The following is a 287442-nucleotide window of genomic DNA, read 5'->3' as shown; positions in this document are numbered from 1 at the left end:
GTATGAAACAATTCAATACAGAGCAGCAGATGTGTAGCCTTTAAATACTAAATATTTAGCATTTAATGTAGCTGTTAATTACTTCCCAGCACTTGTGAGCTCAATAAATTAGACAAAACTTCCTCGAAGTGGTGGATGCTGATTAACCTGCCGGCATTCCTGTATTTGTCTTTATGCACAATGCTCACCGGCTGCATCGCCATCTCGGCGAGGACGGACCACTCTGACCGATGGAGCCGGAGGTCCGAGGGTTGGCCGAGCGGCAGGTGGGATGGTAGCTGAAGAAGGGGAGGAGCTTAAAGGTAGAGCCCAGGCTAACCGTGAGCCCAGAGGCTGAGCACCTACAGCTGCTGACTGAGGCTGTTGACTGAAACAAACACACATGACCGGGTCAAAAAACTAAAAGAATATCGCAGAGAGGCTCAATAAGAAATCGTGTAAGTTAACCTAACCAAGCTTAAAGTAAATTTGGAGATTTCCGTGGGTACATTTACAGTTTAAGAGGCATGTTCAACCAGAACCACTTTGATACTCATAATCAATATTCATCGGCCATATTCACAGGGACTGTCACCTTGTCTTCAATAAATCTGGGCTGGTGTTTTCCTAAACTGAGCTGCGAGACAGATATTGGAGAGCCAGACATTCCAGATAGTTTTAGCATCTGTAAAATGAATCTGCCATTCAGAAATCTGATATTCCAATACACATTTCATAAAAGCACCTCCAGATTGAAGGACTACCAATGAAGTCAGACCAAAGATTTTCTAACATCATGATTTCTGCAACATGTTTAAAAAATAACTTGCAATGTCCAAACATTATTACAACTCAACGCTAGGAAAACCCGACGCTTTGAGGCGAGGACTTGCCCTTTTAAGACTCAAAGGTGCACCCAGACAGCTTGATGGTCATTTGTAGCAGAAGGACTCCTGCATCATTAATGAGGGCAAATGGAATTAAATGGCCTTCTGATGCCTCATAAAAACAGTGTAACAGGTCAGGCCAGGGAGCAAGATCACGTTCCGGCACTAATTGATGCTTCTGGTATCACACAGATTTTTTTTATTTTTTATTTAATTTATTTATTCATTTATCTTTTTTTAAACACACGAACATTGAGCTCCTGAGGTCAAACTGCTCAGTCACAGCAGAGAAGTGATGCAAGCGTGAACCATGTAAACTGAAAATAACTAAATAAAAACTGTCCCTTTTTAATCAGTGCGACATTAAACTCACCCTGCCAGCAGTGACTGTGGCGTCGGCGTGGGTCCGTTCAGGGTGTAGACCCCTAGGCTGGAAATCCCGCTGGTCCCAACACTTGCGGACAAGCCTGCGCTCCTCTCACCGTAGCTCAGGGCCAGGCTCTGCGGTCGAGTCCAGTAGAACGGGGTGGAGTGGGCGTCCTTGGGCAGGGATTGAGCAAACAGTGCGCTGTAGTTTCCGACCTGAGAGTGAAAGTTTGCATCGGTGAGAAGTAAGTACTAAGCCATGTAATAGAAGACATGGGATGGAAAATGTGTGCGCGTCACTCACCCTACTGGATGGTTTGCGGGGGTCTTCGGAGAGACTAAGCAGCAGGTAGAGGACTGACCAGCGGTGCTTCAGAACACTCTGGCAAGCATGAAACCATCAAAATAAAACCAGAGGTCCACAGTATACATGGACTTCAATACATGAACTAACAAGTTACTATGTTGTCAGCCCAACTTAAACGCGCAATCTTACCAGTTTTAATGTTAATTCTTATCATACAAATATGTTGTTTAAGGTCAAAGGGGAAAATGTTCCATCATAGTTTTCTGGTGACTTCGATAGGTTTTCTGTGCTGGTAGGAAAACAGCTGATCGAGACACTAACCTGAGTCTGGAGTTTTCTGTGCAGCTCTGAGAACAAGGCAGCATCTGCTTCCCTCCTCTGCTTCAGCACTGCAACAACATCAACACCACTTAATTATCCTGGGGTATCTCCTAAACTATGAACTCGTTTAACTGGCGAACACAGGCCAAAGTCGTAGAAGTGCAGGTTTTTTTTTTTTTTTTTTCAATAATAAAAAGAAAAACCTTCCTGTCCTCCAACAGGGGAACGGGAACATCAGACCTGCCCTGAGCCGAACTTTGTAGGAGTTACTGGAAAAAATTATTGTGATTCCAGCTGGCATTATTTAATTGTCTCCATTAAATCACATTAGAAGTCAGTAGAAGAAGTCCAGTCATCACAATCTGTAAGTGTTGTGCTATTTCTGTTCCCCTCAGATCATTGTTTCCCGCAAATTGTGATTCCTTGACGACAGTGTAGGTCAAACAGGATTTATTGCTGTGGCAAGATCAGGAGTTCCACTGTTTTGCAGCATAAAAATCAAAATGCACACATGAAGAACACATATTGCGCACTATGGTCGTAGAGCTGATGTCAAAGAAACTAAATCAAGCAATGAGCCATTACTTTATGATGCAGATATTTTACAATGGTAGCACTGATGCCTACACTATGAAATTAGGACCATTTCAGTGACGCTGCACTTACATTCTTTCTTGATCTTCTCCGACACCAGGAACTCGTCTCGTTCAATAGTGGGGGCATAGTTACTGCCAATGACTCGCACCGCATACTGGAACTGGTGGGCAACTTCAGCTGGAGAGACAAATAACTCATTACTAAAGGTCACTGCAGCACTGTGAAACAAATTTTCCTATTTGTGACCAAAGAGCTGCCAAGTGTAACATATTCAACTTATCAGGTGTGACTTCAATGCAGCCTTGCTTTAAAAATGATTATACAGGTAATGACAGGGATTTAGTGAGGTTTAACAACAGCCGGCATCTCTGTCCAAATAACCAACACTGCAGTCACGTGAAAGAGACTGAAAAACGAGCAAGTGAGGTCGATATTTTTCCGCCTCTCTTGTTAAAAAAGGGAGACCTTCTTCTGAGAGGACTGTCTCCAGTAGGGGCCTGCAGCTAGCGGGGCAGAGGTGCCTCCCGTAGCCGCGCAAACAGTGTATATCACCTATTACATCGATGTGAGCGCTAAGGGGCTAGCAAGCATACAGGGAGCTGAAGTGAGCAGCTACCCACTTTATAAAACCAAAACGCACAGCGTAATGGTGCATCATATCGGCAGCTGTTCGGCAGGATGTGCAGCATCAAGTCGAGCCAATTGGCTGACAGCCTCGCTGACCAAGCCCCACTACGTGCCGCTTGTCCAATGCAGCTTAAGTGATAGCTAGCAAAAGCCAGTAAACATTTATTCCTAATCAGCTGGTCTGGTTTAAGCTTAATTTCTCGCAGAGCCAGAGAGAAATAAACTCTACACTTATCGGCAAATATCATCAGGGCTGAGCGGCAAGTGCTGCTGTAAAAACCTCAACCGTTTTCTACAACATTCCGTCGCAAAACACACAGGGCATAGCCGGCGACCGACGTGTAAAACGTTACATATTTCATGAATTTAGGGGTTAGAGTGTGATATGTTCAGGCCGAATTTGCCAGTCACCGTCACAGCTTTAGACATAATTTTCACAACATGTTTGAAATACGCATGAAGAACAAGGTGAATAGCAACGATAAAGAGCAAGATTTTTTAATTAAGTTCGCCAGGAGTTTCCTGGATACTAAGTGTTGCACTTGCGCGGAGCAAGCTAACGTTAACTGATGTACCTTCGCTTTTCCCCGTGATCCTGCAGCAGAGGCTCTGTAGAAGAACATTGGGTGATTTCTGATCTAGACTCGCCATACTGGCCGAGGCTACCGTATCGTGTGTCGCCCGATAAATTAGTAAATGCGACTGAAGAATATGAACTAACTCCAGCCTCCCGCTACAAGCAACGCCATTTTGACAAACTAGGTCAAGTTACCACCAGGCGGGAAGAATGCCCCCACGACTGGCCTCATGTTTCCTTCAAAGTAAGAACACTGAAAGTCTCTCTGCAGATAGTGTGACTGTGAAGACAGATGGATGGACACTAACATCCACAGGTCCTGTGTTCCGGGTGTGAATTAAATAGGGAAACCAAAAAACATCGTAGCCTACAAAAATCCAACAAGGAGATGCAAAACAACCGTGATACAAAATGTTCCAAAAGACAAGAGTAAGAACTAAATTTAATCACAAAATAACCAGAAATAACACAAATACCCTCCATATATATATGTCTATATATAGAGAGAGAGATATGTGAGTGTGTGTGTGTGTTAAAAATAGATAAATGACAAAATAAAAATAAATAAACAAACTCAAAACAAAAAATGACCAAAGTGTTTTACAGCCGTTAGTCTGTGTCTTAATCCCTGTTAAGAAATGACTGTAAATCCAGTAGCCGTTGCTTCATAACCAGACCTTGGTAAGACATCAAGGTGAAATAAGGGACTACTATTCAAGAATAATTGATAAAAGACAAAAAAGGAAGAAAGAGAAAAGAGAGGGTAATCAGTAGTATATTTATTTCATATTAACAATATAATATTCACCAAAATGAGGGGAGACTTCCAAGAGAAACAGATCCATCCCTCCATTTTTAAACTATTTCTAGACTACTAAAGGAAAGACAAATGGTTACCAATATTATTGACATCAATCAATACAATGAATAACATTTACTTATAATTAATGACAATTAATTATATATTTATTGCTGTTTTTTGTGTTTAATGTGAAAATACATCTATATATAAATATAGATAACATTTTTTCCCTTGTTTGGTTGATTATATTTTGAAGGTAAAAACAGGAAATAGTATTTCTTGTTGTGGTGAAATTTACACTGACGATTCAACCGAACCCGCCGAAAAGCGTCTCCAGGAAACGGAGGATGGACAAATGAATGAAAATAACTCCCCCCTGAAACGTAGCACTATTGTTCCGACCTGTCTGAGCTCACATAGGCTAATTGATTAAATTTCACAATTCATTGGTGATATTTCTGTTTTAATTAATCACGTATCCATATGATAAGCACTTTAAAACGCGACGATAAACCGAAGACATCAGGACATCAGACTTTTGCTCCTTTTTTTTTAAATTGAATTTATTTTTAATATGAACAAAATCCTGCGTAAGTTGTGTTTCTAAGAAATCCGGTCCAAGAATATGAAAATAGATACAAGAGTTTACATCTATTGTTATTAGAGTCGTGCTAAACCACCCACCCACCATCAGATGGTTTCAGCACCCCCAGCGTGGACAGCACCTTTGGGGTGTCAGGGTGCCTTCACCCGGACAATTCTCCTATATGTAGACACGCACTGAAATAATACATGCATGTTGCTATGAGTCGTTCAGCTGAAATTTGATTGGGTTTACCGAATTCAATGTTCATTTTGTACTTGGTGAATATCCCAGGCTAGAGGAAACGAATCAATAGCCCATAATTAACTGAAACAACCAATCAATTAAATACCAAAAAAAAAATAAAAATAAAACGCGCATGCGCTCACCTCCAGCCTGAGCCACCACCTGGTTCTGCGTGACGTACATGAGAGAAAATCTTCTTTGGCTGGGGCGCGAGACAAGAAGATTATTAGTACAGGGGCAGAGGGACGAGGGAGTGGGAGAGAGGCGGATATTAAGTTTGGTCGCAGTCGTTTCGGGAGAAAAGCCCACATGTCTGAGCTTGTATGAAGTGTGTTAAAACTGCAGTTAAAGCGGCACTCAGACACTCCCCCTTTTTAACTAGTAAAGCCTGTTACTGTCTCTGTAGGTGAGACCAGGTCTACAGTGTCGGGAGCGCTTTGTCGGACCAAATCCTTTCTTGTTCAGGAAGAAAAGAAGGGAGAAAAGTCATGGACAAAGGAAAAGAAATTAAAAGAAGCTAGCGCCTACAGGAGAGTAAGCTTTAAAGAGAGACCGAGAAACAAGAAGTGTCGGGAGAGGGAAGAGGAACAGGATGGGGATGGATTTCAGCACTCTCCGGACCCTCATCAGTCGATATGTAAGTTTCACGCCAGTTTTATCCCGTTCATCTGCCACGTTCGCTTATCCTGACCATCTGTTCTGTTCAGACTCGACCAATTTACATTTCCGATGAGAAAACGTGTGCACTTTTCGCACTTTTGGTTTCAAATTCCGCCGAAGCAGCTACTCACCCGGATAAAATTTCACTCACGAGAAGGGGTGGAAGAAGCTCTCCGAGGCACAAAAAAACGAACACTATCAACACTATTTTTTCCTAACAGGAAGTTAGAGTTTTATGTCCAAATGGGGCTCTTTTTTTCGCTCAATATACTAAGAGCAATGTAAAGTTTTTCGGCAGTTTTGGAAAGTCCCTTCAATGACTACTTGACTTTTTCTGCTGTGGACTACACTTTGAGGGTTGAAATTTAATTTAAAATACTATTTTACGCTCTTTTAATTAAGGATCTAATTTGATCATATATAACATGCACAGATTTGGATGTATTGGCAATGGTTGAGAAAACTTTCCCACCAATCATGTGTTAAAACGTCAGATTTTGAGTTGTAGAACACAGGTATGTAGAGCGCGCTTGTATTTACCTTTTGAATAAGCAGCTAATTTGTATTTAGATACGTGAAAGGTGGAGTAACCTCACCAGATCAGACTGCAGTGCTAATCTGCTCATAACAGAGCATGGGAGGGATGCCGACTAAAAGCAGTTATCACTTGCACTCACTGTCATTAAGCTTCTTTTCCCAGCTGAACAAGACCACAAATGGAGCGGTCACATGAATTATGTAATCCAGTTGTTTTCTTCGTGCTAGTCAGATCAATTGGCAGCAGTGGGGCAGCCAGCCTGCATGGATGAGGGTTGCATTAGGCTCCACAGTAATGTGTTTGACTATAATCCCGGTAGAGCAAGCCTCACTCTCTCGAGCTCCAGTAAGTTCATACCCCTTGCTCCGCGCTCAGCTCAGGCTTAGACACGGTCTCCCAACTGTTGCAATAGGCTGATGAAATGAAATCCCTGCTGTGTGGAGGGAGAAATGGAGCCGTGCAGTGAGAAGACAAGTCTGCAACTGAACTGACAGGCTGTGGGATGTGGATGAGGTCTGCGGCTGTGATTGGTCCTTGGAAATAGATTGCGCTTAAAATATTGCAGTGTTGGTACCAAAACGCAAAGAAACTGCGGAATACTTATGTTCATCCATTAGTCTTAGGCTTCATTTAAAAACATAATACGTCCATTTGATGTAGTGTAAAGAGTGCTAATATGTAATTTCAGCTATTTCCAGCAATAAAAGAAGTGTCCAGCATGTGATTGTTTCCAGACCAGCCGAACCATTGCTGCTCATTTAATTTATTTTCATTTATTTCATTTAGTGCATCAGTTTGTCATATCCATGATTATACAACAAAAAATAAAAGCATTCCGTAAGGAGATAAATGCTATAGGATGTTCAGAAAATGTCCCGTTATGTCATTTTTATTGTGTAATAAAACAAAAGTTTATCAAAGTCCAACTCTTTACAGTAAGGTTTAATGGTTAGCTTGGAACTGAATGGGCCAGGACTGATAATTCTTAACAAGTATCCCTTCTCTTGAGGTTTTATAAAACGTAGTTGTATTTTTATCTGCAATCTGAAACCATCACTTTAAGTCACTGTACTGTGGGTCTGTTGATATGAGTACACAGAGCGACCGTTACACATTTTATGGAGCCATGATAGCTGAACAATAAACTGAACTGACTGTGTTACTCTGAAAAGAGAGCGGACAATGTGTTTAGAATTCATTTATGGGCTGTAACCCTGACAACACATCTGATGACAATCAAGCTGCAAATGTAAACATTCAGAAGCACAATGTGTACGCAGAAATCCATCAGAAATGTCATGTGATGGATATGCAGAATATTTGGAAAAACTCCACCGTCAGCATTGTGAGTTTTCTGTGGAAGCAGCACAAAGCTCTGGTCAAAAATATTGGTGAAACGATCACATTTAACTGATGTTGCTTTGAACCTGCTGGGTGCCACTTACAGTTTACGCAACACCAGCAAAAACAAATGATTGCGTTCATACGCCCAAAACTGGACTTTTAGAGTGCATGTAAACATGTTATTCCAACCAAAATCATGTGAAACTGAGCTCCTCAAAACTGGACTAACACGCCCAGATAATGAGGATGAAATCGCTTCTTACGCTCAGCTGGACTCAAATGTCCAGGTGCTCTGTGCATGCTTTGAAGTTCTATCTCTCTGCATCTTTCTGAATTAACAGTCGAAGCACAAACGTATATCGATTCCCAAACAAGCTGCTCGCTTTGACATTTTTTTCTGCTTCTATTGTCAGATGCATCAGAAATTGTGATGGAAAATCAGCCCGTGAAGACAAAGTGTCAACACGTGGTCTCTTAAAGTGTTTCAAGTGTGTCGCTCTGCTCTAATACAATCCTAATTTTTGTAAAGTCAGTGTCATCTGTGGTAATAAGAGCGCTATAATTTGGGCTCTTATACACCAAGCCGACAGTCGCAGCGTCGGCTCCGTCGACTAGTGTTGTGGCTTTTTTCAGTGAATTTGTTGTGTTAAGTCTTTAATTTCTTTCCCGACTTCAGGAGACACAGACACAGAAGGACAGAGGCTGCTGTTGCCCCAGTTCCTGACGTCGGTTTGGTTTCGCAGGAGTCGTTACATGTTCGATTATCTCCAACTGAGATGGTTAGAATCAGCAGAATTCACTCGGTGAACAAGGGTGATTGCCCGGGAAAAAAGGCGAGGTATAGCTGTAGCAGTAGCTCGACTCAGCTGTGCATGTAACTGCACTGAGTGTGGTGTAGATTGGATTGTGTGGTCTTGGAAGCCGGTCTCCTCAGTTACTGCCATCTCTGATTAGGGTTAAGGCAGAAGATGTTATGTAAGCCTACGGCTCTTTTTCATGTCTAACATGCAGCGCTGTCATCTTTGAAGCTGAGAACAAAATGTATTCACTGTAACACACAGAGCTCTGAACTAGCGTACTGTATTTGTTCAGCTGGAGCGCCAGCCCTCTACCATGGATGAATGTTTTAAATAGTCCTCAGTCTTCCCTTTTTAGCGCAGTTCTTCTTCTTAGATACTGTCCACGTTGCCAAACACTGCTATCAAGGTCTTTGTAATTACTCATGTCAGAGGAGCAGGAATGCCTCTTTGGCAAACAGTGAATCTCATTTTATATATTTTATGATATGACATACCAAACACGACAAGAAGCAGCCGCCCATACTCGGAGAACGTTAGCTTTACAGGTGGAAGGGTTCACAATATTGAGATGTAGAGCAGACCTTTGAGAAAGTAATGACTCAGACATGTGGTGTCATTGGTTTCCTTTTTGTTGCTCACATGTTGTGTTTAGCAAATGTCAAACTGAGGGGAAAAAAGCCTCACCTTTATTATCTATACATGTACAGAGCTAAATGTCAGTTTTAGGTAATGCCTGTCTGTCTTTGATGAGGCCAAATGATGATCAAATCATTAGAAAATCGAAAACAGCAGAGGATGATGAAGATCCGTCTGTCTGCTTGCAACTTGTGAAAAGGTTTAAACATAGGTGTCTTTACCTTCATAATACCAGTAGAAAAAGACTAAAGTGGTGTGGTCAGTCATTACAGGGAGCCTGAAGGTGCATCAACTCGAAGCCAGATGTGTGGCAGCATTTTGGATGTAGAATCTTTTATAACCAAGTCAAATTTGCACAGAAACAAAATTATTCAAATAGACATTGAGTCAAATCAGAAATTGAATGGAATCGATTCAGGAAATCAGTTGCGATACGTGTTGATACACGTGGGTCAAACCAGACTGACGCATATAGATCTTGTCGAATAGAAAATGAATAATTCGGTTTAGTACTACAGTGATATATTAATATTAGTTAAAGGCAATGCTCTCTTGTTAGCTGTTTCAAAGTTAGAATAATCTAACAACTGTGTATTATTCTAGCTGTTTGCTCTAGTTTGTTCACTAAGTTATATTTAAATGTTCTTTTGTTTTAACACAACATAAAATCCCACATACAGCTCTACAGCTGATGTGACGCAAATGTGAGGTATGGGCTGTGCTATGAGGGGAATGAAAGCAGCCAGGCAGCATTTCTCAGCGGTGTTCTTGGACAGGAAGTGCCTCTCCTCTCTCTCTCTCTCTCTGGCTTTCTGCCCTCACACAGTGGATTAAAGGGTTACTGGTGTTCACTATACCTTCAGCCACTTAATCCAGTTAACAGCAATACGCTCACATCTACTGCTTCTATTCCACCTGGTTTGTTTTTTAATTGTTGTGATTTCCTTCACTTGGCAGGCTGCACATCAGTCCTGTTAACTGATATATGAGGTACGAATAAGTGTTTTGAGTGAGCAAATAGAAGCTGGCGATTATTTTGTAAAACAATTGTTGCTGAATGTTAGCAAGCAGAAAGGGGGAATACGGTAGTAGCCAGGTGATGCAGAGGGCAGCGGATCGCATGAACTCTTTGGCTCTGACTTCTCGTCAATTATTCAACAGCAGACTGGTGCACAATGCAGGCTGATGTTTGTGTGGCTTGTTATGGAGTCATCTACAGCAGGGGTGCTCACCGTGGGGTTCAGGCACACCCCGGGGTTACTTGATGGGATTCCAGAGGGTCCCTCATCCATGCAAAGAAGAGGTGGTTTGTACTGGCATTTAATTTGCATGTGTTCATATTATCCTGAGCGCAGGAAGCATGAGCGTTTTAATCACATGCTCATTTAGCCACCAGCCACAGTCATGTGCAGCTTGGAGTGCCGAATGAAACAATCAAAAGGTGATTGAGCAAGACTTTTTTTTTCTTCCTTTTTTGGAGAAAAGTTGGACCAAAGCTGAGCTAAATTAATCAAGCACGTAAAGTCATGTAAACATGTACCACGGCTTCTCAAAACCCCCGAGAGAGGATTATGGTCCAAGAAAGACTTGATGAGTCTTCATACAGTAATGTCAGCAAGGTGGTTATCCTCTCGTGACAGATAGCCACGTATCTGCAGTATTGTACAATGGTTCTTAAGGCATGCTCATGTATGGCAGCATCAGCAGGTTTCCTCTCGACCTCATGCTAATCATTAAACACCTGCTCATCCATTCTGTCCACAATCCACAAAGTGCACCAGCGTTAGCCTCTTTACCTAAAGGATTTACAGACTCTCAACTAAGCCACGCGGTCTTGGGATTGTTTCACCACCTGACTGACTGACTGGTTGCTGCTGTCAACTGCTTGATTTCACTGCAACAACTTGAGCATGAGAAGGAAATAAATGCATTGCTTATCAGAGAGTATCGATCTCACAAATATCCCAGAATCCGCAGACTCGGATTCATATGTAAATATGAAAAATAGTCAATATTTTAAGTGAAATACAATATATTATAATATATTTATGAGACAGGATTTGAACTTTTATCCTTGTTTTCTTTTAATATTCCTTCATGGCCAGCTGCAGTCTTTAAACAGCTTGGCTCCTCATCAAACCACCCAAACAGTACCCGAACAGGAGCATGAGCGCCATTAAAGGCTTGTGTCAGTGTTAACATTAACAGTGTATTTCAGCCCATTGAACAAGGAGGCAGATGATGGATGTCTGTGGGTTAATGGTGCATAGAGACCTCTATCCAAAGAGAGCAACGTTGAACTTGGGTCATCATAATATCATTGTTCCCTTTTGCTAGTGAAAGTGCTGATGGGGGCAGGTATATTTAATGTTCTCCCAGTATGAGGGAATGATAGCACCCTGGTTCCCAAATGCTGACGGTGCACTGTAGACATTACCCTTCAACCCCTTCCATTAGCCGTAATGTCTGCTCCCGCTGTCTTTTTCTGTTTGTCCGAGACATTGCCAGGCAAACATCACTGAGCTTATTGGGTGGCTAGCAGCACTTACTTATCAGCTCTACAATGATGCATTTTATGCACATAATGATCATAATACACCTGTAATGATGAGCAGTTTTGCTTTAACATGTTTGCATAAACCACTTAATCAGCTCTTACAGGACTTCCCTGGGAATCCCAATGTTGATTATCTTCAGTTCAGGGGTCAGCGATCATTTTAGCTTCTGGGTATTTACTTCACAATCTGAGGAAACCTCTAGCTTAGAGGAATATAACGATACTTTCTATGTGTTTGTCATCCCAGTATGACCGCATAGTGAATGCCAGACCTGCGACACGATGACATATAACCGCATTGGAGTCACAGTTTGCCTCACCTATGTATGTAAACTATGTGGTTTAGTCAGATTGTGGTTACGAGTCAGTCTCTCCAATGTCAACACTTGCATGCTTTGATTTGGATCATTGCTCTGGTGTCAATTTGTTGCCAGCTCAGTAGCATCTTCATCGGCCCACCTGCAGTACAAAATTGCCCATGAATATTTGCATGTCTTTGTTCTGTAAAAGTAATGCTGGTATCGGACTGCGTTTACCCTGTAGTTTCTCCTATAGGGAACATTAAAATGGTCTATAAAGTTGCCTTTTGCCTACCCGTCAAGATGCATTTGTTGCTAAGTGACAAAACACAAACAAGTATCATTATTGCCTGGAAAGGCTGACGATTCATGGCGGTAAAACGCATAGAATATGAATGGTCAGTACTAAGTTAAAACTACAGAGAGCTCAGGTTGATTCCCCACAACACTGATTATTCCACAACCTTAAAAATGCACTTTGGCAGCCACCATAAAGTAGATGACTGTCTCACCACTCCTGCTGTCAGCCTGCCAGAAAACAGCAGCACCAAGTGATACAGCACTGAGTTTATACATCACAGCAACTGGAGCCAAAACTGGGCTGTATTCATTCGTGGCTTACATTGACTAGATATCAATTGTATTTAATCATGGATCAATACGTCTAGGATAAATACGTTGGTGCGCTGCAGAGTGTGATGTTACGTAATGATGAAAATGCACTTGGTTTAAGAGAGTAACACTAGTGGTGTTGTGCTGGAAATGGTTCCCAAAAAATGTGTACAGGAACAGATCTAGCAGATGGATCAGATGGAACCGTGGTCACATAAATCTATGTCTCAGAATGCAGCATTACTCAGAGCGAACCCAAATGACTAACTAAGACGTTTAGAGGTGCCACATGTAGCATTTTAACATGAATAAATAATCACTGCATGAATATTTGAGCTTAATTGCCAGACACAGAAGAGGCCATCACTAAATTTGCAGCCCAGCTGTGCTTTTTATGTCACGTTTCCATCGGGCAGCGAATCATCTGAATTGATTTACAGTGCAAACGGGGACACGGACTCAGGAATGTTTTAAAGCAGTATTGTGTTGTAGTAGCACAGCATTTTTCCTTTTTGTTAGATTGCCTTTAATTGTCAGTTGCAGTCGAGCGTTAGAGTAAACATTGGCACTTAAGCATTTGATGTATATTTAAGTAGGTTGAACTCTTGTTGCTGTAAATTGCCAGTTGAAGTGGTCTTAAAGATTAACATACAGTAAATACACATACACGTCAGCATCTTTGAAATAGCTGAGGCTACATCAGTAGTGATGGAGAGTGGACCTCCTCCAGGCTTTTTTCAACCGCTCTCTGTTCTCTGAGTTGTTTCGTGGAGAAATGTTTTGGCCTGCAGCTTCAGCTGCATCAAACAGTAACAATCCTCCAGTAACGGACAATATAAAGCTCTGGAGAGTCCCCTTATCATCTTATTGTTGAAGGTGTAATTGTGAACAAGCATTTCAGCTTTTGAGAATTGTTAGAGAGAAGCCCTAACTTTTAGGAATCCAATCTCCCACGATGCTTGCCCTTGTCAGGTGACTGGTCTCATGAGGGCCACATGATGCCATCAGGTTCCCTTTTCCTGTGGCTTTCACTCTCCCGCAGAGATGTAATACTCACAATTGCTTATATAATCGTTTATAGAGATAGCATGTCTGTATTCTACAGATTAGACTAAATGGAAAAAAAAAGAAAACATTATTCAAGATTGAGCTATGAAAGAGTCAATGCTCGATGTGACAGAAAAAGCACACAGGGAGATTGTTAGTCTCATGGTTGTCATGGAGATAATGAAGAACAAACTAACCATATCGTAATTTTCTCCTCTCCTGGTACTTCTCACCCTCACACTGAGTGTGTGTGTGTGTATTCGGCTTCCTAGGCAACACGGAAAGGCAGCAGGATTCATGGGAACGTCCTGCAATGTAACATCGAGAGCAGGACAGGACAGAACAGAGAGCAAAAACTCTGCTTAGCTTCAGCTTCAGATGATGCTGCACGCTCCTTGAAACAGTGGTACATGCTTTCATAACCTCTTCACTGGAAGTGGGATCATATGGTACAGTACCTCAGAAGTTGCTCTGGCATTTTGCTTTGTTCTTAACATAAAAGCAATTTCCAGTCATTAGTTACAAAGTTCACTCTATATCCCTGCCGTTGTCTCTTAATGTAACTTTATTTGCAGTTTGTCTGAAACCTGAGTGATGATATTACATAAGATGTTTCATACTTAAAGCTGAAAACAATGTGAGTCTTAACAGAGAGACTTTTAACTGAGATCTGACTGCAGTTTTTTTCAGTTGATCATCATGTGTTCTACATTTAAACCCCTCGAACCCGGATCAGTGAGATCAACCAGGAGGACGGAACACTTAGAAGTTGGTTCAGCTGTTAAGCAGACAGGAGAGACACAGGGATATTAAAAGGTCAACCAGAGATGAGTAATCAGGCAGAGGGAGGCCTCTCCTCAAAGCATGACCCAGACTGCAGCATGGCCACTGCTTCTGTTTGACAGAGGATAAATGTATTGCTAAGGGCAATAAGAATGAGGAGGAGGATTCAGGTAAGGCTCTCATTTCCCAAAACATTACTCATCCTTAATGCTTTCTGTCCCAGTAAATCCCCTTCTGTGGTTTTACTTTCTACATTTGGCTGTGCTCCACCACTGACTAGTTTCAGAAAGAGAGCGACAACCCTGAGGGCTAATGACAGACAGCTCTTCTGAATTCAGCATTTTGAACTATAGCTTGAACTTTTGTGCTGAGAAATGTGAGGAGGCGTTGCTTAACGGCTCATAGGCAGAAGCAACGCATTTTACGTTGGTGGGACAATATGAGGCAAAAGACCGAGTGTGAGGCTTTGCTCTTTGAACCCCACAGGACTGCAGGTTGCTTGCAATTATGTAAAGGCATTGTAGTAGTCACACATGTGGTCAGGTGACCAGAGCCTCCATGAATGCCTCCAAGTTTCCTCTTTAGCTGTGGAACACTCTTGATATCCATCCTCATGTGATTGGAGCATTAGGTTAAGTCATGTGGAGTGCCATATGACAGTCAGCGGCACTCCCTTCGAGTCCCTCCTTCTCACACATAATACAAACACAATAAAGCAAGTCTGAGCAGTAAGTTTATTCCTGCCTCATGCAAAGAGTGACTGCTTGTCCACAGGAAATGGACAACAATAGTCTTCTGTCTGGCTCTGAAGAGAAGCACAGTGGGTTGTCTGTTAGCTTTGTGCCTCACGCCTCGTATCTATTCTACATTATTAAGTGTACCATTAACACTGCCACAGAGCTTTTCCAACTCCTAGACCAGGGTAAGAACATGGAATATTTGACATTTTGGCTCATCTAAGAGTAGAATCCAGGGCCGGAGTACATGTGGAAACCAGGCTAATGAGTATAGCTGATGGAAGCATCATGGTTTAAAAAGATGAGTTTCATTATACTTAAAAAGTATCATTTGCATTTGCATAATTCCTTTCAAAACAAAGTTCCACAGCTATTTTTAAGACCACCAAAGAAAGCTGCACACACAGCTGGAGAGTAGGCTGCTGACCCACATAGGTAATGGAAGCTGGTGAATGTCTATTTCAGCCCATTTCATCTTGTGACAGATGACCTCCTGAGAGTTTCCTGTCCTCCTGTTTACCCTCAGATAGTCCTCTCTTCCTCGTCCTCATTTTTCACTGTATGAAATGCATTTCATTTTATACTTATTAACAAATGAACAAATAACCGTACTCCGTTTGATTGCCTACCAAATTTGGATCTTTTCTTAATATGATTCCATCTACTTTAAATGCACTAGACGTTTATCTATTTCTTTTTCAGAGAGGGGTTGGAATTATTGGCGGTCTTGGATCTTGGTATTTCTAGATGAAGCATAAACTGAGTGTATAACAGGAGGTGCTGTTGTTGAGTTGGGAATGGGAAAGTGTTTTTCTCTCCTTTTTTTTTCGAACTCTTTAAGATAAATAGGCATGTAAGAACATGCAGGTGCAGAGTTATGAAGAAATCAGTGGCTGTTTCTCACACACACACACAAGTACGCACAAGCAGCGCAAATGCTGAATCGTAAAGTCCACTGACTCTGATTAATATCAGCACTTCTGTCATGTGATCAGCGAATCAGTGTGTGTGTGGCACAAAGCTCGAACAGTCAGATCTTTAAAATCCCTATAGGCAGATGTGCACTCAGTTTATAAACTGATTTGGTTTTATTAGTCACTATTCTGTCGTCTCTTCTCCACTTTATTTCACCAGGCTATTTCAGTCGGGGCCACAATAGGTGGATTCGTCCCACACGCATGGCACAGCCCTCTCCTTTTATGTATCGGAGTGAAGCATCACTTTTAAGCTGTAGCAAACGCCAATGTCACCCTCTTCCAAACTGTGGTCGTTTGAAGGGAGACTAAACCAATTCAGGGGTACACCTGTTGGGAAGGGTGTCTCGTAACGCCTGAAAAGTTAAAAGTATAGACTTCAAAAAGAAAGGAGACCACGCTGAAGACTTAACCTCTGTTTGGTTCTCTGACTGAAATCAGGATAATCATGGAATGATTGTGGGAATGTTAAAGTCACGTGTGTGCTTTAAGATTAAAGATACAGATCTGGAGGCGTAATTGCTACTTTTCTAGATTTTCAGAAAAAAAAGTGACTTTTAGCATCTTAAAGGTGGAGAAGAGGTGAAGAAGTTTAACCCCGTTGTCATGGGGATTGATCTGTTGGAATGCATTGTTAGTAACAGTTCGGAGCTCACATCGAAAGTTAAGCATGAAAGCTTTTTTTTGCCATGGAAAGTTTGGTAAAAGTACCCAAGCAAGTCATTTTGGTAGTTTTCATTGATATTTCAACTGTTATTCATCAGAGCATTTGGACGCCTTCTTCTTCTGTGGTTTCCCTAAACACGGCTGTTTTCCACAGTTCGGCCACAATGTCACGGTTAAAGGTTGAAGAGTGGCGTATTATAGGAGCGTGATGAGAGGTTGTTATTATCTTATTTGGTCTGGAGTTGCTTGGCTGAATGACACAGATGGGCACCACAGCTGGTCTTTAATCTGTGACTCAGGAATCACAAACACGTGCGCCCAGACTGTAACACAGATATCACTTTTACCTAAACACCACATACACATGTGGCTCTGTATTACTCTGTAGTGTGGAAGCACACACTGCAACATTTAACCATTTTATTGCCTCCCAGGGGCACCAGCTGACATACCACATATGATTCCATATACATAGAAAAAATCAAGAGTACATGTTCAGTGCTTTCGTCCTTCCACTGGTGCATTTTTATAATCTAAATCATCTCTTGTACAACCTCAATTCCAAAAATGTTGGGTAGAAACACAGAAAGCAACGATTTGCAGATTTCATAAATCTATATTTAATTTACAGTAGAACTCAGAAAACATAGCAAATGTTGAAAGTGAGACATTTTACTGTTTCATGTGAAATGTTCAGTCACACATGTGGGAACTGAGGAGACCAGCTGAAGACGGCTGCGTTTCATGTTCACATCTGGCTTCTTCTTTTCATGATGGAGCTTTACCTTGTGAAAAGAAATGTTTTCAGTCATCCAGGTCATGGTAATCTCCCGCGGTGAGATGCCATGGCGCTGCCGTGCTTCTCCCTGTAGAAACAGTCTTGAAATAGGTGGTAGGCGTACGCAGCAGATCTGACTAAAACACCTAAACAAAAACTGATTGGCGCAGCACAGGAGAGTCAACTCTTTAGGTCAAGACTCAGCAGTTCACTTGCATATAAAGGAAAAAGGACACTTTTTGAAGGCCAGTAATGTACACATTTGGTTTGAGATAAGAGTCAGGGAAGCCATCCATGTTAAACTGGAAAAAACCCTCTTTGAGCAGCGGAGGTGGTGTCAGGTATCACCTTCCCAGCACTTACCGTGCAGCACTGTCTCTCCTTCCAGGAGGTTTCACAACCATTCACACCTTGGCTCCTGTGACCAAACCATGCTCTGTCACACAGGTAAACATCTTACAGGTGAGAAAGGCTTAAATGAGCCACATGTTGATCAGGTGAGTCAGTGACCCCTCTACTGCTTATAAGCCGATACTGCACACCAACTTGTTTAGAACCGAAGGAGCCTTTTGGATGAGAGGGGAAGTGTCTTTAAGAACCAAGTTGTCCCTTATTCAAGTTTTTAAGACTGAAAACGTCCCAACCTGCTGCTATCAAGTTCAAGATGAGCTAATATTTGTCATGGAGCAGTCAGATGTCTCACTTTCAAGATGAAAGCATGAAATATTGGTCCGCGAGATTTGCACCTCATGGCGTTCTATTTTTATTTATCTTTTACGCAGCACCCGAACCTTTTTGGGAATTGGGGTTATACTGTGCCAACACACACACACTCTCTGCAGCTGTATTTAATGCCTGGTGATTTAGGGACACGAGAAGCCTTTCTCTTATCTCGCAGCTCAGTGGCAGCAGCGACATGGCAAACAGTGGCGCCATGTTTAAGCATTGTGTTTGCTCATTTAAACCTGATAAATGACACAGAATTTGGACATATGGCTATGTGCATGTGTCCTTGACGTGTATCGCACAAAGCAGGTTGTTGTCTGGAGTTTTTGTTGAGTCTTTTTCCAGTCCTGCATGTGGCAGAGGGAGATAGAATACTTTGGTCATCATTAGAAGCAACAATGGAGCCTTGAAAGCTACAGAGAAACAATAGCTTGTGTGTTTTCCCGTGATTTCCTCTTTGCAGCTCATAGCATCCTCCGCATGTTATCTTTACTGGCCAGCTATCAAACAGCACTAAGTCTGTGTCACAGGTTTGTTTTCCGATTTGTGCTGTTTGTACAGCAAGTTGGTCAGATGACTGTGAATAAATCTTTTATTAGCATTAATCATTTTAATAATCTTTTATTGACCTACCAAATAAAATAAAATACCATGAGCTATTTTAAATAACAGTCAGACGGGATAATCCAGTTTATTCTGATCAGATCAGACCGATCATGTTGCTGCGTTGCCTTTTTTGGACGATAGGCAGAGTTAATCATGTAAACATGCTTTTTGTCCTGGATGTTTCCCCTTTGTAGAGGTAGCATTAGATGGTGTCAGAGGTTTCTGTCAAAAATAGAAACATGTAGAGCCCCTCCTTTGGGGAGATGTCTCACGGACATGCAGTCTTTGGTTCAGACTGTTATCTACCTGCTCTTTGGTGAGGGAAGAGACACCAAGTATAAAGTTCTCAGTGGCGTAAAGCTCATCTGGCACTCTGCTTGTGTTGAAGTACTGCAGCAGGAGGAGGCTGTTCTGCCAACAGAACCTCAGATGATGATTTCATTGTGGCTTCATCTTGGCCATATGCTTCTATTAAAGCAATGAATTTATACCTGTCATTTTTTTAAAATGACTCTTCATCTTAATGTTGTGTTCGGGTATATTCGTTGGATAAGCCGCTTTGCTCATGTAAAAACAGCTCTGATTTAGTGGCTTTTATGCCCACATCTTATCTGAACACTTTGAGACTCTGTTGCATACACTCAAGTAGGAATGTGTTTTTTTTTCCGTATGCCACCACAGCTACTGCTCAGTCTCTCCTGCTTTGCTTTTCCTCTGTGACGTTGCCTTTGTGTGTGCTTCGGGTGTATCTCTTTTTCTTTTCTACATGAATCTGTTTCTCCTCTGTCTCAGTGTTGGCTCTGGAGGACCTGGGGGTGGATGGGGCGCTTGCTTCAGGAAATGTGTGTGCTGTCTGAGTGGGTGGGTCCAACACTTCCTGTTTACTATGTGTTCCAGATCACAACGGGCCTTCAGTTTTCTGGCTCTCTGTTGCTGATATCAGGTCCCGAGGGGAGAACATGAGAGATTTTATAGAACTGGGCTTTTTCACACATTGGAATTAGATTCAAGGGAAGATCATTGAAATCTTAGCTGTACCCTGCATCAGATGATTTTACATTTTAATCTTCTTTTGTTTAATTTTCCTTTTTTTTTTGTTTTTATTGCTATCTAAAAGTTGTTGTTCATCTTTTTCATGCACCGTAAATACTAATAAAAAACGAGGATAAAAGTGGGATTTCTCTAAAGCCAGCATTTCAACACAGGAAAACCAGCTGTTCTTCCGACTCTTTCAGATAGTAGAACACATGTTAGGATACTATTTGCAGTGTTAGTGTTACTTCTTCAAACACACAGATGTGATCGTTGCACAAGTTTGCATATTCAGGCTCTCGGTTTAAAATCTAAACATACTAAAACGAGTCTGCTGTCGGTTAGGTTAGTGTGTCATTGGTTTTTATATCCTCGTTGGGTTTTTCATTGACACAATGCATTCCATAGCCCTTACCCTCACCTTACTCATTACAACTGAATGTCTAACTCTAAAAGACCATCCAGGTTGACACTTGCACAGGGTCACACACTCATGGAGACGGATGCCATACACTGGAGCGGTGGGCAGCCATTCACAGCGCCAGGGGAGCAGAATCACACAGAACTGATAAGATGAATCAAACAGAAGAAGCTTGTCTCAATATATCCTGTGGACCGGTGACTACAGCGGTAGCATTGTGTGCCACTGTCCGTGTATGCCTGCTCTCATGCATGTTTGATGTTGTAGAGATGTGTTCTGCTGTGCGTGTGGGATCCCTGAAGAGTTCCCTCTGCTTTCCACTGACGGGGCTCTAAGGAAAGTGTATGTGGATGCTGAGTGAGACAGACAGAAACAAAGCCTTCGTGCTCTCTCCATCCTTCTCTCTTGACCACAAATGTTTCCCTTCCAACTATAAATACAGTCCTGAAACCTGCCACGTCCTGAAACATGAAACGCAGCTAAAAGTTATTATCATGGTCCAGAATAGCCCAGAGTTTCCAGTTACATCAGAGGGCTAAAGGCCCGAGCCCCTCCTGTGGGTTTTATTTTATTTATTTTGTAAGATGCTACATTATTTGATTAAATGCAGACAGGCTTTCACGTAGAAAGCTCAAATCCAGATGAAAGCTAAACAGAATCGATGAGAGAGATTGTAGGCTTAGAGGCCATCCAGTTTGTGGTGAGAGATGGAGAGGAAAGAGGTGGGAAAAACCAATAAAGCTGCGCTACAAGGCAAAGCAGGCGGCGAGGAAGGACACCCGCTGATTCTTGTTTAGCGCCATCGGTTGAAACTCATTGTCACACTGGTCACCACTGATTCAAAGTCAGCCTGGCTGTCGTTAAGGGTAACAAAATCCCTGAGGCTGGGAAATCTAAGAGATAAGTATCCCAATAAATTACTGTACTGTGAATAGTTGAGCGAGTGAGTCAGTGTTAAGCCCCAAAGTGATAAATTGCTCACTTTTCTTTAGCATATTTTGTAAGTAGCTGCAGGAGACAGGAGATTATTTTTTATATATATATAATGAGACTGAAATATCAGATCTTAATAACAGTCCACCAGCTGCTGTTCTGTATGGCTGTCTTCCACATGCAGACGACCAACAGGAAACGTGTAAGAGATGTGGAAGGTGAAGCAGACGGAGCAGGCAGGTGGGAGAGAAGAAGAGGAGCAACAACACTGTGGGGGCGACAGAGCTGGCAAGCTGTCAGGTGTTCATCTCCTCCTTCACTCTAAATCAGACAACAGTCTATTCGACTGGTTATATGATGCACAGGATGTTGGTTAGAAAAACTATTTCTTTAAGAGCCGGACCAGACTGTAAAAACTCTGAATGTCAGCTCCTGTTCTTGCACCATTAGTCTTGAGTCAGCATCAGTAATGACTCTCAGGATGATAAAGAAGAGAGTCAGGGAGACAGGAGGTAGCCAGACAGTATACATTGTGCAATATGCATCTGTAAGACATCAATATTTATTCATGCATCAGTTTTCCTTTCTTCTCAATTTTCATCATTCCTGCTCTGCCACACACAATTAGAGGTCAGAGAGAAACAGCCTTTCAACACAAGCAAGTTATCAGGTTAGTGTGTGTACAGGCGAGGAAGTAGCTTCTTGGTGCTCAATCTCATTTCTGATTGTGTGTGTGTGTTTGTGGACAGACTGTTTATTGAGAAGTGCAAAAACTGACCATGTTTATTTTCTGTGAAAGCTGTAGGTAGATTGAGAATGCTTCTTGGCCAAAAAAGGAGAGACAGAAGCAGAAAAAATGAGCGGGGAAAAAAAAGGATAAAGTGTATTTAGAGTTGAGTAGACTCACCGAGGCGTGCCCCACCCCTTTCTGGTTAATACAGGTCAAAAAGAGCAGATGCTTAAAGATGGCTTCTGCCGGCCCTGTTGCAACCGTTCAGAAAGCTAGGTTGCAGCGCAGTTGACTGTTACATGTAAAACATTGCAGTTGAGAGTAAAGCAGAGCTAACATTAAATGGTGAAGATGAAACAAAAGGTTGATGGAAACAGTTGATATTAATAGACATTCATGTCATGATGTTTCGTGCCACTTCCTCTACAGCTGACAAGCGTGCATTTTAAATTTCCCTGCTGTCGCACCGATGAAACCAAAATGCTTGTGGTCCAGAAGGAACAGGTTCATACATTAAAATGTGAGAGACATTTAAATCACATCCTTATTGAGAAGAGTTTTTCTGGTTCGTTGTCACAATGTTTTAACATGAAAGTCATTTCTTTGAACTGTGGTCAAATGGTTCCTCAATTTTACGCCTGATCAAACAACCAAAATAGAAAAAAAAGCTGTGCTCAAAGCTCCTTGCTCGCATTTTTGAGGCGGTGTAGTTTTTTTTAAAAACTTTGGGTATCCATGCATGGAGTTGTTGTGTGTGTGTGTGTGTGTTCTCCAAATCCCAAATCCAAAGTGTGTTTTCCAAGCAGGTTCAGTCCTGCCTGAAATACTTTCAGCTCATGTGTCTGACTTGAGTTTCTCAGGTTTAACTGGAGCGTTCGATACATCTTACAACTCTCTCTTCACTTTATCTATCACGCTGTAATGTTGTGTTGCTTTCTTTTGAGCTTTTTGTAAAAATGCTTGAAAAATTAAAAAAGACTGGAGCAGAAAATTGTAAAAATGGATTTGATCATTTTTTTAAAAAATTGGTGTAATTTCCACAGCTTTCTCACAAAGTCTGACGTCAGGACATTTGGGAGTTCAGCGCAGAATGAAATTAATAATTCAGGATAAGCTTTCAAGTAGTGTCTGTTTTTCATAAATCAATCATCAGCTCCTAAATTGGTGATGTTGGAATTGTCATAAACCAATCAGATGTTTCCAGAAAACAGCATCAGCCTTCGTGTGTAAAACATTGTGTGTCACTGGTTGTCCTTGTATTTTTAGGTAAATGTAACAAACTTGTTGAGAATCTCTGGCAAAAGGGGATGGAAACATCAGGATTGTGGAGTGAGTGTGTGTGTGTGTGTGTGCGCACATTTATTCTACATTCCAGACCGAGTCACATGCAGATCCTTGTATCCGTGGCGACAAAAGCTCTCATTCATCGAGGAGAACTCACTCATTCATTGTAAAGAACTAAAAAATGTCTGTGAATCTCTCATTTGTGCACGATCTCGCCGTCCGAAACAAACCGCAGACGACGTAAACAGTTCAAATAAGAAACCCTGACGTCACAATGCTCGTATAAACATGTGTGGCCCTGCTTGCTCCAACTTGGTGTGTGTTGTTTTTTTTGTGCGTTTTCCCCTGCAGTGTGTTGGTGAGGAGAACTGGGTAGACAGCAGGACGATTTACATCGGACACAAGGAGCCTCCTCCAGGAACCGAGGCCTTTATTCAACAAAGGTTTCCTGACAACAGAATAGTCTCCTCCAAGGTCAGTGAAACACTCGCACATACACATAAAACTAACCTCATTAAGATCCTGTAGGAGTGGAATACTACCGTGCAGCCCAATTAATACCTTTAGTCTGCCTGTGTTCAACATACACTGCAGCATGGAAGGAAATGGAAGGAACGATGACAAAGGAAATCCCAATAACAGCTCTACTAAGTGACAACAAACCACGAGGAGATCCCAGAAGACTCTACAACAGGCAGCTTCCTGAAGTCCTGGCAGGAAATAGTCAAAATTTGCAGATTGAAAAACACATCTCTGCCTATGATTCAGACTTGACACCAAATAAAATCGACAGCAGATTTAAGGCATGGATCACGAAAGGTTTAACTACCTGTTATTCATTTGTCCACAAAAGGGGATCACAGTCCCCTTCAGAAGGATCACAGTCTGGGGAGAGAAGATTTTTTTAGGAACCTGCAAGTGAGACATTATTTTACCAAAAATATTAAAGAGGCGTTAGGAAAATATGAGTCATGGTTCATGACGTATTTTTATCATTAACTAAAACCAGAACATGCAATAAAATTATCTCCAAATGATTTAATGCCACACAATTATCCAAACAACAGAATACAGAATACATAACGAGGAAAAGATCACACAGGAGAGCTTGGAGAAAACATGCCAACTACAATGGTTCTCAACCGGGTCAAATACATGGCGGGAGTTCTGCTGGAAAAATCGATCACACCCACACAAAAACGACACCAAGGCAGCGGAGACGCTTGTTGGAGGCTCAGTGGATCTAATGGAGCCAACCACTTTCATACGTTTTGGGTCTTACTTGGAAGAGATCCACAAACATATTAAAAATATATTTAATGACTTTAATTACTCTTCCCATCGTTGCAACACTGTTGCTGTTACTGAGAATGTGAAGTGGCGCGTTACTACAATTTGGTTGACTGAAGCGCAAAGTGTCAGGATTTGGCCTCACATCAGCTGCCTGGAGAGAGCCGGGGTGGGGATGATGACACGGTTGCAAATGCGATGAAGACTGGCCGGGTGGGCGGATCATGCCCTATCCACATCTGCCTCAAGCAACTCGAATCTTATGAAGCACCTCACATCAACACATGTTAATGTCGCAGTTACTTTGCTGAGTAACTAACTACTCTTACAATGTGGTAACTGAGTTACTAAGTCACACTGGCGCTCCCTGGTTTTGTTCTTTTTTATTTGCCATTGTTCCTACCTGGAGTAATTTAGGTCCTTAAAAGAAAACTCCAGAAAGGCAGTATGAACAAAATCACCCAAACTTTCTGCATCCATCCTTTCCTATGTCCTTGACAAACTAAAGATGTAATTAGTGTATGTGATGGAAATGTGCCTTTCTAAATAATAAGAGAATTACAAAAAAACATCCTGTAGGAGTATAGTAAGAGCTCAGAGAACGGATGATTTTCTTTTTCCTAATTTCTGCAAATTTCCTGTTTCCAGTACACATTTTGGAACTTCATCCCCAAGAATATGTTTGAGCAGTTCCGAAGAGTTGCCAACTTCTACTTCCTCATCATATTTCTGGTTCAGGTAACAGGAGTCTCACCTTTACACTGATTGTAAACTCCTTCCATACAAATTACTGTACTACTACTAGAGTTAAATCAAGACCTACTGAAATTACACTGACATTAAAGTACAAGAATGAAAGAAATGTTTGGGATTTTAGCCCAAAATCACCGTATTATCATGAACATCCATACCACAGATCTTACTGTGGCCTTTGTTGTGGGATGGTGGGTTTCTGAAATTCATTTCAGATTGCTTTTACATGGACAAATTAATTCATGTCTGTATATTCCTGCTTGAAATACGCGTGTTGAATGATCTTGGGACCAGGGACTAGCATTTCAAGCGAAAATACTATTTGAAATCATGAAGGAATTAGTCAACCATTCGACCATCATTGGTTTCTTTCCACAACAGAGTATAGGAGGAGAAAAGGGTCCATGAGTGCATGTGGTGTTATTACCTTCCTGTAGAATTCTATAAAGGTCAGCTAAGACTTAGTGCCTCTGTACAGCTGTCTGTCATTTCAGTGTTTTCTTCTGCCATCATCATTCAGTCCTGTTTGTGTTTGTGTGTGATCACAGTTAATGATCGACACCCCCACAAGTCCAGTCACCAGCGGGCTGCCGCTGTTCTTTGTCATCACAGTCACCGCCATTAAACAGGTGAGGAGACCCGAGCGTTTTTGTGACTCCTTTAATCAATGTCACATTGCGCACACGATGTGTGGAAGTTACCGCCTGCTCTCCGTGCGTCTCCCACACAGGGTTACGAGGACTGGTTGAGACACAAAGCAGACAACTCTGTCAACCAGTGTCCCGTCCACGTGGTGCAGCATGGGAAAGTGGTCCGCAAGCAAAGTCGCAAGCTCAGGGTACGTTTGTTTGTGACTAAATCACCCTCACTCCACATAACATGAACAGAGCTTGAGTGCTTTTGTTTTTTGGCTTGTGCCGAGGGATTTTCCTCCTACTAAGCTCTTTATGTTTATGCTTGCGCGCATGTGTGTGTGTTTGCCCACATTTTAAAAGCAATTTAGTTTTTAAGAACGGTCACGTTAATCCACATTATGCAACAAAATGAGAGTGAAAATACAGTTAAATGAACAGACAGTGAGGATCTTTTACTTTGCAATGAGAGCCTGAATGTTTGCAGCTGTTGGCTGAACTTTAAAAGTCTGCAGGTGGTAAAGCTGGTGGTTAGCTTGTTAGGCTAACTGCATTAGCTGAGGCTGCATTAGTAGTTCCGGGAACAGTGTGATAAATAACCTGCTGTCTGTCCAAGACGCTGCACCAAGAAGGTTGTGTTCCTTAGCGGCTCTGCTGGAAAGTCATAGGATGCAGCACGTTTCATTGTGAGCCTTCAAGTCATTTTAGGATGTCAGCTCAAGAAATGATTGCACTGCTCTCGGATTTAGTTCAACTGAGCAGAGCGAGCACAGTTTAGAAACAAATGTAAACATGGTATATTTGTGGGCTGAAATAAACATGAAGGTGCAGTTCAAATGTAAATGAAGATGCCTGCTTCTGCTCTACTCAAGGATTGCTCAAAACCCAGTCAATTTTGAAGATTAGGCCATGACATCTCTCCTGTCTGTCTCAGGTTGGAGACGTGGTCTTTGTGAAAGAAAATGAGACTTTTCCATGTGATCTCATCCTACTTTCCTCCTCTCGAGATGATGGGACGTGTTTTGTTACCACAGCCAGCCTGGATGGAGAGAGCAGCCACAAAGTTAGTCCATTTAATCTCATTTTATCAGTTTTTATTACGATTCGTATCAGGTGTAATTTCTGATTTTTATTCTTTCATTGAAATGATTTTTTTTCTGCTCCTCTGCTCTCTTTCCAACATAGACGTACTATGCAGTTCAGGACACCAAAGCTTACAACACAGAGAGGGACGTGGACTCTGTCCATGCCACAATAGAATGTGAACAGCCACAGCCTGACCTCTACAAGTCAGTACAACGCGCACACGTACTGCACACACAGACAGAATTTTACAAAGCTTTCTTGCCAAATACTTATCTGAAAAGTGTCTTATCTCGCTTCTTTTCTCTTTTTCCCCACACAGATTCGTAGGCCGTATCAACGTCTACATGGACAATGAGCCAGTGGCCAGGTAACCCGAATCCCAGACACGATAGCGATTGTTCTCTCCAGTAAACATCTGTCTGTTAAAACTTGAGGAGTCAGGATTCAAACACCAACCTCCAGACTATTGGGCGACCCATTTAACATCTTTGGCCACAGTCCAGAGCTGCTAACGCTCGTCTCCGTCATATTAACTCATTGTAGTCACACAGAAGTATTTGAAAACATGCAAATATGAATATGATTTATCAGGTTAGGAAGGATTTTTTCCTATTTTTACAAACTGACAAATTATTTGTAATTTAACTGTCTGGTTATTGGTAGCACTGATAACACAGCCTAATGGAGCTGTTATTGTCTCACAGGCCGTTGGGATCAGAGAACCTGCTGCTCCGAGGAGCCACACTCAAGAACACTGAATACATCTACGGTAATGTACATAGATGCATTGGACTTTTTAAGATGTCAGATGATATAAAAGGAAGCGTTTTTAAATGAGGCGACTCTCTCACTGCCTATCAGCTGTTGCCATCTACACTGGCATGGAAACCAAGATGGCTCTCAACTACCAGTCCAAGTCCCAGAAACGATCCGCGGTGGAAAAGTAAGCTTTCACTTTCTTTTTCATAGAATCTCTATGAATCTCTCGAGAATATCTATAGATAAAAAAAAACTGCATTGATTGACTTCCTCATGCAAGCTCCACAACTCTTTTTCTATATTTCTATATTACTTTTTTTACCCTCCTTCCATCCATCTGTTCACTTCTCATATCTTCATTTACGCACTGACTGAGAGTCTCTGTGGCTCGACTGAATCAATTTTCTGTCCATCTGGCGCTGACAGTCTTGTATCCAGATGGCTCGTAGAAATGACTGACTGTAGGTGGATTACATTTGCACTTGTGTGCGCAGGATTGGCCTTTGTCTTCCTTTCACTAAAATTGACTTGGCTCAGAGTAAACGTCTTGACCCAAATGTCATATTTTGATTCATATATCACCTGTTTATTGTGGATGTGCAGCTGGGGGGTTCTTCTTTGTGAATTCTTATGCTTTCTATCTGTATATCAGAACTATTTTACAAAAATGGCCAATTAACAACAGAGATGGTTTGGATTGATGCACTTTTCTTTTATGTGGGTATTTTCTGCATTGACATCCATTTTTCTTTTTTACTGTCTCAAAAATATGGGGAATGGAACCAAATACCAAATCGATCCAGTTCACATTGGAAAAAGCATTAACATTGATTTGTCTTTTGTCAGCACTCAAGAGATCGTGTGCATTTACCTCCTTATGCTTATGCTTGATGTCTCCTCCTGCAGGTCAATGAATGCCTACCTGGTGGTCTACCTGTGCATCCTCATCAGCAAAGCCGTCATCAACACTGCGCTGAAATACGTGTGGCAGGCCGACCCCAACAGAGACGAGCCCTGGTACAACGACAGGACCGAGTCCGAGAGGCAGAGACACATTGTGAGTCCCTTCAATGCTTTTCTTAAATCTGGGAAAGTAAAGGTTTCTCCATCCTTTCTTTACTTTCCCTTACTTCTGTTCCTCCTTCACCCCAGCTGATCAGGGCATTCACAGACTTCTTGGCCTTCATGGTTCTTTTCAACTACATCATTCCCGTCTCAATGTACGTCACGGTGGAGATGCAGAAGTTTCTGGGCTCTTACTTCATCATGTGGGACGATGAGATGTTTGATGATGAGCTCGGGGAGAGAGCTGTGGTCAACACCTCAGACCTGAATGAGGAGCTGGGACAGGTAGCAAAGTAGACCTCACTCTCAGCAGACGGTTGTATATGCAAACATTAGTTTATTCAACAGGTTTAGGACAGAAAAACTGCAATATGTCATGTTAAAATCACTCAATACGCATGTTGTGCACTTTTTCCAGGTGGAGTATGTGTTTACAGACAAGACGGGGACTTTGACAGAGAATAATATGGAGTTCATAGAGTGCTGTGTGGACGGACACGTTTATGTACCTCAAGCCATCTGTAACGGACAGGTAGCGTCACAATGGTTGTGATTCTTATTGTTTGTTTGAGTATTCATTGACAGAGAGATCACATATTTTATGTACTGCAGTGACTGGATGAAAGGAGTTATAACCTACACATGTGGTTCAGTTTATTTGATCTGGAAAATGTATATTTTGTTTTTTAGTTCTATTCAGTTTCATGTTGTCACACGTATTCTATTTGCATCAAGAGTTTCTGTAATAATTAAGTAAAATTTATATGTGAATAATAATATTTGCATTTAACTGACCTCTGTTGGCAGGTGATGCCCGGTGCCGCCAGCATGGACATGATCGACACGTCACCTGGGCCTGAAGCCAGGGTGAGCATAGCCACACTGATGGTTTGTGCATGTGCATACTGTATGTATGTGTGTGTGTGTGAGTGAGGGTAACACGGAGTTGGTCGTCCACCACAGGAGCACGAGGAGCTGTTTTTCCGTGCGCTGTGTTTGTGTCACACAGTGCAGGTTAAGGAGGAGGAGACGGTGGATGGGATCAAGCACGGCATCCACCAGGGCAAGTCCACCTCGTTTTACATTTCCTCGTCTCCAGACGAGGTGGCATTGGTGGAGGGCATGAAGAGGTAGAGCATGCACCCAAACACTCAAGAATTCCCTTCCCCCTAAACTCAAGTCTTGCTCATTCACTCCATTCTAAATGCTCTGTGCTGCAGGCTCGGTTTCACCTACCTGAGACACAAGGACGGTCAGATGGAAATCTTAAATCGAGAGGATGAGGTAGAGAGGTGAGTGTGATGCTTAAAAAATAAAAAGTAAACGGAAAACATCCACTTTGCTATTGTTGCCATTCTCCCATAGTTCTCTTGGCTACTTCATGGCCAGTGTATGAATTTAAAGCAATCATGGCATCTGGCTCAAACTGCAGGGACATTTCTGTAATGCCGTATTTCATCACTGTATCAGATGGGAGTCGCTTAGTAACAGCATGAATAAAGAGCCTTCCAACAGTGAGAATATGTATATTATTGTTTTTATCTTGAGAATATTCAGCAACTTCAACAGATATTAAAAGTTGTACGTTTTTTTTTTTCTCCTCCTTTTATTCATTAGGTTTGAGCTGCTGGAAGTTTTGACTTTTGACTCAGTCAGACGGAGGATGAGCGTCATCGTCAGGGCCAGCTCTGGTAACACACCCTCAAATGTGAATTTATATTTCTTTATGTGTGTGTTTTTGTCATTTACTTACTTTTCCATGTGTGTGTGTGTGTGTGAGCAGGAGAGCTGTATCTGTTCTGCAAAGGCGCCGACTCCTCCATCTTCCCCAGAGTTGTCTCAGGCAAGGTGGAGCAAGTCCGAGCTCGGGTGGAGCACAACGCAGTGGTGAGAGCTTACACACTCGTGCACGCTCACACACTCGTGCACGCTTACACACTTGTGCACGCTCACACTTGTCTTACAGATCCAGAGGATAGCGGGAAGCCTTTTTCACTCAGAGCACTTTTAAGTCTCAAAGGCTATATGATTTCAATGGTTGCCACAGTTACAGAACATGACCACGGTTTCCATGGCTACTATAAGAAGTTGATAAGTGGAGCTCACCTCTATCAAACAGTTGTGCAGAATGTTTTCCATAGAGGACACAGCGTTGTTATTAGAATAGAGAAAAAGCCCCCAGGAGTTGATCATTTTCTCACTTTTGTTTTAACCTGCATTTCCTTTAGTCTCATGTGAGAAGTAAAACGCCAAAACAGGCAGATTTTTTTTTTTAATTACAATGAAATCTCATGGGATAATGTTGGACCTGCTACAGTTTAGGTTGCGGATAATAAAGTGGGTAAATGCAAAAAACTAAAGTGCAGAACTTAAGTCACAGGCAGGCTCAGTGTTTTGTGGTGACGTTTGCTGAACTAGATAAAGTGAAACGAACTTGCAGTGAAAAGCAGGACAGTGGGGCCTCGCTTGTTGTGGTCGCAGCCACAGACAGAAGGTACTGGGTGAAGCTCAGGAAATGGCAGCTGGTGCCTGCACACTCGACGCTCAGAGCCCAAGTTCACACAAAAAAAAACCTGTTTGATGCTCTTTGCAAAAGGAATGTTGCAGACATTTTTTTTTTCTTTTTCTGTATATTACGTCTCAATAAATTCCTTTTTTTCTAACTGTGAATATCCGCTCTCTTCCAGGAGGGTCTGAGGACACTTTGTGTGGCTTACCGACCTCTGAACTCAGAGCAGTACGAGCAGGTTTGCCATGTGCTCAATGCGGCCAAGTTGGCTCTTCAGGACCGAGACAAACGGCTGGCTGAGGCTTACGACCTCATCGAGAAAGACCTCATTCTGCTCGGAGCCACTGCTGTGGAGGACAGGTGCAGGTTCTCTTATAATTCTCTGTTCCACAGGCAAACTTTACATTTCAAGGTGGTGTCGTTCTGATATTTAAGCGCCTCATCTGCACTTTTTCGCATATAAATGTTGATATCTCTGCAACTCTGAGCAGCAGTTCTGTGTGTGCTGCAGCCATGAAAAATGCTGCCCTGGTTTTGAGGCAAGGAGCAGTCCAACCCCCTAACTGCACACATGCCACTAAGGCAATTATAGTGTAGGCTGTAAAGAACTGTTAATTCAGAGGGCTTTGCAAGTTAACTCATTTTGCACAAAGAAAAATTGACCCAAGCATTGGATCAATTACTGTGCATGTTTCTGTGATTGCTGAATAAAAAAAAGAAACAGATGTATTTATTTTACTCCACTAAAACACCCCTCCCTGTGCATTTTTTTCTTCCACAATAGGCTGCAGGAAAAAGCAGCTGACACCATAGAGTCTCTCCACAAAGCCGGTATGAAGGTGTGGGTGCTCACCGGAGATAAGATGGAGACTGCGGCCGCAACCTGCTACGCCAGCAAGTTGTTTCGCCGCAACACCCAGATCCTGGAGCTGACCACCAAACGCACTGAGGAGCAGAGCCTTCATGATGTGCTGTTTGACCTGAGCAGGACAGTCCTCAGGCAGCATGGAGGCATGACCCGGGACACCTTCTCTGGGTGCGAGCCTTTTTAAATGAAAATATTACACCGATTACATTTTAAAGTTGAAAAAAAAAGACAAAGAATACTAGTATTATAGCAGTGTATTTAAGAGATCTTGTGTTTGTCTAGTTTGTCAGGGGACTGTACCGACTATGGCCTGATAATTGACGGAGCCACCCTTTCTGCGGTTATGAGGCCCGACCAGGTGGACTCAAACTCAGGGAATTACAAAGAGATCTTCCTGGAAATCTGCCGCAACTGTAGCGCGGTTCTCTGCTGTCGGATGGCGCCGCTTCAAAAAGCACAGGTATTAAGACTGCTGCCGACGGCCGCTATTCTTTTCAGGCGTACAGGAGTGTTTCAGACGTCAGTCAGATTGAGGGGGCGTGGATGCAGTTGCTCATGGTTTTCACACTAAGTAGTCATTATGAAGGCAGACTGAAACCGTGATGGTATGTGCAGATGTATTAAGCGGCTGTAAAGAGTCTCAGGTATTACATGAGTTGCAATTTTGTGTTTACAGATTGTCAAGATGATCAAAGCCTCCAAAGAGCACCCAATCACGCTGGCCATTGGAGATGGCGCTAATGATGTCAGTATGATCCTTGAGGCCCATGTTGGCATTGGTTAGTATTCTGGTGCTGTGGCTCATGCAACACAAACAGTAAGAGAATGTTAGCTGTTGTTGTGAGAAATCGGGCGGCTTTTAAAGCTTAGATAGACTTTGCATATCATGAAATATTTTACCCTCAGTCTTAAGCAGAAGCAGCCCTACAGGAACATGCCTTTTGGTACTGTTGCTTATCAACGTTATCATGGTGATAATTTCTTCTGTTGTAATTATGTTCACTGACTGCAGGTATTATGGGTAAGGAGGGCCGCCAGGCAGTGAGGAACAGTGACTACGCCATCCCAAAATTTAAACACCTCAAAAAGATGCTGCTTGTCCACGGACACTATTACTACATACGCATCTCTGAACTAGTGCAATACTTCTTCTACAAGGTAATCATCAGGTCATTTCTAGTATTGTGTCTAAATATTTGCTTCATTCTCGTGTTAAAAGTCATGTGTCGATGCTTTTAAGAGGCACTGTTCAACGAGAGCAGCACCTTTGTGTTTCGTTTCCAGTCATCTTTATCCAAACAGTCTTCGTGATCTCTGCAAGTTTCCTCTCATTTGTTCTCTTTTTATTTCCAGAATGTCTGTTTCATCTTCCCCCAGTTCCTCTATCAGTTCTTCTGTGGTTTCTCACAACAGGTAGGCACACATGGACTGAACTGACAGCTGTGAAAAAAAGTAAGATGACTAAAGGGGGAAAAAAAGTGTAACAGTGTTCTCTGTCCTAAACTCCAGCCGCTGTACGACACAGCCTACTTAACTCTTTACAACATCAGCTTCACCTCGCTGCCCATTCTGCTCTACAGTCTCATGGAGCAGCACATTAATATGGACATCCTGAAGAAGGATCCCTCTCTCTACAGGTTAGTGTCTGCATTCATTTTTGGCTGGATCAGTGCAAAGTTTTCAGACATAAGATTCAGTGGAGGTCATTAGTGCCTCTCGTCAGCCAGATCAAGTCTCAGTGGAAACATGGTCTCATGACACAAATTTGGAAGGAGACTAATTCTCTGGATGTCTTAGTGATCTAATCTACTGCAGCATCTGTTTCACACAAAGCAGACTGCACTCTAGTTGGGTGCTTCCAGAGAAACACGCCAACATATTTGATGAGGCTTCACAGCAAAATAAGAGCATGAATATTTATCATTTTTCTGTATTCTCTACATTTCAGACAGTGACTCAAACAAAGTAGGCTCGAAAGAAAAAAAAACATGCACAATCTGACTTTCAGAAAACTCACAGAAGAGGTGTTCATTACTGTAATCTTGTGGTCATCTTGACAGAGATATTGCCAAGAACTCTTTGCTGCGATGGCCCATCTTCATATATTGGACCATCCTGGGTGTATATGATGCCATTGTGATGTTCTTTGGTGCTTACTTCCTGTTTGACAACACCACCTTCACCAGCAATGGACAGGTAACACTTATGTGTCTGTGACGGCTGTTTAAACTCATTAAGGGACAGTTCTTTCACATTAATTTGGTCTTTGGCATGTATTTTCAAGTCTGCGCCTCATTTTTCTGTCGCTCAGTTTGTAGCCCAGTTGAACATTTATATTTCTACCCAACTCCAGGACAGAGCTTGGTATCAAGATGAATCTTAAGCAGCTGCGTGCAGATGATTCGTCGAGTTATTGCACAAGATATACTTAAAAAGTTGAAGGAATAAAAAGGAGATTGAATTAGCCATAACAGAACCAGTCAGTTTTCTGCTTGAGAACGTATGGGGAAATCTAACATCGGTGTTTATGATTGATCTTACTGCCTTCCTGTGCATTCCTGCTGAATACGCAGATGCTTTGGACTCAAGCTAAAGGCAGTAGGTGGGGTGAATAGTACCTCTGAGGACTGCGAGCACATGTTTATGAAAGCTGATTATGTTCTTCCATTCACATTTGATAATGCACAACAGCAGGGCAGGTTTTCCACCATCTTCCTCTGTGTACTCTATCAGTTTGCTTTGATTTTTAATTGGTGCTCCCAGAATTTTATTCTTTTTTTTTTACGTCTTTGAGTTGCTTGATCTCTCTTATTTTCTTATTCATTTTCTTTTTTTTCCCCCCATTGAATTTGATTTATTCTCCCGTTGGGCGACAAAACTGTTTATTTGATTTCTCGATTTTCTTCTTCTCATATTCTGTTCTTCTTCCTATCCTCTTACCTTTGTGTTGCTTTTTCTTTTTGCTTCTCTTTCCTCCTCCCAGCTAATGACAACCAACACACAGATGGTAAGCCTGTCCCTGTCTCTCTGTCATCTCTCCCTAGTTTCACTCTCCACTTTCCTGTCGCCTTCACGCAGACTGATGCAAACAGCCGTTCGCGCTCATCTCATGTCCAGCCTTTATGCTTGTAGCCACATCAGCTGGAGGCTTTTGTATAGTGACCCACCTCTTCCTGTATCCATCCTCGTGTCTAGCTGTTAGCGACCAGTCACCCTGTGTGTGTTTTGTGTGTGTGGCACATTCCTGCCTGTTTGATCTTATGTAATAGCACAGAATGAATGAGCACAGGAAAAAAGTGCCTCCATTACATGACATTCGAGACATTTAGCCATTTTTTAAATTTAATTCTACAGCTGATGGTGCTGCTTTTAGACAAGAGTATCATTGTCAGCTTTATGGTTACTCCCTAAAGCATCAGGGCTTTTTTATAGGCTTATTGGTAAAGAATGAGAATTGACGTGGATGCTGGCGAGTTGGTTGGAAATAGATTTCACTTTCAAACTAATGGGAAATCTGATGGTTTTGAAATGCTGCTAACATTGTAATTTAGTTTCATGGAGATGTTTGGTACAGTATTATCGAACGGCAGATTAATAATACACCAAAAAAAATTATTTTTTAAGATTTGCTCAGTCAAAATAAATTTGGGAACTTTTTAGTGAAGAAAAGGATCCTTTTTAATTTGCTTTGAAACAGCGTCAAAGTCGCAATTCCTATTTAACCACAATAAGAACGATATTAAAGTAATGAATCAAATGGAAATGGGCCACAAAAAGCCCAGAGAGCATGAGAGGAGGTTTATTTTTTTCTGTGTATGTATGTGTGGGGAAAATGTAAAGAAAAAAATTTATTTTTAATCTTGACACTGGTCTTAAGTAAAGTCAGGAGTAGGGATTTTAAGCTAAAAGTCTGAGTGCAGCAGGAACAAAACAATTCAGCTCTGAGTCGAGCCACGAAGGTCTGAAAATCAACGCTAAAACTGACTTATAGCGAGTGAATGAAAGCTGAAATCGGAGAATTGACTGCAACTTAAATTGTTTCACCTTAACCTGGAAGCCAATGTCAGTGGTAATCTAATAAACCGTGCAAGTCACATTAGTCAGTGCTCTTTTAAGACTGTTGAAACCGTTTTGATGTAGCCTTCACAAAGCTCACAAACGAATGCAAAATGCTCGTCATTCTTATTCGAATCATTCCTATATAAATCAAATGTAAAGTTAGCATAATGCTAACCAAACAGTGCAAAATTGAGACGGGTTTAGAGGCTCTTCGTAATAATCCCAACTTGTTAAACTTTAAGTTCACTGAACATTTAAAGTGTTGTTATTTTTGTGGTATTTCTTTTCAGGACATGTTATCTTCTGTGTAATGTGTTAAAGTTTCCTGTGTTGCTGTGAAGACGAAACTTGTCACAGAAACAAGGAAATATTCAGTCTGATCGGTCCTTTTAATTTAGCTGGAACAGACCTTGACAGTACTTTTTCACAGTGAAAAGTTGGGTTGATCCACGCTCCTCTGTGGCGTAAAACAAAACAAAAACATTAGACTTGATTTAAACATGTTCGCCTTGAAGAACTAAGAATAATTGGGGTGTTTAAGGATTTCAACTCACCTGTTTTCCATCCAGCCGTCATCTGAAAATCTGCTCTTTGGCTGCACGTTTCTAACTGAGCACCCTGTGCCCTGTAGATGTAGGTTTTCTGGAGGTATTTAAGCAACAAATAAACTTTTTTTTTTTTTTAGATGCAAACAGAATGCAGAATTTGTTTCTTACTGTGTGACATTATGCAACCATTTACAATGTGTACCCGCTGATTTGACCCTATTTATATCATTCAAAGTGACATTTAGTTCATTCAAAATTTACTTACCGGCTGTTACTGTTTTTCCTTTGCAGATGTTTGGAAACTGGACATTTGGAACGCTTGTCTTCACTGTACTAGTCTTCACTGTTACATTCAAGGTAGCCTCAGACTCAGATACGGTCTCACACATGCAGCCTGTATGGTATCTGAACCCAAATAGTCCTCCAAATGAGGCTGGTTTAAGTCTCACTTAGCATGTTAACATGGTCTCATGTCTGTCCTTAAAGTTGGCTCTAGATACTCATTACTGGACGTGGATCAACCATTTTGTCATCTGGGGCTCTCTGGTATTCTTTGTGGTCTTCTCTCTGCTGTGGGGTGGAATTATCTGGTAGGCTTTGAAAACATCTTCTCATTTCAGTTAAATGTTGAATGAATCGTTACTTTTCTTCTTAAAAATTATCTTTATTCCCTCCTGTCCTCCCACCCAGGCCTTTCCTCAACTACCAGAGGATGTACTACGTGTTCATGCAGATGCTGTCCAGCGGCCCAGCGTGGCTCAGTATCATCCTTCTGATAACAGCCAGTCTGCTGCCAGATGTGGTGAAGAAGGTTATCTGGAGGACGCTGTGGCCCACCACTACCGAACGCATACAGGTGGGTACATGCACAGAAACAGAGTCGTGTTTTACTCATTTACATAAGAACGGTTCTGTTTTTCAGTGAAGATGAGTATCATTGTAGCATCTTGTTTCTAAACCTTGTAAATGCCTGCTTCTCATTCACAGAGGGTATTTTAGAATGATTGCTGTAATCCAAATGGTAACAAATGCAACCACCTGCCACCTGCTAATTGATGAATTTAGATTTAGCAGATTTCCCTGGAAACTACCATATTTACACAATAAACCCACAGTACACTTAAACTGTGATGACTTGACATGTGTAACTGATGATTATGGGTCAGCAGATGTATGCTGGGTTTGGCTACGTTCCTGCTTTGCTGGATGTGAGTCAGTAAGCCTCTTCGCCTGTGTGCAGTGATCCCTTATCTCTTAGTTGCTAAAAATATTTATTGTACTTATCGAACACTCAGAATGTTTTATTGATGAAGGAATAAGAATCATGTGTCACTCTGCTTCAGAGCCAGGAGTGGCCGTTCTGCCGAAAAAAAAGAAAAAAGGCTGTGTTAGTAAAGACATTATTTATTGATGAGTAACAATGGATAAATGTGCTCTCAAATTTCAGGAAAAACTGTAAAAGCTGGACACTGAAGTGTTCATGTTATATCACACAAAATATAGGCCGTTTCACTTCATAATCATCCATTTTAGTTCTTATCTTATGCAAAGCTGAACTAGTTCAGCGAGCCAAGATGAGGGGTCCATTAAAATCAGGGATGATTGGATTTTAGCCTTTTCTGAACATCAGCTGGGAGTGAAAGGACGGATCAGACGTCTGTGCTGCAGAGTGACAGATGTGAAAACTTTGACATGCTGCTCAGAAACAGGTCATGTTGGGACAATATGGAGGCTGTTGAATTTGTTTCTTTGCTTGCAGTGAGGTTTGAACTCTACTTTCCAAAGGTCCACACAGCCTATCATATGTCTGACCCCATGTCCTTAGCTTCTCCTTTTCCCATAATCTCCCTCATACCTTTGTTTAGGATGCACTGATAATCAACCTCCTGAAAGGTGTTGAGATATTTCTGACGATGTCTTCTGATAGATGTCTTAAATAGCTTAAAACCTTTCTGCTTTCATTCTCTTAAACTGTTCATGTGGCATTTTTTAAAAATCTGACACAGGAACTTTAACTCTTCCCTTTCCTTGTTCATTCCCTGACCTTCTGGTTCCTCCTCCTCCACCTCCTCTACACCCTCCCACCCACCTTTGGTTCTCCTCCGTGGCAGAACAAGCGTCGGGGCCTTGCGTCCGAGCCTTCCACCATCTTTATGCTGTCTCAGACTTCCAGCAGAATGAGTTTCTAATCCAGCCCTCCTGGAGGTGACCCTCTGCCTTTCCTCCTGCCTCGTTGTGTAGATTTTTCCCTCTTTTCTATGTTTTCCTTTCTTGTATCCTGTATGCTGATTTGCATGAAGTTACTGACTTACTCTGGCTCAGTGCATGCCTGTGCATGCGACGGTTTGCTGCAGCGTGTGGCCTTCTTGTTTCTGTCAACACTAAGAATGGTCTTTTTTTTATCATCATTATTTACTTTTTGAGTATGTGGAAGTCACTTAATGTGCTTGTCTCCAAATATGTGTGTGTGTTTGCATGTGTCCACAGCATGTGAGGGATATGAAAAGGTTTGAGAGGGCCCTGGCCACCCAGAGTTCTGACTCCTTACTAGATGGAGTAGCTGTAACAGAAGCCTAACAGGCTTCAGCACGGTAACTCACACACCTTGCTACTGTGTGTGATGATGGGTTTGCTTTACTAGGGTGTGTGGTTTCATGGGTTTGAGCTTGAAATGATAAATTGACTAAAAAACAGACTGTGAGCTGGATAATGTAAGAGATTTCCTGGTCATGTGTGCAACTTTCAGGTGGGTGACTGCTAACATGGAGCTTTGATTCCATCTAGTGGCCCATTTCCATGGCTGCAGAGACAGAAGACTTTGCTCAGACGGGGACTGGATGTTAATGCATGTTCAGTGCTCATGTTTTGCATATTTAACATGCTTGGGTTGCATCGTTTTTTTGTTTGAACTCTGTGGATGTGACATTATCATCACAGCTGGCCAGATTGAAAGGAGTCCAACTGAATTATCTGATTATGTAGATTTAATTTCAGAGTCATGACACAGAGCTGGTGGGATTTGCTCATGTTAAGGCCTGGATGCGGTTCTGCGTCCTCTCTGTTTTGGTGATTTCACAGCCCGCCTACATGTAACTTTTCTCATTCTTGTTCAGAACAAGTGGAACATCTTGCAATGTCTCTTAATAATTGCATTCACAATTTGAACTCTGGCCAGCTGGGACGACAGTGTCACCGCCGCCTACCTCCTGAGAGCTGTTTGCAGCATGTACCATGCTTATCTCTCTCTATTTCCTCCCACCTTACGCTCACACAGAATGCTGACAAACTCTACAAGGGCCAGCTGTCTGAGTTCACCCCCTTGGCGTCTCTCCATGCACCACCCAAAGCTAGCAGCCACCGGCGAGGCTCAGAAAACCAAAGGAACCCACAGAACCCTCAAAGGTTTGAAAGCTATAACAAAAAAATCATGTTCACTCGCTGGCAAAGAGCGCCAGACTACCGCACCTTCACCCCCCTCCTCCGATTTGCAGATGGCTCGCACCACTTGAAGCAGGGAAATGCTTACAGTGGAGCGGGGCCGGAGACCTCAGTCTAACGGATACGTTTTTGCTATTTTCTCCGCTTATATTGTGATGCACATTACAGCAACATCCATTTTGGCGATGAACTGAACAAAAGCGATTCAGATGTATTTGTTGAAAGCAAAGTTGCCCAAAAGTAACTGAATACTTTCCATCACTGAGCAGGAATCAAACAACGGACTGTGTCGCTAATAGCATGTAATTTATTTGAGGGGATTGCAGTGCTCCCAGCTCAGCATTCAAGTGTGGCACAAAGCACCATGGGATGGATCTGCAAAGGACTCCAGACACAAAGCCTCACTCGCCACCACAGCTTGCTAAGGGCTCAGTGTATTGATGTCACAACAAAAAGACTCAAGAGCTGTGATTTTGTGTTAGAATATGTGCACAGGACCCTTTACGTCTCTGCCATGAGTGGCAGCTAAAGTGTACTTTAGTCATTTTTTTTTCTCATGGTTATGTGATAAACACGATGTTGAGAGTGAAAATGTGGTGATGATGGTGATGACGACTCATCTCAATCTGTCACTGACCAAACATGTTCTTGTCTTTAATTCTTACCATCTCTTTTTTTCTCTCTCCTCTCTGCCTGACCTGCCTCCTCCAAGGACTAACTGGTGTTGCCTGTGTGCAAACATATTATCCAGAAACACTCCGTAGGACTCTGCGCTCAGATCCTACACCATCGTAAGGAGGGGCCTAGAACAGGAGGGAAGCCTTGAATGTTGGAAAAGTCGGTTGGTCTTTTTTTTCCGTTTTCAACAGCTCAAGAAATAAAAGACCAACATTAGCCCTGTATCCAACACTTCGATGCTTCCCTTTCACCAATAGGTAGTGTAGAATTGGTGGGATAGATGTGTGTGTTGTGTTCATCTCTGCAAGCTCCTCGTTAGCCTTTGAGATTATTTTTATCTGCACACGTGACTCATTGTTTAGTGTTCTCTGTAGAAATATCACGGCTTCTTGCTGTTGCCTTAATGTCGCCTTATAAATGCCACTTTATTGTCCCCTGAAGTTATTTACCAAAGAAACATAATAATATAACCTCTTAGGCAACACTTTTAGTTTGGGTAAGTGTAATCAGTATGTGACCAGTGAGATTAAAACAGTCTCTGGACTGAATACAGAATGTCTTGGTCATCCTAAAGTAGAGGAAAAACACAACTTGGAACACTTTTTTGTTGTTGTTGTTGTGTGCTCATTAAGCTTGATTGCTTGATTCCTTGAAAGGAATATCCAAAACTGATCATCTCAACACACAAATGGATTATCATGTTTTCCAAGTGCCCCAAAACTACTTGATGCCTTAAATAAAGACAGCTCTCTGAGATTAGCTCACTGATTATACACATTTATTGATGCGAACACAGACAAGGGTCCATCTGTCTTGTAACAAGGAAATCGGGAGGTTTTGGTTTTATTTTTTTTAAAAATGGGTGAAATCTTCAGTCAGATTTAATATGAAAACCTAGTGTCATCTAAGATGAAAGAGCATTATTTGTAGCAAACCCAGTCATGATGATGATTCTTGCCTCCCAGACGTACATTTATCGGGATAAGAAGTTGTGAGCAAACAGATGACACTCTGGATAGTCGAACAACCATAACGGACAGGAGGCTGGGACCTAATCTTTTTACAACTTTTAAAAAGTCTCAAAAGCTTTGTTTCCATCTATAAACAAGCACAAGCACTTTCAGTGCGTTAAGTATTGTGTGCATTATGCAAATTGTGTACCTCTGCTTACATCACCTCCCGCTCTACCCTTAGAATTTAAAGTCAACTTTCAACTCTACAGGTTTCTTACACTGATACATTGAAATGTTTGAGTTTTCAGCTCGAGTGTAACGAGCTCAAATAATTAGAACTGATGATCAGATTAGATCAGACGCTCACATCCTTTCACACAGTGGAGAGTATGAGGTGCTTCAGTTCTGTGGGTCAGATTGTGCTCTTAAAACTCTGTAGATGACGTGTTTCCACGCTGACTGAAGGCCTTCATGGTGCAGCCTGAAGTCTCCCACTTTCCTGTTTCAACATGTCTCCTCTTTCTTTCTTCCTAGCTGTCTGTCTGTCTCTCTTTCTCTCATTCTCCCTCTGCCGAAGCGATGTGGAAGGTTTCCCCCCTCTGCTACAGTCGCCTCCACCTGTCTCATCATCATCATCATCCCCTCCTGCATCTCCTCGTCCATTCCTCAACGAATCCATCTCTCCATTTGTGGTGCGAACAGCAATGTTTTTCTATGAACCAAAGCCTTGTTGCTGCTACAGTAGGGACACTTTTAGCTGCTTACATTAGGTGCCTTGTGCTAGTTTGTGAAATGTATACTTGTTCGTGCTTGCTTTATGGGGAAGGTGTTACTCTTGGTGGGCACTCGGATGGGACAAAGGTGCTGCAGATGATGGATGCTTGGACGCACAGCAGAGGAGTGACTGAGAGAATAGATCAGTGATTGAAACAGTGAATGTAAAAACTAGTATTTGTGCCGGTTCTACTGTCGAAAAAAATCTGAACAAGCAGAACTCATACGCAGTCAGTGAGCAAAGGAATTATCACGTGCACCAAAACATTGAATGGATTTCAGTTTCTATTTTTTATCGTTTTTATTCCAGATGTTTTATATCCACGAAGGCGGGTTTTCATTTTTGTCGATCGCTCTGACAAAATGGGGTGAAAAAAATAAATATTTAAGTTTTAGCATTTTTAGCCTTTTATTTAAAGCGAACCATAAAAGCAAAGGAGCTCTTGTACAGATGGATTCCGCTGACATTTCTTTGTCTCGACATGTTTTTTTTCATATATTTATATTTTTTTGGGCCGATAAATCCCTTTTGAAAGTGCCGTATGTTGCTGCTCTGGGCACTGCAAATCAAAATGAGCTCCTTGGTCGTTCAAACAAATTTGGATAAATCAAATCACAACTGTCTCGTAGGAGTAAACGGGGAAAAATGCGGCATGCTTTTGAATTTTGACTGAACCAAAAAATTTGGCTCTGACAGGTTGAAAGTTGACTGTCAAATCAAAACAATTCTCAACCCAAAGACCGCCCCTCCCCCACCACAGCTACATAATATTTCTGCTATCTCAGTGACTGAGAATCTGTGATTTATTTTCTTTTTTTTTCTTTTTAAAGCCAGTACATATACACTCAAACAGCTTGCCCACAGGGCTGAGTGGCTGTAAATCTAATCTGACTGTTGGCATAATGCCTTGCCTGTTTATATGCAATAAATGTGGCCTCTAAGCACCAACTAAGTGAGCGAGTATAACAGCTGTGCTACATTCAAATGTCATCCATCGCATCAAAGAATGCGTTACAAGAGCTTGAACTGAACAACAACCGCGTTCCTTGTTCATGCGCCCGGTGTAGTATTTTCCTTCAGATTTTAGTTTAAGGGCTTCGAGGTTTGATGTCAGCCATGGCTTTGAAACTTAAAGTCAAGATTTGAGTTGCTCATTTGCACCTGACAGAACACTGGCACTAAGGGTTACTCAGAAGTCTTCTGACAATGGTGGAACGTAAATGAACATACCTGCAGTGACTGTAGTGCTCTTTGTATGTACATTAGAGACTCTGTGATACTTTGTTACTTTTTTTACATTTTTGGAAACAGTATTTAATGTTGATGTGTGTCTTATTTATATAGAGGAGTGTTTCAGCAGCCCAAACTGGGCTATGTACGTATGCATAGCTTTAAATAAAATAACAAACCGATTTCTGTGGTGTTAGCTGATGTTCAGACACACCCCTGCACTGAACAGTCTTGTGTCAGGATTAACATTTTGCTGTAGAAACTTTCAAAGCCATTCGTGGTGGATTTCGAGGTTCTACTGTACCACTCACTCTTGTCCTGTCTGTTCTGACCTTTCAGGACTTTCTAAACTGACAGCCTTCGAACAGAATGTCATTTGTTTCTCATTTGCAATGTATTATTGTATAGTGATCTATGTCTCATAACCATAAATCTGTATCTGTAAATCTCTGTATACTCAGATGCAGTATATATGAACATTATATACATTTAGTTGTGTTAATTAATGTACAGTTTTGGGGTCTTTTTGTATAAGTTTTTAACAGAGTCATATTGAGATTTACTTGTGGATTTTTTGCCAATCTTTCTTCAGTTATCGATGGCAAATAATTGTACATTTGCTTGAAAATAAAGGCCGAAATGGGGAAAAAAATGGAAATGTTTCTATGTGATGATTTGTAGTCACATATATGTTGTGGTTTGTGGCTGCACTGTCTGTTACAGCCACAAGGGCTCAGTAGAGGATTTCAGATGTGTTGCTGCCGTCCGAGGCTTCCGGAGATGTGAGTTGACAAATCAAACGCACCTGAAAAGTTTCGATACACTAAGCGGCTGAAATACATTCGAAAGGTGGAGAGTGCGTGTGTGTGAGTGTGTGTGTGTGGCAAACCTCTGCATGAATGTGTTGTTGCAAACTGAACGACACTTTGAAAGTGTTTTTTGGTAAAAACCAAGAGAGAAATTTCACATTTCAATATATTTCAAATGTTCCTCAAAGTTGCTTCAGGGCTGCTGTCTGAGGACGTCAACAAGATTAGGATGGAGGTTTTGGATCGATTGGTTTCACGTCATCCTTTTCACTTCTCATCCGCACTGATCTCCCCGTCCTCTCCTCCACAGCTGGCAGCAGATGAGACCTGCGAGTGTGTCTGACAAGGATGGAGAAATATCTAGGGCAAGACTGTCAGAGGTGAAATCTGGGGGAGAGTAAAAACACGGCACAGAAGAAAAGTAGACGGTGCAAATTGGCAGTGCTGCCATTCTGTGGTGCGTTTAGTGCAGGTTGAAATGTAATCGCTCATTCAGTCTTTTGTTAAGAGGAGAGCACAACCACCAAAAGTCTTTTGCCGCCTTCGTCGTCAACTCTAACACCACTAAAACTTCAAATATAAACATTTAGTGTGTCTACTTTGCAAATCATTTTTATGCTGCACAACTGAGTACAGATTCTAGAAAAAATAGACATGTGGGAGGTGTGAGTTAAGGCGTGACCAAATCCTTTCCAGCCTCTTCATCACCTTTGTGTGCTCGTGTTAAACTGCTCGAGGTCGCATTGCTCGAAACACATCAGAGTGTGCTAATGATGAATGATGAATTCACACCCCGCCTCCAGCATATGAAAATACAAAGTACTTCTAGCAGATCCACCTAAACAGCAACGGGACTGGCAGAGGAATCTGGATGTAACTCACTCACGCACACTTATCTTTCTGAAGCTGCAATGAGCTACAGCAACAGGTGACTTTAAAATATAGCATTTGAATTGCCAGTAATCCACTAAACTGGCATGCGCTTACAGAAAGTCCCCTTTGAATGTGAAATGAGGGTAAAACAAAAAGTTAAACATTTTTAGGAACATGATTATATGCTCTCTTGCTGAAAGTTGAACCAGGTAGCTAATTTAAATGAGCTCAAAGGATGTGAATAGGCAGTCTTTCTAAAGGTAACATCCTACTTGTGCAGTCAGTGCTTGTTAATTGACTAGTTTTATCTCACTGTGTTTAATCAGTTGCCAGGTGAATAACGGAGGAAGTCACTGGACCCAGTTATGACATACTTGCCCCCCTCCCCATAGATACAGCTTGTAATGGGGGGGGGGGGGGGGGGGGGTGTTTATTGTGATAGTCTGATGAAAGCAGGTCTGTTAAAATGCATCTTAACATGTTTGGCAGGCTGAAATCATAATAAACGAAGCTTCTCATAACCAGATAATTCAGTTAGGAGTTGAATTACTCTTGCATGTACGTTAAATCAGATACGAACTTCCCAGCTCCAGCTTTAACCTGAAAGAAACAGAAGAATCTAGTAATAACATCGTATTTGTAATTAATAAGAGTACATAATGTAGGAAATCTACAGGGCTGCAAAGCTGCCCAGTTTACAGTCTGACGTCAGTTGTTTTTGTCTATGATGCAATTGTTCCACCAGAAAAATCCTGACAATAATGAGCAGATAGAGGGCATATCCCTACCGATCTTAGCTGAGTTGGACATACTTTTAAAAATCAATTCCCCTCTCATGCTTGTATAATGAGACAAGGACAGTGGTCTGATTAGATGGCCTAGTGGAGCTGCAACCTGCTACTTGAGCTAGTTAGCTATCCTGAACATGACCGATGCTTATCTCTACCCAGAGGCTAATATTTGATCAGTGATCTACGAGCCCAAATGGCAACCTCAATCATCTGCAAACCATTATGAGTAAACGATTAAGGTCATTTCATTGTACCACAGTGTGCACAATATTAAAGATCTTATGAATCATATTTTGAGAGATCATCTTTTGCAAGGATTTTATTTTTATTTGATCGTCTATTAACATTCAGATCTTAAATCATTTTGACATTTCTACTTATAACTGTGTGTATGTGTGTATGTGTGTGTGCAGCTGCACATGTCCGTGCCTAAAAAGTCTAACCCCTCAAACTAGGCTTAAATCATTAGACCCTAAGACCTCCACCCGTCAGCCCATGTCTCTATTCACAGCATTAAATGGAGGGAGGCGATGGATGCATCCATACGTGAAATCTACGAATTAGCTGTGAAATTGCTGTTATTTGCGACTGATTGTTTAGGACTGAGTACACATTGTTTTTTTAGACCACCCTTTTGTTCAAACAAAGAGCGTTCTCATTGTTACAGGCTAGCCTTTAAAGGGAACAGATGCACACACCCTTCTTAAGCAAGGAAGGTTTTAACATTTTAGCTCTAGCTTATTTTGTTTGGCATGATGAAACTGTGATGAGCTCCTTATTAGCTCCATCTTCTCCCATCTCTTCGTCTTCATTCACATTTGCAATCACCTTCAGCCTCTACATCTTGTCTAAACGAGGGAAATTGTGCAGAAACTTTATTCCATCTGTCCTCTTTTCTCATCATGTCTTTGTCACTCTCGTCAATGTCCCGAAGCACAATGCAATCAAATACAATACAGTACAATCTAAACCTTAAAGACTTCTAGTTAGTAGATGGCTGAGGGGGGTGTAGGCGTCTTGTTGAGTACACATGAACAGTAGTTTATGCACATGTATTTTACTCCCAAGGTTACTCCAGAATTCTGCCCATAACTGGTGCACTGGAGAAGCTCTTGCTCTGGAAGGATAGCGGTTGTCTGTCATTTGGAAAGTTGGTGGTTTGAGCCCCATTTTCTCCAAATGTTAAATATCCCAAGAGAAGACACTGGTGTCTGATGTGTTGGTCGCCAAAAAGCAATGTTTAGCTTATCATAGCCATTAAGACTGTATAGACTAATAAGTACTGCATGGTTATTTGTGTGAATGTGGCATGTAGTATCGGGTAGTGTTGCTTTGAGTCCTATCAACCTAATCTAATTGAAATATGTTTATTTGTAATATTCCCTGAATTGAAATGAGTGAAACAGCGCCCCTCTGGGCTTTAACGGCTATCTGATGTTGTGTAGACGCAGTGGTCAAAAAGTGTATTGCAGCCTTAACGAACAGAGGCCAGGTGAAACAAGTAATTCCTAATTAAAAACCAAAGTATCGAACATTCAGAACAGGGCGCGTACAAGGCGAAACGGGGGAATTTTCAATCGATTTTGAGGCTAGCTACCACTGTGACAGCAGAGAAAGCTAAAAAAAAAAAAAAAAAAATGTTTTGGTATATATTATATATATTGAATATAACTACCAGTAGTTTCCCTTCTTCAAGCTGCTTGTAAAAGATTGAAACTTGCAGAAGCTCAGCGAGGAGAGGAGGACTTCTGTCATCAAACTGTTCATCGGTCAAAGCAACATCTTCATTTGAGTGGACAACAACTGTGAGTCAAGTACCCACAATAATCTGCATGTGCTTGTTTCTTCGCTGCTGGTTTCTGCTCCAAAGGTTAAACATCCCGCCGTGAACTTTTTTGGGGTTTGGAGGTTTTAAACCTGTCGCCCGAGCATTTGAATCGGTTTCAGTTTTAATTATAATAATTTCTGTTAATTCAAACAGTTTTTTTTTGTTTGTTTCTTTTTTTATTTATTTATTTTTTATTGTTAGTTTATTTCAACCGTACAGGAGCCAACATAGTCACTTCAGAAATAAGCCATGTCAGATAATGAATGCATTGCTATTCTTTCTATTGTCTCCATGCAGTCACATTTATTGTTTGTGTTTTTCTGTAAAGTACCTTGAATTAGTTTGGGATGGCCTCTAGAAATAGGGGGGCCTCTAGAAATAGGGGGTAGTTTAAATATGCAGAGGCATACAGGACCTTGGAATTATGGAAACACAGGTAAACACTGTGTAGAGAAGCCTTGTTACTGAAGTATGGAACCTGCTTCTGTGTAGTTATTAATCTTAACATGGCATACTAACTATAATCCATTGTGCTGTCTGAGGGCCAACATATAAGAAGTTTCACAGACTTTTTCTAGTGCCGCACTGGGTCGTCTCGTGTGTTGTCTGTCCCTATATCTGCAATTGTCTTGGAAAAACTTTGATTCCTCCAGGTTTGTGTTTGGCTGCACTTGTTATTTTGTTGCCTGTTGTGTTTGCTGCTCTTCATTTTTGGAGTGGGTGGCATTCACTCCTGTTTTGCTCTTAAACTGTCCCTTAGCGATGTACAGTTCATCTTGTAGCTTTTTCTATAATGATAATCAACTTATGGGATTTGATACAAGCATTGATTATATTTATGTGGATGTAAAGTTTTTAAAATCTGTGAATAGTTTTAAAGTTGATTTCTTTCGCTTTTCAGCCCCAGTAGTAGAAAATTACGGTCTGCAGGTATTTTCTCAAATCCAAACAGTTAAAGCAGAAAAAAAAGCATCTCGTTAGCCTTATAGCTTTAGAGGGAAATGTGTGCATTGGTATGAGCTGACCTCGATCAGGCCCCTCTGCTTTAAGTGGGCCAGAAACATCACTCAATAGAGGAGGCGAAAGCTTGTTACACATTGGCGGAGGCAAAATATGGGACACTGCTGACTGTCTCTTCTTACAAGTGCAGAAACAAACTAATCTGATTAGCGTGCATCCCCCTCTTCAATGCTGAGTGGTGCCCAAGAGCCAAAGGCAAGAAGCTGAAAATTATCTGCTGTTTTCTGCCACTAACTCATCACATTTCTTTTCCCAACAGTAGCTAAATCACAGATGTTGAGAAAACAGTCTCTTCCCACTCTGCCTTTTTCTTTTCTTCCTCAGTTTCTTTCCTCCATTCTGCTCTCCTCTCTCCATCCCTGTTCCTGTCAGCTTCCCATGTTCTCATTTATTTTTCGACATTGAGTTTGTTCCTTTTCTGGTCCCCCCGTTTCTCCCCAGGCCTTTGTGCTGATCGACTTTACGCCTCTCCTTATTGAGCGGAGCAGCCATTGTCAATAAATATCGTCTTTCCTCTGACTCTGCTCAGACACACTCACGACATGAGAGCAGTGACATTCAGTTTTGAACTTCACTCAGAGTCCACATTGTCCTTTGGCTCAGATTGCCTTTCCTATTTTATCAATTTTATCAACTTATTTTGTTAAGTCAATCAAAACCGAGAAGTGTTTATATGGTGTGACGATAGCAGAGCGTATGTATTGCGATGAATGCTGTTAGTTTTAGCTGTTTAATTTAGAAATTGACATGTCTATTTTCTTTTATTTAAATGGATGAATAGATTTCCCTTAAATCAGTTGTCAACTGATCAAGTTGTCCCTTCACTTCCTGTGGTATGCCATGCTTGTGCCTTTACTCATGGTTACACTATTTAACAGTGTTTTCGTTGAATCTTTTAGTGTTTTACTACAGCAAAATTGTGGTATTTTGTTGCTGCACAATCTGTATTTGTGTAAATTGAGAGTTTGTGTTTAGAGGAGAGCTGCATTTGATTTAGTGGCACCTAGAGGGAAGGTTTCACACAAAGTTTGGTTTGTCTGTTCAGGGCTACAGTAGGAACAGGGTTATGTAGAAAATCTGAACAAAAAAGTCTTATTTTCACTTGATTTTGCACATATGAAAATATAGATATGACTGTTATGTTGTATATTTTCTTATGGATCACTTTAAATTCTAAACAATGGAGCACTTTTAGCACTTTTCTGACAGAATTTCTGGCAAAATGTTAAGAGTTGGTCTGGAAGAGAAGATGCTGATCAATATGTTTGAATCATAACCCAAAATAAAATAAATAGATCTACCAGTGATTAGCATCACATTTAGAAAGCTATTACATCACGTTCAAAAGCCTCTGCTGTAATTATGTTTCTGCAGTTTTGCTGCAGAGGTTTGTTTCCTTCCCAACAAGATATATAATGTTCCAACCTAATAAGACCCGAGATACTATCTAAAAATGGAAGATATATGCGTATGTGACGCATCCGAAATGAGCCTCTGCTCTGCATAGCTTAGAAAATCATTTGTAGCCATTTTTTTTCTCTTATAACAGTAACCTAAATTAGTTCAGTGTTTAACCATCTGAAAATGTGACTAATCTGCAGGTGTCTTTTCACACGACGACAAACAGAAAAAAAGCATCATTCAGTTCTTGTAGATTCCTCTTTGTTCAATGTGGTGTTTTTTAAAAAAATGGAACATTTCTCTGTACCATCATGCTGAAAATAAAGAATTCAGTTGTTCGGGAAGTGGCTTTCTTGTCTCAAGGGTAGAAATAAAAATGTTAAAAAATATTTTCACAAACGGTCTGTATGGTTCCCCAAACTGCATTCAGTGCAGTATTTAAGAACCAACGGCTCCTGACAACGGGCACTCTTACACACTTTTAATCACTGCTAATCAATACGTTGTTACTAGCCTACACGTGCGTCTCGGCATCCTCTCAGGGCATATGAAACTAAGCTAAAGCACAGCAGAGAGGGAGGATTTGAATCCAAGTCCACCTTCCTCTCAAGGTTGCCAAGTTCTGCTTTAATCCACCCAAGCGAATCTAACAATACATGAGTTACTGTAAGATAAACCTTCATTGTTGTCAGAAAGCAGGTCATGAACTGTATAAACTAAACCTCTCTGCTCAGATTTCAGCTTGAGCAGGTGTAATTAATTGTCCAGTGAAAGAAAGTTGGTGATATCTTAGTGTTTGCCTTTAGCATAATTTGCAACCCAACTCGCTTGCACCCTTCTGTTGACATGGCTTCCTCCTCACAGTTACACCCGTCACCTTCTGCAGGAACTGTGTATCCACCCAGTTTACATATTGCACAGTCCAGCATCCTCAAGCCGGAGATGGATATTCAGTCTCTGTAATTAAGAAATACTGCAAACTAGCAACTACAGGACACATTTTAAAACGCTTTTACAACAAAACAAAGACAAAAAAAATGATAACTGACCCTCAGAAAATACATTCATCTGATCTATTTCTGTACATTAACCGACACTAAGTTGTTAACAATCTTACTGAGTTATTATTGTCATCCCTTGAAAGGGGCTGAGGCACATATAAAAACCTGTGTTCAGATGAACTCCTGGTTTGGACGGTTTCTCTGATCTTCTGCTTTATTCTCTCATGGTCAGGTTGTTTCCATGCAATTGCTTCTTGTGTGAGTGTGTGTGTGTGTGTGTGAGAGACAGTAGCAGATCCCCTTTCCCCCCAGGGTTATATCATTACATGGATAATTAGGCCAGGTCAACCACAGAAACAGGAAAGCCAGACAGCAATTCCAGTATATTCAAGAAGGCCTCGGAACAATGCTGGTTTTAGAAATGTTCTTTGTGAACACGCATACATGCGCACACACACAAACCAAATAGTACACAACTTTTTGGACAACGCGACAAATGATTAACAGTTATATACACCTATTGAAAGTAGGGTGGTTACGTTCAGAGAGCTCTCTATGAATGTAGAAGAAAGCAGTTAACAATGAATAAGCAAGGCAATAGATGAGCGTGGCAGCTGATTGTTTGACCGTCTAGTGATGCCACCATTACTACTGAAGCAAGTTGTGTCTGCTGCTTACAGTCAAACAGCATGGATAGTTGGATCGACAACGTTAGACTGTAGCCTGCACACACTGATGAACTTATCTTATGTGATGGTATTACCATTGGTAAATTTGACATATTGGTTATGATGTTAGAATGGGGAAAGATGGAAAAACACTGGTGACAGATGAATGCAGGGCTTTACTGTTGCTATCTGTACGTAATAAGTGATTGGCTCTCTTGTTCTGTCCTGTTTGATTTGTTAGTCTCTGTCAGTAAACTTGCTGACATGGAGGTATATATGGAGAATACATGTTTTTTTTTTTTTGTTTTTTTTCTAATATTTGTTAACTTAAAACATTTAGAATTTCTTTTTTTGTTGCTTTTTTTTGTGTTTTATGTTCTTTTCCATTAACTTTACCTTACTGAAACTGTGTTTTATAAATGACTCACAAGTCTATCCGGCTCCTAAAGGGGTCATTTTACATGGGGGAGAGGTTCTGATCTAACACAGCGTAGATTGTATATGATATATTATCTATATATATATATATATATATATATATATATATTAAATCTATAGATAATAGTGAGGTTTTTGTACTTGTGACAAAGTCGGTCATTTATGTGATTTATTTTTCCTGCACCATACATTTTGGTCAATTTCAAGAAACGAAGTGGGGATTTTATTTATTTATTTATATTTTTTATTAAATGAGCTAGTGGAGCTAGCATTCCTGCCAATCAGAGTGTATTTTGTGAAGTGACTCACTGATGAAGCCGTAACAACAAACATGACTGTGTTGTACTTATTTTAGAAAAGAGAAATGTGAACCCAGGGATTTTAAAAAATATCCAGAAGGGAGGTAGAAGCCATAATTATGAGGTTGCTAACTGTTAGCTGCTGCTTCTACTGTACATCTGTCACATCAGGATGCCAGTCTGCAATCAGTGCTGAGATACAGTCCGACAGATGGAAACTATGCACTGTTTTTTTTTCTAGTTCATCTTTTATTCTTTACACTCCTCCTCCCACTCTGCTTAACTGTGGCATCCTTCCACATGGCTTTGATTTGTGATGCAACCCACTACTCGATCCAGTCGGTTCTGTTTTCCACCCTGTGTAATACCTGTGAGGGCAGATTTGACAATACTTTGAAAATATTAGCAATCATTAACTAATACTGCTCACCAGGGCGGTAGCTCATTTCTCCAGTGGTTCTTATCACACCACAAATTAATCCTAATGTTTTCCTGGTTTCTTTTATGCTTATGAGATCATATTCTAAGACTTTAATGAGACTGTGCAAAACTCAAAATCTCATTGGGGTACATATACAGTTCAATGTGTTTCTAAATTTTAAGCCATTGGTTACCTGCAAAATGTGCTTTAAGATGATGTGGGTTTGATATACTTTAAAGCACAGGATGAAGAGGTTGGTATACCTACTTACATGACTTGGAGGTCAAACCTGTGACCTTTTTGTAGGTTAAGAACTCCATGATTTAGGCTGTTATGTTATTCATAGCCTGAAATGAGAGGAAGCTGATTCAGAATGTCAGTCAAAGGCTCAAAACCTAAGTTTGCAGGCTGTAAAGCAAAGCAAAGGAAGCCAATGATCAATTAAATTTGAGGTTATGAATTCAATTCAAATGGATTAAAAGGGGAGGGTGAATGTCATTGAAATGTCTTCGCAGCTTTGTTCTCAGTGATGATCTCAAAGAATGGAAAAATATATATTCTGCACAAGAGATGGAGAATATTTAACGGAGCAAGGACATGGAAAGCAGAGGATCTTGATATCATTGTTTAACATTCTATCAGCCTGGCTATCAGTGGTAATATTTCACTTACAGTACCTAACCTTGCACGTAATAAACTGGGTTGAACTGAGGACTCATATTTCTGCTTGTCCTTCCATTTAACTGGATTCACATGAAGACAAAAGAGCTCACTTGCGCAATTCAAACTCCTGCACTCACACGTACAACTAAACTCTATCCACACACACACACACACACATCATCTACCATGTTTACCACTCTCCACAGTCCTCAGTCACTGCTGAATTGATCCAATCTGAGCAGCCTTGGATGACTGCATTCAGTTTTGTTCACATTCATTCGGGTCTTTTTTTCTCTATTTTTCTCCACTCTTTGCCTCTCCAGTCCTGTTTTTCTTTCTCCAACCTTGGATGCCTCTGAGAGCTGCTGTTCTCAAGGTACAGCATTTAACAGGAGGACATGTCTGGGAAGCTGTGGTTCTTGGTGAAGTTTTTGAACCTTCAGGGAGTTTTCAAGGATTGTGAAGCTTAACATTTGTTCCACAGACTGAGCTTCTATTTGGAACCAATTGGTGTCATCCGCTCTTTTATTGCAGAGCTTCATCCTGGTCTAAAACAGTGAAAACCTTCCACTAATTGCATGTAATGTAAGCTGAAAGTGATTACAATAAAGTAGTTACTAAAGATCCACAACTAAATGAGAACTTGCCTGTATTTTTCTAATTCTTGTACTTTATACTTCCACTACATTTTAGAGGAAAATATTATATTGTCATGTAAACACGTTTAGTGGCTCATTTGTAAGATTGGGTTCAGTGTCTGGCAAAAGTAAACTTGTCCTGAGGCCATGTGTACTGCAGGAGTCAGGATCGTAACAGAGACTTTCCAGTTAGCGGATAGCCTGCTCTACTTGAGGCAAAGCCACCTGCAATAAGAAATGTCTCTCATCTCTTACCTTCCAGCTTGACTCGTCTTCTCTTCTCTCAGCAGATATCTGATAGGAGTTGAAAGTTGCCTTCTTGATTCAACATTCAGTCGGTTTCTCTGTCAAAGACGCACAAACACACAGGCTCTGATGGATGGCCCTGTATTATGTGGACAATAAAGACCAGTAATTACAGTGTTTAACTCAGGATATTAATACGGCCCCACGCCCTACAAACACACTCTGGTTGTAAGTTGAGGTTAACAGTCATCCTTTAACCTCTCCACAGGTAGACAACAGCTTTGTTTCCATTTACTTTTCAATCTTTAGAAATTTCACTAACATGGAAATGTGCACCAGGCATGTTTCCACTGGATGGGTTGGAGTGAATAAACGGGACTCTGTTGTCATCAAAAGTAGTGACTAAGAGTCACAAACGGGGACCAAAACGCTGAGGCATAAGATTCAAACAAAGCCTGCCAGCCTTCATATAAATGAAGGGTGGTTTTAGGAAATTCTCTGCAGGATATTTTATGATTATTCTTTCATATCATTAAGCATTTGTTACTTTTATTGTTGTGAGGCAGAAGCAGCTGTTTGATCATGTGAAGAAAGCTTTGATTACCTCAGAACTTCTTTGCAAAAGTCAGTTCCATCTCCTCTTTAGTTCATCAGCTCATTAAAACAGACGAATACCACCTCTTTTAGTTCTTTATAAAGTGGAAAAGATAGATTTTGATGTTCATAAAATAAGTGTTGATGGTAGTTTGTGATTCCAATATCTAGAACATAAGATATGTAAATAAACAAATATCATAATGTACTTATACATGAATATATTTAAAGAAATCCAAATGGAAATGCAAGTTTAATCTAAATAAATATTTGGATTTTTTTTTTGGTTGAATGTGGTCCAACCCACTTTGGTGCACTGAGTCTATTTTACTGGGTCAAAACTCTCAATAGAACGTGTAACACAGAGGTGTTGATGTTTATACCTAATTTTATAGAGATGATTTTTATAAAGGCATTTTCCCTGTCAAAAACGGAGACATGAACCTTCCTTCTTTCAGAAGAGTGGAAGGTGGATGCGCAGGGAGGTGGATGACCTATTGTGTTCTTGATTTTCTTTTTTTTCTCTTATGGGGGCATGTGGCTTTTGGTTTATGGTTGAACAGTAGACCTGCATGTACTATAGAATCAGGAAAAACGGCAAGATTTTGGACAGAAGAAGTTAGCCATCAGGTTTCTTTTTGGGAATTTTTTTTCCTGTTCCCAAAAAAACATCCATACTACAGTTGTACCTTTTGCAGAGTTTCTGTTTGATTGGTTGAGTCATTTTATTCAATCAGCATTAATGAGTTACATTACTGACTTCAGAAGTTTAACAGATGCCATATAAAGGCTGCATCTCTCTGTGTTTATGTGCTCACTGGTAGTTTAAAGATTAGCGGTAATCGTGTTCCCATGGTCTCCATCTTCAGACAACAAGACCTCCACCACACACACACACACACACACACACACACTTTGCGGTTTATCAGCCCATCAACTTCTAGTCAACCTGAGCTGCTTGAAGTCAGGGCTTAGTAGTGTCCCAGGTTAATTCCACACACACTGGCTCGCACACACAGGTCCCTGAGAGACTGAACTTGATCCCTGGCTCTGCTGGCTTGTCAATCGCTTGTGGGATTGGCTTACGGATAATTGACAGCTGTTGGAGCCGGTCCCAGCCGCAGGTAAAGAACTGTGGAAGAGCTTGACAGGTGAGAGCTGGGATGGGTGTGTTTGTGTGAGTGCAGTGTAGTGCCGCCTTATCTGATAACAATTAATCTTAGAGGTTAAGGGTGTCTTTAAAGACCGTTTCTCTGACTGAGTGGGAAGCACTCTGTGTCTACAGCACAGTAATTTAGTCTCAGGAGCATCTGAAGTGTGTTTCTGTCGTGGTGCTGAGGTGGAAACATGGCAGCACTGGACAAACCACAACAGCAAAACCACTCAATACGATGAAATATCAGAAAAAAGAGCAATAGAATGTAACACACAACTTTTAGACACATATCTTTGAAAATGCAGCGACAACACAGAAAAGGAAGAAACACTGAGATATCTGAGAACTTAACACATGGAACCACATGACTGCAGCATTGTTTTTTATTTTCTGTCACTTTATTTTTGTTGAGCTTTTGGATCGTTATCTTTCCTTTTGCACTACAGTCCAGCTGTAATCTTCCAAAAGCCCATTTTCTCAAACAAGATAAAAGTTTAAAGGAAGTGTTTATAAATTTTTAAAGAACACCGACACCAGTCTCTCGTCCATCCTCTTATGGAGGAGTATGAACTTCTACTTTTTCTTGTTTTGCATATTATTTAATTTAGAGAAGAATTAAGACTTTCATCTCTAAAGTTTTTGTATGAGACACCCAAGTTTCCAGCCCCGTTGCACTCAAGAACATGTAATGGTTACATTTGTCCAAAGCACAGAAATGTTGTGCAGCAAAGGCTGAAATACTACGAGATGACCGTGTTTTATTTAGCCTGTTTTGTATTGGTCAAAGTTCGCATGACGTTATGGCAAATCCCTGTCAGGTCATTTTGAAATTTCCAAATGCAAACATGTATTTTATTAATTTCTTTATCCCTGACCTTTGTCATGTATTTCTAAATTTGTAAACCAACAATTTCTTTGAGATATTCAAACCTGTGAAAGAACCTCAGAAAATAGTCTGCTGCTTGATAGAACAAAGGGCGAAGCAGCTATTACCTCCCACCTCCCTACATGAATGTTTGCGAATGGTTAAAGTGGCAAAAATGAATATAAATGCATGACAGGACTTTTAAATTCAAATGTACATATGTTATCATTTTGGAGCAGTAATTTAGCAGTTGTTGTGATTTTTCTTTTCTTCTTACCGTTAATTGAAATGACAACATTTGCACTGTGGACCAATGTAGCTTTTACACCTTCCAGACTGAGACTGCATCTCAACAAATGATTTAGTGTTGGCAGTAATGTTGTAAGTCCTGTAACGGGTGCAATGTGAGGTAAACCTTCAAAACGTCATAAATGTGTGCAAAATGTGTTGATGTATATCCAGTATAATTTGAATAAGAGAAATTAAAACTATGACGACATATAGGATTCAGAGTTTCTCAACCGATGCACCAAAACCTCTTATAACTCCTCATTTGACTTATTCTTGCTGTTTAAGCATATTAGGCCCTAATGACTGAACGCATTATTCATGGTCCCGAACCCTGATAACAATGACAAAGTGTCATTAAGCTCAAGTCTTGCTACACTTTTGTGAAACTAACTTATTTTAGAAGTGCATAGTTTTGTGATCGGAGCCAAACTGCTGTGTTAAAATATTGAAAATAGTGTTGAGCAGCGTACCTGTAGCTCTTGGGTTTTTTTGGATTTCTCTGAGCAATGCACAATAATATATTATAATAAAAATAATAATATTCTGACCTTGAGGTGAACTTGCTTGAACGTCCGCCCCTGGGAAGACTGACAGCTGTCCACTTGTGAATAATCTTTCTCGCTCACTGTTTAGGAGTCCAGTGATGGACTTACCCTCTTATTTCACGCAGAAGCAGTGCTTTCATACACTGCTTCTGCATCTGGGCTTAGCGTTTGTTAAATACTAGCACAGTGTATTATATTGCCATTCATCTGAGTAAGGAACACATGATTTTTAATGTCCTGCTATATAAAACCTTATTATTCACATAAAGTGTAAGTTATTTTCTACATGACTGTTACAAGGCCATAAACTCAGTGATAACCCATGATATGTTTGTTTAAAAAAAAACAAGCAAAGCCTGTGTTGTTAGTGAATTATTGACAGTGTTTTTCAACTTTTGCATTACTGAAAAAAGCTTGGATGCATTTGTGCTCATAGATTAGCAAAATGTGAGAAGTCTTCTGCAGACCACTCAGTAGTGCCTTATTGTTTTGATTTAGGCTGATTTGCCTGGCTTCATATCTGTCATGTCACATTCACACTTTCAGAAAGATAAATGTATTTTATAAATAAATTAGTAGATCAAATGTGTTATTTTTGATTAAACTGTGCTGTACCAAATGCCTTAATAATGCGACCGAGCGGTTACTGTGCCACTTCATCCAAAGTTTAATTCTCATGGATCTATCGATAGCAGAAGGTGAGCATTTATTCCCAACCTGTATAATTTAATATTTCCTTTTACCCCTTTTACCAGGTAAGATATTGGTTCACTCAAATCCATTAAAGGCCAGAAGAGACGCAGAAGGTTGTATGACATGCCTGGCCTTGAATTACTTAAAAAAAGAAAAGATGATTATGGAGAAAGTAGCTAATCATGTATGGCGAAGATGGACTTTTTTTTTTTTTTTTTTTTAATGAAAGAAATGGCTTCTGAATTTATATTCGGTCAACATCCCACATATCCAGAATGTATTTAGTTCAACAGTTTCAGCCATTTTGGTACAGCAGCAGTATACTACTCTAGAGATTGACTAGTTTAGCCACTGAAAAACTGGGCAGGAGCTGATAACAATGAATGCTATTACATCAGGTCAGGACCAGTGTCAAAGCAAAGTTCACTTGAAAACTCCTTATTTCAGAATATAGATCCAAACCCAATGATTTTAGAAAAATTGCATAGAGATTCTTTGTTCTGTGCAGAGGTACCACACAAGACTAAAGCTCGTGACAGGATTTTTTTTTTTTTGATGGTGCAAACTTTGTGACATTTTCTTTCTAGAACATATGCAGTCTGTCTTTTTCCCTGAACATTGCCCTCATCTATTCATCTTTCTCTAATCTTTCCCGTTTCCCTCTCATTGTCCATCTCCCGCCAGCTCACCCCCATCTTTTTCTCCTCCTTCAGTGACAGTAAACAGCCCTCCTGCTGTGTGTCTCCTATTACAGCCTCCATCCTGATTCCCCTGCTTCCTCAGCCCTTCCTTTTTTTTTTATCCCTCTTTCTCTCCAGCCATCAGTCGCTCAGCCTAAAAGCTAAAGGCCCTCTTTAGACACTGTATAAAAAGATACAAGAGGTCCAGCACAATCACAGGGCCAAAAGATGAAGGTGGAGATGACGGCTGTGACGATGAGGGTGAAAATGAAGGCGCTCGTGATCATGACAATGGCAGAGGCGATAACTGCTGGAAGAAACCTCTGATGAAGACCTTTAACATGACAAATTCAGCAATAATATAAAGATTAGTGGTGACGACGACTGTGATTCGAGTAGTCTTGTTCTACTAAAGACAACTTTTTTCGGAAACTGAAAGATAGGAGTTTGTGAATACATTTTCCCATAGATTGGCTGTATCAGAGTAGGTTTAATTTTGGATTGTTGCCATCAAGTGTTGATGGGCTACGAAGTGTTTAGTGGATCTGAAGTTCGACTCAACTGGAATCATAAAAACATAACCCTGTACATCTTCAAGATTACATCCCTCCAGTCGCGTCTGTTCTTCTTTGCTGTTTGGCATCATGACTTCATTTTTTGTAGCCAGCGAAGGAATTATTAGTTTTTGATACCATAATACCATGAGCAAATTGCAGAATTACACAGGAAAACATTTTTCTATGGATGAATTGAAGTTTTATAGGATGACGGCTGCAGTCAGCTTCATAGAGAAAGGAGAAGCGAACAAAATAAATCTAAATTAGAAAGCCCATTTACTTACGTGTCTAGAAGGATATTGTGAATGTGGCTTGTACTGCAAAGTAAATCCTTTACCGAGCCGGCACAACAGACCAGTCTTTAGAGCCACAGTGGGGCCTAAAGAGTGCCTGAGTCCTTTTAATAAGACACAAGCTCACCTACAAACATGATGGAAGGAATTTTAGGGCCTTTCAAACATGAACAATGTCCCAATGTGGACTGCTGGACCCAGCTGATTTTTGAAGGATGATCTGATTTAATAAATGTAGACCTAATGCTTTCCTTCTTAATTTAGTTTTAACAGCTACAGGTTGAAGCTTTGTCAGATTTGCTTCAGGCACTTCTAACTGTGCAAGAAAATTATTACAGACTATAAAGGTTATGAAAATGAATAATAAAGAAAACGGATTAGAAGCGGCACGCTGTGCACCACAGAGGTGTGGAGTGCAGCGAGGAGAAAGAGATGCCGTTTATTAAAGCTGCACTTTATGGATGATTTTACACATGAAAAACAAAAATGCTTGTCAAAAACAGGATATTGTCAATATCTAGAGAACCTCCAAAAATTCACAAATCACGTTTTCAGGGGAGCTCATGTCTTATTAAGAGGAGCCAAGATCACTTTGGTGCATACTGTGGCTTCGGGGTGGCTCTTTGTGTGCAGTGTATATACACTGATTTATGCATAAATTGACTAAAACAAGCAAACAAATGATTTGTTTCACGTATCCTCAAATTAATCAATTACACAAACCTCGGAGCCAGTTTTGTCCATCCACAAAGGAGCAGTGTGTGCACACAACGTAATGAAATGTGGCCTTAAGATAGATTCGTATTTCTTTTTCTGAAGGTGATTGCAGTACCGGTATAGCTACATAAAGAAAAAGGGGTTTTCCGTGAGGAGTCAATAGAACAGCTTTATGTCTGTGGAATTTATCAACGCAACACAAGATTGCGCTGCAGGAGCTGTTTTCGGCGTGTCAATGAGCAGTTTGATACATTTTGGCCGTTTCTCAATATGCGTACTTGTGTTCTTGTGTACTTCTGAAACATCATCACTTAAGGACCAAGTACCGTCCCAGTTTAAAGAACGCATCCAGGCAAGTACGCTCCATATTCCTGGATGTGTACTTGCTCCACCCATTTTATTCGAGGATGCTTCTGAGGTGACTTGTGTGGACTTCGGACAGCTTGCTAACCCAGAAAGCAGAGCGGCGCAAACGAAGATGGCAGAGGAGAAAGCACACAACTGTAGATTCTGTTTGGAAATGTTACGTAAAGCATACCAACAGCAACTGCAAGCACAGCTCGGCCTATTTTTTATATTTTTTCTCTGCAAATGTTTTTATTTTTGGTGGTAACGTAATCAAGTACGCTTCTGTTCCAAATGCATAATGAGCATACATGCGTCCTTCCATCCTCAGAAGTTTGTACTTCTGACAAGTCCATACTAGTAAGTACACAAGTACGTTCTAAGCGTACTTGGTATTGAGAAACGGCTCTTGACTCTGTTTCCTTTTATTTGGATGAGAATTGGAAGGCTCTTGGAGAGGCATGTGTTACTGAAGCTAAGTACAGTTGGAGCAGCAGCAGTTGATCTACAGTAAGTTTGTGCCAGAGAAAAGTTTGACAAACATTTGATTTTAAGTTTTCTCATTTCACTAACGTTGAATTTTCCCTTGTGTGTGTGCATATCAATGTTTGTCCAGTATAAATGTAAAATGTGTCATATTGCTCCTCTGTGGGTTGAAAAAGTCAGGACTCTGAGGAAAAATCACTCTTAATTCTCCTCATCTCACACTCTGTGGGGCTGGGCGACATCCTGCAGGGTTTAGATCTCCACACACACTCACATACGCAGCGCAACACAACACACATGGCCAGGTCAAAGCACCAAAGCTTCTGTGGCAACTTGGAGGGCCAGAATAATGACTTCCATAATGTCTTCCTACAGTGAAGGGAAAAGAAAGTGTGAGAGGAGAGGGAGCACTTTCCTTCCAGGACTGTCGGAGTTCTTTTGTTGCTCACCCTGCGGGAGCTTTTAGTCCTCGGCTGCAACTTATCGGTTGTCCAGCCGTGTGGGATTGTTGGCTAAGAGATGCTGGGAGTAGGGGGGCGATTGATACAGTAAAATGCCCTGGCCGTGGAGGGCTCGGAGGCTTTTTTTTTTTTTTCTTCTTTTTGGTAGTGGGGGGAGTTTTGTGTGAGCAGAGGTCAAGGCTACAGTCGATCAGCCTCCCTCCTTGCCTCCTTTTTTCTTTTCATCGTTTTTTTTTCCCTTTTCTCCCATTGGCACAATTGATCTATTTTTCAGTTCTCTTGCTGTTGCGAGTTTAAAGTGATTCAATATGTGATTTCTAATATCATAGGCACCTACCAATTGAGCATTAGGAGAGAATTAGAGAGACAAACGCACTCTTAAAATGAATAAGAATTAAATCAAGTAAAACGCTTGTTTTTAAACTACAGCTGTATGATATATTGCTTTGTTTATACCGTTGCAGAGTTTGCTTGATGAGGACATGCGATGGAAAGTAATTGATATTAACTCAAACAGGTCATGCTACAACTCTTATCCTGCTTGGTCTGAAAGGGACAGAAGATTATTTTTCATATCTTAACTTGGAGAGAAGTGTCTCTGATATTGAATGTTCTTCCCAAAATTGTCTTTACAAAACTAAATTGGTCGTGCAAAACAAAATAAGCCACTGGGCAAAAGTACAGAACGGGAAGATCTGGTCCTAACAAGAATTGGTTGTACGCAGTTTAGCCTAGTTTACGTTTCTGCGTCAACGTGGACCCCTATGCCGTAGCCTGACATGCACCTCCAAAAAATCCTAACTACGCATCACGTTGATGCAGACCGTAAGGGCTCGGAATGTAAATTCCGGCAGTTGCTTTTTCTGGTCTTAATGGCTTTACGGCGAAGAAGCTCGTCAAATCGACCCATTGACATTGAAAAGTATCAAAAGTGTATTTGTTCATCTGGGTCCCTCAGTGGGTGAACCAGTGTTGTAAATTCACCCGTTCCCAGCCTCGGTCGGTCGTACAAACCACCCCCGCAAACATCTTCTCTGTCGCCTGCGCTTCAACATTTGCAATTTAAGCATTTGTTCTTCAATATTGATGAGCTCCAACTGCAAATACAGCTGCTCCATCTCAGTTGCCATTGTTTACCGTTGTTAACTGTGACTGGAAGAAAAAGCAAGGATTCGGCTAGAACCCCTGAAACCACACAAACACACAGCCACACCCCCCTAGCGGCAGAGCAACGTGTTCCCTTGACGCAGAACTTCGAATGCTCAATGACGGCGTCCTACGCCGTTGACGTGACACAGAAGCATAAACTAGGCTTAAGTCGATAACTGAGTCAATTTAACGCATTTGTTCATTTAAATCATCTCAGTGGCCTAGATTAGCTGAGCAATGTTGTACAAATACAGTGGTGTTATGAACAACCAGCGATTTAAATAACCTAATATTTCCACCAATATTGTCTCTCTCGAGTTTTTTTTTTTTGTTGTTGTTTTAGATCTAGACCTTCCCCTGTTACTGTTTTAAAGTACCATACAGTTTCTGTTTAGAGGTGGGTGGGGTGATATCAGGACTGTTTTTTTGCTTACAGACTTTAAAATTTAAATACAAGAGCTGCTGGTTTAGGTTTAGGCAACAAGACTATTTTTGGTTCAAGAAAAACCTGTTCAGGAAAACCTGCATTGACGATATACCCATAAAGTTAACCACATGGGACTTTTGTACAATGTGTACAAACTTTTCTTTTCTTAGTTAATGGTTTGAACAGTTCTGCAACAGTGACAACACAAGTGGAGAATGTTTGGCTATGTCCTCATGGAGGCTATTTCAGCCCTTGAGGAACTTAAGTCTATCAGACTACCCTGCAAGTGGAATAATGATGCTAAAGGGGTATATTGTGTGTGAGGTTTGAAGTTTTGTCTGCTTGTGCTAACAATTGTTAGCCTACATTTAATTTCTAATTTCGCCATCTGTAATAATAAAGCATGAATGACAGACAGCAAAGATTCTTGTTAATGCACTGGAAAAATATCCTGATGACTTCATTGCTTTTTATTTGTGTAGAAGTGTGTGGTTGAATATTTCTTACATTTATGACATTCTTCAGCTCTGTGGAGCAACTGAAATAATATTTTGTACACATGGTGATGGCAAAAATTTCTTCCACTGAAAACTAGCTGGTCCGTACCTGGTTAACAATCTTGGAAGCCAACATCTAATAAAAAATGTGTGCTGCTCCCCTGTAGTATGAATGAATTTGAATAAATAAAGCCACTGAAGCCATGTTAATGATTTTCTTATTTTATTAGTTTATTATACAGCTCAACTGTCTGAATAAGGGAAAAACTTGAAAGACATTTTTTGTATAAATTGGTATTTACTTATCTATTTTTAACTGTGATTTAAGAACTTATCATTTATGGTTACTGTTTAGTGTGCTTTGGTCTTGTTGAAGGTCGGTCTCCAGATCATCAATGAAGGAAATTGTGCTTGTATGGATGTAAGAAACCAGCTGCTCTCAGCATGCAGCATATACAGAAAGGCTGTGGTCTCATAGCTATGGTGTATATTAGTGTGTGTGTGTGTGTGCACGTCTGATTAGATGATTATTTCTAGACAAGTGGGTGAAATAGAGACTCTGTTGACTGCTATTCAGGTAATCAGCACACACACATAAGTCATGCCACGCCATGCCAGATTGCATTACCTGCCCCTTTTCATAGGCACATAATGAGATCATGGAAACCCTAGATGGATGGATGGATGGAGAGACTTCTCACCATAGAGAAACAAAGTGAAAGAGATGAGATATGATGAACAAATATGAGAAATTTGCAGAAGTCTCCTTCTGTTAGGAAAACTGTTGAGTAAATAAAAAAGTAAGTTTAAAAAAGAAAATTGAGAAGAACCTCATAAATGTCTACAGCATGGACAGTGCTGTGTGATTATTTAATGTTCTTGTTTTTAACTTTCATTGTATCCCAATAAAGCAGAGAGAAAGTGATAGGTAAACGCAAACTAACTGAGCTGGAGATAAACAGAGGGAAATCTGGCTGCCTGTCAGCCCAGTTCACCGTGTCAATTTGTCCAAACAGATGAAGCTCATGTTGCATCGGAGAGCCAGGTAACAGGATATCTAACAGACCACACCTATGCAACAAGTATTAGCCCATCCCCCTGCTTCACATGCACGGTGGCTGGTTTTCAATAGTTCTATCGCCACTGACTTAATTTGTTATGATTTTCAGAAATGATGGGCTTGGTTGAATCTCATTAAAAAGCAAAAGTAGCTCAGGAGCCAATATTCTTTTTACTTTTTTCTTATTGCGTACTTTATGTCATGATTTCACATCCATTAGCCAGGGACCAAATTAGTCGGGTTACAATCGAGCATGATATAGCTGAAACTAGTTTGTTCTGTCCTCAACTACTTTTTTGTTGTCTTTATTCCAGATGTTTTTTACCCTCACAAAACCAATTTCAATATTTGAATATATGAGATGTAGAGATTGTTAGATTTTTTTTGTTTTTGTGTTGCGCGCCATGTGTCTTGCGGCTCTTGATTTTGATATTAATAGACCTATTTTAGACATTTCGATGATGTTGTAGATGTTCAAAAGAAACGCATAATGAATGTGGGAATAAAAGCTGCTAAAAACAGCAGCCTCCTCTTTTTCCCAAAATGCTTTTTGATGCAGGAGAGGTGTTCAGCGTACTTCATTTGTTTTAACTGTTGTTTTCATATCACAGATGGTCATCAGAGAGACTGAAATGTGAGTCTTACCGGTAAAACGTGAGACTTGACATGTACATTAGGCTGATATACAGTCAGTGTGTAACAGCTGTTCTGCATTCTGTGCTGAACTCAAAGTAAATGGAAGAATGCATTCATAGTGATTAAGCATGAAAAATGAAAAAATCCCAAAATAGATTGTTTGAAGGAGCATTGACATGTTTGAGAACAGGCCAACTGCTGATAATGCAAATATAACATGGTCAGTTTTATGTTTATGGTGCATTGCAGTACATATGAATTCAATATGGTTTACAGTAAAGTAAAACATGAGAATAAAAAATCAGCATGACTATATAAAATAACCATGAAGCAATTAGGATCCCAAAAGACACAATGCAGGTACAAATTTACTCGCCTATAAACAGATGCACAGTTATTAATGAATGGTCTGAGGGAAAAAGAAAGTTTTTTTCACTTTGGTTTGAATGTGGACACAGTTTTTATGGAGCTCAGGTCAGCACAGACCACAGTTAAAGTGAAGATCCTCTCACCAGGTGGATCGGGTTCTGGGCACCACTACAAGGGTTCATCGGATGACCGGACAGATCTTTATAACATGGCACTGATAAACTACAGCCAAAAGCTGAGACATGGTGGCTTTTATTTACCGAAGCGCACAGTACTTGTGATTTATTTTCAACAGGCTTTATCACGGCTTCATAAGTGGAGCACGTACTGTGCTGGCAGATAATGGGACTCTGGTAAGACGAGGGAATCAGGAGTGCGTCTTTCTTTCTCTTTAGATACAGGCAGTGATGATTTTTTAAAAAAAAAAATTAATATATATGATTATAAGATAATTCACTAGTCTATTTGTTGCTGCGGTTTACATTACTGTAGATGCAAATTCATTCCTACAAAATGAAGAAACACTCTGGACATTCACGGCAACTTCAAAACCCTCATTCATCATGTTTTTGGTCTGTTGGACCAAATCTTTGAGTGAAATTTTATTACATAGTTTTGTGCTTTAAATAATTACCACATATATTCCCCAAGTATTATTTTGTAATGAGTGAATCAATATTACAAGTAGTGCACTTGTGAGTTGTGTCTACTTTAGTTGTTGAAGTTTTGCCTTAAGGAAAGCTTAGTAGTAGTAAGAGTATAAACTTTAAGTAAAAAAGGTTCAATTGTGCTTAAATAGCCAGTAAAACAGACATCTTGTGTAATCTGGAGGCTTTGTTTGGAACAGCTGGTTCATTTGAACAGAGACAGAGGTGCAGCATTTTAACATCAGACCAAAAATAAAGCAGGATCATGAACGGTAGCCTTTTCATTTACCCGTGTTTATTATGTACGGTTATTTTTATTTTTTCCCTTTTTTCTGTGCTGCCGGATACCAAACCTGCCAGACTGCTGCTCTGATGGATTTTATAGAGGTTGCAGCGGAGGAGACAAGGTGTCTTCTGGACACATTCCAACAGTTGGCTCCATGCTTCATTATGCATATTATTTTCCTCATATTGCCCTCAGTTATCAGGCTGATGCAACAGTCAGCAAGCTTACTCCTTCACTCCCCTCCTCTTCCTTCCTTCTTTCTTCCTACTCTTTCCTCTCGTCCTCTTCAGAAATATGCTTCCCTTCCCCTGCTTCTTTTATCCCCCTCCTCCTTTTCTTTTACATTCAGTTATATCTTTCCTCTTCCTCATCCTTTTTGTCTTTTTGTTAATCATTTCAACGATTTCTGAAGTAGTCTTTTCATTTTTAAATTTTTCTCCCTTTGTTTCCCGTTACCACCATTCCTTCCTTGTTTATGTGGTCTTCCCCCTTTTCTATCACTTATTCTTTTCTGACCACCTTCATTCCTTGATTACTTTTTCCAATTTTCTTTCTAACGTTACACCTTTTTTTCACTATTTCTTCCTTAATGATTGTTCTTCTTTTTTCAGTTTTTAGTTTATTTTCTATCCCCTTGCTGTCCTTCCCTCTGTCTTTACCTTACATTTTCCTTCAATTCCTCCACTCTTTCTTTTCATACCTTTTTCTGTTATGGAATGTGTGTCGAGCCTCCAGCTAATCCCATCCCTAAAGCACCTTAGCAACGCTCGCTAAGGGAATTTGAAGGGAGCATCAAAAAATAAAAAACAGACATGCACAAAGCCCAGCGAACAACCCCCTATTGGCAGCAAGTGGATCCAGGGATGCGCTAATACATCTTCAAATGTTCTTTTTAAAGCGTTTGGAAAAGCTCTGTCGTTAGGTGATAACTCCCCACTGGTTAAAGGATGGATGCTCCCGTTGTGTTTTAGTGCTGCTTTTCTCTCCCTCTGTTTTTTCTCATCCTTCCACATCCCTCACCATCATTCCTGCCCCCCCCCCCCCCCCCCCCCCCCCCATTCTTTCTCTCATCTCCAACAACTTAGTTGTGTACTTTAATGAAAACAAGGAAAGTTTGTGCCTAAACAAGAGGTGCATTGTAAAAAGTTCCTCCCAAAGGATTTTTAAGCCTGTACATTGGGTTTGATCCTCTGCTTCTATTAATTCCTTATTGCATGTGAAGAGATATGTAAAAATATACTACTGGATGTAGCAGTTACTTATGGGAATGTCTTTCGTTATGTCCTCACTAATTTTTGGTTTTCTGGCATATTCATTGTTTGGTCCACTGTGCATCACCTGCTCAGGACCAAACTACAGGCAGAGCCAGTCAGAGACCTGCTTGTAAACATAATCCAACATTTAGCTGCAGAAGAATGGTTCCTCAACCAGCCAGCATTACTCTCACTCCCATCAGCTTCATTAGTCCATCAAAATGTTTACAGTTTATATTATTCGGGAAGGAGCAAAAGGTCAGACTCATGATTTAGCCATCACTGTGTTCAGCTTAATGTTATAACTACCAAAAGGATGTTTGATAGGGGCTAAACCAAAAGAAAATATTTGACTTAGAAAATGGTGACTGGCTTAAAGATGTAGTGATAAGAGATGGAGTTCTATTAGTATTTCTATAAATGGGTACTTTGAAAAATGCAATAGACAGAATACTCAGATCTTTTACTTGAATCTTTCTTGTTTCTATCGTCTGTGACATTGACTATAATCGGATTTTTAATCGTTTTAAACATGTGAACAGTCATGGGGACGTAACATGAACTGAAATACAATCTCAAAACAAATTGGCTATCATGAGTTTCTGTCCACTGATGACTGAGAGAGTTCCTTTGATATCTGCTAATGCTGTAGGACATGCCATCAGCTGTTTTATCTTTTGATTTCATAACAATTGCATATCTATAACAATGATTTGTACTGCAGAAATGTAATGTTCTTTCAGGGATTAATGTTATTACAGTAAAAAAAAAATTATGTAATTGAATTGAAAATATTTGTATTTAAACAATAACTGGAGCACACGACAGGAAGCCTCACCCTGATGTGCAAATATCCCCTGGCTGTACTTGAAGGTGATAAATATTAGGTGTTAACTCAGAGACTTCAGTCATTAGAGTACAGCCAAATGGTTTCTTGATTGAGTCTGAATAGAGAACATGCACCTACATCACTGTTCAATCTAGACCTGACCTCTGACAAAACATTCTACCTGGCCGCTTCCACCGATTGTGTGATCGACAGTATAACAAGTAAATAATAACTGAACCTAAGGCTGATCTCAACAGGGATCCTTGTGACCCACCAAAGAATCTGTGGACCGCAGCCATAAACATCTGGTCAGAAATCAGGCTTCCGGATATTTTTATGTACTTCATATTTATGTTATGTACAAATCGAAGCCTAAAGGCACATCAAATCTAGTCGTACTTCAGTAAGTTATTTGTCAGTGAAATTAAGGTGACAAGGACTCCAGCAGCATACAGGCATGTTTGTACTACCCATTATATTCAAACTAATCCAACAGTGCATGCTTGTGGCTGACACTTAGTAGAGTTATCTGTTTTGTGTAGCCAAAAAGATGATGCTATCAGAAAAAAAAAAAACCCTAGCAAAAACATTAAAGTTACAAAAACTATCAATGGAGGGTAACCTATCTCATCTATGTCTTGTCAAAACATTGTACTGTAAGGATTCGTTGTATACCTGTCTTCACTACAAATGCATGTCTTTGATTCCAGTTGTCTCTATGAATTATAGCAATCCACTTGGCTCTCTGAACTTTGCTTTTTGGAAGTTTGTAAAAAGAAAACCGAATTTATATTTTAATCTGTTGGCTCCGTGGATACAGCAGGTGTTCCCCAGATGTGTTTTCTGTGTTTATCGCAAAGCAAACAGTCCAGGGGCCATTGAGTCAGGTGTCTTTTTGTCACCCGGTGGGCATAACTCCAGAATGTCATCTCAGATGATCTCACATGCATTCTCTCTATAAACCCTTGTCAAGAATACAGAATTTAACATGGTGTAAGGGGGGAGGATTATGTCGTTTGGTGACTGATTCATTGAGCTGGCTCTTCTGTGACAGCTCGCCGATCCATCACAGAGCTCATGCAGCATCGACAGACAACCGTTCATTTACATCTTCAAACCTGCAGGCAATTTTAACTGGCCGGTTAACCTAATACGTGTGTTTCTAATACGTGTGAAGTGAGGAACGTTGCGTATCGTATGCGTTGTGCAGCTTGTTTTGTGTGAACCGGTGGACAGGAGAGTATCCCAGCATGCACTTCATTGTCTATATCTTTTCTGATCATTTTGACCTTTTTTAAATGTGATGTTTTATACTGTAGTTTCTTCTACATTCAACTTCTAGCAGATAAACCAGGTTGAAGTAAAAATATGTTACATTCAAATTTGGTCTAATCACAGTAAACAGATTAAGCTACATAAGGTGATAAGATTAGCGTGCGTGCGCGTGCACGTGCCCAGATTCTGAGGCTATAATGAGAATCTGTAAATACCCTCAGACTGAATCCCTCTCCATGTTTAATCTGAGTCCATAACTACTGGCTGCCAACACAGATCATCCCCCTGCTCTCACACAAACAGGGACACACACACACCTACACACACAAACACGGACAACTATACACACAGGGATATCAATATTCAATGTGCTGCATCCGCAAATAACACAAACAGGAAAAGCATTTATAGATGACAACGTATATTCTGACAAATCATACTCATTCTCGCTCACACACTCAAATGTGCGGGTACACACACACACACACACACACACACACACTCGGAGGCCTACATAAGTGGATCAGGGAAGTGGGTGTGTGTAGGAAACTTCAGCCAGGCTATCACTAACAAGCATGCTTCTCTCGCTATCCTTTATACAGCAAATCCCTCCACTCCACGCCAGAGATTAGCTTATTGTTTTACCCAAATGCATGCACATATACACTGACACACACACTCTGACTGTGTATGAGCATGTAAAGCTGCCTGGCCAAATGCATAAGCTGAAGTCTGCATGGTTACTGGTGGGAAATTTGAATTTAAGGTTGCAGTCATTATGGACATGATGGTGATGGCAAAATCGTGCTTTCAGTCATTTATTTATTTATTTTTCTTTGGCAGATCGATTGTGATTGTCCAGCTAAATTGTACTTTAACGTTGTGCAAATTCCCACTTCACATGAACAAGTTCAAAGTTCAGTTCACACTTTATATGAACACTTCACAAGGGGTCAGGTCATTATTTTTTCTTCTTTTGCGTAAGAAGGTTCCAAACTTGGAGATCACCTGGAAGTATCTGAGTAGCAGCCATGATAAGAAAGATTCTTTTAATATCTCTTTACACATAAGAAAAACTGGACCATCCTTTATGGAAGAAAGGGGATAATTACATCCCAAAGTTTCTTTGGAACCACAACATTTAAGCCGAAGCTATGCCTTTATCCATTTCAGTAACATTCATACCACCATTCCTATCACAGAAAATCTGCTTCTACCAAGTTAGTAAAATTATTTGGCTCTAAATTCTCATCAGTTTTGGGGCTCAAATCAGTTAACATTTATTATATTTAAATATATTTTATATCTTTTTAACCATACTTTGGTGCCACTGGAATTAGCACCAAGCACCACGTCATAAAGGAAAAGGCAACCTCTGGTAATCAGCTCACCATTTAACCTGCCTGCCTCTTGTCTATTGTGCATATTAGCCAATGAAAACGCTTCAGTTGCACAGTTAACATCACACTTACCTAAGTGAAGGTAACATCAGCAGCTTGTGAAAAAAATGCAACTGTGAAACCAATGGCTAAATATACAAGTCCTCTTTGTGATACTCTAACCTAACCTTAAATCAACAGCTAGACATTTGGACATGGAGACAGCGGTGTGCTAAAACTTTGCAATGAATGAAAACGCACATTAAATGGATAAAACAGATAAACATTAGGATTTTGGAGTTGTCTTCCTGATGCAAGATATTTAGTCAGATGTTACTGGTGCTGAATTTTTATATTTCAGCCTCTTTCTCTAATATTGATCTGATTTAAAATTAAAATAAAAGCCAATCACTCAAAACTTCTGGATTATCTTTCGGGCCGGGACTCGATTAAAAAAATTAATCTATTTAATTAGAGGCTTTGTAATTAATTAATCGACATTAATCGCATATAAATATTTGACCTGAGAACAGTGAGAAGCAATTTTTTCACATGGATTTTAGTATGCCATTGAATAATGACTGAATACATAAGCTTAAGCAAAAAAACAGTTTATTTTTCTTCAAGGTGGTACTTAACCAACCGTGCTCTTAATGACGCTTTTAATACATTTTTTTATGCCTTTTAATGGACAGGACAGATAAAAAGAGACAGAAAGCAGAGAGAGGGGAAATGACACGCAGTAAAAGGCCGTCCCATGCGGGATTCGAACCGGGCCGACAGCAGCGAGGACTGTAGCCTCTATACATGGCACCAGCTCAACCCACTACTACGCTACCAACCACCTCATCCATCAGTTTTTTTTAAAACAAAATGCCTGAAACTCATCCAGTGAGAAATGTTCCGTGGTGCAAAAAGTGCGATTAAAATGTTTGTTTTTAATGCGTTAATTTTGCATAATTAATTCATCTCAATTAACGCGTTAAAGTCCCGACCCTAATTATCTTATGATTATAAGAATAGCTGGGGAGAGGGACGTCTGGGGATCCCTGGTTGGACTGCTGCCCCCTGTGGCCCCGTCCCAAATAAACAGCAGAAGATAAATGAACTCGCATCTTGAGTCATGTCGGTTAACGTACACAATTTGTGTATTTTGTATTTCACTGTAGTTGTGAGGTCAGCTAAAAATAATTTCAAAATTTTTCCACTGCAAGTACAAAGCAAGAAGATTACATTTTCACAGTAAAATTTACAGATGAGCAATGATGATTTACTTAAGCTGCAAAAAGGACGTGATTTAGACGGAGTGAGGCTTGATACAAGAGCAAGCCTTTCATTCACACTGCCACCCACTCTTTGTTTTTTAACTACAGCAAACACACAGAGACTCGCACACATGCACATTACACTGACAGACAGCCTAAGTAGTGCAACTAATGGCTTTGTGCCCTGTGTCTGGACTTGGCTACCATGGGTCAGCATGTTATAATGAGTACATGAACCTGCTCTCATGCCAGCGTGAAGGCTTGAGTCATTAAGGGCTAATTTGTGTGTTTTTAATGTAGGAACATAATCTGATTCTACATTTGTTTTTTGAAATCCTTGAATGTTGTGCTGTTACTTTTAAAGTTGCTATTCATTCCAAATGGTTCAATAAGCTATAATAATCATCTCTTAGAGACTTAATATCTATTCCTGATGAACTTCAAGAATATTTTTCAAGGTCAGTACAGAAAAAAAGAGAAAATTAAGACAATATTCATGTAATATACTGCACTCAATAAAATAATGTATAAATAAATGGTTTTAAAATATTCCAACCCTTCATGTCTTTGACTGAGCACAAATTATTTCATACAAATGTATGGGAATAACATTAATAACAATAGCAAATGACCTTAGCCTGTTAAACCATTACCAACTCTTTAACTTTTCAGTTCAACACGACCCAACAAATATAAATGTCAGTAAAGAGTTTCAGGGCAAAGTCAATACAACACAATCAGGATACACCAGATAAACACCGCCCAATGCCATTGGTTGATGTCATCATATTTCATTTAAAAGTTGATAAGCTCAATAGGAGCTGATACCGATGTTAAGTCAAAGGATTTAATAGAAGACTTCAAGCACTGGCAAGAAATTGGAGAGTGCATCTAAAATGTTAGTTAAAGTGGTATTTTGTTCATACAGCCTTGTTGTGGATAGTTTTGTTCTCATCTATGTCTTGCACAGCCTCTGTTTTCGCCTTCTCTCGTGCTCCCAACGTAGCTGTTTTCCAAAGAATGGTTTCTTTTAGACGTGTGATGTGCAGAGCACATTGCTGCTTTATCCACCACTGAAGTCACCATATTTCACGAGGAGGGCAGACTGAAGAGTAAGCTTAGTGTCATGATGGACATGTCCTTCTTTGAAAATGTTTGCATCGGTGCCCAATGCTGACTTGTTTACCATTAAAGATGTTCACTAATCTGAATTTTAGGAGAGTTCATCTAAACGTTCAGTTTAAAATTAAAAGCAAACTTGCAGAAGTACCAAGTTATGACTTTTTAAGAAACTCTGGCCTGAATATGTCAGCATCTTGCTGTTTTAAAAACTCCCCATGTCAAACCTCACTAAATAATTTGAGCATTATTGCTGATGAATGGCACTAATTGACCAGTGTTTTTGCCGGTCTGGTGGTAGATTGAGATGTGAATCAGATCTCACCTGCAATCTACAAATGACCGAGCCCCCCCCCTCTCCGCAGAGGTGAAAGGAATGGAGCGGTTCATTGGCCTCTGGGTTGGCAGGAGACCTTTTAACTGCAGTGATTACCTGAGTCAGAGCTGCAGTTGTAATCATGTTAGTGTTTCCTGCTCTCCTCCATTCCTTCCTCTTCTCACACCCTTTTTCTTTCTTCTCCAAAGTGCCATAACCCTCCAGGAAAAGTACCGCAGTGTTGAGGTAATTGGCTTGTCAAGACTTCATTTTGCTCCTGCATTTCTAATTGATTTAAAGGTAAAAATGCTGAAGACTTTTATTAGACTTGCTGCTACATTTTAAACCTCTTAAAATGTCCCGTTGGCCACATTTTGTTTCAGTATTTACTTGGTCTTAGTTGATAATCTTAGCAGACTATTATTAAAATGATATTCAACTGACAACTTTCCTGTCAGTTTGGAAGACCATTTGAAACTGAATCTTTTTTTTAGACTCTTACAGGACATTAAGAGCATTTTCATGTACTGCATGTTTATTTTTCAAATTTAAAAATTAGTTCTTAATCTTTTTTTAATTTTTTTAAAGAAAGTACAGTCCAATGAATTGACAGTAAACAGTTTACCAGTATGTTGTAACTTGTTCATTTCAGCACCAGGACAGCTCCAGTTGTACCCTGAATTGAACAGCCTCATCTTTAAAGGATCAGTTTAGAAAACCGTGTAATCTACTCTCCTTTTTGGTAACTTGAATTAAGAGTTGTCTGTCTTGGCTTTTTGTTGTTGAATTATGTTTGAATAGGTGAGCACCCAGCTGTAGAAATGCATAGTATAAAGTATCAACTCTAATTTCGGTGGCAGCCGTTACATTGATCCTGCTAATGCAGAAAGCCTGAAGGAGTCCACTTTTATGAGGCCGGACTTGGTTTAACAGCACCGGCAGCATCTCAGGTGTTTTGAACCTTTGTAATGAACTCACTCAGCCTCTGTGCCCTGGAAATGAGCCCTTTAGCGTAATTCAGGTATTTATTTTGAATCTCATCTTTGGCAAAGAGTAGAGGAGAGTGCACTCCTTCTTTCATGGCCCATGTGCAGGCGAGGTTTTTTTTTTGTTTGTTTTTTACTTGGCGTTGGCATAGGTTCAAAACCACAATGGGAACCATCGCTGCAGCTCTGTTACCTTTGATCCCTGAATTAGAAGCTACACAGAAACGGAATGCCCCGCGTTTATGTAGAGCGATAACATCAAATGTATATGAGCTATTTTGGTCCTCAGCTCTAAACATAGCAGTATCGCCATAAAGGCTCAAAATATGTAATGTACCATATGTTTTGCATCACATGACGCTGTCACAAATGTAATGTTGTACCACAATTACATGTTCAAAAACACTTATAGGGAGAAAGACGGGGGAGGGAGGTGGTGTTACACCACTGACTGTCACAAGAGAATGTCATTTGAGTCCCATCCAACCTAATATTATCCAACAATGCCGGGTCCAACATTGTCAGTTGGGCAGGATTGAGCAGAAAAAGATACAAGGTTAGGCCTGGATATTAATGAATATGCGTTTACAGCTTTGCATCTCATTCCCTGATTGCTTCTTTAAACAAAACAGACCTTGAAAACTGTTACCATCTCACAGTTTCTGTGCCTTTGTCACTACCATGTTTTTCAAGTGGTTGGTGTTGATCAGTTGATTTGTGGCAAAAATCCACTGATCATCTTTCGTATTTATGTACTTTATAGCCTCTACCTACAATTATCAAAGATATCACCAATTCAATTATTTGCGTCTGAATCATTCGTGAAGCAGTAGTCTATAGTTGCAGTGACTGAATCTCAAGCCATGAATAAATACTGCAAATCTGTATTTACATTCAGTATTTTACCAGTTTAGAGCACCACGCCAGTTTCCACGTTTAGAGAGCACTTTAGGTCTTAATGGGTCATGTGAATGTACTCACTAAAATGGCCTTTACACAACATACAGAACACAGTGTATTTTCATGAAAACTGAAGAATGTACAATACATTCAGTACTAAAAGTTCTCTGTCAACACCTTTGAAGGGGGAAAAACCTAATTTGAAATTAAATGCCACTAAATAATCCATACTGTCTCCTTATGGTACCCAGAGGCCCCATTGCACTGAAGCACCCAGACAACGTGTGATAGGTCCCCAGGGAGTTCCAGGGGTTGCTCCCTAATTGATTGTCATGAAAGACTTCATATAGTCTGCTGCGTTTCCTTTTTTTTTTTTTTTAAACAAAAAAAAAACTAATGCTTCACATCAGCATCTTTAACTTCAAATTAATAAACTTTTATTGCACGAGTCTCAGCAATTGTGCATTTTCTTGTTACTGAATGTGTTTAACAAAACACAAAAAACTGAAGCTCTACATTATATTACTGGTGAAAATATTCTACATTTTCAGTTCTTGTTAGCCTTGTCAAAAAGTTGATAATCATACTTTAACGAGGTCTGATTTACATTTGTGAGGTGGGCTAAAAGTTAGGAACTCTTTGACTATAACGTTGTCCAACACACCACCATCATTATGACCTCATCAGTGAATCAACTCTCTGACAACACTAACAAATGTAGAAACTTATTTACATTTATGACAGTTAACACTAAGAAATGTAGAGTGGAACAGTACAGTCAGTGAAAGGACTGCTAATGCCTGTTATAATCATCATATATTCAAGCAATCAAATGTTTATGCTACCGATAGTAGATCAAAAATACCTTTTTAAAGGCTTTGAGACTAGATAGAAATGGATGATAGAACTATGTAATAACTGTACAGAGCCCGGATGTGGCTGCATAAGAGTTACTCGTGAAGATAAGACGACCTCTTTGTTAGACTTGGAAATCAAAACTTGATTGTGATTAAGACTAAAATACACTCGCAAAACGACCGTTACCTTTATATACGCCATTTTTACATGTTTGTTCCCACAATCACTAGAGATCACATATTATTCAGATTAATTCCAAGCTTTTTTTTTTTTTGGATGTGTGCATATGCTAACGATACATGGACTTTTGGAGGAGGAGGTCTTCAGGATGAACACAGCAGTTACACACAGAGGTGTGTTTGCTGTCACGTGGACAGGTGCATGAAGGTGCTGAAGAATCACAGGACAAACACTTTTTGAAGAAGCGGATGCAGGATCCTGAATGGAAAAAGTCCCGCAGTTCAAACATGCTCCGAATGTGTAAACTGGTGGCAAAAAATGTCAAAGAGCAAGTCGCAAGAGTGTCCACTGCAGATGACTGTCGAGTATCCCTCTGCCATTATTTATTCAGCTTTTGAACCTGCTTCAGGGGGACATGAGGTCTTGTTTTGCTGATGTTAACACAAACATATCAGGAACATGAGGGTTGGACGTTTAGATTCAGTCCTCAAGGAAGTGACATACCTGAGTCTTTGTTACTGATTCAGTATAAAAAGTTTTGGATTATCTGAGAACACGCTGTTGTACCCAAACTGGCCAAACATACAGTTTCAGACTATTCTCCCCCTTTTTTTTTCTTTTTTTTCTAAACCCTGTGACAGGCTGTTGGAAATATCATACTTGATGCCTCTATGCTTACCAGAGGTATGAGGAAAAATGTGTCCAACTGTTTGGGAGACAGGTGCTAATCCAGTTTGCAGTGATATTCTGTTTGTGTCTGCGTACATGTGTATGTGTCTGTGCAGGCTTAAAGTCATACAAGGGGAAAAAGAACAGGAGGCTTTGTGTTTTCCAGAACTGGGAAGTGAGACATTACAGTAAAGTCATGTTTACTGTTGAAATATTTCATCCTGCATCATGTTTCTAAGTATGAAGTGTTGAACTTGTTCAGCATTTCCTTTCCACATATTCCAACTTGAACTCTGTTCTCTGTGGGAATGGTGAGCTCCGTCAGTGTTAAAGTAACAAATTAACAAAACCTTAAGGCAGGAATCAGAAGTGGGTATGAAAGTTTAGACTATCTTTTACGCTTTGTCTAATCTAATGGCTTGGCATCATAGGCTTTGATTTTAGCTACAGTCTCCCTTTTTTTTTTTTGATCATATTTATCTTATCTTAACAGTAGATTACCACACTTTTTTAAAACTGAATTCTGCTTTAAACGTTTTTAAAATGACTAACTTCACCATTTGCACTATTTTTTTTTTTTTTTAATTTCATTTCGAAATGTATAGAGATATCACCAGTGTCTGATAACTAAGCAGAGAAAATGAGGCAGACTTTTCAGACGGCAGCAGAAGCAGCGAGGCTCCCTCAGTACCAATAGGTCTGCTTTTGGAAAGAGAAGGGGGAGGAAAGGGGAGGAGGGAGCCCTCGGATTAAGAGGCTGAAAAATGGTTAAAACGTGTCAACGTGTAATTGCATGATAAGGCCCCCTCGCGAGGAATCCGTTGGCCCCGTTGCTATTTTCTATGGCGTCCCGGCTAATCTCCTCGCACCACATTCAGTCTTGTGCAATCGGTCCCCCGTAATCTCCCATGACAGAACCGGGTCCAACGACAGAGGTGAGGGTTTTTATAGGAGGAGAGGGAGGGAAATATGCGGAGGCGTGATAAACTGACGCCGATTATCCACGTTCAGGACATCAGGAGCGCACGGGATGGGGGGGCGTGGGGCTGCACGGGGTTATGGAGTGGGAAGTGCCAGAGCAGCAGCAGTGTCCAAACATGTGCCAAGCGCAACATGAAGAGAGGATGAAAACCTGCAGACACACAGCTGCGGTTAGGTCCTGCCCTGCCTCCCTCCCTCATGATGGGAGTATCTGTAAGAAAGTGAGGAGCAGACTGCTCAGTCCTGAAGATTCATCAGACACTCAATTTATTTTCCAGTGATGTGCAGATGTTCCATTTGAGTATATTCCATCTTACCTGAGCTTCATTTAGGCCAACTATGATCATGTAATCATGACACCAAGACCTGATATTAAACCTGATCATATAATTCACTCTTTCACTAATAGCGTCTTCACTCCCTTTTTTTTACAGATGCTTTGTGGAGGGAAATCTCCCATCATACCTTCAGTTTAGTTTCAATAGTTGCTGCAGAATCTAAATTTTTGAATCCTCCTATTAAGATATTTGCGATCAAAAAGTCCAATCAGCGCTGTATTCAGAGGCAATCACACCAGCTTGATCACAATGAACAAATAATATCCACTAGAAACAAGTTTGTGATGAATGATAATTAAATGGTTAAATGTCTTCTCTCGTTTTCGTTCAGCAGAAATCTTTATTCTTAAAAACCTTTTCCTCTGCAGTGAATTATAATAAATAAATAAATAAAAAACTTGAAAAAAAGTGGAGAGCTCATCCTTTAAACCTCTGTCCCTTTACCTCAACTCCTCATGCTTAAATGAACTTCTGAATTAAATTGAGCATTTCCCAAATATAATCAGGTGATGTTTTAATGTCATTTTACGCAGTTCAAAGCCTGAACGACAAACCTGTCAAAGCCTCTCGGTCCGGCCACAAATGTTCTCGGCTCCATCACCAAATGATCGTTCATCTGTCAGAGAAAGTGTGAGGTGCAGTTTGGACTGCCATTTAAATACTACCGTGATCATTTATTTCCTGCTCAAGCAGTAAGTCACGCAGTGTTAAAATGTACAAAACCAAAACGTGGTGAAATGCACCTTTTATTGTTGATGGGAAAAACATCATTCCTACAAACATCGTACTAAGCGAGAGCTTTTTGGGTTTGATTTCGACTTGTTGATGTCACCCTTTAAGCTTTAGGGAGAAAAATGCAGGCACTAAACATTAAAGAAACCAAATGTGAATAGATATTAGCTCAGTCGGGACACTCAAACGTGAAATTACCTTCCTCATCTTTAGCCTTTGATGCTTGCAGACGCTGTCTGTAGTTATTTATACTGAAAAACAAAGTTAATAGATGTGCAGTTTCACAGAATGTGATGCTGAGTCGCTCAAAAGTGGTGCAGAGGAAATTTAGTTTTATTTGATGCTCTCTGTTCTGTGTCACAAAATGAATGAAAACTCCTGAGTGAAGCCACACGGCTGCTGGGAAAAGAAATAAACAAAACAAATCGGAGGCCTGTTATGTTTTTCTGATAAATGATCTTGCCATCATTTGTACATCCGGTTTCTGGTGTCCTGCCTTCAGCTCTGGGATGACAATCGTCAGATTTCTTTGTGTAAAGAGATCTGGAACAACTTTCCCTATGAAACGCTGCTGTGTGAATGAACTAAAACTGAGCTGAATTCAGAAAAGAATGTTAGAGCGAGTCCTTTTTAATTGTGATGTTCCAGACATTTGTTTCCCTGTTCTTAGAAAACACTGTTGAATTTGTCCAGTAGTCTCACATTTCTGTGTAACACAGGTGTAAAGAACCATGAACTGGCTTTCTTTCTTTCTGTCAGTCTTGTTTTGCCTCTCAGGTGGTGCTGAATGTTGAGTCCCGTTTTTAAACAAAATAAATAAATGCTAATTTTTTTGTGGAAATGCACCACTCACAGAACAGTCCAAATTTCACTTTTTAATCAGAAGGCAAAGACGCATCAGAGACGAGGAAAACAGCCATTTTTATTGAGAAGAAAAAGAATGAGCTAACTGATTCTGTGAAATACCTTCAGATTAAACTCCCGATGTCCCAAACGCAGCTTTTACAGAAGTGATTTGCATCCAGGCTGCCCTCCTATTTTCAGCTCGAGACCCGAGTGGGAATTAGTCTGATAAAACCAGGGGTGTTGTTTGCTGGGCTTTTTGTTGGGGGTGACCCCTGGGTCGCCCCGGCTTACACCAGGACTAATCCCTATTCTCCTCCGACACAAAAACCTCCTCTCTTCGCCTTCGCCCTCCTCCTCCTCCTCCTCCTCTTCTCCTCTCCTCTGCTCTCCACTCATTGATGCCTCCCTCCCTCCCAGCCCCCGGGGGCCTCCGCTGATTCAGCCATCAAATTTAAAGGAGGAAATAATTTAACAGCCGTGACAATTACACAGATGCAGACGTTTGATGCTGGAGGTCAGGACGTGGGGAAGATTCGGGGCTCAATGTTGATGTGGGGTACACGGGTAGAGGTGGGGTTGAAGTGGGCCCCACCGAGGCCAGTTGAAGAATTAGCAGTTCATTGACCACCGGATACTCTTGTTATCGGATTTACTTTTGCTCGAGGTTTAGATTGTTGAGGTCATGACCCTGCAGGCAGGTAACAAAAGAGAAACAGTGCTTTGCTCAGCCTAAGAGTGCGACACATATGAGGAGGGTGACTTCAGCTGGTTCATGTTGGTGAAAAAAACTGATGCACACGAGGAACATTCCTATCAGAGCTTAAGGAAAAATAAAAGTTAATTAGACTTATGATGGGACAGGTCAGATTTAGGTGCAACACATTTTGTTTTGTATTTTCAGTGTATTTCTCAATGGATGAGGACTGAAAAGAGAAGAGAATAATTTGCTTTCACAGGAGAATTGTTGAGAAAAGGCCCCGTTTAAAATGTAGAAGAACAAAACTTCTTTTTTTTCTTTTTACATTTCCTCTTCATGAGAAAAACATCTAGAATTCAGCAACTGAAATATTTGCTTCAGATCAATTAAAGTTACACAAATTACAGCTGGAGAACTGACTGAAATGTCATTTCAATTTAAAATAAAAAGATCTAACACCGGATATGAAACATTGTAGTATCCAGTGTTCATTCTATTTACCAAAAGCCTACAAAATAAATGTTTTTCTGCTTTTATTCTTTTTCCAAAAAAAGAAATCAAATGAAAATTATTATTATTGTTATTTCAGTATTAGCTATTTTAACTGTTAGGCATATTTTTAAAGAGCATCTGTGCCAAGAAAAAGTGACACAGTTATTTTTTATGCTCTTTTCAAGACCAGATTATTTTAATTTTTTTTTTACCTAATTTAATTCAATTTTACCTAAGTTTGCACACTTAATGAATCCCGGCTCAAATGCAGCGACGACGTTATCATTATATATAATATTTATGAGGCTACAAAAATATTTAGAGAATTAGTTCACAGGACGCTGTGTCAAAACGAAAAAGATGGTAATGTAGAAAAATAATAATACAAAAGGCGAACAAATCTACCACTTTCTCCAAGACGGAACAACATCTTGGAACATTTATTAAACTCGGCGACAAATGTGTCGCCTTCGACTCAAAAACTGTGGCTTTGCATTTAGTAAATTATGTACAATTGCATAAAAGCGTTTCCAGTAGGCCTATTTATTCACAATTTACAAGATTTTACAACAACAGAAACAAATTCAAAATACACCGACTGACTCATGTTTTACAAGCATCAAAACTGAAAAATCAATTTAAACTGCTGTCTAACTTCTTTTTTTAATTATTATTAAGACATCTTCCACACCACCCTCCATTTATTATACGGTTTCCTTCTTTAAAAAAAAAAAAAAGAATCGCTCAAACACACAGCTGGTGCCTGTAATTCCACAGAAAAGTCGGAGAGGGGAAAAAAAAAAGCAGGAAAACCTTCAAAATGCACCAGCCTTCACGGATTATAATTTAAATCGTGTCCAAACTTGGCACGCTCCTGTTCCAGAGAGCGACAGTAAATCGGATGCGCTTCCCTTTAGCTCGGACAGACACGGAAAAAAATCCATCACTGAAAGAAAATAAAAAAATGACAATAAAAAAAAGAAAGTTTGTTCAAAGTGATTGCATTTTATGGCTAAAACCGCCTATCATTTACAATTCATCAGGAGCTGGCGCCCACATCTATAGAGTTTGAATATTTGGTTGTGGTTTGCAGTGCTTACAGTTCATGTGGAGATTTAAATGTGCGTGAGAGGAACCGTCCCGTTTACCGGAGCGGAGCCGCTGCTCTGGTAGTGCTGCGGGTGGAGCACGTGCAGTCTGCTCTGAACAGAGGAGTCCCCCACCGCCTCGCCGGTCGGCAGATACATGCTGATCATGTCCCGCAGGTCTCCCGTGGGGCACGGCGGCGGTGCGCGTGCGGCGGAGACCGGGGGGCTCACGCTAGGCTCAGATTTCACGAGGGACCCCAAAGTCCCTCCGATCGCGCCGGACACCGGAGAGACGCAGGAGCTTTGGTGCTGGTGAGTGTAACCGGTGATGCCGCCGTAGCCCGGCGGCGAGGCGCTCATATAGCTCTGAGAGTTTGAGATGGGGCTGTAAGATAAGGCGCTCATGTCGTACCTGTGCACGGGCTGCGGGTTGTGCGGGTGGTGATGCGGGTGATGGTGCGGGTGGTGCGGGTGAGGCCCGGCGCCCGGGTGTTGCGTATACGCCAGCTGAGCCTCCTGCATCATCGCGTGAGCCGCCGCCGCTGCGGCCGCCACCTGGCCCGAGTACGTGCCGTTTGCCCAGCCATTCACGTGGGTTGCGTAGCCCGCATTTGCTCCCACATGCCCCCCTCCCGGGCTTTCCAGCCGCTGCCCGCCGCCCATTCCTACACCCGCTGAAGAGCCGAGGAGTCCGCCGGCAAGCGAGTACTTGTCCTTCTTCAGCAAAGTCTTGGTCTTCCTCCTTGGCCGGTACTTGTAGTCCGGGTGTTCCTTCATGTGCATGGCCCGGAGCCGCTTCGCCTCGTCGATGAAAGGTCTCTTCTCCGCCTCGGTCATCACCTTCCACTCTGCGCCCAGCCGCTTGCTGATCTCAGAGTTGTGCATCTTGGGGTTCTCCTGAGCCATTTTCCTCCGCTGGCCCCGGGACCAAACCATGAAGGCGTTCATGGGTCTCTTGATTCTCTCCTGGGGGACTTTGCCTCCAGCCCCCCCACCTCCTCCTCCCGCGTGTACCCCCGGGTTGGATGGATTGGTCTGGGGCACCACGGGGGAATGCAGGTCCGTTTCCATCATGATGCTGTACATTCACCTTGTCTTTGTGGGACACAGTCAAACACGCAGAAACATTCAGACTGGCCCGCGCGCAGCTCAACCTCCGAGGAAGACAGAGGCAAAGAGTGAATAAACAGCGATGAGATTGATGCTTAGTCTCAGGATGAAATCCGCTCTGAGGTGAAACTGCCCCACTTCCCCCTTTCGCCTTTTCACTGTCATCCACAAGCGCTGAGAAGAATGGAAAGGACTTGTTTGAGCTTACTTTGGTAGAAGCTGTGCTGGGAAGTTACCGGAGCGTGCCGGGGCCGCGCGCTCTGACAGCAGCTAAATGAGCGAGAGACGGCCAATGGAGAGGCTGGAGCGGAGACGTGATTTGCATGCAGGGGGCTCGAGGTTCCGGTGACGTCGGAGCGCGAGACCTAAAAATTACTCCCTCAGTCATCTGTTTTTCGTATGTAGCTAGAAAATACACACCTACAAACAGTTTGGTGGCAAGAATTTTGGACTTGCTCCTCTGTGCGCTCTGCTGTAATATCTACGTTAAAGAGTCGAACAAAAAGTATTCAGTAAAAGTTTAAATGAATTGTAGGTCCGTGCAGGAGAAGAAAACACAAGTTCACTAAAACATGAAATAAATGCGGTGGCCATTTAATAGCGAAATTATAAACCTATCACACATTTATTTAGAATTACAGGAGGTACAACAATCACCCAAGGATGTTTACATGCTGTTTTAACAAATGAGATATTAGCCTACAGTATGCTGCATATTATAAGCATGTTTTTTAAATGGCTCATAGGAACCTGGGTCTGATTAATGTGTCCATTTTTTTTCGTCTTTTTGTCAAAGTAAGGGTTACACAGCCCTTCTATTCAGAGCCACAGGTGCTTTTCTGTTGTGCCCGTTGCTAGGAAACAGGTGACTGACGCCGGGAGCACGTGCCATTCAAAGCGCATCTTTTGTTTGTTTCACCAGCGCTCCCAGAGAAGGAGGGACAGAGGGGGGACTACAGTAATCCTACAATAAATGTTAGAAGAGTTGCAGGCTTTTAATGAGCACATTTTAATAAATGAATGAAACGCTGCTGTCTGTGAAGGCCTGCAGCTAAAGGCCCAGGATCGCTGCATGTGCTGTAGTTTTGTTAGGACCAAGGACGATCCAGCCTGGCGATTTTCCAGAAATGTATCTTTTTTTTTTCTTCCCCCATTTAGTCTGTAATGACCTGTGAGGACAAGACTATACCAAATAAGCAGCACAATCTGCTGCTGTTTCATTAAATACTACCAGTAGGCCTAAGTTTCCACAGCAGCAAAAATAAATATATATGAATCATATTTTATGATTGTGAATAATTATCTTCACACTTGATTTATCTTGAGACTATAAATCCACAGTTTTGTAAAAAAAAAAAAAAAAAGTGTGTGATGAAAGTGAGTTTATTTAGAACTAAGCCACATGAAAGTATCTGAAACAAGCCATCATATTTTTTAGAAATGAATTATTATAGCTCTTTATTACCCTTTATTCTACACTTACAGCATTTTTCCCTTTTTATTAAACTGTGCGTCCTCTGAGCGCAGGAAGAATGAGGACAGGCGGGGCTGTTCTGGTCTCCTCTGGCTTCCCGTCATGTGGAGGATCTTTCCAGTCCTCTGGGATTATGCTCCCAAAGTGGCATCTGCCAGGTGTTGCCCGCCTCTCAGCGAGCTGGTAAACCATGTTAGCATGCTGGCATTGGCTGGATATTCCTCTTCCTCTTATGCAGCAGAGCTGTTGAGCGGCTTGTATGATCTGCTTTGCGCTCACCGGGAAAATGTGTCCAACAGAGCATCTCTAAGACAGAAATCAGATCAGAGAATTGACAGAAATATTTCTCATTGACCAAGTAATAATCTCTTGTCAGTAACCACACTTTGCTCTATTTACGAACGTGTCAATTCTTCTATTGATCTGATGCTTCTCAAAAGGCTCTGTGAATTGACTCTGCTGCTCAGTCTTGAGGTATTCGAGTAAAGGAATCAATTGGCAGCTGATAAGGAGAATCATCTTTTTTTTGTCAATTCAGGGACATGTGGATGGTTTCATTTATAATACTGTCCAGAGCAGGTTGACCTTTGAGATATGATGGCTGCCTGTTGGCTTTGTGTGATACCGAAACAGGAGTCATCAGCTCTGTGTCTGGTGCTTTCAGGTATTCCCACTAAAGCTTGCATCGAGTGTTTTTAAAGACACTGATGGCATAGTTAGACTGTTTACACGCAAAAGGAAATGAAGACAGACAATATTCAGTGTAGCACAAGAGCAGCTCAGATTAAGAGCAAGTCACAAGGAACAATTATGTTAGCTGAATATAATCAATTGCAAGGAAATGTTTCCACTGACACTAACTTGAAGCAGCTGGTTTATTTCACTGTGAATCAACAGAACACCTGTTGGTGAGGCTGGATTTAGTGTTGCATACAATGCTTCTGTGCTTTTTTTTGTTAGTTATGAGACCATATAAGGCTCAGTTTCTGTGACTTTAAATGAATTTTATATGCTATTAGCTCCAACTATTTACTTGAATTAATCTTCATTTTCAGCTTTTTAATTATTCTGAACTTTGAAAACGCACACAACCAGGAACACAGTTTTTAGACCTCTGTTGAAATTCAACCGCACATGTTTCATTGTCCATTTTTCAAGGTGAAAAATGTGGACTTCATTAAAAGATAAAATGGCATCTGTGTTTCTGTATTTATATAAGTAATAACAGTTTATTGAGGAGGCAAAAAAACATGCTTTGACTTCAGATGTGAAAGTTTGCATTAAACACACTGAGGTTCAGGACGAGATCTGAATGTTTCTTGTGGGATAAAAGAAAAAAACAAATTAGCAGGAATTCAAAGTGTGTGAGTCTTGTGTTTAGCAGGTTGTAGTCTGGCTATTACAGAACGCTGACTTTCCTCCTTTATTCAAATGTGATTCACAGAGAACATCGTGTAGTTCAGAGGAGAACGGTTCAGTTTAATGTTGGCTAGAAGTTGAAAGAATCCTGTTGCATCAGGTCAAAAAGGAATTTCAGCCGACATCTGTGGTTTTCCATGAATCAGGCTGGTGGTCATGACTAAGCGGGATTAGTTTGTTCACATCTCTGTCATCCTCTGGAACTCTGGTGATGGACGGTGACCAATCACATGTTGATTTATTTGAGCAACTCGGATCGCTCAAAGTCTGAGAGGCCGTTGTCTGCTTTTAGAGACGTTTCCATATCTGCAACAAACAAACGGTATTTTTTAATAAAGCGGATTGGAAGATGTGACAGTAGGAGGATCGTACAGATCAATAGTTAAACATTGGTTATTATTGGTTTTTAAATAAGGAAGAGGGTGACACTGTATTGTTAACATAGTGAGATCAGGAGCCTTCCATGATCTCCTTGCTCCTATTTTGCTGTGAATGATTCCAGATGCATTAAAAAAACAGATGCTCCCATCCTCTCTTAGTGAAGCAAACATTAGTGTTTTATTAAAAAAAGATACAGATGAAACAGACCCTGGCAGTTACAGGCCCACTGCACTCCTAAACTATGACTTGAAATTGAAAACCCGCTTGGGCAAGCATATAGCTAGTATCATTCACCTGGACCAAACTGGTTTTATTCCAGGCAGCTACTCCTTCTGTAATGGCCGCAAAATTCACAAAATTTTATATGCCACTTATGGCAAGGATGACAAAGCTGCTATATTATCTTTAGATGCTCATAAAGCATTCGATATGATAGTGTGGCCCTATTTAATTGCGACATGAAAGAGGGTTGGATTTGGCGACGCATTCATAGAATGGGTTAAATTATTATACACCGATCCAAAATCCTCCATTCTCACAAATGGAGATAAATCCAGCCCGTTTACCTTGCAATGTGGCGTTTTCCAGGGGGACCCATTGTCTCCCTTGCTGTTTGACATTGCACTGGAGCCATTGGCACTTGGAAATAGGGGTCATCCAGACATTAAAGGCATCAAGTTGAGCGACATTGAGACCCGAGTGACCCTTATTTGTTTGGCTGACCCAGCAGTCTCTATCCCCATCATACTGGATTATATAAATTCCTTTAGGAAGATTTCTGGTTATACCATAAATTGGCAAAAGAGCGAATTTATGCCCTTAGTGGGTCAATCAGAGTAGTGAAGGACTGTTTCTCTTATCTGGGTCTGAAACTGACAATTAACCCAAAGCATCTTTTCAGATTTAACTGCATAGAAGCATTAGAAAAACTCTGTATGAATATCGAGTCCTCAATCCATATTCATACAGTCCAATTCATACAGTCCAATCCATGATTGGACGAGTTAACGTTATTAAAATGGTGAGTCTATCTCTTTCAAAACCTGCCTGTGTATTTAAATGCATCCTTTTTAAGAAGCATGATACTATTCCCGGGTCCATTCTTGTTTTATTAACTCACGCTACAGGTTAATTCAATATAAGGTAATGCATAGACTACACCATTCAAAATCAAAATTAAACCGTATCTTTCTGTTGGTGTCTCCTGCATGTGACAAGTGTGGTTCAGCTGAGGGTTCACTGGCGCATCTATTCCGACTCTGCATAGTTTCTGGACTTCAATCTTTGAGTGGCTTTTGCTGGCCTATTCCAAAGACATTCAGCCTAACCATGACTTGGCCATCTTTGGATTCTCTGCAGTGACTATTACCATCTACGTGCAGATGGCTTGGCGGATAGGAATAGAAAATACAAATTTTGTTAACTAATAACTAAACATCCCTGACAATCATTCATACTCTGTATTGTATGCAGATACGCTGATTTCATTAGAATGACAAATTCAGGTCCATAAATGGTAGTTACTGGTGTTTTTCACTCGGCATGCACAAGGCAAGATAGTTGTTGTACTGGTGTGTCGTGTGTACGGGGCTGAAACTGAAGTATTCACCTGTGTAAGTACGAGCCGGCACTCGGCAGACTCCTTGATTCTGGCTTGCTGTGAGGGAAAAAGTGTTTGGTGAATGACAACAACTGGGTTAACTGCTGTAGATTAGATTTTTCCTTATATTCTCACATCTGTCTTACCAGGCTGTGTTCAAAGTATGTACTTCACTGAGTCAGCTCTTTTGAAATCTAAACCATAACTTTCTGTACACTATATTGGTTGAAATAGATAATCATGAACTGCAGCTGGAATCAGCAACTGGTGTTCTGACATGGTGAGCAAAGGAAGTCTCCTCCTCTGCCTGAGTGAAACATGTACAGGAACTTTAGTTATTAGAATGAACATGTTGGAATCACATCGTAGCTTGCTTTCTAAATATTTATGTGAGCTACAACCATGGGGGTTATCAGCTATTTAATTAAATCACAACTAGTATTTTGAGAGTTATAGCTCCAGGCCATGCTTGTATACACTTTTTAATTTTCACACATTTAATAGCTACTTCCAACTCCTCAAATCTCTGAAATACCAGTGTGCGTTATTTTCTGAACTAACTAATCTGAATCCATGAGTCTTTTCCACAACTATTCAATGTTTGGCTGGAAGTACCCAGAGTGCTCTGACAGGCATTGTTTGTGTGGAGCAGCACGTGGACGTATGGGATGGTGCTGGAAACGCTGCCCACACTGCAGCTGGGGTTTAGGGAAGGACCGGGACACTGAAATATTTTAAAGGATTTATAAGCTCATAGAGATGGGACGACTTCATTTAAATTTCTACACTGTCACTTAAAAGTACGTCTAATATAAGAGGGTTTTTCAATGTCTAATTGTTGTATACATTTATTGGATGGACATGCAAATTCTTGTCTAATCAAATAGCTCCTCTATGAGACTCTTTCACATTTGACTAAAATAACTCCAGATTTTTGCTTTCAGTGGAAAATGGTCCAGTCCTGTCTTGAATAACTCTGATGTGGTCACAGGTATTTATTGGGAGTGATGGTAACGCATTTTAGTCTGAGCACATCCAACAAACTGATAAAGAGATGGGATTAATCCATTTTACAGTCTGCACGGTGGCTGGCAGCTCCATCTTAGACCTGCTCAGTCCAGCCAAACATTAGCAATTCTTCTCAGATAGTCAAGTTGGTCAGGAATGATGGTTGAGTCCAGCCTGCAGGACAGATGGATGTTTAGCCCGCAGGATTGCCCTGGGAGAATAATTGGAATGTATTTTTCCAGCACACTAATACTTCCACCATAATTAGCATGGAGCTACTGTTTTTAAATGAGTGTACCAGCTAATATAAGGCAATTAAATCCTTTCCCGGTTTTAGCATTTATCTTCAGGACACTCTGGGCTACACACGCGCTCATAGAACTTGAGTGAGTTTATTCATTTCTCCCAGAGGAGAACCATTTAGACTACTACAATGGTAAGGAATGACATTACTTTATATATTCCGGGCTAACTTGGAAGTTGTTTGTCCATCTGCCAGCTGTTGTGCAGAGTGATAAAATTGTTTCACAGCCTCTGAAGCGCTATGGCAAGTAAATGTGTCACATTTGTAAGATGTAAATAAGGAACAGTAAAAACCTAAAAACTTGTGTACAAAAAAAGTTTATGTGGTTGTACCAGTTTTGAAGAAGATGTCGGGTTGTGTAAAGTATGAGAAATTCTCATGAGGGAGCCGAGCTAACAGCTACTGAGAGCAGGGCCAAAGAAGGCTGGAGCCTATCCCAGCTGTCATCACAGGGCATTGTGTTGTTGAAATGTAAAATATGTCATCTGGATAAGAGAACTATATGTACCGGATTTTAGCCATGTCCAATAATAATGGGGCTTCTGTGAGTGTTTTAACTCTTTATGCCATCAGTGTGGTTTGTGTCTGTAAGATTCAGTAATAGACAGCTGACATTTGTACATTAACCTCTGTCTATTACTGAGTTCCTGGATGTTGCGGTTGAATTTTTTGCAGTTGAATATTTTAACGTTGAAAAACATTCAGATGCATAAATATTCAATGCTAGAAATTCAATCACTTTTTTTCTTTCAAAATCTGCTGACACAGATTTACTTCCATAGAAATGATCTTATATCTTATAATAATAAATAAAATTGACAATTCCTTCTGTCATATCATGTTTGCGTTTGGATGTTAGAGGAGGCTTAACATCCAGCGTGGTCTGGGTGTATCTGAGGGACGCTGCCGTTGTTGTGGGCGGGTGCGTCTGCAGTTAGAAAACGAATAAACGATTATTAGACTAAAATACTGAAATATGTTTAATATGATATTAGTAGCCTATAATATTGAAATATTGCCGTTTTTAGATGATACGCCATTTTTGTAGTCGAGCTCTGATATGCAAACTGTTGTTTGTAAATTTTGCATTTTCCCGCCATCTATTTTGGTAAAATTCTGCTGATGTCTTTGACATGGATGGTAGAGGACGACTCACTGTAAATGAAACGCTCAAAATCAAAATAAATATTCAGCAAACCACCGGGCGTTGAATAACGTGGACGTTCTTCAATCTACCGGTCTATAGAGGGTTGGGCTAATCCAAAATAGTGAAAACAAGGGGGGTGTTCTCTGAAGACAGGCTATTACCTGTGAAACAGGGGTGCTCTGAAAACACCACCATTAGCACTTGGTACTTTCCTCCTGATGAAATTAACCATAGACTGTATGAAATTAACACGGCAAAAAAAAATTATTTTAAAAAAAAAATCGACCAATCAGAATTTTGGTCGACTCGGACTTTACAGCCCTACTGTCTAATACTGTGTGGGTTCTCCTCATGTGCCAAAATGCATTTTAATATATTCAATGCTTTTATCCGCAAACATTTTAAATAAGGTATGGTCAAGCTTCACAACAGTTATCAATGCAGACAAAATTTGAGAGTTTGACTTTGATTGTGGTAGCACGGAGGGATCTGACTGTGTTAATCTCATCCAATGAGAAGTGGGCACATGTGGGCGGAAAGGTGCCTGGTAAAACTATGGCTTCTGTCTTATCCACAGCAGAGCAAAGTGCCGCGTTTTTTGCATACTTGACTGTCCCCAACTGGCAGCATGTCTTTGTGGTAAAGTTTCTGACACTATCAGGAACTTGTATAAGTCGTGATGTCATCAACTATGCTGGCACCCTTATGTGAAAGTCAAAGCCTCGTCTGCATGGTGTGTGCTCCAGCTCGGACCATAACCGCCTGGATGATATCATTACAAATAACTACCCTTTACTTTACTTTATTTATTTCTCTTAACACACCATCACGCACAGGAAAGATTAAAGAGAGCTTAAAACTGCGTTCCTGTTCAATAAGGAAAATAACCTAGTTTGATTTTTGTCATTTTTGTCATTTCTATATTATTTCCTATTATTTCCTATTTTAGATTCATATATATATATATACATATATATATATATATAACTGTATTGGAATCTCTTTAGGCACCGGTTAGAGATAAACACACAGTAGTTGGGATGTGTTTTAAAAAAAAAAAAAAAGCACTATGCTTTTAGGCCTGAAATTTTTAAGAAAACATGCTGTGAGCACACACACTCACAGGCCTAATAAAATCAAAGGCATTTCTGCTGTGCAGCAGCCGACCCAGTGAAATTGTTTAAGGCTCTGTCACACCAAGCTGTTCGCTCTGCTGGAGCTCAGCAGCACTGACGGAGCAGGTAGCATGCAAACTGCAATGAAATGTCACGTTCAGGACCTAGATAAAAGTTTTTCTTCCTGCAGAGAAAATTAAACGGCTGCACAAAAGAGACATTCACTGTCATAGTACCTATGGTGCTTTGTTTCTGTTGAGAAATGCCTACATTTTTTAAATTATTTTTTTTTGGAAACAGAAAATCACTTGTTAATCTATTGCATTTCATGATTTTTCCCCACTCAACCTTAATACATGCAATGTCAAGGTTGTATTTTTTCATAAAGTTTGAAGAGCTGATGCTGATTTAATACATTTTACAAGACAGAAATCAAAACAAGGCGGATGTTTGTACTGATGGAGAAAGGAAAGAAATGCACTTTACATTCCGTCTGCCTTGAAGCTGTGACTATGCTCGCCGCATTGATCAATGCACAAATTAACTGAGACGTCGACACGGTGCTATAACTGCAGTTTTCATCCTTCACAAAAGCTGTTGCTCCTGTGACTGATACCCTGACACCATTGGTTATGGCTTCAGAAGAAGTCTCACAAAGACGTGTAACAGCTGTAAAGACAGACCTGGTCAGGAACTCTTCCTGCTTTTCCAAAGTGCCCTCGCATGGCTCATATTAGATTACAAAAAAAAAGGAGAGAAACACCACAGTGCGCCAGCTATTCTGATGTCAATTTTTGGGAAGCCAATAGTCTCACTAATTATGGCGGTGATAATAAATGAGATAATTTAACTTGATTGTTGAACCCTTTCTCTAAGGCTGAGCCCCACCGAAGGAAACCCATTTCAGCCGCTTGTGTCCGCGTTCTCGTTCTTTCGGGTCACTACCCAGATCTCGTGACCATAGATGAGGGGTGGAACAAAGATGGACCACGACATTGAAAGCTTTGTCTTCCAGCTCCGCTTCTTCTTCCAGATTACCGCTGACGAAGCCCGACTCAGTCTGTCCATCTCTTGCTCCAACCTGTCATCACTCCTGAACAAGATATCCAGATAATTAAACTCCTCCGCCTGAGGCGAGGACTCATCCCCAACCAGGAGAGAGCATTCCACCTTTTTCCAATTGAGAACTATATCCTTGGATGTGGAAGAGCAGACCTTCATCCTGGCCGCTTCACACTCTGCTGTGAAGTACTCCAGTGCGGGCTGAAGGTCCTGGCTTGAAGAAGCCAACAGAACCACATCATCCGCAAAAAGCAGAGATGCAATCCTGAGTTTCCCACTGACAGGCAGCATCCACAATATAGGTCCTGACCATGGTCCATTTAGAGTCCATGTCCCCAACTTCCCCCGGTATGCAAGAAAAATTCTCCTGAAGGTGCGAGTTAAAGACCTCGCAGATGGGGGCCTCCACCTAATGTTCACCCTCACTACTCGTTCGGGCTTACCATCGCTATGCTCTCGTAGAATTTTGACACCTTAATTTATAGAATTATTTTAGCTTGGGTGGCTAATAACACAATTGTGACGTGGCTTTGCTTTTACAAGTTACTTGGTGTTAGAATAGCTCATCTGCACCATTACTATGGCCGACCAGCTGATAGTCTATACACTGTTATCTAGCTGACAAGTCAAAACAAACCCCAAAGACATTTAATCTAATTTCCCAGCAAAACAAAAGCAAGTACTTTGAAATTGATGCACATCTATTCATTGTTATTCAGAAAGTGCACACCCACAAAAGACTGATTTACTCAGAGAAGGCAAAGTCAGGGAAATCCTAAACGGATTGTTAATCATCTGTGATTACTGAGTGTCAATGCAAGCACCCAGAGTTTCCAAGTTTTGAAAATTCTAAGTCCCTCTCTTTAATAACCTCGGTGAATAAATTAACCAGTTGCCACCATCTGGTTTCAACCATGTTTCTGCCATCCATTTGACCCCATTTTAAAAAGGCCTGCTGTACCAAATACTGTTCAGCATTTGCACTCATAATTTAATCATCACACCTCATCCTTTGATTGATCCCTAATTAATGCCTGGGATCTTGGTTTGAAGACTTGTTAATGGGTTCTGGCAGACAGGCAAATATCTGTGTTTACCCTTGAGATTTAACATCTATTCTTCAGTTTCTCATGCAGATAGGATAGAGAAGTTCAGAGTGCTTTGCATTTTCTTTGTATAATCTCTGTATTTACTGCAAACTTAGAGATGCAGGTGTAATAACTGAAAGCCCAAACTTCAGCTAAAAACCCAGCTGTACTTTCCTTATATGCTACAGCTATGACTGATCAGCAACCAATGCCAAGAGTGTGTTATGCATTTACCAGTGCAGTGTCGATGGATACACCAAGAGAGACATTTCTCCATGTTTCTCCAATGAGTCTTTTGAAAACAGAAGGCGTAAAAGTACAGATATTTCTCGGAAAGATAAGCACCAAAGTAACGTATGGACACCAAACACATTCTAATAAATTTCTTTCATAAAAAGTATGACTCAACATTTTCTTCTGCGTCATACCACCATTAGAGCCTTCGGTAGAAATACAGATTGTGTTCATTAAATTCTTTAGTTAGCTGATCAACACTTACATTGCATCAACAAAGTTGGTAATATTAACCACACACATGCAATCATTGTTACCGACAGTCATGTCTTGTGATGAGACGCACCTCATTTTTCACTCTTTTATTCCAAGCAGCCAGATCTTCCTGTGGTCCTGAGCTTCAGTTCTACGGCTGCTTTTTCCTTGGTTTTTCAGAGGAATGTGTTTTGATTGTTAAGCCTTTTAACACTGACCTATGGATCGTTCAAGCATTAAAAAAAGCGCATAACTCAAAGAATGTTCCAGCGTTCTACATGTAGCAGATAGCTTGTCAGAGAATCAATTTAATCAATTCAATTTAATTAGTATTTTTTCACATTTTGTTACTAGAAGCATGTTGCAAAGACTATGCCAAAGATTACAAAGTGACAGACATTTAAAAAAAAAAAAAGTATTTTTGGGAAGAGGTATTGGCCGACAACCTTTCTGCAGAATTGTTCCTGAAAACTACTTCAGGAAATTACCCAACAGGCCTCAGGCTGTGTTGAAGAATAAAGGTGGTCATAGTAAATATTGATGTTAAAGCTTGTTAGAACTATACAAACCTCATATTCTATATTTTCACATCTCAATAAACAGCTGTGCCCATTTTCTTGGCAAAGTACAGAGAAATGAGGGAAGGCTCAAGACTTTTGCCCAAATCCGATTAGAAACTGAAAAACAAACACTGTGTCAAGTGATGTGAAAACACAGATCATTAAAAAATTATGCTGTTAAAACAACAGCAATGAGCAACATTCTGCTTTGACCTTTAACGCTGCTGAGCTCTTCACAACAAACGTTTATTTCCAATCGTTCCTACATCTGCAGGCAGGTCAAACAGTGTTGATGCTGCAGCTACATTTAATTTACCCCCACCCCCCTCACCCCCCAATAACTCGCTACTCTCTCTCACTCACACACATCAGCACACACATTTAATTTAATTAGAGCATGTGTGTCCTCCCTCTCTGCCAGTATTGTGAAGGCGCTCGGGAGCAGCCAACATTATCACTGATTGCTTCTAGATAGGAAGAAATATGATTAGACCACGTGTTCATGTTTTTTTTTTGTTTTTTTTTGTGTGTGTGTGTGGGAACTGGGAACAAATCTGATTGTGGTTTTGTTATTGGTGAGAGCAGGGGTAAGCTGAAGGGTTGAGAAGGATGAGGAGATGATTGGATAGAAGGAAGGAAGATCCTTCCTCCTTCTGAGAGTTTGCCCTGCTGTGTGCACGAGGATAACCTGTGATTTTTAATATTCTGTTCTATAAATTCAATTTAACTTTTCTTCATGCCAATTTTGGCTTGAAAATATTCTATTTTAAAATATCTATGTGGAACAAATTTACTTTCTTTCCAAGAGTGAGATGTGGTAAATTAAAAATGACATCTGAATGCTCACTGACTTGGCAGTCCATTTTAAGCATGTTTAAGCTTTTTTAAAGCTTTTTAAGTCTTTGTTCTTACCTACACAGTAAAAGAAATACAAATATATGATTTTATGGGGACATGTATGTTGCCATACTTTAAGAAGGTTTCAATTAATTCAATCTAAGTTTAGTATAAATATGGACATTTTGATGAATCATTAGCATTTTTTTTTCTTATACTTTACTGGCATTAGGCTCAAAATCACTAACTGGTGGAGCTGTGCATGTACAGAGTTCGGTAGCAAAGACACCTCTGGGTGGGAGAGAAAAATTAGTTTGCTTGGGTCCAACTATGTCATAACAACGGTTCAGCGAGAACGTTTGCCAGTGTGGAGAAATAGCCAATGCATCAAGCGAGAGAGATATCAACAGACTGTGAAAGGCTTGAGGTTACAGTCGAGGTGGTACTGTGTGAAATCTACTAAATGAAGCTGAAATGGACTATTTACAGTGTCCGCCGTAATGTTTTGGACAAAGTCACATTTTTCTTTGAGTCACGCCTCTGCTCCTCAGTGAAAAGTATTATAACTGACATAACACTGATGCTCCTACAGACAACATTAAGTGCTGAACTCCAGGTACCAGCATCACTTCAAATGTGAACTGTGACTGAAGAATGGAAGGAAGAGATGGGGAGGACGAATATCCCTAACCTGTCGATATTAGTTTGATTTTCAAATGGATAGGGGGTAAACATACGAAATCTTTGATTCTTTGTGTAATAAGATTAGTGTTATTACAGAGAGAAGGGCAGATAGAGAGGAGGGAGGGGGAGGAAGGAGAAAAGAATAAAGTGACCTTTGAAGAACAAGGTAAGGAGCGGAACCCTGCTGAGAAGTGGCGAAAAGAAAGGGGGGAAAAAAGGGAGAGAGGGGTTGGGATGGAGTGACCCCAGCGAAAACAGATTAGTCGACCATGAAGAGGATTACCAGCAATGATAGTCCCTCTGAGAGCAGTCGGTCTGAGCCAATGCAAACACATCAAAGCAAACAGCATCAGTCCAACCTGTCTGGCCAATGCAAACGCATACATAACCGGCAGAATACACACATTCACTTCCACAACACAAACCCAGATGCTCAGTTTACCTTGTAAAACCTTGAGTTTTACATGAAAATCAACTCTTTAGCTCATTCCTAAACCATGGAGAACAAAGTTACCTCAAACCATCTTTACGCTACTAACCACGTTCTCTCAGAAGGAGGAGCACTGAAAAACATCACCTCCAGTGGGTTTTTTTTTCCCCAACAGCAGCTTAGCGGCTCTTTTTCTCCTCCCACTTGTACCTGTGATACTACTCTGTGTACAGAAATGTTGCATTAGATGCGATAGGAAGGAGCCACATTAAAATAAATGACAAATCATCACTGGATTCTGAAAATAACATTTCTGATCTGATAAAGATATAAATTAGATACCGTTAGGATTTAATCTATTTCTTTGCAGCTTTTTGTTTTTGGGATACTAAAGAGAAACGGGTACTAACATTAACAGACGGGTGACTTTCTACGTTTGCCTGGTCATTTGCTCCAGTCTTTCAGACAAATGCATTTGTCATTTTGCAAAACAGCAGAGAAAACAGCTGACGGGCAACATGCTGGGTGTCACTGGGTGTCACTGGCCAAGAACAGCTAATCCCAGGTCAACCCCATCACCACCACGGCTGAGTTTAACTGACGCATCTGAAAATTGCTCTGCGGACCACAAAGTTCTGTCAGCTGAGGCGAATTCACCAAAACACTGTCGCACAAGTCTCACTCATGACAACAAACCCTCTCTAACTTTGTGCTGTTATGTGGGACTCATTCGGTTTTTTCCTCCTGAGGCATTTAAGTGCACTAACTCAGAAACACTCAGGTAGGAGAACACTAAATCAGTCTAAATTTGTTGTCACGGACAAAATAATATATACATTTTTTTATAATCTCACCAGTTTTCACACCCTCCAACAACCTCATAACGAGCTGAAAATACAACCACCAGAGAGGAGCTGTTTTTAATCACCATCAGACAGATCCAGTGCATGTTCCAGAGGCAAAGAATCTTAATTCTTTCAAGAGTATAACTGCAGAGGACACCCCCCCCCCTCCCCCCACACACACACACACCTTTATTGATCATGTCAATTAGCTGCAAAGAATAAATTTGTCAATTTCTGTCTCAACCCAAAAATTCCAGAAAAGGTCAAATGGGCTGATTAGAAGCAGACACACAAATCAATATCCAAGTGAAATGATAAATACACTAAAGCCTTCCTTCTTGCTGACATTTCTGTCTTTCCTGCTGAGCGGAAGTTTTGATATCAGGGCCCCCCTCAGAGGAGGATGGGGGTCCTCTCTTTCTCTGCCTCCGCCCTCCTCTCAGTTTAAATGAGGGCTGTTTTGCAGCTGTTGGTGGGGGGTGTCGGCTCGAGGAAGAACGAGGACTTCATGTGGAGGGCCTGTAAGAGAGGGGCTGAGGAGTCGCTTTCTCTCTCTCTTACGGTTCTTTTCGATGCCTCTCGCTCTTCCTAAATGGGGTCAAGCTTCAAGCCAGCACCAGCTGTTTTCAAAGACCCTAAAGAGCAGTTCTCCACCTGCCCTTTCCTTCATATGTTCATCTTCCGTTATATTCCCCATTTTATTCCCTCTCCTCTTCCTCCCATCTACCCTTGCTTCCTCTCTGTCCTCCTCTTGGTAACGTGACTGTCACTTCATTCATCAGAAACTACAATAATTGTCTTAGTGCTTTTCATTCAATGATCAGAACTTGGGCAAAATAGGACGGGGTTACTTTCTTCTTTTTAAACAGGACTGCAGTTAGAAGCCAATTAAGGCTGAAATATAGTCTGATCTGTTTAATTAACAGCTGCAGGTCTAATTGACGAAGAATCATTGTTGCTAGTCTAGTTCAGTTTTTATAAGATTGAGAAGTTTGACCTGTGAATGTCCTGTGACATTCACCTGCTTACAGCTCAGACATAAGCCACTGTCCCCACTTGACAAACATTTGAATGGGCTTTCATTAAAACCCTTACTTGAATCTAGAATAGAGATGCTTCAGCATAGAATCATTTAAATTAAACAAACCCAGTCCAAATAGATAAATGCAAATGAACCTGAATAAACCGACATGTGCAGCTAACATAAAAAACACAACCATCAAACAGCCAGACTCCTAAACATTTCATATTGTACAGTAGCTATTTGCAGGGTCCTGCTGCTTCAAGTGGATACAATTATGTTATTTTTCTACCAATGTTCAAATGACTCGGAGGCTTTTTTAGTAGTCTATTCACATAGAGTGAAAGTATCTCCTCTGTGTCATAACCAAAAGAGTGCATTAGAATCATTTTCAGCTCTAGATGAGAAAGACTAGCTTCAGGCCAAAAGAAAAAAAACAAACTAAATGTAACTCATGCACTTTATAATTGGCAAACACCCAATAAATGCACCTTCAAGCCATAAAGCACCTTCCTTCTTTTGGCAACAGCAACGTACCTTTCCTAATTTTACAAGGCGTCCATGTATCCATGATGCTGCATCCATCAGTCCACAAAAGATGACATTTGTGCTCTTTTTAGAAAAACTGTTTTGTCTCGTCTGTGAAAGAATGAGCAGGAAAAAAATTGACGATGGGAATATAATCTCCACATGCTGTTCCCATTGCTCCTCATAACTTCTTGCTTTACCAAGATGAATACATTTCTCTCCACTTTTCCTACCAGAGAGCTCAACGCATCGGCCTGGAAGAGACAGGCTGTCCCAGATTCCTGCAAAACTTAATAACAGCAACTAAACCCAAACTTGATAACTTAATGCAGCTGTTCTTGTTCTTTTCTGCTATCTTTTCCACCTGTGTCTGCCTGAACCATTCCTGACTTCTTTAGACTTCTTCTGGCTTTGCCGTGAATCAGTTCCTCAGGTTTTCCCATCTCTGCTTTCCCTCCATGTTGTTCCTCCAAATCCTGACTCTTTCCAACACGAGTATCGATGGCCAGTGTGGCTCTCTGTTAGCCTCTATCCCTTACAGAGTTTTATTTAATTTGTCGTATAATGGACGTGAATGAACACCAGGGTTTAGGGCTACGCAGAGAAAGCGACAGACGAGGGAGGGGCAGACCGCTCAGCAATGTGTGTCAAAAGAGAAACAATAAGTGCCTTTATTTTTGATTGGCTTCCCCTTTTTGAAAATTACTTCCAAAGTGTGATGTCCCATTGTGGGAGCAGAAAGACCCTGAACAATGCAGCGTGGTTGGGGGGGGTTAGTCTTATATATCCAGGCTAATATTCAGGGGGGCTTTGGCCAATGCTGGCTTGGCCAGTACTGGATAACCCTGTAGCGCAGCGACTGGGCCTGGGGTTAGGCTCATAAAGGGAGGCATTGGGAGGCCTTTAGTTCCCATTGTGGCAGCTATGTCAACACAGAGGCCACTGGGAGTTGCCTGGCATGTGGAATGGGGGAAAAAAAGGGCCTTTTATCCCCTTCTTTTTATACTCTGAGAGTGATGGACATTATCACAGCAGCTCGATTCAGCATCATTCCCTCTGTCTCTGCTAGAGTTCGATAGATTGTATAAAAGAGAACAAAATGTACCCACACTTTGTTTCTGTTCATAATACACTATACTATATCTGTATGTACACAAAGGAATCATACTTTGTACTGCGTGTTACCAACATCTGTATGGGTCCAGCTGTAAACGGAGAAAAAAAAAAAACGGTTGTGAAATGGCTACACGTTTTATGTAAATCCTCGTTTCCCTAGAGCTCTACAGCTAGCAGTGAAAATGGCTGGTCAGTATGACCCACACACTCACAACAGTCTCAGAGGAACCACTGAGTCCACTGAGAACCACTGGTCTTTTCAAGGATAGTGCACTATGGTCAGAAGTCAGCCCACCAAGGTCACGTGTGTTTTCTGGACTTGATAAAAACCGACAGCTTTATCCCGAATGGTGCAACAATGCAGATGTGCTGCTTCAGGCCATTCTGTGCAGCCAGGATAAGAGCTTCGTTTATCTGGTCTGCAGAAAGTCAGTCTTGTTCTCAGGTGTTGGGCCGTCTGTTGCCAGTTCTGTTTAGAACTTTTATAGTTGGAATTGGGGCTGGAACAAATATCGATGATCAAAAAATGATAGATTAAAATTCTATCTATCGACATCTCATTTAATGCGTCACTTTCTGTCTGTACAACCTACTTCTGTATTACCTTCTGATTACGTGATGTACACAAAAAGCGTGCTTGTTTGTTTGATGGCAGCGATGTATCAGGGAGTCGAGCGCAAAGAACAGAGGGGTGGAGAAAAAAAGGAATGAAGACAGCCAGAGAAAACGTCAAAAAGATGGTTGCAAAATCTTCAAAGACAAAAGAAGACTTACCCGATTATTCGATGGATCGATTATAGTGGCAGGTTAATCAATAGCTGCAGCCCTAGTTAGAACATTTGTGGATGATTGAGTTTGTTGATTTGATCAGCTGAAAACTCAAGCTTTGGACGACTGAAGTCTTGAGAACTGGCATTTCCAAATGTGATGACACAATTCTTAGCTGGAAAAGGGTAGACTGTCTGCTTGGGATTGATGATGATTGTTAACCAGAAGTGAAGGAAACGCCGGAGATGATGTGTACTCTGGTTACAGAGTGGTAAAAGGATAACTGACTCAATGACTGCAGGTTATTTAACCAGCGACAAAAACAGAAAATATGTCTGAAAAGGATTCTCCCATCCATGGAAATATGGATTTAAATTGAAAATTTTGTGTTCACTATAGTAGAAAATCAAAAATCAATGTTGACAAACCATAACATATCTAGCCAACACAGTTGGCTGTTGGTTAGCTAAAATACTCAGTGCTCACTTTCAATTTTCATGACAGTAGTTTGAATATTAAAAAAACAAAACAACAGTTAGTTCTAAATCACACAACCAGAACATCCATTTAGATCCTCATCACCTTAATTTAGGAGACAAATCCTGCTTTCAGGCTTTGCTTTGGGAACAACGTACATATAGACATCAATGTCCCTGGTCCACTGATTCTTTGGTAGGTTGCAAGGATCTGCATCTCTAATTTAACATGATATTCTCTTGGTTTATTCATAGTAAACACTCATCTAATTAAGTTATTTGGAGAATGTCATGGTGATCTGCGAGATTATATCTTACCAAAAGTTTTTGCATTAATGGGCTGTGGGGGAAATCAGAGTGATGCTGCATGTTTGAGGGGTTTGGATATAATTTAAGCTTTTGATTGGCACTGTGATGTAAAGGGGAGGGGGGGGCTTTTACAAACAACATAAGCATTACAATAATTCACCAATAATGATATTTAATGGTTAATCAATCTAGAAAAACATCAGCTGAAGTTGTCAGTTTAACTAGAGAACAGAAACTTAGTTTCCATCGACTCAAATCTATCTCCCTTCCTCCCATGTTTTAGAGTAACACGCACAGACTCACAAGCTAGCGGCTTGTCAATGCCACTGGATTCATTCATTCAACTCCACCTGGGAAAGAGACGCACGCCTGTGTTTACTTTAGATTCTGTTCCCTCAGGCAAACACACAGTATTGTGCTCGTCTCCTGGCTGTGATGAGGCAACCTTGAGGAAGCAGGCGAAGCTGAACAAATAGTGGCATCCAAACACGCACACACACATGTAAGCAAATACACAGGCACAGAACAGTAGCACCTAAACAAACAGCAGTGGTAGCATCACACGCTAAGCGGCTCTCATTACCAGCAAGCACAATAAGCTGATGTCCAAACACACAGAGGAGTAACTGAGTCGGCCCACTGAGAGTTTCATTTTACAGTAAACTGCAGAGACACACACAAGCACCCAAACTCCTCCCGTCTCCATCACAATGCAGTTCAGCTTTATGTCTTTCAAAACATTTCAAATTCATTTCAATTTTAAACATCACACAAGCTCACATAAGAGATAGATATCCACATTTAAGCAGAGCAGAGAAGTTAATGAGCTGGAAAGCTGGTGGACCGCTCTGGATTCAGCTTGTTTACTACAACTCAAACAGCATCAGCAGTTTCCTATTGGCTCCCATTGTTCAACTGAAAAACAAAGCCTGGAACGGAGAGCAACTGGTCAGCACAGAAGGCATCAGAAAGAAAAAGCCTGACAGCATAACACGTGTCAGAGAAAACTAACCTTTGAAGGCTTTAAATTTTTGGTATCAAACATGTCACCTCCCATTCTTGGGATCATGGTTCAAAGCAATTTCTGCTACTGTACAAAATGGTACTAATGTCAGTATCTATCTACTGTGTGCAGAATAAATTGTGTATAATTCAATTATATTTAAAAATGTAAACTAATTCAAATATAAATACTATTCAAATAAATTAAATTAGTAGGATTAGGCTATCCACCCATAACATTACAGGTTCTTTAATAAATAAATATGTAAAATCCCATTTTAATTGAACAATTATTTATAAACGAGGTTCTCTCCCTTTCTATCTCATAAATATATACAGTTACTGAATAAGGCTATTAGTCTCTGAGTGGAATTTATATAATCACTTAATTCAAAAGCATTTTTCACACTGAAAGGAGATTTTATAAAGCTGTTGTATTATTTCATGGAAGTTGAAATGTAGGCCGAGCATTTGTACCACATACATGACATCTCGACTTTGATAGCAGCAACACGCATCTTTCTGTTATGGTAATAACTGTGAAAAGTTCACCGTGCCATCCACAAATGTAAGTTAAAGCGCTATCATGCAAAGAAGAAGCCATATGTGAAGGTGATTCAGGTGATGTGAAGGTGGACCAAAGCTCATTTAAAATGGAGAGAGGCAACGTGACAACTGCTCTGTGGGCAAACAAATCCAGCTAGTTATCATCCCTCAGTTCAAAGCCTGCATCTCTGATAGTATGGAGGTGTATTAGTGCCTATGGAACTAGAAACCTGCACATCTGGAAAGACATCAATACTGAAAGGTGTTTAGAGCAACATATGCTAACCCAAACCCTGACATCTTTTTCAGGGAAGCCTTGCATATTTCAGCAAGACAATGCTAAACCACATGCTGCATCTGTTCCAACTGCACGACTTCAGAGAAGAAGAGTCGGCTCTGACCTGCCTGCAGTCCCCACCTTTAACCAACAGACAACATTTAGTGCATCAAGAAAAGAAAAACTATGACAAAGAAAAGGCAGGACTGTTGAGCAGCTAGAAGCCCATATCAGACAAGAATGTGACAAAATGAAAACAACAACTGGTCTCCTCAGTACCCAGATGTTCACAGACTGTTGTTAGAAGAAGAGATGCTGCTCAGTGGGAAACCTGGACCGGTCCCAACTTTTTGAAACATTTTGTTGCCTTCAAATTGAGCTAATATTTTTCAACATGTTTTCTATGTTCTAGTCTGAAAAGAGTGTTGCTTGATGAGATTTGAATGACATTCTGTTTTTAATTTTCATTTTACAGGCATCCCAACTTTCTATTAATTGGGGCTGTTTATATCAGTTTAAATTTTATCTCAAAATGTAAAAAAATCAATTATGCAAATAAATTTTTTTAAACACCCAAAAACCGTTCTAACAGAAATTTAAGTGTTAGCAGTGTAATCTAGGCTCAGTGTTGAATGCAAGAAAAGGCGGAGAAGTCTTTTTCTTCACTTCTGTTGCCTGTAACGGAGCCGAACAAAGGAGACTCAGCAAAGCATCAATATGCACAGCAAGCTGAAATCATGTAAAATCAGCTGAGAAAAGTTAGTTACAACGTGAGCTGCTTATGCAATACAAAGAACACAAGTTTTTAACTTGTCAGTCCTGAAGAAAATTCTAAATTCCTGCTTCAGATTTCAGTCCTTTACTGCACACCAAGCTGTCTCCTCTGAAGAAAAGTAGCACCAATACTTCTTCTAAAATTGGGACTCAACTGCCAAAAAGGATTCTCGCATCATGGAAATATGGATTCGCATTGAAAATTTTGTGTCCACTATAGTAGATTTTTGGGTAAAAATCAATAGGTTGACGACCATAAAAGAAGCAGCAACATTACAGTGACTCACGTCCCATCTTGTGGTAAAAAGTGGTAATACGGGAAAGTCCGGCCCACCTGTAAAGCTTCCACGTCGTATATCTAAGCTGTTCAAATTTAAACATTTTTCTTCTGCAAGAAGCACTTTTAAAATCCAGATGTGGTGTTTCTTCATGGAGGACAACAGGGACTATCGGCAGATTACAACAGTCTCTTCAAAGTTATAATCAAAATTTTGTACGACGTAAAATGCGTCGGGTTAATGATATTTATTTCATTGTGACAACAGAAATACTGCATAAATGATATATTATGTATTTGCTTTAGTCCCATAAATTTGTCTTTCTACTTGTACATTTCCACTTTAAATGATTCTGCCTCAGAGTGATCATTAAAGGCCTTGTTATCTTGTCTTTACCTGTGCACCAAGCCTCCCTCTGTGCACATATACATGCACACCCCTAGCTAATGACGAGCCCTCCAACTGACCTGCTGACCCTCATCACAGCGACAAAGAACAAGATAGCAGCAGCAGCAGGACAATGAGATGGAGAGGTTGCTTTGGATGATGAGATAAAAGCAGTGACACGACAGCGATGGAGAGATCAAGAGGACAACAGGAGGAGTAAGGGAGTCTGAGGGAGTGATGGCACTGAACTGAGCTTGGGCTGAAAGTGAAATACTAAGGAGGCAATCAGTTAGGAAATTAAGGGGTTCTCAACATGAAAGACCAATATTCCACTCCACTGGTATTCAAGTATGTGTTTGAAAATGCTTCTAACACAAGTGTAGTTGGTGTAATGTGTAGTTTGCCATTACATATGAAAGAAAAAAGCTGAAATGTTCCTTGAATGATAAATTAGAATGGTCCTACGCATTTATCAGATGATCACAGCATTCAGTTTTCTGACAGGGTAACTCAAAGATCATCCACTCCCCCATATCCCCTGTTCTTAATGTGTCAGGTATGTATTTAGGTTGACTTTGTGTATGCAGGGTGAAGACTACAGAACAGCACTGCTCAGTCAGTCAAACTGGACAGATGATCAGGATAAAAGCAAGAGACAGCCCTGCCTATCATTCTGTCAGGCTCCAGCTAAAAGAACACACATTATCATCCCATCACTGTGCTGTCAGCAGTCTACTCTTGGACCACACACATACAAATCATTCTATGTAGTAGCACATGCTGTCAATTTGCACTGATAAAATGTCCATTATGCTTCTATCAGTCTGACAGACAACATAAGTGTATTTTCAGAAATACAAAAATCACAAAAAAGGTACAGTTCTAGCACTACTTTAGTATCCCTTCATGCCATTAAATGGGTCCATTATACTGGCATCTTATTTCAAAATGTTGTGGTCCTTTCCCGTAAATTTAAGCATGACTGATATAAAACCACACCAAACATATTGATAAATCCTTCCCTAACTTTCACCCTCTCTGCCTGCCTCTTCTCCTGGACCTCTAACATCCTTGGTGGTGTGCCTCCAAAATGTTTGTTGTTACATTTAGAGCCTTTTCAGACCTTTTTGATTTTTTTTCTCCAATCAAGCACTTAAAAGAAAAAGCCTAGAAACTTTTCAACCAAGAACCGCTATTTGAGATTCTACAGCACCAATTTAATCTCAGCCTGAGTCAGGAGAAAGTTCCAGTGCTGTGGAAGACATCCTACCTGGTTCCAATACCTAAAATATCTTATCCATCTCAGTGGCTACAGACCAGTTGCCCTAACATCCTACATCATGAAAGTCCTGGAGAAACTATTGCTGTCTCACCTCAGTAGGCATATAGCACCTTTCAGGACCCATTACAGTTTGCTTATCGTCCTGTGGTTGATGTTGAAGATGCCACCATCTACCTGCTTCAGCGAGCCCACTCTCATCTGGACAAAGCAGGCAGCACAGTGAGGATCATTCCAACAGTTTTTTTTCAATACAATTTAGCATGGACTGTAAGAAGCTGCAAAAAATACAGGTGGAGGCCTCCACAATCACATGTATTATTATTGACTTCCCCACAAACAGAACAGTTTGTGAATCTGAGAGGGAGGTCAGAAACATCTGAGGGAACTGTATTCTCACTGTTTCTCTTCACCTCAGACCTCCAGTACAACTCAGAGTCCTGTCATCCCCACAAATACTCAGCCTCTTGTGCAACACTGGATGGAGCCACCAACTGCAGTCATCTGAGTACAGGGAGCTGGTCAACCACTCTGTGGCATGGTGTTGGAACATTAGATGGATGTTAGGAGGCCCAGGGGAGAAAGGCAGAGGTTGTGAAGTATTAATGGGAGTTTATCAGGACAACAAACTAAATGCAACAGTGAGGCTGTCTTCAAGAAGGGACAGAGCAGAATCTACCTCTTTAAAAAGCTTAGGTCTTTCAAGGTCTGCATCTGCATGATGTTGCATATTTTCTAGTCTGTAGTGGACAACTAAGTCTAGTTTCCTGCCATAAGCTGGGGCAGCAGCATCGGAGCTAGTGACTCAAACAAACTTAAACTGATAAAGAAGGTTGGCTCTTTGCTGGGGACTGCTCTAGAGCCCCTGGAGCTGCACAGACTGATGCACATAATGGACAATACTGCTAGTCCTCTCAATAACATGGTGTTGAAACAACAGTTTGTTCAGTCAAAGGCTTATTCAGCTCTGCAGCCACACAGAACATTACAGGAGAGTATTCCTGCCAGCAGCAACCACTAGCTTATTGAACCAAATACTGCAAAAATAATTCTCTCTTTGGGATTAAGCATGTATTACTATTATTATCATCAATACAATGGAAACTGAATCATTTTTTTTCCCCTCTCACATTTTAACACCAAAAGGAGCGTGTGTAAATAGTCTTTTTTTTCTCAACATGTTATACAATGTGCACACGTGCTGCATTTGTAGCAGCCTGACTTGATGAGGCGATGGAGGAAACCACAAAAAACGAGGAACAAAAAAAAAAAAAAAAAGTGAAAATACTGCAAAGTGTGTCCATAGTAAAACCGAATTAGTTACCAAAATCACACAAAATCAGTGCTGCGGCAGTTCACATATCGAGTCCACTGACTGGAATGAACACAAGGGAACATTTCAGTGGAAATCAGGTTAGTTAGTTGAGAAGGACGCTAATAGAGAACTAGAAGCGAGCTGAGGCTTGGGTTGGGCAGTGTAGTGACTTTACATTTTTGTCCTGTAATTTTTTCAGTAAAGCAACTTGTGTTGGACAAACGGTGCCTAATTTCTATTAAAATGTCACCATAACTACCCCACTAGTTCAAGCATACCATCATATTTTCCTTTATCTCCCTCTGCCCATCAGAGAAGCCTCTGCCTGTTAACTGTTAATGTGGACAAATATTTTCAGTCACAAGAAGGTATAAGTATGATAAAAACACGTTGCCAAAGGTAATTTTATCAGACGATGTTGTATTTGTAAAATCAGAGAGTGCTTCTTAAGGTGCGCTATTAACTGCTGTTATTTCAGTCAGATTCCCTGCAATGTCTAAATAATTGTGCTGCAACCCAAGAAGTCGTGCATTTCTATATGGACAAACTCAAATTGTTGAATAATTTCCACAAACCATTTGTTTGCTACTAAATACCACGACTATTCACTGCATATATTTCATTCACATTCTGTATATTGTCTTTGTGCTATTTCTACCTCTTAACGAACAATGATTCTGAACTTACTTTGAGATGCTACAAATTTGTACGACATCATCAGCTCAAGTGTGGAAGATCCTTGGAGACATGTCACACACACACACACACACACACACACACACACACACACACACACACACACACACACACACAGTATCAGCCTTGGGACTGTTTGCTGGAGGAGGCTCTAAGAAATAGTCGACAACAGATAGAGAACAGCTTTTGTGAGATTAGATTTGTCAGGTATTCCATTCAAGCTGCACTAAAAGACACTAAAACCAGATATCAATCTTCCTGTTATATACAGTAAAAAGGGCACGATTGAGTTCATAGCTTTGAATTAGTGTGAGGGTATTTTGTACATGTAGCTCCAACAGTTCGGACCGACACCACACTGTAGAGAAATTCTACACTTCCACTTCATTATGAACTTTGACCAGATAAACTCCTGTTTCTTACCTTTAGAAGGTGCTCCACATCTCTTCTTCTCTTGGCCGCCACGTGATGTTTCTTCTGAAAAACCGGTAGAAGCAAAACAGAACATTAATCATCCACTTATGTGATTAACAGTCACATAACTGCAATTTTTGTGGAGCAGCTGAACTATTTGGCCTCATAAAAAGCGTTTCAGCAGTGAAGGGCAAAATGAAGATGATCAGACAGGGTGGAGCTGCACCTCAAACAGGGATTTAATCTCTTTACCTGCAAGTTGTTCACAAGAAGTTTGTTCAACTCTCCTTTTTATTACAGAACGAAGAAGCAGGATTGTCTGCTCTTCACCTGCCATCTATCAGCCTTGAACAGAGTTATTTGCTTTAGTCTCCCTTTGTTAGTTCAAACAAGTTTAAATAAAAAGAAAAAATGTCACACTGTTCATTCGTTCTGTAACTTTCCTACACAAGACTTAAAGAACATGTAATCCTCTGAGAGATGCTGCCTATGTTTGTTTTTGTAGATATATCAGTTACATGACTTTCAGATTCAGTTTGAGCAAACACATAATGAACTAGTCCTCTGAATGTTCCTTAAATCAGGAGCATAAATGACAGTAAATGCTAAAAAAAAAAAAAGATGATAATAATAGGCAGCTAATCTTGGGGAAAAAGTGAAATATACCCATGTAGCTCTCCCAAGAAATAGTTGAATGATTATTAAAGATGTCCCGAATAATTTTCTGTCTATGAACAATTAACTTGAACTCCCTCCTTGGCCTTAAATGCGACCAACAGGCAAGAGTCCTGGTGTCAGCAGTCTCAACTCACAGAGTTTAGGGACGACACTGAAACCTGGGACTTTTTTAAGTCTTTCCTTATGATATAAAGCGTCACAACACACCTCTTCGGCTTGGACAGCATTAGGTGAAGCAAATTAGTCTGGTCACGCTGGAACTTTTCTGCATCAAAACGCAAGAGAAAAAAACTAACTAACTAAAAAATATTCTAACACAAGGTTTTTCCATTATTGTGCAGCTCCACATTAATGTCCTGATGTCCTAAAATTCTGAAATTCATTGACCAAGATCTCACATTTCAGACTTCAGTTTTGTCTTACTGATGCAGATTGTTTTCTGTATATGATCACACATACTGTTAGCAAGTCTGATGTTTGGGAGTGTATTGACAGTCATACAATTTTAATCACCGGTTTCTGAACTTGCTAGAAAAGTTTAAAAACAGACACAGAATTCAATTCAGCAGTACTTCTTGGTCACTATTTGAAATTAATGAAAAGTGAGAACGTTAATGTTTAACAACTATGTTGTGCAAGTTGCTTTGGTTAACCAAAGCATTATCTACTTTAATCGATGGAGCCAAGTTCTCCCATTGACACCTACATTTTTTTTAAGCGCTTGATGACAAATGATGAACAAATCAGGCCGGAGTCAAAAACCCCAGACAAGGAGACAATCTGCCACAGCTTAAATTTTTTTCTGAAACACACAAACTCATTTCTGCACCTGAAAAGGACAGTTTTAACAGAAAGCCCTCTCCTCTTACACCTCAGTACATCTTCTTGACTACCATTCACACAAAGGCTGCATTCACAACCTCTCTGTGTATCACTCCTCTTCCACTGTTCCTCCCTCCATCCTCTCATCTCAACCAAGGTCTTGGAAAAAATAGCAGATTAGCATTCACCTACTTGGAATTTGGTGCGACTTTGAACACACACACAGGCAGCTGCAAGGCCACACACCAAGACCTTCCAGAGTTAATTAAAGTTGAGCCATTATAACTGTGAAGCTGTCGAACATGCATGTAACCAGGCAACACACGCGCACACACTCACTATTCTATATATAAAACTAAAAAGAAACATTTCATTGCAGAATCAAATGCTCTAACTACCAAGGAAACGCATGCTGTAAGACACTAAACTGATTCAACATAGCAATGGACACAAGTTTAGCTGAACATTCAAGTCACTACTTTGACTCCATGTCCAGTTACTGAAAATCCCTCTTTTGACAAAGTGACTGCTGTCCTGATGCAACCTATATAGATATGTGCTCACTTAAAAAAATATGTTGGAGCTAAACAACATCCGTGTAATAATGTTTTTCCATCCTGGGATTACTCTGCCTGCAACCTCAAACAGACGTTATGCTTTCTGTGTTGTGGAAACCTTGGAGATGTGGCGCGTTTGACTGGATGCTCGTGTTGAACTGCCACTTGGAGTTCTCCTACATATTATCGCACGGTTAAATATCACTGTGGAAATCTTTTACAAGAACTGATCTTGATGATATTTGAAACATTTAGCAACCAACCAGATTTCTTCTTCTCAGTGCTGTGACTTTCATTGCCTCATCTTGATCTAAACACCATTTCTGAAGTGTGTCCAACTTGTCAAGAGTTAAATTATTTTGAAGTCTGTCATTGAAGAGCTCCCCTGCTTGTCTGACCTCCTGCTCTCCATCCTTCCTTTTAATATGTCACAGATGGTTTGACTTATTAGATAGAAAAATAATCCATAGGACGTCAATTGCTGTCTGAGAGCCCTCATGAGTGTGTGTGTGAGACTGTCACTCATTTTCTGTTGCCCAACACACACACACACGGTCTCAAAGGGCTGTGAGGGAGCAACAAAGAGGCCGAGAAGAGGCGACGGTTATCAGCCGCTGTAGGAAATTAAAGGGATGGTCCGGTGTTAATATGCAGATATGCAGATTGGTGATAGAGGCCTCTCTCACTGTCTGTCAAGCGGGTGCCAACCCCCACCCCATACACACACACCTACAGGCAGGTAGAGTGTGTGACATGGGTGTGTATCAGTGTGTAACAGCAGATGGGATGAGCAGGTTGATTAATCTCTGTGACATGAATACCAAATCAGAGGCTAAAAAGTGTGAGTCTGTGTGAGTGAATGCAGATGATTGAGGCAGTGATGATGACAATGATGATGGGTGTGTGTGTGTTGGATGCAAACATCACTTCTGAATTAGATTATATCACGTTTCAAAGGGAATACAGGGGTGCTTGAAAGTTTATGGACTCTTTAGAATGTATAAATAAGACCTAAAAGAAAATTAAGTGTTTATATGATGTATAAAGAGAACTCAGACTGTTACACGTGGTGTGGCTATATGTTTCATTTTAAGGAGAATAAGTCAATGTTTGTGTTTTCTCTCATGAACTTTTCACTTTGTCTCCTTCTGATTATTTCTAATAAACAAAGGTCAAAACTTTTCCAAGGCATTGCAAAGCATTAACTTTATTATCCTTTGGCCTTTTTTGTAGAAAAACTACTTGTATGCTTAAGATTGTCGTCTTATTGTATAACATGTTCTTAAATTCAGTTTACGGACAGTTTGCTGGCATTGTTCAAAATTCGTTGTTTCAATATTGACAGCATAACAGGCCCAGACCATGATACTACCACCAGGTTTCAGATTTCTCACCACGATAGTAGTTTTCAGCTAGAATGCAGACAGCCACGCATCACATCCACCAAACATGACAACATCATGCAGATAATATGGAGAATAATAGGACGCTAGAGATCATATAACTGGGTGTCAGAAGTCACTGCATATTTAAAAAAAACTTCATAAAAATTCAACCCTTGGTCTAAAACTATGTCATTCAGTGATCCGTTTAGATATAAAGTGGCATAGCATGAAATAACTCCCAGCTGAGAGCACAAATATCCAGCTGCAGGACAATCTCCTTCCATATTAAACCAGAACTTTTCAGTAGTGATACAGTTTACTGAAAGAAAGACATGAGCTTATAATGTATGAGAACTTAATTTAATGTATGAACTTATATTTGGCCTCATTAATATGAAAATGGAAAAATTACTCTTTCTTAGAGCAAAACTGTTTAACCTACATTATGAAGTGGCCATTGTGGACATAACTGGAGGAAAATGTTGAATTCCAAAGTGTAGTGTACCAAAAAAGTAGGTGCGTTCAGTGTCATAACGATACAATTACCATTTGATATTATATGTTTGTTCTTTCATCATTAATTGTTTTACCAGAAAACTTGAGTCCCGGTAAAAAGAAAAACACCTGACGGTTTGGTTTGGGACCCAGCACCACAACAATTAAACTAAACTAAATAGAAAAATGAGTAGGCCAAAGCTGATCCAGCCAGCAAGGGAGGTGAAGGACGAGGTGTTATGTGGGCTGTGTGTGAAATGAAGAGCTCAGGATATACCACTCCAACCACACTGTCATCACTCAGCTGATAACGGCTTAATGAGTGATGCACACACTGATGTGAGGCTGAGCCACTTCTGTCTGCTGGCGTGTGTGAGTTTCCAAAGACGAACAGTGGCGTGCTAACAAAGACCTCTTTTTTTCACTGATCAGCTGTGATTTCAGTGATTGGCCCCAAAAAACTGATCAGAGCACCCATATTTAAAAAAAAAAAAGAAGAGGAAAAATGATAGGAAGAGGAGAACTAAAATGAAAGTGAGTTTGGGTGACAATGTTATTACAGATTTATATACTTTTCAGGTGCCTTTTATTCAAACTGCGCACCTCTCAAAATCAGATGCTCAAAGCTCTTCTGATGACTACTCTGAGCTGAATGTGTGTTATTACAGGTATTACATGAAATTGCCTGTGTTAGGTGAAAGGGATTATGGAGCATTTGGGTCAATACTTCCTCTGAGCTGTTTGGCTGCTGCCGCTGAGGAGCGATTAGGCCTTTGTCTGTCAATCCGACTTCATAGGGGTGGTTATCACACACGTGCAGATACACATAACCACAACCTACTGAAACGCATACACATTTGCGTGGCGATTATGGCCTTAAGTATATCAGGCCCTTTCACTATGCTGAGGGGTGTCAGATCCTCGTGGAGCTCAGGCCGTCCCACATACTGTACACACAGTTTGTTGGAACCAGGTGACATGATGAATTGATAAGGTGATGAATTATAATGCAATAAGAAATTACTTGTAATTTTATGCCCTTTATTCCCTCCATTAATTTTACAGCTTTTCCTTCTTGTACTGGAAGACAAAAGAGCCGTCAGTGTGACAGGTGATATGGGGACAGAGGGAGAGACCAGTGGGAAAGATAAAAATACAGTTTTTTACCGTTTTATTTTTATGCATTTTTATACAAACAGGGCCACATGCAACATGTGCATTTCTCCTTTTTGAACTGGAGCAATGTTTGCACACGTTGTCAGTTTATTTTTTCTTCTTGATCATCAAATAACATATGGGATAAGTCAACGTTTTAAAATAAAAGCTGAAAGTTTAACCTCTTAAATGGTTTAATTTCATAATGGTTTCTTCAGAGGCTGAGAAATTAAGTCAATGGTGGACAATATGATGGAGCATAGGTTTTAGAACCAGTGCCTTAGTTCCGGTTAGTACGTTTCTCATAAACAATTACACACAGTTTAACATATCGGAGGCAATGTGGGGTTAAGCGTCTTAATCAAGGATGCTTCAACACATGGACATCTGATTGGCAGATGACCATTCTGCCAGCTGACCCATGGCCGCCCCCAGTCACTTGATCTTTAATATCACATCTGGACTGTAAAATATCGAAGCAAAGTTTCAGTTGCAGATTGCTTTGTTTGGTTCATTCCCGCTTTTTGCCGTTTAATCCAAAATGGCCCTAAAACATGATAAATGTTCAGGCCAAGTTCATTCTTTTTGACCAAGCAGAGCCAGACCATCGACTAACAATGCACAGAAACTGATAGCAGTATCAGTAAAGTAACATGCAGGGTATTATAGTTTTATCTACCATGTTTCCATTTATGCTGAATAACTTCAAACAAAAAGGTAAAAAGCTTTTTATTTTTCAGTCTATTAATGCACTTTTTGAGTATATCTCATATTAATACAGCATGAGCTGGAGTAGAGTGATGTAATTAGGGGGCCTAGTCAGGCTCACAGTAGGGGCTGAGCTGACTGAGTATGGTGATTTCCACTTTACTTTTGTGTTGGTGAATGAAGGGGGGGGGGGTAAGAAAAGAAAGAAAGAAAAAGCCTGAGCCTAATGGGATTTGGTGATAAGAAATTACCAGCGCCAGGTCCTTCTCTTTTGTCTCTAGCTGAGAGTTCAGTGGCTGAGCCAATAAGAGAGTTCAGGTCCACGGTTACCGTAGAGACAAGAGAACACAGTCCATGGCGTCGCCATGGTAAACAGGGGAGCCGTTTGTTAAAGTTCTTTTGACACACGGACACACACAGAGTAGTGGACATGCACAGTGCAGCCTGTGTCCAGTGCTCATTCTCCTCAGGACAAAATTACAATTCAAATGAAAAGTTTAATTTAGACACAAATTCACAAGAGAGGGCAAAAACTATTCGGTGACAGGCAGCCATTCTTCTCAGTGCTTCAGGGCAATGATATTGAACACATACAATCTTCTACAGCCTTTGCCTTACTTGTTTGATGGCTGCCCCCCCCCCAAAAAAATCTTTAGAAGCATCAATTTTGCAATGTATCAACATTAGGACAAGTTAACTACTTCCAATAAAACACAAATTTAAGAGCAGCTTTGGAATATGGAAATGTTATGGATACCTTTATTTTTATGTAGCATTTAGATTTGAGTTGAGATCTGCCTTCACCTTACACTTCACATACTGTATTATATATAAGCAGCTTTTAAATTGAGTCTTAAAGTGTTCGAGCACCATGTTTTCGGCCAGTCGGTACATGTCATTGTTAAACATTCGCCTCTGCTTTGTGTGGCGGTTGCAGTCTGTGTTTTCCTTTTTAACTCGGAAGCCACTGAGTTGAGCTGAGTAGCACAATGGCAACAAAAGGAGAGAGTAAACCCGCAGCAAATGGGTGACAGAGCAAGGCAAAGAGGGAGGCAGAGTAAAAGAGAGAAACAACGCTCCTTGGCTCATCTGCTCCTGCAGTGCGTCGGCTCTATAGCGGAGTGGAAAACAAGCAAATTACAGAGCGCTGTCACAAAGACGGTGGTCTTGTCATTTCAACCTGCCAGTAAAGATTTCCTAAATTACCAGAAGTGCATTGGAAGGGCTGCCCTATGTCTTATCTGCCACTCCAGCAAAGAGACAAAGACGATGTTTCTCTTTATAAAAAGTGACCACAGACATGGAGCCAATACAGTTGTTATCAGCCAGTCAGAGTGATACAACTCTGATATGATTCAGTTCATGTTACGCATCCTGAGCTCATCAGCAATAAGGTCCGGGCGAGATTACATTATCGTTTGAATATCATGAATTCTGAGTTCTATTTTATTCCGTTTGTTTCCCCCAATTCACCCTAATGATTCTACTTAATAATCAATTCCTAGTTTCAATTCTAAAAAGGTTTTGAACAAAGTTAGTTTTAAACATTCAAACCGAAATGTTGTTTTAATAGGAATCCTCTTCACATAAGTCATTAACTATCTATGTAGCCACTGCACAACAATCATGCAGACAGGTCCAAGGTAATTGTGTACACAAGTCCTGCCAGAGAAATGTCTTTTATTTGCAAAAAGACAGCATATCCAGTGGAGGATTTTACAACCTACATTACTCCCTATCAGGAGCTGTGTGCAGGTGCGTTCAGGAAATTATAAAAAGCTCATCCTGGACATTTAACTGGAACACGATTCTTGAACCAGTAAACATGCATGGGAGGGGAATCCAGTTACTGACTGAAGCATGTCTGACACAACAGAGCTGTGAACTGTGAGAGAAGGCTCTGCTTCTTTTAACCCTCTCTGTGGGAGAGCATCGTACATGGAAGTGCAGATGAATTCACTACACAGACGCCATCTTTAAGTTACGTGAAAGGTGATTTTGTCAAATAATACTGCGGTTATAAAAATCAGGATTTTAATAAAAGCGGCGTGAAAGTTGGGCAACAAGTTGATGCATCTTCTTAATAGGCTGATTTTCAGTTCAAATCTATGACGCGTTTCGCCAAAAACAGCAATATGTCAATGAGAGCAGCCTTATACAGAATTCAGGCGTGTTGATACATGATTACATTTTGTTATTTTTACAAAAGAAAGCAAAAAGATGCAACTTTGGATCGTGTCAAGAGTACCAAGGGACCACTTGAGTGCAGTAAAGTGTAAACATACGGGAGTAATCTAATCTCAAACTGCATTATCTGGGTGTGTTAGCCCGGGTTTGAGAGGCTCACCTTCATATCATTTCGGCTGGGCCGACATGTTTAGTTCACACACACATCGGCTTCAAAAGTCTGGTTTTTGGTCGAATGAACAGCATTTAATTTGTCATGTAAATATGCAAACTGTGCATGGTGAAGGGTCAACATATGCTGCAGCTGATTAGCTAACTGCTGGCCGTTATTTCCCAAAGTTTAAAAAGATGGCGTCTCTTAGCTCTCCAGTGAGAATTTCTTCCTGATTCTCAAAGCTGAGTGTTCGGACTGCAGATGAAATGCTGACTGCTCATAAGTGAAGTAATTCGCACAACCCCAATTAAAAAATATATATACACATATATATATATACACATATAAAATCTATATATAATCTATTTAAGCTGAAGTAAGGTGTTGTCCTTAGAGTGCATCTACACTGAACCTGTATAAATTGAACATGGGATCACAATTCTCTATTGGTAAATAATATATGCTGTCAAATTTGGCAAATCAAATTACCAGATAGGTTCAACTTTGCACGTTGTATTGTGCTGCTCATGTGTACCCCAAAGAAAATGTTACCAGCATGTTCCTGTATATACTTTTTTTTGGACATAAATACCTGCAAAGTGGAGAATTTTCATGGACCTTTTATCAGGAGTGCTGATCCAGAGTCTGAAAAAAATAAATGTAACTTTTAAAGAATCTCAAAAAAGGACAACTTCAGTTTCCTGTGGCATTATAGTTTGGCCTACTGCTTGAACAGTAAACAACTGAGGAGCAAAACAGACAAAAGCTAGTACTTATGTCACAAAAAATAAATAAATAACTTGAATATCATTACTTTTGGAGCGTCTGAGGGTGAATTCTAGTCATTTTCATATTGTAGGAAAAATTACAAGACCTGAATGGGTCTTGAAAGTGTAATAATCTCTCTCTCTCACACACACACACACACACACACTCTCACACACACACACACACACACACACTGACATTTAAATGGCTCATTTGAAGATAAAAGGCCTGCTAACAACAAATGGATCCTTGTTATCATAATAGCAAACTACTAACAAGAAATGAAGCTGCATAAAAAGACATGCCTCATATTTGTCTCCATGAACACAATAAGCAAGCAAACAAATATTGTTAACAAACAGCGATCTAAACTGTCTATTCAGGCGAACACATTATGCAAGTGTTTGCCAGTTTATGGCTGAGAGCTGAGGGAAATTAGGATGCATTACAATCAACTTTCAGAACAATCAGGATTTTCAATTAGTTTCTTTAGACAAGTTTGACAAAACAAGCTATTTTTCCCCCAAACTAAAGCCAAATGGGAATGGGAGACTCATTAAATGTAGTTTTCTTTTTGTTTGTTGTTTTTTTTTCTTTTTGTTAGAATGAGACTCAAATTAGCTGAAACATCATGAATCAACCTGTGCAACTGTTTCATCAATATTCACAGGCTCTTTTTAAGGGACCTTATATATGAACTTCCTCTTCATCTTCCCTCCACTTAACAGTCTGTATTAAAAGGTCCCTCGTCAGGGGGGAATCCTGATAGAAACATATGTGTTAGTCCTGTATTATAAAGCTATGATTCTCACTCAAGGGAAACTTAAGAAAAGCACAAGCACCAAGGCCAACCCTGGATTTAAGCGAACAGGTTAGAGCCTCCCATTGCAGAAAAGATGTTACTCTGATTCAGGTGGTCATTTTGATCTGGGATTGATGGAGTTTGTGATGGGTTAAGCAATATGAGGTGAACTGAACACCCTGGACGGGTCGCCAGTTCAACACAGGGCCAAACAGAAACAAATGCATGCTGACAATCACTTCTAGCAGCAATTTAGAATCACCAGTTAACCTCAGATGTTCTTGTAAGGTAGGAGGAAGCTGGACTACCCGGAGAGAACCATCTGTGCACAGGGAGAACTTGCAAACTTAACACAGAAAAGCCCAAGCTGGGATTCCTCTTGGTGTGAGGAGACTAACCACCACACCACCCTGCAGCCCACCTATTTGTCACAATTAAACTATCCAATTTTAATATGGAAACTTTTTCCAGCTCCACCTCTCACCTCAATGCCACCAGTAACTTTGCTTGCCACAGGATTTTCTGGGATAAAACTTTTCTAATCTGGCAAAACTGATTTGAACCATGTATCTTGTCGACAAAAGCCAGACAAGAGGAAGTAGATGAGTCAGTGTTTACATTTATCCAAAAAGACAGTTGGAACCCAGCGGGAAATGTAATGCAATGATTTGCAAATCTTAATCAATATTTGATTCAAAATAGAACATAGAAAACATCTCAAATGTTGAAAAAGAGAAATTTTCCAAATTTAAATTTTCCAAATTTAAGGTTAACCTTAAATTTGATGGCAGCAAAACTTCGAAAATGGGGCAACAAAAGGCTGAGGAACATGAGGGCAACAGATCAGTAACATTTGGGTTTAAAAGGAGCACCTTGGAGAGATGGAGTCTCTAGTAAAGACAGTAGTAAAGATTTAATTCACAAACTGTGAGGCACTGTCCAAATAATGTTCCTTGATGAGGACTTTAAATATTACATCATCTGCGGTACATAATATCATCAAAAGATTGATAATCTGGAGACTGGGTGCAGTTCTGTCAGAGCAGCACCGCAATAAAAACAGATCTGATTCTATCATGGAAATCAGTGCATGGGCTCAGGAACACTTCCAGAAATCATTGACTGTGAACACGGTTCATCGAGCCAACACAAATGTTTATAGGTTAAAGCTTCATCATGTGAACAAGATCCAGAAACTGCAATATTCTCTGGACCAAACTGATCCGTCAATGCCATCAGCAAGAAGATGTTAAACCACATGCTGGTGTTGTAGCAGAAGAGTTCAGGTGCTGAACCCACCGGCCTACAGTCCTGACCTTTCACCAACTGAAACATTTCAAATACAAAGACAACCCAAGACTGTTGAGCAGCCAGAATCCTATATCAGACAAGAATCTCTCAAAGGTCCAACAGCTGGTCTCGTCAGTTCCCAGATGTTTGAAAGAGGATGAAAGAGGGATGCTCTGTATTCAAGATTTAGACCTAAATGAAAGTGAAATGATCAAAGACTGAAATGTCTCCATTTCACTATCTGTTTTTATGTTATATTGGGAATAATATATTGTTTTATGAGATACATTTAGTTTTTATTCAAATTTCACATTTGGCTCTGAGTGAGAAATGAACCGCTTCCATCATGCTTGGTTAACATCAAAATTAAGTTTCATCATAGAACAAAAACTTTGTGCATTTACGTTCCTTCTCTCCTTTCCTCTCAGCTTTAATCCCCCCCCCCCCCCCCCCCCCCCCATTTCACTTTCCCATCTTTTTACAGCTCCTTCCTCCTCCTCTCTTGGAGGGTCTAGCTGTAATAGGCAGGTAATTCCCCCCTATTACAAGTCAGTACATTAGTCGCTGCCTTCAGTACAAGTTAGCAGTCCAACCATGGCATTTACAGAGGATCATTATAGCTTATGGTGTCCCAGTACGCTTGGGAATTCCAAGTTGAAATGATGGCTTGAATGCATTATCCTGTGTGCATGTGTGTGTGTTTGAAAGAGAGAGAGAAGGGGGAGAGGGAGATCAAGGCAAGATCTCACAATGGATCCTTTTAAAAGCCCAGCTCAAGATATATGATACTATTATGATTTTTTTGAGTACCAATTACACCACCACTACATTAAGTGGCATTCCAGCCATTCAATTTTGATACATTATGAAGATGGATTCATATATTACACCAGATCTTCTTCAAGATGTTCAGCAGCTGACGGCACAACCTCAAAGTGCTGCTGGCAATTTGACAAAATTATCAATCCTCTTGCATTTGTCTGCTGCCCCCTTTTTGGGGGGTTTAATATTGTCATTGACATCGCCCTTTACCACCTGACATTATCTGAACACCGTTTACTGGTAGCAATTTAATATCATCTCAACTAATCCTATAGGATCACATAAGGCTAACATGGTCTCAGAAGGATGTGAAGTAGTTGTCTCGAACATATAATAATCCTGAGGAAAGCCTGTCAACTCCCCATTTCTCCAAATATATGTCCATAATCACACCTTCCAGAGGGGAATAACAAGGCATCTCAGACAGTATGTCGAAGCAAGATAGAAACGCTATTCATAAGGTACAGAATACAGCTGCTAAACTGTCACCGAAAACACAGCTTATGATCCACCTTTGTGACGTCAAAAATCACATTTTTCAAGCAGGACAAGAAAACTAAACTTCTGTTTTCATTCACATCTCAACTTTCTCAGGCATAAGGTTTGACATTATGAAAACAAATGAAAAGGCACAGACAATTGCTTCCACATCAAGAAGAATGAGATTTCAAATTTCGCATCTTTTGTACCGACTGCACTTTCTTTCTCTCATAATGCGTGTTGTGCGACAGCTGCAGTTGTGCATATATTTCTGGTTGCATGAAGGCATCAGTCATGTTTTAGCGGTCGTCATTTGCTGAAAATAACAGAGCAATGTTTACCGACGCGCAACAATAAGGCATTCATTAGCCGGCACAAACCAGGTGTCATCAGTGGAAGATGGAAGGTGGCGTTTGCTTTCAGGCCAGGAGAGTAAAGCTGCCAACAAAACTGATGCAGCATCTACACCATCTTGTTAAATTGTATGTCAACTGTGTGATGGTGTGTGTGACCCTCTAATGTGATGGCTCTGATGGTAAATGTCCTCCTGTAATGACGACTTCTAAGGGGTTCCCTGCCTTAAAAGGACAGAGTGAACTCAACACAGACACACACACACACACAGTCTCACACACTGAATAGTCTCCCATGGCAGTATCAGTGGGACACTGTCAGGCCAAACAAAAGGCCTTATCTTTCTTTCTCCTCTCAGTCTGGGTGATTGGCCACAAGAAATGATGAGAAAAGGCCATGTCCTAACCCAAGGCACCACAAATGTCAGCCACCTTCCTATCTCTATACAGCCTATGTGTGTGTGTGTGTGTGTGTGTGTGTGTGTGTGTGTGTGTGTGTGTGTTTACAGAGACATGAGAAATCTACAACTATCACCCGTCTGCCAAGGCTGCAGAGGCCAGAGAAATCTCCCTGTCACTGCGTCAGTGTCGTGAAATATGGAGTATAAAGCTCACAACACACACATCCACCTTATAGCTTCCACTGAAACATTAAAATGGCTTTAGTTACGCCACCGTCTATATGTTCACCAATACTGTAAGACAGTTTTCATTAACACCGATTCGCCTTTAAGCCTTTTATTAGATTTTCCAAGATTTATGCTGAATCAAAGTGAACTGCTTTGGAATTTCAGGTATTTATTTATTCATTAGTAAAGCAACTAATGAAATGTGTGCACATCGGAGATGTCTGAGCTCTAGAATCTTAAAGGCAGACGAGTAACTTCTTTTATTTTTCTTTAGTTAATCATTATTCTTATAATGTGTAGGACTGTCTTTGGTTTGAACTGAGTGAAACTGGATTGTCACATCAACATCACACTTTAAATGGTCACAGTCCCGATAACTTAACTGAGGGCTTCCAATGACCCCATGTTCACGCTAAACTTATTTTTTGTCTTTTCTTCTTTGGTTGAAAGAACTGCTTTAAAATCTCATTCCTGCTGTCCATCATGACAGGCTCTCTCTTCATGAGCTTTCCATCACTAATTGAAGGATCATTTTAGCCACAGGATATGGCTGAAGACACTAATCAAGACCTCGTTAAGGGTTGTTAAGGGACAATTGCCCATAATTCCTCTAATCCACTGGATATTTAATTAATTAACCACCAATTAGAGGCCAACAGCTGTTCAGCTGCCATGTTCAAACCAGACAGCCAATTTCAGATTGGCGCTGCTCTGCCAATAATTAGTATTAGAAGTAATTTTCAGTACAAATCTGAGTTATGAATCCCGCTGCGTCTAAGGCCAGGAGGAAACAATTTTAAGTTTAAAGGTTTGATCAGCAAAATCACAGTGCAGCTTGAAGGCATAGCGTCACCTTCCCACTGTGTTCACAGTTCAAAATATTTAAAATATAAATGTAATCCAACTCACTACTGACTGTTTTAATCAGGGTCCAAACAGAGGAGGCAGGCCAGGAGCCTTAAATGCTCAACAAGTTTGAGATTCAAAGGAGGTAATACTAATCAAACCAGGGTCCAGTCAATCAGTTGGTCCACCATTTTGGTCCATGATTGAGAGATGTTTTTGTCCTGGTTAGCCTGCCTTAAACGTGTCTTACGTGATTATTGCAGCAGTAAAACCTGTTAAATGAGGATGGACACAGTGGTAAACATGAAAAACCTACCGGTTATCCTTTTCACCGTTAACTTGTAAGTAAGTCACTTGGTCTTATAGACAGAAACACAAATAATATCCAAAAATGATTAACTTTGATTTGTTAATGTAAGGGTAACTGTCAATGACCCATTCTATCATCTCTGACACTTAAGCTGTGTATGTTTTGAAGACAAACTAGTCTCAAATTTGCCACAAAGTTTAACATTCCCAACAGAATGTATCATTTATTTTTTTCTATTCAGCCTGAGGTGATGTTGAACTGCAGTACAAAAGAAGTAGGCATGCGCACAATTAGTGAAACAATTTAATCACGCTGCCTTCGCTCGTCTTTTTAAATGATTAAAATTCTATTAAGTTACAAAATTTCCTATTTGCTTTGAGATGTTACAGAGCCACCTGTCGACAGGCCGGGGCTACAGACAGCCGTCACTTTCGCCCAGGTGTTGAAAACTAGCAAGGTCGATCATTTGACAGCTAACATGTGATCTATTCAGCACAGTATTTGTCATACAAATATGTGTCATTAAGGAAATATGATCAGAAAAAGAAAAGAAAAAGCTGTAAACGCTGAACAGGCAACAGCAGGGAGAGACCAAGATGGGCAAACAAGTCATTTTATTGTGTTACTAATGTGTCTCTGCAGCAGGTGGGAAATCCTTTTCTGTTGTTTTCCAGACGCCTCTCAGCACAAACAATGAGAGGCCAAGAGGAAAGAAGAGAAAGGGAGTGTGCAAGGAGAAGAGAGGGCAGTTAAAGAGAAGCTTCAGAATCAATTAGTCTTGTTAGGAGGAAGTTCAACACACGCGCACGCTCAAAAACACACACCTGCCCTCAACCCCAGTGTCTCCCATGCAGCGAGAGCCGCCTGCAGAGCATACGCCATAACAAAAGAGCGAAGAGGGGTGGACGTTTACTCCTTTCTCTCTTTCTCTGCTCCACTCTCAATCTCTCCATCTCTGTCTGCTTCTTGAAAGTATGGGCTTCATCAGCCCCCCTGTAGAGATCATTCACACACACACACACACAGGACTTTTTTCTTTTTAAAAAAAAAAAAAAAACAATTAGTGCTCCGACCGCCTGCCCAATTATTACCAGCCGTGCTCTAATTAGGACTTATTTAAAGTGTGCGTCAATTAGTCTTTAACATCATTGTCTGCTTGAAGGAGCTGGACCGGTTAACACTTCCTGAACCAGAGAGAGCAGAGAGGCTCAGACACACCAGCAGCTGGGCTCCAGCGCCTTCTCCTCCTCTGCAGAGCATCTCCCTCTTTACCATCTCTTCTCAAAAATCACAATCAATAATCAATAAATTAAGCAGTCCAACTTTGGAACACTCATTGTCCATGTCAACTATTCTTTCATTGGAAGCCCAAGAACAAGCTGGAGAAATCTTAAGTTAAGGTATTTATTAGTGGTCACATGTAAATATGGCAGCGCAGGACTCGGAGGGACAGAGCTCCCGCAGAAAATCCGTCAGCCCAAGCCCCGATATCCGGAAACATTTCATATTTATGTTCACCTTTATCTCACAGAGGTTGTACTCACACTCGACAGAGTATAATTGGCCAGTTTTCAGTAGCATGAGCAGGCCAACCACCGTCCTCTTCGTGTTCTTTGGATGTGATAAATAATGTGTGTGTGAGTGACGTCTTAGGCGTGTACCAGTCTGTCTGACAAGACAGAGAAGCTTCATCTGACCCAGTTATTTACTCTAGTTATGCTATCTTAAAGTCTTGGACCAATTCAGATCATCTATTGTGTAGTATGAGCAGAGTGGAAAAGTACAAACTAGGAAGATATTAGTTATTTAGTAAAATGCAGAATATGGATACATAACGTCTAAGAACAAAGCCTATTATAACAGTAGCTAAATGATAGATAAATGCAGAACTTCAAACTAGAATGCACAAAGTTAAAGCATCATGGTTTTCATAGACGGATTCATTTGACGGTTCAACCACCATGTAACAAAAAGGTACTAGTTATGCACAGTAGAGTAATACAGAGCAATTAAAAAAAAAAAAAAAACATATCCAGTATTGTTGAAGAGGACACGCGTTGGATTTGATAAATTTACTGAAACGTACAACTACAAATGCACGCAGTCTGCCGTATTTTGTCTTCACAGCCAGTCTGACTAATCATCCAAAAGTTAAAGTACACAAACTCAGAGAAGTTAGAGAATCTGTGGCAATTTTCACAGCTAAACGCCGCAAACCGTTTCACATCTTAGAGTTGTGGCATTATTCTGCTCCCAACACAAACTTCCCTTTTTATAGAGATGGCTCTACCTGCACTCCGCAGCCAAACTAACGCCCAGGTTTGTGAGAGAAGCTAGTACAGTAACGTGATTTTCTGAGAGAGACAACAGTACAATTTCTAAAGCTGAGATGCTGGTTTTGAGTTGTTCGTTTAGGTTAATGATTTGCAGCACTTGGACCTGAAAGCTACCGAATATACAGCATCATCTACTTCCTTAACTACAGTAAAAAAATAAATGTTCTTTTTCCCAGCTGTGTGAAAACATTACAATCAAACTGAATTCTGTGTGGTGCAACATTGCCAACAGAAACCCTGATTTTTATAAAGTGAGAGAGAAAAAAATAAGAAATCTCTCCAAGGCTGACACGTATTTGCTCCTGATGAATTCTTATAATACCATAACTGTCATTATTGATGAGTCTGTTGTTAGTCTGTGAACACACAATGCACCTTATTTCACGATGCCTTTTGTGCTCAACACATTCCCTCAGGGGCTGGTAGGTAATCGTTGGCATATATTCAGTTTCCAGCTGTCTCGTAGATTAATCAAATACTTTTGTTCCAATTGTGTCACATTAACAGTTTAATGCGCATTAAAATCTTCTCTCTGGATTTACTGTATTTTCTACATGACCAGTATTCAATAGCATCCAAGAAAAACTCATTAATTTATTAATACAGTTATTAACTAAATATCAGCGTTGTGGACTTCTGGTTGGGGAAAACGAGCAGTTTGAATATTTGTACATCAGTTAGACATTTTATAGAAGTGAACAAATAAATGTACAGAGAATAATAGTCGTTCTCTGTGCTGAACTTAAACTTAAAGGGATTGGTAAATCAGAACACTTAAACATGTTCTATTTTGCTTCCTGCATCATTAAATGAAATAAGGGCAAAAACTATCTATCCGGCTTCAGATAAAATTATTTCGTACATGTTTGTTAAAAGCTCCCCGGGAGGATGGGGGGGGGGGCTGTACTCATCTGTGATTGCGCCTGCTGTTGTTTTACATACGACAGATGATTCAGAAATTACACCAGTAACTAGGGTGAGGTTGCATTGTTATAGTTCATGACATGCAGGGTCGAAAGAAGTGCATCAGATAGTTAGAAAGTCTCTTCTCTTCCTCCCTCCTCCCTCCCTCCCTCCTTTCTCAGAGCAGTAATCTGTCTGTCAGTGTGTTGCCGGTGGTTCTCTGTGGGCGGCTGTCTGTTTGAGGCTGTTTTAATTAATTTTCAATCAGAGCAAAGTAAATTCATTAAGCACTCACAGCTCTGTTTGAAGACACACACACACACACACACATTTGAATGCATTTTCTGTTTGCTCATGCCCACATTAACATGAACCTATGAATGTGATATGCGCTGTAATTTCTTTTTTTAAATATTTGTGCTCAGAAGTAAGGCTACATAACAAATAAAGTAAAGACCTTGTGCGTTCACTTCACATCACAGAAAAACAAATCACTTAAAACAGGAATGACGGCTCTAAATATGACACTTTGATACAGAAACCACAATATTTATTGTGTGAGAGCACCAGCACCACAGATGGAAAGGTGGAATTCTTTAAAAATTACTTTATGAAACTGTTGCTCCCAGTAACTCTTATTCATTCAGTCACGACAGGCCCCCAACACAGTTTTTATTCACAGCAATCCCTTTTCCTATATTCTCTCACAGAAAAATGACCCTAATGAGTTCACGCGGCGAAGTAAACGGATTTTAAAAGGCCACGGTTTGTGGTTTTTTTTATTGCTGCATTTTGGTGACATGAAAAGTCATGACAGCGGGAATGACGAGAGGAAATTTGGCCGGATACAGTTGCAGCTTAAAGGCCTTCGCATGCTGTGCAATTTGAGCCTGCACCACACAAAAGGCTGGCAAAATATGAGAGAAATGTGGGTTTTTTTGTTCTCCAAGATCCCACAGAGGGGCAGCGCGAAAAAAGCCATTTAAGTCTAAAATGTAGGTGTCTGTGGCTATGCCCTGTACTTACAGACCTCCAAATACCAGTGGAATGCCACAGGAAATAACACACAACACCAGTCAACAACTAAAACATATATATATATCAACCTAAACAGGAAAAAGGGCTTGTATTTTCTGATGAGTCAGCTGACAACAGAGGTTACAATTTTTTAGTTGCTCAGTTGTTAAAAGACCACAGTGTTTAAACACCGTCTTTATCACAAACTGTGAAGAGTGACATAAAGGATGATTGAGTCATGTGGGGCAGCTTTCCAGTATTCAGTCCTCGACAGACCATCACTAGTCAGTGTCCTGACAGGTGGCTGATGGACCTTTCCATGAAACAGGATCAACTTTGTTATTGTAAGAAAATGCATTCTTGACAGAAATTTCAGGTAAGAAATCAGCTGCGCAGTTGTTGAATTTGCTTTGGAACACTTGGTATAAAATAGCTCAACTGGAAAGTAGGGACAGGAGTAATCTGAGGACACATACAAGTGAGGGTTATCAGCACTAAAAAAAAAAAAAAAAAACAACCACATCAACTGTAAGACACTTTACTCCAAAAACAGCCCGAGCTTCAACACTTAAAGATTGGAACTAAAATACGAACACTAGTGTGTAGACCTGAAGGAACGTTCACAGAGAGATGGATGTAGAGTGTGGGAGGGAGGTTGGTTTGGTTAAAAGGAGGATTTATCAGGCCTAATCTCTCAACAAACCAAGCAGATCAATCTCCTCTTAACGCATAGATACACACACTGCTATGTATATTTAGCTCTGTTAGCTCTCTGCCTCTCTCCCTAGTCTTGTCCTTGTCAGTAAAAAAAAAAAAAAAAAAAGTGGCAGGGATGAAAACAATGTCGTCAAGCAAGAGAGAAAAAGAAAGAACGGCAGAGAGTCAAAGAAGACGAATGATTGAAGAAGCGAGCCTGGAAGAGAAAGAGAGAAGAGGAGGAGAGTCTTCTTAGAGGGCTAAAAGGATTAGCCCTCTCATCTCTCTTGGATCACAATGTTTCCTGGGCTATGTTTGATCAGTGACGGTGTGTGTGTGTGTGTGTGTGTGTGTGTGAGATGTTTGCTCTGATACTGATGCTGCCTCATCCTGATCCTATTACACGGCAATAAACATCAGCTACCAACATGGGGATTACTGAGTGTGTGTTTGTGTGCACACGTATGGTTTTTGGCTGGACCTTTTATAATCCTTAGAGAACGACAGTCTTTAAGTCGCACACACTGAAATGCACACATCTTATGGTTTAAATTCCCATCTGTGTCAGGGCCGGAGCAACCGATGCACTGTAAATGTGTTTAAAATTACTTTTGTTGCCAAAACACAAGTTAATCTGAGCGTGTCCGTACTTAGTGAAGAAATTTGAAGAAACTATTTTCTTCCAGAACTTAAACAGCAAGATATAGTGTCAAAAATTGTATTATAAAGGTGGCAACTATTGTCTTTTTAATTTATCTGTCGAAAACAGGAAAATTGAAAAGAATTAACTGGCAAAAACACACATTTTTATATCATTATAAAGCTAGTGCTCATGGTTATGACCATCTTTGGAGTTAATGGTCAGTATTTTACCAAACCGTAGGTCACAGCCTCCTCTGCAGCTATAACATCATTGTACAACTTGTGCATTTGTCGAAGTGAGACAAAAGACTGTAAACAAAGACATGGTGCAGGATAAGGGTTGTTTTAAGCATTCAAACAAAGGCTCTCATAGGAGGACGTAATTGAAAAAATGGCAACTGCCATTGGACTATGGGTGGGAACAATAAGCTCTCCTAACATGATGACATTTGATTGTCAAGTAATACCGAGTGACTCACACTCCTGTGATCCAGTTTAGAGAATCTTGACTTTCTGTTGCATCGTGTTCTTCACATTTGCTCCAAATGACAAAAATTGAAACAAAAGCCACTTGGCAGGAGTGACACGAAGCCATCAGTTCTCGCTGAATATCCCGTTTTTCCGACACTATTCAACACTTATTACCATCACAGTATAGTGAAGTGAATTGTCTGTTTACACATGATTTAGAATATTAAGATTAATAATAATCATATTAGACTAGATTGAATGCAAAGTTGTTGTTTATTTATGAGAAAGCCCAATGTGGCAAGACTTTAAAACCCCTGGGATAATCATTTTCTGCCTTCATCAAAAACAGAAACAAGTTCTTAAACCAATTGTCTATCGTCATGCTCCCTCCCTCCGCTCTTTCCCTTTTTTTTTTCAACCCTTTGCAGTATCCCTCCTTCCCTCCCTCCCCCATCCACCCCCTATCCCTCCCATCACCTTTCTTTCTTACAGAAAATCTAAAAGGCTGACATGCAAATGGGGCTTATTAAATCCTATTAGGCCGTCTGTCACCAGCCAGCAGAAAGAGGGGGAGAGGGAAGAAGGGAGAGAAGGAGGAAGAGACATTACAATTAGAGGAAGGAAGAAACGGAGTGATAATATGGTAAAAAGGAGGGTTGGAGATGAGAAGGTAAGGAAAAGGTGCTTTTTACTACAGGCTATAAGACACTGTGTTCTTCCTGTTATCAAGGGCAGTACTGTACATGTAAATCCAAATCATGAACAGCACGATGAGTGAACCTGCTCATGTCTTTCCTGCCGATATCCCTTTTAATATTACAAAAAATATGAATCATCTACTTGATCTGCAGGTACCTTCATGCAATATGACATCAGAACCTAATTTGAGTGATGAATTTATTTGAGGAGAGATCTAAGCATAAAAAAGCATCTAATGAATAAAAAGAAGCAGCTCTGTAGTTCAGGTATTGCACACCTTCACACGGCTCTCAGTGGTGAAATGAAGAGGCGCAGGTACTGCACCGTCTTTGTGTCTGTCAATGGAAAGAAAGAAATCCAGCCTTTTAAGGCTCAAATCAAGCTCTTCAACTCACAGTTTAGACACGACAGACTTGCTTTCTTGAAAAACGTGTTCTTTTGCTAATTTTAAATATGTAGAGTTAAAAGAATATATTAAAAAAAGAATATATGTGGAATCTAATAAGAGAAAATCAAACTGAACAGATTTTATTCCTACATTAAATTTAGGCCATGGATTTTTAAAGGTTGATATAAGATCAAAACAAAAAGCTTGCAGATGATCAACAGTTTTATTATAGAAAGAAGATTTTTAAGAGTTAAGAAATAACTGTGAAAATTGAGTCAGTCATATAGAAATCACAGAGTTATCTCCATTAAAATAGTCAAATCTAAATAACTTAATAATCATTTTTTCGTCCGAAGGTCTCAAACTGCCCCTAAGCTCTACAACACCTTTTTTTTCTCTCCAGTAATCACGGTAGTTCACCACAAGTCATTATTAACCTATTAAATCTTAAAAGAAAATGCTTTCACACTAGAAACACACTGAACCCGACTGAAACCACCTTTTTGTGTTAGGCCAACATTTATCTGTTTTGTCTGGTTAGTCAGAAGTCTGGGTCAAATTCACTGGATAAGAAAAGACCCTGAAGTTCATTAAAATGTATGATTTTAGTTCAGGAAACATGTAAAAAAAATTGTGATCTCAATAAGACCGGATTTATCCAGGTTACATTTTTCCTGCTTGGACCAAAGTAGATCAACAGACAAGCTCAACTTACTTTTTAGCATTGTCGTCAATAGAGTTATAACCTCTGCAGCTATTTGTATAGCTATTAGACAGAGACAATATGTGGCTATTTTACATCAAAATAAAGCTTCAGTCACTTTACTACCTCTGACAGCAGAGAGGAGACTGGTATTTCCTAATTCTGAGCTGGACATTATTTCCAGAACTGGGATTGATTGATACACCTCTGAAACATCAGGAAGGTGGTAGGATGTAGTACGCAGTCAACCTAAATCGCTTAATAAATTCAACTCAGGGTAAAATTAGAACATTTACAAGTTTACTCATTAAACTACATGACAAACCTTTTCATTTGAGAGGGTTGAGAAAAAGATTTGAAATAATAATCAACAAAAATCCTCAAAAAACCCCATTTGCAACAGTTCTTGTTTATGCTCCGTTAATCTAATCTATGCGGAAGTCGACCACAGAGGCAGAGTGCAGCACACGTGTGCAAAAGTGACAAACACATTTCTAACTAAACAACAAGCAGTCCCAACCCCATCATTACTTTTCAAAAACAATTGTCCTATATTATGCCACATCAGAGCATTCTCATTGCTTTAAATCATAAGTCTTATTGTCCAAGCACTGCTGATGGCAAACGCATGTATGTAATACTAATTTACATTGGGCCACACATTACTGGCTGTAACTCTTCTCCTCATTCTCCCTCTCATCCCTCACTTCCCCTCCTCTCAGCTGGTCCTTCTCTTTGATTTCCTTTTTCAATGGTGAAAAAGAGGAAGAAGGATGCTTTTCTCCAGCCTGTCAATTATCCCCCTGTCCGTCTCTCTGTCCAGTTTAATTGGCGTTTGAGAGACGCTACCGTCGTCCCAGCGGGCTCTGCCAGGACAATGGAGACCCAAATAGCTGACCGGCCCTCGGCTCAGCCCAAATTGAATTGGAAATCTTCCATCTTCTCTTTAGCATAACAAAGAGGTTGCAGGGTTTTTAGACAAAGGGGCTGGTTTTAATGGAGAAAATCAATCTCTAGGAGGAAGCGGCAGCATTGTCTCCCATCAGCTGTACAGGTGTGTCTCGCCCATGGCGGCCTTAATCAGAGGTGGCAGGGGAGAGATCTGGAAGCTACATCTTTGTCACTGTGGGAAAGACTGGCAGTTGAAGAGGGGATGAGGAACAACACGTGTTTGTGTCCAACTGTAAAATCCTATGGTTGATGATGAGCATGTCCACTACACACTACTGTCAATAAAAGGGGGGGGAAGTCATCTCTGTGGTACAGAAAATACTTTAATCTTGACCCTTGACACATTCATACTAAAGAGCATGAGTCTGTTCATCCCCACTCCTGATTGAAACCCGTCAGTCCGATCAGAACAGTGGTTATCCCTCAGGTTGGAGGGGGTTTACTGTGAGGGGCCCCAGCTTGGCGCCCCCTTCGGTTGGCCTATCAGCGTGACAGTTTTACAAATTTGTGGTTATAATTAACGCACACGTAGAAGCATGCAGAGTTTAACCGTTCTATAATGGAAATATGATATAAGTAACCTACTATACCAAACTAAACATCAGTGACAGCTTATTGCCAGAACAGATGAAGATGAAGCTTCGGAGGGGAGAGTCCATTCAGCAATGATCACCAATGCAGTGGTTAGGGAATTTCAGCCTTCCTCAATTAAAGTTTATAAAGCTACCAGGTGTAAGATGGTCAATTCTGAGGAAGGAGCTGATTATACACAACTGTGTCAAGAAGCAGGGTCTTTCAGAATGTCCTTTCCACTCCTCTATTCACACCACAGGGGCCAACGCCATAACAGAGTTCCAGGGGAGACATTTAAGCCTCAAAAAAGGGTCCTGGTGCTTCTGAGACTACTCTGAAGCTTTGGGATGGGACTTACAGCACTGAGCATTTCTGATTGGTTGAGTATTTCCAGCATTTTATCTCCACCTTCCGCCAGACTCATGTTCAACATCCACAATAGCTCAGAAGATCTGTTCACCTTAAGGCACAGTAAGGGTTCGTTGCAGTTTAACAGACGACCTCGCAGGTTTGGACCGAAACCTTCAAAATGATAGATAGCTGCAAGTGCGACAAATAAAAAGTGATAGAATTATAGACCCAAAATCCCACAGAATTGTGTAACGTGAATCGCTTTTGAGTTTCTTCCGCTACAGCAGACTTCCTTGTTTACAGGCCAATCTGAACTGCAGGGCACGAAGGCAGCAGGCGTTGTGATAGAAAAAACTTGGATTTAGAGCAATAAAATAATCTAATAAACCCCATAAAAGCGTATAACTTGGACCGATTTTGAAAATAATACAACCGAAGTAGACTTCCTGGTTTTCAGGTCCTTCTAGATGCATCATCGCAGTGCTGAGACTCCAGCGAGCACAAACTATTTATTTTGCCGGTCTACCCAGGACCTTAAAGAGCTCAGCACGAATGCAACAGCACCCAGAACCACAGACCTGGGCCCATTTAGCTCTGCGTGCTGTTAGTGAATAAGTCAGAAATATTTGGTTGGAGCTGATTAGTTAAACTACAAACAGCCGTTTTCCTCTGGTGCAAATAATTGCCTGTATGTGACTGACTGTGAAAGGTCACAGTGCTTCAGTCCCAGTTTCTGACAAAAGTGTGCATCAGTTTGACAAAAACAGAAAAATATGTGAATGAGAGCAGCTTTATTGGGAATTCGGCTGGATTGATGTACATTTACTCTGCGCTGTTTTAATGAAAAGATGGAACTTTGGAGCATGTGCAAAGCGTAGGCCCGTTTGAGTCGAGTTGAACGTATAGATGAAAGAGTGCTTTGTTCCCCAACCCACGTTACCTGGGTGTGTTGGTCCTAGTTTGAGAAGCTCAGACGAGCACATTAACTTTTTTTTTCTAGTGTTGTGTAACTACAAGTTTGGCATATCAGCAAAAGAAACACAAATGTGGTAGGAGAGTCAACAAATCACGCCTTTCAAACTGTTGTACATTAAATTTGCTCAACTAGAGCAGATCTTTAGGGTCCACGTGTCTTCACAACCTATACAGAACAACACTAAAATGACTAACACTCACCCTACTGAATCCCAAAGTGAAAAGGTGTTTGTTTTTGGTTAGTTGTTATTTGCAATACCTTGAACAATGGAGTCCTACCTACGTGCTCTAAAGTGTAATATGAAGGGAATGATTTCATTGTCTAACCAATACTTCTGAATGAGCCCATAATCTGCCACAGCTAACCGACATCATTGCGCTCTCCCCGTCTGTTTCAAGTTTACTGTCGGTGTCTCTCAGCCAGTCTGTCAGTGCAGTTAAGGAGTTGTCTTTCAGGTCTGGGTGTTTTGATAAGGTGAGTGTTTGTGTTTATCTGTGCACTCCCAGCTCTGTGCATTACCATGAGAATGGTTTAAGCCCTCTGCTAATCCCCTGTGTCTCTGTTGTAATAAATGTCTTCATTCACACACACTGCAGTGGAGAGGGGACAGGAATACACAGCTAACATAACGCCTTCCCAAGGATGTTACCTTGCTTTGACCCAAAGTTGTTGCATCTGTTGTGGACCCAGAAATACATCCTCTCCAAATGTGACGGGACTTTCACTGAAAACGTGCTGTCAAATCAGTTTCTTTGACTTTTGATAAGGGTTAAGTTTAAATATTATTCATAAAGGCTTTTGCGTGGATATGTTGCTGATAGTAATGAAGATGCCTCCGCCTTGTTGTCTCTCCACAGTCTACAACTGCTCTTAAAGTCTGTCTCGTAACACATATTCACGATCAAAATCATCCGTCAGTCTTGTGGCTCAGGATATCCGACTCAATGTGTGTGTGCTTTTAAGAACAGATTAAATGAGAAGCTCACAATCTGAGGGGAAGTTTAGTTCAAGCTAATTGGAGAACACAGCAGAAGCAACTCGGCGAGCTGTGAGAGGCAGTGAAAGCGTGCTCACTTGCTCCTGGGTGAATCCAGGAAGCCATTAGTTCTGGGAACTCTGGGCTCAATAGGTCTGGGAACGTGATTAACTGCTTCCCCTGTAAGTGTGCTTCCGGTCAGCTTGCATGACATGTTGAGTGCCACTGCTTGTCGCTTACCTTTGCTTCTGCTGTGTGCTGCTATTCCCTGGAACTGGACAACCTCTGAGCGCAGCTCTGAGTTTGCCAGGCTCCTGGAGCTGCCAGCACCTGCATTTTTAAAATAAGTGAGAGTGATAATCTGTTCGAGAGTGAAGACATTTCCAATGTCATGCTTCCATGTGTATACAATCTTGTACAAGTCCTTATGTCTTTTTTGAGAAATGTTCTCTGGTTCAAAGATGTAACACTGATTTTTTTTTTTCTTTAGGCGGTGCGAAGGCCCACTGAAATTTAAGCGTTTATTCTTTTTTTTTTGTTTTGTTTAAAATCGGTTTCCAATTGAGCTTTGAACATACAGCCATAATATAATATTAGGACTGGTCATTGCCTTATGATAAGGAAGGCTGGTGTCAGCAGCTGGACAGCAGAGATGTGGGTGGAGGCAGATTAACATATTCACAGAAATGTAGAGTCATATCTTGAGTAATATTAAAGGCATGAAAGCTAGTTTTCCTAGCAAAAAAACTTACAAAATATACACTTACACATAAGGATGCAATTTCATCATGCTTTCATACTGTTAAACATGACATATTATTACACAATAACTCCAACCGAATTATCTCCAGCTGAAGTTAGCTACAGCTGACTTAACTTGAAAGAAGGTATTCCAGTGCCACGCAATGCTGTTCTTGTGAAACACACCTGAACACAATTAGTTTGGATGTAAGGATGAATCTGCAACAAACCTTTAAACAGCACGAATGGCATCTTCGCAGCTTTTAGCAAGGAGTTAGTGAATATGGTGTAGATACAATTATTGAATGCATTACCATCATAAATGTGTAATTGCTTCTAATTTCGTCACCAGAGAAGGTATCGACAATGTGTGTGTTGGTGTTCATTACTGGATGGATGCGTTGCTATAATTTTAGCCATTTCAAACCTCACTAACTAAGATGTGAATACTATATATTCTGAGAATGGAATCCAGATACAAAGCGTAAATGGAAAGCTTTTATAGCTGTAGTAACTGTGGGGTTGGGAGAGAAATGACAAGGGTCTCAAACTTTTTCACTGATGCTTTGGTCTCCATATATTTATTTTTATTATACTCAGTGTCAGATTATTTCAGTGACAACAGGACACAGAAGAGCTTTTTTTTTTTTTTTTTAAATAAAAAAATATATCACAAATGTAATCGTAATCTTTTAATTAAAAAAAAAAAAAGGCGCATAAGTATACAAGGTGCTGCAGTACTGCAGCAGATATTGATGCTCTTCAGTTTTTCAATGAGCCATTCCCACATTCTCACTACCACCACCACCACCCCCCCACCCCTATGTCTCCCAAGGGACTCCACTCATCGTCACCCAGAGTTTTTCCACACACAAAGTAGTCTATTAAAAAGCCTTTGGGAAGGCCATTCACTCCGTCTGCAATCAAAGAGATGAGGAATGGGTTTAGGATAGAGGTTGTGTGTGTGTGTTGATATAGCTCATAAGGCCTAGGCCTTTGGGCTCTATTGAAAGTTACATCCAAAGGGGTTAAGGAAAGTAAAATGTTCACAATCCTTGTTGCAGTATAGGCATGGATGTGAGGTGTGAGGGGCAGAGTGTGGGGCTGCCTGTTTGGTGGTGACTCTTGATTCAGACTGTCCTCTGTGGCAACCTTACGTAGACGTTGTCTCCATGTCGTCCTGTGTTCAGCGATGTCTTCCCAGTCTCAAATGTTAACATAGAATTTCTTGAGGTTGGCTCTGATGTTGTCCTTGCAGTGCTTTTTTCTGTCCTCTCGGTGCGCGGTGGCCAGCAGAGAGTTCTGAATCAAAAGACTTGCTTTGGGAGGCGTGTGTCAGGCATGCATGTTACATGACCCGTCCATCTTAGCTGGGGTTAATACTGCCAGTGTTTGCCTCCTCAAGCACGCTGATGTTAGCCTCTCTTCTCAGCTGATGCACAGGATTTTATGCAGGCACCTTTGGTGGTAGGATTCCAGGGCTCCTAAATGCGTGCTGTAGGTTGTGCTGGCAGGATAACTGCCTTGTATACCAGTAACTGGATTTTTGCAAGAAGATCAGAGTTTTCAAAGACCGTCTTGCGAAGCTTCGCAAAGGCCCCACTAGCACAACAAATATCGAGGTGTATTTCACTGCCAATGTCTGCTCGTGAGGAGAGGTGATTTCCCAAAATGGGAAAATTACACACATTCTCAAGAGGCTCACCATCAACTGTTATTGTTGGTGTGGATGTAGAGCTATCTGTTAGGGGCTGATGGAGAATCTTGGTCTTTTTGATATTCATCGTCAGACCAAGAAGTCTGGAGGCTCTGGCATAAGCATTTAATGTGCACTGAAGACCTTCTGTCTACACCAGTGGGTATATCGTGTCCAGTAAGGTGGAGTATGTCAGCTATGAAGACAACTGAGATGTGCATTTGGTTTATCCCCAACTGGTGGATGCTTGTGCATGACTTCCTATAATGTGGGGAGACTGCTGAGCAAACAGCCAGCACATGGTTCTTCACAGAGACAAACTTACTATCAACACCATGGAGTCCATTACATACGGAGGCCAGTTGGAGTTGTTGCAGCCTTTCTCCACGTTCACAGCCGTTGTAGTGATCCACCTGCATGCCTGCACACCATCCTCTGCCTGCTCCACTGTTGATGTCTTTCTTTCTTGTCGCGCCTTGTCTGGCCCCTCCCCTTTAACCTTACTGCCAAAGGGTGACTCTACCATGAGCGTGGCTTCAGGCGGTATCGCTCTCTGGATCTGAGCTACATGCAAGGCTCTCCAGATAGGCAGGCACACACACACACACACACACACACACACACACACACACACACACACACACACACACACACACACACACACACACACACACACACACACACACACACACACACACACACACACACACACAACAGCTCTATCCATCGTGTGTTTACACACTAAAGACCAGCTGCTAGTATTAATCAGACAAGCATTTTAAATAGAATCACATGAAAGAAGTTAAAGCAAACTAAACAATAAACAGTTAAAAGTATCTCAGCGCCAACATGAATGTTGCTGTTGACGAGCTGATTTGGTGTACTGCACCATAAACTATTGTTTGCAGTAAGTTTTATACAGTCTTATCAAGCTCCCATATCTTATCCTCTTAAAGAGCTTTGTTTTAATGTTACCTCTGAAACTAGTATAAAAACTATGGCATTAAATTGCGTGTTGTACAGTTATGTATGTATGAATATGTATGACAGTAGTAAACTCTCTTTATGAGATTCTAGACATGCCAGACCCCCTCTCCACACTTGGTTAGTAGGAGTTGAGGTAATATTCTGGTTATTTGTTGTAACAGTAGAAATAATCCCACTCCAGTACTTATGTGTTTGCGAGGTAGAAATTGTCTCTCGTGGGTCTAGTTTTTCCTGTACATGTATACTGTCCTGTGAAATGTTATGTGCATATCCCTGGTTTTCACATACTTTGGAAATTAATCAAAACATGATGAAGTCTAGCACAACTTAATCAACATGGTTAAGGGATGATGGCTACTAATGCCATTTATGCTGAAACCTTCAAGTTCAACACTCACTTGCCTGTCCTGAATGTGGTCACACATTCAGCCAGTTTTTTCATTCAATATGCAACTATTTTCATTTTCTTTGTTTAAATACTTCCAAACTGTGCTTGTTTTGAGCACAGAGTGTACATAGCAGATTAAAATAGTCACTGTGACGTCACCCAGGAGTTTGAGGAACCTGTCTGAGATGGATCTGACTGAGACCCCCAAAAACCATCTGCACACTCACTGAGTAGCACTTATGGAACTAATATGTAACCTCAAAAGGCCCTGCCTATAGTAAATGCCTGACTTTGGCACAGTTAGGACCTACATAAACACTTATTGGCTGGCGTCTCTCACACAGAAAGTGCACTTATTCACACAAAAACAAACCAAATAAATCTTCATTTATATAAATGCTGTCAAGCCTGCCAAGCTCATAGTATGAGTAAGAAATACTCATTAATAATTTTGCAATACATAATCAGTTTAATGCGTTTAAGTTGCCTTTCTTCTCTGGATAATTAAAATCCAATACTGGCTGTTACTAATATGTGTATTATATTGTTATTAAGATGTTTACTGTTGCATAGATGCAGCATTATTTGGCACAAAGCTGCACATATGTATGATTATTAAAGATAATACAGTATCATATCCCACTTAGGATGAAGAGAACATGACTAGTTTCACACAAATAATCATCTGGGGAAGTTTGAGGCTCTGAGACTTATTTAGTGTTACTCATGTTTGGCAAAACTGTTTTTTTTTCTTTGTACAAAACATGATTAATTGTTGTTCATTTCAAAAAGCCGCAATTACGACCAAATAATAGCAGCTTCATTACTGTCTTTGACATACAACATCAAGTGTGTTTTTGTCTGTTAATTGGATCAGTCTAAAGTGAGGAAACTATTCATTCCTTAAAAAATTCAGCAGATATTCATTGTCATAGTTAATGCTCACAGTAATACTGTAACATACTATGCTAAATCTACTAAAGCAAGACACCATTTTTCCTCAAACTGTTAAGGTAGCTCAACTGCCAGTTTAGCAAACTACCCAAAAACCAAGTTAATTAATCAATCTGGGGATAAACCATTTCATTTGAACATTTCAGCCAGGATACCTTGCTAATAGTGTAGGCCAGGTCATAGTAGTGAGATTGAGACATAGAGCAAAGTAAAGTGATACAACCAAAGATGCCTGAAACACACAGTTAGCCTTTGCACTTTCCTCTGTTTGAAGAAGATGAAGGGACCTGTGGGGAAGAAGGTGAGATAGCAAACCTCTTCACCACCTTTGATGCTCAAACGGCAGCAGAAGATCAGAGAAGGGCAGACTGAGAAAGGGAATGCAGAGAAGAGCAACACTATACTGCAAAATGAGGGGAAGGGAAAGTAGATGGAAGGATGAGAGTGAGTGTACAGCAGAGATGGAGATCCATGGGGGCAACAATGTCTGTCTCAAAGATTTGTTTCCTTCCCTGTGTTAAGTGCACTGCTACTGGGGTCTGTCAAAACAGTGCATTTAGTTTTGTGTTGCACTTTAAGCCCACAAACACATGAAAGCTACACAATAGTAAGGATCTTCATGCTGATATGTGCATGTGTGTGTGCGTGTGTGTTTTTACCACAATAACCGGATTGTCCAGCCAACGTCTTTCTGTCCAGCAACCGAATGGAAAAATACACCCTGACATTGCTTCTGCACTGCTAACACAAACACACCTGTGCACTGCCGCTGCTCTTAGGAGAGTCGGTGACTTGCCCGATCACTAATAACTTTGATCTCAAGCTTTACTCCAGCTTTATTCTCAATAACAAAAGCAATGTTCAGAGAAAAACAACTATTATTTTTCTTTATTAAGATGCTTCAGTTTAAATACTGCGTTTAAAGCCTTATGCTCATTCATTTATGAGACTATGAAAAAGTGTTCTATTCAGCTGTTTTCAAAATGTTGCTCTAGTGGGTTTAAAAGCAGTGCGTGTGTGTGACTGTGGGGTTGATTCACGACAATGAGTCTCCCAGTGCGACTGCACATTAAAATGATGCCAGAAAACTAAATATTGAATTATCGTCTCTGACACTGAAATCTTAAAATGCATGTAAATGTGTTAGTTTGTCTGAAATTGTGTTTTTCTGTAGTTGGACTAAGAAACCTAGATAATTTAATAAAATTGAGTATTCACCGTCATTTGAAAGCGAAGCACCCAACGCACGATTGTCACAGCTGCATGAAATAGTTTGTTTCTACACTAACACAATCTGTGGCATTTCAATTATAGCTTTGAAATAAACAAGCCTTGTGAAAAGCAGGAATGGTTGACACTTGCTCTTTTGTATGTGTGTTTTTCTGTGTGCGTGTATATCTAAAAATATTCCAATAATGCCCAATGATTTCCAGTTGCGCTTTTACTTGAAATGCTCGCCCACAGCCAGTACGCAGCAGCAGAAGAAGAAGCCAATACAAAGGATAGTTTTCAGCTACAGTACATATAATATATACAGAGCTGTAAAGATTCCTCACTCACCACTCAAAAAAATTATTGATTTGCAGTGGGCTACATTATTTGTCAATTGTTCTGTATTAGTCGAACATACTATTCTTGTAAAGATTAACCCAATAGATGTGTTCAAATTGCATTATTCTACTGGGGCTTCAACTTCAGTTTTAAGATCAGAAAAGATCCACTACTTCTGGGGCTGCACGATATGTGGAACACATGCAATATGAAAAAGCAGTGTTGAATATTGCAATGATGATATGATTGGCATTATATAAACAAATAGTTCGATATAATGGCGCTATTCTCAGATATTTTCACCAGGGCTGCGTTTTACTTTGGTGCATGTGAGTTCTAATTGGTTGCAGAACATTATCAAAAGCAGAACTTCCTCATTCCTCATTACCAGTGCTTCCTCTATTTCAAGTTAAAATGTCACCATCTTTTGTACATTGTGCAGCCCTAATATCGCTACTACTATTAATTCAGTTTATGACAATATCCAACACAAATCCAAACAGTTTATCACAAGTACATGTGCTCATGGTTTACAGTGGGCTGAAAGATGGATGGACAAACACTGAGCTGTGACAGTGTAAACAATGCCCTGGTAACCAGATGGCTCCACACACACACACACACACACACAGTGCCTATCAAATCTCCATCACCTAGATTTCTCAATCTTTTTTCTTCTAAATCCACTAAAGTGATTTACAATTTAACAAACTCAATCAATCAAGGGTTTAATAATAAACCATAAATGAATAAATCGGTTTATACTCTGACCTCTCACTCTGAATGAGCACCGTAGTACGCAGTGAAGAGGTCGTCCCAGCCCATGTGGATGATCAGATCACAGCTGGCACTGTATTAAAAACAGAGAGCTTTGGTCGTGGAGGTTGCAGCAAAATGTGCACACAAAGTGTAATATTTCAGAGGGTGCAAACACATCGGTCCTGGTGTCACCGTTACTAATTTTTTCACATAAAACAAAAGCCTTGGGGCAACATCTCTGCACACACTTACCTCTGGATATCATCACACCACACACATAATCAGCCCTGCGAGACAATAATATCAAAGTCAAGTACAGATAACCAGTTTATGTTTATGCATTTGGCAGACACTTTTATCCACAGCGACTTACAGGTAGGCAGATAGGGTAAGGGGGGTCTTGCCTAAGGATCCCTACTGGAGGTAGTACCTTTCATGCAGGGGAATTGAACCCAGGTCTCCCACACACTATACCACTACACTATCCAGATTCATTCACTACACTAAGATTAAATCAGCAGACTGATGTGCACACACTGTTGCCAACTAGTTCAGAACTGTGGTCACACCCTTCACTGCAGACAGTCTCAGCTTCAGCACCATGGCCAGCGTCTCACACCTCAGCCTTCCTTCTTTCTAGACGTCTCTTCCACAACATTAATTTTTAGCCAGCTGTGCATTTCCACCTTCAGAGAGCAAAACTAAGATGTGCTGGTGTAAGAATCATGACGTGATGCTAATCTAATTCACAGCGAAGACACATGCTTATGTGTATAACCTCATTGTAAATAATCCATGTAGCACTCCTGGAAGGCCAACCACATAACTTTTATGAACAAAATTTTAGTTCAAGTCTGCAAGATGTATTTTTTCTCCAGACTTTTTGATTCTTATGTCTCCACATCAGTGGCAGATGACTAAGAGGGGCTGACATACTGCTCTTGAGTAGCTTCAGTAGTTCTTGGCGTATATTAATCAGATATGCTTAAAAAAATATCATCACCTCAACAGTCTACAAGAGTGCAGAATGCATAAACACAAGTAGATGTCCACAGTAATAAGTGACATATTTAGCTCCACTGCCAGTGGAAAATTTTGCAACAAACATGTGAATCATACAAACTGGTGTATCCAACATCTCAGCGGTGGAGTACATGAACTTAACCAGAACTGATTTTTATTTTAAGAGCTACCCCTTCCCCTTCTGTGGTCTAAAAGTACATTTATCACCGTTTGAAAAAGATTTAATGCTTAGAAAGAGGCCATGTTGCATCATACCACACACAAAGACAGATTTGCACAAGCAATTTCAGTGACACACACACACACACACAAGTACACACCTGTCAGCTGTTAAATATGCTGACCATTTATCTTCCATAGGGCAGTGCTCCAGACCCATCACTGCCATATAGAGAGCAGGCTAATAGACCCATGATTACAGAGTGTGTCACCCTCCCTGCTCACCACGATCAGTCTGTCCTGCTCTTCTCACACCTTTAGCATGTCCTCTTGGCTCCCTGCCGCTCTCTCTCACCACATTTTTATTATGAGCTAACATATGAAGGGTCTTCTCTTAGCTTAGACTGAAGCTACATAATATTCAAGTCACTGGTGTTTTGTTGAGTTGACGTGTGAATAATGGATTTACAATCAATATCAATTTTATAATAATTAAATCCGCATGAAGATGAAGCCAGCAGCTGGGGAGGCTACCTGCCCAAAAAGACTAGAGAGAGCCTGGATCTAAGAAAGTCTGCCAATCAGCACCTCTAAAACTGGAAATGATCAATCAACCAGCTACATCTTTGTGACCAATGCTACTAATAAAATCCCATTTGATCAAATGAGTAGCCACATCTGAAATACATAAATGCAAAGGAAGAATCTGAGCACTTTCTAAACCCATAAAGTCCAACTTATGTGCAGAGTAACAGTTAATGACACATTGATTGATGTGTTAATTACACAGAAAAAACAACAAGGTGTGGATAACTAGGTGCAAAAACTATTTAGTCAAAGCACATCCTTTGTGTTTACCACACATATATGAAACACAGCCACAGCCACATGCACGTGCACACTCACAATTACCATATGTTGTTGTGGGTCTTTGTATTAAAGGCCTAACCTGTATAATAGGTGTCACATTAGCAAGACAACAAATCAAACCATCCTTCATTTCCCAGGCCTCTCTTCTGCTCCACAGCTGTGGGTCTCTCTTTGTTGTCAGGGGAGTTTCTAATTAATATGATAAATAAGATGGCGGGTTCGACTCCCTGATGCTTTTTAATTGGAGGACGCCTTGAATGGCATGCGGGCAGAGGCAGAGATTAGCGGTTTATTTGTGAGTGTTTTGTATGAGGAGGAGAGAGACGGCGCGAGGGAGAATTTTTATCCTTGCAGTGATTTCCTGTTTCATTGTGATACCCGACTCAATGCTTGTAACACACACACACACACACACACAGGTTTGACACACAGCTGACAGTTGATTTGAGTAGCCATGTTGGTACTTCCTGAGGATCACGACCACATTCACATACAGTAGTTCAGATTCCCCAATGGCTTCAATAACACTGTGTGGTTACATGTGTGCCATCGGATCGGATTAGTGACTAAATTACAATAAGACTGAGTTATTCATGCAGATACCTTAATCTGACAAGAAATCGAATTACTTGCGATCGAATTAAGACCCTGACATAATTCGATCCAAATGTACACTGAACATGCATGTAGACGACAGTGGATCGGATTAAGCGTTCTGCGCATGCTCGAGATTTTTTTTCCCCGCAATCGTCAACCGGAAGTCGAAGGATATATATATATATATATATATATATATATATATATGAGAGAGAGAGAGAAGGATATTACTGGATATTACTGTTGTTGTCGCCACCGTTGGAAAGAAATAAACAATGCAATGAAGAATGCGCCGTGCATCGTGTAGCTTCATCTTGCTCTTCGTTCGCCATCTTTCTCAAATGCCCGAGTTTGTCGTTGTTGGTGGTGAAGACGTGAACCGGAAGTCGCTCCATTAGTGATAGTTGAAATGGGTACAGCGCCACCTATCGTACTGGCGTATGACATGCTTTGTGCCAGTGATTCGATTCATTCACCGCCATATATCCAAGGATAATTACCCTTGCTCAGATAAGTAGCATAACCCAACTATAGCTATAATAGAGTTAATCTCATCATGTAGACCCACTGACTATTTACTCAAACCAAACATTTTTAGGCCATCTGCAAGTGCAAATATGCCATAAGGGGTAAATGTTAAGACTATTATAAAAGGTATTCTCACTTTTGACCAACATTCTTCACAAAGACAAAAGACAAAGACTTTACTGATGGTTTTAGTTAGGGACCGAGTACAAGTACAAGTACTTACCTTTTAGTACTTGCCAATACTGAGTACCAATATGAGTGCAAATCAATGCCATTACAGTTCTTACAATTAAATACATTTTATTTTCTTTAGGCATATTCAACCCAAATACATCTTAGTAATATAAAATTACTCTTAGTGCAACACATTTCACAAACTTTCACAAACACACTGCACGAAAATGAAGCTCCTGTCAGACTGGTATCGGTTCTGTAGTATCAGAACACTTTAATGAATACCGAGTACGAATACAAGCACATGGTATCAATACTGGTAATTATCAGCAGTACAAACACCAGGTGCATCCCTAGTTTTAGTCATGCCCTGCAGTCCATGATCAATGTGTGTTTGTATGTGTGCACATCGTTCATAATATACTATACACCACCTACGAAGCACTGGGACACAAACAAAAAAAACCCAGTAGAATATCTGACAGCTTTGCCTTGAGCATCCATGCATCCCCAGCCCACTTCTCTTCAACACACACACACACACACGGAAACATACTACTCTGATCTCCTCATCCTCAGCTAATCCTGCTCCATCTAAATCCAAACAAACAGCCCGGAGGGGACTAACTGCTGTTGTTTTGCACCCAACTAATCCTTCTCTCCATCATTTTCATCTTCTTCCTATGTCTGACGAGGCTCCTCAACATCAGTGGAGATCAACAAAACCGCAAAACCAGATATGGTGAAACAGCCACAGCCATCCAAATGGGATTTAACTCCAGTTTCTCCAGGCGCATTTCTGGTGTCATGTGTCAAGTATCAGCAACTAAGAAAATCCTGTCTGGCTGGACAGTCAAAAACTCTCTCTTTCTGAGATATTAAAGCACAGATCCCCAGAATAAATTACTCCTCTGACGGTGTGAGCAAAGAACGATGAAGGAGAGGAAAGGAAGAGGAGCAGAGAGACAGCAATAAAAGACTCGAATACCAAAACGAGCAGACAATTTGATCCAGTCATTTTTCACAGTTGCTATTCACACGCGCAAATCACAGCGGGAAGCTTTCTGCTGCACATGTGCTCGCCCTGCTGTAAATGTAAGGCAGGAGGTACAGAAGAGCTGGTGTCTCTCAAAGGAAGTGGTGGAAAATCCCTGCAAGAAGTGTGGAGTGAATGTCGCGGACATTTGCATTCTCACATGCCACCTCTCAAGAACATGTGCCTTATCAAACTGGACTATGTCAGCGAGTGCTGGAATTCGGTACATGTTACACCACGCCAGAACATCGGTAGAACTATTCAGCGCGACAAGAGCTTTGCAGTTTTGCACGTCTGCGTCATGGTGCCACATAAATAAGAATCACCAGAGGAGCTTAAGAAACGGAATATGGCAAAATATCATTCACAATGAGGTACAATTTGGGAAAATCTCACAGGATCAGGAATATTACACTTTGCTCAAGAAGATGGAAAGAAATTAATTGTAAATTGTGAGCAAATCTTTTGGTGAGATAACATCTGAACAGAACTGTCATGAATGCACAGTCCTGTTAGAGAATCCCGGCAGTCAGAGTGTGATAACTAAGGGCTGCGAAAGTGTAAAATGTGTTGGGCAAGATGGAATTTGTAGAAGACGCAATAAAAACCTGTAGAAATACCAAAAGTAAGGACAATAACAATCTAAGTATGTTGCCCAACACACCTTTCGGGTACTGAAGAGACCACGAGCTTTGAGAACACTTTTTAATGGATCCATTTATTAAAAGTTTTAAAACTGAAATTACTTAATTATTTTAAACTTCATTCATTAGAAGGATACAAAACAAGTGTTATGGGTTTTATAATCTTCAGGAAAGTAAAACTTTCAAGCACGAAACTGCATAGATTTTAGATCATTTTGAAAAGTACAAACTGCAATTATTCCCACCGATGCCTCTAATAAACAGCATAATTAGGTTGGCCTACACACGCCTGCAATTTTGAGCATCGTCCAATATTCTGGACAAAATATATTTTTTTAAACCAGCCATCTAATACTTCACGAACACAAGTGACTCACAGCTGCACCAGAGAGAGAAGAGGAGTTAGCTGAGCACGATGCTGCTAACTGTCTTCACCCCAAGATGGGCAACAGCTGACAGTTTGTACCCACATCCCCATTTCACTCCTCTACATGGAAGATCTCTACCGTCTCCACACATCGGAGGCTTCTACTGCTCTTGCCAAGAACCCCATCTGAAACAATTTGACTAGAGAGCAAAGATGCAGAGATTTGAGATGGAGATCAAGGAGAGGTCATCTGAAGACAAAGGTGCAATGACATGGCAGGAAGGAAATAAAAAGGAAAGAAGTTAAGAGGAAAAATTAGAGCAAGATGGAGGAGAAAGATGACAAGGGAGAAAAGGAAGGAACGCACAGAATGAAAAAGGAGAGGAAACAAGGAGAGGAGAAAACACACACTCACACACACACAGTTGCCACAGCAGCATTTAAAGCTGTAATGACAGGCCAGAGAGTGATAAGAGACTCTGAGTGGAGAGGCCACTATAGCTGCTCTCCTCTCCCTGCTAACAACTGTAATTATCCAAACTCTACACTCACTACTATTGATCTCTCCCTCTGCTCCTGCTCCTCCTCCCCCAGCCATACAGCGCGTGTGTGTGTGCGCCACTCTCTTTCTGACAGGGTGACAGCAGAACGCGTTCCTCTCAGCACAAGAGTTGTTCACACCTGCAGCCGTAAATGTGGAGAGCAGCATCAAGGACTTGGACAAATACATGACCGCAGCAAAACACAAATATTGGTGCAGCTCCGATGCTCCCCACACAGTGTGCGTGTGTGTGTGTGTGTGTGTGTGAAGTATGAACAGTGTGGTTTGTTTATGTACGTGTGCGCTCCTGTGTCATCTTACACCTGGTTTGGAGAACGGATTTAGAATTTGTCATCTTTAGTGGATATCTTGATTCTACCCGAGCTTGTGTCCAATTTTTTGTTTTTTGCTGATCGAAGTCCATCTAGAGATTTGGACTGTAAGAGTAATGATCTGTTAACTTACTGGACTACACAGTATGGTACGCGTATTATGCGGTCCAACTTTAATCTCCCTCAATGCGTCCCCACGCTGGAAAGTGACAAAACATTCCCGACTCAAGGTCTTTTGAGCTATTCTACAGTTTTCTATCGTATCACATAAATAAAATTATGGTTAGATTTTGCTCAGTTGTCATGGAGATGGATCAGCTGGAATGTGAGCGTAGATGCTGTACGATCCAAACAATAGCATCCCTTCAAACTACCGTCTGTGGTAGCCTTCAAGGAGAAGAAGGGTAAGCTGGAACTATTACATCATCTACTGTTTTCAGGCTCACTTTAATGCCATTCTTTTCACGTGACATGAAACAAACTACTGCGACCATGTGCAGCATATACAGCAATGATGTGCATCATGACACAAAGACAGCTAAATAGATTAATTTCACAGCTGATAATTTGACACGTAACAGAAGAAAAAGTCTTTTCTTGTAGCTCTTTCCTGGGAAAGATTCTCTCCATTTCAGCAGAAATGCACAGCTGCAACATATAATTATGTTCAAATGACAAAGACATCTTGTGTCTGCAGAGAGGGTAAAGTACAGTTTTGTTATTGAGCCAAAAAGTCAACAAAGAAAGAAGGTCACAGCGGTGGAGTGGGTCAATCATAGTACATGCTAAACTACTGATGTCAAGAGTCGCCGCGCTTCCAATCCGCAGTTACGGTTTGTTTCTTTTAAACTAAAGAAAAGAAAATCTGCGACTGCAGAGGAGAGCTCAGATCAACATGAGAGAAAGCAGAAGTGCTGCCCAGATATGGGATTTTTTTTTCATCATTCCATCCTCTTGTCAATCATGTTGAAGGGCTGGTGATCAATGAATCAAACTGTAAGTACGGCCATGGCTAGAGCTATTGGCCAGATACCAGCATATATCAAGGAGGGCTGACCAGCTACAGCCTGTTTTTAGTCCAGCACTTCTTCGCTTGCAACGTCAGCCCCTGGCAATGCTGAGGGACAGGAGGGCTTGTCCAGAAAGCAACCCAAAGGTTGCAAAGCTTACTCTGCAGATCATAACGCTGGTTGGCTGTTGGATGAGTTCAACCAAGTGGCAGTGTCTGGTATTTGTAGTATGAACACTCTGTAGAAAGAGTCCCCCCCCCCCCACCAAACCATAGTTTGAAAGGCAGTGTGTAACATAAACAAACTTTCCAGAGCTAAAACTGGACTGATCGACAGGTCTTATCTTTCTTTTTCATTGGACAATAACAGCCTCCTTCTTGACCACAGTCACTTTTTCTTTTATGGCGGTGCTTCAAAATGCTAAATTTTCTACCAAAGAGAAGCCTGAAAACTATGAGATGTGAACACATTTGGCATTAGCCTTATGCAGCATGGAGGGGGAAAATGTCATTAAATGTGTCTCTCCAGCTAACAGAGATAAAGGTGTCAGGCATCTTTACCTTGGATAGTGTTCAGCTGTGTGGTTTCCAAAAAATGGAGATGATAAAATATCTTCCTGACACTGACCAAAGATAAAGACAGTTATTTTCATTACCACTTAAGAGGACGCAAGAAGGGAAATTAGGCAAAGGAGCTTCTGTTAAAACACTGACCCTGTCAAATTTTACACCCCAAGCCAAAATAAAGTCCATTTCCCAGATTTTTTCCTTTAAAGTTATTCAAATACCTACTTTTTTGCTGGCATTTCTTTACAAAGAAACTGCATCAAACATTCAGTTTAGCTTTTGATTCCCTTCCAAGCACATTCTTTACAAATGGAAACATGTTTCTGCTGCTCTAAACTGACAAAAAATGCCAAAAAAGTAAAAACAACACAGCTTCAGTGTTTTAATGACGAACGCTAATATCACTAATAAGTCATTAGTGGAGAAGATGAAGATAAACCAAATGTTTTCCTACTGTCAGTAAGACCTGAAGAGGAAAAATAACAGAGATTGAAAATGTCAGGGCTTCAAGTGTTGAAACTAATCAGGCGAGCTGTCATTATAAAGGCAAGGTTAATAGTAGCTGACAGAATCACCTTCAGCAGACACCAAGATAAGAAAAGGTCTTTTATTAGTAGTGCTGAAGCAGATACACAAAAAAAACATACACATATGCAGATATACAAACACTACACGCACTCGGAATCAATGTGGAAGATCCGGCAGCCGTGCATCTCGTGTTCTGCCCATATGTGGACTGTCAGATAGCACCATTGAGCAGGGGGAACGATTTACAAGCCGCGCAGTGGCCTCGACACCCACACAAAACCCCGCTTTTGTTCCCCCATCACCTGGTCCAGATTTATGACGTCCAATTACAAACTGGGATGCTAACAATATTCCCCATTAGCCTATCAAATGCTTTAGTGGTTGTTCCTTCAAAGGGTTATCTGGCCTTTCAGCAGGGGTGTAACCAATTTATGGCCCCCCCAAGAAGATCTGAACAAAGACCTCCCTGGTTCTGCTTTTTGTTTCACTGCGCCGCTCCCCAAGACAGGTAATTAACAGGGAAGGAGTTTGTGGTTAATTTGTGAGATAATTATCTAAATTAAACTGCCTTTCGTCACACGGGGGCTCTATCGCGCTCTCTTACTTGCCTGCATGCATGCAATCTCTCTCTCTCATTTCATGAGTGTGGTCAGGGTATTGTGCCGCTGTAGAAACAAAGCCAGTAATGACATGTTCCTCCGTCTTTTCTTTTGTTTTCATCCGCTTTGTTTACTTTTCTTTGTATTCGGTTAGGAAAGAAGTAAATGAAGAGGGTAAAGGAGCAAAGAGAGACAGAAAAGAGAGAAAAGATAATGGACAGAATCAGTTAAGTTACAGACTTTATCTGATGACAGAAGCGAACAGCGCCATTAACACACATGCATATCATCTGATCTGCTGCAGCTGTTACTTATCAGCTGCTCTGAATAGCAGCACTCATCAACGAGGTGATGTTTGCTTCCCAGGAAAAGCTGGCTCAGGTGATCGGATTACTGAGGCAGGATCTGGAGTGGAAACCCAAAAGTAGTCTGCAAGAGTAGCATCCAACTGTGATTCAAGTGCATTTCTTGAAGCAGAGATTCCCATTGATTTGTAGCACCCGATTATAGCCTTGTTAAGAACCCTTAAATCCCTTTTACACTATGAAGAGTTCCCTCGTCTCGTAAGCAATGACTATAATCTTCCTGCTTTTTGCGGTCCATATATGCCATCCTGAGAGTATCTGTCACAAAACGTGTGCAACAGTTTATTCAAAATGCTTGTGATAAGTTTTAATCTGTTCTTCAACAAGGGGACGTGGTCATCTGCTCTTATTCTAGTGTGTCAAATGCTGTCGTTTTGTCAAACCAATTGCATCTCAATCATATGCACAAAGTTGCCTTTATTTCTTTCTACTTCTTTCACTTGCCGTTTGGTTAAGACAACACGGGGACTTGGTCGGCTTCACCGGGCTTAAACTGTGCAGTGAATATTGATTCTGAATCTTCTGTGTTGTGACGCAGTTGTATTGGGACAGAGCCTGAGCTCGAAATTCATACAAGGAAGCAAAGCTGATGGAAAGGGATTAAGAAAAAGTTTTGTAGCAAACTTTGACCTTGTCTAAATCCTAATCTCAATCCAAAAAGGTCTGATACAGAATAACTATGAAAGAGGAATTCATTGTTTCATGTAACATTTCTCATTTATGGGTGGACGTGGCTCAGTGGTTAGAGTGGGTCGTCCAATAACTGAAAGGTTGGCAGTTTGATTCCCCCACTCTCACAGATTGGTGAAACTGACAGCTGGAGGGGTGGCAGTCCACCTAGTTGAATATGAACCATAATTTAAAAGAAAGCAGTCACTGAAATCGAAGAAGAATTGCCTTTCTGTGGCAATTTGGTTAATGTAAAAGTCCATATTATCATATTATCCGGTGCTGGAGGAGGACATGCTGATGGAGAAAGCATAGCAAACAGCATACAAGCGACACAATCCAGGATCTTTGGAAAGGCACTTGTTACATTTTGTTCTGTCTAAAAGATATCTCTGGAATCGGATTTTAACGAACAAACCAGTAATCCATCAGTTCGGCATGTGCATTATCAGTAAATGTGTTTCAATCACAATGTCTCGCATCAAAACTTCCAGTTTGAAGCAGAAAACTTCTTTTTGTGAGAAAATTTCATTCGAACTAGCCATTTCTCTGCTGCTTTTCAATTTTAATACATCATAATTTGCATTAAAATACTTGGATGAAAACCCAGCTCGAGCGCCTGTCTTCGTCTCTCCGTCCTCATCCATCCCTCCACTCCTGCTCCCTCTCTCTGTACTGTATAAAGGAGGGATGATCGTTCCCTGTCACATCTGTTGGCACGTTGCCATCAAGCCTTGACAGGAAAATAACACTCTTCAGGGAAAATAATACACTCGTTCTGCCGTCGGCGCTCCCAGACACATGCCTCGCTCTGTGTGTGTGTGTGTGTGTGTGCGGGCATCTAAAAGCCCTTGCTGTTGCTGTCAACCTGAGTACAAAGGATCACTTTATATGATTAGTATGCATCTCTGAAAAACATACTGAACAAAAAGCCCGGCCCCGAATGCTGCTCCACGCCAATTAATGGATTAAGAAATTATTTTGAGGCGAGGCTTGTTGTGAGACAGCTATGATATGTGGCTGGAGAGGCCTTTCTGTTGAGGTTATTTCCAGCTATAAGGCCTGAACACATTTTGATCAAACAGCAGCAACATATACAACTAGGCAGTTGTCTTTATAGGATAAGAAGACCTAAAAACACATTCCTCTGCTCCATTTAAAGCTATGAAAAAGAGCTGTTTCACTGAGGAGGCTGATACTAAACACCCTCCGGCAGCCATAGACTCTCGAGAAGCAACGCTAGGCCAGTTCACTGAGTAGACTCAAACCGACAACCCTCAGTTGATTCGCTGCCATCTACCGTGCATCATTGCAGTGCAGTTTAGAGGACAAAAGCCTTTGAGGCACAGCAGTTAACCCAAACCTGACAGCACCCTAGACCCCTTTAACCCTGTGCTCACCCAGCTCTCAGCTCTGTGCTAAGAGCTACGTTTATAGATTTTGGAAAAAGCTGAAAATGGTGATTGAAATCAACTTTGCTCCAAGAAGGTCTTTTGATTTTGTGGCGCTCTGTTTGGATGTGCATGTGAATGCATCTGTCCTCAGAAGCCAATATTCAGTTTATGGAACGACAATTACACTTGTTGTCTTTTTTACACTCTTAAATATAAAGCAGGAGCTGACGGTACTTCTGACTATAGTTTGTGGAGGGTGAACTTAAAGCTGATACTAAAAATTATTTCTGTATTGATAAGTGTACAAAAAAAAGAAAGGAAAGAGAAAAAAAATAATTATATAAGATTATGTTCAGGTCTTCCTTTTGTTTATTTTGCCTGAACAACTTCCAGAATGTTTGCGTATTTAAAAGAAAATAAATATCTTTCATTTGCTCATAAACTCTTTTTTCTTTTAACAATTTAAAAAAACTATTTTGCATCCTGACTGGGACAGGACCATAAATCATGCCATTTTAGGCTGAAGGACAGAAAAACGAAAGAGTCCTTGGATTGTGAATTTGAACCTTTTGAATATCTGCCACCCCCTGGAGGCAGAACATCCAAAGGCTGCGCACCAAACTTTAGTTACACCAAAAGAAAAAGTACTAAAGCTTATGTTCATGTGTGGATTTTATGTAAACTATATGAAACAAGTGAAAACAAAATTATTCAAATATGTACGTATACACGCCACAGTGGTAAACTAAGATAATCCCTTGTTTAAATGTAACAAATACCCAGAAGACACTGCAGCTGCAATTTAATGTCCAATTTGGTCCAATCTATAATCTACTCACTCCATTAAATAGTAATGGAATGTCCTGAATTACTAAATGATTTTGTCACTTACTGAGGTGTCAATGCTGCTCTTTCACTGCTACTTTGTCAACTTTGCAAATGGCTGAATTAACCAGTTACAGCCCGAACAGTAAAAATGAGCAGCTGAGTTCTTGGTAACCTCGGCTTCAACTCTCTATGAAACAGTATTTAATGCCTAGATAAATTCAAATAGGACAATTAGAGGCATATAAGACAAAAAATTAAATACAAATCATCCAAAAGCAAGATTCCCAAAACCTCTTGAGACAAACTTGTGAGAACAATCAACCTTAAAAGCTCACATTCAAAGCCTTAAATGGCCTTACCTTCAAACATATCTCCTAACTTTTCGGTTGTAAATAAGTCTGTGACAAAGGGAAATTGGGCCTTTTGCATCTGAGCCCCCATCTTATTGAACTCTGCCCTCTGAAATCAGGCACACCAAATCAGTAGCTACCTTTAAATCCCTCCTTCATGCTTTCCTCTAAAAGAAAGCCTTTGGTAATGCATAATACATCACGTTACAGTTGTGCTCTTGTGAACAGCTCACATTATCCCCTCTTGTAAAACACTTTGTAACACTCCCAACAGCTATACAAATATTACTTAATTATCATGAATGGCATTATTTCTAATCTATCTACAGAGATGATTCCTTTCTATCTGCAGAGTTTGCCTGAGGCTCTACATATTTCATGCAACCTATGAAGTCTTCACAAGTTCGAGGACAATGTTTTGGTTTTGTTTATGATCCATTGAACCTACCATTCAATAATAGTATTGAAGTTACACTATGGTATTACTGTAGACTGAGCATCGATAGATAAACAGACAATCGATCCATTAGCATGTAAAAAACCACCACAAACTAAGAAGCCACACTTCCATCTGTACGACTCATGCGCTCACTGGTGGAGCTAAAAATATATTTTCTCATGCAATTAGAAATGCATTGAAAAGCCTTTCTAATGGCGAAAGTGCATGATGTGATATGTGGTCAAAGAGAGTTACATCAGCATGCTGATTGGTCTTCTATCCATTATGGACCCTGATGAGACCTCAATTCTCTCCAACATGGAAAATGGCAGCCCATTTTCCTCCGCTAATGCAAACAACACGGCTCCTCTAAAATATTCGTAATTGGCCGAAGCATTTAGTCCGACTGAATGTCTTGTGTAATGCTTGAAGTGGTGTGATAAAGGCAGGTTAGTTCCTTCATAGGGAGGGCGTCTATGAAAGATTTGTACTTATGATGCATGTCTGGCAGGCCTGTTGATGTATCGACTTTTAAGACTTTATAGAAGAAATCCACCGTTTTATACCTTCATTTTTGCCAGAGCATGCACACAACAATTACAATTACACACATATGCTCCCGGCCATTACCAGAAGTAAATAAATCTAGTGTCACAACTAAATCAACAAGCAACAGTCTTGTTTTCATACTTTAACGAAATAGAAGCAAAAAGGAAAAGGCAGGTTGGGGGGTGAGGAGTGGTATATGCTGATGAGCTAGCAGATTTCAACAAGCAAGAAGCCAAATTTAGGTCAGAATACCAGCCCAAGTCTTTAGAAGGGCTGAACGGCAGAAACACCTCATGACATCTGACTTCTGCTAACGGTATCCTAACCAAATTTGGAAAGGGATTTAAAATGTGATTTAGATTTCTACCGAGGCAAGCTCTCTGGCCACCCAAATGGGATTGCCGAGTGTCCTTTGCATTGCTCGCAACACGCAGTGACAACATTAAATCCAGAGCAACAGCAGTGCTGAGCAGAGCCAACGCAGTGGAGAATAGGAAAGAAAAGCAAGGCTTCCAGACACCAAAGGAAAATATATATGATTCAGAAGAGGCCTGAGTGAAAAACTGGGGAGTGGACTTTAAAAGATATGAATACATTAGAGGCTAAAAACTGTACTATTAAAGTGAATAATTCAATGTTTGTAGACTGATCTAATGTGCATTGTGTCAGAGAACGGCAGAAGTCGGCTGTAATAAAAGTGAAAGACATTTTGCATTTAATTCACTTGAACTCAGGCTATATTTGTTGATGCATTAAAGAAAACGGCTGCTCATAGCTCAGGGCCATCTCACCAGGATCCGTCTTTTCAGCTCCTTTACTGCGTGGAGAATGAATGCAGAAAAGCGGATCTCCATCACATTAACACGGTTTGGTAGCAGTCTGGCACTTTAAGGAGATTCGGTCCATAGGAAGGCTCTGGTTACCCCACTGGTCCCTGCTTTCTCTGCAAATGGTTTGGAGCCTCCGTGTCAAATCAGTTATGTTTCTGTTAAGTTATACTCTAAAAACAATTTCACCATCTTAATGGGTAATAAACCCCATTATTTCGTTTTATTTCGACTTCATCATTGCTAGGAGTGAAATATCTAAATCCAAATTGCTCGGAGAGGGAGTTTAAGATTTCCTATGTGAGAGCATTCCACTTATCAATATGTTTTCCTTTGTAGACGATGCTTCAACATACTGATTTGCACTGCATTTAAAAGATAACGTAACAAACTTTACTTCAACAGTTGAAATAACAGTAGCACTCTCCCCCATCTTTTCTACAGTATTTATTCTTGTATATATTTCCAGTCATATCCCACCTCAGCTGTATACATTTTATTTTTTAAAAGCACAACTTTTATTTTACTTGTCCTGCTAAGTTAACTTTTATTTAATGTTCTATGGCGCTGTTACACCAGGTCAAATTCCTGTGTACATTGTACATTTGGTGAATAAAGAGATTCTGATTCAATGGCTCTACAAACATATCCAAAAAAGTACAAATATTGGGAAAAATGTCCTCTGAAAAGTAGCTTTGTCCTTTACAGCCAAGTCAAACCGTCATAGAACAATATATAAAACAAGCAGGGTCTGAACAATATCTGCAAGCAAATGCTCACTTTTATGAGCTGTTGCTCAAGTTGAGATTAAAACATTTATCCTGCTTTAATCCAAACTGAATGAGCAGGTCAACAGTTTCCGTTATTGATTTCATTTGTAAAAATGATATATTTCACCCCGTCAGCCTCCTGCAGGAGTTTTTTTAAAATGCTGTTTTTGTTTAATAGCTCTTTCTTAAGAATAAATTCCACTGAAGTACTGAAACGTGTGTGTGTGTCACCCAGTGTACAAAGATTCAAACATCTTGTAAACTGCCACAGACCTGAGCTTCATAATCAGTAAAGTTTCATTGTGATCAGCACAGTTCGTCATTTTCATATGACAAAAAGTTCAATTACAATAGACTTCAGACAAAACAGCATCTTTGAGCTGCTGTTAAGTTATTTTTCCATGTGTAGCAGCTTAAAGTCTGATGAATATATGGTTGCTTTCATTCAAATGATCCTGGTTTTAATGCAACGCTGTACACAAATCACTGCCCTCAATGATAAACCCGGCAGAGTTAGTGTTGAGGTGTGACCTTTCTGACTCATCTCCTCCTCACAGAGAGCAAAGGTGGGGCCTACAGGTGGATGCTGGGAGGATACTTGTAGATTTACTAAATACCATTTACAAATAAACCAAAAATATCCAACGTACAGTATCGCACTGTTCATATGCATCAGCTAAATAAACGCAGTGCAGATTTAAAGCCGTGGCATGTTTAAACAGAATACATCTTCTGTCTTTGTGATCTCACAACCCAGTCACACATGACAACCAAAGCTAATGGCACATCAACAGGTTGAGACTCTGAGCTTACATAACGGTCGTCTTTTCTCTACTCGAGCTCGTCTGGTCGTTACGGTGCAGTTAATCCAACAGCAGCTCAAGAAATAGCAAAAACGCACACAGTGAAAGGAAGCGATATTTCCTAACGGCTCATACCTTTTCTAATCTCTCTGCCTCGAGAAAACATCCGATGGAGTCAGATGAGAGAGCTGTTTCGAGTACAAACCGCCAAATTAATATTTCAGTGCATCTTATGTCATCAAATATTTCTCAAGCTAAACAGCATTTCAGAGACATGTTATGTGACCACAAAGAAGGTTTGGAGAGGAAACCAGGAAAAAAAAAATATATATATATATTGAACTGAGAAAGACCTCAATTAGAAGATTAATCATGTTGAAAATTTAATGAGTTTAAATTCCTTCATTTTATTTAATCAGAAGTTATTTAGTGTCATATTCATAACATACTGTAATTAGTCACATTTCTGAACACCTGAAATGTGATCCATTCTAATGATAATGGGACTTTCCCCACATGAAATCTCTCAAACATATTTGAGAACTGAGCGTATGCTAAAGGTGCTGCACAAACTTTTGACTTCCAGCGCCTCGTACCAGAGACGTTACTGCTGTTTTCCACGGTGCGATGCCTGTTAGAGGCACAACAAGTGAGTTTTGACCCGTCTGCACATGGTCAGCATGTGGAGAACGACTGCCCCCCCCCAGGGGCATTTACAAGTAAAACATACAAACCAAACGGAGGACAAAATGTTGTCACACTTCAGCTGTAAACTAACAGCTTTAAGGTGGATATTGGGCTCCCTCTAGTGGAACATTTCTGCACTCTTCACAGCTTCTCTTCATTTTGCTCCTTTGTGTACTCGTTACAGTCAAATAGTGACTAAAGTAATCTCCTATAATCTTTACCTAAGCCCTTTTGACCTCATTGGAAATTTTTGTGGACTTAAGGAAAGGTGGTGTGACAAATTCTCAAGGATTTAAGAAAAGATGACCACCCAGCAATGAGAATTAGACTGGACAGTGAGCGCTTACGAGGGTCTGCAGTACTCGATCTACAGCTGGTCAAAAAACGTAAATACTATTAGTATAATAAGATATATCATCAAGGTTTATCATCTATGGAAATTAAGTTAAATATATTTAGCCACAGACAGCTCACACTCACCCTCCTGTCGAATAATTGTATTACAATAATCGAGCGTTGCTTTGACTGTTGTAGCCGCAAGGAATTGTGGTACAGAATTAACTCCTTTCGTTTCATAAAGGATGGTACAGCTGTTTATATGCCTCTGAGCTTTTCCTAGCCTTCAACAAAAATCCTTTTGAAAAGACTATTCGACTGGACCACTAGCCTCTCAGCCCGTGTGCGATTGGTTCTCTCTTCTATGAGTGAATTGTACATATTAGCCTTCATATGTCCGCCCAACTCCAGACTACAAAGCCAAAGGCTGTTTGCCTTTTAGAAAAGACAGTTGGAAAAGGCTGTAAACGCACGTGGTATCAGGTGTTCAGCTGCTGTGTACAGATGAAACTAAGTCCATGCTGCAGGTAACTGCCTTTTGACAGCACTGGGACAGAGTTTAGTGGCTTCATTATAGAACAGCTGTAACTTGTAATTAAAGTGTGAAATAGTTAGATTTAGATATTTAAGAAACTGCCCGAGTTAAAAATCTCACCTGACTGTCAGTAAAGAAATAATAATTCTGCTGTTATAATAAATGACATTTTTCTTCAGGAGAAAGAAATTATTAAAAATAGAATGAACAAAATGAGTATCACTGAGTCAGTGAATTGGTAATTTAAGAGGTGGACTGAAGTGAAAATCTGTCTTTGATGGAAGGCTTCTGTTTGTTGGGCTGTGCTGCCATCTAGAGGTTTGATCTGGGCCTACAACACAAGTCATGTCTTGCAGAAGTCCAGCTGTCATTCAGTAAATAAGTTTTTATATTTTACAGTTTGTTTTAACCTGTTTTGCACCGACTTAATTTTACTTTAATCTTGCCTTTTCTCCAACCGAAACAAAAAATCTCTTTGGGGTGGATTATACTCAGATTTTAAATTCTGAACTGAACAACATGAAGTTTATGTGCAACACATGAGGACGTCACTTTAAACAACACACTTTGCTCTGAATTCTTCAACCTCAAACTGAATCAGTGCAGTTTGAGACTAAACTGATGCCGATTAAAGAGCAAGAAAGTGGTTGCAGACTGAATCTGCACACAAAGACACCAGGAACTTGAACTTGGAAGATTAGGAGAAGAAAATACTGCTGTAATTCTTTTTACCACTTCAGATTTACTTTTTACACCTTCACACAGAAGCAGAGGCCTCCAGAGTGTTTTTATTGATTTTTTTTGTTTATGATGTGAAGCTACTCTGATTGAACACAAACAACTTTCTGAGTATCCACCAGCTTTTGGCCGTGGTGGTCCAGATTAAAGGGGAACTCCGGTATTTTTAAACCTAGACCTTATTTCTGGCGTGAAATACGTTCATCTACTCACCGAGAACACTTTGGCGAAAGTCGGCATCTTTCGGAAGCTATTTAGAAAACTCACAATCGGCGTATATCCATATAACGGAGTGAACGGGGCAGGGACGATGCAGCCTCTAAATAAGGCATTATCTGTCTTTATTTCTCCGATACTTGAAGAAGAATTAATGAACAAACGTGTACTATTGCTCTGTTAGCTCATAGCTGCTGTTATGTGGCTACTTGCAGCTATAGGAGAGCTAACGGAGGGATTTCTACACAGGCACTCACCATCGACACGCATGGCTGCAGCACAGCTCGTTCTGTAAGAACGTCCATCTTACTCAAAGTCGTCGTTCACATTGTCAAAATTTGATAAACATCCTGCCATGTTGCACAAAACTAGCAGTAGCAAACTCCATGTGAAGTTAGCTGACTGTCACAGAGCAAGGATCCGCCAATCGCGAATTCTCTAAATAGCTTCTGAAGGATGCCGACTCTCACCAAACTGTCCTCTGTGAGTAGATAAATGTATTTCATGCCAGAAATAAGGTCTAGCTTTAAAAATACCAGAGTTGTTGCTTTAAAGCTCCCTAAAAGCTTAATATGTCCAAAAAAAACCTATTTCCATATTTGCAGTAGTGCAATCGTGGAAGTTGAGGTAATGTAAAAGCTTTCTAATCTAATTTTGACAGCATCATCACTGGCTTTTCCCTCCTACTGCTTGCTCCCTTCCACTGACAGTACAATGTAAATTCTGGTCTTAGTTTTAGGACTGTTTCACTTGTAGTCCACACTTTAAATTAACTGTGTTGCTCTGTTCCGTCTGTCCGTCCCGTCTTAAGACTGCGCATCATTAAGCGTAATCAATTTTTCTCCCCATAAGTGTTTTTTAGGGGAAGTGAGGGATGGTCTGTATTGTATGCTGTAGAAATGTAAAAACCCTCTTAGGCTGACTCATGCGACTGGATTACATCAAAAGGGGTGGGAGGTAAAAGACAAGAATAAAGTTAAATGTTAACTGGGTTAACACTTACAATAAGCAATACATTCCCTATAGGCTGAATTTTTCTACAGGTGTCTTCAGTAAGATGCCATAATGTCCCAGAACCACAGCAAGAAATACATCAGCTTCAGTTCAGTTCAGTTACTTTAACTGTTCAGCATCAAAGGTAAGGGATTAGGGCTTTGGCTACAATAAAGTTTCAGCTAGTTTCAAACACAAATCCATTCAAAGATTCCCATTCTCTATATGACCAACGAGTGGAGGAGTCAGTGCAAACACAGCCTGAAATCTGTAAGGTCAGATAAATTCAACAAAGTCTGGATGCATGAGATACATAAGACTAAATAACTGACCCACCTTTGGGTCACTGCCCGTTAAGCAGGTCATAAAAATGTTTTCGCAACGCTGCCAAGCTTGAATCTCACAGCAAGCAGGATCGAGTTTGTGCAACGCTTCCTCCAAACAATATTTCTCTTGGAACATAAGCAAGTAAATCCGGGATTCTCATGCTTCATCTCTAAGTTGTAGTTGGTTTGACGTCACCAGAGGATAACCTGAACTCTAACATCAAGCCTATTGGAACACTTTCTCAGCTACCTTTCCCAACTCTTTCATTATCGCAGGTATGCACGAGAATATCGGCTGTATTCCTGTTCTTCATAAAAAACCCGACCCATGCGCCAACACTGGCTTTTATTCTCCATTTCACAGAATTGGACTGAAAGTACAAAAGTATGACAGGAAGCTGTGTTGGCATTTGGCAGCCTTAATATGAGTGATCCTTCTTTCATGTCGGACGCAAGTAAATACTGAAAGTAAAATGACCGACAGTATCACAGTACCTTGTTTCTGCGGCTTCTTCCAACAGAGGAAAGTTGTGTCCACACGTTCAGATGGATTTCTGGTTAGTGGGAGAGAATCCAGTTTGAAGCTCCACCCATTATCATGTCCCTCTCCATCCGTGGTGATATTTCTTGTTTATATAGAAAATATACGAGAGATGCTCCAACTGATTACACCGATATCCAAAAACTCCAGTAATGTCACCTGCTTCTATTCAAGTCCATTGAATGCTATCCTCTCCCAGGACTGAAGGTCAAGTCATGCAAACTGTTAACTTTCAACAAACTCAGGTGTAGCCCCGCTGTTGCTCAGCTGAACTCCAGAGTCATCCCATCACGCTGCAGATGGTGACGTCCCAATCTGCATCATCTTCTTTCGCTTTGTCTCATCTTCCATCATTAAGTAATACATAAAAAAATCCAGACGGAGAAAAATGGTAAATCCAAAATGACCTTCTCTTAAAAAAGAAAAGAAAAGTAAAAAGAAAAGAAAATGTATACAAATTAAAAATTAAACATGAGGAAAGAAATATGGGGTCTCTGTCAGGGTAGCTGACAAAGACAGACTTCAGACAGAGGGAACAGAGTAAGATGGGGGAAAGATGGAGCGCTGTGGAACTGAGCATCCTGTCGTCTCTAAGCCAGGAGGATGAATGGAAGGTCTGCCTCTGCCTCCTTTTATACTCTGTCTCTCTTCCCCTGCTGCCTCACTTTGGCTTTTACCCTGGCTTCAATGTGTGTGTGTGTGTGTGTGTGTGTGTGCACATGCATGTGTGGAAAGAGACCTCTTTCAGAGCAGCAGGAATATATTATAACCCAAACAAAAGGAGCCGGCTTATTGTTTATGAATTAGAAGCTTTCCAAAGCCAACAAAGGCCCCTATTTTCATAGAAAACTCCATTTTCATTTCAGCTCCATTTGATTACCAGAGCAAAGAAAATAAAAAGGCCTCTCCGGTCGCAGCGTCCCAAAGGGATTTATTCCTTCTTCTTTCTCTCATTCAGCTCCACTGAAAAGGTTTCTTTATTGCTTTCTTTTCAAGAGCGACATCAAAATGGGCTTTTAGGAGTAAACCAATGACAAAAAATTATTGCTTGGCTATTTGGTACAATAACAGAGCCGGGGAAAGAGAGGAGTCCTGTGTTGTCTTTGTCATCTTTCTTTCCCCTTTCATCTCTTCTCTTTCTGCTACTGGAGAGGAAAATTGCAGGGGCTGAAAATGAATGGCAAGGCTTTGGAGGGAAAGAAAGACCAGAAGAAGGAGGAAACAATGCAACAATACAAGTCAAATATAAATTATCACCAGCTATTGAACACAGGGAAGAGACTACAGTACTCTAAAGCTCGAGAGAGCTTTGAAAATGGGCATGTGTGTGCTGTGGGAGTGCCCCATCACTAAAGAGGAAACCTGTTGTTTCCACAAGCAAAAACAATAAACCCTGGTGGCATGCTGTCATTTCATTTACAATGGGCCTGTCGATTGTACCCCATATGTGTTATTTCCACATCTCTCGGTGTGTGTGTGTTTGTGTGTGTGTGTGTGTACAGTCACAGGCAGGAGTAATGATTGGTTTGCTTTCAGATTCACCTCTCAGATCCAGGGTCTGATCCGCACGTCAGCGCTTTAACACTGTATTGATGTTCTATGGATTACCTTGTAGCCTAAAGGGCAAGTTCATCTTTCAGCTTTTAAAAAGAAATAAGTCAAAGGTTAATTAGGTGTATATTTGCTAATCTTTTTATGGTTAATATGGTGCGCACAGTACATTCATCTCTTGCAAAGCAATGCAACTTGCTTGGTCAATCATTTTAATCCATCTCATGAGAATAAGTCCCTGTATTCACCAACTTTAGTCCATAAAAACGTGGGAAAATCTGCCTCTTTAGCTGACTAACGCTTACAAAAAGTTCCCCAGTTACCTGGCAACTTTGCTTGTCTACACACATCTGGTTTTTAAAGCTTTGGCCAAAGACACGAAAAAAAAAAAGGAGGGTCACACAATGACAGGTGATCACTATTATTGTCCAAATATTTTAAATAACAGTTATCGTACACTCTCAGACATAAGTTAATTTAATAATCAATTAAAGCCCCCTCTCTCCCTCTTCAAAATGTACGTGTTTCACTTACAGTAATCTGGGATGTAGCAGCTTATGGTGGTGTTATACCAGCAAACTCCCAACTGAAGGCAGAGAGAAGATGACATTTTACCCCAAGTCATCTGACATAAGGGTCCAGATGCACCCTGTACTGCATCCCATTAACATGCTACTGGATCAAATAGCACTACACACACTGTAGTTCAGCTTAAGATTTTCCTAAATTGATCCTGTGGCTGCTTGACCTCTTAAGGATGTTTTTTTTTTTTTTTTTTTAAATCAATGACAGTAAGTAGCATAGCGTCATAGCTCTGTTAGTAGTGTTACAATATTATTTGCTTTCTACCGGAAACAGATGTATAAACTAAATGTAAAGTACTACACACTGGAAATTAGACAAAGAAAAATGGCAACAAAACAGCAGAAACAAACAGAAAAAGTGTTTGCAATGTCAAGTCCGGTAAATGTAGTTACAGGGAACATCTAACCAACCACAAAGCAGGCAAAAATCTAAATAATTAGAAAACCTAAGTAAGTCAGGTAAATGGAAATGCCTCGTGATCTTAATAATCCAAATAATAACCACACCAGCCTCGTCCATTAGCTGTCACTTACAGCCACAGTGACCACTAACCTGCAAATTTTATGCAGTCTGACTTAAAACTGAAGTAAGAAAACTTTTGTTTTTTACTCAAACAGAATTATTATGAACCAGGTAGAAGCAGGCAAACATGCAAAACCTGTTCAGTAGTATTTCAGGAAAAAAAAGCGCTCTCCAAAAGTGTGTAAGCTAAAGATAATAGACAATGAAATTTCACTGTACAGTTAACCTACTTTGGCAGAGCGCTGCATGTGAATACTGAACAACTTGTTCCCTAAGACGGAACCGATCTCCTGACAGGTGGGTGAATGAAACGAGTGAGTCATACGAGCACCAGGTTCACCGTGACACACAAGAAAATCCAATTTTAAGAAAAATGATAATGTCAGCGCTGGTTGACTGTTAAGTTGATGCTCTTTCATCTTTCACTTTACCTCCTTTTTTGTCCTCCTGAATGAATATTTGGCTCAAGACAAAAGGTGAACTAATCAATTATTCCTCTTGCAGGGCCCTGGTGCTGTTGTGAAAAGCGTTGACATTTGAGCTTTCCAGAAGACATCTGCAAATTTATATGCCTTCCATTGTGTGAGGCAGCCCGCCTGTATCAAAGGCTGTAAAAGGCCTTGTCAATTTCGTAGGGACAACTCCACAATGTCTCCTTTCTTCTCCGTTGTTATGGGAATAATGCTTTTCACTGGTGTCCTGCCAAAACCTCTTGGCAATCCAGCCATGTGATGTTATTGATTGCATTGATATCAGACATCTACCATGGAAACCATCAAACTGATGCACTGAAACATCACAACTTCATATTTGCAAAACAATCCTATCAGTCAAGGCTTTGCATAGAAAATGTGTACAGTTGGGTTTGTTTTTTCTTTCTTCAACCTACTGCCGTTGCCTGAAAACATTCATCAGGGTCATAAAAATCTCCATTTTTACCCGTTTAATTTATCTGCTATACATGATAAGACCAGGCTTTTTCCACACATCCAGGCTAAATTTACACAGCTGGTGTTGCTATGTGCTCTGTGAAGAACCAGAGGTTTGAGGTTTTCTTGGATCTTCTGGTTGGCTCCACCGTGACCTTCTTTGACCTTGCTGAGAACGATCAGGATTAATCTAATGTGGCAAGTCGCCTCGACCCTCTGCTGAATGTCTGTACAGCCCTGTACAGCAAAACAAACATACTGCAAAATACACAAGGACCAGAGAAAAAGGTCTTTGAATGACTACAATTACTCATTGTACAAGCCGCGTTTAAAGATACTTTTTGCATGAAAACTTATAGTGCAAAGTAGTAACGAGAGTCACAAAATGCAGGAAAAAACATGCGATCAGTCAGCAATGACAGAAAGATTTCTGGGACATTAAAATATGACTTAATCACAAAAGTTGAAAAGAATGTACTCAGTTTTTTGGTACACTGCAGAATCTGTGTGCCGTCTCCTTGTTTCTGGATTTAAACGTCAGAGTACGAAACACTTCGAGTTTACAGATGCCGTGACATCTGGTGGCAGTAAAAAGAAAAAAAAACTAGAGAAAAACGAGAAATCGACATAAAAATCATCTACTCGCTACAAATATTGCAGCGTGTTGGAAACATTTGTTGAGACATGTTTTGGCAGATGTCGAACCAGTTCAGATCATTTCATCTGATGCTTTGCTTTAATCCCATAATCTTTTTTTTACCAGAAAAATAAACCTTTTTGACTGGCGCTGAGCACTTTGACCTTCTGTCTGGAAAATGGACTATTTTAAAAAGACACAATAAATACCTCGACTGGGTTCTGTTTGCAGAATATAATGCTAGAATTCAATTTCTGACTAATGAAATTAGTAAAATAATGAAGAAAGGTAAAGAAAAAAAAAGGTTATTCATATGGATAGAAATTCTGTATCCAGTGCAGGCAAAGTTGTTTTTTTCAGCACGTCGGTTCATCTTTTCCTTATCCATGTCGGTCTTCTCAGCGTCAAAGCAAAAACAAGTTCATGGAGTGTTTTGGTAATGTATTGAACCTAAGGTACTGAAATATTCCATTTAGGCAAGTATTCGCACCCTTTGCTGTCTCACTTACAACTGAAATTTGTCCCATCCTACTTCAAAGTAAAGTTTTTGGTAACTCCCTGAATTACCAGCCCAGCTTCTCCTTCCTCTCTGTCCTAGAAACACCGACAGCCTTCAGGTCTCTGACCAGCTGCAGTAATCTATAGTAGTGAGCTACACAGCTGCCTGCTTTAACACAATTAGGAGAGAATATGGGAGCTGGCTAGATAACTTAAGATAACTTTTGGTTATGGCACACTTTTTTTTTTTAAACTTATTTACATTGAATACTACTGTGAAACTGTGCAATCAGATGTAAGCTAATTGGCTACTATTTGGGAATTCACTCACTGACTTCTGCCCACAAAGTGACAGAATTATGCTACCTTCAAATGCATTACCTTTACAGGCCTGCGTGTTATACGTTGCATAGTGTGGCCATTATAAACACGCAAGTGCATAATCAAAAGCAAGTTTATTTACTGACTTTCAGGGTAACCGTTACTACTGTAATGAGCACAGCCATATCTTCTAAGTAAGTTGCTTACTAGTTTATCAAATAAATTGGTGGACAACATGTATATGAAATATGTACATGAAATATATATTTCCCCATTTAAGTATAAGGACATACAGAAACTCAACGCCATAATTCAAGTATTGGGCCCCAGAAATCTTCTAAAACGGTTCTAAAACTATTCAACAAAGTATTAATGCACGTGTCAAGTACACTCGACCATATTGTAGTATGTCCTTATGTCATTGTGCAAAATCCGTTGCTCGGTTTACAGCACAAAAATCAAGCCCAATATATACTATGAAATTAGGAATTCCACCTTTACTGAACCTTAATTAATTCAAACCATGTGGTCTACTCTGAAGTCTGCCAGCAGCAGGTACTTAAGAGTTTAACTTACATTTGCTGTTGAAGTCCATCCTGTCTCTGGTGAAGGTGTTTTGGCTTCAGCAGTCTGTTTGTTGGAACATGTCTTGTCTCCTCTAGTCGCTGCTGACTTCCATCTCTTTGCAGCATGTTGGCTGCAGAAGCAACGCCGAGGCGGGGACGTTACGTCGTTAAAGGTGTCTCACATATGTTTGTTGAAGTTTTTGTAAATATTCTTATTTTTTGTTATGTTTGGCGTGTGGTCTGAATATATAACCAACTTTAGATTTTCCAGCTGTCTCCACGCTTCGTGCCTGCTTCTTATCGATTGAAAAACAAATTTTTTAATTAAGGGTTATCGATCTTCACCTGTGTCTTATAATTTAGGGTGCAATACCCTTATCGGCCACTATCACTTGACCGTATTCGGGGTCATTAAAACAGAGGGGCGCTGTTTCACCAATTTTCCGAAAATAGCTGCAAATTAATGGCGAAGAATAAACACTAACGTTAAATTTGCCTTCTTGAGAAGCACAATTTTTCTGTTTTTTCCTCTTTTTTTTTGCCTATGTTGAATGTTTTTCGCTACATTTAATCTATGGAAATTCAAACAACTGAAAACACATTTATCCAGATACTTAGCAGTTAGCACATGTTAAGATTTGTAGTCCTTTGTACAGTAAAAAAAAAAAAAACTAGACTAAGACCAATATTGCGCTCCTGCTTAAACTACACAAGCTTTTTATATTATTTCCACCATATTGGTCATCTCCCCACTTATCATTTTCGTGCTTTTCTTCTGTAAGGGCAAGTTACAGTGGCAGAGTTTACCCTTCAGCCCCAATGAGACAAAATAAAACTTTAGATTCGGTTTGTCATGGACAAGAACAGCTGCTGCACAATGCATGTGGCAGCATTGCAGGTTGAGAGGCTGCACAACTTCATCATCAGCTCTCCACTCCGGTGCAAATGTGTGCAGGGTGTGCAGAATATATTACCTTAAGCTGAAGTGGATTCCCCCAGAAGAAAACTGTAGACATGTGGCATGTTGCATTTTACATTTTATTCAATAACAAAGAAGCGTGTGAAATAAATAGACAGGGAAGATTCTTGTCATAGTAACTACTATAAATCACCTTCATCACTAACATCTGAACACATTTACATCGATGCCTTTTAGTTAAATACATAAGTTAGAGCCAATTACTGGCTTCCTGTATTATACAACTTACATTAGTGTGGTTCTAGTGTCCTTATCATTTATTGGCCAGGCGAGGTCTCGTATCTAAAAGCTTGAACAAAGAAATGTTTTTCTCCCAGTCACACGTCTCCTGACGCTTATGAGAATTATGTTGCTTGTTGGTACAAATTAATCAGCTGGGTCAAGTAGAAAAGAAGTGTTACAAATCAAAACCAGAGTAAAAACACAATGAAAAATATATATAAAAAAAAGAAACAATCTCCAATAAGTTTGATTCTGACGTCATAAAAGAAAAAGAAGTGCTCCAGTGTGTTATTGCTTTGGTCTTTAAAAACAGAAAAGGGCTCAGAGCCGTTTCATCCTGAATGTTTTGTGTAGTACCAGAAAGAGAGAACTTAAGACTCTATAAAAAGGAGTGTGATCTGGACATCGTTTCAGTCATACAGGTTTATTGATAGATCCAAACCTAAGTATGAGTTCAGTGCAGTTTTCTTGATTGGAGTTGGTCTTAAGTGTGTGATCAAACAAACCTGAAGTCCCTGCCTGCGGGTGTGGAACTGTTATCAGTGCATTAATAAAGTAATAAGTTTCAGAATCACATTGGTGCCCATATTAGCTGGTTTTGTACTTCAAACTCTCGCTGACTTGTAAAGTAAGCTGCTTTTACCCCTTTCCTACACTCTGGTTCCTTACATTACGAGTGTGTGTCACTGTTCTATTACACTATCCATGAAGTGAATGTGTTTCACTGTGTTTTTGCTCAGACTTTTAAACTCGTTTTTATTTATTTACTTTTTTAAAGCCTCTGACAGTCAGAATATAGCACACCAGGAGCAAAAAGATACATCAAACTCTAATTAATAGGCAGTGATCGTATTTAGAGATGTCATCACTTGCTCTTCATGGCTAACTTTCTTTAACAATCTCAAGTATTAATATTAAGCGATAAAGTATCATGAATTAAAAAGTCTATCGTTTTAGGCAACACGTGTATCATATTCCACTTTAAAACAACAGAACTTAGGGAAAGGAAAATATTACATGGGCCGACACTGTTAAAGGGACACAGGAGTGCTTTTTCAAATATTAATCCTGAATCCATGATCATCGTCTCTTACTTCATGGTTGATACATACTCAGTTTTAGTTGGACAGACAACAAACTAAGCTTTTGCCATTTTCAGGTAAGGGAGGGACAAAAAGCTTCTGTGTAAAAAAAATAGCATGAAGACAAAAGATGGCACGGCTCTCCTTCACTCAACTGTCCACTTAAAAGTGTTTTTCCTGAGTGGGTCTTTTAATGGCCATGAATGACCAACAGGGTCAATAACAATTTATGGCTTATTGGTTGGAGCACCCTCGGTTTCAGGTAATGTATAGGAGCACTAAAACTTATTTTTAGATTGTGAATGTTAACATGAGAAAACTGGAGCCAAAGATTTCTGGTAAGTTTCCCCAACTATTAGCGGAGCAGCACATGCACTTTATCCAGAACATTCCTCACAAGTCGGCACGGATTTTAGCATCTCCGCAAGGCAATTCTACATCGCATTTTGCCTACCTTTAAATATTGCTTCCATTGTGAAATCTAAATGCATGTTAACCCAGAGCTGGAAACTTAAACCATGTGATGTCATGTTAGGTCCTGAGAGAATTGCTGATGAAAGATTGGTAGTGTTGTCTAATCCTTCCGTAAATTATATCGGAAATCGATCATATAAGATGTGTCTGATGTAGCAACTTAAACAACTTCACAGTTGGCTTGGGAATCAGTTTTAAAAGATGATCTGTTGTTTGAAATTGCATGAGTGGTTGACAGGCAGTTGTTTTTTTTAAGTGTCAGTGAGAAATGTGACTCATATACTGCTTTAGTGTTTCTAGGAAATATAGTATAAGACATGTATGCACGCACTAGGACAATAAATAAAATACTGTCTTGGCAATCGTTAAAATGCATACAAAAGGTAGACTGAGAGACAAAAACCAGAAATCCAGAAAATTGTCACTGCTGTAAAGATAGCTGATTGAAAAAAATAAATAAAAGGAAAATGGCAGGTAGTGATATTTCATGCCTACCAGCTGTCATGGCGTCACAGCTTTCTGGTCAGTTGGGATGGCTTCGCTGATGGCCGGCAGGCATTTCCTCTTGGTCCATAGTTTGGCACATGGGTCACTGTCAGGGTTTAAGTTAACTACAATAGATGCATGTTGGAGGGCGGCGTGAACAACTGGCCGCGGTTGTCCAAACAGTTTGAACAACTCTCGTCACTTAAAAAGTCAGAAGTTCTCCCTGGTTCAGACATAATTGCTTTCAGAGGTTAGTCTCATCCCAGGTTGGGTCGTTCATGTTCTTCAGAACTCTCCTGACAATCCTCTCCAGCTCTTTTCGCGCTCGCTGCTCCTCCTCCAGTGTCCTCTTCATCCTCTTGTTGTCCTGAGGAAAATGAGCCAAAAAGGATAAATTATTCCAACAAAACCATCATCAAATATGTGAAGTCAGAAGTTCAGACTTTCTTGTATCTTTAATGGTCAGTCTAAAAATAAACTAAAGGATTAGAAACTTAAAATTTAAAGGTTAATAATGACCCTGTGGATGGGACTGAAAAGTCAGCTGCTGTTTGCATTTCTAACTAGAAAAAAGCTAAATTCCAGCATAAAGACGCTGGTAACCAACCTCAGCTTGTTAATCACCGGTCGTGCCTGAGACTGATTCTGCAGGTTTCTGGGTTACAAAAAGTTCCCCAAATGAATAATGGTTTTCTTATTTCAACCATTTCCAGCTTATAATAAGCTTGGGCCATAGATATTTGCCCCTTTTAGCGGCACCATTGTCCTCTCTGCTCCTTATGTGGCGAGTTTCACTGCACGACTGGAAATATTCGTGTCTGCTTTACATTCCACAAGAATCTCGACACATTGAGATTTGCAACTAAAGCTTTACACAAAACTAGTTTTCTCCACAGACAAGACTGGAAATTTTCTTAAAACCACTTTCTTTGAATTGCTAAGAGTAATGCTTTAGCTCTTTATTTTAGCCCCCTTGAAAACAACGAACCGGTGTTCTTTGACCTCATTTTGAACCTTTACATGGATTATTTAGTGACAGAAAGCGTTTAGTTTGTAATAAAAAGACAAAGGTAAACTCACTTGTTTGAGTTCCTGGACTTCATCTTTGAGACTGTACACCGTGTCCACCAGACTCCTGCAGAAACAGAAGAGCTCATGGTTACTTTAACAGGTGTGTTCCAATGCCACTGTAAAGTCGCTCTCGCTTTAGCATTCTTAACATGTCCGTTTTCATTTAGTTTGACACACTGAACCAGCCACCGGTTATCTGGTTCATGTCACTAATATCAACCCCTGCTAGCAGGCTATACATTAATCAAATTTACAGCTTCCTATAAGTTTTCAAAGCCAGAATTTAGGGCACACACACACATCATCTCTTACCTCTCCTCCACTACGGTTTGCCCATTGCTCCTCATTTCCTCCACTATAATCTTCTCCTCCTCCGGGAACAACACCTGAACGTCCTTCCTACTTGAGCCTGAGCAAAGCAACAAAAACTCAGTATCAGTTACTAACAAAAGAAAACTTTTACAAACTTCTTCTCATTTCAATTGGCAAACATAAACTACAAGCAAGCACACACCAGATGGAAACGTTTAACATTTGCAAATCTAAAAATGTGTAACTGAGAACTTTCACGCTCTCAGTTCAGTGCGAACATGTTTACATGCACTAAAATGTCTTCCTGCAGAGCCAAACTGGCATTCGTACCGTGATAACATGACTGAAAACATTCTTCAGCAATGTATCAGATTCTTCCTCTGTCACACACAAGGTGCCTTTAAATTGTACTTTATTTTTTGTTTTTGCCCCTCTTAAGCTGTGTTAAATTGAAAGTTGTTCAGACTCATCTAGAAAGAAAGTCACCAGGCCAGACCAAACAGATAGTTAATCAAGAAAAAAAGGAAAATCAGAAGGACAGGCAGTGTGAAAAGCTGTTAAAAGGTCAGTGAGTGAGGAATCAGAGGATTTCTGATATGAGAAAAATGTCTCGCTGCTTTTTATGTGGTGCAAATGTTCACTTTGCAAGCTGTTGTGTTCACCAACCACACTGCCAGCTTCCTCGTTTTGTTTTCAGGCCGTCAAACACCCACTCAGCTGTTAAAACAACAAGTGATGTGTGCCTGCTGAAGCTCCTATAAACGTACGGGAATACGCACAGGCTTCTACAAAAGCACGACAACTAAATATACAAAAACAGACGTACAACACAGCAAGTGAGAGGTTTAAGACGACAGACAGATATAATACACACACATCTATCACCAATTATAAATTAACTGGTATTCCAACATGTCAATGGTTTGCAACACCAGCATCTTACGAGAAAACGAAGCAGTCCTTTGACTATGGGAGGTCCAGATAGTGTCATAATCAGAGTCTTCTGATTGGTCAGAACATGGCAGGTTGCCAGGGAAACCAGCCACATTGAGGTTGGTGTCAGCCAGCACATGGTTGTGCATGAGGTCTGTTCCTTGCCAGGCTTTACAGTGCCATGAAGTTACCCACAATCGAATGTGTGGCAAATAGAAACAATGTTGGATAAAGGATGGGGGGGTGGGATAAACCATGTAGTGGGTGTGGGCAGTAGTTATCAAACACAAAATATGACAATAGGTGGCAAACCAAGGAGAAATGATTAAAACAATCAGTTTGAGTTGGAATAATCATGACAAATATAAGCAAATAAGAAGTATAATTGGACAATGAGGAAACAGATGAATGGAGGTAAGACATAAAAAGAGAGGAGAGAGAAGAACATTGTTAGTAAAGAAAGCGGAGAAGAAACAACATACAGCAATAAGAATGTGTGAGAAAGTGTTTGGGTGTGAATGTGCGCATTCAAACTCACTTGAGTTGAGAGTCTGTCGTGTCTTGGCACTGGTACAATAAGCCTCGATCACTTTCAGGATCTGAGCGTCCTCCTCCAGAGCTGCCGTGCCTGATCAACAAGGACAAGACGATGGTAAGAACTGACAAAGGGCAATAAAATATCAAGCTCACTGGTGAAACAGAGGACTTGCAGCGACAGCCACCCTCTGGCATTTAAAATGTACAGCTTCCAGGCAGAATAAATAAAGGGTGGTTGCACACAGATTGTAGGAACAAAGATGTATTCTGTTCTCAGTCAGTCTAATATTCACTGTTATCAGTTAGAGCTAATATTAGACTAGAGCTTTGTTTTCTTGTATCTGGTTGCTTGTTACTGTCAAAACATCTGGCAACACTAGTTAACGGGTGGACAGCATTTGAGATGGTTGTTATCCCCTACCTTCTGCGTCTGAACCACTGTGGCTTTGAAGAACACCAACAATAACTTTTCCAACTGCATTCTTATTTTTCCTTTGGGGCAAATCCCATTTCACCCATTGTGTTGCACTTACTCTTTCTGACAGTGAAGTCTTCCTCTGAAGGTTTCCTCTCCGGTTTCCTCTTAGGGAGCAGCTTCTTCATGTTTTTCGGACTCTTACTCATGTCCTTCAAAGTAAAAAAAATAAATAAATAAAAAAAGCACAGAAACAGAATATGGATAAAAAAAAAATCCACACAAAAAACGAAATGTGGGAACACCTTCGTCAGACAAAATAACCTTTTTAATCAATCACAAGAACCCACAACCCAGAGGTCCACATCTCCTACTTTTAGCTACACATACACTGTAGTATGTTGTTAAGTCTAAGTTTGGTCTCGACTCATTTCTACAGGTCAGTGTTCAGCACCTCTTTGAAGCAGAGAGCAGCAGAAGGCCGGAGTGGAGGCGCAGGGCGAAGGCAGCTGAGGCTCCAGGGTTTGGGGGTGCTTGGTGGCTCCAGAGGTCCCCACGTGGGGCCGCTACCGTGTCCCATGTCATATGAAGAAAGATGAGGCAGGGTGTGGTACAGTTTCTTTTCACTGCTGCCCCCACGAGACTCTGAGTGTCTGGAGGGAGAGATGGGGTGAGAGGGCAACTGGGAAGAGTTAGGTGAAGAGGAGAGACAAATATGACAGCAGCGGGGTGAGTGAAGCTCCACTGGCGAACCGGTGAATATTATCATCCTTCAGGAAAGATGGAGGCTTACTGTGTGGCAGGGAGACTGCGGCTTGTGTAAGTGCGTGTGCACAGGAGGTGCAGTGTGTGTGTGCTTGGTGAGAAGGTCCAGCCAGTGCTGTAGGTCGCGCTGACTGTTGCAAGCCACCTGTATCCGTTCACACTGGCCCCCTGCACAAAACATTAGCAGAATTAAACGTAGATTATCAACAAGTGAAACAAGTCTTTTGGTCAACAACAACCAACAAATGTATGTAAGGTAGAGGTGCTTAAATCATGAGCTTCAAAAAATATATATACAGCTTTGAGGGCTGACCAGATATTTCAAAAGCGTTCCTCAAGTTTTCTCCATCTTCAATTCTGGAGATGAGCATTCCTGTTAAAGGCATCCTCCCCTACAGACAAACAGAAACACAGCATCAGTGGGAGCACCAGAGCACGTGGAAATAATTAGTTTGGTGTTCGGGAGCTTAAAGAACTTTGGAAATTTTGCTTCCATTTGTTACTTGTACTAGAACAAGAGTTGTCTCAACTGTAAGAGTACAAAGTACAAATGCTTGTGTTTTACATCACGTGTAGTGCAAACATACCTGGTAGATGAATCCACTCATTCTCAGGCTGGCAGAGAGCATGACGAGAGTGTGAGGGAAGAGGACGAGGTAGCGTTCATTTGACTCCTGAGAGGAGAAGAAGAAGGTTTTACATACTCTAAACCAAACGTTAATCATGTAGTTTAGTTAATGGGTCAGATCAAAACTCTCCAAACATATGGAGCAGATCCTGTTATGAATAACTGACTCATTTATGGTAAAAATAAATACATTTAAAAAATTTAAAAAAATTGAGCCTCTAATTTCCAACAGAGGTAGATGGTCTCAGAGAGATGGTTGTGAGTTGAGATTAAATACCTGACAATTCTGCGTGTGAACTGTGACCTGGGACATGTGCAGAACAGGGCCGAGAGTTTTGATATCATCTCCCTCCCAGTTTCTGATTGGCTCTGTTAAAATCTGCAGCTCCAGGTCCTTCCTCTTCCTCACCTCTTGACACTGAGCCTGAGCATGAACACAAGCACACACAAATGTAAGTGAGACAACAGGTGACGGGTGAGTGGAAAACAAACAACAATCTGAAAGAGGAATGTGTACGTTACCGCGAGGTCTTTAAAACTCGTCATGGCAGCATGGAGGTCAGCTCTGTCAGGGTGTTGTTCCTAGAAGACGTGAAAATATTTCATATAAAAAAAAGGCTTTCTCTCCTGTCATCACGCTTGTTCAGAAGAAAAAGTACTCAGTTTATTTAAAGTCTCCGTAACTTAATAATTGATCAGCTCTGGACATTCCTCAGAGTCAGTAGGGCTGGGCGATATGGGGAAAACTCATGTTACGATATTTTTTTCAGTCGATATATATCGGGCGTATAACTTTTAGTATCCACTTGACCCCCTCATTTTCCACTATGCTTATTGGTTGCGTGTCGTTTGCAATACAATAAGCTACTGCATTTGTAATATCACGGTGCCTCTTAGATTTTGTGTCACACAGCGCTGGACAAAGCAGACTCTCTGGTCTTCTGTTGCTGCTGCACAGGTGTAGTGATTGGGGGAGCACTTGTTCCGGGCTGCGTTTGTAAAAGTTTGCATTCTCTATGCTCAAACGGGTGACGCTGCTTCAGGTGATGAAAAACATTAGTGGTATTCCCTGTCTTTGTCCCCTGTCAAAAAACCAAAATACCTCCACACCACCAAACTTTTCGGTCCCTTCTTATCAACAATGTCATCCTTACGCCTTGAGCTGTGTCTTCTGTCGTTTCCGTCATTGGCTATTCGTATTGTCTGTCAAAAGACGGACGAATGTAATCTATCGAAAAGTACATCGACCATGTTTCATATCTCTATTGAGGAAAAGTTATTCCTCAATAGCTATCGTTATCATTTTATCGCCCAGCCCTAAGAGTCAGTCATCGATTATCACTCAGCAAAAAAATATAAGACGAGCTGGACTTGGTTCTACCAACAGAGGCAGACAGACAGAGAGATTCATGCTTACTTCCATATGTCTGTCCAGTTCTTTTAGCAGTGCAGGGTACCTCTCCAGCCTGGTGAAAGGTTTGCTCAAACTAGTGGTCAGTGTCAAGATCCCTGGACTTGATGCCCCTTTTGACTCCATGTGCTCCCCCAACTCCTCGCTGCAGCACACATACACAGAAAAAAAAAAAACAGACCACGGTTAGGTTTAACGATTTGAATACATGCATGCTGTATTTTCCAGGCCAGACTGACCTGTGTTCGGTGAGTACATTGACAGCAGACGGGTGACTGGTGCAATAGGCCACGTAGATGACCTTCATCTGCGGCATCAGGTTCAGAAAGAAGCCCCCAATCCTCTGCTGGTTCTCAGGTAATCTACACAGATCACATGCAAATATGACATTATTTTACACGAAACATGTATAACGTAAATCTGAAGGGAAAAGATCACAACATTTACAGCAGGGTACAGTACTTGTTCTTAAAAATCTAATGATCAGTCAGAAACAAAAACAAACAAAACTGAGCCATTTGATGAGTTTGGTCATCAACTTTTAAGATTTTTCAACAAATAACCTTTAATCACTTCCTCCCACTAGATGTCACTGTTGCCATGACAACTTCAGCTGTGATTCTCCAATAGAGCCGACAGCAATCTGAGGGCCTGCAGTTCTCTGCTTTTAAGTGAAGAATTACTTTAAGCAACAGACCGTTACCAAGGGTAGTTACTCTTTTATTACCATAAGGAAGTGAAGTTAAAACCAACCTGAAACCTTGATACACAACTCAAAACTGAAACGATAGTCAGAGCTTTGAAACAAGTAAAGAGCAGGATAAAGACTAAATCTTTATCCTAAATCTTTATCAGGGTGTATATCGAGAGCAAAGACGGAAAGTGTACTGACTTGGTCTGTTCATCCAAAGACTGAACCAACAGCTGCTGAAAAGTTGAAATCTCCTCCAGATTTCCCTGAATGTGGCTGATATCAACACTGCTGAGTCTGCAACACAGAGGAGGAGAGAGGAGTGTTTTCAGGTTCATCACTGACTAATTTGCATTTTATTCGTCGATTGTCAACTGTTGTGGTTGGATTTCGGAAGGATATCGGTTTATTGCTCCAGACATTAACATAAATATTAATCCTGAAACAAATGAAAATGGATCATGTTCAGTATTTTTGGTCAAAAATAAAGTAATGGCCTTTTCAAAACCCAGACCTAAATCCAACTGAGAATCTGTGGCATGACTGCAAGATCGCTGTTTACCAAGCAAAACCCATCCGCCTTGAGGGATCTGGAGCAGTTTTGCTCTGCAGAATGGACAAAAATCCCAGAGGCTGCATGTGGCAAGCTCACAGGAACACGCCCCTAAGAGATCTGTCACTGCAATTACTGCAAAAAGTTGGTGTTTTTAGGAGGACGGTGAATAGCTATGCACACTAACCTCTTTTTCTGCATTATTTCTTCTTTACTAATACTGTGTGAAATTGTGACAACTTTTCTGAGTAATGCAGTCGATATACCTTCATGTGTGCGCTCTACACTGCTTCTAATATTTCACTCTGTTGAATAAAACAGCAGAAAATGTAAAAATAACTCTACCGGTCTGTGGGATGAAGCGAGCGGAGGTATGAACCCAGTAGACTCTGTAGCTCCCTCGAATATTCACTCTCTGCATCCAGGATGTTCTGTAGGACCTGACAACAGAGACATCACACAAACACTTAGACTTTTATATTCCCTGCATACCGACATAGGTAGGAAGAAATTGTAAGGAATTACAAGACTCAAATCAAGAATTTCTTTTAACACACACTATAACACGAAGCACCCTGGCAGGATAGGACTCTATAAAGGCTTTCAGTGAGAGACAGAGTTTGTTATAAGATAACAAAGACAGTTCTAGGACCCTTTGGGAGCTGTAAGACTGGATCTGACTCCTCAGGCTAATTGGTTGATCTTGTTGTGACATCGGGAACTTCACGAGGGATGAGGTGTCTGGCAAATGAATTGTGCAATGTTAGGGAAGTAAAACGAGTGGTTGGTCTCCCCTCAGGTCTGGAGGTAGCCTGTGTTTGACAGCAACTTTAATGTTGAATAAATTTCCACGTTAAAGCACAGAAACACATGAAAAAGCCCAAAGCTAGCATCTTCTTATTAAATGAGCTTCTGTCCCAATGCTCTTGGGGCTCTTTTAGAGGAGAAACTTTTATCTGCGAGTTATATTTTCTACTCGATTCCTGTCCGGGAACAGCTGTGACTTCAGGCAAGTTCAGTGTGTAGGAAAGGCTCAGGTGCCTCGTACAAAGATGGCGACAGGCTGTGACATCTTGCTACATTATTAAAAACACACAAACACTCAACCACACTCACACCAGAAAGAGCCAGCCCTGGGGCAAGGCTGCCCCAGAAACCACTGGATTGGAAGAAATAACCTACATTACGCTCGCCGCACTCTCTCACGCAGACATGACACATGTAGGGGTGCCTTGCAGGCTCCAGAAATGACTACATGCCTGTACATGCACAGGCACTGCTAGGTGATAATTGATTGTGACAATCTACAAAAAGCAGGCACACATGTGGCAATCATTCAGCTTGGGTCACTCTGCCATTCTAATTTAATATTGTGCATCAGAAGAGATACAGAGAGCCAAGTTTTTAGTTTCTGCCTTACAGTGACACGTTCAAATGTGGTTACAGCCTTTTCTCAAAAGTCTAACATCTTCCCTAAACTAAATTCAACTTTTAAGAGATTAAGTGGCAACTGTAAACTGTTGGGAGTTTCTTCATTAAGGTTGTGATGCTCACCACATTGTAATAGGTCTTACTGATGATGGTGGTGTCGAAGCCTTTGGGCGGACTTTTCAGAGTCCCAGACTTTGGCTTCTCCGCCGCTTTGTCTAAAACGGAGAAACAAGGGAGATTTATTGAGAAACGCAGGCAAAGAACACACTACAAGTGAGTCTCATCAACAAACAATATAAGGGAGGACTTTCATATCATGGGTTCTGTGTTTTTGTCTCTTAAATGAAGGACAAAACATTTTAAAAGGCCATCACAGAAAGAGCTCATAGGACTGGCAGCTTCATAAAAAGAGACGAGTCTGACCACTCAAAGTAATTATATTAAGTTATTGCACACTTCAGTGTCGCTGTGTATTGTTTGTCTCACAGGAAAAATACAAACTCCAATTAACTGACATCCTTTCACCTAAAGGACAAGAAAATGTTATTTGCATGCAGATTTTCCAACTGCAGGACATTGTTGTGGCCTTAACAGCATGCAGGACAACCAGTGATTAAATGCTGTAAATCATAGACTTACCAATGTCATGTCATTTCCCTGCTCGAGCTTTTGTTATTACAGAGATTTATGGCCAATAATAATGCACAATAAAGCATGTTGCCCTATCTGTCAGTTAAACTGTCTGTTGAACTTTGTAAACCCTGCAATGTAAAGCCCAGATAGGTCTCTAGATAATGAGTAGTTTCATGTACTTTATGAAGTTCGCTGACTGACTGCAGAAAATAAACAGCTACTTAAAGTTGAATTTGCCATTTCAGGATGCTATGGAAGAAACTTTTACCTCAGACCATCATTTACCATCAGACATCTGTTTTTTTTTCAAGCAGCAGAGGTAAACATGGGTGTCTACGTAACCTTTAGCTCTTCCTTATGATACAAATCTCCCTGCCATCCCTTAGTGTGCCTTTATCACAGTTGTTTTCAGCTATGAGCTCAAGTCAGGAAGTTCCCTTTTATACAGCAGCCCTGAAACTTCCCGTCTTTGTGAAGCTTCCTGCCTTCCCTCCTCCGAAAGCAGCACGACTAACCAAGACAATCATATGAACCACAAGGAAACGCTTCTTACAAACACAGGCAGCAGCTGTTAACAGCTTCACTCAAGTTCAGAAATGCACTAACCAAAAGAAACTAATAACCAGCAGAAGCACACTGCAGGTGGTGACATAAATAAATGTGTTACTTAAATTTTACTTTGATTTAGAGGATGAGCAAACCTGGTCTTAAACCACACACTTGCTAATAAATTAAATGTTGCGTCTCCTCTTAATTGAAATCAGGTTAAAGAAGAGCCAACAGAGTTAAAATTGAATAACAAATGACGGGATTACCTGATCCATTCAAACAAATCAAATTAAATGCTGCACACCAGTTCTAGTAAATTTCAATATAGTCTTTAACTATACTGCAGCTAAAAGAGGTCAGGAAGTTATTGACAGTCTAAAGGAACCTGCAGGAAATCAGTTGATTGAGTATATCTGTGTGTGTAACTCCTTTGGCAAACCAGCTCACTTATCCTGGATGGTGGGGGGGTGTTTATATTTGATCAGATCTACTCCTACAGTGGGATCTCTCACTCCAGTGTTTATTTCACTGCATTTTAAACCTGAAGCTAGCCCCAAACTTTCAGTTCCTGATGGAAGCAACTCATTTTGCACGCACCCTGTTCTGACACTTCATGACTTCATAAGAAAATATTAGCTGTGACCCAAACAAAAATGAGTTAGTTCTGCTCTCTGGCAACTATGCTGAAAAGAAAAAAAAAAAAGAGAAGAACATTAAGGATGTACAACATCTGCAGGACTAAGAGCAACACCCACCGCTTCCTTTCAGCTCCCGCACATAGTTACTGGGGAACCACCCAGTCTTGCCGTTCAGTGAGCCTTCCCACCACCCCCCCTCCTCCTGCCTGCTGACACTGATGATGTCACCCTTGGAGAAGGAGAGCTCGTCCTCGTTGGTCTGCTGGAAGGCAAAGCGTGCTTTGACCAGCGTCTGGCCACACCCACTACCCTCCGACATGTCCTGAGAACAAGGAGAGCAACACCCAGAGACACCCACATTAGAAGTGACCGACGCTAGAGTCTCCTGTCATAGTTTGAGTTGTGTAGTTGTCACGGTCACAGTGACTCACCAGGCTGCGGTACTGAGGCTGCAGCAGCTTCCAGGAATGACTCTGAGTGTTCAGGGAGTCAAATGACTTGATCCTCAAATTTGAGGAGTGAGGAGCACACACGCTGTCTCCAGAAACGCCCAAATCTGCAGGTACACAGTTTTTCAATTCATAATTGTAAAGCAATCAAAGCACAAACAGGACAACTAATATAACAATTCTTATTCTACATAACTAGTCACAATGAACAGCACACGAAAAACAAACACAATTTTCAACAAAATATACATACACACACACATATATATATGTATATGTATATATATATTTAAATATTAAAAATAAAAAAAAAACAGAATAATCCTACCTTCAGTAGCTTTATTAAGAGCAACCAGGGAGTTTAGGACCTTGGAGAAGTTCAGTCCCTGCCGCAGATCGCTGACCTCAAAAGACTTAGGGAAAGAAAAACAAAAGAAAGGTCAAAGAAAGAAATTCATATACGCAATAATATATGCAGGGGCCTGAAGTAAAGCAGAAAATGTGCATTTTCTGAGTACTTTTCAAAAGCATTACTCAACAAGGACATGAAACTGTTTTTCTGAAATAGCTGTGGGTGTAAAACACCTTTCCATAAGTTTGGACACACCTACCAGCAAAAAAAACAAATAAAACAAAACAAAAAAAAAAAACAGCCCCTATTGCATTTGGAAACTAATGCAGTGAAGGCTGATCAATAACGCTGCTAATCGTAGGCGTGTCCTACATCTGACACAGACGTGTGAACATACATTACATTCAGAGGAAAACACATTATCTGTCAAAAAGTAATACAACAAAACCTGTTCCACTGAAATGTGCCCCAACAACAATATGGATATCTGGTTGTAAACCAAACTTTACAATAACCACATATCAGTTTATTTATTCATAAGCTGAACAGCTATTCATCACAAACTGACCTTCGGAAGAACCACAACCACAGCGTATCGGCCTAAAAACTAAAGAAATACTGAGTATAGTGGGGCTTTGCATCTTTGTACCAACTGCAGTCTGGAGCAGGATTACTTAAAGTCTCAGCTGCCCCCTGTAATCTCCCACTCACACATATGCGTGAGTGGCGACACACACAACCAGAGTCAAAATACCTCCGAAGCGCCTAATCTTGTGTATACCACACACACAGCCCACACTACTATTTTCCCAAAGCTTGAAGGTGGAACTATTTGGGGGCATGAATGTCACTTTTTCCTTCTCAAAATGATCTAAGATGCATCTGCCTACCAAGTTCTGCAGATTGAGATCTCTTTAAAGCCCTGCTCTCCTTAGTAGTTTTACTTTAATGAATGCACTTGGCTGATTTAAAAGCACAAGCTAATTAGTAATCGAAACAGTATGAACCAAACAGTTGATACATACTTTAATCTTTCCTGCTGGCAAAGGCCTGGAATAAAATACGTGACTTCATATTGTCTCCTGCACCAGTGTGACGACTGCATCTGCACACAATGTAGCAATTTACTGTAACTGGTGGTAATTCCATTTTCCACAGAACAGCAATGTATGCGACAGACCCAATCAATGTGGATATCTGACACAATGAACTACATATAGAATGTCAGCTGCTGGGGGAAGCACTTGTCATACCTTGCTAATGGAGACAGAACACTGAGAAGAAATCCTCTTACACCTGTATCTCAACAAAAGGGGCCGCTGCTGTAGTCCAATCAGAGACCAGATATCAAGCGGCTGAACTGGTTTTGATGTGACCCGATAAAAACTATTTCACCAAATCTTAAATGTAATCATGTTCACCTGACTCTTTCCCCCACTGTGATGAAAGTATATTTTCACCTGCAGCGGTGAAAAGACAGAAATAGAAAGTAAATACTCAAAGCAGACCGAAAACAAAGACGCGTGATTGGTCAAACAGCTTACCGGATTGGAACGGGTGTATTATTTAACGTTGGGTAGAGGGGACTCCAAATGCCCCAAATCAATATCACACCCTGCTAACTTTAATTGATAAGCAGAGGGCGATTGTGTGGTTGTCACTGTTATCTGATTGACTGTGCAGCTCTTGATAATGATGGCCAGGATTCGTCCACACTCATGCTGCCACTTCTCATTCTCTCTGTAATCCTCCTCCACTGGACTCTGCTTTTCCTCTGCCTGCCTGATGACTGTCTGGGAGAATTACTACAGACTGCTGGTAACAGAGACCTTGGCTTCCAGCGACATGGCTGACGTGCCTCTAATCAACCTGATTGGAAAATCCACTGGCTGGCTGGCGGACTGCATTACATCAGTCCACTCCTCTCCTCCCCCTCATGTCATCTCTCTCTCTCTGTCACCATTGCTCCTTTGGATTCAAGAATCTTTTAAAAGCCCATCCTTCTCCTCTCTATTCCTTTCCAAGTCCAGAGCAAAAACCTTGTTATCCATCTAAATCCAGGACTCTGTAGCTGCATAATCAGTTCTTTTCCATTATGAATCCATGGCTTTCTCCATGGCTGAGATCAATACTGCATGTTTGTGTGCGGAGTCATTTTGTACATTATTCACTAGACCTCGCTTCACATTCACACAGGGGGTGGGTCATAACCTGGCATGACCCACTTAAAAGCACACATATATACATACAAACACACCCTGATATGTGCCTCTGAACTTTGATAGCAATACAGATATATGAAAATAACATTCTTGAACAACTTCAACATTTTTAACTTCATATTTGAACCTTCCAGTGCCAAACAACATTTTAAATGAAGATTTCTAATCAGCAGGAGACAGCATTTGAAACGTGATAGAACTCTTGAACTGATTACAATCCATACAGTGCATGTCCCGATTGGCGAATGGATTCTTCAGACAAGCGCTGCATTAATGATTAACTCATACAGGCCAGATTGTCTGCATCATATCAAATAAACCGCCAACTCTCTGGACTGCAACTGTCTTCAGTACAAAAACAACATCATCAGCTTCACACATTTAAAACAACTGCCAAGTCGGAGAGGAAAATATTGTATCCATGTGAATCTCTGCCTCCTGTTTCCATAACTACGAAATGAAACAGTCAGCAGTACAGCAGTTCAACTCTGCAAGTTCAGATACTTCTCTTGGGAACAGAAAAAGTGAAGACTGATATTCTGGACTATTCCAAATGCGCCACAAGCACCTTACAGCACTGCTAGGACCATCATTTATAGACAAATAAACTGTTGGGATAGTAAATAACCGAATTAGTTAATTTGTAGAGGTAAACCCTATATTTAACCTTAAAATGACACAGACTGTATAAGAAAAAAAATTTGTTTTCAGAAATGGCAACTTACCCAGTTCCCGAGCAACCTATGGTGTTACACAAGAGAAAATAACAGGTGGCAGCCATAAACAAGCCTATGCCCATGCTTAATGTGACAAAAAAAACTCCAACTTTGTTTCTGAAAGCAATAGCAACACTGGCTTGCACGAGCATCTGTTTCGCTTATGAATTGAAGGTCACTGGCTCACATCTACACCTATCGTTCAGATATCTAAATGGCTGAAAAATTTGTGAGATGAGCCACAATAACTAAATATAGCTGAACTCGATGCATTCTACTTAGTTATCATGACAGAAAATCCCAAAACAATTGGCTCATCGCGGCCAGGTTTGCACGTACAGTCTCAGCCAACGACAACGGTGACGGTTGCTGTCTCGTGCCGTTAACAGGAACATCACAACTTTAAGACGTCACTAATGAACGCTTGGAAAAATAAGTTTTAAGACGGGGGATTAAACGATAACTGTGCTTGTTGAGGCCATTCCCAACTTGTTTTCGAGCTTCCCTGCTGTGTAGATGCATAAATAAATCCGTTATTGATGTTCGAACTCACCTCCACACCGAAAGCCCCACAGCCTTTAATGAACTCTGCAATGTTTCTCTGACACTCGCTGTCGCTCCTCGGTTCCTGGAAAAACTACAATTTAAAATAAATAAAAAAAAACACAAATTAGAATACTCACTTGAGACACAAATTCTATCTATGTGTCAACGTTAAAGATTTTTCAGTTTGAGAACAATCTTATTCCAGGCGTTGCTGCTGGTGTACCTGCTGCTTTCCAGGATGAAGCAGGCTAATAAGTCCAACTTCCGGGTTTTAACTTTCAAACTAAAACGAAAATCAAGCACGCTTGCGTTTAAATTAGATTTAGTGATTCAGAAAAAGCGGTTTTATTTTATCAGCTGGACAATAAGTATAATACATTCAGACATTTTTACTAGCAGAAGCAAAGCTGTTTTTAGAGAAGGTGAAAGAAGTACGCGATAGTGCCTGTGACGCGCTTGCATCTTTATTTTGAAAGGCCAGTTTCCGCACTGTTGTTGCGCGAAGTCAACAGAAGACTTTAAAACAAATATTCACCCCCCCTCCCGATGGAAGCTGGTTAAGCCGAGGGAGGATATGACGTTGACAGGTACGTGTGTGCGTTTGAGTGTGTGTGCTGCTAAGAAAAACGGTGAGTGGGCTGAGGAGGGTCCTGTGTCACATTAAAATTTAAAAATAGAAATGAATAAAAGCTGATGAAACTTGTATTATCATCCTGTGAACCACTTAAGAATATATAATAAAGTAAGGAAGATCTTGCTCAACAGTAATTCTTCTTTTGAAATCGTAGACCAAAACACAGTTTATCACAGTATTTCATTGGCATTAACAGCATTAGAGCAATGTGCTGTTAACAGGAACTAGGTCATATTTCCATTTTGCGCCTATTTTTATCCTCCCTCTGACAGATATCAAAATAAATAAGTCAATTTGTCCTTTTTTTTTCTTTTGCACAACATGAAAGACACTCCATAGGGGCTCTATAGGGCCTATCCCTGTCATAAACTTTACAGGGAAAAAAATAAATGAACAATTCAAGGTGCCTATTTAAAAAATAAATATTGATATGTCATACGATAGCATCTAACATCTTGTGAAACAACAGGCCTCTGTCTGGATATCATCATGTTGAAGGCTCAGAACCAGTCCTACATAAGGCACCCGGACTAAAAGAGACCACTCACAGACCATACAGGACAAAAAAAGATCATTGTTCTGCCTCCAACTATGTTTCATGATGTTATAGTTTGGCATAACGTGAGCATCATTGTGCAGCTTTTTAAGTTGTTTTTTTTTTCTAATTTTACTCATGTTACCGCTCTTTGGGCCTCACTTTAGGTTGTTGTGTATCTCTTATCATTCTGTGATCTGTTTTGCTAGTTGTTTAATGATCTCAGCGGCCATTTTTTGTTCACTTCTTTACATTGAACTTCGGTCTTCTTGTATATTGCCCATAGGTTATATGGGTTGTTTTGAATCTGTTTCTGAGGGAGTAGTCTTGTTTGAATAACTCTGTGTTTCAGTGTAGTTGTAGTTGTTGTGTGTGCGTGTGTCACATTTGGGATATCTTGTGCCTCATTTGGCAAATTTTCCATCTTATTCAGATCAGTAGCTCCTTTTTTACTTCTGCTTGTATCTCTCCTGGTTGCACTGTGGCTCTGTGTCAGAAATATAAACTTCTCGGCTAATACATCGTTAAGTACTCAAAATTAACTCTTTCCCATTTTCAGCAGAAAATACAAATCAATGCCAAACTGAAATAGAATTTAAAAAAAGGTTTTGGGGTTTTTTTTGCTTACAATTGGGAGTGTAATGAAAAAGTTCAGTCCTGAGGTACTTGCGTTTCTAATTTAACGCTTTATTTAATTTTAGAGCATATAATCCAATTGGTATCTTCTTCATCTCACGTTTCTAAATCATGTAGCGTCTGTGTGGTTTTGTGCAATTAGAATTAATGTTCTTTCTTTCCTAGTCCTGTCTCTCTCCCCCCACCATCCACTCACTTTATCCACCGTCCCGGGTCTGAGTCGCTCCAGCAGCCTGCACAGCACCGCTCCATCCTGCAGAGACGTCTGGAGGAAAGCCTCTGGATCCGAGATGCTTTTCTTGGGAGACTCCAGGACCCCCAGCGTGATGAGCCACGTTACCGTCTGCTCAGCTGAATTCATGTTTGGTTCTCAAAATGTCAAAACAGCAGCAGCAGCCCTCTACCGCTCCTCAGTATCTGTGCAATCCCACTTGTAGTTCGTCCAAATTGAGACAACAAGCTCAGCCCCGCCTCGTTTGACCATTCCAATCAAATTGGCCCAATCCTCAGCCTGTTTTACAACACAGAAGAAGGGGAATTGAGAAAGAAGCTTGTTCCTTCCTCTAAAAGCACCGCATTGTCCAGCACTGCCCTCCCTTTATCAGAGGATGTGGGCATCACCTTGGCTCGTGCACAGCTGTCGCAGCCGCTCCAGAGTCAAGGCGGATGCTGTAAGACCTGACTTCCTTTGAGCGTTTACAAACTAAAAGCTCGAAGCGCTCTTTGGGACCGGAGGCGGTGATCAGTCATCTGGTCAAACTCGTCCCTGAGGACCTAGAGACCCAAACAAAACTCAGAGAGAGACGTGGCCGCCAGGATATGATCTGTGGAAGTTCTCTGTCATCAGTTTTGCAGACGTTTAATATGATTTTCAAGCACTTTGTGGTCTGTTAAAAATGCATTAAAATATTAAAACATTTTAAATGCTTTGTTGCCATTTTGCATAAGTTATAATTTTTTTTGCTTTTCTCCACGACTGATTTATGTGCCATATATTCGCTCGTTTTGCGTATATTTGCCATCTTTATTTATTTTCGGTCATTTTACTTCGCTTTGGAAGCATTCTGTGTCACAATTGGGTTATTTTTATGTATAATTTCAGTGGGTTTGTATCACTTGAGTTTATTTAGGTCATTCTGTGCCTTTTTGTAATCTTTCGGTTAAAAGAAATGGGAAGAAATCCTTCAGTGCAACGTCCGTTTTATTTATTTATTTAATTAGAGTGGTCGTTTAACTTTTATTCTGAAAGTAAAGCCGCTGTATTCTGCTTTGTTCTCTTCTGTCTCCCGTCAACTTGACAGCAGCACATAGCCAGGACCGTCCCACTGGTGACAGACTGGATAATTAAGATTGCAGCAATGTGTTGGAAATACATTTCAAGTCCGCTGATTTCTAACCGCGATTGCATCCATTTTTAAACTGTTGTTAAAGAAAAATAAGTACAGAATTGTACCTTTAGGGGTACAGTGGCTTGTCGCTGGGGCAGTACCCTCAGAAGGTACAGTTTTGTACCTTTGACACTGGGTACTTATTTGTACCCTTGTGGTTTGTACCTTTCAGAGACCAATCTTGTACCTCTGGTGGCAATTTTGTACCCTTATACTGAAGTACAAAAACTGACCTTTAAAAAGGGTACAAAATTGGCCTTCATAGGGTACAGTGTATCATTAATTATTATTCCATATATTTTTTTTCTACATTACACAAAAGACTAAGTGTGACATATAAACTGTTATCCACAGTGTAAGTGTCAAATGCCTGGAAGCTCATTTCATCACCTGGTTTTAGTAAAGTCCATTCTCCATCAATCTTTATGCATGAAAGTGACAGTCATATAACAGAGAACCAACATTTTACCACAGAGGATCCACAAGGTATTGATGGTCAAAATGTACTTGATTTGCCAAAAGAGTGGAATTCTCTCTGAATGCAGTACATCTGACAAATACATCTTTGACATACTTGACATTGTTGACTCGAACTTCAGACACTCGTTGGATAGCTTTGTCTGTAAAATCTACATTACGAAGGTTGTGATAGGCTGTCAGGGCTCTCTGTAGTTTCACAGGTAAATGTAAAAATGGGGTGGTCACACTTTTCCCAGGCACTTTTTCAAATTCACCCAGCAAACTCTGTGAGGAAAACATTGTCTGAACTGGTGTCTGTTGCTCAGAGTTGTAGCTATGTTCACAAAATTTCTGCAGTTATGGGCTTTCCCTCAAATCTCATGCACCATAATGAACGCAAAGGCCCTTACATTTCTATGAGTCTTGCATAATGAACTAAGTAATGACACTTAGGCGTAATAACATCCCCAAATACACTTGTCATATATGTGTACCAGATTATAGAGGAGCTTTACGCAGTTACACGCTTATCTAAACATGTTGATTGATAACTGTAAGGGCTCGAGAGTCGCTCCTAACTGCTCAGAAAGTGTTATCAGACAACTTGGATGTGCTAAGTTGGTTCCTTCCTGTGATCCGAGGACATTTTTGATAAAAATGAGTGGGGAAAAAAAAAAAAAAACATGTCATCACTGTGTCCAACTGGGTTCTATCGCCCCCTGTTTGTCAGTTTGATGCGTAGATTTAAACTGATGCCAATCAGCAGTTTTGATCAAGTTAAAAAAAAACATATGCAATATCCTACAAAACATAGATTATGTCAAGGGACACTGGAAAGGTTGACTAATGAAGATCTTACGCAATAGACAGGAAACACTGTGCTACACCTACATTTATTTTATGGTCCAATGTAGCTTCCAGAGTGGCTGTAAAATCTCATAAGTTGATGGAGTGACATCATATAAAAGTACTTTAGTTCAAATCCAAGAGAGTAGAATCCAAAAAATGGAAAGTCCGGATGATCTAATCTAATCGACGAAGCAGAAAACCAGTCTCTGCTCATTCTGCCCTTCACACAAGCTGCATGTGTTGCATTCACAAGCACACTTGGCTGGGTGGCAGGTGTTAAATGATATTGTAAAATGCATAACAGGGTGTGACTCTTAGACTTCATGAACCGTTGAAATGTACTGTGTGAAGTTTTGCAGCGGCAAAAGTGCCGTGTTCAGGTTTCCTTTGATGCACACCCATTTATGCTCTAACTATGAGAAAACAGGTGACTGCGGATGACATTTGATGTTGAAATATGATTCAGATTGCCTAATATTGAAGGATTATTCAAAGTTTAGCATGTCTGGCAGAGAGTTCCCTTGGTGCATCATCTGAGCATCTGAAACTTCCTCTATTACATTAGACGCACAAGCAGAAGACAAAACTCAAAGTAATAAGAAAAGAAACAACTGCAAATACTCTCACTGAATAGATTCACATCATTCAGACAGCTCCAGCTGTTGTCAATCTGCAGCTTTGCCTCAATGTGTAAACCCTAAGAGATTTATGTTATTTTTAGAAAACAGTGGAGGAGTAACAAAATAGCGCCGCTTGAAAGAAAAAAAACAATCTGAGATGTGCTTAACAAAAGTCAATACATAATGGAGGAGAAAGGAGAAAAGACGAGAACTAACTCTAACCCTTAGACAACCACCCTGTTACTATTTCATCTCCAAATCCAAACCAGTGAGATTGAAAAAATTTTATTAACACATAAGATTGAAAAAAATGTGAAACCTCTCATGTGAATTTGGATAATAAGTTTGTTTCACTGTTTTCTTGTTAAAACTTGAAGAAGAAAAACTTGACATAAAGCATATAATTTGTACAGTAGCATCAACAATGAGGCCAAAATTCAAAAAACCTTTTGCAAGAGGAAGTAAACGTATTGTGGCCACGCTGTTTTGTATGGCGGTAGGTATGGGGCTTTGCTGTGCTACAGCATGTGAAATGGGGAGTGATACAACGGTTTCATCAGTCATGTCAGTTGTTCTGTCGCTGCTCTTCAACTTCCTTGTTCAGCCGTCAGTACCGTTTCCTCTTTCGTTAACTGATATTATTCTTCTTTGCCAAGCTGCTTCGGATAAGTTTACTGTGTTTGGCTGAGACTGGGATATAAATCTGCACTTTATAAAGTGATGTGAACACAGCCTGGTGCTGGAGTTGAGTTGTGCTCAGGTTTAAAGACCGGCAGAACATTTTTTGAGCTTCTGCAAGACTGGTGAGTACAAGGGGAATGCAGCAGAAGGTGACTCATTTACTGACGTGTGAATATTCTTTAAATCTTACAACATGGTCCTGTTAAGACTATTGGGTCCAACTCTTGTGTGTTTTCAGCTTTAATGGACCCCTTCAGGATTTCTGTATGAGGGGGAAGGAAGCCGCAGAGTGAAGGGGTGGCTGCCATGTATGTTTCTGTGCAGTAGTGTACCAGTTTTGTGTGTGTGCGGGATGTCGGGTGACACCAGAACCCTGTTCTGGAGAAGCATGTCTTCCCCTGGCCAGTCGGAATCTTCGGATATGTCTCCCACGGCAACTGTGGGCAAGGAAAGCATCGTCCCGGTGAAGATCATCAAAGTATGTTTCCTCAGTAACAGCTCCAACCTGGGCAAGAACTTCAAGCTGGTTCGCTGTGAGGAAGGTTGGACGCTCAAGGTACACTCTCTATTCTCCACTACTCTAATGTGTACTCTACCCTGCTGGCAGATGATCTATTCTTCTTTATTGTATTGTATGCTGCAATGCTTTACTGTGCTTGGCTGTGTTTGACTATTTTACTTGACTAGAAACAGAAAGAGATTCTCCTGTAGACAGCTAAAAAATGTTCCACTGTCCCTCATGTAATTCTCTTACACTGCATTTTGCCATGTTGTTGCATTGTCTACAACCTACATAAACCTATTCTCCTGTGCTTGACAATTCTGACTATGTTATATATTTTGTACAAGCTTGTTTCCAAAAAGAAAGTCGATTACGGTGATCTTGGTTAAATCTAAACCTTGGCAAGTTGTGTAACCGTTGAAAAAGAAAGGAAAGCAGACTGTGTAAGATCTAAAGTGGAAAGCATGATTTGGTATAAAAGTTGCATCTCAGGGAGGCTGAGGTTTTCAGAAGCAAATTAGTGTTTACCACTTCGTGAAACACCAAAAAGGAATGATGCGTCTTAGTGTGCTTCACAATGAAAAGATTTTTTTAGCTTTAACTGGATTTGTGTGGCCATCACCTTCGTTCCCCAGCTGGTGCGGAGACAAACAAAATTATTTTGTAATGCAAATTGCTGCACTCAGGAAGATTTACTTATACTCTGTTTGCCACAGAAAAGAAAAAAGAATTATAAATAAGACACTGCTCCACCTTCTTTAGAGCTAAAGATTGACTGAAGTGAGAGGGAAAACTGCCCTGTGGTATAATTGATCAAAATTTGCAGATCCTTTTGGAAACCATGGGCACTGTGATCGTAAAAGACACAGAACTGTTTGGCAGCTGAAATCGTACAACGAGTTAGAAAGAACATTTCACTTTCAAAACCACAGTGTTGTTAAAAAAAGACGTGCTATAACAGAACAGTCTCTATTTCAACATTTATTTATTAAAATGTATTTTTTAATCATGAATATGGGGTTTAAATGCTTTGCATATTAATATCATGTTATTTTACTTATTTTATGGATTCTACCTGAATCATTCAAACACACTTGAATGATGTATTCCACAGTTCCTTACTGTACTTCATTATTCTTCATTTAGGTTACTCCCTTATGGACTCACTTTTTTTGTGTACTCCACCAGACACTGTGGTACTTTTCAAAGTTGCATTTCAATGTGTTTCCCCATCATTTCACCATTTCATAATGCTTCTGGATACCAGCGTGAACTCACTATGTCCCTCTAAACCCCACAGTCCTGATCTCAGTGCTCTCTTGTATGTTACTCAGCTGCGTTTCTCAGCTGCTCCATATGACACGACACTCTGCTATGCTCAGCTACTTGACTGTTTACCAGTTTTTCTCCACTGTGCTCTGCTTTATATACTGTGAGGAATATTCTGTAGAGGAAGTTTGCCTTGGGGTTCAGATCACAGAATGCCTATAAAGATAACACTTGCACAGACGTGGCTGAGAAACTGTCTTGTTCATGACGCTTGGACTGAGCAGTCCATATATATCAACGTTCATAGTATCTAATTAACTGATTTGACCACATCACACTTATTCCACGGAGTACTCTTGTTCCCATCCTAGTCTGTCATCAATGCGGTGCTGTCCAGTGGCTGTGTGGGTCCAGCCATAAAACACAGCCTCTGCTATGGCCTCCTACTGAAACACCTCAAGTCTTCTGAGATGCATTGGCTGCACCCGGATCTGAGTATCGCTGAAGTCACCCAGCGCTACGAGCAGCAGCACCTTGAAGCAGAGTGGAGGTCAGTACCTCTTTCTTTGGTATCTTCGTTTCCAGAGGCTACAATCCATAGGAATGGTCTGAAAATACAGAAACTCCACCAAGTTTCATGAATTTCAGTCTTCCACTTTTTCTGTAATCTACTAGAAGAATTATGTCTGAGGAAAGGCTAATTCTCAATCGGTATCAGAAATATCAGTGCAGAGCGAGGGATCCAAAATCCCTAAAAAAACAAGTAAAGCTCATACTATACACTCAACTGAGCTAAGAGTGTGTGCTTGCTTGTTTAGATATGACCTAAGGATCAGATACATTCCGTCAGACTTCATGGAGACATTCAAAGATGACCGAACCACCATGCTCTACTTTTACCAGCAGGTCAGTAATGTGCCATTGCCACAGTGTTTTTTCATGTTTATCTTTGGTTTTGAGTAATAAATGTTGTAAGTGAAGTCATTTCACTCTTTTTTCTGTGAATGTTTCATATGATTAGAGCTTGATTTAGAACCAGGATACGATTTAGAACATGGGAATAGGCTGACAAGGGTAGCTGTTATCAACTGAATGTGTTTATCTGCAGGTGCGAAGTGATTATATGCAACAGTATGCCTCCAAAGTCAGTGATGGAATGGCGTTACAGCTTGGTTGTCTGGAAATTAGGTAACGTATAACTACTGCCTCACAAAGCCCTTGAACAGACGACCACATGATGACAGTCGTACAAGTTGAAGTTTATGAAAAACTGAAAGTTGTTATGGCACTTGCAGGAGGTTCTACAAAGACATGAATCCAAATGGACTGGAGAAAAAGTCCAACTTTGAACTGCTTGAGTAAGTCAAGTGTTATTATTGTGTGTTTGTACCGTTCTCCGTTGCTTCATATCAAGCCCTCTGTGGTCATGAAAGGAAAGCATATCAGGCTCCAAGCAGTCTAATCTCATTGCATTGACCACAAGAAGAAAACCCACGTCTGATCGGATACGATTCACTTAGTAAAAGAGATTAAGATGAGCACACCTGGTTCACATTGAAGAGAAAGCAGGAATTGTTGAATTGACTATTCTCCACTCATCCATTAGGAAGGACGTGGGCCTGGACCTGTTCTTTCCCAGAGAACTCATAGACAGCATGAAGGTAGAGAGCCAAAAAAGCTGTATGACACACTTTCTGCTACAGAATTAAATGAAATGCTAAATGATTATTGTTTGTCTGTGTGGGTTCATATCAGCCCAAGCAGCTGCGCCGGTTGATCCAGCAGACATTTCAGGGCTACTCGACTCTTCAGCAGGAGCAGTGCATGGCCAAGTTCTTCACCACACTGGCTCAGTGCTACAGTTTCACACAGGAAAGATACGCCTGTCAGCTAGTGGTGAGCATTCACGTGACAGTCAGTCATTGAGGTGCTGTCAACAAATAACAGCGGAATCTTCCAGCGTCTATATGAGTATTATGAATATGCATTCACAAAAGACATAAAAGTCTTGGCCACATTGCATTCACCGTACCTTTGTGTGTTTATTTGTGTCTTTGTTTCATCTATAGCACGGCTGGAATTTAGCCATAGACTTGGTTATCGATGCTGATGGAATCAGCCAACAAACCGAGAACTCAACCGTGAGCCTAAACCTTCTGTCATTCCGAGCTTTTGTCTTTTACTTCCTTAGCTCTTTGTGATATCAAAGTTAACAATTGTTGCAGTATATCTTGCTATTTTTATTCTTTTTTGGTCCTTATTTCAAAGTTGCTGTCTCTTTTGTAGCCTGTCTGTCTGGCCAAGTTCTCTCAGGTGCGAAGTATCTCCTCCTGTGCGGAAACTGACGGCCGAGCCCTTCTCATGGTGCACATAGAGGGAGCCAAACAGGTAACACTGAACTTCCTGATCTGGCAAACGTTCATTCACTTACTGCTGGGAGATTGATATGAAAAAAGAAGAACAAAAGGAATAAATCAGCAACAACAAACCAACAATATTCACTTAACCTCTTTGAACGCTCACAGGATGCTTTTTGGGTTTTGTTGGGAAAGTTACGATGATCTCATTGAGGGACCAGAGAAGTTACTGCAGCTGAACATGAAATACCTCATTCGAAGTTGAAACTTTGTTTTCTTTTCAATTGCACACTTCTTTGTCACTATGTAACATACTACACAACGTCTGCATGGCCGCTAGTTTGGCAAACCTCATAAAAGGAGTCAATGAGCCGACCAATTTTTTTTGAGGGGCGCCTTAAAGAGACAGGAGCAAAAACTGAGCATTTCAGCCAGAAGGTGAAAAGACTTGCATAGACTTGTGGTCACTTAAAGCGTTTGCAGACTTTCTCTCTGCACTGATAAAATCCTGATTTTGTAATTGCAGTGTCAGATGCACCTATGCATGTCACCGACTGTTGCTGCTGTTTTTTAGCCTTTTGTAAAAATTCTCAGCTGTATGTAAACTGAATTTAACACATTTGATAAGAAGCACAACTGGCTGCACGGTGGTGTGGTGGTTTGCATCGTCGCCTCACAGCAAGAGGCTTCCAGGTTTGATTCCCAGCTGGGCCCTTCTCTGTGGAATTAGCATGTTCTCCCCGTGTATGCGTGGGTTTTCTCACTTACTCCCACACCCTAAAAAAAAAACATACATGTTCAGTAAATTGGTGATGCCAAGTTGTCCCTAGGTGTGAGTGCAGAACTAGGCAGCCTCTTCATTTATTTGGCCAAAGTCCCTCATGAAGATTACGAGTGACAGATACATCCTACAGGGACCTTCAGGGTGGCTTGATGAAGTAAAGTTTACTCTTTGAACAGTTTCAGCAAACTGGTTGTCAAGGATTTGTTCTATTCCACCCATTTTCAGAGGATTTTGCTTTTTCTTGTGCTGCGGATTTAAAGCAGTTCAGCACAAACTAATTACATTGTATCATCAACCCCTCCAGCCGCTATCGGTGAACACTTCCTCTCTGGCTGTAGCAGAAAACATGGCTGACCTGATTGACGGTTACTGTCGATTGGAAGGAACCGCTGAGAGTTCGCTTATTGTCAGGCCCAACAAAGGTACACTAACAGTAATATATCAACTTGTGAAGTTACTCCCTTTGAGGAGTTAATATGAATTAGAAATGATTCTACTCACTATTGAATTATAATTTATTTAAAAAGCCATCTTATCACATTTAAGAGACAAAAAAAGATGAAATAAAATAGCTATAGGACATGTTACTCTTACTTATGGACCTTTTAAAAAAGGTGTAGCCACATCTCTGGGCAAAGGTACCAAAATGCAATGTGAATTAAACTCATCTTTCAATAAAATATGTGGTTTACAGGAAGAGATGCTAGACTGAAACTTCCTGACATTCCATCATGGTGAGTCACATTGAAATGTTGCATGCTTCTTAAATGCTCAAGATGACATATGAAGCTTTTTTTTTTTCTTCCATTGAGGTTGAGGCACGAACTGTGTGGGTTGGGGTTAGCTTATTTGGGGTTTGATTATTCATACCTTTGCACCTTCCTGCTTTCGTTCAAAAGTTTCATAGTTTGAAAAACAGACTAAATCATTTCTTTCCTCCTTCTTCTTCCAGTGCTGGTCCCACTAGTCCTGTTAGAAGTTTTGGTACGTTCAATTACCGATTTACAAATTCCACAGATACGTTAGACGTGGGCCTTTTAATGTAGTTTAATGTCTCGCTTTTAAAAACAATAATTAATATTGCGCTGGTGATTTCTACACAACAACAAATGCCAAGCAAAAACCTGTCATTTTAAATTTTTTCTTCACTTTCAGGTTCTGATATATATGCTGAGATTCCAGATGGCACAGAGGTCCGTAATGGTGAGTTGTGTTAACACTGATCAAAAAAAGCAAATTACGTCAGGTACCCATCAACAATGTACTTGCACCAATGTGCCAAAAACTGCAATTAGTTAAGAAATGTTTAAATCAGAGTTAAAGATTTAAAAAGTTGCATCTTTTCTTTCTTTCCTGTTTAGATAAACACCCCTCGATCTCCAGAGATGACGTCGTCGTGGGTCGGATCCTGGGCGAGGGATTCTTTGGAGAGGTTCATGATGGAGTTTATAAAAGCCCAGTGAGTTAAACGTATTTCATGTCAAAATCTTAACACCAGCGCAGGCCTCTGAAAAATGCTGAGATTGCACTGTCGTGGTGGACAAATGCATGTGCTTTGTGTGTTTGCAGAGCGGGGAGAGGATCCGTGTGGCTATCAAAACATGCAAGGACAGCTCAGCAGATGTGAAGGAGAAGTTTCTCAGTGAAGCTGGTGAGCATGAGATTGCTGCAGTGATTATTTCCTGCTGAAACACAGCTCAGAGCACATCTCAGTCATAAGTGCCGTACCATTATTAAGGTCTGAGTGAAAGGCTGAGAATGTGAAACTTTCTTCCACTGGTTGTATACATGTTTAAAATCAATCTGACTAACTGTTACGTCAATATAAAACAGAGCCAAATGTGATGTCAGGAGAGTGAAGTATATGAATTGAGAATGTTTTGCGTGTTTCTGTCTGAGAATTTCTGCATTTGTCTTCCTGTTGTGTGCTTGTGGCTTTGTGTATCAGCACAGACTGGAACCTGCGGTTGCCTGTAGTCTGCACCGTTCAGTGCACGCTGCACATGTTGAAGGATGCAACATGTCAAATTATGTAATGAATGTTTTGCTTTAGATTTAGATTTAGATTTAGAGAAAGCTTGGGCCGATTCGAATTAAAAGCCTTCATCCCATTGAGTGCACATGACATTTCTAAACTTCCCTGGCTTGAATAATGCAAATTTTCCTCCGATGGGGCAATGAGAAAAAAAAGATATCTGTGTCAGTCTTTGTGTTTTGATAGGCTCTTTGTTTTAATTTGACCTTGTTCCTGACATTTATGCTCTGTGCTGCACCTTGGTCAACTTTATTTCCCATTTTTTACTCACACTACTAGTTGGTCTGCCTCACCTGGGTGGCATTTATCTCCCACAGTACATCTAGTACCAGATTTACTGAGTTCAGTGCCAGTTCCTCGTCTGTGTTTTACACTGTCTTTGCCTTCTAATGATTTGTTTTTCTGGTTTTGGTTTTCACTATCTCCCAAGTGCATAATCTCTGGAGCTGCCAAGTGTTTTGCTACATTTGATAACTGGATGCTAACTTTGTCATCCTGCAAAATGGTGTAGTTTGTACGTTTTTTTTTAATTCCAGGTAGCTGCACAAAGCTGTAAAACCTCAAATAGCATAAGTTGTAAAATAAAAGCAGAACAGCAGGAAGCCAAAAAGTGACAAAAAAGCGTTACGGAGAACACCAGAGTGATGGTTTTGTCTCTACAAGTGATCACAATGTACATTTCAAAGGAGCTGGATCAAAATGACAAGAGAATCAATCTTTCCAGGCTTCAAACTGCGTGTTCGTGGCTTTGGACCCATCAGTTTTCCACAGGCATCTTTAGGAAACAATTTCTGAAGTTCTTTTATTTTCAGAGGACCTTCCTTGAACCTCCTGCAAATGTTCCCCAGAGGATTTATGTGAAACTTTAAGAAGCCCTTTAAGCTAGAACAACCTTCCTTAAAGGTTATTTTGTAACACCTTTAAAGAACTTTCTGTTGTGTTTTCTGACAGTTCCCTGAAGTAAATTTTATAAAAGCCTCCAGGGAAAGTTGCCTGGGGTTCACTAAAGGTTATGATTAGTGTTCCGGGAGCACTTTCGGGAATCTTCAGGGGACATTCCCCAGAGGTTCCCTGAAGTTTATTTTAGTAACCCCTGAGAAAACATTTAGGTATCCTTTAGATAACAGTCCCTGAAAGCTCCTTGAGGGGGCCTACAGGGAATGGTATAGTAATGGTATTTAAATGTTATCGGTTCCCTGCAGTTCATACAATGAAACCTGAGGAAGAAATTCAGGTTTTGAAGAAATTCTCTAAGGATAATTCAAGGCACCATTAGAGGAACATTGACGATCATCTGTCTGTTCCAGTGTCTGTCAATAAAAGCTAAAACTGTTTAATTTATTTCAAAGCATGATACAAATGCGATATTTAGTTATCGAAATGTGTTGTTCTATCTGTTCTAGGTCTGATGAAAAATCTGGATCATCCTCACATTGTACGTTTCATTGGAGTCATTGAAGTCGATCCTGTCTGCATTCTCATGGAGCTCTATGAACATGGAGAGGTATGTTTTTGTGTTGAACTCTATAACTTTTCTAAAGAGCATTAGCTGCTATAATTTGCCTCCTCTGGATCTATCACATCAATTTTTAAACTGTACAAAGCACACTGATTATACGGTGTTCAGTTAATACATTGGTAAGTCTCCGCATATCTTGAATGTTTTCAGTGAGTTTGAACACAACCTACACTGTGTCATGTAAAAGTAGAGGTCTCTTTTTTGTTTTTTATCTCCAAAAGCTTGGAAACTATCTTGTGGAGCATCAGTACAATCTGACCACAGCATCATTAACCCTGTTCTGTCTACAAATCTGCAAAGCCTTGGCTTACCTGGAGGGATTCAATATGGTACACAGGTAACACAGCCTTGTGTTTTCTTAAAACCTAAAAACTGGCTGCCTCTAAATAATAAAAGAATGTAGCCAAAATCTTCCAGAAATAATTAAGTTTCTGCAGTTATTTATTGAAGGCTTTATTTTTTACCTTTTAGTGTTCGTTTGTTCTTTGTCTAATCTCTCTGTTCCTGCTCTGTCCGTGCTGCAGAGATATAGCTGTGAGAAACATCCTGGTGGCCTCTCCTGATTGTGTTAAGCTTGGTGATTTTGGCTTGTCTCGTTATGTTGATGAACAAGAGTATTATAAAGGTACACATAAGCACACAATGTTCATTTTAGGTGTCATTTCCTTCAGCTTGCAGTCATATTTTTCGCAAATGTTTGGAAAAGAAAAGATGCATGTTTCTATTTTTGTTACATATCTCTCCTCTGTGTGCAGCCACAGTTAGTCGGTTACCGATCAAATGGATGGCGCCAGAATCTATCAATTTTAGACGCTTCACCACAGCCAGTGATGTCTGGATGTTTGGTGAGAACGCCACTCATCTTCATGCAAATTCATGCTGTCTTTTAGTCTTTTGGCTTCTTGTGTCTAAACACAAATATAGTAAGCACAAGAAGGAACAGGAAGAACAGAGGTTAGAGCTTATTTGAATATGAGAAGTCTGCCTTCTAATATGATCGTTCATTCTGTGAAAGGGTCCACTTCAACCTTCACTCTGTAAGTATGTTTGTGGCTCAAACCTAATCAAAGAGAAAGAATAAATAAATAAAAGGGAAAAAAAGTAAATATACAGGTCTATTTTAATCCAAATCCTCATTTTCTTTTTCTCTAAATCTAATCTAGTAATTTTAGTCCCATGTAACAAACCATAAAGCGAAAACACAGAAATGAAACTATAGTGTCAGTTAGAGACCTACCCACGCTCTGCACGTATATGCAGGCAGTCAGAACAACAAAGAATCTCCCCTTCAAAATAAGTCAACCATATGTGTGCGTTCAACCAGGTGTGTGCGTGTGGGAGATCTTCTCCATGGCCCAGCAGCCATTCTTTTGGTTGGAGAACGGACAGGTCATCGCCCAGTTGGAGTCGGGCGTTCGTCTTCACAAACCGCAGCTCTGCCCTCCCACCATTTACAACCTGCTCGTCCGAAGCTGGGCCTTCGAGCCGCACAGCCGGCCCACTTTCGGCCAGCTCGTCTGCTCCTTCAGGTGCACACTCACACCTGCTCACATTGGCTCATTTTTGTTGCAGATACCTCACCTTACCTGGAGATAATTCAGGGGTTTTCCTATCTTTTTATCCTTTATATGATGTATTAAAAAAAAGAACTGACACAAGGACATAATTACAAACAGTAACTGAAGTTTTGTGTTTAATAGCGAGATCCACAGGATGGAGCTGGAGCAGGACACTGTTGTGAGGCAAGACAGGTCTGGCTCGATCATATTTGATCCTCGCCACACAGACCCTCCACCCAAGGTAGTGCACACATGCAACATGCTCTTCAGAGCTTCAGCCGGGTGTAAACTGTTCTCTACTGTTACTACATTTAAACAGACTTGCAGCTTGTTGTATCACAGAACACTTTGTTCCCACCTCTGTGATTCCTCAAAAGCTATCAATGTCATTGAAGTAAATGAGAAAATCCCCTGTTCTTAGATTCAATTTGACTTCCTTTTAACTAGCTGTGAGCTAGTTATTATATTCTGAAGATATAATGATTTTACATCATTCTACTCATTTTCTGATGTTCCTATTTAGTTTGTGTTTAATTCAAGAATATCTTTTTTTTCAAATATCAGTCTATTTATGATGTGGATCCTGGCAGTATTGAATTTATGGAGATGAGAGAGTAAAAAGCATATATTCTCCTACGTGTGCGATATGTGACCTTTGATAAACTCTATGTTCCTTCTGTCTCTCACCCTCTGTCACCAGCCATCCAGAATACAAGGCAACACCCTCCCACGGGTCACAAACATAAAGGTGTCCAAACACACACACACACAAGCACAAAGAGTACACACTCACATCTGTGTATCATAGTTCAAATTGAGCTTTGACTAAGCTATTCCGACCTCCTCTGCAAACATACTGCATATAAAATAGCTTGTGAAAAATGTATTCATAGCAACGTAAACATAATGTAAATTCTCCATCAGCTGATGTTTTTTGTCGGGTTGCAGTCTGCAGCTCTGTGGTGATCGCTGTGCAGTGGCCAAAAAAGGTTGTCAATAAGCAAGGGCCACACAGACTGCAACTAAACTATTGAGATCAGATTGTAATAGCTTCTGAAAATATTTCTGTGTCGCTGTCCTTTGTTACCGCACGTCTGTGGTCTTGGTTCGTATTACAGGCAAAGGTTTTAATTGTGCTTATTTTAAAGTTGGGCTTTGGCTCAGGTGGTCCACTATGAAAAGAAGACGAGCTATATTACCTTGCTTGTCTCTTTGTGTGTTTGCCTTTGTATAGGCAGGAGGGACGAACAGCAGGCACCTGTGGGAGAAAGAGAGAGTGGAGGACACTTTAGAAAGACAAAAAAGAGAGATGCTGATGGACAAACAGTGGCTGGAACAGGAAGAGAGACAGCTGGTGAGAGAGATCTCACGCAGATGTCTGCTTTGATGTAGCTCACCAGTAGAAAATCTCTTTACAGATTACACAAACACATTCACTTCTCATCCCGCCTTTACTGAGTCTTGCCTGACATTGTGTTTTTTGTAGGACCCTGTTGTGCGACTGGATTCACAATTGAAGGTACACTTTTATCTTCCTGAGTGGTACATTAAGCATGTTTAGATTACTAGAAACAGAAACCACATGGAAATCTACAGTATCATCTAAATATGTCCACCTGCTTCTCAGTAAGAATACACATCCACTTACAGTCTTTGGTTTTCTGCCTTTCACAAGAACATTCAACACATTCAACACACTCAACACACATTCAACATTTTCACATTTGCGAAATTTGCACTGCTATAAATATCTTTATGAGGAAGTAAGTTGGTTAACATGTGTGGCATTACAGATAAAAAAAATGTCAGACTCGTCTCTACACAATGACAAAAAACAAATGAACACCATGTATTTTGCTTCAAAGCATTCGCTAAAAAGAAAAAATGTATTTCCTGCTACCTGACCATGATTTCTGAATTAAACTAACAAATATGTCCTGCTTCTCTTTGTCTCTGTTATTTGCAGTCTTCTGAAAAAAGCCCAGAAAATGGTGAGCCCAGTGTCATCCGGTAGCCTCCTTAAGCATGCATGAACTTTTCCAAGCTGTAACTGGCAGTACTATACAGAAAAGCATAGTATGAATTTAAAAAAAGTAAAAGTATACAGTATAAATAGCATTTGAAATTTAGTCGCAGTGTACCAGAAAGCATGTAAAAAATTTCCAAACTAGAAAATATTGTAAGACATAAAAGAGGAAAGCATTGTGCTCTGTGTATCTCCCTGGGAGTTAATCTTATTTGTGTTGCAGATCCCCCAAAGAAACCGCAGATGCCTCCTTCAGTCTCACAGGTAAAAAATAAGCAAATAAATCTGACAAAAGCACCCTGTTTTGTTATCATCATCGGAAAGCACCTACAGAGTTGTACAATGGTTTGAAAAGTTATAAAAGAGCTGTGTCATGCTTTTGTAGCCTCAGCCCACCGCTGAGCTGGACCGATCAGGTGATCAGGTGTACACCGGCGTCATGGCGATGGTGAAGCAGGTGGTGCAGCTGAAGAATGATGTCAACACACTGCCCGCTTCAGAGTATCCTAATGCTGTCAAGGTAGCTCCATCACTGTCTGTGTGTTCAAAGCTGATGTTCCTTAGAGCCATTCAACACGAGAGGGTGCTGTTATATCACTTCAAACATGCCTTCTAATTATCCAACGTGTCTTATCTCCTCTTTTGGTTTAATCTCACTCCTCTCCTCTCCCTCCTTCCTCACCCTTTCCTCCCTTCTTTCCTCCAACGTGTCCCTCTCCTCTCTGCAGGCAGTGGGTATCACTCTCCGCAACCTGATTCAAAGTGTTGATGAGATCCTGCCCTCTCTGCACAGCTCTGTCACCACAGAGGTGGGCTCCAGACAGTTTATGTCCGAGCAGCTAAATTGCATATAACGTCATTATTTCATTGAAGGAACTGCTAAGAAAGGGACACTTAAAAATGTCTGGAAAATTCACTTGTTCCAATTGGGTAACATTTTGAACGTGCAAAATTATAGTCAGATATGTCACACGTGTTCAATTTTAGTGTAATGAATAATGCAGTAAACATTGAGTGACTTGAGATCTTCACCCTGTCTCAGATCGAGGGCACCAAGAAGCTGCTGAACAAGGATTTGGGTGAGCTGATCAACAAGATGCGACTGGCCCAGCAGAACTCAATAACTTCGCTGAAGGAGGAATGTCAGCGGCAGATGTTGGCAGCTGCCCACACTCTGGCTTTAGACTCCAAAAACCTGCTGGATGCCATAGACCAGGCTCGAGTCAGGGCCAATCTGGCCAAGCCCAAACCTGATTCACAAGATGAAGAAGACTCATGTGAATGAGGCGGACACGCACTGCTTCACCGGTGATGAAATGGACATGAAATCTATTCATGAGTTTCATTCCTCAGGAAAAGTTTGTTCCGCTTCAGTTCTGGGCGTGAGAATAGAAATGTTTGTATGTGCTACCCAAAAAAAAAAAAAACTGAATCAAGTTCTGCCAAAGTGAACAAAAACTGGACTAAGTGCTTTCTATAAAAAACATACTTTTTTTGTTCTTTCTTTTTAAGTTGAGCACTGTAATGATTTGCACCTCCTATGTTCTTTTTCTTCTTATGTCACAAAGTATTTCCTCAGCATAAGTGAAAAGTAACAAATTCTGAAGGTTTTTTTCTGCTGGCAGAATTCTGAAGTACAGCATTTTGTGAATATGGTGAACAGAATATCATAAAAAGTAATTGAGGTCTTATCAAACTTTTCATCTGTCTCTCCTGTTATTCAATAACTCAGTAAAATGTGAAGTTCTGTGCATTAAATCTGATGCCATAGTTTACAAAATTGCCATGTTTGCACCAGCCATTACATACAACATGATATAGACAAGAAAGCACTGTGGCTTACAGGAAAGAAAAGCCCTTAGAAATAGAATTTTAAAAAAGGTTTGAACTTTCAGTTGGACTTAGATTAGACTGCATAAAATAGGAGCGAATCAATGGACAGAATTTGTTAAAGCTGTTAAAGTTCTTGTTAAAGTCCTGTCTTGCCTCTCACGACAATATTCAAGATGATCAATGTCACACTTTGAAACAGGTTTTGGAGACAAATTAATCTGAAGTTAAAGCACCTCAGGAAAATTCTTCTGTGTTTCAACACAGCAACGGTCAAAATCAACATATATAATCATATATTATCTCTATAATCATCTTTTAATCTTTTAATCAGCATTTAAAGCCAGCAGATTTTTCTCATTTGACAGAGACTCCCCAGGGGTGGGGTTTAGATCCTGCTGTTTTTCTAAAAAATCCTGACGGTAGGGCAGCATTTTCCCCGTAGCCTCTCCACTCAGTCAACTATCAGAATTTGTTTGGATCATCACACCAGGTAAGCATGTTATATTTCTATTGCTATATGATGTATCAATTTTAAATATATATATATATATGTTTGTATATATATTATATCATTCTAAATATATGTATTGCTTTTTTAAACAATGCTCTATGCAGCGTGCTGTGACAGTTACTTTAGCTTCTTGGTGTTTTTTTGTGTAGTATCTGTTGCATCCACTTTTGACACATAGCTCTACATGAAACTGTGATAACGCTGACCACAAACACATTTACTGCTGATTTGTTTGATACTGGTAATGAAACAGCTCACTCAATCTTTTATCATGGCCTGCATTACCTCGTAACGCTGCTTACGATAAATTCTATATATTTGTGACGGCTTTTAATGACTAGGACTTAATAACCTAACCTGGCCACATTCCTGCAACGGTGCAGCCAGAAAAAGGGATCCAGGAGATATTTTACCTCCAGCAAGGTGCAATATGAAGCACAAGCGCAAGCAGCCACACCTACACACCTAGATGAGACCTAGTTAAACATTTTAATAGCAATTCTACCTGCAATTATCAGCTACCATTTTATAATAAATTGTAAACAAGAGTTTTATTATGTTTAATAACACTTAATGATACACAAGTGTTATGACTGAGCTCTCTCGGCTACATGAATTAGACATTAATTCATATGGCTGGTTGAGCCATATTATGTCTTTTGCTTAGAATATCTTGATTTCTAAAAGAAGAAAGCAATCATTATTAAATGCAATCCCTTTTTCACATCTCGGGGTTAAATGTAGGATGAAGAAGAAGCTGATCATCGATGTGGACACTGGAGTTGATGATGCTCAGGCCATTATGGTCGCCCTCGCCGCCCCAGATGTGGAGATTTTGGGGATCACCTGCTGCCATGGCAACACACCATTGGAGAATGTTCTAAAGAATACACTGCGTGTCCTGAAAGTTTGCAACAGGCTGGATGTAAGACTGTGTTCGTGTGTGCATTAACTTTGTGGATGGTACAGGCTGGCTGAATTGTCATCGTACAATCTGTCGTGCAGATTCCGGTTTACAAGGGCTGCTCGAAGCCTCTGTTGGCCAGGGGGCGACATGCAGGAGATTACCATGGGAAGGATGGGCTGGGGGACGTACCTGATCCAAATGCTCCAGACCTGGACCTGCTGCAACAGAGGAAAGCTGTGAAGGCCATGATCAAGATTGCCAAGGAGAATGCAGGAGAGGTGAGTCAAAGAATTTTAGTTACACTCGCCCATTGACTGTAAACGCTCAGTAACAGATCTGAACATGCCAACACCAACAGTTGGAAATTTGAGAACGCTGTATTCTTGTGACACACAATAACAAGGTGGGGTGAGGTCACCAGCATCAAAAGATCAACCGTACTGTTGGTAGGGCTGTCCAGACAAACATGTTTTTCAGTTAGCAAGTGTTCCTTCGTGATTTTTCTCTGCGGTTACAGAAAAAGAAACGCTTTCTCTGTAGTAGTTTCACATTTCAACATAAACACGTCCAATAAATACATGTGTTGCCATTCACAGGTGACTCTGGTGGCCACTGCTCCCCTCACTAACCTTGCTGTTGCTGTGCAACTGGACCCTTCCTTCCCTAAAAAACTGAAAGGACTCTACATCATGGGAGGAAACACTGAGTGTAGGCTATCTGTCATAAATTCTGAATATACTGTGTATAATATAACTTAAGTATATAGAAATTAAATATATGGATACATATATAAACACAGATATATGTACCTTGTTGCATCTCTATTGCCATTTGTTTTTTCATCTCTGCATTCAGATAATAGATAACTGCGAATGAATGACTTGTGTATGTGTGTGCACAGCCAGAGGTAACACCACCATGTGTGGAGAGTTTAACTTTGTAGCTGACCCCGAGGCAGCCTACATTGTGTTGGACCGCTACACTTGTCCCACCTACATTGCCTCCTGGGAGTTCAGCTGCAGGTGCAGCCTGCCATGGGTGAGGATGAAAACACGATCAGAACAGAATCTGCAGTTAAAGTACAGCACAGTGCAAAAGTCTTTTGCCACCCCTCCTTTCTCTATAGTATGTTTCCAAGGAACACAGGCTCTCCTGTACCCTTTAGTTTTGCTGAAGTAGTCAGTAGTCTTTTTACCCGACTAATTTCAGAAAAATGTGTTTTTTGTTTGTTATACCACTTAACGCTGACCTCTGAATAATTCAAGCTTAAAAAGGATACCTCACTCAAGGGATGAACCAGTAGAGGGTCTACACATAACAGACAATTTATCAAAATTGTATCTTTTGGCACTTTGTTGCCAGCAGCTTGTCACAAAAAGAAATTTTTTTTCCCCATTATTTCTTCAAGAAGTGTAAGGCCTAAAAAAAAAAAAGACTATCCACAACTGATGAACAATTTCTGAAAGTGATGTTCTTAAGAAATCTTATGATTCAATGAGTCGTCGCTGCCATTTCCCTTTTCCCTGGCAACATATAAAGAAACAAGTAGTGACTCAAGGCTTCTGCACAGCAGTTTTGGTTCAAACAAGATAAAAAAAATGTTTAATCAAGTGTGTTATACAGCAGTTAGGTTTTTATAATATAGAAATGAAATTGAAAAAAGACCATTTCTGACTTCAGTGAGATGGCGCTTGATTTGTGCCTTCTGTTCTCCTCCTAGTCTTTCTGTGACGAGTGGCTGTCCAAAACCACCAAGAAGGCCACCTTCATGAAAAAGATTTCAGCCCTGTCGATGACAGTAAGAACATGAAAATCAGAATAATTTGATTAAGGGTCATATAGTGGTGAGTTTTACAACTGACAAGGAATCTTCCTGGTTATGAGTTTGTGCAAAACAGCATGCTTTAATGAGTATGTTTGCTCAAGTTATGATATCCTAAATGTACAACAGTGTTTATATATGACAGAACAAGAGTTTATGAGGCCTCAACAGAGTACACATACCCACAGACAACAGATGTTTTAACATCTGTCTGCAGAAAGCACGCTCGGCTGAATATCAGAAAGAGATCACTGCAGGAAAAGGGTTAAATCCCTGTGACGTCTTTGCCATGGCTGCCGCCGTCGATGATGCTCTCATAACAGAGAGCAATGAGGTGAGTCTTCACCATTTCTGCAAATACTTCCAGCTCAAAGCACTGTTTCACAAGTTCCTCCCTCAGGTTGCGGTGACAGTGGAGCTGGAAGGGACTCACACACGAGGCATGATGGTGCTGGATTACATGGACCTGCTGAAGAAGAACCACAAGGCCATCATCATGAAGAAATTTGACTCAGAGAAGCTGAAGCAAATGTTGATGAATGCACTTGAGTAGAAAAATCATGTAACAAGCTTAACAGGTTAGATTAATCATTGGATCTAACTGAACTGCATTTGATTTGTTTGCTTTCACTTTGAAGCACCTTGAAATGTCTTACGCGGTGAATTGGTGCAGTATAAATCAACTGAATTGAACTGAAATACAATGAATAAAAATACACTTTTGGAATGAGGAGATAGGTGGGGAGACTTTGTTTTTGTTTCAGCACATCAGATCCTACACGGATGGTTTTCTTAGTTTGGTGTCGATGAACATGACAGGCCAGGACCTCCTTCCATTAGAGTTAATCCTGTGGCAGGATGCGTCTAATTTGTGCAGAATTTTTTCCTTTTTACTCTGTGGATTAATGTGCCCGAGGTTATTTTCTTAACTTAACTGCATTCCTTGTTCGATATGATCAGACATGGGATTAACCTCTGTAGCCTAAATCAGAAACTTCCCAAGCGTGTCATAATTACTGCATTTTGTAGACTTGCACGCTTTCTTTTGGCACACATTTATGATTTCAGCTAAAGAAGAAGGAAGAATCAAATGAACTTATCACATCAAAAAGCTCATGACACTGTAAAACTATATGAATTCTATACCAAATCCATATTAAACATGGTTTTTTTTTTCCTCTCAGGAAATATGTTGCTAGGCAACAATCAAATAATCACTCCTGAACAAAATGGATCCTAATGAGGTTGCATTTTTATTTCTAGTTTTTAGCATTTCTCGTGACAAACTTTCAAAAAAGATCCTCATGGCTACGCACAGATAAGAGTCTGCATCTTTTTGACGTCAGGATACGTCTTGAACTGAGGAAAGCTGCTCTATAGTTTTGAAAATTCAGAAGTAGCTTCTTTCATCATAATTTCTGGGTTTTTTTATTGAATTTAACCCGTTTGGTGTATTCTAAACTTTGGAAATGCATTATCTCACAAAGGGATTTTTGAATTGCTTGTCAATAGTGAAAAAGGTGCTGGACCTGTCACTTATCCATCCATCTATCGTCTATAACCACTGAATTCAATTCACTCCAGAGGAAGAGGAGAAACCTGCTGCTGGGTAACAGGAAACAGAGACAATTTAAGTTAATAAAACCCTTTATTGAAAGTGCTTTGGAATGTACACTCTAAGAAAAAAGAAAAGAGAAAAAATGTCTCCATCCCATTTCTCTCCGCTTTTCTTCTTTTTTTCTCTTCAATAAGTAGGATTTGATTCTTTTCTTCGTCCCCCCCACGAGAAAACTCAAACACAGCAAATTCTTCTTCAGGAATAATCCTCTGTGTATATATTACAACCTGAAAGAGTACTATTTACAAATCATACAAAAGAAAAAAACAATAAAAAGCCATTTCTCATCCGTCTTCTTGTTTCTGCAGATAGTCCAAACGAATCTCTGTATACAGGACGGTGGAGCTCCAGTTCAACATAAGAGCCAAACGGGAAATCAAGAGAAAGTTGAGCAACAGTCAACCTGCTCGGCAACAATCGACCAAAAGAGTCCCAGTTCACTGAGAGCCAACAAGATGCTGACCGCAGCAGCTGTAAATGGAATCATTCCCACGCAGACGTAAAGTTGACAGGTTTTGAATCAGCCCACATCCAGCTATAGTCCAACCTGAGAGTCAAACTCTCTCTACTGGACTCTGTATTTGTAAAACCAGCAGAGACCTCGAGTGAAGTTCCAGCCCAGCGAGATAGAGAGGACGTAGATGAGGCCGAGCAGAGCGAAGGGGTAGAGCAGCACCACAGTGTTAGTCAGGAAGGGCAGGGCTGCAAAATTAAAGGGAGATGATCATTTACACAAACCTTCCAAAGAAACAGCACATACTTTGTGCCTTTTTTGTATTTTTGTCAAAAAAGGCACATTAATTCACGGATGTTTCTGACCACTAGATGGGAGCAAAAATCAATCATTCTGGTTTGTTTTAGAAAGAAAAAATGTTACTGAAGCTTCTGAATCTTTTTAATGAGTAATGAAACTAAATAAAAAAGTTAGAGATAAAAATCAATATTTTTAATCTGTGTTTTGCAATTAAAAGACAAGTTATGTAGTCAGGACATGCAAAGAAAACACAGCTCACAGTAAGTTGTAAAAACAGGCTGATATCGTCAAACACCTTTTTCTGACAAATCAACAATCTGACACAAAATGATCGATTACACTCAAACAAGGCAAAGATTATCAGAAAAAAATCAATAAAACAAAAAGAGGTGACATGCAGTATTCTAACCTACTCTACTTATAATAGGTTCTCAAAAAGTAAATGTCAAAGACAGTGAATAGCGTAAATTCCGGACTATAAGCCGCAGCTTTTTGCCCAGGCTTTGAGCACCGCAGTGCGGCTAACCGTTGCGGACATCAGGACGACCGGGAGCTCAAGAGAACCCTGCCCTGCGCAGCCGTGTGAAGTTCATGAGCGGCCCATTAAGTTAAAACTGTTGTCACTTAAGCATGTTCCCGTAAAAATCTCCAAGATCTCCGACAGCTATACCAGAAAGTAGTCCAACCAGTATATATAACACTTGTTGTCAAGGTTGCTGGAGTGTCAAACTCATTAATCCAGCCTACTAATTTTTTTTTAGCCTCCTATCTTGATCTAATTCTTTTTATTCAGAATTTGTGCCCCACGCCTCCCCTGGCGGCTAATATGTTTTTTTTTTCATGCCGTCAAAAAAAAAGAAGTTTTTACGCCATGTATTTGTGCGTTACCGATAGGTATTCAAGTTAAAACCATCGGTCTGACAGGCACCGTTCGAGAAAAAAAAGCATTTGCATTTAATTAAAAGTTTAAAAATCCTCACGTGTAACATCTTTCTGTGTAAATATCTCATTACAATGTGGGCACTCTGGCTTATAATCCGGTGCGGACTATACAAGTACAAAATGGATTTTCTTTTTAAAATTAGGGGGTGCGGCTTATATTCAGGTGCACTCTATAGTCTGGAATTTACGGTACCAGGGATTTTAATCTAAACTGCTCTGGAATTCTTGTAGATGCATAAAATGACCCTAAAATGTCTATTTATTTAAGAAAAAGCTTTTTTTTTTCTTAAAGCAGAGAAGAATATTGTGTATTTTCATGTGCAGGAGACTTACCATTGTATCCTAAGAAGGTTATGTACAGATAATAACCAATGGCGATCAGCCATAAAGTATTTCCAACAAAGTACCCCACGAACCAGTCTGAATCTATCACCACAACATCTGTAACATAAAGAAACAAGGGATCAACTCTTTATTCGTCCCCGAATACTGATTTATGGCATGAACTGGGTGGTGAAATTTCAGACATGCCGCTAAAACTCACAGAGATGCTCTCTACTCACGATTGATGAAGAAAAGCTGCAGGAAGTGCAGGATGACAAGAAGTGGGTAGAAAGCATTGAGATGAACATCAAATGCGTAGCCCCACTCAACATCAAAGTTTCGGCTGGGATGTTTTAGCAGGTATTTGTTGCTGATTATCCTGGGTAAGAAAGAAAAATAAGTCAGTCGGTATGTCCATTTATTAGTCATACAATCAGCAACACAAACCTACAACTCACCACATTAGGGTTGATATGAGCAGACCGACTCCTATACAGTCAACAAAGACCACCCACAGCAGCAGCTTCAGAGTCTCCAGCACTCCCATGTCCAGCACAAGCCCAAAACCTATTGTTGATACTGCACAGCAAACCAAAAGGAAGCAGCCATGCAAATTAATAAACACAAGTCATAATCAAGCGTTAACTCAAGTGCTAAACTAAATCCACATCGAGTTTAGGCTTACCACACAGCCAGATGCTGAGCAGGACCAAGAAAGCAGGATCGTCCCTGGCCCACTGGTCCTTGGTCTGTTTTCTGTAGTGGAAGTTACGGTAGACCCTCTGTGGCGACGTAAACAAGTAAAGCATCTGCCACATAGCAAATTCAAAGTCCATCTGTCTGAAATGAAGCAGCCGCCGTAGGTACTTGTAGCGCTTGGCTCCCGCTGTGTGACGCGCAGCATCTCTGGAACTGAGGGAGCCATTTGACGAGGTGGTTGGCAGCATGGTGCTGGAAAATAAAATTAAGAGAAAAAAAGATAAATAAAATAAATATTTCAAATAAGGTGCATCTTGTAACATTTGGGGCTTTTATGGTCCATTTTAGCATTTGATCCAATATTATAGCTTTTAAATTTAGTCCGAGTATTTAAGCCTTGTGTCTAAAGCTGACTTTGGAAATAAGATATAATTATTCTTTCAAATATTTCCATGAAATTCTTAATTTTAGAGCACCCGATATGTTCGGTATAATACTAATGCTATGGACTAAGACTAAGACAAGATTTCCCAGAGCTAACATGGTACAAACATTTAACGTGATTTTACAATAAAGTATAAACCAATAACAGAGAAGATCATCCCGTAGCAAACAATGATTTTAACAAGCTCACACCCATGTCGTAGTTAGTAAAGCTAAACTATAGGTATAGATCAATCGCACAACCGTAAGACGAACAATCTTTAAATATAACAATTTAATGGTATAAAACAGATATTCTGAAGTATGCCATCACTGCTAAGTCTTAAACAGTGCCAAGTACATCAAACTAAAACGGTCTTAAAAGAGAAACGCAGTAAGAGCATTTTTTAAGAACACCAGTTAAAAATGCTATGCATAGCACGATATCAGCTACACCCTTTACAAACAATTATAGGTGTGTGTGTATATATATATCCTTGTTAGTTAACGCTTTGTTTGCTAGCAAAAAGTTAGCTTGTGGCTAACGAGTCTATTGAGATGAGAGGAGCCTTTGAGTTTTATGAGCAACACGCGTCATACACACCACAGTGACAGTTTATCCAGTAAACAACTACTTCATTGGCTCTGAGAAAAATTTACCTGCTTTTGTTCTACTCTTTCACGGGAAAAAGCAATAACTCTTTTTCTCGTCTGTGGCAGTTTGCAAACGCTTCCTGAACTGTCGCGAAAATGCACACGTAGATACTTCCGGAAAACCCTCAGTTGAATCATGGGAAATGTAGTTGATGGTTTCTAGTAACGCCACAGTCCCACGTGCTATTATGTTGTTCCTGCTGAAAATAAACTCTTATTGGTATAAAGAAAGAGAGAAAGACATTATTTTTGGATGTCTGGAAGTAAAAAAAATCTTTCTTTCTTCCTTTCTGATTTATTACTATTGTATTGTACAGTTAATGTCTGGCTTGGGTGGGATTACATTAATTGTGGAATTACGGATTTAATAAAACAGCAAACATTACTGAAATATAAAAGGAGGAGTAGGGCTGAATGAGCGTCATTAAGGAGCATTGTTAAGAAAGACGTTGCATCATGAAGATCCTGAATGTAACTGTGACGATGCCAGCTGCCGTTAAACATCTAAAGAAAGAAAGAAAGATGAAGAAAAACAAATATTAAAATCTGATTACTGGTTCTAATTGTTGTGAAAAAAAACGAGACCTCATTTTTAACGGAAGTAGTAGTCGTACGTTATTTCCGCTAGCGGCATACTAGCAGTTTCACTGGTGGTGTAACTGACATACCCCGCTGTTCTGGTCAAGAAGGCCAAATAGCAAAAGGTAAGAACGAACTACATATATTTGCACTAATGCACACACTAAAATCTATGTGATTAAATTCCAAGAAAAATTCAAACCCAAGTGTTGCGTCTTGTGACTTGAGTTACCTTCTGACAATGCCCGTGTCCTTGAGTAGTACTGTTAGCTAACATTATTAGCTTGCAAGCAAGGAGTCCTCACTGGAGGGTAGGCTGTCTTTGCTGTATGCATCGAATAAAACCTTTATAGTGTCCTGCCTAATTTTTTTATATATTTTTATGTATTTGAATTTCTTATTCATTTTCTCTTCTCTTGAAACATCCGTAAAACGTTAACTACGTCGGCGAGGGGCACCAGGACTTGTTTTTGTTGACAGTTAGCATTAGCCACCGAGGCTCTGGTTATATATATGTGCACGTATATTGGCCTGTTAGACTCGATATTCAGTCGAAATACAAGAGTTTTGTTACGATTCGTGAAAAATTTGTTGATTCCAAGGGATTTCCGTTTTTTGAGGTTTTCAGTAATTGTATAAGATACTCTAGTGAAGTTGATCCTGGTGTGTGATTGGATAACAGGTTATGTATTTCATTACAAAGTAGTACACTGAAGAAACTCATGTTTTCTCTACTTCCGGTTTCTTTAGTGGAAATGCATGATTGTAACGACTATGAGTTTTCGAATATTAATGTTAAAACTTGTTACATAACCATTAATCAAGCTCATTTTAGTACTATTCTCTGGAGTAATGTGATGATCACAAAAGAGCTGACAGTTTCTGCTTCCTTCAGTATTTTACAAATAATATTACATTGTTGAACACATTTTTAACATTTAAAGGGACAGTTGAAATGATTATTTAAAGGTGTTCAGCTCACTGAAATTTATTCAGCAACAATTCTGATATATATATATATATATATATATATATATATATATATGTATGATTTCAGATAAAACCTCTGAAATGTTGGTTATCAAAGCAATCAATAAAAAATCAGTGGGTCAATCAAGACAATAGTTGTCAAATTGATTGTTTGGTGATTTAAAAAAAAAAAAAGTGTGTTTGGTGATTAAAGACATCTTGTGTGGTGAGTTGATTTACATTCAGATAAAGAATAGATGTCACGGTATGAGCAGATGTATGATTGAGTTTGGTACGTGGCATGCAGCAATAAAGTTAGCTCATCTGTTTCCTCTCACAGCGTCATGTTGCGATTGCCAACGGTTGGCCGAGCCCTGACTGGAGCTGCCAAGAGCAGCCTGGCTCCTACTAATGCTGGTAAGGTCCATGGATGCCTGTACATGTTTGTCAAGGTCAAAGAAAATTACTGCATTTATTCTGTTTCATTGCAGTGTAGAAGGGCTCTATTTGTGAAATAGTTTTTTTTTTTCCTACTAATATTTGTTGGAAATAGAAACATCCTATTTTTGAAACCGATGCTTTCTACGTTAACATTATAGGCTGAGTTCTGGTGATTTTTAGTAAAGCTTTCCTTTGTGTGTGCATTTTCAGTGCGCACTCCTGTGCGTGCTGCCAGTAACATGGTGGAAGTGTTTGTGGATGGGAAACCAGTGGAGGTAGAGCCTGGAACTACAGTGTTGCAGGTAAGAAATGCCAGATTATCTCACTGCTAGTTGATGTGCCTCCCCTCATGTTGTTCTTACCACCACAGCTAAAGTTTAGCTGCTAAATAACCTTTAGTCAAAAGCCAACAGTTTAAATGTCTAAGTTGATGTACACACAGAAATAACTTTGAGCTGAATTAGACCACAATTGGAAGTTCATCTTTGGGGTGTGGGATTTCTTGTCTTATTTTGTTTCACTTTTTTCGTTTTCCCACTCAGGCCTGTGAGAAGGTTGGAATTCAGATTCCCAGGTTCTGTTACCATGAGCGTCTCTCAGTGGCAGGAAACTGTCGAATGTGTCTTGTGGAGATTGAGAAAGCACCAAAGGTATTTCCCATCAGAGAAATACGTGGAGATGCTGTTGAACAGAAAATGTTGTCGGTGTCCAAGTGATTCATGTTTGTACTCTGCAGCCGGTAGCAGCCTGCGCCATGCCTGTCATGAAAGGCTGGAACATCCTCACCAACTCAGACAAGACACGCAAAGCCAGGTATGACTGTGTGGTTCTGTCAGGATAGGAATCTAATTTTTGTCAAGCTTTTAGAATATCAAGTTGAAACTACAGTAAACGCGCTCATCAATTGTGTGTGTAATCAGGGAGGGAGTAATGGAGTTCCTTTTGGCAAACCACCCGCTGGACTGTCCTATTTGTGATCAGGGAGGAGAGTGTGACCTGCAGGTAACTCTGGAGCTGTACACAGAAAGGCTTCTTTAACTGAGCCCCAACAGTTTGTACTGAAGACGGGCAAGTTGCGGTTAATAGGAGAGCATAACGGACAAACTAAATTCTATTCTCAGGATCAGTCCGTGCAGTTTGGTTCAGACCGCAGTCGCTTCACAGAAGGAAAGAGGGCTGTGGAGGACAAAAACATCGGGCCTCTCATCAAAACTATCATGACCCGCTGTATCCAGTGCACACGCTGCGTCCGGTGAGTGCATTCCAGACATCTCAGTCAGCTATGAGGTCGGTACCTCACTTAGTCCGGTGAAAGTTTTACACGTTAATGCTTCGCTGCTTGTATCTTTTGCAGTTTTGCCAGCGAGATCGCCGGAGTTGAAGAGCTGGGAACGACAGGAAGAGGGCACAACCTGCAGATCGGGACATATGTGGAGAAGATGTTCATGTCTGAGCTGTCGGGCAACGTCATTGATGTCTGTCCTGTCGGAGCGCTCACCTCCAAACCCTACGCCTTCACCGCACGTCCATGGGAGACCAGGTGGGGAAGGCTTTACTGTTAAAACAATCTGCTTTCTCCAGCTTCTTGAAGCCACGTAAGGTGGTGTAGCGGCAGTAAAAGAGTTAGCTTTTGTGTCGTGCTATTTTTATCAGGCTCTGTTTTTTATTGTCTTTGCAGAAAAACGGAGTCAATCGACGTGCTGGACGCTGTTGGCAGCAATATCGTAGTGAGCACAAGAGGAGGGGAGGTGATGAGGGTGTTGCCCAGGCTGAATGAAGACATTAATGAAGAATGGATCTCTGACAAGACCAGGTGATCCACAGATACACAAGCCAGCAAACATTATCCTCTTAGACTGTTAAATTGAAAAACGTGTTTTACACCTTAAATGCTGTGCGTATTCACAGGTTTGCATATGATGGTCTGAAGAGGCAGAGGTTGACCCAGCCATTGGTGAAGGATGAGTCAGGTCAGCTGAGCCCGACCACATGGGAGGATGCTTTAACTCGTGTTGCCGGAGCAGTAAGTGTGTGTTTGCTTCTTTAATGGATTTCTCTTTGTCTTTGTCTTTATCTTTCTCTTTTATTTTAATTTTATTTTAGTCATGTCATCATGCTTGAGTTGATAAATGTGTGAATCTGTGTGTGTGCAGCTTCAGAGCGTGCAGGGCACTGACGTAGCAGCCATAGCCGGAGGGATGGCGGATGCTGAATCCCTTGTCTCTCTCAAAGATCTCCTCAACAGACTCAACTCAGAGAACCTCTGCACTGAGGAGGTTTTCCCCATGGCAGGGGCAGGGTAGGAAAGATTCTGTTCTTCCCTTAATTCGCTGTGGGACTCTGTGTGGCTTTATCAGCTGACGCTCCGTTCTTCTTGCTCTCTCCTCAGCACTGACCTGCGCTCCAACTACCTGCTCAACTCCCGCATCTCCGGCGTCGAGGACTGTGATCTGCTGCTGCTCATAGGAACAAACCCGCGTTACGAAGCACCGCTGTTCAACGCCAGAGTCCGCAAGAGGTAAACTGCTACATGGAACCACATAGAACTGCGTCATTTGCTCTGTGTTAGTGGTATGATCGTATCACACCAGTGTGGGCCTCAGTTGGATGGTATCCAGACCTATCCAGAGGAACTTTTACATCGTACTCCAGCTAGAGATGCTATTAAAGGTCCACGTGTCGTCATTTGAGTACTCATACAATTTGAGTGGAGCTTTGTTGTTTTTCAATTTGAATCCTCTTTTACTGCTTATTGTGTTTTTATGGCCGTTAACTGTTGTGATAGCGTGCTCCTTTTTTTTTGCTTCTGTTTTTAACTGAAAGTATGACTTCCCTCCCTCTTCCTCTTTTTTCAGCTGGCTTCATAATGAGCTTCGTGTTGCCATGGTTGGTCACGAGGTGGACCTTAGTTACACATATGACCACCTGGGAGAGGAGACTTCAGTGCTGAAAGAGCTGGCCAATGGAACGCATCCTTTCTGCGAGGTGATGGACACAGACGCGCTCACACAGTCTTATCTGCGTGCTCGATGAATTTCTGCCAGTTGTTATTCAAAGTTTTTATTCCTTCCCTTGACTGCAGGTCCTTGCATCTGCAAAGCGTCCAGTGGTGGTTGTTGGCAGCAGTGCTCTGCAGAGAGACGACGGAGCAGCCATCTTGAGCGCCGTCTCCACCATCGCCCAGAACGCCAGAGCAAGCAGTGGAGTGGAGGATGGCTGGAAGGTCCTCAATGTCCTGCACAGGTACAAAGAGTTGAACAAGTAGAGGAGATGTGCACGTACTGGGGATTTTACATGCTCATGCTTGTGTGTGTGTGTGTGCACAGAGTGGCTAGCCAGGTGGCTGCGTTGGACCTGGGCTACAAGGCCGGTGTGGAGGCCATCAGGAAGAATCCACCCAAAATCCTCTTCCTGCTGGGAGCTGATGCTGGCTGCATCACCAGAGCAGACCTGCCTAAAGACAGCCTCATCATCTACCAGGGTACAAACATGAGCAGCAAGTTCTTATTCACTTAATCCGCTGAGAGTTTGAAAACCTCAGAGCTGCTAATCTCTTGACATACGTTAACATAACTTTGACCCCTCCAGGTCATCATGGAGACATCGGAGCACCAATGGCAGACATCATTCTCCCTGGTGCTGCATACACAGAGAAAAACGCCACCTACGTCAACACCGAGGGCAGGAGCCAGCACACCAAGCTGGCTGTCACTCCTCCTGGGATGTCCAGAGAGGACTGGAGGATCATCAGAGCTGTGTCTGAGGTCAGGAAGGACCCACTCACATGGTCTGAACTTGTTTTTTCACACACTTACAGTCAGTGAACATAATCTCTTTATTTCTGCAGCTGGCTGGTGTGACACTGCCCTACGACTCCGTGGATGAGGTTCGATCCAGGCTAGCTGAAGTCTCTCCTAACCTGGTCCGTTATGATGACGTGGAGGAGGCAAACTACTTTAAACAGGCCAATGAACTTGCAAAGGTACACAGTCACTTCCTGCTTTTGGAGTTGATTCTTCATCCCGTCTTCTTGAAGATCTCTTCTCTCAACTGTTTCCTCTCCTTGTTCCACTCAGGCCGTCAATCAGGACCTAATAGCAGCTCCTCTGGTACCACCTCAAATAACTGCAAAGGACTTCTACATGACAGGTAATTGTGTGTTTTCTTCAAAACGTAAATATGAAAAAAGTCAAACATGAAACAATCAAATATATTTGTGCTGTTTCTGTGCCCAGACTCAATCAGCAGGGCCTCCCAGACGATGGCAAAGTGTGTCAAAGCACTCGCAGAGGGAGCTGCTGCCGTCGAAGAGCCGTCCATCTGCTGAACCCCCATTAAACCTCAGACTGAGACTCCGGTCTTGCTTGTCCTTAAACACAATACACAGTGTGGCTCTATAATTTAAAGTTTTCCTTGTTGCTTGTATACATTAAAATCATATTGTCTCTGCGAACCAGCTTTGTTTAATAATGCTGAGAAACATATGAAATATAAATAAAAACCTTACAAATGTTTTAACTCCAATTTAAGTGTTTTGATTTTCGGCACATTTCTTAGTTATCATACTTAAAGGGGAACTCCGGTATTTTTAAACCTGGACCTTATTTCTGGCATGAAATACGTTTACCTGCTCACCGAGAACAGTTTGGTGAAAGTCTGCGTCCTTTGGAAGATATTAAGATTACTTGCAATCCATGTATATCCATATAACAGGAGAGAACAGGGCATTGACAATACAGCCTCTAAATAAGGCATTATCTGTCTTTATTTCACCAATACTTTAAGATGAATGAATGAACACGTACTATTGCAACAACAACATTGCAGCTATGAGCTAACAGAGCAATAGTACGCATTCATTCATTCATTCATCTTAAAGTATTGGTGAAATAAAGACAGATAATGCTTTATTTAGAGGCTGCATCATCTTAGCCCCGTTCACTCCATTATATGGATATACGCTGATCTCGAGTAATCTAAATATCTTCTGAATGATGCCCACTTTCACCAAACTGTTCTCGGTGAGTAGATGAACATATTTCATGCCAGAAATAAGGTCTAGGTTTAAAAATCCCGGACTTCCCCTTTAATTGACCTCAGATATTTAAGCCACTTCAGCATTTAAAACTGAAGGACCGTGTACATAAACCAGCGGTTAATCCTGATTTCCTTCTGGAAGTCTTTTAAGAAAGCTGAAACAAAATGTGAAAATTAAAGTTTGAATACTTGGCAATGGAGGAGTGACGGAAACTACCAGCAGTCGAGTACAAAAAGCTTTTAAATGGCTGCAAAGACGGCTGGATTATCTTCCAGAATTCTCCCACATTCGTCAAAATGTCTGATTTTCGGCAGTTGCAACCAAAATAAGATGAGACACTCGGTTCCAGTAATTCTGTACATACTCTCACTCTGCTCTTATCACCGTGACAAGTTATATTTGTTTAGATGTTTTAGAAATTTCCCTTTGCTTCCCATATTTATAATAAGAAACTAACTTAAAACAATCTGCTTTACCTCAAACATTTAACTGTTGGATTTGCAATGTTCCAGGCAGCGCTTGCCAAAGCTTGAAAGAAGTCAGTCCAGATACAGCATGATGTCAGGGCCACTGCAAGAACTTAGAGCGAAGACACAAACATGGAAGAGTTTTTGGAGGACTTGGAGGACTTATTTCCGTTGTTTATAGAAAAGCATTTCAACCTACTCCTGCGTATTTAATCTTCAATCACTTTCAAAGTGAATTTTTCATTAATCAGATTTATTAACTAATCCTCAGGGAAAAGTGTCTGCACTGTAATCTCAAAATACACTATAACAAGTAAAGTCCCTGCATTACAATGTAATTAAAGTGTTACTGTATTCGGGAACCACATTATTCCTTTTATGATGAGTGTATCAATACCAGTGTAATCCCAGATTAGCATTTTGATGTTACTTAAACTGTCAACACTTTATCAGCTCACCATATCTCAGTGCATTTATCTGTACTTCAAGATTTGAGGTGAATCTTTTGGATTTTCTACATCGTTGAAAAAGTCTGTGTATCCTGAATAGATCCGAAATGGGATCTGTGTATGAACTTGGACCCCATTCCTCCAGACGAATGGTCCTTGTCACGTACTGTTCCCAAAGAAAGAGAGCTCTTACAACCAAACACAAGCAGAGAGAGGACACTCTCGTCTCTCCATTCCCTGCCTGCTCAGTGTCTCAGGCTGGGCAGTGAGTTGACTATTTCATTCTTCGACATATCCAGATTTTTTTCTCTGCTTTAAGGTCAGTTTTATTTCAAACTAAAGTGCCATACAGACAGTAAGTTTTGGGTTTAATCGTTCTTCCATAACTCCTGATATGTATGTAAAAGTGTATTCATAAAGCTCCGGTTGCTCCTTGCTTCTGAAAGGCTGCATATGTGCTTCCTTCTTTGTTTTTTCCCTTTCCCTCATAGGGCTTTCATGAGGGAGAGGACAAAGGAAATGGTTCCAGTTAAACTGCTCATTCTGGGAGCTCAGAACACTGGAAAAACAGGTAAAGTGAAGATAAAAAAACTAGCTAAACCCAAATAGAAAAGGAGATTCAGTTTCCCTCTCCTCCTGGTCATTATACATGTGTTTGTGGTTGTGATTGTTGCCAGCCTGTTGTCTTTTTGCATCAGTTTTCAGCTTCATTGCATGTATTAGTGTGTCTTTTTGTGTCTTAGCAGTGGCTTGCAGTTTGCATGTAGCTTGGTTTAGCTTTTGTCCTTCTGTCAAAGTGAAGCATTACTCTGTGGTCAATTTGAGCCTCCTATTAGTTATTCTTTTAAATGTATTGTAAGTGGTAATTTTGTGCCTCCAGCTGTCCTTATGTTTATTTGGTCTACAGTGGCATCAGAGTTTTTTTTTTAGTTGGTTCTGTCTTATTTGCAGCTCTTACTGGTATTTTTAGTGGGTTTTTGCAGTATGTAAGCCTATCTCTGCATATGTGACGGACAAAAAGAGAAACATTCTCATTTTTCTTTTTTCTTTTCTTATTTACATTGCATCTCTTTGTCCAAATGGACACCTTCAGAGACAAACACTTTTCTAGGTATTGTGTTTGTGTTTGACTAACTCACAGACAAAAAATGCTAACTATCACTTATAACATATAGATGCTGTGCTCATTTTTGCATGATTAGAAATAAGAGCGTTGGGATGCTTTTCGCAACACTCCAGGGTTCCACATTTTTAGTGCAACAGCAAATCGGTTTATTTTTCTGCCACAAAATGAAGGAATTGTGCTGTAGATACCATGAAATTTGATTTATTAATGTTATATAACAGGCGGAAGTAGAAATCTCAGAGCCCAAATTTGACCGAAGATGTCAAAATGATCCGTTTTGATCGCTGCATATGAATGAAAACTCAGCGTTTCTGCAGGTGTTGAGGGTCAAACGACACCTCAAACAAACTTCTGCCACCTTTTAATGTGTTCTGCTGATATACAAGAAGTCCTTCAACAGCAGAGACAGAAGAAACATGAACCTTCCAGATTCCTTTCACACAAACACTTGGACATTAATTTAAACAAGATAGAAGCACAGTGACATATAACAGTGACATATAACATGCATAATGTGAGCACAGGCTGCAGATCAAATACAAACATCATGAGCATGAATTTGCAGTGTGTAAGATCATTTGTCAGTGTGTGTTCTGCTTTAGCCTGTTCGTTCCCTAGTGACAATGTCTGTTTTGTGTCTCCAGCGCTGTGTGTTCGTTTCATAACCAAACGCTTTATCGGCGAATACGACCATAAAAAGGGTGAGTCTGCAGTAAATATTCTTTCGGAGGTGGCATGGAAAAATGATTTGACCATGCAGTACTCACCTATGTCACTCACTGACAGGATATGATAAGCAAGATGTTTCCACAGAAGTGACATACAGATGTAATCGGGTGGTGGACCAGGAGGCTGTTGACCTGGAGATTTTGGATTTGCCTTGTAAGGTAAGCTTTGGTTTTCATTTCTAATTTTGTGGACTCTACGTCATCAGCACAAAAAACTTGATTTATCTCAATTAAAGTTTTACTGTCTGGAAGAACAAAAATATGACAAGTAATCCGAACAGTATTGACTTACATTAAGCACGTGTGGGATGTAACACCACTGTCATACATACACAGGATTTCTTTGTCAAGGCCTCAAAGACAAACATTTTAAGCAACCGTCAAGCCAAATGGAGTAGTGCTGGGCACTTGAAGGCAGTTTCAGACCCAGGAATGTGCAGAACAAATGTGCTTTCAAACAAGTCAGGAGCATATAGTTTAATGTTCACAAACTCCTCTGGAGTTGGTTTACATGTAAAAATGTTGTGATAGTACACATGCCTACTTTCTGACACTCTCCTCCAGGAGAGCTCGGTGTCTTCTCTTGAGTCCTCCATCCGCTGGGCTGATGGTTTCCTGCTGCTCTATTCCATCACACAGCGCCTCAGCTTCCTGGAGGTCCCTCAACTCAAGACACTCATTGACAAAACCAAACAGAGTCTCGGTAGGCAAATACTTTTACCCCATTTTTCCTACTAAGAGATGCAATAGGTCATGCTTTTCAAAACATACACATACTGTAGGGGCCTTAATGCCCTTCGTTTAACATCACTAAACAAAAGAAAAAACATCTCTTTTTGGAAGGTTAGCTTATGTCTTTACGTAGGATGTTGCTTTTACCAGTCATGACTCAGCTATATTTGGTCTAATAACCCAAGACTTCCACAACTCCCCAACTCACAAGCTGCTGGACTAATGAACCCTACAGAAACAGTGTGTTCACTGTTTTCACTCATTCAGTGAGTCTCTATTCCATGTCTGACATCTGTCTATTGTCACCTTCACACGTGCACAGTCAGAGCTGACGTACATTCCTTGTTTGGTAGCCCATCCTGTGCTCTGTAAGTAGCCTGCCTCGACTGCATGCCACAGCATCATCCTGTTGTCTTTTCACTGTGTGTGTGTGTGTGTGTGTGTGTGTGTGTGTGTGTGTGTGTGTGTGTGTGTGTGTGTGTGTGTGTGTGTGTGTGTGTGTGCGTGTGTGTGTGTGTGTGTGTGTCAGTTGTTCCTACAGTGCTGGTAGCCAATAAGGCAGATCTGGAAATTGGCAGGGAAGTGAGAACAGAGGAAGGAGAGGGAATCGCCAAAGATTTAAGGTTTGTATGCTTATGTTTGCATGTCAGTGTTGTAATGATAAGGTTGTAGTAATTCAGACCTTTCAAGTTGAAAATTGTGCTTTTTTTACATTTGTGTTATGGGTGTAGGTGTAGTTTCAGAGAGCTGTCTGTGGCTGAAACAGTTTTAGCAGTGGAGGCAGCAGTGTTTCAGCTTATTAGGTTTGTTTCTTCTTTCCCGTATCAGTCTAACTAAGATCTTTTAAGATTTGTCTTGATCAAATCTACTATTAAGAGAACCCTAACAAATCCAAAGAGATGTCTTCTTCTCCCATGCCTGAAATCTTTCAGTTTAGAAGGTTTTGGAAACCTGTCGCTGATGTATTGTCTGGTGTGTGACAGGCTGGTGTTGGATCAGCAGCGCTCTCTGCCTGACCGGCGCTCCTATATGCTGACTGTTCGCCATGCTCTTACCAGGAAACTGACCCGGTCAAAGACCATGCAGTGGTGACCCAAGCAAGCAAACAAAGAATCAAACTCAGTTGTCTACACAGTGGGAATATCGCGTGAACCATACTTTTTCTGTGTTTTAAGGTATTTTTTGCCAAAAAGATTTGGTGATGTGCTAAAGTCTTCTTTTATATTTTCCCTCTAAGGAGCAAGACCGCAGTTTCCTTAATTTTCAGCCCGGTCACTGTACTTCATTGACCATTTTCAGACTAATGGTATTTTTCTTTCATTTGTTTGTTAAGCCGCTTAAAACTGATTAATCACTCAAGCATGACAAAGGTACCCTAACTTAAGGGATAAACCAGTGTTGTGTCAACACTTAACAGACAATTTGGCTAAGAAACTATTTTTTATTATGTGTTCAGTCGCAAAGAGAGAAATTATTCCAATTTCTATTGTTGCATCAATATAAAATCCCAAAGATAAAACAATTTGACAAAAAAAAAATCGACAGTTTGTATTTTTGCTCCAACAAAGTGATCCCCAAACATCTTTCAGCTGAAAATGTGGCACATCTCAGCATGGAGTTAAAATCAGTGGCAACAGGTCTTATGGAGGGATGAATCCTCCCCAGAGCTCATCATTACTGAAGCAGTGTGGGATTAATGTGACAGAGAACAGAACAAAAGGCAGCCAACATCCAAAGAAGAGCTTTGGGATGTCCTTCAAGAAGCCTGGAGAACTGTTCCTGAAGACTACTTAAAGAAATGACAGAAAGCTTGTCTGATAGGTTCAGACTGTGCTGAATGATAAAGGTGCTCTTAACAAATACTGACTTTCAAGCTTCTTCTAAATGACAAACTCTTGTCGAGCCTTATATACTGTATTTCCAGTTGTGTTTGTGATGCTTCAAGCATCAATACATCTCTGTACCTATTCACTGCTTTCCTGGTAATACATAAAGTAAAATCAAGAGTTCCTCAAGACTCCTGTGCAGCGCTGAACGTCTGTAAGCCTTTAAGGATGGAAATGTTGGAGAGAAAATGCAGTGTGGCAAAGCACCGTCATTTTGTGCTATTACTGCACATTTACAGCTCTGCGAGGGGTTATTCTCCAGAGGAGAGACTCAAGCAAGATGAATAAAATGAGAGAAATAATGTGTGAGCAGGTAAAGAGCTGAGCTGGGTTTCAACACTGGACAACACACCAGCTTCCCTCAGTCCGTTTGAATGGCCTGGATTATGTCAGATGGTAAAAGGAAAAAGCAGACAGATTATGTCCTTTTTAAAGTTGATTTTAACTCAACTGTTTGTCAAGACAATATGAAATTACATTAAAGTGTTAATTCAATAAGCTCATTTAAATCACAAATAAAATGTGTTGCTGAGTCTGTTGCACCCCCTGCAGTTCGTTTACTGTTTGTTATGTGAGTCATCCTCCAAAAGAGGGCAGCACTGTTCTTTCATCTGGTTCAGAGTTGTCACAATCTGGCAGTACACTACTTGGTCGGGATCATTACACTGCTTTGGTGAGGAAGGATTTGACTGGCCTGACCTCAGCCCCTGGAAAACCTGCACACAAGAGAAGAGAGCTGTTTTTGAAGAAGATTTATGTCACCGATTTAGAATGAAATGAGTCCCATTCGAATTAAATGTAATATCTTATTACCCAGTGAACCAGTTGCTGAAGTTCATCACCATGGTTGTGAGTAAAACAGCTAGTCTCCTTGCTGGAGTGTGTAGATGATGTAACTGTGTGTAAGGAATGAAGCTGGCTTTCATTACAGTCTTGGCCTTACTCGACTGTTTCCCTGTGTTTCTGCACATACATCTTGCTTTTCTTTGAACTCCTGAACTTTTTGATCCACGAGAGACATCCGAAAAAATAAAGAGACGGGGAAAAAGCAAGACAGTGAGGGACAGAAAATAAGTCAGACTGTGACAGGGAGGAAAAAACACTGAGGCCTCTTTGGCATCTTAATAGTCTGAAAGCAATAGAGGAAGAGGAATATGAGTTGTACTACTGCAGTTATTTGTTGGGACATTATGGAAAATTGGATGTGTGCCTACTTACTGACTCTCCACTCTGTCCAACCCATGACCATTTATTAAACGTGCATCAATTACCCCACCCTGCTACCACTAACCAACTAACCAGCTAAACACAGAGCTTCATGGAGTTCATATATAAACACAAATGATGAAAGCGTGCAGATTTATGAGTTAAATGAAACTTTCCTTCAGTCAAACCCTATTTTTATGCTATTCATAGCAACAGCCATTCAGTTAACCGTCTGCTTTCATGTGATTGCTTGTCTAAAATGTAGGTTTTATTGTCACTAGTGGAATCCAAGTCTGCATTTTATCAATAACTGATCAGGACAATTAACCAGATGCACTACAGCTGGGGTGCTGTTGTGTCGTTTGTGGAGGTGGTTGTCAGGGAGGCACTGCTTGTGCCCCCATTAGTACTTTAATATCAAAAGACTGCTTGAAAAAAATCATTATCATCTAAGCATGAATTTATATTCGTGAACATGAGTGGGTGCTACAGCGAATCCATTCAGCCCTGTTAAGCACAGTGAGGGTGAAAGAGCAATGATGTGAGGACTAATAGTAATTGTCTTGAAGTGGCCGTGTGGTAGGCCGAGATCCCCTCACTGACTCAGTCACACTGAGTGTCCTCCACCTTGGAGCTTTGATTCTACTGCTCACCTCGCCTGTGATGGCAACAGACAGTGGATTAGTAAGACAGATAGGGGGAGACAGAAGAGGATGATGTTGATCAAGAGGAGGCAGTGACATCACAGTGGTCACCAAGGAGACAAAAGGTCAGGACCCCATGTCAGCTTTTTGGCTCAGAATAGAAAATGAGTCATACCTGCATCACTGCACCAACAGCCAATCAGAGGCTGACAGTGAGAACATGCATCAACAGATGAACAGCCAATCATGGAGCTATTGTATTTAAACAACCAAAAAGCTTTGAGTTTCTCACATCTCTAATCAGATAAGTACTTTAATTTGATATATTTATTTTAGCCCCACCATAGTCAAAGAGTTAACAGAAGATGTGGAAAGTAAAATCTTAAAACTCTTAAAATCCTTTTCATGCTTTTGTTTGTTCTGAACTGTAAACCTAAATTTGTGAAGGAAATCTACCAATTCCACTTTCTTTATCACCATGCATTTGTCTAAGTCAGGATATCAGCGCTTGATGCTGTTGAATGATCAAAAATTAATTGCTGCCTAAATGAAACCATCCCACAAATGATTTCAGTGGAATTAGCAGGCGGAAAAATGTTGACATGTCAAGTAAAAAAAAGAGTGGCTTGAAGGGCTTTGCTCACACAAATCACGACCTAGCTTTAGTTCTTACCTGCCCTCACTTTAAAAAGTCTTTTTGTGTCTTTCAGCTCTTTGTTTTGATTCAACCACCTTCGTCAGCCTTCTTTTCGGCTTCTGTATTTTGTGGAATAACTCTGAAACATACTGCACACAACCAACAGACAAAGCTATGAATGAGCTAATGAATGTAAATGATTTAACGGCCAAAGAGACCAAAAATTATCTCAGACACTGGTAAAAAAAAAAAAAAAAGACTTAATATAAAGGCCAATATTTATTCATGTATGCTCAGCTGTTTGATCAGAGTTTTGAGTGACTTGTTTATGTTTTTGTGCAGCTCCCGGCCTCTGTGGAGTAGATTGTCAGAATTTGACCAATGTTGGACCTTCAGGCATGAGACAACGTGTTTTCTTCCAACACACCGATAGTCTCTCACCCCATGGCGATATTGCGATGCATAGGTCAAATGTTGATTGGCCTGAAAAGTTGGTTTGCACCAGCGACTGCGATGGGATAACCTCTAACAGATAAAAGCCAGAAAAAAACAAAAAAGGTCAAAAGAGAAGGTAGAAGAATGGTTATGGTTTGAGTAACATTTGGTCAAAAAATCTCCCATGCACTCTCCACTCGTGCTCCACAACAACCTCTGTCTGTCTTTAGAATTTATAAGGTCTGGGTGGGAATTACTGCAGACAATGAAAGGTCACTAGAGTTATACAACACCAGTGTGTGTGTGTGTGTGTGTGTGTGTGTGTGTGTGTGTGTGTGTGTGTGTGTGTGAGAAAAAAGGGACAACTTGTCCCTTGGGGTGAGGCACCTCCGTAAACTAATATGTGGAGGGAGAAAGAAGACACAGAAGGGGTGAAAGCAGAGAGGGGCAAAGCAATTGATAAGAAAAAGATGGAGTAGGGAATATGAAGCAAGGAGGAAAGAGCCTGAAGAGTAACAAAAGATTATTACACAGCAAACTATTTGAGCCTCAAGTGTGCACACAAAAACCTGAGGACAATACGTTCCGATGGAGAGTTGTTACTTAACCTCCTCCACGCTCTCTCCACTAACCTCAATATGAATAATACCGTCAAGGAGCAGCAGTTTGGATGGTGGCTTGAAAGTGAAGCTCCTGGTGCCAGGTGAGTGTGGACTGACCAGTTTTGTCCCCTAAAAGTGAACCTCCAAAACCAATTTTGAGCTGAATTAATAAACCTCTTGGAAAAACCCACTTAAGCACGATTCACTTAAATCTACTAAGATTGCGTAATAGGTCAGCGTTCCTGTAAAAACACACATGCACCTGTGATGTTTACAACACAAGGCCCAAGGTTTCTGCTGCTTTTCAAACTCTCTGTATCTCAGGGGAGAAACTGTCCGTGTCAGAATGACAGGAGGAGGAACGAGTTGGCCGAACCTGAGAAATCATGAAAGAGAAAGATGTATCGGTTTCATGCCCTATTTCCTGCGAGTGTGCTGTTGCTGTAGGCAGTATCATGGAGCGTCAAAACAATCTTTATCGTCCCTTGACGTTTAGGGGAAAAACAAAGTTTGTTTTATCTATGAACGTGAATAATAAAACTGACAGTAAAGAAACTGTATCTCATCTGTTTCTTTTTACACATGTTCTACAACAGCAGCAGCTGACATCCTCAGGCACAAAGATGAGAACAGATGGATCATTTTGCCCTTAATTTACTCATTTTACAGATTAAACTTGTTCTTTATTGAACTGGGAAGATCCTGAAATGCAACATATTTTTTCCCAGCAGCATAGTTCATGTTAGAGCACAAATCTTGCTTTTAAGTAACAGAGGGGGAAACAGTAAAATAGGAGAGCCACATAGGTCATTCCAGCAATGTCCATAACACTGATTATGTTAACCAGTGACATGGTTCCTTCAGGGCAGCTTGTAAGAGACCTTCAAAGGTATTCAAAGAAGGGAGTGTTCCTCGGGTAATGCTATTTTGCTGCTCATTCCATAAAAAGAGAAAGCTGTTTTAACAAGCTAAAAGAATTAGACTTGCAGATAATGCTACGGCCTCTGGAATGATAAGAATATGAGGCTGGAGAAATAAGTAGGCAGTTAACCTAAAAATGTTTTGGCACTCGATAGCAACATGTGTAATTTTCCTCCTCTGGCATCCTGTGCAACATTCTAAAGATTCATATTAAATGCAATATTGCAACATTACCTTATATTTGTCACTAAATTCAATGCAGCAAGATAATGCAGACACCGGCTGTCTAATTGGGGATGAAGATATGCACAAATTTCTATCTGGCCTCACACTGAAATGATTTCTTGCACATAAAAAACACTATTTTGGCCTGACATTTTAAGCAGATTATATCATGCAGTCTATGCAAATGAATTCATAACAGCCTAATTGTGAGCATTGAATTTAATTCCATGCACTGTTCACAGATCTTGAAATGACTCCCTCTAATCTACAGTCCAGTGATATTGCAACCTGCATCAGCTGCTTTTTTAGCTGATATTTGGATTTATCACTCCAGGAAAAAACCCTGATGGTGCCCTGTTACGTTTTTGTCTCAGTAACCCAAACTAGTGAGTTACAAACACTAAACCATGAAAAGTTCTACCAAATTAATGACCCAACATGGACCTCTGATGGCTCTGTGCATCTTGACAGTTATTTTCAGTTATTTATCGTTAAAGTTTAGCAATTGCACCACAAAAGGTGCCAAAAGTCACCACACTCTTTGCACTGAAAAGGATTGTGCCACATAGAGGGGCAATCAAGCTTAAAAGTGAGGGAAATCATTTATTCCATCATTGGTTCATTCAAGTCAGTCAAAGACTTTCATGCGACAATAATCCTCAAAACCTCCAGAATGAAAGCAATAGAGAAAGATATCCGAAGAAAAAATAGGAATAAAGAAATAAAGACTCACATTGATGTTAAGATTTTAACATACGTCTTTTCTTTATATTTCAGCAAATGTCAAAAATCTTCTACTACATGCAGAGGGGAAAGTGTTGCTTAGATCTGTCCCTCAGGAAAAAGCACCAACACTGCAAAGAAGCCTAAAAGTCCCCAATTCAAACGTTTCTATACGTGAAAGTCTATTGTAATTCCAAAATCTACTCAAAGAAGCAGAAGTAAATGTAACCATTCAACACAACGGCCAAAATTTGTCAACATTCTTTTATTTGGTGGTACTGAATTATCGATAAAGATGCATTAACATGTGACAAGTAAAGGTGTTTGGCCCCTGAGATGATAAAGACAAGGAAGCCCTGTGATATTTATTGGAAAACAAGATTATCATCTTTAAAAATAAACGAACAACCAAACAAAAAAGACTAACTGTGGTTGCCTACTTATACTTATGTTACTCACTACGGTTTATTTAATCTAACATCTGATTGCAAAGAAATGAAAATAAAGTAAAAAAAAACAAGACATACACTCATATGTGTGCACTGGCTTAACATTCATAGGCTAATTGGTTGGGAAATTGAGCACAGCAAAGTACAAAAAAATACTTTTTTTAACAGTAATAAAGTACCTCAGAAATAACCTCGAAGCTAAATTCCAGTTTGTAATTTGAATGTAATTTCTGCAACTGATTTTGTGTTCAAATCACAACGTGATTTGAGGGCGTGATTGGTTTTTACATCACTGGGCGGGTCTTCGTTGAATATTCATTGGCGCGTGGCTGACAGCGCACGCGAGGGGAGCGAGGAGCAGATGAACAGCAACGTCTCCGCGACAGCGAGCCGGTGGAGGATGTGTGATTCCGACAATTTTCAGGTTTGACACTGAAAGAAAGCATCACCGGGACTCAGCTCGGCTCGTCGGCTTTACGTCCAGAGGGTGTGAAGAACGGCTGGGGCTCGAGCCCTCTGAAAACAAACCGCGTAATTTTAATGAGTTGATCTGAAGAGTTGCGCTCGCGACCACTCCAGAGAGCCACTGTGCATCTGTCTGAAAAAAAGCTGTAGACAGACACAGACAGTCATGATGGAGTCTATTTTAGACAGTTTAACGGCAGAGAAACTCTACCCCTCCGGAGGGACCAACCTGTTGGACCTGGAGGAACTCAGCGATGGTGATTTCCTCACTAATGTGGTGAGTCCTCACTCTCATAGCGTCTTTTCCCACATTTTATAATTCCCACATGAGTATAAACTGTGCTGTCTTCCTGTTGGAAATCAGACGTCTGCGTTTAAACCAAACATACCTCTCTGTAACTGACTGTTCCGCCCGGAGCCGGACCTCAGGAGGGCGGTGGAGTCATTAAGATCCTGACACACATCCGGGGCTCAGACCCTGTGTGCGTAAATGTGTGTGTGTGTTTAATTGTGCAAACTAAGACGTGAGACTGGAAACACGGACACAGGCTGGCGAGTTATTGGTTAACTTGTGTGTTCAGCAGCACACACAGGGCTATGCTTTGTGGAGGTTTTGAGATTTAATTGACTTTCAGTTTATGATCAAGTGCGTCTTGATTAAAACTCAATCAAAGCTTCTTTCTTTACCAACTCCCTAATATGTTGATGTCTGTAGCTGAAGGGTGTTTAGATCCTGATGCTGAATAGAGTTACACATCACAGATGATAGCAGTTAATAAAATCTAATTGATCTCATTAGCAAATATCATCTTTGAAAACCACCTGTTCCCACCTCTGCTCGCCCTCCTCCTTTCACCCCCCCCATATGTTCACTGATCTTAAGAGCCATGACCGTAATGAACAACAGGATGCGGTAGTGCAGAATCGTGTTTGTTAATCAATACAACAGCACATGTAAGTGAAGGGAGCAGAAGTGGTGCAACAAACACACTGCAACCCTCATAAACAGTGGCAGGCCTGTGGAGAAGTGTCAGTTCATCCCAGACAGCTGTTGCTTCGCAGCTTTTGGCAGTAATGACACACTGTTGCACTTTAACACAAATCGAGCTGTGATCACTGTGATTGGTTACATCCCCGAAAGTAACTAATTCGCAATTCCAGGTGTGAGTGCCAGGCTTGACTTAAATTCGGACTCTTATTTGATGGCAACAAGGTGGAAAGACTGAGAATGGCTGCACTGAGAGGTCGTCATCTGCAGGAATGTCTCATCTTGTCTCAGTTTCTTTTCTCTCACTCTCTCTTTTCCAGCTTTGTGCTATCCAGTCTTTTCTTCTTCGTTAAAAAAAATGGTGCAGTTTTTTCTTCTTCTTCTTCTTTTTTTTTTAAGGGAGACCTCTATTCTTGTCAGTGAGTCAGCTGTGCAATATGCTTGTGGTTTAAACCTCCCCTGTCTCTGTTCTAAATAAAGAGGATACTCTGTTATGGAGCCACTAGGCTGGGCTCTACCACTGAGGACATGGGAAAAGATTGCTAATAATCAGACTCTTTAATCCACTGAACTCTCTCCTGAGCTTCTAATATGTGTTATTTAGATGGGTTAATTTTTTCCTCCTCCAACTTTGTTTTCCACAGTGAAGTGCTCATTGCACTTGTGTGCTAAAGGTGCTGATGGGGGGAACAGGAGGTTCACTGGGATTTCTGTGGACCTCTGCCTCAGCAGTGGACACTTGTTGATGAATGTACATTGACTAGAGACGTCATGTAATATATTGCGAACAATATTTATAAAGCTACTGTAGCAGATTGTGCTGTTTCTGTGGTAATTGAACACCAATATTGATGTTTAATTATCATGCTTTGTTCTTTGATTAGAATTGCATAACCACAAAGAACCCATTAAGAAGCAGTTAAATAATGTTCATTATGCATCAGTATGAATCAGTATCGATTATTCTCACACAAGGTTATTAGATGTTAGTGGGCCACAGGTCTCACTGAACAGAACTGATTCTGGGCCTCCTTGATGGGTCTCAGGCCAAGGCACCATGGCCCCACCTTTCTAGCATCCTTCCATGGGTGTTGCTCGTCCCGATTCACTCTAAAGGTGCCTGGCCGGCTCTTGCAGCGTTGATCGTCCCTTTGTGGCTCAGGACCAATTCCAGTTCATTGTTAGATGAGAACAGAACTCGACTTTGTTTCAACAGGATTTATAGGGAAGTGGTCTGCAAGTACACCTGGCTGCTCATGTCTCACCCCCTCATGAATGGCTGCCATTTATCCCATCTCAAGCTAGTGCCCCCCCGTCCCCTTCCAATTTTTTTCAATAGTCACAATATTGAAAAACTGAAATGCAGGGTGATGGTGCATAACTGCAGATGGTATGCCTCTGTACTCACGTTTTGTGTGGAACTTGTTTGCCAAGAATGAGACAAAAAACGCACAGTAAACAAAGACAAATTTGACTTTTACTGTTTTTGATATTATATAAATATAGTTTTGTTATCACAAATTCTTCTCGCCACAATGATGACAATGGGCCAGTTCTTGCCTTGATGCAGACTTTAGTCTTTAATGATTAAAAAGAATATGTGCTAAGATGATCCCTAAAAATTGGACAGAGCTACAGCGAGTGTAGCCAATGACCCGAGACGGTCAGTCAGCGCTTTTAGCTGTCTTACAAAATGACTTGCATGCTTAAAGTATATTGTTGTGTGGGACAGTGGCCACTAAATGGTGTTCAGCTTCTGTACTCGGGAGAAAGAGGACTCACAGGAATCTAATTGATGGCTTTGTGTGCAGATACGTTGGAGCTACACTTTAAGTTATTCTGACAATGTGAAAGGGAACATGAAAATTGCCTCCTCTGAAGCTGCAGCTTCAGTGCATTTGTGCTCGTTTGTGTCTCTGCCCTGTTCTGGAGGTCTCTTCCCCCGTGTGTGCGCTGAAGATCCAACTGAAGATCCAACTGCTTTCCTTGGCCAAGCAACGTTTTATGAACCAGCACGATGTAAATCCAGTTCTATCGGTTACAGTCAGGTCGGGGGTTCTTGGAACTGAACCAGAGCTGAACTTGTTTGCTTTGTTTGTCATGTCCCATGAGATGAGAAGATGTTTAAAAAGAATGTCCATCTCTGAATACAGCAGAGTTGAATTGAAATAGATGAACATGATAGCTCTGACCATGCACTACTTTTAAATGCACAGCCCTGACATACACAATGAAAACCACTGTTAGAATAGTTGAAATTCGAAAGGTAGTTAAAGTAAAGTTATTTGAATTTAAACTATGACAGCCCAAATAGTCTCTTCTTCATCAGCCATACTGTCCTCTCTTAACAACGGAAGTCACTTTGCTGTGTTTGTGATTGTCACAGAGGCTTGAAAGAGGACTGGTCAGTCCTAATGATGGTAGTCCTTAGTCATCAAATCCATTAAAGGATGCACGATCCCAGTTTATCGGTTTGTGGCCCTTGACCAAAAGAGTGGAATTCCCAACATTTGAAACTCAAAGGCACATGACATGTTGGCATGTTTGTTGACAGGGCCTGAATGAGTTGGTCAAAATGAGTTTAGTCAATGTGTGCGCTATCTGTTGTCCTTTCGAGTGTTCGTTGTAGTAATAGTTTCTTACTCAGACAAATGAATTAGTTTCTTTCCAGGTTTTGCCTTTCACTCTTTGTTCATAATAACAACCAAAAACTGTCACAAAACCGTGCAGGTTTCCAGATTTTACACTGTCACCGTTCACACACTTTATAAAGGTGCCCTGTGTGGTGCAGTTCAACCGAGAGTCGCAACTTCCTGCTCAGTAGTTTGCCAACCGCTTTCAGTACAGAGCGTGCCCTGTTGATACCCAGAGGGAATAAGAAATAGGTGTGTGTAGAGCAGATGAAAATAAACTAGCATTATTAACCGGGTAGTTGAGTGCAAATTGTCTTGCATAGAACAAACTGACATTCTTGTGTTTAAGTAAATCAAACGTGTAGTTTTAGTGCTTTATCACCTCAAGATGCTCACCCATGAAACACAGCCTGACATGCAGAAATAATCTTGGCAAAGATAGACCTCTGGACTAGATGTAAAAAAGCAGACCCGTATTTATTACAGCGTCACCTATATCATTCAGGAATCTGACAGAAAGTTCAGCGAGGAGTAAAAATACTCCAAAGGTGCATGCAAGCTTGACACTTCAACTTCAAGTTTGCCTTGGCTCCGGTTAAAGCTGAGCAGTTGCTCTTCATGTAGTCAGTGATAACTGGCACAGCCGCTGGACTTGTGTGTTTATTACATCATGGATCACACATCGACATTGCAATTTATCACCTGCTGGGAGCTCATTGCATGTTAGAACAGCTCTGCGTGCAGTTCTCCTCAAGCCCTAAAGGAAATAAAAGTGGGGCTGCAACAAATGATGCTTTCATGATGGATTAAAATTAGATTGAATCTGTTTATTAACACTTTCAGACCTCAAGCCCGCCCCAGGCATGGAAACTGCAATGCCTACATGTTGCATCAAGTCTGAATGGGTTTATCATTCAGTCTACTTCATGTCACAGCATCAGCAAGTCCAAGGTGATGCAAGGTCAAAAACAAATGTAAACATGGTAACGACAACACTGTTTCTTTAACGCTTTAAGAACTCGGGGCCGGTTTAAACGTGTTGAGAATGAATAGAAAGGTGTACTCTGAAGCAAACAGCTGGACCAATACTGATACTCTATTTTTGCTATTTTCCTTTAACTCTACAATCTATACAATCTGCTTCTCCTTCTCTCCTCCTCTTACTCTATCTATTTTCTTTTTTTTTTTTTTTAGCTCTCTCCATTCAGACCCTGTACTCCAGCTGTAAAAAAATAAGCCACACCCATCTCATTTGCATGCCAGTTGCTGATTGGCTCCTTGGCTGCCAGAAGGAATGCATGATGGCATGCAGCAGTGTGTGTGAGAAGGAAAAATACTCCTCCACTGTTTTATTGGGAACTATAACTCTGTTCGCTTCTGTCTCGCTCCTCACACACACAGTAACCACCTCAGCTCCCCGCTCACACTCTCAGATATAGTTCAAGTGAAGGCAAACCCGGCCAACCCTGCCGCAGCCACACACCACCACATGAAGCCAAACACAGTCGAGAATGTTTTCCTTGTCTTATCTGTGGCAGCTAGGATTACAGCATAATGACAGGACTTTTTCAGGTGCCTCAAGTCTACAGTTTTGTTACATACCAACAAATAAGGGAGTTTTAAGAAATGTGATCTTGAACAGTTCAATTTAGAGAATTTAGGGTTTCAACAGATTGATACACAGATCCTTTTGTTGTTATTGTTGAATAGTTTTATTAGAAATGGGAAGAATGTTTCACAGTTTACCTGCGTGGCTCACATCAAATGTCCCAAAGCTGTGTAGTTACACCAACACAGCATGAATGGGGTTGCCCTTGGGTTCCGTATTGGCCCGGTGCTAATTGCCCACATTGGTTATGCTCAGGTAAATGGATATGGAATAATTATGGCCATCTTATCTGGGGCCCACTTGAGTCAACAATTACTGATTCAGCTGAGTCATCTCAGCTGAATCAGTAATGGAAAATGTGCGCACAGATTCAGAATGAGCAATAAAAATAGGGCCCATTTCTCTTAATGGCCAGCTGACATTGTGACAATATCGAACACCCATACAGAGCCTGTTGCTCAGCCCGTTTGTGTGCATGCACTGCTGCATGGATGCCTTTGATGTCTGCATTTAAAATTTTATTAGTTATCGGCCCATTTGTGGACAAAAATAATGGACTAAAAGTTTTTGGAATGGTAGGATGATTCACTTTATTTGGTTGTCAGCAAAACAAACCGCTGATAATTTATTGCAGCACAAGTATGCTGTCAAGATTGGTTTGATCAGACTCGGAGGATAACCAACAACAGCCATGAATTCCAAATGTGAGATTGCATGATATTTTTTTTTTCTTTGGCGTTTATAGGATGTTCTGAAGATTTTATGATTGTTTCCACTGCGGTATTCCTTCCATAATGTCACACAGTTGTGGTCAGGCTCTCAGTAATCCCATTTAATCTTTATACTTTCCCTCATAGGGAGAGTGAATATTCCTCCCAGGTCTATAAGCAGATGAGTTATTTGCTGTATAACGGCATCAGATGCTGGAGGTGGCTCTGCCAGCACACGCTGCTGGACAAGCAGCTCTAATTCAAATGATCCTTATGACACCACACACCATTTCTGCTTCTTTCACCTGAGCCAGTAAAAGGCAGCCATATGAAAGGAGAGCAGAGAGATGCGTAAAGATTCAACACGGTTAATTACAGGCATAAGAGAGCCACTCTCAGCATTTATAATTACCCCTTGCATCTGCGTCTTTCCCAGCTCTCTTTGTGTGGTTTACATCTCAGATCCATCCCCCTTAATGACACACCAGCACTGAAATGAGATACAAAACCTGTCAACTGCTTTCTGACACAGTTTTCCTCCTCCTTCCGAGCAGAGAGGGACGTGTTTCAGGTGTTAAAAGGTCCAGTTTTCAGGTTCTTCTGTTCCCACTGACTGCAGCTCCTCCAGCACTCCGCCAGCCTAATGTTAACAAAGCCAACTTCTTCTGCTGTGTGACCTCTCTGCTTTTCTTTCTAATGGCTGTCCAACAGACTGGTTCGCAGAACAGATGTGTAAACAATTACAAGGAAGACGTTTGGGAGAAAATAAGATCTTCCTTGTACGCTGGCCAGGAATGAATGTCGGGTAGTGCAGGTGTCACGCAGATTAGCATCTGCAGTGCATGCAGTCAGGGAAATGAGTTACTGACATGACTTACAAATTACCACTTCATCATAAAAGCTGAGAATTAGTGCAAAAAGGAAGCTGTTCATGCACGAGGCCCTGTCACTGCACAGGTTGTACGCACTGATGTGACATATGAATGACTGTGAGGGCTTTGTTAATTATAACATGCAAGGAATGTTGGGAGCCTCTGATTATTTTAATGAAAGCTTTACTGTATCCTCGCTTGGTCTGGGATGCCTGCAACACAGAACTACAATGAATGTCGGTGTTTCAGTGGGCGACATCATCCGTCATCCACCCATTTACCTGCAGCTTATACAAGGACTCCTTCCCCGTGTCAAATCCACCCCCAGGTTTTCTTTCCGCTGTCAGGGATACGATCGCAGAATTTGCGACCGCAGATTTCTGTTTGGTTCCAAAATCCAAGATAGCAGAGTCGGGTGGATGTTAATGAGACACTTGCATGTCCTGTGCATGTCCAGACCTGAGAAGCAGTAAGCTTTGCAGCAAGTTTACCTGTACATGCACGTTGTAGGAAAAACACTAAGCCAAGTGACGGGTAAGAAAAAGATGAGCCTCAAGCCTGATTCTAGTGGGAGGTGTGAGCTTTATCGCAGCCTCCAGGTGTTTTTTGAAGCAAATGAGTTCCAAACACACCCAACTAAATGTTGCAGGATAGGTTTACTACTGAAGCTGAATACAACACTGAGGCCCAGAGCTGCAAATGTAGCTAGATGTCAGCACAACGTCTGGAGCTGTAAGAGCTAAGTGCAGTCTGTTATAATAATGCCTGTGGTGTCAGTAGAGGGCTGCATGAGGGTTAATCCTGCTGGACTAATGCAGCCTTTAAAGCTAACTTTAGATCATACATAATTGTTTTAATTATGGAATTTTCCCTGCTTTTTTTTTTCTCTCTTCCTGCATATCTCCCGTTATGACACCAATTAGGAAACTTATTTTTGAACAGACCAGTTTAAATGTGACCTATATTCCCAGTGGAGCACATTTAAAGAGGCAGTGCAGAGATTAGATATTGTTTTGACAGTTAGTGCAGCAGGAGAACAAGGCTGCTCTGTCAGGATGAATACACTATTCCTGTTTGTTGGTGCGCTTGTTTATGAATGAGCAAGTATTCACCTGTGTGTGTGTGTGTGTGTGTGTGAGAGACAGAGAGAAAGAGAGCGACTGGACACATCCTTTTTGAAAAGTTGGTTTATGCTGTAGAATGACTAGAAGTTTGTGGCAAACGTGACTAGCATCCAGTTATTGAGTTAAATGCTACTGGTTTTCCAATTTTCAAAACTCATATTTCACTGCACAGGTGTATTGGATGTGTCCATCTAGACAGGTGTCATCACAGAGGTGGTGGCACAACTAGGGGGCAGAAAGCAGCACTCAAACCAATTTGTTTGGCAGAGATAACAAGCCGGTAAACTTTACTTCTCTCTCTCTGTGTCTCAAAAACCCTGCAAAGCTCTGATCCCATGTCTAAGACTACTCTTGAAACTACATAGAGAACATTAATATAAGCATGAGGATTTTCCTGCATGCAGCTTTAAATGTTTTGTTAAAACACTCGTATTGATGTGTGTCAGGCTGTGCAGTTCCTCACTTTGTAATATGACAGCTAGCTCAGTCTGGGACACTTGGCTGGAACTGATTACATTTTTGGTTTGGACTCTGCTGTTTCTAGCAATAAATCCGTCATCGTGGACGCCTTTTGAAATTTTGTTGTACGTAGTGTAGTGACAACAAAGGAATCGGGAATTAAATATGCTGAGAAATGGAGATCCCGACACCATTTGTGACCATGCTCGGTTTGAGATGTCATTTCTGTTTATTGGGGGAAAGCTTGTAAAATATGACTCGCTGTGAACGTTGTTGCATTTCGAGCCCAGTGAAAGTAACGTCACCACCATGCAGAACAGAAACACAACAGAAACACATGTCGATAGATTAGTTCAGAATTTTGTCACCTGACATTTTCCACAAGGCTACATTGAAGCTCTGATCTATTAAATATACATTTACAAACGCTTGTTTAAAAAAGTTTCTTACAATCCTATGACTGCAATGACACAATCCAGTAGTTTATATGCAAGAAAACCATCAACCGGCAGTGTTGTGGGGGACTGTCACTGTAGTTTCTTACTCGAGCACCTAAATGAAACATTTTCAGTGTTATGAGTTAGATTTGTAATTTTCCTGCCAATGCAATTCAGGATGTTTAGAAAAAAGAATGTCCGTCAAACCACCTAAACCCTAAACCTTCCTCTGTGGTGACATTTCTTCAGTTTTCGGCCCTCGTGTGCTGCTTCCACATGTTTTCATTAGGCAGCTGTATGTGTCCCACCGCTGACACACTTGACCTCTCGCACGCATTCGCAAATATAGAGGCGCGCACACGCACTGAGATAATACGTGTGTGAATGTTTTCAAGTTGACTTGTCTGGACCTACACACACCAGTAGTGATTTCCATGACTCATGCCGGACATATGGTCCCTTAACATCTTAAATATGGCCTGCATACTCTCTCTCTCTCATTGGATCTGCAGTTATGGATGCTGCCACATGCGCTGAAGCTTTAATGAATGCATACATTAAAGAACATGATAAAAGAGCCAAGTCCAAACCACATATATAAGTAAATACTTGGGTGGAACCTTTGGTTAATTCAGGGAAGAAGGACAAAAAGTCTCCTGTGACTGTTGAACTGGGCAGCAAATGACAATTAAAGTCCCTGTCATGTCTTTAATGTTGCTTCAAGCCTGATGTTTATCTACTGTGACACTTGTGGTGCTTCTTGGAGAAGAGTTTTAACTGATTTCCTGGAATAAAACGTGTAAATCCATTTTTGTACATGTTGCTAATTAGATCAAATAATTTCTGTCACTGTGGCTGTCTGAGGAGCCTCCAAGCAGAGTGTATTTGGGTTCCAACCAAGCCGCGCGTGTCTGTGTGTGTTGGTGCGTCTGCTTTTGTTCTGGTTTCTGCATGTGTGCTCAAGACTGGGGTGACTCATATCGTGTGTGCGTGTATTTATGTGTGTAAACCAGAGCACCGTGCTGTCCTAGGCTTCCAGAACACCATCACTCGGCTCAGTGACTCATTCACGGAAAACAGAGGATTAATCTGTTGATGTTGTTTCCCATTGATTGACTCCTCATGCCATCAACACAGTCAAGATAGTGTCGTTTCCAACAGCGAGAGATAACATCTAGCAGAGCTGAAACTATAGGTTGATTATTTGATAATTTCATCGAGAGAACATTATCTGTCTTTTCGCAGCTGTTTTCTCTCTTCCAGCTTTCCTTGTTTTTCTCTGTTTATATTATTTCAAGCTGAACTTGGATTTCTGGCTTTTGGTTTGACAAAACAAAACATTTTATTATGATTTCCATCTGGGGTTGGCCCATATTTATTCCATGGCATTTTCTCTATGAGAAACCTAAGAGATTATTCAAGAAAATAATCAGCATATTAATTAATAGTGAAAATAGCCATTAAATACAGCCTGTTTTCTCTACAGTTTCTATTGTGTGGTTTAAAAAAATGTAAAAAGGGAATATTAGTCTTGCAAAAGCCTCTTCCATTCAAATGTCTGAAAATATTTGGACGCTGTAGCTACAGTTTTACAATGAATATGGGCTTAAAGTGCACTCTCTCCCCTTTAATTTGAGGATAATACCACCCAAATGAAGGGAATGGTTTTGTAATTACAGCTTCCTAGTAGGTGGAACCATGTGTTTCAGGTTCTCAGATGTATTGGACATTACAAATGAAGTCAAATTTTTGATACTTTGAGGAGCTTTGCAGACAATGACTGCTTGAGACCTTGAACCCAGAGTCCTTTGTGATCCTCGCCTCCTTGGTGATGGTTTTCCTGCTCTTTACCGCTGCTGTCTTTAGGTGTTTGGCAGTATATAACTATACACTTTGTATTTCAGCCGGCTGCTTCATCAATAAGCAACGGTGACCCGGTGCAGTCGGAAGCCGTGCATGTCACCGTGCCTCCATGCGTTGATGAATTGATGTTGCATGTCTTTTCTTTTTTCTTCTCGTCATCCTGGTTAAAGTTAATCTTTGCTTCATCTTCTCAAATGATGCTGTTCCAGAGCTGCTCTGGCATTTTAAGGTGAAGTCTGATCCAGTTTTTCTGTTTTTAGGACACATGAATGGTTTGCACCTTGTGGTGAAACATCTGTATTTGCTCTTCTCTTTCTGGCAGACTTGGATAATGCAAACATCCTGGAGAGTATTATTCTCTTGGCTGGTTTCTGTTCAGTGGTTTTATTTTACCATGGGAAGGATTTTGAGATCATCCACCACAATTGTCTGATGAGCTCACCAGTGTGTTATTTATTTATTTATTTTAAGCACCCAGCTGTTGATTTGGCCTCTCCAGTTGTTTGTGGCATCTTTCTGGTGGACTTGCTTGTTTTTTTTTTACAGTCGCTGTCCTGTTTCTTTGTCCACTGTGAGCTCCTGTGTCTGCATGTAATGTGTTCTCAATACAAATGCCATGCTTGGAATTAACACCAGACCTTTTGCTTCCTTAACTGATGAAGAAATGACAGAGGAATAGTTCACACCTGTCCATAAACATCTAGGCCCCTGAAAAGGGAGGTTACTGGATGTAGATCCCACAAAGGTATAATCTGCAATTTAAATTTACATTCAGCTTTTTATATTAGCTTGAATATTTAGGCAAGAAGCTCATTAACAAAAGTCGTGTCCCTATGTTTCCAAACTGTATTGGAATTTTATCCTGATAAATCACTGCTTTTGTAAAGTGAAAAACCTAAATAACTATTTCCGCTTTCATGTTTTTATTCATGCGTTCCAGCCTTTTTCAGGCGACCAGATGGATGACTTCAGCAGCGAATTATTCAACAGTTTCTTTGACGATCACATATTAGAGCGACCCCTACTGCCAGACAGGTCTTCACTCCTACACATGGACATGGACAGCAGCCCAGGTGGGTTCCACCGAATCACCACGACAACATGCATGCCGCACCCTCCACAGCTCCACACGGTATTAGAGTTAAAGAACTTTCCCAAGCAACAAAAACTTTTTTTTTTATGACAAGTAACAATCTAATGCAAGGTAAATGCACCAAAGGTTTGATCACAGCTCCGAAACTTGAAGCGTTGTTGCCGCCACATCTCAGTATCTGTTTCAATCGCATATTTGTTTTGTCAGATGATTATTGGCAGGGCAGCAGTCAGCGTCTTCATTCCGTACTCGACATTTGGTTCCAAAAGACCACAATCTCAGGGCTCGTTTTGATGTGAAAGCCTTGTGACCATCTGTATCAAAATGTTACTTCCCACTTACATCAACTCTGGCTCCTTCCACACCAGAGAGGTCAAGTATCATCACATAAGAGGCAGCTACTTTCAACCAGCGGGAAATGCATTAGACTCACTTTTTACTGGATTCTGGTATATCTGCTGAGAGTTAGTGTACCACAGGCTACTCAGTCTGTTGAAGCTGACGTCATGTCGCTGCAGTACGGGCCAGGCTCATCGCTTCAAATCAGTGTCCCTGTCAGGTGTTGCCATGATCACAAAGACAGCAAAACGATTGGAGAAGGGGATAAAATCTGAACTGTATGTTTCGTTTCTCTCATGAGTCACTATCACGTAAAAGTCTCAAAAGCTCTCTCACTAAGGTTGGCCATGCTAATATCGCTGGAACAATTTCACGGCATGAATCAGAATGAAGGCCACAGCAGACGAGGTCAAATAGGCAAAGGCAGAATTTTAATGTGCATCTTCTTATTCGGTGAAAAGCTCTGTGATGCATGCATCTAAAACGAGTCGTCTACACACAAGCCATATGGACGCATTTATGAATATCAAGGGAAAAGACTTAGCATATACCATGACAGTGACTGTGGGAGTCTTGGCTGAAGGAGCTCAATCGGTGAAAGAATTAGCTTATATGTGCTGTGCACCTGCATGAATATGATTCCAATGAGCCAATACAAGCACAATGTCAGAGCTCTGCCTGAACTCAGTCCTCATTACTGGAGACAGGTGAAGCCAGAAATGTTACATTTTCCATCCTTCTGAGAAGGGCTTTTTAATCTCACAGATATTCAAGCAGAGCACAGCTACTCTTTGAGTGAAGACTCCGCCCCCCAGAGCCCAGCCCTGTCAATCAAAATGGACCAAGAGTCTGGTGGGTCACTAACTTTGCTATTTTCAGAATTTCTTAGTTTGTGCGTCTTTGAGAAGTGTGCCGAGCAAAGCGAGACTCTGCTGCTAGCCGTCCCCTGGTTATCTGGTTGGTTCAGTTTTCTGTCCAGTATAACTCGACTGGATTGGCTGTCTGATATGATATGTGGAACGATTAGCGTTATCTGGTAAATTATATGAACAGAAAGTAGCGCCTTCAGTGAGGAAGTCCAGAAAGCATGCTATATTGCAACTCCTGTTTAGTTTATCTTAGCCTGTCTTTCTGACTCATCTTCTTCATCCTCTCCTCCTGTCATCCTTTCTGTCTGTGTCTCTACCTTCTGTCTGTCTGTCTGTTTCTCCGTTTGTCCCGGGGATCCTGCTGTCTGAGCAGCAGGATCCCAGTCTGAGCAGTTCTCCTCCAGCTAAGCCCTGCCCACCTAACACACACACTCACACATAAACACACACAGACCCACACAACGCTATGACAAGCATATGGTTTTAAGTCTGCAGCTTTAGCCGGAGCCAGCGGAAACTCTTTCTCCTTCTCTCCTCTGTCAGGTTATCTCTCCGTCTTTGACTCCTGGTTTCTCACTCTGTGCTTCTCTGTCTTCCTTAATACAACTAAATCCAATTTATTGGTATAAATATCAATTACCTGCTTTGGCAAAACACCACAAGTGTGGCTCCCATTGGTCTGACTGTCTGTTTTAATTGTGTGGACATCTTCAATACAATGTTGAATATTTATTTAGATCATATTTAAGATAATAAAGTGAAGTGATTTCAGACTGAATAAATCACTTTAAAGTTATTCTAACTTAATATACAGTTTGTTTTGGTATAAAGGTCTCCACACTGATGTCGGACATCAACTTTATTTATTGCCTGCTGCATGTCCACACAAAACACATCACATCGTAACTCGGATCTTTTGTAGCTTGTTTGTATTGGACAGATAAACTGGAGCATAATCTCAGATACTGACTTTTGCTTTTACCAGTTGCAGCTGTTTCTATGCACAGATGGGTCAACTGATCCATTCAGTAAAGGAAATGAGTCAGAGCTGAAGAAGACCTTCCATTTGAGAGAATGAACAAAGTGTTATTCTATACCTGCCATCAAAAGTATTAGTTTTGCAGTCATAGAGCCACTGTAATAAAGGTGTTTTTGGGGCGAGTTCCATATCTGTGTGTTAGGGCTCATTCAGTGTTAAACATGCATCACATCAGCATAAAAGCACTTCCTAAATGTTGAAATTTAAGATATTTTTCCTTAAAGTATAAATGCAGGTGTTTTGAACGTTGTGCAAACTCAAGGGTCCTTGTGCACGCTGCCTCTTCACAGGCCCAGCACCATGACAGCAGGAGCTGCTGCTTGTTTGTCATGATGAGTCAGGTTAATTAGACTCCTACAGATGTTAGAGGTTCTTGACCTTTGAGACACCCAGTGGGCTCTAAATGAAGGGATTTGTGGAATGTCACTGTGTAGAGTCGGACCAGAATACTGACATCGAGGTCCTGTTCAATTAGAATTCAGGTTGATGCTCTGGTCATATATTACATCAGATGCTTTTTATACAAGTGAGAAAACCACTTGAGGGCAACGTGGTGTTCAGTAACTTGCCGAAAGATACTTGGGACTCCACGATAGACTGAGGAAACAGGCTTCATATGGAAGCGTGACTTCTCTACCACCTGAGCTCTGTGGCTCCAGCCTTTTTTTCCCCCCTTTTTCACAAAGGGGAAAGTGTTGCTCATTTAACACAAACGGTGAGTGCTAACAACAGCTTTAGATTAAAGTGTATCTCACTAAAACCAAACATCAGGTGTGTGCCCAGTTAAGGCCAAATGCACTTGCTTTGGTGGCCCTTTTATGTGTCTTAAGGAATTTTCTATGAAATCACACAAACCGAATTGGATTTGGTGAGTTTTACAAACCAAAACTACCACGTATGTCAGTTTATAATAATTTGACAAAACACAGGTTTACTTAGGAAAGGGCACCATATGAGCACAATATAGACTGAAATGGTAAAGGTATTAGATGTATAAAAGGCAGCAATAGTACAACAACAATATGCCTTTTGGGCCCCTTTTATTTTCCTTTTCTTCACCATTCCTTGAGTTCTTAGTTTCCTGGAGCCTGGTTTCAGATCCCTCGTTTTTACTGCTGGACTTATTCTTAATTTTGATGAGGAAAAGTATAAAGATGGTGTGAAATGCATTCCTAGTCAGAGGGCTAACAAAGACTTAATGGAGGCGTAACGTTGGTCTACATTTTAAGCACGGTGACATGTTTGTGTTATTGATACTGTCGCACATTTTCTTTTCTCTCTCAGCCTGTGGTCTTCGTTTGCGTTTGCTCTTATTCAGTCAAAGAGAAGCTGTGCGTTTTACAGGAGCTCCTATTGCGCTGATCCATCTAATGTTTTAATACTACTGCTGCCCAGCTGAGATCAAACACAGACGCCGCCTCCCCTCCATTAGCCCCCTGTGATGACTGCCTGCAGCTTTTCTCATTAACATAGGTTTTCCTAGCTGCGCTTACACCATTTTACCTTCACAAGAAAGATGTTTTTTTTTTTTCTTCTTCTTGCTATTAACAACATGTAAAAAAAAAACTGCCATAAACTGAGGAGAGGGTGGATCGGGCTTTAATGTTACCACTTTCCATCAGTTTCTCGTACACTGACCTAAGACTGAACGGAACTATGGAGAATCTGTCTGTTTAAATTTCTCCTAAATAGCACATAGAGAAGCCACACATGACAGCGAAAAGCTTCTGGTGTTCATTAAAAGTGCTGGTAGAGGGCTTTCCAATCAGACCCTGGCTTAATAAGGGCAGGGGGCTTAACGAGGCTCAGGCTAGCAGCAGTGCTGGCCTCATTAGGACAGGCTTCTTCTGAGGCATGCTGTGATATTGAGGATGTAGGAGAACAGGTAAAAGGTGGATCTATGCCAACACTAAATTTCTGTTTTGCCTCTAATGTGAAAGAGTTGAAGCTAATAATCACTGACATTAGTGACAAATGACAATGATAGATAGAAGTAGCTGTAATGAAGGTGGCATCGAGCAGCAGTCGGGGCTCGGGGTGTGGAGAGATTACTTCTACAAATGAGCCGTTTAAAGTTATTGAAGTGGTAGTTGTTATACACCTTTTCCCTCATCTTTGCTGCAGTGAGAATATTTGGTGGTAAAGTGAAAAGCTCTTTTTCTTTCTGTTGTATTTTCTTTTTATTTCCTTTTTGTTTTCATGCTGGTTTCCATGCCATAGCATATCTGGGATAAATGTCCCTTGAGCAAATGCATCATGTGACTTTTTTGACAGTTTCAGTCATTTTGCAGAAGTCATCCTCATTTTCAGTAGAGCTGAAGCAATGAAACATTTTAAAGCCACAGCTCATTGAAAGTCTAACGTTAAAATTTCCACAATTTTCATGGATTTTAATGAATCGACTGATCGATCTAGAAAATAATCGTTCGAAGAGAAAACAATGCGATGTAGTAACTGTTAGTTGCAGCCTTGAAGTACAAGCCATCTCTAGGAGGAAATGCTTTGGTTGTGACTGTGTCGAAAACCTTGGGTCCTTGCATCCATGTGGATGTTACCACTTACCTAAACACTGTTTCGGATCACACTCATGGCAACAGGACTCTCTGAAAGCCTCTTGCTGGAGCACAGTGTGCCGGGCTACACGGCGAAAAAATGCTCAGGGATGGTTTGAGCAACATGAGAAAGAGTTTGTTGTTGAGTTGGTCTCCATAATCCTTAGATCGTGTTCCAGATGAGCATCAGCAAAAAAAGGTCCAACCAGTTGTGCACCTCGAAGCGCTTTCAACATGTTGGTTTCTCGAGAAAATGCCCTGATGGGTCACATTAGCTCTGGCAGTAGGAGAGGGAGCAATACAATGTTAGGCAGGTGGTTTTGATGTTGTGTCTGATTGGTGTGAAGGATCCAGCTTTCTATTGATTTGGGCTGATTTTGGCAATTATCAGGCATTGCACTCATTTCACTTCACTCCTAATCCAGCGAGCTCCTGGAGAGGTTGTCATAAGGTTGACTTATCTTTTTTGATTTGAACAGCACATGACCTGTCACATTTCTGTCGGCTGTGCTTTAACTATTGGGCCCAAATGAACAAAAGCAGATGTGGAATTAGTGCAGCTGATAATAAAAAAACAGCTCAGTTGGCTCCAGTGCTCATCTTATAAATCAGATTATATTTTGGCAGGCTCAATGACACTGTTTGTCTCTAATACTGACTTTGCACATTGTAATGTGGAGTTTGCTGCTATTGAGTTCAGGTCTTCCTTAGGCAGCAGAAAGAAGCCACAGGGACTCATTTTTAAGATGGAGTCTCGCTGCGCTAATCCCTTGCTTTAGTGATGGACAGAGTAACGAGGCAATCTGCTCGCTCTCTGACTGGCACACACCTCCACCCCCCTATGTTTTCATCCAACACACACGCTCATACACACAGCTTGTAAACTTGAGAGCGTTTTACCAGCACAATGTTGCTAGGAAACCAGGAGGTGATTAACATGACGCTCTCTCTCCAAACACACACACACACACACACACAGCAACTGCTTTCTTTCAGTGCACCTTGGGAACCTCTTGGTTGTGTGTTGTACAAACATCAAAGTGTCTGTTCGTGTCTTAAATGCTGACTTAATGAAACACACTCACTCCTCCCTTTCTACCTGGAGTTACCTTTTACTTGCTTTTTAACTCTTTGAAAGTTATGTCACAGTTTCACTTTTAAAAGTAAAGGTAAAAAGGTTTTTATGTACAGCTTTTTCCTAATGAGGTTCCTTTGGAGCAGCTCACCTTTTTAAAAGGGCCTCAATTCAAAGCAGATGCAGTTAACCACCGTCTCTGGTAGAGTCATTGATTTGTCCACTGCTGTTAGCACTAAAAGCCCGAGATCGTACAATCTCCATCATGCAGCTCAAGCTTCAAAAATCTCAAATCTAACCAAAGCCCTCTTAGTTTTGACTAAATTCACCTGGAAATAAAGTGGACATTATGCACCCTTCCTCGTAGGTTGAGGAAGTCTTTTAAATAAACGTAGCTTTGAAACTAGTAACACAGTCCTTGAAAGCCCCCTAATGAGAAACGTAATGGGAAGATCAGAGCTGAACTATAAGAAAAAAGACCTCCTACTCCTATAACCTTTGATCGTCTTGTGCTTTTGATTGTAGTATTTGGACTCTCAAAGGCAAATTGAATTTGAGGACTATGTGCCCAGGAAACTGTAGACCCAACCGAATGTTGAGCATGGACTGAAAAATGTTCATTTTGTGCTGTTACACAGTTAACCTGGTTATCTTTTTTTCCATAAGAAAGGCTCCAGGATAAATGGTGCTTACTCTCACCAAATGCATTTCCCTCAGTCCCTCTTGCAATAGCAGAATGATGTCTTTTCTTGTCAGAGGCATGTTTGCAAGATATTCTCACGTGGGCAACCGTGAAGTGTGGGAGTTAGCCACAATTAGCATCTTTGCTTGTCAGCTTTGGCTTCTAAGATGTCATTTTGAGAGGGTTGATGTCTCTGGAGTTCCTGCTAGTTTTCCTGTTGCCCTGCAGTGACATTTAGGTGCCTAAAAATACCTCCTGCAGTTCACAGTAGACTAAACAATAAAGTACCTGTGAGCCACTCCTAGCAATATATCCATATTGTGTTTTGGTGGTCCTCATTTAAACTACTGTCTGCATACTTTAGTGTTTAGAGATGGTAACTGTGTCTTTTCTCAGGAAGGATAATGAAGACAAGCTTCTGGTTCAGCCCATCTTTTATTTCAGGGTCTATACACACTCAGTCGAGACAAATTATGCACCACAGTTGCCAGAGCGACGTTGTCCAGCAGCCTGTAATAACCAGCCTTGTCAGGAAGTGCTCAAATATTCTGGGGAAGCTCTTTCAAAGTGGGATTTATAAGTTACCGGTTATTTCTCATTGGCAGACCTACAGCAAAGCCTCCCTGTAGAGAAATGTGGTGAGGTTTAGTGAGGTCCTTTAGAGAGTTGGAAGTTCGTTTAACTTTTTGGGTAGGAGAGGAAGCTTTTTTTTGGCTCAAATTTAGGATTCATTTTTACGGTAATAAGGTGCTTTTTTTGTAGAAATAATGTTGGTGTGCAGCACAGCTGAAACAGCTCGAGTTTGAACTGTTTTTGTTAGATTTTGGACATAGGTGGAAGAAGTAAAGACATCAAGCCATCAGTTTACTCAAAAAGGTGGACTGAATTAGCTGCAGTAGCTTGACTTTTAAAGCAATACTCACTGGTAATTCAGATTAAATGACAGCCTCACAAAACAGCTTTAAAAAATGTGTTAATTTCTTGCGTTCTGTCTTTTTTCAGAGTTTGAGTGGAATTTCAGTCAGGACCTGTCTGCCATCTTGGTAAAACAGGAGGAGCCTGATGTGGGTCAAAGGTTAGATCCTCAGCCTCTGGAAGGCCCTCCACTCATATTAAGCCCTGCGCCTCCACACAGAGGATCACCGTGGAAACACACGGTAAGTAACCATCCAGCCTGTGTCTACCAAAGCTGATGTCGTTAATGTTCACCGTTAACTGTTCGGTTTGTGGGATTGTTGTTCATGTAGGAGCACAGTCAAGATGACATGAAGCCGGTGGCTATAAAGGATGAACCCCGAGAGATCGGACAGTACCTCAGCCTGCCCAGTGGTACGCACCACACCACAGACAGATGCTTGCACACCTCCACATCTGTCAGCGGTATCACAGCCCCATTAAGCAAATCGGTACCTGGAGAGTTTTGAATATTTGTCTCATATCGGCATTACCTTCAAGAATACTTTGAAACCTATTTTATTTTTTTAAATCCCAACAACCAGTGCTCCATTTCACCTAAAATCCTAAAAGTTTTGAAGCCCAGTTCAAATAAAATCAAAGTAAGTATAAAAATAGTTCAAATATGATGGGGACTTAACTCTGACTCTTACTCTCAGGATGTATAGTACTCTCAAGTCTCACTTTCTTGGGAGGAATTCTAACACTGAAACACATTGCTACCAGAAATCCCAAATGCAGGCCACAATAAACACTCATCTCCCTGGCAGCATATCTGTGTGTCTAACTTCTAGCATTTCCTCCATCTTTCTTCATATTTAAGAAGAATATACTCTGCGATTCAACATTTTTAATCAAAAACACTCTTTCAACACTTTCCTGCCTTTTAGACGATGCTCTCCAGCTCCCACCCACCCCTCCCAGTAGTAACCACGGTGACAGTGACGGCTCGCTTCCACCCTCCTCCCCACACCTCAACCTGCCACCATCTTCCCCCCAACCACAACAGAGGCCAGGAGGTCGTGCCTCTTCCGCCTCCTCCTCCTCTTCAGCCATTTCCTCTTCACCTCTCCTCACTGCACCACATGTGAGTTCAAGTGCATGTCATTTCCTCTCTGCTTCCTTTCTCTTTTTTATTATGCCAATTCTACACTAATATCTATAGGTTATTATAGACCACATTTCTGTTGGAAGTCATTTTAGCTTTGTTAGCTATTGGCTCAAAGTTGATGGTTTTAAAAAATGCAGTGTGAGACACAGCGTTGGTTGTGAATAAGCTTCCATTTTGATTCATTAAATCATCTCTCGGTTTATCTGACAGAATGGTTTACTCACTTACAGTCAGAAAATTTTAAGCGGGTATAGAAAATGGATGGATGGATGATTTAGCTCCTTTTTTCCTGATTAAATTAAACACATTTCATGCCAAGCCAACGTAGTTGACAATATTGTTCTTGTTCCAGGATATAAATCTTGACCTTTTTTTACTCGTTTGCAGTTTGGATGCGCCTTAAAGTGAGAATTATTCCACAGTGATGAAGTGCTTTTTTTTCACCATGCAGAAGCTGCAGGGTTCAGGACCCCTCATGCTGACAGAGGAAGAGAAGAGGACCCTGGTGGCAGAGGGTTACCCAGTACCAAACAAACTTCCCCTCACAAAGAGTGAAGAGAAAGCACTGAAGAGAGTCCGACGGAAGATTAAAAATAAGGTAAGCTCTGCACCTTTATTCTTTTTGATGCTCGTAGTGACTCGCAGTCCAAAAAATGCTGATGTTTGTCTGTTTGTCCAGATCTCAGCTCAGGAGAGTCGGAGGAAGAAGAAAGAGTATGTGGAATGTCTGGAGAAAAAGTACGTTTTCCATTTCTGTTCCATTCCTTCTCAAATGGCAATGGGCTCTGTTTGTTACCCTTTTGTTCTTCTTATTGTTCCTTCATATTATGCCACTTGTAAATCAGAGAGTCCATCCAAAAATGTAAAATCAGAACTCTTGTGTACCTTGTGAACTCTTTACACCAAAATGAGTCAGAAGCTGTCTCAAGTCAGCCCAGCTGCTGGAACTGCTTTCACAACCAGTGTCAGAGTAACTTATCAATGGAATGAATGCATAACTCCTTCCTCTGCGTCTCTGAACTGTATTTAAGAGTTTTGACTTCAGTCCAGAAGGCAGCCTTTTAGATACTGAGGTTTTCCCTCAGTTGACTCTAACCAGTCTTTTTTTTTTATGCACAACCCTGTGCTTGCTGTTGATGAGGGAAAAAAAGGAAAATTCAACTGACTGCAGAGGGATAGAGTTGTGTAATGCTGAAGTGAGCTTGGCAGAAGCTGTTCACTTTGGAGCCAGTATTTGTATTTAGAGGTTTTCCCAACTGCTGCGGAGCTGAGTGAGACGTAAGAGCTCTACTGGGGATTAGACTGGAGGCAAACTCAGGTCCTTGTGGGGTCACAAATGTTTGATGTACTTAGAAACCTGGCGGGATGAGGATTTCATCAGCACTCATCTCCAACAAGTTAATAGACCCTTCTTTCCTCTTCTTTTTCCTCTAATCGTGGTTATTCTTTGCAATGGCAGGACTCCAAAAACCTGCTGCAAACATGGGCCAGATTCACTGACTCTCCTGTCATGGATTAAAACATGGCTTTGTTTTTACATCCTTCTCCTCACAACAAGTTACAAAAATCATACCCAGAAAGGCTTATACAGCTGGTTACAAAATGTCATATTAATCTAATCAGAATAAGGCAAAAGGAATGTCAGAGTGCAGCTTCTTTTAACTGTATTAACATAACAAAGAGGTAAGAGAAGAGCCATCTCTATTATCCTCTTTAATGTCATTTTTTTTGGATATAAAGATGAGATTATTGACTGATTCCTTTGCCAGAAAAAAAAACAGAGCAACGTGCAGAAATCAATGTATAGAAATGAGTCGTATTCAGGCAAAACATTGGAAGAGATCAGGAGGATTAGGGTTGAGAGAGTGAGGGATTAGAAAGGTGGCAGGATGATAATAGAGATCAATGAGATTAGTAGGAGATGACAGACAAAGAGAAACTGAGAAAAAGGGATGAAAGTCAACTCCTGTCCTCAATTCACCTGAGTCCATCTCTATGAAATTTTAAATGTCAAAATAGTTTAAACTTTCTCCATTTTATCTGCATTAAAAAACTGATGCTAAGAGGATAATTCTGTTTAATGTCGGCATCAGAGCAGCTGGGTTTTTGTAGTTTCACAGACTGGTGAGACTTTCTTTGAGAAATGACAGTCACCTAATCACACATTTTTATATGAACTCACTGACCTCGTAGCTCTGGTTCAGGACTAAAAATACTTCGATCAGGCAGTTTGTGAAAAGATCCGGCTGTTTTGCAACTCTGAGCACTCGATATCACTCGCGTCAGTTTGTCTGTGAAGCACATTTAAACACAACAGACCACTGGCCAAGTGCTGGACAACAGACAAAAAGCAAGGACTAAATAAAGCAAATAGAAAGCCAATGGAACAATGTCGTGATCAGTAAAACATGCTCATGGTTACGCACTCCAACGCTTATTGCAACTAACAGTCACTGAAAGGGAATCTTTATGCTGCAGTTTTTTGTAAAATCAGTTACTCAGACATCATGAAAGCTAAACTGAGATTTGATGTGGAGGTGAAGCTTGGAAATGAGAACACATTGCATCATCATATGCCAGGAGACCCAGAGACCAACCTACTTCATGGCTCAGGTTTCTTTTTTTCTTTTAACTTTGACACTACACAAAAGAGAGAGAGAGGAAAATCATTAGAGGAAATGAAACTCCAAATACTGCACCGTTAATGCCACGCCTCCATGCTGTGCTTAAGGGGTCCAAATTTGAATGAACAAATTGCCATTCATTAATTTTATGAGAGGTGGTGATGCTCTGGGTTTTGGGGCATTCTGTGGCTCTGGCAGGAACTTTTTTTTCTCCTTTTATTGTACTTTAGCCTTGCACTCATAGAACAATTTAAGTCTTCAGGTTTAAACGAACGTACGTGCAGAGATGATACAAGAATGTGTCTGTGTGTCCATCAGGGTGGAGAATTACACGTCAGAAAACGGTGACCTGTGGAGAAAAGTAGAAAACCTGGAGACGGCCAACAGGTGAGGCTCACACACACACCAGCACACATGAACACAGTCATTTTGTGCCAGTGACACTAGCCCGTCATTCTTCTTCTTTGATGTTTGGATGTTCACTGAGGCTCGCAGGGATGCTGAAACTGGCTTTCTTTTACCTCTGCTTTCTCCTGGTGAAATGAGCTCATTTGTGACCAAGCTGCAGTTTTACACACGCTGGTATTTGCGTTGTGTATCTCAACCTTTTCAGAGCATACAGTGTTCTTTATATGCTGAGTGTGACACAGTGAGATTTATAGGCGTATAAACTGAAAATTGATCTGCTCTTTAAGCAAAGAGTCACCGAGCTGCTGCTGTCTCCTCTGTTATTATAACAATATGAAACCAATCTGCTATTATCCTGGAGTGGGTGGTTTGATGGGTGGGTGGGTGTGGGGTGGTAGAGGGTCTGTCTCTGTCTGTCTGTGGCAGCCTCAGCCTGTCATTAAAGTGGCGAGTTAACAGCAGCTTTCATCATGGAAGGCAGCCCCCTCCCTTCCCACTACACACACTGACGAATATGTTAAACCACTGCACGGAGGAACAATGAGTTGGCACTAAGTGGGGAAACGTGAGTCAGCGCACAGCATTAAAGCCCAAAGTGTGTGCAGATCTAAAAAAAAAGGGTTTAAATGGGCTAACTAAATTTAAACTCAGTTCCTAAAAATGTCCCAAATGCAGTTATTAGTGGTCATTCTGTTCTCTGCAGTTTCTCTTTCTGTGCGGCACGACAAGTCTGGGTTAGTTCTCCCAAGAACAGTCTCACCTTTTATTGAACAAAGAGTTAGATTTGTGTGAAAAATGTATATTCTTGCATGTCTAAGGTTCCTAATAGATTCATCTTTATGTATCCAGGATAGAAAAAAAAAAAAACAAGGGTGTGTTTGGGTGTGTTTAGACTGGAGGCAGAGGGAAACTGCTTGCTGAGCTCGAGCATAAGTAAACCGATTGTAAGTTAATAAAAGATGAAAAAAGAGTGAGTAAGACAGTAATTAAAATTTTACATACTTGTGCTGAGCAGTTACTCACTCTCTCAGGCAATTGGCATGATATTTTGCCCGTGCAGGATATTTTAAGCAGCAATAACTTCAGCTGTAAATCACTGTGGTTGGACTTCAAAGACTTGCTTGAGTGATGCTGGTCAGTATTATCCCGTGCGAGTTTATTGCAGCTGGCAGCTTCTCCACATTCTGCAGCATGTCACAGGCTTCAGTGTGGAGACTTGAAACATTCGATGTAGCGACACACAAGCTGATTGTTTTGATTTGTCTGACTGAGAGCTACACTGGCTTAAAGTCTGGTCTAGTTTCTTATTAAATGCTCTGCAGGCTTTCGGAGGTCTGGTTTGGCAGAAGCTGGTTCTCTGTCTCCACTTAGTGGTTGGAGTCTGTCCTCACAGTCACAGACGGCTCATACCATCAGAGCCCTGCTCTCCAGATCCCACTGATGTAGTCTTTTATAGTGGTTTTACTGATGCACTCAACCCGGCTCTGCTGTATTTTTCCTTTTTCTTTTTTCTTTTTTTTGCTTGTTTTGGGCAACTGACAAAACAGTAAATCAGGTGGTTGAAGTTCCCTTTGAAATACAGTAAACCCAATAATGAGAGCCATGCTCTGGGGAGACATTTAGGTGAAATGGATCTTATGCGTGTGATTTTTTTTCTTTTTTTCTTGTGGTGAGGTGGGTGGAGAGTGAGGCCATGTGAGAGCTCACTATGAGCACACATACATTTGGTAAAGAGAAACAAATATCTAAACGCCCCGACGTGACTTTTAACTTTATCCACTCTTTCCTCTGCTTGTGATATGCTTCACTCTTCTTCCTCCTTATCTTTTCTCTCCTTTTGTCTCTCCAGGTCCCTCTTACAGCAGCTGCAGAAGCTTCAGTCACTGATTTCAGGGAAAGTCATCCCTCGTTCATGTAAAATGGCCTCAACTCAAACAGGGACGTGCCTCATGGTAAAATTATTGTTCTAAAGCTCTTTATGCACATAAATAAAGTGACTTTTCCAGAGATACAATGAAGAGAAAGTCATTTTTATTTCAGTTAGCCTCACCTTGCACTCAGTGTTTCCCCTTTATTTCCCTGTAAATTTTTCTGTGGTCCGACTACATGAAGTAGTTTAACAAAGCAAACATAAAGTTGAAACATCTGGCCGACTGATGGCTTGATTCATATTCTTTACTTTTCTTATTGTCCCTCCAAATTTAAAACAGTTGGGAGAGTCACAGGGCTTCTCCAAATCAAGGCGTGCTTCTGGTCCACCTGCATATAACTGAAGCCGCCTGCACTTGGAATAATAAAACAAGTTTCAGCACCATTTTGCAAAGGAACCTCAGCAAACTGAGCAGCTTTTTTGTCGAGATAACTTGTTAATGTGGGTGTTTTGCTCCTTTCTCCTTGCAGATGATGGCCCTGTGTTTCGTCCTAGTGTTGGGCTCCTTCTCTCCGTGCCTCTCTCCCCTCTCATTGCTCTCTCACACCTCTTCTTTGCCCTCCTCTTCTTCCTCTCAGTCCTCCCCTTCCTCTCATTCTCCTCCGTCGGCGGACCTCTACACGACCAGTCAGGGTAGGTATAGAAATAGGTTCAGTATCCAGCATCCTATTGTATCTGACCACGTTGTCAGAGCCTTTGAAGAGGAAGTTGCACCTTTTAGTGAGGATTATGACACTGATAATAAACTCAGAAAACTAACAATGGTATACATTACCACAAGCAAACATCCTTTACAATTTAGTAAAGAAGCCTAAAGAAGAAAGACATCTGTTCTTTCTGTCAAAGGAAATCTCAGCAGTGGACACAAGTTTTGACTTTAATTTCTCACTGCATTTTGCTTCCCTATAAATTCACTTTCTTTAACCACTCACCCCTGGGAAACCCTTGCTGAACCCAGACGTTAGTCTGCCTTCATGTTAAGTACCACTCCCTTTTTGTGAGGGAAGAGGCTTGATTGACTATAACCGTCTAAAATTGACCGTACTGCCCTGCAACTGTTTGGGGAGAAAAAAAGTTATTTATAGTCTAAAGCCTTGTGGTGTCTAGAGGCCACAATATTTGTTACAACCTACTGTACAATACAACAAAACTGCATATCTTCACTTTGAAAAAACTTTTTCCAAATATTTGGAAAAACGTGTATTTCTGACCTACAGTAAATCTTAAGACTTTACTCAGAAGTGGTGAATATGACAAGCTGAAAAGCGGCGTGTTTGTGTGTTGTAGTCCGTTCCCGCAGCCTGCTTTTTTACGATGAGCAGGCTCCAGTGGAGGAAAGCTTGGCGCCGTCAGAAGGCCACACTCACGTTCAGACGCGCCGGCATACAGCGGACGCTCCCAGCAACGACACAGCTGGACCCAAGTTAGACCAAAGGTACCGACCAGCTCCACTGATGCCGTTACCTCTGCACTGCATGTCAGACATTAACCTGCTGCCTCTCTTCTCTCCTCAGAGAAACTAAACCAGGCAGAGTCTCAGAGTTTTTCTGACTCACTTCTCACCTATAACCCACTGAGAAGCCCCAAAATGCTCCAGATTGCCGCAATTAGCTGGTTCCAAGTCCGTTTCCAGCTGACCTGCCTGTGTCTACGTCACTCTGTCAGTAAATCATCCCATTTAGTGAGCTTTGAACGAGGCTTCAGGTACTGCAGTCATCCCAACCTCCACATCTTGCAACCTTCACTTCTCTGCTTAAAAAGACTCTGTTATACTTGAATACTCTTTGATTTTCATATGGACGTTCTCGTCGGGATTTCCGTTTTTATGCACTAAAAATCTAATTATCTTTGTATTCAGTTTAAATACACAGTGCTGATAGGGTGTACAATTCTGAAGCCTTAATGAAACTGTAACAAACAGATTTGATGCATTTTATAAAGGTTTTTAATGCCAATAACCTTTTAGGACAGCTGGCCTGAAGGATAATGAGAATATCGTCTTATTGTTCCATGACGGGGCTAAAAAATCCAAAGTGAACCTGGCAGTTTTCTGTTTGTCGAATTCAATTTCTCCCCAAGGCAAATCCAAAAATCTTTTTGACAAATGTTGAAAAGCCCTTTTCTTTTTAAGAAGTCATGAACAGGAATATGGAACTCTAACAGACCTCCACTGTGGGGATTCTAGTGTTTGTTTTAAATCCTACACACTCTGGATGCTCTTCATTAGATCAGCGTGTTCATTTTTAACCAATCGCATACAACCTACGACTATAGGGGCTACTTTTGATCTTATTTTAGCCATAAAGTAGTGGAAGTATTTAATGGCAACAACCATCCAAATCCCTAAAATGAACACACGCTCTATATGAGGAAGCTGTGCCATTTTAAAAGTGCCTTCCATGCGCTGAAGCCCGGTACGACTGACTTGGCCTCACAACTCGCATAAACCGTAACGAACTTTAGACAAGAACAAGATTTATTTAGATCACCGTTCGCTCATTCTGTCCACAGAAGTTGAGTGAATGTTCACGAGTAAATTCACACACCTGTTAACGTTTGGGGGCACAGCGGTTAACGGTAAGAGCTCTTCATATTTAGTCCGACTTTTACAACAAAACCTAATATTCATGCTTTTCAGTCTGCATTGTTTTCTGAGGGCCATATAGAGGTTGGGAAACATGACAAATTATTTTTTATGAAAATATTAATTGTATATGTAATATATTTGGAGCATCCAAAAAAAGAGCATATTTAATTTATGCAACAAAAAAAAATAAAGAATGAACATGTTTTAAAGTTAGTTTATCTTATTGTTTAAATTTTTTTTGTTTCTTTTTTTAAAAAAAAAAAAAGCAAAATATTACTTTTAATATATTCTGAGCATCAAAAAAGGAGCATATTTATTTTATGCAGAAAAAAAAAGAACTTGTATGTTTGGCATTTGGGATGATGTGAAGTTTTACACGACGGGGAGCAGCTTAAACTCTCAAGTAAAGCTTCAACGTGATCTATTTGTGTCTTAACTGTAATACAGTGATCATGTTTCACTGCTGTCGCATCGAAAATTAAGCGATTTGTACAACTAAACCTCCCAAAAAACAAAACTCGCCTCTGCTTTTTTTTTTTATAACTTGGATGAAAAGAAATGACCAAATTCGCTTAAAACGTAAAAAAATAAATAAAAAAAACGGCAAGTTTGATGCGGGGATTTTTTTTCTCTGTCACTAATTCAGAATGCAACCTGTGACCAAGAAACGGAGAAATGACATCCGTAATGGTACTAAATGTGCGACAGCAGCGTGTGTTGTATTTATTCCTTGTTTGTAAAAGTGTGTATATATTGATGAAGCCAATCAGGGGACTGAGACATTCCAGGAAAAAAAACACCACTAGTTTTTGTTTACTACATAGTTAGATCGAACACTTTAAGAGTCTTGATGTCATCGCCAGTATTCAGGCAACATGAGGAAAACAACGATGTCCCCCCTTCAAAAAAGATTGTCATGGTATTCCTTCAAAATGCAATCATCACAGTTTTTCTGCTTTTCTTGCTCATGTCTGTATTCAGTTGATTTTGTTACCGTACACAGAAAGTTCTTGCTACCGCAGCCTGTTACCCAAACGCCATGCCACCCTCTGCCAGAATCCTTAATGCACCAGTGTACATAAATAATTACTTCCTGTGCAGTTGTTGTAAATAAGAGCCTTTTTCTTTTTTTTTTTTTGTATTGAGGCTTAATCCAAGATTTTAACCTGTGGAGAATCGCGGGGCAAGAGAGAAAAAAACATGTTACGTTGACTTTTTTTTGGGAGGGATTAACAAAAAGTTGTTTTTTTTTTAAAAACATGAAAAAAAACGGGGTGGGGGGGGGCAACTTTTCAACTTGTAAAGAAACTTGGACGACACAGCAGCTGCACACAGTTTGAATAGTTGGAAAAAACACCAGACGGCGCTTGATTATTCCAACCTCTCTTTATGAATATTTGGAAATGATTTGAATGTCCCGACGGAATAATCAAGCGCTTCCTGAGGAGCCGAGTTGTTCGAAATGTGCTCAGACATGTTGTTGTCTTGGTTTGTTGTATAGCAACCTGCATGTTCCTTCATATACAACTATGTTATCTTAGTATAGTCAGTAGAGTAGAAACGAGCAAAATATTAAAAAATTGCATCAGCAACCCAGTGTCTGTGGATTTTCTTACTTTCAGGGTATTTATTGTTATTTGTATTTATATTTTTATTTATAAGACGTTATTTGCAAATGTGCCAGTCTCCATCTTATCTTTATCCCCTTCAGCTGAAGTGTTTGAGTATGAGCTGTTTTCTGAGATCCTCTGCCTGGCTGTCGCGGTCCTCGGGTCTCTGTTTGAGGGTTTTGGGCTGCTCGAGAGGCTCCGTCCTCTCCAGAGTCCAGGCGTCTAATCCAGACTGCAGGGAGGCGTTGTGGAGTACACAGCAGGCCAGCAGGATGGACGAACTCCTCTCTGGAGAATACTGCCCACGGGGAGAGAGCAGATGACAACAGTAGCCTTAATACACGGATGACGATGCTCTTTAAGCCTGTTGTTCAATTTACTGTCATACGTGCCAGTAAGTATTTGGTTTTCTCAGCAGGGATTTGATAGCTGGATAGCTGAGTAATACAGAAGCAACGCTTTGTTTAGCTTGTTGTTTTCTTTTAAACGTCATCTATTTGTACTTTAGCTGTAAAAAGAGACCGGAAATAGCTGCTGCGATATGTTAAATATACTCTATGGAGCCTTTGAAAATGCCATGCGTCAAAAAACCCCAAACCTGTAGATATCCCTTTGTGCCATCTAAACATCTGAATCTTGTCTGGATGGCTCTGAACGTTCTGTCCACTATCTCATGCGTAGCACTGTGGGCCAGATTATATCGAAACTCTGCGGGGGATTCAGGGCACTCGACTGGGGCCATCAACCACTTCCTTAAAGGGTAACGTCCGTCCCCTAGGAAACAGAAAATATTAACCTCTGAACTCTACACCACAAACATCTAGCTCGCGATGATACCACATTTTACCAAGCAACCAGCCCTCCTCGGTGTCCTGCAGCTGTTTGTAGAGGGCGGATCTTTCAAGAACAACCGTGTCTTGGAGTCCACCTGGCCAATGAGTCTCTGCGCTGAGCAACAACCCTCGGGCATCACAAACCAGCTGACAGGCCACGGAGTGAAATCCCTTCTTATTCACATACGATGTGTCTTCGCTGTTTGGAGCTTTGATGGCGACCTGGAAGGAGAGACGGGCCACCAATAATGAAGTAACACACATGGTTAGTCATCACAAGAGTTAATACCATGTAATTACTCCACCTGAACACAGTCCAGAACCCCGAGAACTCCTGGAAATCCTGCCACTCTCTGAAACTCCTGGAACGACTGCTCTCTGCTGGAAAGATCTCTGCTTGGAAAATATTATTTTCAACATAAACCACTGCAAAATCTTTTTCTGTCACTTTTGGGAAGTCACATGGCATCATACCTGCTGAAGGTGATGAACTGGGGAACTTTCTCCACCAAGGCTCTGGTCACATTGGACACGCATCTCGACATTGACGCCTGGCTAATCCCGATCGTATCACCCATAGAGGTTTGAAATGAGCCAGAAGTGTAGAAGCCCAAAGCAGCCAGGACCTGAACTTCAGGACTGATGGCTCTGGACCTCTGGGTCCGTCTGCTTAGAGCCTGACGCAAAGAAATGATGACAGAAAAACACAAAGTGGTGAGAGATGTTTTCATGAAGAAAGGCTAAACAGAACCATGAACAACTGAAGCACAAGCACACCTCTCTGAGTAATTCCACCAGATAGAGGATGAAGTCTCTGGGGAAGCCAAAATGTGTGAGGAGAAAGTTGTCTGACACCAAATCAAGGTCAAAGCGGTCCAGCGTCTTGTGGGCTCGGCCATGTAAAAGAAGATCACAGTCCAAGATGGCTATAGGGATGGCCATGCTGAGGGTGAGAAACCTGTGTAATACAGCAAATAAATTCATTATAGATGCATTGATTGCAGACCTCTTATGTTCTCTTTACATGAGTATCTATGGTGGCCATGGACAAACTGGTTTTATCACACAGATGCAGTGTATATTTCAGAGAAAGACGAAACAACCAAAGTGTGCTGCAAAACAGCCAACATTACGGGAAAACGAGATGCACATAAGGACCAAGTCAGACATAAATGTGGTATCAAATAGATAATAAAGTTAAACAATCAAAAGAACCAAAATAGTACAAGAAGCAACATTTAGGAGGCTAAAAAATGACACAAAAATGCAAAATCACGAGACACTCACAATAGCTACAAAGGGAGACCAAAACTGAACACATAACCTGTGAAAAAGAGAAGCAAAATGATCCATAAGAGACACTAAATTATCAAACTGACCCGACCTCATTGCGAAAATCTGTGTAAGCTTACAGTATTTAATCATTTTACAAATATTGTCCTCGAGTATCTTACAGTTTCACATGTTTCACATGTTCACGTTTGTCTCTGTGTGCTAAACTACACAATTTGGGCACTGTAAAGCCCATAGATAATAAAGAAATGGTGAGATGGTGATATAACCTTAGTTTTGTGCAGTTTTAAAATCAAGAGAGCTGATTTATACCTTACCATCAGTTAGCAACAACCTGCTAACTAGCTAGCCTTCCTGCACTGGATCTATTGTAAATACAATAGATAATAAATGACAGCTTCTTTGGTAAACTCTACCGAAAGAGTAAGCTGAATGATTTCAAATCTAAACCGAGAGCCTTTCTGATTTATTTAGCATAATTGGTGACAACCTTCTCTTACCTGTAGACAAATAACCCAGCATTTGTGAACCAAAACAAGTCACAGGAAAATATCATGTGAGCTTGCGGTATACATTCGTAGATTCGACACAAAGAGTTGGATTTTGCTTCACTTTTGATTTTGAAAAATTAATTACCAAAAATATAGAAAAAATATCAAAGTGATTTTTTTTCTTTCTGATATCGGGACCCCATTTTTTTTTCTAGACTGTTACGACATAATTTGACGAAAGTGTCTCTGTGAAAGTGATGCTACACAAACACGTCGACATGGAGAAGATAAACAGTAAAGTAGCACAGGCGCTGTTGACGTTGTGTACATCTGAAAATGAACGTATAAATGTTTGAGGAACACGTCGTTGCGTGTTACCCTAATTAAATTGATTTGTGTTTTGTTTTGCATTCGTCGTTGTGGGAACAGCTAATGTAAGTTTTATTGTTTAACGGAGCTGAAGTGTACGTTATTCAGCATGTTAGCTTAAAATTAGCCACAGGCTAACGCTAGTTGGTCAGTGAGTCACCATATAGTCCCTCTGCGTCGACGCGGAGCATTAAACGTTCAGAAATTATCCCAGAAAAGGCATTTTTATGGCCCGATCGTTTTCTGGTTGGTGTTGTAAAACATATGAAGTATATAAAGCAGCTGTCAGGGTCTAATTGTGTTTAATGAGCTCCAAATTTTTATATTAGCGAGGAGGCCCCACTTGCTAGCTAGAAATAGTTGCTGCATAGACGATTCAAAACAACTGTAATAATAATAAATATTTTACTGTTAATGTCGACGCTATTGTTATCTTAATGCCATCTGTTTACTCCAGTAAGAGGCTGTTAAATTATTATGTAGAGCAACACAGCACCCGAATTGAGACGTTTATTTGGGTCAAGCTTGGCAAAATGTGTGATAAACGGTGTTTGTCTTATATGTACGGCAATACATTTAAATGAATTGATACCCAGGCCTCCTATTTTCATGGGAGTCATTGCTAAGACATTCCTTATGGGCTGTCTCATTTGTTTGCAGGTTTGTGACAGCATGGATGGTGACTTGAGTCCGCAGGATAAAAAAGACTTGGACAAGTTCATTAAATTCTTTGCCTTGAAGGTGAGAAGCTGTTCTTGTTTGTGTGGCTGTTGTCACACCTGTGATTGCACATCTCTCGAGGATCACTTTGAAACGTGGTTTGTTATTCTTTCTCATTCCCCTCTTAGTGCTACGTTGACATCCAGACAGTTTTGGCTCCACATACGTGTCCCTCAAAGTTATATAAATTACAAATAAAATAGATATTTTTATTTCCACAAACAGGGTTCCTGGGTAATTTTTTACATGGGCTATTGTTGTGAGAAGTGTTACATTACAGTTGCTTTAATGTGGTTTTTTATATTCTTAGACTGTCCAGGTGATAGTCCAAGCTCGCCTCGGTGAAAAGATCTGCACTCGCTCTTCTTCCTCACCCACGGGCTCTGACTGGGTAAATCAGTTTAGTCATGTGTTACCTTGTGCTACTGCAACGCCTGTTTAGTTTTAAGGTTAACTTTAGACGTATTTGGAACCGGGTGTGAATTCTCTGTCTTTTTCTGTAAATTCAGATCATTTTGATTTTTAACATTTCTTCTAGTTTAATTTGGCCATCAAAGACATCCCAGAGGTCACTCATGAAGCCAAGAAGGCACTGGCTGGCCAGCTTCCAGGCATTGGACGCTCCATGTGTGTTGAGATCTCCTTAAAGACATCAGAGGTACATAATCAACAATATGACAATGAGAGGGTTGTCCTCTGTTGGATTGGTAATTGTGCTGTGCCATCTTAAAACACTAAATCTAAAAAAAAGTCACTTTATGGTTCATTTGATTGATTTCATATTGATTTTTCTGCCTCTGTCTTCAACTCTTAGGGTGACTCAATGGAGTTAGAGACTTGGTGCCTCGAGATGAATGAAAAGTGAGCAGTTTTGTTATTTTTTCGCGGATCTGGTGTTGAAATTGTAAAGGAATGTTCAAGAAACTTAAAGAGTCTCTCTGTGCCTCTATATAGCTGTACAGAATACACAGAATTAGCCTTGAGGATGACAAGTCTTTTATCGGTAGTAAATTAATCAGTTCCTCCACGATGTGTAGCACTTGGAGGAGGAAAAAAAAGCAGCTGTGTTGTAATTGGTTGAGTAATTTCTGTCTCTGCTGCAGGTGTGATAAGGACATCAAGGTGTCGTACACAGTGTATAACAGACTGTCTGTCCTTCTGAAGTCTCTCCTGGCCATCACCAGAGTAACACCTGCTTATAAACTTTCCAGAAAGCAGGGACACGACTATGTCATATTATACAGGTGATCTGTCCCTTGCTGCCAGTGAACTTTCAATTCAGCACGCCAAATCTGGATTTTTCTCCTAAGTCTGCCTCTCTTCTCTGTAGGATCTACTTTGGGGAGGTCCAGCTGAGCGGATTAGGAGAGGGTAACTATAGTTCTGCTCTATGACTGACTTGTCTTTAGTTGCTGATGGTCTAAAAGCTCCTGCCAGTGACTGTTCTGTCTCATGTGGTTTTAAACCTGAACAGATTGCCTCTACATGGTGTGTGTTGCTGTTAACACACATGGTAATGGTTGTTAGTCAAAGGAATGTGAGCCATCTAAATGGTTTCACAAGTGGACTAGAAGCAAATGAACAGAAAAGATTTGTACATACGGTATTGAGGGGAAAATTAACTATAAAATGAACTCATGTCTGCTGACGTGTGTTGCTCGTCACAAGGTTTCCAGACGGTGCGCGTCGGTGTCGTCGGCACCCCTGTTGGCACAGTCACACTCTCCTGTGCCTACCGCACCAACCTGGCTTTCATGTCGAACAGGTGACCAACACCCTACATTTTAATGGGATGCTCAAACCCATTTCGTGGTGTTATTTAACATTTCTGTGTGTCAAATCCCTGAATTTGAAGATATTTTTATTTGGCTTCATGACTCGGCTGTCTTTACTTGTCACATTGGCATAATCACTTAAACTGCTGACGTGCTCCTCTACAGGCAGTTCGAAAGGTCAGCTCCGATCATGGGGATCATTGTGGACCACTTTGTGGATCCTCCCTGTGGCAGTCAGCGTCCAGCAGCCATGGGACAGCCCTGCAACTACAGGTAACTTTGAAAGCTCTGGAGATTAAAGCAGAGGTTTAGTTTAAGATCATTTAAACAACAGCTTGTATTTGCTTTTAATGGTGAACTGTGAAGGCAGCCTCTTCTTTGGTGTATTATCCGTGATGGTTTCCTGCTTCCAACCTTTGGAAGTGAACAAAAACTTGCATTAAATTCTAGAGTTTCTGTCTATACACAGAGCCCCAGATGAGGAGGACGGAGGAGCGTTTGCAGGAGTTCAGGACTCACAGGAGGTCTGCACCACCTCATTCTCCACCTCCCCTCCCTCTCAGGTAAGAGAACATTCCTTTGCTCCTCTTCACCGCCTCTTTCTTATCCTGTATCTTCTCTCCATTTTCACACCTGTTTATCATTTCAATCTCTTTCTCTTTTTGTCTATTTTCCTTTTATTTTATCTCTTTGTGTGTGTGTGTGTGTGCTTCTGCGTGGTCTCAGTGTGTGTGTACACTGAGTCCGTCTCCCTCTAAACTGTCCAAGCCCCTCCCTCTGGACAGTCTGCAGCTCCCATTGGCTCCTGGACTTGTCACTCACAATGTGAGTCTTTACAGTCCATTGATAGATTGTGACTGTGTGTAAGGCACCCTGAAAGTTCTCTCGTCAGACTTAACATTAGCTTTTGGGATGTGTGTTTATCTGAACTAATTTTTCTCTCACCTGTGTTAGAACTTACATTTCTTGTAGCTGCAGTTTGTTGCTGTGCACTAGACCTTTTTCATCCATGTTATTTAAAATAGTTTCCACCACCATCTCTTGCACCAGAGTAGGTAGTAAACTCTGTTAATGATCGACCCACCTCTTTCATTCTTAAGCCACGCATGTCACACTGTTTGTTTTGTGGTTAATTATTTCTCTCGTGACTGTCTCTTTTGCTCTGCAGCTGTATGCTTCCAGGTTATCCTACCAGCCTCCAACTCTAGCAGGAGCTGCTGAGCTCTGCCACCCTGTGACCAATACAAACCAGGTAATGTACAAATCAGTGACCACTCCTCGGTTATTTAAACCTGTCACACTTGCCTAAAAGCTAATTTAACATCAGATCCCTTGCTTTGTCCAACAAAAAGCCCAGAGCTTGTGTGTTCAAATCTAATGACGTTCTTCTGCTTCAGGTATTGCATGCTGGGAAAGAAGGCGGGGTTGTTTTGGTTCCCCCTCAACCTCCTCATGGAGCTGAAGCCCATCTGACAGTAGAGCACGCTCCCAACACACCCAGCAGCAGGTAACTCATTCCTGACATTATCTCAGCACAGAATCAGTCCAGTTTTAACTTTTATTTAACATGAAAAATGAGCTGTATGATGAATGAATGGAGATCATTCATCCCCCAGTGGCTCACTCCAGTGTTGGGCCTCATGAGGGACATTTTCTAGTGTCTCAGCTTTGGTTGTTCCAGATGTTTTAAGAGCAAAAGGTCTCAGTATGTCATGATCACTCCTCCCAGCGGTGACGATGACGGTCTGTCGCAGAGTGGCGAGGGTCGGAGGGATGAAGGTCGGAGGAGCGTCTCTCCCTCTGATCCGGTGGAGTCTCTCAATGCCTTCACAAGGAAGGTTGGAGCCTTTGTTAATAAACCCAGCACACAGGTAAGTGACGAGGCTTTTTAAGCTGGTTTCAGTGCTTTTTTTCCCCCCCGACTCCGTGCACTGAATGCAGCTGTATGTTTGTGTCTGTAGATGACAGCAGCCAGTATGGACCTGCCATTTGCTGCATTTGCTCCTCGAGGCCTGGACTCAGAAGAAAATGACCCCATGGTAACTGCAAACAAAAATGACTTTTTTTTTTTTTTTTTTAACTTGATACAGCCTGAAACGGCTGCAGTGGAGAACATTTCTGTGCGTTTGGGTTCAGGTGCAGCCTCCAGACTCTCCGCCATGCCAGTCTCCCCTGCAGGCTAGCCTTCATTCTCAGGGCTCAGAAGGATCGGGGCAGCAGGACGACTTTGTCATGGTCGACTTTGTAAGTGCATTTGGTCTTCTCTTGGATTTTCTATCCAACTAGTACTCGCAAGTTTATCCTGCAGAGTGCAGTGTCATTGGATTTGCTGCTCCACTTTAGAATGAATCTGCCTCGATTGTGAATTTCAAGCTGTGTCTGTGTGCAGCGTCCGGCTTTCTCTAAAGACGACTTGTTGCCAATGGATCTGGGCACCTTCTACAGGGAGTTCCAGAACCCTCCACAGCTGGCCAGCCTCTCACTTCACATCAGCTCGCAGTCGATGGCCGATGACCTGGTAAACGCAAAAACTTGAGCTCTTTCTTCTTTTGACAATGAAACCTCCAAGTCCCTGAGCATTTAGAATCCAGGTGATAAGAGTGACTTGTGTTGTGTCTGCAGGACTCGCTGCCAGAGAAGCTGCGCGTCTACGAGAAAAACATTGATGAATTTGACGCTTTTGTTGACATGCTTCAGTAGGATGAAAGGAGAAAAGGACTACCTGCGACTAAAGACAAAATGCATAATCCCACCAGAATCAAAGGGAGAAGCAGACTAGATTACTCACGAGCCGTTTGCCCAGTGAGAATTAATCAAACTCACTCATCAGGTTTTATTGTGAAGCTCATAGTGTTTAAAATCTCTTCTTCCTGTTCATCACATCTACCAGCTTACAGATAGTCTTATTCACTGTAAATACTGTATTATCTCCTGACACAAACACCCCCATCTGGTCTGATAGTTGTAATCAAACTGATAACCTTTTTTTTTGTGTGTGTGGCACAAATCTTGTAGTCAGATGATGACAGGACTCTAAGACAGACTGCTGCAAAAACTGCTCATCGTAATTTATCCCTTTTCTCTGCTGAACACTACTGGCCTCTGAAGGTTTCCTTTACGTCAGAGAGAGCGCAGCGATGTTGCCCTGAAAGTCAGGAAAGGCATTTTCTTCAGAAGTGAACTACGGAAAGTTGCACATTTAATTTCCGAAGGGTCCTGCTTACAGTGCAGCAGAGGCAAAAAAAAGTTAATTGCTCCAAGCCTGGTGCTCCCAGCCGGTCTGGGGATTTAAAGAGCAAACGTCAAAGCTAACAAATTGCCCCAGAGGAATTTAAAGTGAAATCTACTGCAGCCATCGACACCACCTTCATGCTGATGCAATGTATTAAACTACAGTCAGGGAAGACCTGAAACAAATACAACATCCTTGCAGTAGAAAAGTGAAATTGATGCTCCTTTATGGTCTTTTGGGAGTCAAAAATCAACAGTTACACTGTGACTATAAGTCAGCTCAGTTTAACCACAAACTAATCGATCTTCTTGAAAGTTTGATTTGCTGCAGAACCGTTTCGTTTGACTTCTTTGGTTTTAGATTGGCAAGGCGCTTGTGTTCAATGTGCTTTTGTATATTTTGAGAAACATTTCCAGTTGTCCACAGAAGGTTTGAGTTTGGTTAAAAGCTTTAAATTAGACCATTCTGTTTGTGTCGATGTCCTAATAAAGCATGGCTGCTCAGTTTATTGCCTGGTGTCTTCAGTGATGGAGCAGATTTAACCAGGGAAAAATGCTCAGTCGCAGAGCCAAGAAAGACATTTGACAACTCGAAACAACAGTGAAGCATAGCAGACAAACGCACAGGTGAGGCAATTCGTTCATCCGATTGCTGCCCACTTACCCATCTCCACCCCAGTGGAAGTCAGTTCCACCTGTGCTTTTATGGAACTGTAGCCACTCAGGGTCTAAATTATTATTAATTAAGGTATAAATTACCTTCAAGGTCAACAATTGGCTGAAGCGCAAAGTTTAAATAGGAGAAACAGCCAACCTTGCTAAGCTCTGGTATTTTAATAGAGTTCGAACACCTAAAATACACAGAAAGAAGCTTATTGGCAGCAAATTTCATGATTAAAGTTGATAAACAGGGACTCTTGCTTCAGAGTATACTTAGCAACCAGTGAAAACATGGATTTACTGTATACCTTGTACAAGTTAATCCCAACACTCATTGATGTTGGCAACCAAGTAAAAGCTGGTTAGTTGAGTTTATGTTGGCCGGTTCCTCCTGCTTCCCAGACGTTTGTGATAGACCAAGCCAAACAATCTTTGACTGTAGCATTGATATTGACAGTCTATTCCTTCACATCTGAAATGAAAATCAGTTCATCAGAATTCTCAAATGTAATTTTATTGGTTGTAGTTTCTGGAATTCCATTTCATACCTGCAGGGTCAAACCCATCAAGTCGAGTGTACGCTGGCACTCGTTTTACAAACGCTCTACAGTGAAGTTCCTTCAACTCGTCACACACTTCGAGGCTGTGACCAACTACAGATAATTACGCCTCTCTTCAGAGAACCCCTTTCCACCCCCAAGCTGCTCAAAGGGGCCGTGAACCGTTCGGCAAACATTTCATTTCCTGTGAACAGCTGTCTGGAAGGCTATGGAGGAAAGCTGCTTAGATCAATGTCGACTCTCCCAGACAACGATGCAAACTTCCTAACTATGTATATTTTCTATGGTTAGCCACTTAACAAACATGCCGTTACTTTGAAACATACTCTCTGAGCTGTGGCAGACAAGAGGCCATTCCCCCCCCAGCTAACACTGGGAACATGGAACAAGAAAATAAAAAATACAAAAAGAAAAAAAAAAAAAAAATTTCACAGGAGACAGGCAGTGATTGCCCAGTGTGCATTTCCACCTCTTTTAGCAGCTCAGTCCACAACAATGTCCCATCCCCCACTCCCCCCTCCCAATATGGCCCCCCTGAGCCTGACAGTCCAATGAGTTGGGCGACTTAGTAAATGAGTCTGAGCATGAGGAGACAAGTCACATCAGGGAATGGTTGGAAACGAAACATCCAGATAGAGACATTTAACGCTGATCAGACAGGGATGATTATTAGATGCTTTACTTTTAATCCCACTTCCTTGGTACAGGGTGAAAGTCCTAAAGGTGGATGGCCAATGTCCTCCATTGTCATTAATATCCAACCTGCTCCCCCCTAATTCGGCTGAATGTAGGTGGAGTTCAATAATAGCAAGGTGGGGGGGTGATGGAGGTGAAGCCGGCATCCATACACACTACAGATCAGAGCAGGAGGAAGAAGAGGGAGTGTATGGACGAGATCCAGGAGCTTTAGTTTTCTTCATGGGCTTTTTAGAGAGCGGGAAGGTGACTGGGGGGTTCAGGCTCAGGCAGTATTCAGTAGGTCCTGTACGGCTTTCTGCTGCGTCTCATTCAGTGTTGATACACACTGCGTCCATAATCCTGCAGACACCTGAAGGGAAGACAAAACGGTATGTTCCTCAACACAAACACAAACTTGTAAGCAGGTTTTTTTTAAGCTACATTCATTTCTGAATCTCTAATTATATCAAGAAAACACTGAGAAAATAGTTGTGTGTTGAGCTTCTTCAAATTGCTTTGTTTAAATCCATACATAAACAGTTATTTATGGTGCTAACAGAGGGAAAAAAGTAAGTGAATAGATAACCCTTTAAGTAAGTAAGAGATCGGTATTTTCCAAAATCTATAAATGTCAGTGGAAATTAATCCATTTTTAAAGACTTTTTGAAACCCTTCTGCCTAGATTCTGAACAGCTCCAGCTTACCTGTACTTGACGGATGACATTTGCGAGTCTTTTGCTGCATGCGTCCTCACTCTTCACCGATTCGTTTGCAACCCCATCGGCTATGATGAGGAAAATTTTAGGAAGGTTGGAGTTGTCTGGCCCGAGGACAATGGGGTTGTTGCTGTGGAGAGGACAAAAGTCAGCTGGAGCAACTACATAGCTAAAAACATTTTAGAAGACGTGTGGTTACATCGTACCTCTCAATGAGGTCACACAGGAAGTCAAACGTGTGGACGGCCTCCTCTTTGTCCTCGTTAAGCGGTAGCCAGCTGAGCCAGTGAGGAAGAACCTCGTTCACGTTGACGCACTCTGGCCGAAACCTCATGAGCTTTCCAACAGCAGAGATGCAGTTCTCTGTGGCGTTGACGTTCTCCTTTGAGCGCGAGTCGGCTGCTTGGATGACTCTGACCAGCAGGGGGAGGGCCTCTGCAACGAGAAGAAACAGACAACGGCGTTCAGTTTTCAGCTAACAGCAACGACCCGATGACTGGCGAAGACCAGCTGCTGGCAACGTACCTGTGCAGAATGGGCGATAGCTCTCCCCGCCGAACTGAGCCATGACGCCGACGCCGTAGGCGGCCGCCTGCCGAACCTCGGGGCTCGAGTCACACAGCGACTGCAACATCGGCCGCAGGAAATACTCAGCGTATTTGAAGGACGAAGGACTGCAGTGCTCCACCACATCGTCAAAGATGCACAGACCCCACTGTCTGTCAGCCCACGGCCTGTTGGGACACTGAAGACCAGTTGGACATTTTACTTTCCATTGTCCAACAAAAGATCACTCAGATCAAATACTGGTTAGTTCAGCCCTCACCTGGTCACAAAGTTAAAATCTTTTTTAATAATTTGCTGTTCATCCAAGAACTGGAAGCACTTACTATTAGCTGGACGATGAGCTGCAGCAGCTGCTCAAACCAAGGCAGCACCTTCTCTTTGTAACTGCTGAACACCGAGTGCAGGATGTCGGACACTTTGGTGAGGATGTAAACATCATTCTCATCCTGATGGAAAACGATGAGGGGAAGAACACAGTGAGGGCTGGTAAAGTCCAACAGGGCTGTACTTCTTCACTGCTTTCAGTGAAGATATTTACCTCGTCCTGCAGGGTTTCCTCAACTTGCTCATCATAGTCCTCGTCCTGTCTCTTGGCTGTGAAAAAAAAAAAAAAGAAGTGCATTTTAGGTTTTAACCACAAAGTTGAATTCAAATGCACAGAAGATGGTAATGTTTGCAGTTGATGTGAGGCCTCACCTTGTCTAAGCTCCTGGTTCTTAAAATGCTCCTCCAGTTTCCCTTTTAGGATTCCACCCAGCTCCTCAAAATGCTCATTATTTAAACACCCGTCTCCCATCAGCTCAATGCACTAAAGACAGAAAAGCACTGAAGTCAGATCCAGAAAATCAAGTTTCCTACACAGCATCACAGTCCAGCAGAAAACTTCATCTTTTTGTTAGGGTGGAAAGAAATGTTGGCGCATTAAAAGAAAGGTCCAGTTCCCTGAACTCCGGTGTGGAAGTTTCAGGAGAGGAATTACCTTTGCAAAAGAATGCATGATTTCTGACAGGACGTCCGAGTCCGGCTCTGTGCCGATGGCCTTGATGAGAGCGTCGCACATGAAGTGCCACATCTGAGTGAGGTACTCTGGTCCCCGAACCCGAGCGCACTCCAGCAGCAGCGGCATCGACTCAGCAGCCGCCACTCGCACACGTGAGACAGTCAAGGTAAAACTACGACATCTTCTAGCCTGCTGTATTTGTTCATACTGACAATATTTGGATTTAATTCAACAGTTTTTATGTGTTGTGCTTTCATTAAAGACAGTTTTATGCTGCAAGTTAAAAATCAAAAAAGGATATCATCGTGAAAGTAGAACTTCAGCAGAGGAACCATCAGTTTCACCACCTGCTCCGTGTACTCTACAAAACCCTCTTTCAGCTCTTTGGCATAACACACCTAGAGGTAGAAAATAAACAGGACACAGGGTGTCTTAGGACGACTGGTGTGAAGGTGGCCTTACAGTTGATAGATTTGATAGTTTCTCTGCTCACCAACATCTGGCAGGCAGTGGCCTTCTCCTCCAGTCCGGCCGTCTTGATTCCAAAACTCTGCTGGTCTCCCAGGTTGACAAACTCCCAACCATCATCCTCCGATATGTTCTCCATGTCCTGGGCTGTAAGACACATTGTCAGTACTGTGCCTCTAACATCTATTTTGCACATAACGCTCCCCTTATCTTGCACTTGTAAGAGGTTTAGGAGAAAAACTAAAACAATTCTGAGCATGTATTCAAGGAATGAATAATTCTTTGAATTTTCCACAAAAACTGAGTTTGAAAAGACAGGAATAATGCATTAACAGCGTAGTGGTTTAGATTTAAATGCGGACACTGGCTTAATTGAGTTTAATACACAAGTCAACATCAATCATGCTTCATTTAGCAGCCAAATGTAAATAGTTACAACCCACAGCTGCAAAGATTTTAAGATGCAATCTGTAGTATCTGAAGTTTATCGCTTACTGTCGAGGAGCGCCACCTCAGGCTTGATGGAGGCGGTCTTCATCAGCGGGCCCATCACCACAGGGAGGTACTGCTGAAACTCCTTCCCCAGGATCTTACACATCCTGGCCCAGGCCGAGATCATGTATGAGATCTAAACCGCAAACAAAACATGGCAGGGTGACACAGAAACAGAATGTCACGGCCTGAGTTCTACCAAGTTATCACCCAGTCTTCCTACCTGAGGATCGTCATCTTCCAGGTCATTAAAGTCCGTCTGGGTCTTGAGGAGCAGCTGCATGACGGCAGAGGCATCTGGCATGAACTACAACAGGAGAGAAGGACATGAAGATGGAAACTGAAGACAAACCACTTCACTTGCAGACAGCCTCGCAAACATTCTAACCCCACCGTGACCAAATGTACCTTCTCCTTGCCGACAGCCAGGCCGATGAGACTGATGCACTCGATGGTTTTCCCACGAAGCAGCCGGAGCTCCTTCTGCACAGCGTTTTCAACAATGTGTTTGAGCGAGGGCATGAACAGGTCGTAATATGGCACAAACTTCTCCTCAGCAGTGTCCGCCACTGATGCGATGGATGTCACCACTTGCTCCAGGACTAGTTTGGTGCCTTTCTGGATCAGCTAGTGGAACGAGGGACCAGATTTAAGAGCGCTGACAGCCACACACATCGCAGACTAGTTGAATGCAAACTAAGTGCAGCGGGTGTACCTCCTGCAGCTTGGCAACCATGATGACATGAAGGTGCTGCACCAAGCTGTCCAGATAAGGGATGAGTAGTGATTTGGGACAGTCCTCTGTGAAATTGATGAGGGCGGCAGCGGCATGTGCCTGCACCCGAGGATTACTCTGATCCTCCATCGTCTGAAGCAGAGCTGAGATCACCTGCAAGGAATGAGGTAGAGTCAGTTTTTGTCCTTTCTGTTCTGCTGCTTTAAATTAAAAAAAATAAAGAAAGGAAATCAATTAATGGTTTTCTTCTCAAAGCAGGAGTCAATAACAGCTAAACGTTTTGGCAGAAACACAGATAATAAAATAAAAGCCTTTACAGCTGCAACACCACTTTAAAAGTACCTTATCATGGAATTTCTTTTGGAAGGTTGGGGCGAAGTCTGTGGCCATCTGTCCAATGGCATTGCAGGCAGCATAGCGTACCCTCGGGTGCTAGGAACGCAATGAAAGCCTTAGTAACCAAACTACTGGGCAACAGGCAACAAAAGTGCATCTGAACTCAATTAAAAGTTCTGTTGGATGAGCCCATGAAGGTTTAATCACTACTGCGTGTCTCTAAAGCCATTTTGTGTCTTACAGGGTCTGAGCAGAACAGGAGGACAAAGCTGACAATCTCTTGGAGGATGGCCTCCATCTGCTGGTGGCATCCCTCACCGATGGCAGACAGCGCCATCAGCCCTGCATGGCGGTACTTCCAGTCAGCTGGCAACAAAAAGGAAAGAGGACTAAAAGTGAGTGCCCCATAACTCGAACTGCCTCATTCAGACATTCTCACTCTAAGGGGGAGGAGGTCGAGCTAAAGGTTAGACTTTAGCATCACAAACTCTCGAGTTTCGTCCGCTGCTTTAAGTATCGATTAGCAGGTTTTACTCACGGTTCTGCAGCATCGTCATGATGTGTTGCTTGATCATGGGCAAAATTATCTTTCCTCCCAGACCACAGGCAATTCTGTCCAGAGCGCTCTCCCCAGCCACGGCGTTACTAGCGAGGCATAAAAGATAAAACTCAGTTTGAGCACCTTTATGAAATAAGTTTGTGGGAGCATCTTTGAAGATACACTGACAAAACAAAAGATTTGTGTTCCGGTGGAGATTAACATGGTCATACCTGTCAAAGTCATCATCCTCCAGCTCATCAGCCATGGCCCATTCATCGTCATCCTCCAAGTCCACCATCATAGCCAACATCTGGGGCACTAAAAAGACAAATGTTACCGTCTAAACAGATCTGATCGTAACCACCATCCCTTCCAACAGATTATGACTCAAGTCCTCACCGCTCTGAGCTACGATAGCCGTGTGTTTCCTCAGCATGGCTGCGGCAGTCTCTGATAATGTAACGATGACTTCCAATGCCAGCTGCCTCTGCATGTTTGTCAGGTTTGTGTCTGCACACAACTGCAGAGACAGGCCACCTATGTTAGCCAAAACCTCTCAACAATGCAAGATTGATTTTTCACATTAGAATGGTCACACATACCTTCAGACAGAGCTGCAGCGTAGCCTCCAGGTTGGGTCTCAGGTATTTCGGTGCAGTGTCTGCGATTTCCACTAAAGACTTCAGCACCGAGTCGTCTCCTTGATAGCACGACTCATTCACTGCCTGAACAAAAACAGTCATGTTGGTGCTGAAAATACACTCGGCTGTTCCAAACACCAATGGTTGAATTTAAATGTCATTTAAAGGGCCTGTGTAGCAAGTTTTATCTGCAAAAGCATCAAGAACTAACAAAAAACATGATTAGATTTAGACAAAGGCATGAGGGTGCTGCTTCTTACCTGCAGGATGCCTGGCAGCAGGTCAGCAAAGTGCTTCAGCAGAGCTGTGTTGCTTTCATTAGACAGAACGAAGGATGCTGCAGCCCGAGCTGCCAGGGTGCGAATCTGGGGGGTGGGGGTTGAGATTTAGTCTTCTTTTGACACAACTGAGCAAAGTTCAGAGAAAAGTGTGTGTTGGGATATGACGGGGAAAACGCAACAGCCTTCAGTTTTACCTGTGGGTTTGCCTGGTCCTGCATGCACTGAACAAGCATGCGCTTGATGACCTCCATATAATGCTGCTGCTGGTTGCCAAAGATACCTGGGAAATTCCTAAAGAAAAAGGCAAGTCGCACCTGTCAGCCAGCAGTACATCTGCCAAAATAAAGTGGTCCGAGTTGATCGTGCAAGTGGAACTCACCAGAATATGTGCAGAGCAGCTTCTCGCAGTCCAACATTGTCAGAGTTCACAGAGTCAAACAGAAATTTTAGCAGCTCGGGCCACTGGTTATTCCCATCATCATCTAGATTAGAAGAAAATTATTATCAAAGCGAATCTAAACAGTAATTACAGCCATCTAAATTTCTATTTTATAGCGAGAAGATAATATTACGCATTTACGTCATTTTTCTACTATCATGCTGTTTGATTGGGAAAACTCTCGACTTTACCTATGAGATTGCGGGAGAGCTCAGCTGCAATGTCGCAGACCTTTTTGCGGATGTTCGGCGAGGTCTCCGTCTGAATGCTAGACAGCAGCTCCGTCTTGATGACCGTCTGCATCTCCACAGTCAGTCCTGGGTAGATTTCCTCAAAGGAAGAGGACAGCAACCGCCGCAGCAACACTGCTGCCATCTGTTTGACCTGAGTAAGCAATATGATGTAGCAACATGTCAGGCTTATAAAGCATATGAATTACTTAAAATCACGTATGATTTTGTGATTTGTGGAGTTCATCTGTAGAACTTTTTTAGAAATCTAAAACTTTGCAGTTTGGAGAATTTACATGTTAAGGATCAACAGTAACTAAATAATGAAACTACACAGACAAAGCCTGCAGCATCTTAGAAAGGCATCGTCACTCTGAGTCAAGCACCTCTCTGCCTGCTCCCATTTCAGGACTAAAAATATCTGGCTCGAGGTAAAGAAAAAGGGGAGGAAGCACGAGGGACCAAGCAGCTGGTGGAGTCTCAGTAAACTTTACTGACCAAATGGCAAAACTCATGACAAGCCTTCGCTGTCAGACTGTAGTAAAGGCTAACGTGATGAAAAAGTACATCATTTTAATTACACCCTACCCCTTCTTTTAAATATGGCATCCAGCAAATGATGAATGTCTCACAAGGTTTTGGCAACAAAGTTTTCTTCTGCTTAACACTGGATGACTTTAACAAGTCATCCCACAGATCTGTTAGCATTTGGTGTACGAACCTCCTCTGCCGCAGATGCATCTCTGACGGCCTGCAGAAGGAATGTGATCTTGTTCTGGCCTGGGATAGTGTCATAGGTCTCCTACAAAGAGAAAAAATGAAAAGTTAAGTCAGTTAAGTGCTTTTCAGTATGTTTAGTTCAAATATTATCTTGTTCTTTCATTAAACAATTTACTACTTTCCCCATAAGCAAGGAAACATAAGCCATAAGCTAATTTTTCCTGATACACTGCGCTTGCCACTTGTTATTAGTCTTCACTGTTAAGCTGGTCTAAGACAAACAGAAAATGTGAGCACAACTGAGGCTTTGGTGTGTACTCTAAGGAAGACAGAAGCTCAGGCAGCGTTAATGGTAAACAAACAAAACTGCTTTCATTATCAGCTGGAACGCCTGAGAGAAGCCCGACTAGATTTATTCCAGGTAAACAAGAAAACGAAAGCAACAAATTATTCGACACCAGAGTGTTGTCGAGTGAATATTTTTGCATTACAAAACAAGAACATCGGTATGGCAACACTAACCTGTTAGGAAATCAGATGACTCACAGAGCAAATAGAATTTGAATGGGTGTTTTCAATGAGCAAGTACTGCAATGCCTGTAAACGCAATCAGCGACTTCGGCAGATACTTGATAAGTAGTTGTCTGAAAACATGTTTTTCAATGGCCAACGCTGATTTAAATAACAGGATGGGTGATGGAAGATCCACACCATACCAAACCTGCTCAAATTTTTCCACAGCAGCTGCACTAATAACCTTCCAATGCTGTAGATGAGCAAATTATCACCATTTTTTTTTTTTTTTTAAATTGTCAATAATCTGACAGTTAAGCTTTTTTTCTCGATATTCACATTCACTGACTTATTAAGGAAGCCATCTGGCTGGAATCCTCAACTCCTGAACTTCTGTAGTGGTAATAGTACATTAAAGAAGAAAGAAATGCTGATCCCCATCAGTGGACTTTGTTACATCAACAAGCATTAATAAGAGGAAGACTTCCAGTTTGGCGAATAAAGAACCTCAAGACTGTTGGGCAAATGTTGGCCAACTGTTCAGTATCTGCAGTCTTTTCCTAATAAAATATGGGGTTAGGTCTCTGACAGATGGATCAATTCCTATTATGTGCTTAAGTCAGAAAGAGAGAGTTTCTATAAAGGACGGATTCCAATGAGCTTAGCATCGCGACAGACAGTCTGTGTTTTATAAAGAAAAACGCTGACTGCTCGTGACGGGGGTGTGCGTGATAAGATTCAACCACCTCATCCAAAAGTCGGGTGGCGGAGAGGGAAACCGGCAACAATGATCTGCTGCAAGAGGCTAATCGTGGTTGGGGGAAAGTGAATAGGCCAGCTATACGCAGCCCAAACAAATCTTCAGAGAAACTAATCCAATGAAAGTGGATGATCCGAGAGGAGCTCGTGTACGGACGAGTCTGAAACAGATCATTAGCTTCATGATTAGCATGGAAACAAGCTAGAGATGGAGCAGAGCGTTTATATACTGGTGGTTTTGATCGACTTTCATATAAAACGACTGAAGGCCACTGCACAAGCACTGCCAGGACACATCTGCCTCAATATCAACTGGTTACGTTTCCACTATATTCTACTGTGAGCTTGTAGTACATCATAACAACGTTACTTTGGCATGTCCGGCCATACTGAGGTCCTACAACCCCATGTTTAACCTTTTAGCTAGCGCTAGCTTGGTAGCTGGCAAACCTAGCAACACTGTGGAAGCGACTTAGCTCCACGCTACTTCCTGTATTCCACTAGCTTGATGACTAGCTTCACAGTCAGCTGGAGATTTGAGATTAGGACCGGTCAAATGGAGCATTTCACTTTCTGTTACAACACCCGAGTGTAACTCAGTCTTACAGACATACACACGTCAACACAATGTCACGACAGTGCCCATATATGTGAGCTCTATAATATGTCTACATAACTACGCAATAAGGTGGTAGTTAGCGTTAGCTGACTAGTACTCAGCTTCACATCGCACGTGGGCTACCAAGTCTGACGCGAGAGCTGGCAGCGCGCTGCTAGACTGACTGGACTGCTAGGCGGTTAGCTTTTTGCTAACCTGACTACTCAGTTTTCTACAGTCGCTTAACTTGTCAGCCATGAAAACATAGTCTTATCTCACCTCTGCTTGTTTCCTGACATTGTTGTCAGAACTCATGAGGTTACCCAACAGGAGGTAGAACTGCTGCTGTTCCGCCATTGCAGTGAGATCCAAAAAGACCAGCCGGGTGGAGAAGCGGCGAGATCAACCCGGCAGACCCTGCTTCGGTCACACAATACCGCATAGTTACTATTGGCTTACTTTATCAACTCTAATCACCGCTCATTGGACCACAAACGTGAAGCAGACACACACCATTGGCTAACAAGGATTCTCTTCGCCTATTGGATGGAATAGACACAGGAAAGTGAATGCATCGTTCCTATTAGCTAATAGTAAATTACTAAAGCGCGGGAGTTTATTACGTCATTGCTAAGAGAAACAACAATGTGATGCTATTATGTTAAAAAATAAATTTTTTCTTATATTTATATAATATATATTTATGTAGACATGTATATATATTTGTGTGTGTGTGTTTATATTTGATGAATCTATCTATCATCTATCTATCTATCTATCTATCTATCTATCTATCTATCTATCTATCTATCTATCTATCTATCTATCTATCTATCTATCTAGTGTAATGGTACCAGGGCATTATTGGTAAATATAAATGGATGACTAAATTCATAAAATAAACGTCTTGAGCATTCTAAAATGCTAGTAAATAGAGAAAGGAATTAAAAAAATATTTGCAAATTATTAAGACCCAGATTTCACCATATATGGACAGAATAGCATAGAAATATTCAGATACCAGAAGAATCTCTGTTTGCATGAGACAATAAGAAAACCAGCAGTGAATGGCTGTGATCTACAGACTCCAATGGATTAAAAACTGACATGATTCTGTTATGGATATCACTTTATGGGCTCAGGAATTCTTCTAAAAAACATTCAAACCCAGTTCTTTGAACTCTATTGTGTAAAAAAGAGAGAGAAAAAAATCACAAGAGGCACTATTCTCTGGGCTCAAGTTAAGATGGACTGAGATGAAGCTGAAACCGTCTGGTGGTCTGAGAAATAAAAATTTGAAATTCCGTTTGGAAGACATATGTGCCATATCCTCTATCTTGCTTGTTATCAACACACAGTTCAAAATCCAGTATCTGTGATGGTGTGTGGATGTGTTAGTGTACATGAAAAGAGTAACTCAGTAACTGCACCATCAGTGCTGAATATTACATGCAAGTGTACAAGCATCATAAGCTGATATCCAGATCACGTCTGTTTCAGGGGAAGCCTCACTCATTTTCGCTCCAAGACATATTATGCATGTCTTACAACAACCTGGCACCGTGCTTGCTTGCAATCCAGGCATGTATTTTGTGTATTACAAAACAAAAAGACAAAAGATATTACTGCATTGCTGTTTTTTCTAAGCTAGGTTTAAGACCCATCTGTGGCTTTTTCAATTTTTGCCATTTCTGACTTGTTCTGCACACTATTTCAGTTCAGAAAGATGGATTGGCGGTTATATTATCTAAACACACAAGTTCATATGATATATCAGATCAAACCACACCTATAAGCACCCATATTTTCAATAGAGCAGAATGTTTTTTTTCACTATTTGCTATTAAAAGATATATATCTCAGTGTATAGCAGTGTGTCACTGCTCAAAAAAATAAAGGGAACACCAAGTCAATGACACTTCTGTAAAATCAACCTGTCCCATTAGGAAGCAACACTGATTGTGAATCAATTTCACCTGCTGTTGTGCAAACGAAACAGACAACAGTTGGAAATGAGAGGCAATTAGCAAGAAAGACCACAGACTGTCCAGGAGTTGACTGATGCTTTAATCCAGGTCTGGGAGGAGATCCGCCTCATCAGGAGCATGCCCAGGCGTTGTAGGGAGGTCATACAGGCACTTGGAGTCCACACACACACTAATGAGCCTCATTTTGACTTGTCTTGAGGAATTTTTTTTTTTAGCTGTGTATATAAAACCCACTTTTATAGACTTACTATTCCTAATTCTGATATCAACAAGGTTATAATTTTTGTAAATTGTACATCCCAACAGAAAGATGTATTTCAGCCTTATAGACAAACTATTCTCATCAACTTAAAAGTGTTGTATTGAATAATATGTTGATGTCCTCCAGAAGTTTGTAATGATGAAGTGATGACATGTTCTTGTAAGAGAACAGTAAACCTCAGTCTGAAGGAAAACACCATGGAGCATACTCATATTGTATCTTATAAGATCAAAAGAGGAACCACTACAGATACAGAGTGTAGCCCCATGTTATTAGAAATATATAAAAAAAGGCCTCTGGTAGAAATGAGATCATATGTGGATCAACCACAGGATTCGGCTTTTTTATGCATTATAATTTTGTCCTATCATCATTTATTTAGAAATGACTTCAGATTGAGTTTTGAAAATATGTATATCAACTCTTTGTTGTGTTTTCTTTTTTGACAGAAGCCATATGATGAATACTACTTTGAATCTTTTAAAACGAACTCCCTTTACACATCAGCAACGATTCAGGTTTGTGTAGATCAAACATTGCAGACGTGGAGAGTATTCTCCCACTAGATGGCAGCAAAAACCTTCGTCACACATCACCTGTGTTCATTTTTCCTAAACTTTGTCTGCCACTGATATAAGACAGCAGATGAAAACTATCAGAACTTGCAGGGTACCAAATGTTTAGTTTCGTTTTCCGACAGTAACACTACAACCGTCTCCTTTTAGTGGTTTTCTTTCTTTTTTTTTTTTTTTTTAAACTAAACGGTAAATATCAGCATGGCC

General features: G+C 40.8%; 13 protein-coding genes across 24 annotated transcripts in view; 7 read left to right on the top strand and 6 right to left on the bottom strand.

Moving 5' to 3' along the window:
• Window positions 1-3853, bottom strand: part of tubgcp3 (tubulin gamma complex component 3) — a 15553-nt gene extending 11700 nt beyond the window's left edge. Inside the window, exons 1-6 of the mRNA XM_072397675.1 lie at window positions 3660-3853; window positions 2527-2634; window positions 1861-1928; window positions 1537-1614; window positions 1240-1448; window positions 189-367 (exon numbers count right to left, since the gene is read on the bottom strand). Of these exons, the coding sequence (XP_072253776.1) occupies window positions 189-367; window positions 1240-1448; window positions 1537-1614; window positions 1861-1928; window positions 2527-2634; window positions 3660-3735 (718 nt within the window). The 5' untranslated portion in view covers window positions 3736-3853. The remainder of the gene's footprint in view (window positions 1-188; window positions 368-1239; window positions 1449-1536; window positions 1615-1860; window positions 1929-2526; window positions 2635-3659) is intronic.
• A 1599-nt stretch (window positions 3854-5452) lies between these two features.
• On the top strand, window positions 5453-41999 carry atp11a (ATPase phospholipid transporting 11A). 6 transcript variants are annotated; one of them, XM_072396894.1, is made up of 31 exons: window positions 5453-5929; window positions 23807-23929; window positions 25394-25483; window positions 26047-26127; window positions 26229-26336; window positions 27065-27193; window positions 27316-27419; window positions 27536-27583; window positions 27921-27985; window positions 28078-28159; window positions 28882-29032; window positions 29128-29325; window positions 29459-29572; window positions 29848-29907; window positions 30004-30170; window positions 30261-30332; window positions 30658-30731; window positions 30824-30927; window positions 31728-31909; window positions 32334-32585; window positions 32700-32877; window positions 33094-33196; window positions 33430-33575; window positions 33771-33830; window positions 33927-34054; window positions 34478-34613; window positions 37316-37381; window positions 37511-37614; window positions 37715-37880; window positions 39512-39615; window positions 40299-40387. In XM_072396894.1, the coding sequence occupies exons 1-30, from the start codon at window positions 5885-5887 to the stop codon at window positions 39599-39601; spliced, it is 3426 nt and encodes a 1141-aa protein (XP_072252995.1). In that variant the 5' UTR covers window positions 5453-5884; the 3' UTR covers window positions 39602-39615; window positions 40299-40387. The 6 variants fall into 6 exon arrangements, with proteins under 6 accessions (XP_072252995.1, XP_072253144.1, XP_072252777.1 ...); XM_072397043.1 differs by lacking the exon at window positions 39512-39615 and adding an exon at window positions 39136-39229 and having other exon boundaries at window positions 40299-40382; XM_072396676.1 differs by lacking the exon at window positions 39512-39615 and having other exon boundaries at window positions 40299-41999.
• A 41475-nt stretch (window positions 42000-83474) lies between these two features.
• On the bottom strand, window positions 83475-85518 carry sox1b (SRY-box transcription factor 1b). Its single transcript, XM_072379552.1, has one exon. It carries the CDS (start codon window positions 85235-85237, stop codon window positions 84179-84181), a length of 1059 nt encoding a protein of 352 aa, XP_072235653.1. The 5' UTR covers window positions 85238-85518; the 3' UTR covers window positions 83475-84178.
• An 85544-nt stretch (window positions 85519-171062) lies between these two features.
• On the bottom strand, window positions 171063-190517 carry arhgef7b (Rho guanine nucleotide exchange factor (GEF) 7b). 3 transcript variants are annotated; one of them, XM_072396556.1, is made up of 22 exons: window positions 190135-190517; window positions 188141-188224; window positions 184626-184710; window positions 184280-184404; window positions 183966-184170; window positions 182152-182243; window positions 180943-181037; window positions 180246-180341; window positions 179593-179715; window positions 179360-179498; window positions 178465-178524; window positions 178220-178366; window positions 177902-177988; window positions 177628-177706; window positions 177343-177482; window positions 177004-177231; window positions 176668-176761; window positions 176136-176225; window positions 175608-175766; window positions 174665-174761; window positions 174362-174416; window positions 171063-173648 (listed from the first exon to the last, which is right to left on the bottom strand). In XM_072396556.1, exons 1-22 carry the CDS (start codon window positions 190297-190299, stop codon window positions 173526-173528), a joined length of 2568 nt encoding a protein of 855 aa, XP_072252657.1. In that variant the 5' UTR covers window positions 190300-190517; the 3' UTR covers window positions 171063-173525. The 3 variants fall into 3 exon arrangements, with proteins under 3 accessions (XP_072252657.1, XP_072252598.1, XP_072252599.1); XM_072396497.1 differs by lacking the exon at window positions 175608-175766 and having other exon boundaries at window positions 190135-190514; XM_072396498.1 differs by lacking the exons at window positions 175608-175766; window positions 188141-188224; window positions 190135-190517 and adding an exon at window positions 188077-188124.
• A 3297-nt stretch (window positions 190518-193814) lies between these two features.
• Window positions 193815-207681, top strand: LOC140318657 (protein-tyrosine kinase 2-beta-like). The gene is made up of 30 exons (XM_072396496.1): window positions 193815-194057; window positions 194174-194491; window positions 196078-196256; window positions 196525-196612; window positions 196815-196894; window positions 197002-197064; window positions 197313-197367; window positions 197462-197602; window positions 197776-197847; window positions 197993-198094; window positions 199152-199269; window positions 199542-199581; window positions 199800-199831; window positions 200003-200050; window positions 200209-200306; window positions 200417-200498; window positions 202286-202386; window positions 202623-202738; window positions 202926-203026; window positions 203157-203246; window positions 203726-203930; window positions 204102-204201; window positions 204661-204708; window positions 205195-205314; window positions 205447-205479; window positions 205927-205951; window positions 206210-206250; window positions 206372-206506; window positions 206715-206795; window positions 207029-207681. The coding sequence occupies exons 2-30, from the start codon at window positions 194246-194248 to the stop codon at window positions 207269-207271; spliced, it is 2883 nt and encodes a 960-aa protein (XP_072252597.1). The 5' UTR covers window positions 193815-194057; window positions 194174-194245; the 3' UTR covers window positions 207272-207681.
• Window positions 207682-208191: 510 nt separating this feature from the next.
• On the top strand, window positions 208192-211767 carry LOC140293710 (inosine-uridine preferring nucleoside hydrolase-like). Its single transcript, XM_072379551.1, has 8 exons — window positions 208192-208309; window positions 209075-209255; window positions 209336-209515; window positions 209834-209945; window positions 210139-210275; window positions 210958-211035; window positions 211277-211393; window positions 211460-211767. The coding sequence occupies exons 2-8, from the start codon at window positions 209076-209078 to the stop codon at window positions 211610-211612; spliced, it is 957 nt and encodes a 318-aa protein (XP_072235652.1). The 5' UTR covers window positions 208192-208309; window position 209075; the 3' UTR covers window positions 211613-211767.
• Window positions 211768-212688: 921 nt separating this feature from the next.
• On the bottom strand, window positions 212689-216571 carry unc50 (unc-50 homolog (C. elegans)). The gene is made up of 6 exons (XM_072396403.1): window positions 216480-216571; window positions 215383-215648; window positions 215156-215276; window positions 214937-215076; window positions 214707-214814; window positions 212689-213379 (listed from the first exon to the last, which is right to left on the bottom strand). Exons 2-6 carry the CDS (start codon window positions 215642-215644, stop codon window positions 213243-213245), a joined length of 768 nt encoding a protein of 255 aa, XP_072252504.1. The 5' UTR covers window positions 215645-215648; window positions 216480-216571; the 3' UTR covers window positions 212689-213242.
• Window positions 216572-217092: 521 nt separating this feature from the next.
• On the top strand, window positions 217093-222986 carry LOC140318448 (NADH-ubiquinone oxidoreductase 75 kDa subunit, mitochondrial-like). The gene is made up of 19 exons (XM_072396309.1): window positions 217093-217177; window positions 218362-218438; window positions 218673-218764; window positions 219005-219112; window positions 219199-219275; window positions 219383-219464; window positions 219584-219714; window positions 219817-220002; window positions 220141-220275; window positions 220371-220485; window positions 220616-220761; window positions 220852-220980; window positions 221318-221447; window positions 221545-221705; window positions 221789-221943; window positions 222051-222226; window positions 222310-222444; window positions 222539-222611; window positions 222698-222986. The coding sequence occupies exons 2-19, from the start codon at window positions 218366-218368 to the stop codon at window positions 222787-222789; spliced, it is 2196 nt and encodes a 731-aa protein (XP_072252410.1). The 5' UTR covers window positions 217093-217177; window positions 218362-218365; the 3' UTR covers window positions 222790-222986.
• A 1928-nt stretch (window positions 222987-224914) lies between these two features.
• LOC140293694 (ras-related and estrogen-regulated growth inhibitor) lies at window positions 224915-228140 on the top strand. Its single transcript, XM_072379550.1, has 7 exons — window positions 224915-224987; window positions 226187-226243; window positions 226356-226429; window positions 226835-226973; window positions 227532-227625; window positions 227734-227805; window positions 227986-228140. The coding sequence occupies exons 1-7, from the start codon at window positions 224915-224917 to the stop codon at window positions 228092-228094; spliced, it is 618 nt and encodes a 205-aa protein (XP_072235651.1). The 3' UTR covers window positions 228095-228140.
• A 6944-nt stretch (window positions 228141-235084) lies between these two features.
• On the top strand, window positions 235085-263399 carry creb3l1 (cAMP responsive element binding protein 3-like 1). 2 transcript variants are annotated; one of them, XM_072395843.1, is made up of 13 exons: window positions 235085-235472; window positions 246831-246963; window positions 248088-248174; window positions 254542-254696; window positions 254787-254868; window positions 255384-255580; window positions 256056-256202; window positions 256284-256342; window positions 258547-258615; window positions 260486-260588; window positions 261037-261199; window positions 261854-262001; window positions 262081-263399. In XM_072395843.1, exons 1-13 carry the CDS (start codon window positions 235362-235364, stop codon window positions 262115-262117), a joined length of 1491 nt encoding a protein of 496 aa, XP_072251944.1. In that variant the 5' UTR covers window positions 235085-235361; the 3' UTR covers window positions 262118-263399. The 2 variants fall into 2 exon arrangements, with proteins under 2 accessions (XP_072251944.1, XP_072252019.1); XM_072395918.1 differs by lacking the exon at window positions 248088-248174.
• Window positions 263400-263935: 536 nt separating this feature from the next.
• On the bottom strand, window positions 263936-267459 carry harbi1 (harbinger transposase derived 1). Of its 3 annotated transcripts, none has more exons than XM_072396195.1 (7): window positions 267390-267459; window positions 266374-266539; window positions 266071-266273; window positions 265902-265992; window positions 265611-265818; window positions 265362-265537; window positions 263936-265061 (listed from the first exon to the last, which is right to left on the bottom strand). In XM_072396195.1, the coding sequence occupies exons 1-7, from the start codon at window positions 267443-267445 to the stop codon at window positions 264861-264863; spliced, it is 1101 nt and encodes a 366-aa protein (XP_072252296.1). In that variant the 5' UTR covers window positions 267446-267459; the 3' UTR covers window positions 263936-264860. The 3 variants fall into 3 exon arrangements, with proteins under 3 accessions (XP_072252296.1, XP_072252138.1, XP_072252218.1); XM_072396037.1 differs by having other exon boundaries at window positions 266374-266554; window positions 267390-267450; XM_072396117.1 differs by having other exon boundaries at window positions 265902-265989; window positions 266374-266554; window positions 267390-267450.
• Window positions 267460-267648: 189 nt separating this feature from the next.
• atg13 (ATG13 autophagy related 13 homolog (S. cerevisiae)) lies at window positions 267649-273979 on the top strand. 2 transcript variants are annotated; one of them, XM_072395636.1, is made up of 18 exons: window positions 267649-267814; window positions 268410-268490; window positions 268780-268860; window positions 269008-269127; window positions 269284-269330; window positions 269573-269713; window positions 269800-269840; window positions 270138-270234; window positions 270410-270517; window positions 270714-270807; window positions 270971-271069; window positions 271413-271496; window positions 271642-271751; window positions 271974-272115; window positions 272206-272283; window positions 272381-272488; window positions 272634-272762; window positions 272867-273979. In XM_072395636.1, the coding sequence occupies exons 2-18, from the start codon at window positions 268422-268424 to the stop codon at window positions 272942-272944; spliced, it is 1626 nt and encodes a 541-aa protein (XP_072251737.1). In that variant the 5' UTR covers window positions 267649-267814; window positions 268410-268421; the 3' UTR covers window positions 272945-273979. The 2 variants fall into 2 exon arrangements, with proteins under 2 accessions (XP_072251737.1, XP_072251818.1); XM_072395717.1 differs by lacking the exon at window positions 270971-271069.
• Window positions 273980-274627: 648 nt separating this feature from the next.
• On the bottom strand, window positions 274628-284845 carry kpnb3 (karyopherin (importin) beta 3). The gene is made up of 26 exons (XM_072395520.1): window positions 284690-284845; window positions 282542-282622; window positions 281782-281974; window positions 281531-281633; window positions 281346-281442; window positions 281131-281235; window positions 280832-280954; window positions 280629-280749; window positions 280460-280547; window positions 280227-280333; window positions 279930-280054; window positions 279695-279784; window positions 279332-279505; window positions 279025-279243; window positions 278840-278923; window positions 278620-278752; window positions 278150-278271; window positions 277958-278054; window positions 277636-277808; window positions 277353-277464; window positions 277195-277250; window positions 276980-277102; window positions 276615-276834; window positions 276296-276524; window positions 276078-276219; window positions 274628-275743 (listed from the first exon to the last, which is right to left on the bottom strand). The coding sequence occupies exons 1-26, from the start codon at window positions 284765-284767 to the stop codon at window positions 275657-275659; spliced, it is 3282 nt and encodes a 1093-aa protein (XP_072251621.1). The 5' UTR covers window positions 284768-284845; the 3' UTR covers window positions 274628-275656.
• Window positions 284846-287442: the final 2597 nt, after the last annotated feature.

This window comes from Leuresthes tenuis, unplaced genomic scaffold, assembly GCF_036924035.1.
Source record: "Leuresthes tenuis unplaced genomic scaffold, fLeuTen1.0.hap1 SCAF_1, whole genome shotgun sequence".
In the NCBI taxonomy this organism is placed as follows: Eukaryota; Metazoa; Chordata; class Actinopteri; order Atheriniformes; family Atherinopsidae; genus Leuresthes; species Leuresthes tenuis.
Note: the sequence above shows the minus strand (reverse complement) of the source record. Positions and strands in the feature narration are given on the sequence as shown.

Coding starts and splice junctions, on each gene's coding strand:
- LOC140293710 (XM_072379551.1), top strand. CDS start 209,076: ATGAAGAAGAAGCTGATCATCGATGTGGACACTGGAGTTGATGATGCT. Junction 209,516..209,833: donor CCAAGGAGAATGCAGGAGAG/GTGAGTCAAAGA, acceptor TGCCATTCACAG/GTGACTCTGGTGGCCACTGC. Junction 210,276..210,957: donor GCAGGTGCAGCCTGCCATGG/GTGAGGATGAAA, acceptor TTCTCCTCCTAG/TCTTTCTGTGACGAGTGGCT.
- unc50 (XM_072396403.1), bottom strand. CDS start 215,644: ATGCTGCCAACCACCTCGTCAAATGGCTCCCTCAGTTCCAGAGATGCT. Junction 215,277..215,382: donor GCTCAGCATCTGGCTGTGTG/GTAAGCCTAAAC, acceptor TTTGCTGTGCAG/TATCAACAATAGGTTTTGGG. Junction 213,380..214,706: donor AACCTTCTTAGGATACAATG/GTAAGTCTCCTG, acceptor TTAATTTTGCAG/CCCTGCCCTTCCTGACTAAC.
- atp11a (XM_072396676.1), top strand. CDS start 5,885: ATGGGGATGGATTTCAGCACTCTCCGGACCCTCATCAGTCGATAT. Junction 30,333..30,657: donor CGAGAGGATGAGGTAGAGAG/GTGAGTGTGATG, acceptor TTTATTCATTAG/GTTTGAGCTGCTGGAAGTTT. Junction 34,614..37,315: donor CCTTCACCAGCAATGGACAG/GTAACACTTATG, acceptor TTTCCTTTGCAG/ATGTTTGGAAACTGGACATT.
- sox1b (XM_072379552.1), bottom strand. CDS start 85,237: ATGTACAGCATCATGATGGAAACGGACCTGCATTCCCCCGTGGTGCCC.
- LOC140318448 (XM_072396309.1), top strand. CDS start 218,366: ATGTTGCGATTGCCAACGGTTGGCCGAGCCCTGACTGGAGCTGCCAAG. Junction 220,762..220,851: donor TTCCCCATGGCAGGGGCAGG/GTAGGAAAGATT, acceptor CTCTCTCCTCAG/CACTGACCTGCGCTCCAACT. Junction 222,612..222,697: donor AAAGGACTTCTACATGACAG/GTAATTGTGTGT, acceptor TTCTGTGCCCAG/ACTCAATCAGCAGGGCCTCC.
- kpnb3 (XM_072395520.1), bottom strand. CDS start 284,767: ATGGCGGAACAGCAGCAGTTCTACCTCCTGTTGGGTAACCTCATGAGT. Junction 280,955..281,130: donor TGCTGCCAGGCATCCTGCAG/GTAAGAAGCAGC, acceptor GTTTTTGTTCAG/GCAGTGAATGAGTCGTGCTA. Junction 280,548..280,628: donor GGCTATCGTAGCTCAGAGCG/GTGAGGACTTGA, acceptor TTGTCTTTTTAG/TGCCCCAGATGTTGGCTATG.
- atg13 (XM_072395636.1), top strand. CDS start 268,422: ATGGATGGTGACTTGAGTCCGCAGGATAAAAAAGACTTGGACAAGTTC. Junction 268,491..268,779: donor TTAAATTCTTTGCCTTGAAG/GTGAGAAGCTGT, acceptor TTATATTCTTAG/ACTGTCCAGGTGATAGTCCA. Junction 270,808..270,970: donor CCACCTCCCCTCCCTCTCAG/GTAAGAGAACAT, acceptor GCGTGGTCTCAG/TGTGTGTGTACACTGAGTCC.
- harbi1 (XM_072396037.1), bottom strand. CDS start 267,445: ATGATATTTTCCTGTGACTTGTTTTGGTTCACAAATGCTGGGTTATTT. Junction 266,274..266,373: donor TGGTGGAATTACTCAGAGAG/GTGTGCTTGTGC, acceptor TCTTTGCGTCAG/GCTCTAAGCAGACGGACCCA. Junction 265,819..265,901: donor GGGTTCTGGACTGTGTTCAG/GTGGAGTAATTA, acceptor CTCTCCTTCCAG/GTCGCCATCAAAGCTCCAAA.
- LOC140318657 (XM_072396496.1), top strand. CDS start 194,246: ATGTTTCTGTGCAGTAGTGTACCAGTTTTGTGTGTGTGCGGGATGTCG. Junction 196,257..196,524: donor CACCTTGAAGCAGAGTGGAG/GTCAGTACCTCT, acceptor TTGCTTGTTTAG/ATATGACCTAAGGATCAGAT. Junction 196,895..197,001: donor CTTGGTTGTCTGGAAATTAG/GTAACGTATAAC, acceptor TGGCACTTGCAG/GAGGTTCTACAAAGACATGA.
- LOC140293694 (XM_072379550.1), top strand. CDS start 224,915: ATGAGGGAGAGGACAAAGGAAATGGTTCCAGTTAAACTGCTCATTCTG. Junction 226,430..226,834: donor TTTTGGATTTGCCTTGTAAG/GTAAGCTTTGGT, acceptor ACTCTCCTCCAG/GAGAGCTCGGTGTCTTCTCT. Junction 227,626..227,733: donor GGAATCGCCAAAGATTTAAG/GTTTGTATGCTT, acceptor TTATGGGTGTAG/GTGTAGTTTCAGAGAGCTGT.
- creb3l1 (XM_072395843.1), top strand. CDS start 235,362: ATGATGGAGTCTATTTTAGACAGTTTAACGGCAGAGAAACTCTACCCC. Junction 254,869..255,383: donor GTACCTCAGCCTGCCCAGTG/GTACGCACCACA, acceptor CCTGCCTTTTAG/ACGATGCTCTCCAGCTCCCA. Junction 260,589..261,036: donor AAACAGGGACGTGCCTCATG/GTAAAATTATTG, acceptor TTCTCCTTGCAG/ATGATGGCCCTGTGTTTCGT.
- arhgef7b (XM_072396556.1), bottom strand. CDS start 190,299: ATGAATTCAGCTGAGCAGACGGTAACGTGGCTCATCACGCTGGGGGTC. Junction 177,483..177,627: donor GAACGCTTTTGAAATATCTG/GTCAGCCCTCAA, acceptor TGTTTTGTGCAG/GGGGCCAGTGTGAACGGATA. Junction 175,767..176,135: donor ACGACAGACTCTCAACTCAA/GTGAGTTTGAAT, acceptor GGCACTGTAAAG/CCTGGCAAGGAACAGACCTC.